Here is a 223,218-nt window from a genome sequence, read left to right as displayed (position 1 = left end):
TTGGGATGACTTAATTTTTGTCTGTCTGTCCTTCTGTCTGCCACTCTGTCCGTTGGTCTGTTTGCTCGAGGGATGATAACTCCAACCGCCTGAATTAATAATCGCATAATGAGTTTGCATCTACCTGTTTGTCTGCCTTCCTTTCCAACTGTCTGCTCACAGTATGTATGTTATGCGTCCGCCACATGCTTGTCATCCGTCTGTCTGCATGTCTGTCAGTCTGTGTGTCTCTTTGCGGGGTGTTGCTGGCAGAAGAGAGTGGGAACAGAGGTCATTAAAAGTTCTCGAAAAGGAGCCGAGAGACGTAATGGTAGTGGTGAAGCGAGGCCAGCGCCGCTCGAACATTCCTCTCATTGTTCAGAGGCCCTGTAACTCTGTGAGCTCCCAAACCTCCATGAAAGGAAGGGAATCCAGCGGCTACTGTAGCTAACCCAGTTTCAGCTAGGACCGGCTGTCTCTGCCTTCCTGTCCACTGTCCTGTCTGGTTCCCCTCTGGGAGTGATTAACAAATTGGATAGTGAAAGTATTGACATAGAAGAGACAAGATAAGAATGAATTGGTCGGAGTTATTCTGCCTTTTTACAGAGGGGAATCAATAGATTGGAAAGCCTAGCAGGGAAGGCTAAATGGATGATTGATTGGAGGAAAGAGGGGAAAGACGGAGTAGCATGAGGAGAGAAGGTTGGGATCAAAGACTATAGGAAAGCCTTGGTTTTGATGGGGTGGCAGAGTGGGTGGGTGGGTGTGCCCGGCAGCAATCCTTAGGAATGGGCCCGAGCTCAGGAAACCGTGGCGTAGTGGAATAAAAGTGTGTGTGTAGTTACTGCATCCATTTGTGCTTGTGTGGTTCAGTGGCAGCAGGGCGGCTGTACTCTAAGTACAGGGCTGGTGGTGGTAAGGGTGTTTGGCAACGAATCAGGCCGAGGATAGGGTTACACGCATTGGGCTGCAGCGAGCGGACCACGAGCTTGGGCTGGGCTCTTCATTGCTGAGGCTAGCTTGACTTTTTTTTTTTGTTAAATTTGGAGCTAGAAGAACGTTTTTAATTCTCAGACTAATGTTCCACATGTGGAGCGTTCCATTGATTCCAGGCCAGCCAATGAGCGTTCCCCTTTGGTTGAGGAAAAATGCAGCAGAGAGGTCCCATAGTAGAGCACGAGTCCTTGTTTGAATGTCACTGAATGTCATAGCCTCAGCAATAATTACTCCCTCACACGCAACATGAAACAAATACAAGCTTTCTCACATGCGCACACATACCCAGACACACAGTCTGTCTGGTAGTTAGAGAGCCAGGGTGTGGTACTGTGAGGTGTGTGAGTTCAAAGAGCTATGTTTGAGTCATTGGGATGCGTTCTTACTGCAGTCTTTTTGACAGTTTTGCAGATCTATTGGTTGGGGTTAGGAAACTGAATTAGCAACAAGAACAGAAAACATTGTCTTGAAAATGTTCTGTAAGCTGCTGTTACACTTTCTGCTGTGTCAGACATTGTTCCTCTTCATCCTCAACTCTTCACTATTTTGTTCAATAGTGTTGTCTTCCTCTGCATTCATCAGGGTGATGTATTTTATAGGTGTTATTGATATAAAATCAATCATTAAAAGCCATTGTGGCTTATTTACACTTTGAGCAGGGAATTCAAACTTTATTATAACCGCTGTGCTCAAGTGTTGACATAATGTCTTGAATCATTAGATCGATTTCACATTAGGTTGGAAACAAATCACACTCTGTAAAATTCTCTTATGCAACGGAAAGATACAAATATAAATATGCTTCAGCTTGATACGTAATAATTAATGAAGTGTACAATGGCAGCCAACAGCCAGCCCATGAGTTGCACTGCTCGCTGTTTGCTGTGTGTAGCGCTTCAGAGCCTGGAGGTGTGAATGATGTCAGATTGGTATGTATTTGTACTATTCCTGGTTGTGGCACAGAGTAAGAAGCCCTGCGAATGCACATGCCATGTTTGCCTGGCGGCCCGCTGTGATAACTGTGTTTGTTTATTGATATTGAGAACATAATGTGCGGAGAGGCAGATTGTGCCTGGCCTTTGAGTTGTGTGCATTTCTTAGTCTGTGTGTGTGTGTGTGTGTGTGTGTGTGTGTGTGTGTGTGTGTGTGTGTGTGTGTGTGTGTGTGTGTGTGTGTGTGTGTGTGTGTGTGTGTGTGTGTGTGTGTGTGTGTGTGCAGGCAAGGGCATAGGAAGAGAGAAGATATGTGTTGAAACAACAAGGGGTTGAGATCCAGCTGTCTCAACAGAGGCTTTTCCACTTAACTGTGTGCCCTTGTGTAAACGGCAATGTCAATTCTGCGCTCTGTCTGAAGGGGAGAGACGGTTTGGAGAAAACAGCCCGCGGCCACGTCTACACCCTGGCCTCCATAGGTCGTGTGCACGAATATAAACTTAGTAGAACACACACTTAGCGTTAAGTGTACACCCTGAAACCTTCAAAGCACCCGCACACAAGCCTGTATGCTGAAGACACTCTTTAAAAACATTTCACTCAAACGTTGCACATCTGCTGCCGGCCATCACCCAGTGACACTCATTTTCCTTTACTATGCCTCCATTGGGATGCATCGCGTTGGCACAAACTATGAGCAGCCAATAAGTCGCAGCCAACATGGTAGCATATTGTGATTGTTCCTAACCGTAATAAACATCAAATTTGAGAACGTTTTTTACAAGAGAATTGCCACCATAGCACCCAAAAAGAAACACAGGCCAAATGCAAAAGTGAGACATGGTGTGATCCTCACAGCCAGCATTTTGAGGTGAGGTGTTGGACAGCGTGCGTCAACCAGAGCGCAGTCATTACAGGGAAGGGAAGGAATGAGCTCATACACATTAACGGCTGCGGGTTCGGCGGGGGGAACGCGAAGGGGAAGAGAAAACCGATGGAAAAGATGAAAAGGCAGAGAAAATAGCACACAAGACGAGCCACTACCAGATGAAAGGGTAGCGGGATAGAGGGTTTTAGGTTGATGGAGGAGAGGAATTAAAAATAAGTTAGCGTACTGTCTTTGATGGGTGCTAGGACCCTAAATGACCTGATGGCACGTTTTATTATGAACATGTGAAGATTCAACCATGGATATAATGCATGTCTCATAGGAAAAATCTAAAAAGGCAAGATAAGCTTGGTTAAAATTCACTTTTACGGATATATTTAAGTTTTTTAGCTAGTGTATCAGAAATGGTTCTTCTTCAGTGTTCTGTTTTAGAAAGTTTAAAGCTGGCTGATAGAGGAAGAAACGTAATTTGTGGTAATTGGCGTTATTAGTTGATTGGACCCGATTGAAAGGAAGAATTGGCCTGGAGAAAACTAGTCTAAAGCATCTGCACATGAAACAGCTTTTTCCAAACTCTCAGACAGTGATACAGCTTCAGCGATAATGTCCAAGTTCACTGCGTCCCTGCAGCAGCCCCACAGTGACAACAGACATCCGGATAAAACTTATTTAGAGTCTGGAGTTCCCCAAAAGCGTCCCACTGACTCACAACTTGTACATGCTGCTGAAAATAGAGAGACCTGAATAGGATGGCAGAACAGCTTTCAAAGTGGATTGGGAACTTGGAATGACATTCAATTATCAAAATATGTTCAGACAGGTAAAATAGAAGAAAAAGGAATCCAGAGTAATAAGAGGTGCTGCTCCAGGGGGGGATGATTGTATGTACTTGTCCATATCAGGTGTCATTTGACAGGCGATAATAAGACGCATCAGAATACAATACCACTTTTCTGTACTTCACATGAACATTCCTGACAATTTTATCTTCTCAGTGATTTAGCATTAGCTTAGCAGCAGAGGAAAAACGGCCCAGAGCTCTCTGGACTTTTCTTTTTCCACACAAGGGGCACAGATAAAGAGGCACAACAGACCGGGGCAAACGTTTTAAAGGGAGTGCCACTTGACTGGCCACTTCCTACTAACCTAATTCTCCATTCTGTCATTGAAAAGCTATTTTTATAAGAGGCCACAGGAAGTCTGGGAGTTAACAAAAATGGCACACATACAGTATACACACAGGGCTAAGAATGACTGTGAACTGTGAATCACAATGATGAATCGTACTGTTATAATTCAGTCTTTCACACAGACGAGGGAAAGAACCTCTTACGTTAAGTACTTAGAGGCGAAGATGATGGGGGTTGTGTTTTATTTATTTTATGCATGCCTTAAGTCCTCCTCTTACCCAAATTGTTGTTGTCTCTGATGGCCAGGGGAATTCCTGGCAGAGTGATTTTTGCGACTACAGGACTGAATCACATTGCCAGGGATTTCCAATGGCTGACATGAAGTAAGCCATCTAATTCTCACAAACACGGACGCACAGTAATTTCCTAACTCACACACAGTCTCGCCCATGTTTCTAATTTGCATACATGCCCATGTCGCTCTCTGAAACAACCAGATGCCAGTACGACCTGGCTTTGCGGCAGCAGGACTTAACCCACATGTGAGCAGTGAGTGTCTGCCATGTTCACAGTGGTTAAGTTCTGCCGCCACAGAGCTGCAGCCTGCAGAAGGAGAGTGAAGGTCAGGGAGGGGACGGACTGCATCAAACCACCACTATTTACATATATCTACTTATATTTAGATAAAGAGTGGATCCATCTTCTTGTTTTCATGGATATGAATGAAAATACTTAATTTAATCACTACATGAAAATAACATAAATGTTTTATTTTCATCATGCTTTAATTTACATGCATTTGAGGTTGACTGTCAATTTTTAAGTCATTTCTACAATTATGTAATAGCACATGGTTAAAGAAGAAGCTATTTATTATCTCAATCCAGTGTTTTAATTAGTATATGTGGTCGAAATGGATGGAAACTGTAATAAGTTGACATTTTCTTTTGATGATTATTTGGAAATTTGGTTAGTGCACTAAATGTTGATGGTAACCTGGCTAAGTAGTGTAGCTCAGTGCCAGTAGCATTAAAAAACTGTAAATGGAAACACACTTCCTCTTTTAAAACCGTCTCTCAATAAACAGGTAAAAACATGTTCCTTCTCTATTGAAAAACATGATGTTTAGACTCCCACCAAAAACAGACCCCAAACATCTTTGCCCTAAAAGTCTGTTGCGCATGTGGGGAGGAGTAGGTGTGTGTGGTCCAAATATGACTCGGTGTTCCACTGTGGTGAAGATAACAGTTGAGGAGCAGGTATGGCTATCCATGCTTCTGGTAATAACTGGTAATCTGCTGAATAAACTGAAATTCTGTGGCATCAGCGTGTCAGTCCCTGCTAAATGTCAGCCGTCTCATTAGAGTCGAAGACAGCTCCTGTCCCCGAAGGGCGAGCAAGATGTCATCTCATGTTGTCCTTTGCATTGCTGCCTGCCATGGTCTTTCAATGTGTGGGGGAGTTGTGTGTTTGCATTCATTTTGTGTTTGTGCTTCCACGTGTTGATTTCTGCATGAGCATCAGTGTCTGTTTGTGTGATTTTCCTGCATTTGTGTGTGTGTGTGTGTGTGTGTGTGTGTGTGTGTGTGTGTGTGTGTGTGTGTGTGTGTGTGTGTGTGTGTGTGTGTGTGTGTGTGTGTGTGTGTGTGTGTGTGTGTGTGTGTGTGTAGTCACCTCTGTGTCCCCTCCCTCCCCCCTGCTGGGTCAGTCTCCTGTGCCTGCTGTGCTGATAATCAGTGTGTGACGTCGGCTGGCTCAGTTCAGCAGGAACAGGGGCCTGGCCTCTTTTCCACTCTCTCTCTCACACACACACACACACACACACACACACACACACACACACACACACACACACACACACACAAACACACACACACACACACAGGTCATTTCATGCCACTATAATACATAATGACGTGAGAAATTGTCTGAAATTCTGGATATGTAACTGCATGTTTGAATAAATTCATTTCTAAACTATGAAATATTGGTTCACTTTATGCTAAAACCATTTGTTGCAACGTTTTTCCTCGACAGATGAATACACTCACATTCTGTAATGAAACACGTTACTTGGATTTATGCCTTACGTTTTATTGCATTTACAGGCCATAACTGTCTCCACTTTTTATAAACCATACAAGTTACTTTAACCAACGATGTATGTAAAAAGAAAGAAGTATGTTAAAATGAATTCTTGCTCTTAATAAGGTCTGATGAAAATTTGTTTCAGTGTTTTTGTTGCTTTCATTTGATTTATTTTTCATGTTTCAAGGCTAAAATTACTCTGTGTCTGTTCAATGCCTGTTGTTGGTTCTATTTTTTGTGAAATAAATAAATAAACAAATTCAAAGTTGGACGGAGTTAAAGTTTCTTCACAAGTACCCTGGAAATACAACTCTGTTTATAGTTCCAAATTAAGATCAGACCAGGGCGTTTCCCTGTAGTTCCTCCTCTCAGCTCATCAGATTATTTTAGTTGACTGTCCTGTATCCCCTCATTGCACCAGCTTGCATATACTTGCCCTAAAGGTATTTATTATTATTTTTTAAATCTATTTACTCCATGTGTGGCTTTATTTTGGTCAAAGTAGAGTTATGCAACATTAGCTTTTAACCTCTTGTGAACTGTGCACAGTCTGAGACTTTTACCACACATTTGTATAGTTGGAAGTCTTGCAGGGATGACTACAGAGCAGGGGAAAACACTAAGAATTCTGCCTTTCTACACAGCAACACTTTATTAATCAAAGCTACAAGTGTTTCCATGTTGTGCCCATGCTCACCTCATTCTTTGAAATCTGAATCTTGTCAGGAAATCTTAAGACATATGTGCATAACTACACAAACTGAATACCCTATTATTGCTTTCCTCCAAAGAGTTGGAGATATGGAAAAGCTGTCATTTACCTCTTTTGACATTAATATAACATTATGCTACTGTTTTGTAACCCTCTGGAGTCCAGTTGATTATATTTATAGTTTCTATAAAAATTTCCAAATATTCTGTCATAATTGCTCTATTTTAAGCATTTGCATTATTTAGAAATAAAAATATAATTCCATTATAGTGCGTGTAATCAGATTTCAACCAAACACGATTTTGTGCCTCTTGATTGCAAGTTTATTTATGTCAGTAAATCACTGAAAATATCAATATTTGAGTTTTGAAGGAACAAACCACTGTGTGAAAGCCTCACATTAGTACTTCAAACTGATTTTCTCAGCTGATGTCTATATATAAAGATATATAACATTAAAGAAAACATTATTAGCATTATAAAGTGCATTCATCAAGGAAATATATACTAAAAGGAAGCCTGTCACTGTACATCCTCTTTTTCTGGTCTACGGTGACGGATGATGCAACGTGGTCAAACTACGATTATAAGAGATTCAGCATATCTGATTATAAAATAATGTCATAATAATAAAGTGGCCCTATTAAGGTCCTTTTCAGGCTAAAAAATGTGTGTTTTGTGCCTCTACTGTGTCATGTTTACATGCTTTAATGTTCAAAAAGTGCTTTATTTTTCTCATAATGCCCTACAATGCATTGGGGCATAAGCCAATAGAATCGTAGGCCTAAGTTATTTCAAAGATTTGTAATGTATTGTTTGGCTTTCTTAATTACTGTTCTACCAAAGGAAATCAAGTCCTTAACCTCAATTTGAAGTCATGTTTTATTTAAATGATTGCATGTAAAATGGGGACATGGGAAGTGAGCAGACATCCGGATGTTTGCCCCTGATTGGGTTACTATAGCAACAGTGACACATGGCCGTCATCAGCCTCAGACAGCTGCGTCACAAGCGGTTCAACTGGCGACTTCCTGTTTCTGAGGAAAAAGTCACGTACCCTTTATCACTCGTCTTCTACTTCTCTCTTCCCTTTATCGAAGCCTTCTGTGAATTTATTGCTCTATTGTTTTCCTTCCAAATCTAAGTGTTTGTCTTTGTTTCTCGGCTGGCCCCTCCTCTCTCCGCAAATGTCTTTCTTCCTCCCTCCCTACACCCACGCACCTGCACTGTCTCACCTGCCGCTCACCTCTTCCTATTGGCCAATATGCTTCCAAGGTGGTGGGAGTTCCTATGGCAACATAACAGGTAAACAGAGGCGGAGATAAGGAGCAGTTGTCACTCGCTCACACACACAGTTCAGGCCATAGGTTTGGTTTCAGAAGTGGGGGAAAAAATGAATTAAAAAAAGATTTAAAAGCATTAAGGCATTCATTTTGTTTTTAAACGAAATTCTGTTATTTTTTATTAAAGATATTTGCAATAACTCTACTGAAAAAAATCTAATACTCCGAAAAGAAAGTACTCTTAAGATACGAAAAAACTGCGGAAAATACACAAATATTAGCAAAGACAAATGTCAATAAAAAACAAGTAAGGAAACATTCAATTGTGTATTTGGTCATTGAATATCCCTGCAAGGTATGCTTTTTTTTTTAAAGGCATTCACTTTAAAATTATAGATAACATTGATTTTAACCAAGTTTTCCTTCCAAACATTTTTTAGTCATAAAGGTTTTTTTTAGGGTGAACACAGCCCCGACAACTTTAGCTGGCTCACATTAGCCCCTTGTTCACATTTTCACTATAATACAGTGGCGTTTTGAGACAAATTTTACTGGGGGGGGGGGGGGGGGGGGGCATGCTGGGGCCAGTTATTTTATTAGAGGGGCACATTTAATGCGGGACAAAAGAGACGAAAGACAGTGTTCAACATTTTAGTATTTGTAATTTTGTATAAAGTAACAGAATTAGTTTCAGTAATTCAAATATTATTCAATTACAATTTTAAAAAATGCATCAACTTAACTTCAGGTAGTGACAGCTAAACAATACTTCAAATTGTATCATCATTATAAGCTCTTGTTTTGGAATGAAGCTTTTGGAGTGTTTTGGATAGGTGGGTCAAAGCTCATTGTTATAGGGGCACTGTCCACCGTTGTTGCAGCAGTCTGAGAGGTAAAAACCCACAGCAAACGAGTCAGCAAACTGCTCATTTGCTTATGGTTTCTGTGAGCATAAGGTAATAAGTGAATGCACCACTTTAATCAGCACTTCTCTTCTGTTATCTGGAATATGGTGGCTGGACATTATGAGGACACTGATAAGAGGACACTGTTAAGAGGAACTTCAGTGAAAATTAACCTGAAACAATAAAAGTGAGCAGGAAAAAAACAGGATTTTTAAAAGTGATCCCCAGTGGAAATTATGGCCTTGTACACACTTATGAATATGCAAATGTAGGCAAATCTGTCCGCTGTGTATTAGCCTTCTTTTCCCTCCACTCCTCTCAGATGTACCCCACCCTGCAGCTGTGCAGCAGTTTTACTCTCCATAGGTCTTTTCCCTCTTCTTTCTCCCTCCCTCTCTGACTCTTTGGTTCTCACCGTTAAAAAAAAGAGCTGCAAATCTGGCCACAGAAGACGTAATTGCCATTATGACTGCTGTGGCCCTGCACATCACACAGTGTACTGATTGTTCCATAAAGGAGGAAGGGGCAAAGACTGTCTGCTCTGTGCAGACGCCACACAATATTATCATAGCGTGACTACAGCTCATCCACACGGGCACACACACACACACACACACACACACACACACACACACACACACACACACACACACACACACACACACACACACACACACACACACACACACACACACACACACACACACACACACACACACACACACACACACACACACACACACACACACACACACGCACGCAAGTTTCTATCTCAGTCTTTTCAGCCCTCTCAGTATCTCTATAATCTTTCCATTAAGCACAGAGCAAACATGTGTTTCTATAGGGCTGAGAATCCATACAACAATGCCCTTTTAAAGAAATATTTTAACTGTCAAACCCTTGGTAAATACACACACACACACACACTCATGCACAGTGCCACCGCCAAGAGGAAATGATAGAAGGGCTGAATGGAAAAGCAGTTTGTACCACGACAGGAACGCCCAAAGTGTGTGTGTGTGTGTGTGTGTGTGTGTGTGTGTGTGTGTGTGTGTGTGTGTGTGTGTGTGTGTGTGTGTGTGTGTGTGTGTGTGTGTGTGTGTGTGTGTCACATGGGGCTGAGGTTTCGGGAAAGTTGACCTTATCCAAGTTTTAATTCCACTTCCCCATCTCCATTTCCAAATAAGAAAGGTCACCATTCCCACAACAAAAAAAAAAACTTGACCATTTCAACAACTCCGCAGAGTGAATACATTTTATTCACATTCAACACAATAACTACCCACATTTCCATTCCAAATTCTGCAAATACAACTGTATGTGTGTTAAGGATATGGGAGCTGTGATTAGCCAGAGGAAATATCCACTCCCAGCAGCCTGATGTATTCTAATGGGAAATGGCTTTATCATTGTTAATACATTATGTGGTTGAATTCACTGGAGAAGGCAGAAAGGGAAGTAGCTGAGAGTCCCACCTACTGAACGAGCTGTAACCAGACATGCGGAAGTCATGATGCTCTTATGAGCCCCTCTGGGGGGATTTGGAGGTTCTCATAAACAGCATTAAAGGAATATTTCGCCCCAAGATGATCTATATCAATGACTCATCCAAGAGTTAACTTGAATGCTTGGAGAATTTTTTTTCCCACCATGAAAGAATAATCTCATTATATTTGGAGAATGTCTGATGCATTTGAGCGGGCCTACAACTGGGTACATGAGACTTGGATTATTGTAATTTAGTTGTGTGACAGTTTTTCCAAAGAAAAGTTTTGCTGTGGAAAAAAAAGGCAATGAGTTTACTACAATTCATCAAGAATTGTCTCTGATTTTAGTTTCTTTTTTAGACGTAGGAGTAGGGGGCGTAGCTAGGCTTTCAAGTTTTGGTGGGCTTAGCCCAGAGCTGAGGTGGAGCTATAAAACATTTTCGGGGCGTCTTTTTTTAAGGTGGGGGGAGTTTTCACTGTGCAAGCCACTACACACACATAGTGTTTTGTGGTGGTTGCTTCTTCATTATATTAGTCATGTTAACCAGGTCGATGTTACCTGGCCTTAGTGATTTTTACATTTCTTAGGAGTAGGGTGGACTTCACATCCTCTAGGAGACTCTGGGGGCATGCTCCCCCAGGTAGAATATTTTTACATTTTAAAGTGAATTGCATGCGTCTGGTGCACTTTGAGAGCAAGATTAAGATGCTAGATCTAATAAAACATTGTGGTCTTGGTAAGGGGAAGGCGCACAACTCTCCACACTAATATGAAAAAGGTATCACTCAATCGAAGTATTAAAAATACCATAACCAATGAAAATTAAGAGAAATGTTTTCATTTTTAAAACATTCTTCAAAAAGGAGCATGAGACGTGAATGCCCCTTTTTTTAAATTTTTTTTTAAATGTCAACATTTTCCCTTGGGTGGGCTTTAAGACATTGAAGCCCACCTAAAATAGACCTAGCTACACCACTGCTGTGGAGGCATGCAAGAAGAAACAAGTTCCTTAAATAATTCAAAGTAACACGGGTTTAATTATCAAAATGACCACTTTTTTTTACCATGACCTCAATGATAAATATAGTTCAATTTACAGGTTTTCCACATCACCATAAACTGAACAATGTTGAAAGGTAGAACATCTTTGACAGAGCTGTTGTATTATAGCTAATCAAGAGGCAGAGTGCTTCTCTTTTATTTCAAATGCAACTGAGAAGCTGCAAACTTTATACTCCACATAAAATGTTAAACCAGAAATCAGAAGTCACATAAAATCTTGTTTGCTCTGTTACTCTCATTTGAAATGAAGTGTCACATGATGGACCCCTTGTGGCCTTCTTACACAGACAAAGTGCACAAAGACTTTTGAAAATCGGATTGAAATATTAATTTAAGATTTATTGAAGTCATACAGGCACATATTTCAACCTGTAACAGGGAAATGAAGGATAAAACTGAGAAGCGATGAGGTAATATACAAGGGATAGGACAGTGCGCCATGCCACAATAAAACAACAGTAAATCATAACTCTTAAATAACGTGCGTTTCTATTAAAACACACACTCTCACACCCGCAGCCACACCCACACACACACACACACACAGCTAAAACCTGATGCATTCTGAACAGTCTCTTTGGTGCAGCCTTCTATTCCATACTATTTCAACAATTTGAATAGAGAAAAAAGCTGTTTGTTTTACCATAAACTAATGTTAGGAAACCCTTCACCACGGCTTCCAATAAATAAAGTTTTCAACTACAGCATTGTATGTCGTTTTTATAAGATCTAACTTATATCCGCACATGGAGGTTGCTTCTAACAAAGCATTTTCGGGGGGAAAACATTTTATTCTGTTTTCTTCCTGGCAGTCAACTTGTCGGCGTGGGTAGCGAAGGTCTGGGACACAATCAGAGGGAAGACCAGAGAGGCATCTGCATACACCTGGGAACAAAGAAGGGAACATTGTTCCACCTTTTATTATTTTGTTTTATTGCTGTTGTGCTACACACTTACTACGCTAAACTGATTCCCGTTTTCATGAGTATGTTTTTGTGCTTTGATGCCCCACAACATGCTTGGGTCAAACAATGTGCAGACACTGCCCCCTTGAGGCCAAACGTTTCTGCTTCAAGGGTCCAGTGAACGTTGAGTTGTTAAGCATTCTGATGTGCCATGTCAATATAAGATATTAATTTCTTCAATGTTCATGCTTTGATTCTTTATAACAATTTTAGCTGCCTGCCTTGGAAATACACTTAAAAGCCAAGTAAAGCAGAAGGCCCGATATCTCTAATGACAGCACATGGAGCATTAATCACAACACAAGTCTTGATCTGGTCAAGGCTTATATTGCCGGTAGAAATATGGGTACCTTCACAGGTTTGGCATCCATCCTGATCTTGCCCCAAGACACAGCCTCGTCAGGTCTGGCTCCAGAGTCAGAGCCATCAAACTCCTGACCCGTGTTCACAAACACAGCGTGGTCAGCCCCGTTTCTCTGGTGGGGGGAAAGACAGCGTGTGAGAACGGGAACTGGTGTTGTATGTTGTTGTTTAATGTCCATTTTAAAGCTGGGGTTATTATCCACAAGTCTAAATCTAATGATTTAATCTGAAAAATAACCTGTCTCTTAAAATATGAAATTTAAAAAAGTATTTCGCTGTTGGTTAAATAAAAGTATGAAGGAGCAAGAAATACAATTTAGAAAAGTACAACATTTAAAGTAAGTATCAAGACAATTGTGCAGTTGCACGTTTCATCCATGATGGACAAATACTGTGCAGTATTACATTTTAAAATGATGTGAATTTAAGTTTGATGATGGATAAATCAGATGACATGAGGTTAGTTACCATAAGATTAGCGTTGCATATGTGATGTTTGACCAGCCCTCCTCCCAGGATGATCATTCCCGTCCTTTTGGCAAACACTGCCTTTTCGTTCATCCCACGAATATCTAGAAGAAAAAAGAAATTCTCGTTCTCAGGATATGTCCAACAGATAACACTGAGACAGCTGCAGCGATCCTTTTCTGTTAGAAACGTTAAAGCTGCTTTTACCTTCCACAAGGTCCAAAATCAAGCCCGGCTTCTTAAAAGTGTGGAAGTAGAGTATGTCACCCAGAGAGCCATCTGTCAGCGCGGGACTGAACACGGGAATGTTATTCTGAAACAAAACAAAAAAGCTCATTTACTGACCGTAAAAACCCTGGAACAACACAATTAATTGAATGACAATACGTTTTTTAAAACGTGCTTTTGTGGCAAACAAGTTTATTATTATACTCTTCGGGATAGTCAGAATTTCAGGCAGTTCAACATATTTAACATCTCACCTTGTACGCCCAGTAGTAGACAGAGTCAGTATTATTGATCTCCTTGCCAAGCCGATGGATCATTTTGGAAGGAGTCCAATGGGTCCCCTAAAATAAAAGTTGAATGAAATGTAGACAAAGTTATAAAACAGAAGTGGAGCGTTTAGTAGGGCTGCAACAACTCTTCAGTTCCACTAATGCATTTGACTCTGAATTCTTACAGTCATTTTCATTCATGACAGCTTTGACATTGTTCCCGCCTGGATTCATAAACATCACCAGATCTCAAGTTTTACGCAAAAATAGATAGCTACATGGTGTCAGGACAAACCCACCGTATGTTTTGGGAATGTGCTATAGCTAAGGTCATATAGTCGAATAATGAATTTCAAATGCGAGTGATATTACCATGGAACAAACTAAAGGCTATGGAATGTCAAAAAGAATAATTTATTGACGGTCTCTAAGTGAAGTCCTGTGGCTAAGAGCAAGGGTTCAAATGTGAGCTAAAAGTAAAAACACCGGAAGATTATTACGGTGACTAATTGGTGAATTAATTCATATTTATAGTACGTAATTTCTTGCACAAATATGCCATCTCTCAAATAAGGATATTTACTCTTTCTTTTTGTTTTATAAATCATATCAAGACATTTAAAGACACCTTGGACTTTGAGAAACTGGGATGTATATTTGAGTATTTTTCATACTGCCACTTTATAGTTAAAAAAAAGATTGGCAGATTCATAGATAATGAAAATAATCAAGGTTTCAAGGTTTCAACAATAATCATTAGCCGCAGCCCGATTATAGAAGAGTTTGGAACTCTCTCCTGCTATTTCATACAACTGTGCTGCATGCAATAGACAAACAATATACTTATTAGAGAGACACACCTGTTCGTTCTGCTCCAACAGCATCTGATCCAGGATGGGCATCAGCCAGTTCTCAAACATACAGTAGTTGTCATTGGGCACCAACAGATTCCCTATCCTTCATCCAGCAAGGAAAGGGGAGGATGAGGAGGTAACAGGATTAACAAGATGTAGACAAACAGTGCATCTGGCATGCACCCATACCAGTACGATTCTGAGGATGTAAAGTAGTTACCAACCTGTTGAGGGCCTTAAGGCGGAGTTCCTTGCCAGACAGGTTAAAATCTCCCAAGTATGTGTTACCCATACACTTGATGAAGTCCTCTTCTATGCCTCCAGCTGTGGTTACAATCACATCCACCTAACACAAGGTAACAAGCAGATTCAGACTGATCTCCCTGTCAAATTGTCAAGAGGTTCTCTGTGATGTAACTATGACATGGATAATAATTTTAAAAACGTAATAAATGTGTACCATTTTGTGCTCAGCCAGGTAACGGATGCTCTCTCTGACTCCCGAGCTAATGAGGTTGGAGGTGTAACCCAGGAAGATGGTGCAGCCTGCCTTGCTGCCATATTCATCGGGCTCTTTGTCTTCACCCTCCTCCACTGGCTCAAGACGCTTCTCTATCTGTGAGTGTGGAGCCATTAAGCAACAATGGTCAACCTTACAAATTAGCACAGGCGACTGAATCTATATCATTTAAAAGGGAGCAGTTCACCCCTAAAAAGCATTTATCTCTTGGCGTACTTATATATGCTGATAGTTATCGTTTCATGAGCCCAGCTTTTAAAATGCCTGTCCATTTTAGTTGTTGTGCCAAACAAAACAAATATGTTTTACAAGAAACAGTAAACTTGTAAACCTGGATAATCTACAGAAGAAGCTGACAGTTTCTGTACAAATGTTCGATCTGCAAAATAACTTTTAATACGTATCCTTAGTGGCTGTCAAAATAAAAGGTAAAAAAAAGATTTCAGTATTGTTTCTAGCTTTTTCCTTTGGGATCATTTAGTTTTGTGTGCCCCATCAATGATATCCCATTCACCTCTGTTGTATTGGGGTAGGAATCAATCACAGAGCCAAAGGTCCTAAGAGTAAGACATAGTTAAGAAGTAGAGTAAACTGGCATTTTGTAAGATAACCTTCGCTTTAGAGACATTTCTCTCACCATGACGTTTATTTCTTGGATAGCCAATCCCAAGCTGCTGGCCTGGAAGCCTGTGGTGATGAAGGAGTCCATCACTGCCTGGAGATCCACCCCCTTGTTGAAGTCGTAGCCCCTGATCTTTAGCGTGTCCTCCGGGAGCATGCAGCTAGGCTTAAGGACAGCCTCTCTGGCATTAGACAAGTCACCGTCGGACATGATTTCTGCAGAAACCAAAAAAACATGTTTTGGTTATCTATAAGGTGATGCAAAGCAGGGCCTTGATTGAGTCAAAAGAGATGTCATTTTACTTCAGCATGTAATGACAGGTATAAGAAATGTGTGTGCCAAAAATGAACGTTAGGCCAAAGACCAAAGTTAGTATTCATCTTAAAGCCCTAGTGTTCAAGACATCAAACAATGTCAAAAATCTCCATGTAGTTATGGACCCTGACTTCAATTTCAAAACCCTGCATTAAAGGAATTACAAAAATCAGCAATTACCACCTAAAAAAAACATAGCTCGACTGAAAACACTCCTCTCTCAACATAAACTGCTCCATGCCTTTGTTTTAAGAGGCTTGATTACTGAAACATTGCCTTTACACATCTCATACATACATGACACCAAGTGTCTGACATGCTGCTCTGTTAAAAGCCACCCAGAGCTCTCAGATCCTCAGGAGCGGGTAATTCATCCTCCCAGGGTCTGGACCAGCTTTTAGTTTGAATGCTCCGCAGATCTAGAACTAAACTATCTGAAAATCTGAGGTCTTCCTCAAACCTGAGTTATTTTAAATCGAGGTTGAAAACCTTTCTCTTTGCTGCTACTTCTCCTGAGGCAATTAAACTATGTTTTATCATTGCACTCTTATGAATTGTCTTTTTGATCAATTTATTTTGCTTTTAATTATGAGTTAAGACGTATGTCTGAAATGTGCTATATAAATAAACTAGCCTTTACCTTACACAAAGCCTCGTCTGAGCTTCCCTGATGCCCAACAACATGTGTCTGAGAAAAAGGAAGATCATAAAGCCAACTTAAAATATTATCTTACGAAAGAATAACTTACTCATAAATCACTAAAAGATATTTTGTATCAAATACAAAAATGTGATCACAAATCAAATTAAAATAAATGCATTAATGTGTGTTTATCAAAGCTGGTAAAGGTGCTGCTAGCCTTAATGACTTGTGACACCACTGCAGAGATTTGATTTAAAATATGAATAAAGACCTACTTTTTAACTTTATTTACACACACCATCTAATAATAAACCATTTTTAGATTCTTGCCATCCTTCACTGATGAATTTTTTCTAAGGTAATGTAGTCTGATCGTTAGCTAGCAGACAAGCTAACTATGAGCTAGATTTGTCGTATCGACTCACATGGACAGTATGAGATAGAGCTGAAAGAATACCTGTTCTTGAAGACACGTCAGCTCAAGAAGATAGTTTTGAAGTAATCGGCTGGCATTGGACTCAAGTTTGAAGATTGCATATAAACAACACATGGGTCGCCTGCTACTTAAATAGGTTGTGGTCCCATGCAGCATAGAAACTCCCACTACGGAAAGCGGGAAGGGACAAACATGCGAAACGTGTATTTCTGTATTTTTGCATATCCCTTGTAAAACCACAGAAAGGGGAGTGAAATGTCCCTTGGTTTCAATAATTTACCTTAAACCAGTATTTCCCTTATTAATGAAGAGTCTTACAAACCTTTAAGTCGTTTATTTTCATTTATTTAATGTCAACGATATTTGAATGCCACAATTACAGTATAGATAAAATAAGTTTAGAGGCTCAGGGATGAATTCTACTGACAGAATGTTTTTATATGACTTATTCATTATTGTATGTATTGATATTCTCCTAATTATTTATTAATTAATACTATGATTGTGATGTATTTTGCCACTAGAAATGATTATTTATTAGGCTAAATGTTTCAGGCAAAACGGAAATTACTTCCTGTAACTTCCACCCAACTTCAAGCAGTTATCTTTAATTGGTAGCCCACAAGTGACTGAATGGAAATGCCAATAACACTTCAAAGTGTTTCTTGCTGAATTAATTCCAAAGAAAAAATTTAACAAAAGAAAAATGGCGTCCCTTTTCTGTGTAGGCCTATTGATTTAAGACTGGGTTAACATGCTACATGCCTGAGCTCTGTTAGGGTCCTCCATAACTTAAATCATTCATCTGTTGGTCTCTTATCATTCAATTATCAAAATAGTTTAACATTTTACTGTACAATATTTACATTTTACATTCCGTATATCTATTTATTCTATTTACATGTGTATATATTCCTGCATTTACTTGATCACTTACAATATTCTCTGCATTATTTAATGTATTCTGACATGTACAGTATATAGTTTACTTCATCTGCATTACTTGCACATTGGTTTTGCCACATATCTGCACTATTTTATTCTAATCCATTCTACTCTGTTACTTCTTGCACTACTTACTTCCTATTTTCATTTGTTTTATTGTTTGATGTCCTATATAACTATCATGCAATGTTGGAGGAACTTGGGACTTCAGATTTGCCATTTCTACTCTGTGGCTACTGGGCATACGACAATAAAGCCTTTGAATCTTGAATTGGAAAAACATCAAATGGCCCAGATTTCTAATATTGCATCTTACAGTAAGCAGACCCTTTTATAATACAAATGGAAAAAACAAAGGCACATAATGTAGCAGCAATGACCCGAAGCATAGCATGTCTTAGCCTTTAATAAATCAGTGGTGACTGTGAAGTGGTGTGCTATATCTGTGACATTTCCAACATGTGCTGTATGACCTTTCATATCACAGAGCCTTTGAACTCCCCCAACAGTGAATAAAAAGGGGTTACTTTACAGGTGACAAAGAAGAGTTTTTCTCACTCTAGCACAACCCGTGCCAACTCTTGGATTTGGATGAAAATAATACTCTAAATCATTTTCCTGCTGCTCCTTCTTTTGGACTTTGGCTGAATCTGTACACAGAAGGCAATGTCAGGAAACGTCAGCAGCAGCAACAGTGTTATTCAGGCACAAAAACTGGTGGATCAACTTCGTGTGGAGGCGTGCATGGAGAGAATAAAGGTGTGTATAATTCTGAAGAATATGTTTACTTCATGCATGTTTTCATGTTTTCAAAGCACACCAAACAAGACTTAACTCTGCTATAGTCATGATAAATGTAGTGTACTGTTTCTTGTACACTTACAATATAGTACTGATATTGACATCATTGGTGCTACTAAAGATATATAGTAAACCAAAATGAAGGGTGCTTGATTTACTCTTTTGAGCCACCATTAAGATGCACTTGAAGAAAACGTAATTCAACTATTCAGTTATTCTAACGTTTAACTGTATCTTCATTATGATTTAGGACAATGTGTGTCATTTAAACTACTGTATATTTCAAATGTGTTGTAGTATATTACTCATGTATTAATAGTTATCTATCTTAATACAATTTGAGTCAAAAGTACAGCCTAATTGTGTCTAATAATAATTGTATTGTACAATTAAATGTTATCATAGTGTTTAGCAGCACTAGCGGTGGTTAATTACTAATTGAATCCAAAATAGCACACTTTAAGTACATTACTTATGTAAGGACACAAGGTATTCTTTATGTACTTGTTCCATACCTCCAAGTCACTATTTGCTTCCTACAATGTCAAATCATTTTCACATAAATATTTCAGTATTACAATGCCTAAAATCCTGTTAATTTCCACGCTGTTTATCCCTGCAGATCTCCCTGACAGCAGGAGACTTGGTGCGTTACTGTCAGGATCACAGGCGCAGTGACCCTCTGCTCACCGGCATCGCTGCCTCGTCCAATCCTTTCAAAGACAAGAAGACCTGCGTGCTGCTTTGACAGCCTCCAGGACCGATGATCATCACAGATCGCCCATACGGCAACTGCTTTACAGTCAAATATGTTAAAGATAACATTCTAGTGAGGCGATCGATCTCCTGTCACTGAGACTGCACAAACCATTAAACTGCTGTTGTTTGTTTAACCCCGTCTTAATTATCTCCTTTTCAGACAATGCATTAAAGCCTCAATTAAAGACAGCACTGGGTGTAGGTGAGGAGGAGCATTTTATATTAGTAGGGTGTACCACGCAGGTATCAATTGGAATCATTTGCTGTCCTATCTCCCTGTGGTCATTTCTAATATCACTAACATCTTGCAAAAATGCTAAAGACCAGTATGGTGTTTTAAAGGCTAAATGGTCTTAATACCTGGTTTCAAGTCTTGCCACATAGTTTGCAGGTCTTGCTCATCCAGTTTCTGGGCCTCCATAGTGCCACACAATCCTACCCCGAAGCTACAGCAAGGACTCCACCCTCCACACTCGGCTGAAAGACAGATGGGTGGAGAATGGGTGAGAGGATAAAGACAGGGGGAGAAAACACAATTCAGGAATTTAAATGAGCCTGAAAAAATATACATATAAAGCAGACAGTCTGCAGGGGTTTTATTCATTATGACTTTGTGTGCTTGAGTCAACTTTGTTTTACTATTTTGTAGTAATTTCTTCTTTGTTAAAGATATTTTCTCTCCTTCCCAAATAGAGCAGTTTATTACACTACCTGCCTTGTTAACCTAACTTAATTAAGTAACAATATCCTCTTTAAAAGGTTAACACATTTTAATACTAACCCCATTGACTCCACCTTGGTGACGCATTGTGCATAAAGTCCTTGGAGGGGCACAAGGGACATGTACCTGTAATGAGATGAGACGTTATTTTTTTGATTTACTCAACCTTTATTTACACTCTAGAGACCATGGAAAGTTGAACCTTATTTACAATCACAATTACAAAAACTAAAATAGGAAAAACAAACCACACAACAGCTGTTGTAAATTCATAAAGTTCAGAAAAACACAATTCTAATACCTTTTATCCTGTTTTACCTTGAACTGTTGAAGAAAACTTTTTTTCTCTCATGTCTCCACTGTACACAATCCAACAACAGTTTTACCCTTAAATGCTTTATGTATTGTTGCTTCTTCACATAACACGTTAAGTAGCCCTTAAAAGATTCATCATCCAACTATTGTCATGGCCCGGCTCTTGGCCACAACAAAAAACGGTGGCAAGGACAAAGTTATAAGAAAATATATTTATTATAGCAAACAAATCAAAGACCTACCATCATGAGGTGTGTTAGTAAGATCAGTAGTGTAGATGTGGATGTGTGAACATGGTATGATGCAGAGTGTTGCATGCCGAACCAAAACAAAAGGGAAACCTAAGCATAAACGAGGCTGCTCTCCCCAGAGTCCTTCAGCCAAAAGAGAGACCGGGTAAGACTCTGGCTCCGGCCTTTAACTGCTCAGCCAGGTGCCTTCAATCAGCGCTAATGAAAGAAAGGGAACAATCATTAAAGGGACAGGCACCATTACAGGGACAACACGGACGTCACACTATTACATAGCTCAAGTTCACAATTTGAACTTTGAAAAAGCGGCTTTGTCTAAACATGTGGCATAAAGCTGTGACATCAGAACTCCCCAAAAGGCAGAAAACACATGCAGACAAAAAACTCAACACACAAGATTTTCAGGCTATTTAATGGTAACTTCTTTAATGGATGGAACTGTCTAGTATTGTGCAAAATAATTTATGGTGGGATTCATACAAGCAATTAAATACTTTTAATAAAGTAACACACACACTTACACACAAGGCAGACATACCTAAAAAACTGATCACACTGATTAGCACTGAGCAGTGTTCAAGTAAAAGATTTACAAATACAATCTGTGTGTCACAGAGGGCTTGGATACAAGTGTTTCACCATACATGACTAGTGCTTTTGGTACAGTTTAGTTATTGAAATGAGTTTGGTGGATTAACAAGCATGTAAACACTATCAACAAGATCCTATGCTTCAAACAAAGTGTCTTTGAAATCTTCCGGCACAAAAGGTAAATAAGTGCAACGACAAAAACACGTTTCTTGTGTTCACATATTTGTAGTTTTGTTCGTAGAGAAATTTCTCAGGTTTAACAAGGAATTCAAGAAAAAGGGTTGAGGGCTTTTGGCTACATACATTTTCAGCATCAACAGGTGAAAAAGCTAAATAAATAAACTTCTTAAGCTTAACTAAGCAACTGATTATGCATATTTCCAAGAACATTTGTGTGTGTTACTGCAGCAAAATGAAATACTTTGTTTGGCTATATGTACCACGCAGGTATCAATTGGAATCATTAGCTGTCCTAACTTCTTGCAAAAAATGCTAAAGGACCAGTATGGTGTTTTACAGGCTAAATGGTCTTAACACCTGATTTAAAGTCTTGCAACATAGTTTGCAGGTCTTCCTCGTTCAGTTTCTGGGCCTCCATAGTTCCACACAATCCTCCCCCGAAGCTACAGCAAGGACTCCAGCCTCCACGCTCAGCTGAAAGACAGAAGGGCAGAGAATGGGTGAGAAGAGGACCACAGGGGAGCGAACACATGCAGGGGTTTTATTCGTTATGACTTTGTGTGCCTAAGTCAACTTGCTGACTATTGATTTTCTTCGTTGTTAAAGATGTTTTCTCTCCTTCCCACTACCTGCCTTGTTAAATTAACTTAATTAAGTTACAATACCCTGTTTAAAAGGTTAACACATTTTAATACTAACCCCATTGACTCCACCTTGGTGACGCATTGTGCATAAAGTCCTTGGAGGGGCACAAGGGATATGTACCTGTAATGAGATGAGACGTTATTTTTTTGATTTACTCAACCTTTATTTACACTCTAGAGTCCATGGAAAGTTGAACCTTATTTACAATCACAATTACAAAAACTAAAATAGGAAAAACAAACCACAACAACAGCTGTTCTATTATAAATTAATAAAGGAAAATAGAATTTGCATCATCCAACCTTGACAGTGCAATCAGATGAACAGGTGTAGAGGCTTCCAGCAGACCTGTGGATGCCAGTGACCAGAGCTGTGTGTCCCACATCAAACTGGGACAGGGGTTTTAGGGTCCCTGCCTGCATGGAAAAGGAGTGGAGCATACCACTGTTGTCTCCTGCCCATATTTCACAGCCACTGTAGCTCATGGACAGCAGGTAAGAGCTCAGCTAGAAAAAAGTGGTTTATGCAAGTTAATCTTGGTATACAGAATCCTCTGAACATAAATGCAAACTAAAAGAAATAAAACACCCAGACATTTTTTCAAATTATTTTACCATAACAAAGCATCCACTTGAGTGAAAAATGCTATGATTTAGAAGTAGTGAGCACGCATTTTCACTAAACCATACAAGTGACTAAACTGAGAATGGCCACGGAGGAGAACAACTGCACAAGAGTGAGACTGTTTTTGCTAAATGTTTGAGCGTAGAAGTACAAAAATAGTGAGCATACGACTGCATGAATCGTGTTTTCATACAGATGTTATGATATAGTTATTTTCGTTGTTAAAAGCAATCCCTGTTCAGCTATCAAGACTTTTAGATTCTTCATGGAGGAAAAGAAAAACATGGTTTTCCTCAAGAATTCAAGGTTACAACTGGTGAGTAATTGCTGAACGAATGTTCATTTTTTCTGGGTGAAGTATTTCTTTAGAAAAACATCAAGGCATCTGTGTGTCATCGTGTATACCCGAAGTTTCTTCAAGCCCTTGCATGCCCTACGGTCATAGACAGCCACCGTGCAGTCTTTACTCCCAGAGATGATGTACTTGTCATCTGCAGCTAGGCACATCACAGCATTACCATGGAGACGGAGGCTTTTCACCAGAGGTTCAGCAGCTGTGGACAAGATTATAGCATAAATTCAGGAACTATGTGATTTGTTTTTCAAAATTTCTTGGATATTCCACTTTGTAAAAAGGTGTGTAACGTCACATTCTTAAAACTAATGACCTTTGATTGCACTTTATGGACTGTTAACCCCCTCACCTCTGGTGTCATACATGCTGATCCTCTTGTCAAATGTACCAGCCACCAAAACATCAGTTTGACAGGACAAGCAGAGGACAGCGGCCCCGGTCCTGATGAGGCCCCTCTCTGAACCCCCTGCCTGTAGGTCCCACAGCCTCACCGTGCTGTCGAAGCCCCCTGAGGCCAGCAGAGGTCCCTGATACGCCAGGCACCAGACCCAGCCTCGATGAGTGCTGAATTCCCCCTGCCCTCCTAGTGTGTGCAGCAGGGAACCGCCAGAACCTGCCTTTAGATCCCACAGTTTAACATTCCTGTCTCTGGAGCCTGTGGCGCAAACTGCCCCCTCTCCCCCCACAAGGAGGACTGAGTTGACCTGTGCAATGTGGTATGAAGGCAGGGTGGTGCACTCCAGTGCTGGAGGTGGGCTAGGACTTCTGGGGGGTTGACGTTGCTTCACCTCTACCGGTCTTCCATTACCCAGATTCCTGGGGTCCGCCAAGTTATCCATGCGATTTGGAGCACCGCCTAATGCCTCGATATCATTGAACACCATCCTGTGGTTCCTTTCTTCTACCATTAGAGCTGCTGCGTCATCCTGGAGTCTCTCTTCCAACTCTTCCCTCAATCGTGCAAGTTGGTCCCCGCCCATGGTGGGCTGCATTTCATCATCTTCACCTTCCATTGCCACCTCCATTCCTTCATCAACACCATAGGCAACCTCCTGCCCTTCCACTCCGACCCCTTCCAGCTCACCCTCTCTACCATCTTCCTGTCCTTCTACAACTGGCTCCTCATCCTGCCCCGGCCTTTGCTGCTGCCTCACGTCTTCCTTTTCCTCCCCATCCTCTTGGGTCTGTTTTGCCACGAGATGCCCTTGGCCTGTCCAGCAGGTTATCAGTTGCTCCATCTCAAGGCAAGCAGAGGGCCAGTCAAAGTCTTCCCTTGGCCCCACTGGAAAAACAGCCCGGGATCCTATTAGTCTGCGTGCCCGAAGCTGCCACGCGGTGGTGTCCTTACCCACATTGCCCAAAGCATGGCAGACCTAAAAAGAGGAGGAAGAAGTCATGTTTTAATAGTTGCCATGCTGTTACTCAACTCTAGTAGCAACTTTAATACACTTGCATGAGGATGCACATGTACATGGGTTTCATGATGGTTTCAAATGTTCCCACTTGAAATACATCACATGGTGATACATAAATATAGTGATTAAACAACACAAATTGGCCTCCAAAACATTTAATGGAATGTTTGACTAACCTTTGGCAGCACAGTGATGACACACTGAGCAGGAAGGTGAGAGGCAATGTGTGTCACCATCTCCCATGGTAATGACAACAAGCCACTCGCCTCAGCAGAAGGTGAGGGGCTAACATCTGTAGAAGACCGGGGACTAGCAGGCACAAGACTGAAAGGAAAATATAAATCAACCTGGTTATTGACCCCCAGTGGTTTAAAGTAACTACATTTACTCATGCACTTTACTTAATTACAATTCTGAGGTACTTTACTTGAGTAATTCCATGTTATGCCAGTTTGTAATTTTACATTTACTTAGTACCTTTAGCTACTTTGTACATATGGATTAAAGATTAATCAAATATCATCAACACTTAAACAAGACTTAAGTTACACCATGATTAAATTCACATGCTACCCAGCTGTAAATACAATAATTATGATACATGATTATAATGTTAGAACATATATGATTTTGAAATGGGCTTATCTGTATGAACAACTTGGTACTTTAAGGTTATGTAGATGTCAATACTTGTTTTACTGTAACATTTTGAATACTGGACTTTTACTTGTAGCAGAGTGCTCTGGTATTTCTACTTAACAAGGTCTGAGGTCTTCTTCCACCTCTGTTAATCCCTTATCCTTGTGTAAAATGAACAGCCAGTTGTTTTGAAAGTAAGAAAGTCTTACCCCTGCAAGTCCGGCCCAGAAGCTTCGGTACTGGGAGATGTCCTCGGGTCAGGACCTGGCCCACTCTCCGAGTCACACAGGTTAACCCTGACCTCAGACATCACTTTCTTTCCTCTCAATCAAAAACCTCGACTTATTTACTAAGCTAACATTACTTTGAAATTACACTTCCTTTATTTTGTTTTCTCGTTGTCATACACTGAAAGATGACATTCATTTAACATTACCTTTTTTTGTTTGGTCGTCTTACATATAAATGTGACAATGTAATTTTTTAGGTTAGCTTAGCATAAGCTAAACTAACCTTAAAGGTGCGATGCTTGAATAAAGCTTTAGCTACCCGTGAATCGATCCCCTTTTTAGGTTTCGCCGGATAGGGGTTTATAAAATGATGTATGTTGCTTAAATATAAAACGTAACGTTAACAACGACAGCAGGTTAACGTTGGCTTAAAGTGATGTTATTGATAACAAGTGCAACCGTTGACGATACCAAGCGCTGGTCAAAAGCCTTCAACCGCGTGCAAAAACAGAGACCACTGTCTGTAAGGTTAAACAAACACACAAGTACGATTGGAATCTAATGTGACTCAGGAATATCAAGTTGTCAAGACTAACTCCTGGCTAAAAACATACCAAACGCCACTTCCGGTTCCGGTCACATTTCACATATCTCTCAGGGAACTCTCAGAAGTAGTTTCAAAATAAAAGCCCAGGTGAGATAGAGACTTGTGTCAGAGAACAATTACTGCGGCAAGGTGAGATCTGGAACAAGTTTATTTTCAAAGTGCATGGTCCAATTACAGAAAGAATAATAGGTCAATGAAATATGTTTCGTGTTTGAAACACATTCAGGAAACATCTGTTGACTCGTTTTTCTTGCCAGCTGTCATCTTATTAGCATGAACTGCAAAGGTCTCTGCCAGCACAATGGAAGCATCTGCAAACACCTTAAGACAGAAATGAGAAGCTGTTAAAACATCTAATACATTTTCCACACAGGCTCACAGGTTCAGACCTGTTATTGTGACGACATAATAAATCAGGTTTGGCATACATACTGTCTTTACTGTACAAGGAGATAGGGATTCTTTAAACAATTAATGGAATAACTGCATGTATAGCCAGGATAAAATATCTATAAGGATCATTTGAAAAATCAAGAACAATCTATTGTATATTTTTGTCTCTAAAATGTAAGATTGAACAATTTAATTGAACCATTGGACCAATCAGGTTATTTTTCAATTGGCCAATTAAATGGCATGATGAAATGGGCCAATCAGATGGCTTGACCCATGGTGCCAATCAAGCTATATGTAATGGAGCAATTATATAATACTAGATGTCAAATACCTTAACAGGTTTAGCATCTAAACTGATCTTTCCCCAGGACACGCCCTCATCAGGTCTTGCTCCAGAGTCACAGCCATCGAACTCCTGAGCCGTGTTCACAAACACCGCATAATCAGCTACGGCTCTCTGGAGGGGGACAAAGCAATGAATAATTGAGTCACTCGCAACCTCTCTTCCTTGTTTTATCAAACATATGTATTTACATAGGTAAAAAACAATCTCATGGTCAAAAACGTAGAAAACGTACCCATGCATTTGCATTGCATACTTGGTGTTTGGCCATGCCACCTCCCAGGGCGAGTATCCCTGTGCTGTTGGCTGTCACTGCAAGTTGGTTCAATTTTGTAATATGTGGAATCAAATGCGTTGAGTAAGACCAACTATAAACACAGAGCCAAATAACATAAGCACCAATTAGGTTTTCCTTCATTTTTATCCTCAGCTATTTCTGGTATCAAACCAGGGTTTTTCAATGAGAAGAGGAAGAACGTGTCTCCGATGGCACCGTCTGTCAAGGCAGGGCTGAATATCGGGATGTTATTCTGAAATCGTCAGCAGATCAATGTATAGTGTATTTCAAAATCACTCGACAGTTTCATCCAAAAAGTCCACAAATTGCCAGTCTAATGTTTACCATGACTCACCTTGTAAGCCCAGTAGTAAACAGATTCAGGGTTGTTGATCTCCCTGCCAAGCCGATGGATCACCTTGGATGGAGTCCAGCGAACGCCCTGAAAGAAGTTATCAAAAATATAATATAATCATTTTGAAACTTGCAGCATTTTGGGGGATTTCTGGGAAACCGTTCAAATGTTTTAAAAATAGTCCGCACACCTGAGTGTTCTGCTCCAGAAGCATCAGCTCTAAAATTGGAATCAATCATTTGTCAAATTTCTCACAGTTTTTTCAGGCATCAGTTTCCAGTCCTGTATCGACAGTAACACACATCAGCACATCACATATCAGTCATTTTAACTATGAATATAGAACTGCCACCTTTGTCCTGAATAATCAATCAACAAAAACGTATTTAGTTTAAGTTTTAATGTGGAAAAAATGTGAAAGCTGTCAATATGTTCTCTGACCTGTTCAGTCCTAATTTGAAAAGATCCTTAACAGGCATATCAAAGTCTCCTATATACATCGGGCCCAAACACTTGATCAGATCCTCCTCTATACCTCCAGCTATGGTTACTAAAACATCCACCTACACAGAGAAAGACATGTTGGATTACGGAACAAATAGGAGTTGTAGTGGACTGTAGTAAAAGACTATAATGTATATTCCATAGATTCATATGTAAGGTTGTTTCAAAAGTGAAGTTTGTGGACAAGATAGCATCTAACATTTAACAACAACCCGAAAGGAATGGTGATCGTTATAAACATGATTAGCAATATGGTTGCAATTTACGAATATTTTCATTATCTATTCTTTTTCTCGACTAATGGATTAATCACGTGCTGTTTTAAATAAAATCAATGTAATTTAGTTTAATATCTTAGAAAAACGACTTAATCCAGGTGCAAATGCCTGATATTTCAGGAGAGTTGTACCATTTTGTGTTCTGCAAGGTAGCGGATACTGTCCCTGACTCCACTGCTGATGACGTTTGAGGTGTAAGAGAAGAAGATGGTGCAGCTGTTAAGGCAGGGGCAGGTGGATGGGTCTTCCTCAGCAAATCCGTCCATCCTCTTCATTAGTTGCTGGCACCTCTCGATCTAGATATGGAAGGAATTTGACCGATAAGATCTATCATCCTGCCGTCAGTAAATAGTGCATAACCAAAAGAAACAAAATAGTCAAACAAAACCAAAGGAATTAATGTGCCTATTCATCCAAGTTTTCTTTCTTTAAACCACCATCTCACCATTCTGTTGATCTCCTGGATAGCCAAGCCAACCCTAGTGGCCTGCAGGCCGGTGGTAAAGTAGGACTTCATCATTGCGTGGTAGTCCACTCCCTGGTTGAAGTCGTAGCCCTGGATCTTTGGCGTATCCTCTGGTACTGGCTCCATTTTTCTATAGATATTTTTAGGTAGGTGGGCATGGTGTGCCATATTGTCTGAAAGAACAATAAGAAACATTCCTAAATAAATTGTGGATGTCTGATGTTTGTAGATTAGCAATATTCCAAGACATAAAACATATGCAGGTTTCATAGTTCTGAAAAAAGCTGCAGTAATAGTTCTTGGACCGCTGTAACTCTGTAGGTTTTTGAGGCTCTCTTGAATTGTGTATAAGATGCAGATCCACATCTACTGTGCATGTATTCAGGATTCAGAGTGGCATAAAATGTGAGATATCAAGTATGTTAGACCAAAGCTGAGGTAACCAAGTCGTTTGTAGCCTTCTTTGGTTCCATTCGAGCTCTAGAAATTCAGGATTTACTACAAAAAGCCCTTTGTTCGGTCTTGGTATATTGGGCCAGTAACTCTTACATAATCTCCTTTACAAAAGGTAATTATAAAGCAGTATAGTTGAAATAGCACAGGTTACACATTACCTCTCCTGTTGGCTGGCAGATGATCTCTGAACGATGCTGGCCTGGCTTTACTCACACCTTTAACCAAGGACTGACGGATAGACCTGTCGTGGTGGATCTTTATTTGAGGAGGAGCAGGGAGCAGTGTTTCCGGACTATTGTGCTATGCTCCACTGTCTCAGTCTTTTGATATAAGTGTCGGGTTGAACCTATACTATCTCCATGCTTTCTTCTTGTTTCTGTTGTACAACCAGTTTATATTAACACCCATCTGTTTTGCCAGTCCCTCCAGCTTAACCTCACCCGCTGGAGACTTTCCACTCCTCCCTCGTCTGTTGTGAGTTCAATACATTTTTGTGAAGTGGAAAACTAACAGTGTTGCCTGTGGTTAGGGCATTGTTTTCCGATGTCATTTTTAATCCCAAAACGTGTTAGAGCTTGTCACATTTCAGAACTACCATTGTGTTAAAACATAAGCTCATTATTAGCTGAGAAAAGGATAACAAGTAGCCGGATCATTTGATGGTTGAACACCTGTAGATGACAGTATCTTAAAGGTAGTTTGAAACTTTAACATCAAATGATAAACATTTATGGACCAATAACAGATTATTGATGATGATAAATTAGGAAAGCTGTAAGATTTTGTTTAAATGTGTCATATTTTTTTTTTTTGCACAGCATCTGATATTCAACTAGTTTAGTTTTCAATAGATCGCAAAACAATTTCGATGGTATGTCTTTAAATTTCTTCAGACTGGATGCAAAATAATCCCAGCGAACACTTCAAACAGAAATTCAAGTAAAGTAAATACTTTTTATCAACAAGGTGTTTGACATTAACTTGACTTTCATCTTAGTTCATTTGTGAAACAAGTCAAACTCCTCCCAGCTCAACAGGAACTGAGAGCCATATGAATGTGTAAGCACTTTCCATTCTGGCCCAAACAGATCATTTCAGTTGAGAAAAAAGAAGACAAAAATTCAGACGACTCAAAGCTCAATAGAAAAAGTTTTATTTCCCCTATTCACAGAAAATTAAATAAAAAGATACATCAAATAACATCCCATCTGCACCACAGTTGAGCAAAAAAAAAACAAAAAACAAAAAAAACACTACATTGAATTCAATTGCCAGCCTTGATATCAGATTGAAAAGTTATGAATTAGTTTTTCCACATTCTTCCCTAAGGTATGCACCAAGCATAGCAAGCAGCGACCCTCCTTCAGTCCAACCACAACATCGGATTTGACATAATCAAATGGTCCGCTATAAAACAACGAAAACAAATTATTCTTTAAATAAAAGAAAAACAAAACTTTTAAAGTCCAAAAGAAATTTGTGCGCTGGAGCACACAAAATAAAATAAAAAAGCAAACAAAATCAGAAACAAAATAAATTAATGAAAACAAAACTGTCACAAGACCATAAAAAATAAAAGAAATAAAAAAAACCAACCAGTGGACATCTTGCATTTGAATTTACTTCTGTATATCACTTAGTGTACATCACAACATAGTGAAGAGTGGTGAACTTTTTACCAATTCTTTGTGGCACAGGCGCTGCATCCGTCTGCGTGATTTATGTACTAAATGAGTCACCGGTGGCTCCAAGAACTGATGTGTCAAGCCTGTGATTAGCAATTGGCCGCCTCCAAACCTTCCGCCTTCCAGTTAAACCCGGAGAAGATGCCATCAGTATCAGACCCGTAAGGTGTTAAGGAAACTTAAGCCATCCATATTTGTGAGAGTTGAGCAAACTCAAACTTGTGATAACTGGCAGGAGAAGGTTGAAGCTCCAAGTGGCCACATCAACGTCCTGGACATAACTTTATGGTAGGGCTGGTGCAAAATTACATTTAAGCAGTACTCGCGTACACACCTTTATAGTAAAAACACCAACAAGCAAACAGCCATACACACTTCCATTACAACCATCCGCTATGGACAAAGACTAAAAGATAAAGCTGGATAAAGACCACCACTCTCACATAAGCTAACCAGTGTCAGGGGAGAACCATTAGGACTCAGGAGTCAGTGTATTCCAAGGCAAATCCTACACAGTATTAACGGGTGAATATATGGCAACAACAATCACTAGTTTGATCAGAAGCTGGAGAAGTACCTTATTAGTCCAGCAGCGAGATACATTGCCATCCACAAAGCTCTTAGAAGGAAGATCCCTTCAAATGGATCCGTTATAAAAATTACTTTAAAAAAGAAAACTGGAGCAAGACTGAGAAGCATGCAATGACCAGGAGAAGCCTCGACGGCTCGAGCAGCCACCGTTTCACGAAAAAGCTTTGGTCAGAAAGACAGGGACTCTCAAACAGATGTGGATTGAAGGTTCACATGGATCCAAAATACTGCAATTAAGATGTCTCCCTCTTAAATCCTATTCGATCCACTTTAGGAGGAGCTACATTATAAAACTAACTATGTTAAGAGGCCTCATGTCTTACCTAGTCATTTTACCATTGTTTAACATTATGAGCAAGCCATTAAGTCCTAAAATCACTTATCAAAAAAACTAGATCAGTACGTTATTACTTTCTTACATTTGAAATTCTAAATTCCTTACAAAAAGAAAAAAGTGCATTTATATATCAGTAAGAACCAATTCAATCTTGGTGATGTCTTTTCGCTCTGGTTTTGTGAAGTCTCTTAAAATAAAGCAGCAGCAAAAAGGCTTCTCACCTTACCTACAGTATTTGAACACTTGCAGACAATCAGATATTAAGCTAATTCCTGTTTTAATCTGCCTATAATTGGTCTTAACAAGCACAGCCTCCATGGAACTAAGGGACATTGATTAGATGGATGGGAGGACAAACAAACCAAGCACCTGACAGCTTCAAATTATGGCAGCCTCCCAATACTGACGACAATTACTGTAATAATAAATCAAGTGAGCAACAAGACAACTCATTTAAACATGCGTCACTTAAGAGGCGATCATATGCCATGCAATAGCTTGGTAGTGCGGTGGTTAAACCTTAGACCTACTGCGTCTGCTTTTGCCTCAAACGAGGAGAGGAGAAAAGCGGCCTATGATTGGAGAGGAACTCAGTAACTGAGGGAAGAGGAAGGAAATTAAATTCAGCTAAATGTGAAAAGAGAATAAGACCCATGTATATGCACACCAAATGGTTTATGCAATTTCTCAGTAAAAAGGTGCAAATTATTTGTGCACATTTCCTGCATCGTTAGTAAAAGCCTCTTTTTTTTGTTTAGCCTCTGGCACGAGCCGCTTTAATCACATCCATGTGTGCGAGTCTCTGGACTACGTGCATTGTGGTGTTTGGGACTGTGGCACCCTATGCTGGTTCAGATAATTCATTTTAATGTACCTATCTGCCATTTTAAATGTACCTATCTGCCAACCCCCCCCTCCCCTGCCCTCCCAGCCGTCACCTATCATAACAAAATAATCAAATGGAGGAGGGGGCGGTCGAAGCCAGCCTCCCCTACCTCACCTAGGATCCCTGCGGGCGAAAGTCACTTTTGAGTGAGTTGGATTTAGTGAGGCGATTAACCCGAGAGGTATATGTATATCCCCAGTTTACCCTCCCACACCCACCACCCTCCTCCCACCCTCCCTCCCTCAGAGAGACACACAGGGTGCGGCAGGAAAGGGGGCCGTCCGCTGAGTGGAGGGTCAAAGCTGGTCACATCCCTCCAGCTCGTGTTCTTTCCCAATCTGGGCAGTGCAATGAGTTCCCCAGTAACCCTCCCCTACATTAACCTGGGGAAAGACAGGAAAGAAATTACAATCACACGAGTAAATGAAGCGTATATTAATGGTTTTGGGGGGGGGGGGGGGTTGCTGAACATACCTAACAGGTTGGTGTCCTGTGTGGACGAGGAAGAGGTCGGGTTAAACGCCATAGCAGGCAGACAGGCGCTCCTTCAGCAGGGGGGGGAACTGCTCCGAAAACTGCTGCCAGTTCTCTTCCCCGACTTGGTCTTTGAAGCCATGCAAGATCTTGGAAAAGAAAGAGGAAAATGGTCATGGATGCCGACTTGAATCTATAAATGGATATGTTTAAAATTGAGAATTTATTATATAAAAAAAGAATACCTTCCCCACAAAACAAACAATTGGTATAGCAATTCAATTGTTTAACTCAAAGTTTTCTTAAAGAATTAAGGTAACAGAGAGTGATTGATCTACAAACGCTTAGTTTCTACATTCTCAACTAACGAGTTACACCTCTATAAACTTAGGATGCAACATATTAACTAACTTTGTGATCAAGTTAGATTTTAACTGAATGTAAAGATTCCCCAGTTTTTATTTATTTTTATATTTGCAAACTGCTCTCTCTCTGCTTGATACACAAGCTCTACACACACTTCTCAGACTCAAAAAGTAATCCGCACATTTTATCAGATTTCGAATGTCTGTAAGGTGATCATCACAGTGTGGCGAGCGAGCTCTACACATCGGGGAGGAACATTTCAGCGACAACATTAGTCATCTCACATAAGAGATAAAAGCCTGACCAGACGGAGTAAGTGATGGTCGCTCTTTTGACAAGGCTCTCACCTTATAAAACATTTCTCTCAGGTCTTCCTTCGGGTTGACCCAAGAGGCCACAGCGTCACAGAAGAAAATGAAGTCCTGGACAGAGAGAAGAAGTTACGAGTAAATTCAGGGCTTATATGAACAGGGTCAGGGATGAGAAGTGGGATTCTGGATCAGAAAAAATGTTTGGGAACAAAAAGTATCATTTCTATCAATGAGCTGGGTGTGTCATCGTTTCCAGAAAGGAGTGTGCTGGACGTCCTCTGTAGCTCCGACAGCGTGTTACACATCTGCTCACCTGCACCACGCCTGCAGGGTTGACTCCGATCATCACGCAGATTCCCCTGAAGGCCGAGTCCTTCTCCTCGTTATCTCGGATATTCCTCAGCGATGTGCACCTGTGAAAGGGGGAGGGAGAAGACCAAAGTGGAAAGTGTTATTCATCGACACGGCTGCTGCACGGCTTTATGATGCGCAAGAAATTTCATTTTTTTCTACAAATACAATCTATCCTTTTTTCTAAACGCAGTGCATGGAGTAGGGCTTGAATACACCTGTTAATTCATGACATCAGAATGACAAACTCACCATGGTCGGATGAACCCTTGCAGCTTTGGCGCCACCTCCTGGGGACAGACGTAACCCAGTCTGCCGATGGTAATGGCTGCACACAGGGAGACGAGCACATTTACATCAACTCCCTCGGACACTCAAATTCCTCCCAATGCTTGAAATACACACAACTTAAACTGTGTGTGTGTATGACAGTGTGTGTACCTGTGTTTTCCAGCAAAGTCTTGGGTGTGTTGGGTCTATTGATGATCTCCACCAGGTTAGGCAGAACCATGCCCACATACGGCTGCATCTCTGCACCTGGAGGAACATCGACATGGATTTAACACAGGTTAAATCACAGACTGGACTTGATTATTGAGCATACGTGTTGTCATTCCACCATAGGTTTCATGGAATACAACTTTTAAGTATGTTCTGAACTGTGAATAATGTTCAGTCATGAGGAAAACAAGGACATTGTTCATGTACTAAAAAAAAATGACTTAAAATGGCAAACACTCAACTGTGCCAGCTAAACATATTATGTGCCGTATCTGGATCAGAAAATATAGGAACAAAATGTATCATCTTGTGTCAATGAGCTGGGTTTTTCATCATATCCAGATACTGGGCTTTTGTCTTCAATAAATGCAACCATTTTAATATTAAAATAAGGAAACAATAAGCTCAGATGCTTTATAAACCACTTACCCATTTGCATGGCGATCTCTCCGATGGCCCAGGTGGCGTTGTTACACACCGAGATGAACTCTGGGTTCAGGTTGAGTCCCAGGATGGGCATGAACTCAGCTGGAGGGAGGACATGAACATACAGTTATGGACAGAATGAGATCCAGTCACTTCACACTACACATGGACTGCCTTTACAACCTCATATGTAAGAATCTCATAAAAAGGCTTCAAAATCAGTCAATGTTGGGTGCTTCTGATAGCCAGAGAGCAGAGGACAGGCGTTGTAATGGCAGAGTGAGTCAGTGCTTTGATGAGACTCACCAATGCAGGGCTTAACATGGAGGAAGCACGCCTTGGTTAGATCTCCCAGCAGAGCGAAGGAGCTTTGCCTCACCTCGGGCATAGTATCCTGCAACAAACAAGCCCTTTAGTGCTATCTTTAAAAATGTAAATTCCCGTGCATTTCTCTCCATTCATAAAAAGAGAGAAACTAAAAAACACTCATACCTGCATGCACTGGAAAAGCAGAGTCATAATGTTCGAGCGGGACACTAGCTGTTCCACATTAGTCCCCAAACCCTCGGCCAGGCCGCTGAGCAGGTCCAAGGCCACGATCATAAAGTCCTTATCGGGAGCCTCATACTGGTCTGGATGCTGGTTGTACATCTGTTCAGAGAGGAGAAAACATTAGCAGTGTGCTCTGCAAAGATCTAAATTGGCTAACACTCAACTGTGCCCCTTAGCTTAACATTGCATATCTGGATCAGAAAATATAGGAACAAAATGTATCATCGTGTGTCAATGAGCTGGGTTTTTCATCATATCCAGACACTGGGTTTGGGCAGGGAAGTTTTACTATCTCTTCTTGACCTCTGCACAAAGACCACTTCATTCACAATTATGCACGTGTAGCATTCTCACCATAGCTTGAGCCAGAGTCTTCTGGACCAGTGTGACACAGCGCTGATAGACGGGCTCACAGTAAGGCAGGAACCCACTCTGCAGGGCGGTGGCCACTGACGACAGACACTGGAGGAAACATAAATATAAACAATTTTGACTGGGGTTGTATTTCCGTGTAAACCAGCTTTATTCATGTCGTTTGTCCTCATTGCTCTGAAGCAGATTTGTACACGTTTCTCAGTCTGTTCTGAACTATGGAAAATATTCATGTTACACAGAAACCAATTCATGAAAAAAGAAACGTGTGCCATATCTGGATCAGAAAATATAGGAACAAAATGTATCATCTTGTGTCAATGAGCTGGGTTTTTCATCATATCCAGATAGAGGGCATTAGTGCAAAGTGCGTCTATTTGTATAAAAACAAATAGAAAGATCAGCACTAAGTCAATTATCAAAATAAACTTCTCACCTCTAGAAGTGGGAAGAGATCCTTGTCTTCGTCTTTCAGCTCGTTCCACTTGACAATTAGAGGGGGCATCAACTTCTGAATGTACTCCTGAAAGAACAAATATGGAACAATTAAGAATTCTTTCCATCTAGTATGAAACCTAAATGCATGATCCTGCATGTGTGTGGGGGGGAGGGGGTGGATCTCAGGGGCACTTACAGGCTGGTTGAGGTGGTGACCCACTGAGTCTGCCAGGGTTCCTATGGCATCGTAGAGAATGAGGAGATTCTTGTGCTGGTACTTCCCGAAGGCAAACACCAGTGTGTCCAGGATGAAGCTCAGGTAGGGCACCAGCTCTGTGCACGCCTCCTCTTCCAGGGTGGCAAACGCACTGAGAGAAAAGAGCGACGGGGATGTGTCAATATTTATTCTATAGGAACAGTCCTGCCAGTCTACACCAACAATATGGGTAAAAAGTTAATCATTGTTCACGCCGAGATTGGAAAAAAGGGAAGGGAAGCTGCTTACCTGCAAGCGGCCTCCTGCACCCTCTTGTTGCTGTCCAGGATGCGTTTTAGAAGTTCTGTCATAAGGGGTTTGAGGTAGGAGTCGGGGGGCTGGGAGACCACCCAATGTGCATAGCGACTCAGGGTCCAGCAGGCAATGGAGCGCACCAGGGCCTTTTTGTCACATAGACACTGGATGAGGTGAGGAATCAGCTCCGGCAGGTAGGGCACCATGCCCTGCATGCAGCCTGAGGAATGGAGAGAGGGGCAAAACATTAGGGGGAGGGATAATATATTTAAAGTAAGACAATAATCAGAGATATCACCTTTAAAGGAAATGTGTTAAATTAACGATGAAGACATTCTGTTTCTGACATCATTGCTTTTCAAGTTTGAAAGTGGCTAATATTTAATATTCTCTACTGGGGTTTTGACCACAAATTCATGTTGGTACTGAGCCTCTGGTTTCCTTTCGTTTATTTCTTAAGTGGAAATATATTTTCATGTGTGGGGAGAAATTTTCCAAGATTATACAATTCTGGATCAGAAAATATAGGAACATTAGGTATCATTGTAAATCAATGAGCTGGGTGTTTCATCATATCCAGATACAAGACGGACTGTTGAGAAGACACTGAGCCAGCAAGATGTCTGCTGATCTCCTAAGTATGTTTTTTAATACAGTGTCACTAATGTTTTAAAGCATTAACCAAACCCAAAAGAAATAGAGAATTCAAGTCCTATCAGTCTTACCCTCAGCGATGGCCCCCAACACCAGGATGCCAGACTCCTTGATGACCCATTCGGGGTGAAAGAGGAGGCCTTTCAGGAGCGGCAGGAGGTGGGGCAGCAGGTCGTCACGGAACACGTTGGCGAGCACATCCAGCGCCGCCGCTGAACACTTTCCTACGTTCAAAAGATCAAATAAAGGCACAATTACAATCATCCTTAAGCGCCAGGTGACTGGACATCAGAGGGTTAGAAGTTTAAACTGTCGTTGGGGTTTGCTACGACTAGTTTGTGCAAATCTGTATGAAAAACCAACCATCTACTTTAATTGAAGCTAATGTACAACGGGGCAGAAAGAGTGGAAAACTGTAGATGTGCATCTCACTGGAAGTAGTGCCATATCTGGATCAGAAAATATAGGAACAAAATGTATCATCTTGTGTCAATGAGCTGGGTTTTTCATCATATCCAGACAGAGGGCATTCGTGCAAAATGCATCCATTTGTATAAAAACACTAAATAAATCAAATTAAGAAGATAAGCAATTAGTGGATTCCCAAAATAAATTGTTGCTGCTCTCATTAAACCCGACAAGATGACAATACGAATAGTGTTTCTCCATGACTTACGCAGGTTCCAGTCAGACAGCGTGTCGTCATCATCGTCATCATCATCGTCTTCGTCATTGTCCTCCTCACCCTCCCCTCCTTCGTGCTGCAGGGTGACGGTGCGGGACTTGTGGAAGCGTGGCTTGATGTCCTGATCGCTATCGGGTACCGCCTCGTCCTCCTCCACATCGCCCTGGACAAACACAAACTTTACTTCAGCGGCATCCTCACAGGTGCATTTAGAGACGGAAAAGAAGGAAGATTAATGTGAACTACTCCTGGAGTTATTTTTCGGACATGTATATAATTCATCCTCACTACTTCTAGACTGGTTTACTCTAATTTGAACTACGGTTTCATTTTGCACTATTTTTCAGTTTTTATTTTATGATCTTATGTCCTTTTATAATATGCTGCATTGTCGGAGGAGCTCGGGATCTAAGAATATCAATGCCATAACTACAAAGTAGCTGCCCTTGAACCCGCTGCAACATTTAACGCACCTTATGCCGTCAATGTTTAGAATTTTTGGTCTGGAGTTATTTATTTTAATCACAAATTAAAAACTCAATAGATCTTTTTAACTAAAGAGAGAAAAATGAAATGGAAATTCCTAGCACAGAGCTTTGTCACATCTGGATCAGAAAATATAGGAACAAAATGTATCATCTTGTGTCAATGAGCTGGGTTTATCATCACATCCAGATGCACGACGGACTCAAAAGTCTTAACTCTGTTGAGGTTTTCAGCCAAAAAAATACACAAACTCACAATATTGGGCCTATTTCAATATATGAGATCTTTATAAAAGTACAAGGATAAAGAGGGAGCTTACCTTTAATAGTATGATGTCTATCTCTGAATACTTCATCCCATTTACCAAGATGGGTGTAAGTCTGTATTACGGAGGGGAGAAGAGTTGCTTGGTTAAAAAACAGCCGACAGTAAGTGTACCGGTTTATCAGTGTACAGTAAAACCTAGACAACGTAAAGAAACTTGTATTGTGAAAACCCAATATCTTACGTTACACTAGAGATGGGCAAAAAGCAGATTCCAACTTCTTTATCAGTGTAAAAATATGTGGTCAAAGTAAATGCTGTTCATTTACGTGAGATTAAGGTTAATATTGTACAACAATTATTTTGGCCAGAGAAATGGTGACATGAAAAGGTTGATATCGTTTCCACGCCCACACAGAACACACATCAACAGCAGTTAATACTCACTGCAGCAGGTGTCCGGACAGCATCTCCTTACAGATGGGTTGCTCTGCCAGAGTCAGCCAGAACTCGCAGGCCTCCAGAGCAACGTTCTCGTCGGGGTCCTGGGTTCTCTGCAGCATGTACTGCAGGGGAGGAGAGAAGTATAAGTTTCAGATCGGAAAGTGCACTACCGGGTAACATCTTAGCACAAAGCCCTGGCACATCTGGATCAGAAAATATAGGAACATTAGGTATCATTGTGTATCAATGAGCTGGGTTTTTCATCATGTCCAGATGCAAGACTGACTTATGCCAGGTTCACAGAAAATGTTACTTTGCAAGCTGAAACCTAGGATCTGTTGTGTTTATGATATTTGATTGAGACACTTTGCCTTATTTGAACTTCTATATGAATATTCCAATGCCTGTTGGTGCATATTTGCTTCCTTGCATTGACTTTATATGCATAAGAGCAGCAAAAAAATATTTGCTTTGTGTTTTTTGGGAGCAAACCATTAAAGACCATTAAAATGACCGTTTGGCGAGGTCCACAATTGATGGAGATGTCCAACTCTTACCTGGATGATGCTGTGCATGTGTGGGATGAGTCGGTCGACGCGGACCTCCAGCAACATGACCAGGGCTCGGCACACGTTCTTTCGAACCTCAGAGTCCTCATCTGCTGCCAGCGCAAAAAGACTCTAATAGGGGAAGAGAAATAACACGGTTGGGATAAATACAAAATAAGAGGCAAGAGAAATTTCGCAAACTCTACTTTCTCTGGACTGCCGCTCAAAAAGTCTAATCAAACTGAGTAACACTGAGCACATCTGGATCAGAAAATATAGGAACATAAAGGTATCATTGTGAATCAATGAGCTGGGTGTTTCATCATATCCAGATGCAATACGAAGCTAAATGTACAACTCCACGGTAAAGGTTTAAAACAGTGTTATGGAAAGGCCGTTACAGGTATGAGATCATTCCCATCCCAGTCCTATATGAATTTGTAGGATAAGTGAAATGATTTATACATTGAACCTTATCAACAAAATCTTTCAGAACATACATTCACACTGATCCCAGAGGAATCCTGTCAGTATTGTAAAAACTGATGTATGGTGGCCTCCTGTAATTCCAATACATACCTACAACCTGAGAAACGGTTTAATTAAGCAACCGGCTGTTTCATTGGGTAAACAATGGCAGAGGGAGTGCAGACCTCACGGGTGTTTAATTCCTCCCGATCGGCCTTAGTAACACTCAGCTCACCTCTATGAATGTGTCGATGTTGTCCATCAGGGCCTGGGCTCTGCCGATGATGAACTGGTTAACACAGGCGACGGCATGAGACCTGCAGTGACCAGTGAGTGCAACAGCAACATTAGGGCTGGTTTGACCTTGTATGAATGTATTTAAAAAGCTTAAACCTCATTTTGCGTAGGACATATGATGGTGTGATGAAAAAACGATTATTCATTAGTGTCTTTCATAATAATAAGTCAGAGGGTAATATCTGGATCAGACAGTATGAATACAAACACCTTCATTGTAAGTCAGCTGTTATATTATGCATCACGCCCAGAAGATAATGACAAACACCAATCAGAGTGGGGCTCTTTTTCTCCTGTACCTAATCTTAGGGCTGCAGTGCTTGAAGAACTGGAGGAATTTCGGGATCATAATGTTGAGGGGTCTGTTCAGAGCGTCGCTGTCGAGCAGCTCCGACGAGTCCTCGCAAATCTTCTGCAGTGCTCCAAACGAGCCCTGAGACACGGACATACACAGAGAGGCTGTCAAATCAAACGCAAACATACAGGGACACAGAGGAGAGAGTCAGTCTGCATCAGAATATAGCACCAAAGCACTGAGAGCACAGTACACACAGATTTCTTTAAAGTCACAAATGCAAAACTTTTCTAAGTCAATAGATTTTTTTTTTTTTTTACAATGGGAAATTATAAATGTCCCACAGATGCAACTAAAAGAAAACTATGACATCCGGAAGTGTAGCTGATCAAAAAATGAACAGAGATTCAGTGAAACGTATCACTATTTAGCAACATTGGCAAAACTGGATCAGAAAATATAGGAACATTAGGTATCATTGTAAATCAATGAGCTGGGTTTCTCATCATGTCCAGATACTGACAGCTATCCTCTCATCGGATAAAACAAAAACAACACAGTGGAGCAGCGTGGAAGCAGACCTCGCAGGTGTTGTAGTCCTCCGAGTTGAGCAAGTTGCAGAGCTGTGGCAGCAGCTCAGGCCATGTTTGTAGCTCTCCCTTGGAGGCGATGGTAGTGATCAGGATGCCTGAAGGAGCGAGAGAGAAACCAGAGGGCAGACGTCAGATAGGGATTTATAATTACCGGGATGCCGAGCGGCTGCAGCAGCTCTGGATCAGACAGTATGAATACAAAAACCCCTCATGTGCATTCAGGTGTTTTAAATATTTTTATGCATCATCTCCAGAGGGATAGGGAAGGAAAGCGGGGGAGGAGTGGGTGTATCGACAGAAGCTAGGCCAAAAAAATAATTTACCATCACACTTCAATACAACACCCACAAAACACAAACTCACCGATGGTGGCACGAATAAGCGGCGAGGGGTCGCCGATGTTGTTGAGACATTCCTGCTTGATGAACTCGGCAACAGTGGAGGGGAAGTTCTGGTAGTGGGCTTTAACATTGTTCTTCAGTATCAGACCGCTCAGAGAGCGAGTCGGCTCATCTGCGGAGAGAATAAACGGAAGGACGGTTAAACAAAAGGCTGAGGGGGAGAAAATAACCCATCAACAAAATGAGTCTATATTTATGATTCTGCATCTTTCCCTGATAATACCCTTTTTTGTTTTGTATTCTATTTAATAGAGCAGACAACATTCCTTGTAGACTTAAAACTTATAGAACCTTTCCGACTAATTAATGAGTCATTCAGAATGGAAAAAAGGCATTAAACATGACTGCTTGACTTAAAAACTCTCAGTCGATCAACACTTAACCAATCATTTGACTGATCTAAGAGGGGGCAGCCCTACAGGCCAAATTTATAGAAATAGAGTCAATAATATCACTATTGAGCAGCAGCTGCAGCGCCTTGCCAAATCTGGATCAGAAAATATAGGAACATTAGGTATCATTGTAAATCAATGAGCTGGGTTTTTCATCATGTCCAGATACTGACGTTGACTAACACTAAACCAATCACCTCACTGATCAAAGAGGGGGCAGCCCTACAGGCCAAATGTTTCCTAATAAACAGTAAAGATGCACCAATCCATTATTGGCCTGTCCAGATACCATTTCTTCTTAAACTAATTTTGAAACGGAAAAGTAACTGTTCAAATAGACAATAATATCATTAAAGCAGCAACAGTTACAAACTAAACTTCAGTACCAGTGTGTTAAAATGACTGAAATGGGGGAAAGATATCTGGCACTCACCTTCAGTTTTGAGTCGCGTGAGAACAAAGATTAGATAGTTGTTGAAGTCAGGGAATTGGTTGAGTTGTTCAAGTTTCTAGCACGGCAGTTAAGGATCATTTCATATTGAGTTTAAGTCAGGCCCCTAACTGTTGATCTTATCGCAAGCAATGCGTTTGACAATATTTATTTTTTTGTTAGAACAACAACTTGCTCCCCATGGGAAAAAAACGGTCTCCGCAAGTGTCAGATATAGGCGCCTGCTTCTAGAACTGCCGCCCCGTCCCCTCTGGGGAAACAGTGAAATCCTCAACATGTGGATAACACAATCTGATAAAGAAAGTCAGTAGTAAAAACAAGAACACGGGTTAAAATCCCTTTGCACTAGCACTAAAACCGTTCTGAACTGTGGAAAATGTTCAAGTTACAGAGAAAACAACTGAAAAGGGGGAAAAAGAAAGGTATGCCATATGTGGATCAGAAAATATAGGAACAAAATGTATCATCTTGTGTCAATGAGCTGGGTTTTTCATCATATCCAGACAGAGGGCATTAGTGCAAAGTGCATCTATTTGTATAAAAACAATAAATGAAATGATCAGCAATAAGTCAGTTATCAAAAGAAATTGTCAGATATAGGAGCTTGCCTCTAGTTCTTGATCAACTGCACGCCCTGTCCCCTCTGGGGAAACAGTGAAATCCTCAACATGTGGATAATACAATGTGATAAAACGCCATTAGTAAAACGGGTTAAAATCCCTTTGTACTGGCACTAAAACTGTTGATGTTATTGGACAGGCAGAAATGATCAAAATATTGATAACTAGCTTTAACAACATTCAGATCGCACTGAAAAAGGATACTTGTTGGACAGCTCTCTGCGTGACTGTGTTGGGAGATTGCGAGTCTTTGAGCAGTTGGAGGACCTGCTGAAGTCCCTGCTCATCTGGCTGCCACTCCATCCTGAAAAACCAACGTGCATACAAAAACAAATCCACATTAATGTATTTCTACACAAAAAGCGAGTATTCACAAAATATAAAATGTTAACTAAAAAGGGAAAAAGTTAAGTTTGTGGTTTTTGGATCAGACAGTATGAATACAAACACCATCACTGGCAGTCAGATGTTTTTTTTAATGCATCATCTCCAAAAACGTGAGCATGTTTGAGAAATAATGAGGCAGTTATATATTTTTTATTACAGAATTTGCAGAGGAAAAGGCCTACCCCTCAATTTTTGCTTGCAAAGAACCAAATACTTCCAAGGAGTGCCTCTCCTGTGTGTATTATAGCTGACTCAGATGCATGCAAAATAAATAACAAATACGTGATTTAATGAAGCAGGCACAAACCAGAAATCAAAATATCAGATTCCACGTGGCTGGTGTTTTTTGAACAGGGTGAACAGTAACAAACAGATCAAATATATGAAATACTTTTGGCCTTTTGATGACGTCTTTAGTAAGACATTCTTTTTCAGTCATTGCTTTACTAAAAGGGTCCATGCTTAATATAAAAAAGGTTATATTAACATCGGCAGACACTTTGTGATATATTTTTTGGTCAATCAACCAGCTAACCGAGAAGAAAGGCAATAGCTTAAGGGCATGTGTAGGAAGTAGAAGGTGCACATGTTGCAGAGACTTGAAAAATATATGCAACACACTACTGATGCTTACAGTATAAGGTTATAGAAACCTCTGCAGATCGTACTTTCTGATATATTTCATCTAGTACACTGGTCATTCAACCAGTGCACTAGATGATCGAAGAAAGGGAATAGCCTAAGGAGATGTGTAGGGAGAAGGTGCACATGTTGCAGGTTCAAGGCGGACATGGGGCCCACAAGTTAGCTAATGGCTAATTTAAGAGTAAAGATAAGCGCGGAAACGATAGGCCATAAAGTGCCAGCCTGCCAACACATACAATTGTAAATGCACATTGGCTTGTGGCACACAAAAAAACAGGTCATTAGACAACACGACTAGCTAAAATCTCTGTGACCCGGCTTAGCCGCTTCAAGTTAATCCTCCCCCACCCCCGCGCCACCCGGTCTGCTGGACTAAGTTAGAGAAACGCTTTGTGTCCCCATCACCTTTAAAAACTGTGTACGTGGATGGGACACTTGTGTATCAACAGAGGAGTTGTATTCATCAGGGCGATCGAAAAAGTTGTCGCGAAATAAGTTAGCCATGTAGCTTTAGCAGGGCCGCCATGTCCGGTCCCTAGCTCGCAGTCCGTGTGGTTTAAAATCAATTAACGCATATTTGACTTGACTGGTTAACCGTCTCTCACCATATCGTCGTTTATCCTTAACATATCAGTTGTTAACGCATCGTTTTAGGCGCCCGTGCACAGTTGTCTTGGTGCTACTAAAGTTGCCCTTCTTGCTCGGGCCTGGTCTACAGGAGCAGCCCCCGACTAGTCACAATGTGCCCAGCATGAAAACAGGAAAATACCGCTTTCTGATATCAAAATGAGGCCCTGTATCGCTTTATATGTTAAGAAAAACACAACACCTGAATGTTAAAGTACATTTTAGCGTTCACTACTTAATTCACAGTCAATAATTGGTGCACATTTGGTGAACACGTTTTGCAAGCTGGCGCCAGCAGTTAAGCCTTGAGCCGTTAACTGACGATGCTAATGCTACTAGCCAGGCTAATGCTATGCAACGAACACTTGATATTTGTTTTATCTCAAACCCATACCCGATTAAACGGCCTCGATGTTAATTGTATCTTACATAAATGTTGTGTTAAAGTACAAGCACGATACTTTACGTACAATATTGAGTTGAAAGTTGAGTTTTCGTACTGGGCCGCTGTCCTCCCCTGCTTCGTAGCGGTTCCTCTTGTTCAAATGAGCACGCCGATTGAAATTGACCTATTGAGGCCTCCGTTCAGTACAGTTTCGCAAACTACGCGAGATTACAGGAGTGGCTTTTTCACATTTGACAGTAAATACATATGATGGTACGGATTACATAACGTTATAGATAATGTCTTTATTATAAATCACGAAATCATTTACAGGTTGTAGGTGTTTTTTTATATCATGAAATAAAGGAATATTATAATGTATGCATATGAAATAAAGTGTTCATTAGGCTACAACTCCTTAACATTCAACCGATTAATAAAATGTAAAATCGTATATGCTTTGATCCTAATATTGTTGAAATTGTATATGAATAAATAAAAAACAGTAGGTTTTTTTTTACATTCTGTTTCTTTATTTTCACATACAAAACATATTAAGATGCAATACCAAATGTGCAAAGAAATGTTAAGGAGAGTTTAAGAACACTTTAAAAAGCCCTCAAGGGGCTAATAATCTCCATGTTGCAAATAACAAGACATAATTGCTTCAATGTAATGTACACAATTCGTATGCATCTATCAAAAATGTAAGACATAGTAAACACACAGAAATAGTTTAGCACATTACTTGACAACAATGCATCCCATAAACACTCATTTAACACTGTTACCAAAGTATAATGAACCAGTCAGTCATAACAGAGATTTCCTAGATTGTATCTTAAAAATACTTCAACTCTGTTTATCCACTTGTGAATTCAAGTGGACAAATTCCCTATCTGACACGTATTTGGACACATAGCCTGAATAGAAATGTATCATGAAATAGCACCAGACATCAGGTTAACATTTACTTTCAGTCGATTTAAATAGCAAAAGTTCTTGATTTGTTTCTTTGGTTATACAGGCTTTTCTCTTTTGCATATTAACACATGAACAAATGTAAAACATTCACAAGTTTATCTGGAGGTCAGAACTCACACTGAACAAAAACATCCTCAGCCAAAGGATAGAGCATTCTTTGGCTGACACCTGAATGAAAATTAGGTTTTAGGATGGATTTTCCTTTTAAATGTACATACTATACATACTATGCATAACAAAAATGTACTTACATTTCACAGTTTCCTGAGATACTTATACACATGATAATGTATATGGCAAGGTGCTATCACAAATAATTCCTGATTTACTTTATATTTATGGTCCATTCTGGATTAATCTGTCGATCATAAGCAAATTAGTATTTACTGCACATCCAGTAAATTGTCAGTTTGTGACCACATGTTGTTTTGACTTCCTCACAAAAATCAGGGCCTACATTTGAGTAGTAATACAAAAAAGAAATGTAAGGAAAGTGAATGCCATTTGCTGAATAAGTAATATTAAAATGTATAAGTCAGGTTGGAGAGAGGAACTGGTTGACTGTCATAAGCTTTGGAAGATCTCCAATGACCTCTGCAGATAGGCTACTGAACCCTGTCCAGATAGCCATGGTCTTAAATCACATTTCTACATTAAACATATCCTGCACACTCAATAAAAAACAAAAAATATGAGATGAATGTCGATAAGCTAATGTAGAGGGTGTTTGGTTCCCGGCAGGACCCTTAAACCAAAATTGCTCCCAAAAGTGTCGATGTTAGTCTCCCTGAGCAGGTCGCACCTGACACAGAAGCTTCTGTCTCTGAGTGAATGGGTGAATTTTGACTTTGAGCTTCAAGGGGTCACTAAGCGCTGTATAAATGCATTCCATTCAAATGCAGAGAAAACATCAAACTGTAAGTAATTCAAAAGTAGTTGGCATAAAGTGCTTTTCATAGCCCGAAGTTGAATTATCTTCCTCTGATGAGCTCCAACAATCTTCCCCCTTCTTCTCCTCCTTGTCCCTCTCTTCTTCTGAGTCAACCATTTTGCTGTACTCTTCTCTACCATATCTATGGTCTGTCCTGTGACACTCCTCTGGGACAGCTTCCTCCCTCTTATCGTCTTGACTGTCCATCTGTGAGCACTCATCTCCAATCACTGGCCTTGTTAATCCTTCAGGGTCGGAGGCTTTTTCCAGGGAGGACTTAAAAACCCTGCTTTGGATTTCCACAACCTCCAACAGAGAGATCTTGGGATGTGGCTCACAGAGGGCAATGCAGATCCAACTCAAAGAGTCATTGATCTATAGGGAGATCAAAGACAGAATCAATATTTATTCCGGTTTTTTTTGTTTCAGTAATCCACAATCAAACCTAACAGGATTAGCAAAAATAATGGGATAACTCAGGATCAATGATCAGTTTATGACATTAGACCAAGGCTCACAGAAGGCAAATTACTCAGTTCTTTGTCAGTCTCTTACCAGGTGATTGTTTTTGAAAATGTTGCTGTTACGGGCATCTGGCACTTTGTAATAGAAACTTGGAAGACACACGTTTCTCTCTCGCACAAAAATACTAAGAGACACAAGAGAATAGAAAGAAAAAAAAAAACATATGAAAAGACACTCTTATTTAAAAGGAAATGTGAACATGAATATGTGACCAGCTTCAATATTCACACAATACATGATGTACCACAGCTATACATAACTCAGAGCAAAATATAGCTGGAGGAATATGAAAAAACAAAACAAAGACAGGTTGATAAAGTTGAATATCTCACCTGTATAAGGCAATAACGACACATATCACAACCACAACAGAGACTCCAATCATTATAGTTGATATTCGGTGGGCTGTAAAAGAGAGTGAATGTGTGTAATCTAATTACATTCAAAAATAATAATAATTGAGATGTGAAGCATTACCCAAATCTTCATGGGAATTCGTCTTGAACTTTGAGGTGGCATTTTCTCCGGGCCCGGCTACTGTCACGGCTCTTATTCGCACCTCATAATCCTGTTCTGGAGTGAGATGCTCCAGCTTGAATGTATATTTATGCTTTTGGGATGCACTCACATTGTAAACTAGAAGAGAGAAATGAGGTAAGGTTGAATGGCCAGAGAAAGGCAGGCAGAGAATCACCGAAGAATACCATTTCTCTAGCATGCTTGATTTAATGTTCTTTAATATAGTCATAATTATGTTAAACATTCATATTCACTTTGTAATGACACACAGAAGACAGTTTAACAGAGGTCTACAGTAAGGCTTGCTGCTCTGTGAGGAGTGCTTTGAGGTAAATTAGAATGTCTACACCACTTAACCACGCTAACATGCTGATATTGTTTTGCATTTTCACCATTTGAGTAAAGCAGGCTAACAATTGCACAGTAGCACAGCTAATGCAGGTGGGGATATGAATCATTTTTCAGGTATGTAGCCGTACATCTAATTATGGCCACTGATAATGCTAGATGAAATGTTTTTTGAACATGAATGTGTGCATTGCATTCCCTCCAATCGTTGTTCTTAGCAAAGAAATCACTGGAGATTTATGCTTTTACCCTTTGGTATATATTGTAGCCTACCGTATTGTCCTTGCACTCCACTGTCTACTATTATTTGGTAGTACAGGATCACCCCTTTCTGTTCGGAGAGAGGACCAGACTCCCAAGACAAGGTCACTTGATTGGCAGCAATCGAGAACACATTAAATGCTGGCACTGCGGAAGGGGCTGAAAATGTACAGAAAAGCGTACATGATGGTTAAAAGGGTGTTTACAATTCATATTAAGAGAGACAAAATGTGCTTATTGAAATAAAATAGAATCTTTTACGAAAAGACAGCGGAAGACAATGCATAAACACTTACATCCTTCAATCGAATATCGAGTAACGGATGAAATGTGATGGACTTCACTGCCATGAGATAAAGTGAACAGTGACACTCGGTAAGGGGTGTACTTTTTATAATGACCTGCAGATGGAGACACACGCCAGAGTGGTGATTATCATTGATCGATGGTCAAGGGACCATAGACAACATTTTTGTTTAGTTCTGATCATCAAGTAAAGGTTGATTGCTAAATGTAATGGTTGTAAAATATACATTCATATATATATATATATATATATATATATATATATATATATATATATAAATATATATACACATATGCAGTTTGATTGTTTCTGACAAAGACTTCAAAAGTAGTAATCCTTATACTGCTATTTCTACTTTAAATAAATGGTCTGTATTGCTTTCTGTGGCTTCTCAATCAGATGTTTGAAAGATGGTAGAACTGTTTCATGTTGTATTGCTATAAACATATCCAATTTAAACTGACCTTTAAAAAATGCTGTTCTTTGGCTTTTGACCCAATCAAATCCTTGGCCTGGAGGACTTCCTATTTGTTTGTATTGCACCACATATTCCTTCAGGTTGTCTGAGAGCTGAGAGGATGAATCCCAGGATACAGTTAGGTTCTCTGCATTCATCTCAACGTGAAAAGCTTTCTCTTTACCTTAGAAAAAAACACAAATGCTTTGTTATTTAAGTAAGATAATAGAAATATTCTTTCAATTACCTTATTTACAAAGCTGCTCAAAATACATGTTACTGAAGAACCAAAAAAAGCCTAGATTTTATTGAGAGGTATTTTAGATATTTTATATAGTGTCAATGATTCCACATATGAAACACTGACTTGCTTCGATCTTACATGTCCTTTGATGAAATGCATCTACATTTACCACGCATCAAATTTACATACTTTTCATTCAAATTATGGTTTGAAACACGCGAGTGTGTAGTGCGTTCAACTGGAAAGTATATAGATTGAGTTTATGCGAGGGATAACTGGATGTAAAATAGACTGGCAAGAATTTAGAGACGAAAGCTCACTGGACTTACTCAACTGCCTCGAAAACTCATTGCGGCTTCTCTGCTAAGCCGATGTGTTAAATATTTAACCATTAGATAAATTAATGATGAATGATGGCTAGCGGTGACACTCATACGAAATGATTTAATTATTTTATTAAGCGTTAAAAATGTTAAATAGGAAAGGTGAGTATGGTTTACATTTGTGACAAACAATATTATTGAACTGTAGTTAGGACCGTTAATCACGTGATGTACAGTGTGCATATACTACTGGTAATGGCATTCTAAATCATGAAATTACTCCTTATTCAGTATGAAGTATGCAGTATATCAATAGTGATTTCAAACACAGCCACAGTGTGGGAGATTAAAAGATACCTGGCATTGGCAAAGTGAGGTTAGACGGCTCTGTGGCCCCCTGAGCATTGTAGGCCGATACTGAGACTGAGGATAAATCCTTTAGAGAGGACGTAAGGTGGCATTGTATCTCCTCACACACCAATAAGCCCTTTGGCTCGGCTGTAGACACATTCAGAAACTCCAGAGTGCCGTTGTTGTAAGACAGTTTGACCTCGTATCCGAGAATGAGACCACAAGTAGGAGGAAGTTTCTTGATAGGGCGTGGAGAAAAAAGAGGTTGGCCACAGAGAGTCTTGATAAAATGAGACTGAGGTTCGTTATTTCCGTCAGAGAATAATGATTGTATGCAACTGTTAATCTACCTTCCAGGTCAAAACACAGTCAGAGCCAGTCTGAGTTATGCCACAGAAGTCCTGCCATAGATCCAGCACTCCTACAGGGGCTAAAGAAGGGAGGACCAAATGAGAAAGAGGATTACAAAATGAAACCCAGTGCAGGTGTTCGGAAACTTTGGCTCAGTTTTAGCAGGTAAATTGGTTGATTTTGTTACAAGATGATACGGGTGGGGTAAATTAAATGAGTCTTCTTTGTTTTATGTGTGCATTATAACTGTCTCCATTAAACAATCACATTTGATTCAATATTTGTACAGTGAATTTCTTCCAATTGGTTCACTCAAGCCACAACAAGAAACAACACAACGTTACGGTTTTATAACTGTAAAGTTTGAGGTGACTAAATCTGTCCACAGACTAAAACAAATATAAACATCTGGAAAATTACTCAAAACACCTTCTGTGGTAGTTTCAAATATAGTAAGCGTTTACCGGAGCACACTTTGTGATGATGACACACACACAAAGTTGAAAAAACAATACAATCATTACTGTCATGTCGGGTAAAGATAAAGCCAGAGGCCGGTTAGTTAAGCTTAGCAAAAACACTTAAAACAGGGGAACAACTAGCCTGGATTTTCCCGAAAGGAACAAATTACTCAGCTCTGCACATTCATTTATTTTATGCTGATCACAAAGCAACCTACTTGACAAGTTGTTGATGGTTTGTTTAATCAATACAAGTGAAAAAATCAAATACTCCTGCAAAATGTCATGTTTTTTAATGTTATTCATCGAGTTTCCAATGTGCTAATAGGTGGATTTTGGAACCCTTTTGACAGAGGGTGGCTTGCTAAGCTATGCTAATCATCTGCTGGCTGCAGACTCATATTTAGCATACTCAAATAAAAGTGGTAAACACTGGCATTCATTGTCTCAGTACTTGTACTCAACGACAATGAAGTTAAACCTAATCTAATCAAACAATCTTCTAATTTAACCCCTCAGTAAAAAGCGTATTATTTCTTTAAAATGTCAAACTGTTTTTTTTAACTCAACAGGTGAAAGAAGCATAAATCAAACTGGACAAATATGGACCCACCTGTCTCTGTGCTTCGTAATCTGTGGCTTGCACTCCAGTCGCTCTTCAAGCCTATGCCACAGGAACAACGAACTTGTAATTCATAGACAGTGCAGGGCTGGGGGATTTCGATTGTATAGCCGCCAGAGACATCCTTATCCTATTTAGAGAGGGGGGGGGGGGGGGGTTAAGCATTCATTCATTTGACAAAGCTTTAGTCAATCAACATTATAAATAGTTTATCTTTGTCAAGATTGTCTTTGCGTTTGAACTCCATTTCACAGATAAGGAGAAGAAAAGGAAACTAGTGAAAGATAAAACCTAAACCAGACACCTCAATCCAGACTTGTTCTGTCTTGGTCCGATATCTAACATCACAATATGAGCGCTGATGCTCATCACAGGTGAAATTCCAGAAAATTTCGAATGCCTCCTGATTTGATGCAACTTCAGGAGGGGGCAGCTTGACTAGAAAAAACAAACAAACACAAAAATAATCCAATATGAAGTATCACAAGTCAAAATCAATAATTCACATAAATAGGTAAATGACAGTGATAATGGTTTGCATCAAGTACTGTTATGAATATTATCGTTACTGCTGATAGTGGCTTTGTCGGTATTCAAACACGACAATGTGAAGGACTAACTCACGGATATTTGCAGTTTTGAGCATAACCTTCTTAGATTCAGCAGAACCATACTCGTTTTTAGCCTGGATCCAAACAAGAAGCTCCCCATGGCTGAAGTTTTCACGAGGGATAATCCAACCCGGAGCAAACCTATTGATCAAGTGCCCCTCCCTGGAAAAGCACAAAAGACAAGACAAGAGGTTTAACCTTTTTTATCAAAACTTGAGATGGGTCAGATGACATGACATTAATTAAGGTTGTGTTTACTCGCTATTTGCTTGCTCCCAGTGCAGGCTGTACTGGATCTGAGGGTCCAGCCCGGGATTCGAACAGTGGATATCCACGCAATTGTTTTTCTCACCACATGGGGTACAGCACTCAGGAGGAGAGGGAGCAGCAGGAGGATCTGTAAGAATGAACAGGATATGGGACAAAACCAAAAGTTAAAACTTGGTTCATAGTAAATTCCTTTGAAAAAGACCTCACCTTGAAACTATATTCAACAAAAATTGACCATTAGCATTTTCAGTAAGTAAGTAAGTGTTGAATTAGGCTGTGTTTCGTAGGTGTACTAAAAAAGGAACATACAGTAACACTCCAACCATGACATCTCAAAGACAGGTCCTTAACTATTCTTTAACACCGCTTTACACGTGTTGTATAAAGCGCACCTTAACTGTTATACTGTCTTCAACAAAAAGTGCCACATCAAAATGAAACTACCATGAGTCACTGCAACGAAATATATAGTGGCACAATTCCAGGACACGTGAGTCACAGAGACTAAGTACAAAATAAACATTCATTCTACATAAAAACTGCTGTATATTTTCAAAAAACTCTCCATAGTTTGTTCTAGTCAAAACATCCATTATTGATTTACTGGCAGTTTGAGCACTTTTATTAGTGCAATTTAAACATGAACTCTTATTATTATTATTCCTTTGTGTTTTTGGCAAATAGTTTTAATTGTCAAAATAGTAAAGAGAGGGCCAGTAAATAGCTAAGAGAGAAGATTAAAAAAAGCACCAGAAAACAACAGCTGCATGTTATTCACCACAAGAAAAGTACAGACAGATCTAAACACTCTTATGTGTATCCGCCCAAGCCCACAAACCCACTCACACCTTTTCTTTGAATCACAAGACTATTACATTTATGATTCCTTAAAAATGTTTTGTTTCAGTGATGATCAAATAAATGTCCACGTTGCAAGGAAGAGCACCCACCAAACACTAACAGGAAATGAGCCTTTCTATCAGTCTGGGTCCAGATGCAACCTTCCTTTGTGACCACTTCCTCTAAAGTAGAGACATTGACGCAGACTCACCAAGTCAATAAATTATAACACCTCTAGGCATATGATCTGCATTTTTTCTGGTACAAATAGCCCTTTCAAAAACATGTGAAGCTTGCTGTAATACCTTTAGCGTAAGCACAACATCCCATCAGGGAAATTCCTTAAACATCTACTTTATATTTTTGTAAAGCAGTTTTGCAGTGGTAGACTAAGGAACTACATTTTTTAATTATAATGTTACATAGGTTTGGACAAAGTTCGTTATATTGCATTTAAATGTAATGTAGTAGCTGGTTGAACTTGAGCAAGTTTGACAGAGTTTATCCAACCTTTGGTATTTATGTTTTAAATGACAAGCCAATCATATATTTTGTATGTGAACAATCTAACGCATCAAAGTAGGTAGTATTATAGAGCTTATAAGTAAATGAAGTGGACTGAAATGGCAATATTTTCCTCTCCATAGTGTGGTACATTTATACATAGGGAAACAAAACAGACAAAAGTACACAAGCACAGTAAAAATATGAAAAAAAGGAAGAATTTAGCGTATACATTATTTAAGTAACATAACAAAAAGACATAATAAGCCTACCTTGAGCAAAACAACTTGGCAGGGTGGCCAGCAAGATGGACAGCAGCCACCTTGTCCAAAGTGTGGCCATTACATTCGGACCCAGACCTTTAGTGCCTGTATAAAAAATATATACACATTTGAATACACAGAAAATGTCACATCCACAGAAGGTATAACATTCAACATATATTTAAAAAAGCAATCGGGTTTTTTTTTTCTGAGTCAATGTAGTGTGTCATAATCTCAAACACGTGCATCGAAACAAAGGCTACTGTTCATTTGACTTGTATATAAATAGCATACATGCTCACAATCCCGTTACATTCACTGTAATGTTAGTCAGTTTATACATATGTAGTAACTTTATACAGTTAGTACATAACGCCACAGCTGCAACAACAGTCTAAACACTAAGTTAAAGTTGCTCAAACCTTATTTCGTATCTGCATTTCTGTTTGATTTAAAGCAACATGTTAACAGATGTTTTGTTATTCAATATGACTTTAAAACAATTACCTCGTTATGAGAGACAAGGGGGTGTATGTCGTGCATCCCGCAGTCATATTCAACCGATCACAAAGAAAGTTCGTTCTAAAGCTCAAAATGTTTGTTCAGCTTGGTTTTGAAACGGTGCCTCGTCGACGACGACTCGCCACGCCCATTCCGGGACTGTGACGTAAACAATGGTTGTTAGATTTCATGCACAGTGTTACAGATCCCAAAACAAGGGTGTCAAAACTCTTCACTGAGGGCCTCATTAAGACAAATATACGAAAGACTGGGCCACTCACTAGAGGTGATTTATATAGACTCATAAGTTAAGTTATAAGTTAGCAAAATCAATCATGTAGGTAAATTATGCTTGATACTTCAATATGCTTTAAGAAAACAAACGGCCTAGGTTCTCCATAGGGTTTAATTATTTAGTTACAAAGAGTCTGGAAGCAACCTTCAGATTGCTTATAATAAGGGGAAATATGAAAGGTTTAGATCAAGCTTGTTATGCAAGTAACTTTTGGGCTTTTTTTGTCAAGCACTATTTGTTCGAAAATGTTTTCAACTTTATTTGACTGAATTTATTTGAAAAGTGGGCTTATTAACACAATATTACTAATGTGTTGCATATGTTTACATATATATTTAAGAAGTACAACACAAGAAAAGCACTAGTTTTAGGTGTGGGCCATATTCCATAATGGATGCAGTTGACCCCGGGCCGTAGTTTGGACAACCTTGGTCCTAACACAATTAATGTCATTTTATCTTAACTTTTGTGATAATAACTCTCACAAGATAAAACAATAACTGATAAGACAAATTGGGGATAGTTCTCTGCTGTAGGGACCACAGCTCACCCCACTTACTGCCCAGTGACATTTTTAGGGGTGGGCTATAAATTTAAGGGCCTATTTTCTTTGTGTGTTCACGCCTCTCAAGTACAATGAACTTTAATTAAATTAGAGATAAATTAGACAAATGCTGGTCCACAAAGACTGTTGTATTTATTAGACTTGATTTTAGTTCTGTAGTTTATTCTGTTCCTTTTTTCGCATTGTTTCTTTGTTAATTTTCAGTTTACAATTTCTCTACCAACGGCAATGCTAAGATGCTGCTTATAAATTGATGCGTCAGTAGCCTATTATATCTAACAGTGTAACGTACAACAAATGTGATTTTTATTGGTTAGTACACGGGTCATTGTATTACAGATAACGAAGTTCATGTTGCTGATAATACTTTTGCAGTTTAAAATTCAAAACTTTTAAGCATAGAACTTATACTTACGGTAAAGATCTGGATCTGGTTACTTCTTCCATCACCTAAATCGGTTCTGAAGTATGATTCATGAACATGCAAAAATACCAGGACAACATATTTTAGGTGAAGTGAAACTATTTTAAGTGTTTCCTATTAAAAAAAGATCATTTCAACATGTTTTTTGAAAAGGATTGTTTTTTCCTTATGGATCTGACCTTTTAACCCATTAAATGTGCTCTGTGTGCAATGATACAAACGCAAAATACCAACAAGCTACAGACGCAAACAAAAGTTTATTACAACGTGTGTGACAATTATTGGATAAGACAAAACTGCTTGCTTCAAGACTGAATAATTAAGGCTGTTAATTTGTAACCAGAAAATAATATGTAAACATTTTAAACACATGGCAGCCCTTTCCATACAATTCAAACATAGAACAAATGAAACAGTTCACAATAGTTTAACTCGCTGTAAAATGTCATCAATGCATGGGAAGTGGCAAAAAGGAGTGTGTGTTTGTGTACTTGAATGAATATGTCTGCCAGTGTGTCCACTTATATGGCGAAGGTTGACTCAGCACAGGGAGCTGATCTCGCTCTTGCTGCAGCCCCACTTGCAGCAGGCATTGGACAGGCCCACCACCACGTCCCGGCCCTTGCGGTCAGCCTTGCGTAGGGCTTGCAGGATTTCTTCAGTGATGAAAGAACGGGCCGGCCTGCTAAACACTCCCTCACGGCTGTCTGTAGTGGTGAAGCTCAGATCTCTGTTCCTCTGGAGGAGACTCTCCACCACAGGATTGTGAATCAAACCCTCCGAGGACTCCATCTGACTGGAGCTGAATGGGTCCTCTGAAACATCTGCAGCAGTAAAAGAAGGAATTAAAAAAATCCTACTTGCTTTTTCAATTACATTTTGAGATTATGTTGTCATTAAAATAGTTGCATAAATATTTGAATGACAACTAGATAGATGAAAATAGAGTAATAAATCCCGAGAATGATTGACCAGGGTCAAAGCTTTAAAAAAACATTTGCAAAATAATGCTTTTGATGACGGTAGAAATGAAAATGATAGCTCTACATTCAATATATTGTCAAAATTGACCAAATCAAGTATACCACACAGCATGACCATTCAATACAAATGAAATTATTATTATTTACTGCATAGCTGCACTTAAAATAACGTCACAATTGCCACATGTTTTTCTGCTAAATTGCACACAATCACAATTGAGAATAAGATGGTAAAGTGACTTAATCATGGTAATACAATAAATCTACATAATTACTGAAATCTATAGCAATATTGAAACATCTGATTTAATTTGATGACAAAAAAATACAAATAAAGCATATTTTAGTCACCAGATAAAATCGCAATCATCAGATGAAACCCTAACAGTGATGGTAACTAGAGACCTAGAAAGGTCAGTAATGGATGTAGCACACTGAGTCTCTCACCTGAACTCCTGAGTGAGCGTCTCCATCTAGAGCCTCCGCAGGTGAAGATGACAGCCCGGATGAACTCACGGCCACAAAGCTTCACTCCATATGTTGGGACGTCAATGGGCTGAGCCCCAGACACCAGCAGACACACAGCCAGTACCACTGCTTTCCACATAGTACCACGAGGAAATAAAGCAAAATAGAAATGTTAAGAATTACAGGAGTTTCTATGCTTTGAGCAACACTTTGATTTCTGTCTCCCTGTTTGCAAGAGCTATGACTTTCCAGCTGACCCAGGTGTGGTTTATAAAGGGTTTGGAGTCCTGCATGGGAGACATGAATACTGTGCCTGCAGGACTTTCCCGTAACAGATTTGAAAAAGAGATACAGTCAGAGACCTTTATGGAGACAAAAAGCGGACCAAAGGTGGCATAATTAATGAATATGCCAGAGGCCTGATGATAAAATTGTGTCATCATGAGAAGCATTTCTGTCACCTTTAATGTCCCCTTGTTTAAACTTTACCTACATTTTAAATGTAAACAGTTATGACCCAAATTCAAAAAGTATATGACCAGGTCACTTACAGAATGTTTTAATTGGCCAAAACTAAACCTGTCTCCGTACGTTTTCCAAAATGCATGACACTTTAAGATAAAGGCTGTAGTATACTTTTCCCCCCAATATGTTGTAGCCCTTAAAATTGCTAAATAGACACTATGATGTCTCTTTTGACATCCCAACTCAGATTGTTGTGTAAGATGCAAAGATCTTTTACGAGTTAAATAAACAAGTCAAGCAAATCAAAGAAATATCATATTTGTTAAGTTAAATCAATATAGAAAAAAGTGTCTTTGCCTGAACACATGAAGTTAACCTTTCCAGCCAAACTATGCATGTTCCATGAAATTCTCATAAGATTTAACATTTGCTGACACCACTATAGGGATACATTTAGCCTATGTGACTGATATCACAATGATTTACATATTATTTATATCCGCTTTGCCATAATTAATCGACCCTGTATAACTTCATTTATGCATCATTTTTCCATTCTTGTGAAAATTGCTTATTGAGTCATCATCTCTCTGCCTAAATGTGAACTGGGAGGACAGACAGGACCAGTGACATTTTCAAAGGTAGATAACATAGAAGTCAGACAAAAATAAAACACATTTTTATCTTTGTATCCACATAGTCAAAGGTCGTTCGCTTGGGAAACTACAATGGGGATGGTGAATTTGTAATTAATGTGACAACCGCAAGCAAACAAAATGGCATTTTATGAGGGTGTCCATCCTGATATTCGTTGCCACAGTGTCACAGAAGTGACCTGAGGAGGTCATGGGAACAATATGAAAATCAATGACCCATGCAAATCTGTGGTGTACTAACACTGCACACTGTAGATAAATATATATATATATATATATATATATATATATATATATATATATATAGTCCTAAATTGTGTATAATTTGATTATTGGTTTAAATATATAATATAAATAATTTACAAATCACTTTTCTTTTGGAATACACAGCAGGTGTGTTCATTTAATATTTACTGTTATGGCTGCTCCGTAACTACAATTCCATAACTGGTTAGTGTGAGCTGTTCACACTGGAATTGTACAAGAATTTTAAACTAGAGATACATGCAATCTGATGCATTGTGTTTCATCCTACAATGTTAAACAATTGTCTTCTTTGCTAAATAAATCTACGGCATAACAGAGGCAGAGCTTAAAGTTTATAATGTGTCAGAAGAGTCAAATAGTCAAACTGCTAGGCTATAAATAAGGGCATTTACTGAATGAGCTTGGCTTCAATTAATCAGGGTGTACCCCACAGATCATCATCACCAAAGGCAAATGGATATGCTATGGACAGTATGTTTTGATGACTCTATCAAATAACTTACTGCAGAATTTGGATAAGCACACAGATGGACCTATTACTTTCCCTGACATAGCATCCGCCTTAGTCGTACGAAAATGATGTATGATAGACAGGGATGTTCCTCAAATGGGCGTGGAAGGCTTTGTAGTGGATATTCGCTGCTCCTGTGACTTTAAGACTATTTGGCCGCACAGCCAATCAGAGCGACGGAGAGGGAGGGAAGGGAGCGGGTGGGTAGCAACAGTTGCCCTGGTGAGGACGAAGCGCCATAGCCACGGTAGCCCTGGCGACAAGAACCCAGCAACGAGAATCAACAACAACAACAACCGAATCGGCCATAAAAATAAAAGAAGACATTTTACCGGTGGGAAATACACACGTGGATACAGAGGTGAAGCTCTTTCCATATAGAATATTTTATGTCCAATAATGCTTCAACTGAAATGTGCTATTGCTATTTCCCTTGTTGTTTCAGTAGCCATAACAGGCAACTGACTCCTAGTGTTAGCTGAAGTTAGCCTGAAAGCTAGCCGTCGTATTGATGATGATGCGAGTCCGTTTCTTGAATGGGGTAGTTTCTGTCTGCTACTCATTCGAGTGACACTGGATTGAGCTTGCCATGACGACGCAGTCACAGATGCATACTCAAGCAGGCCGTTGTTATGGCGATGTCAAATGCAAAAGGCACAAAATGGCGGTTGTTGTAGAGACCAGTTAGCTTGCTGTCTGTGTTACCTTCCTGGAAAGCTAGGTCTGTCACGACAGACTTGTGCTGGTTACTGCTTACAGTTAATCAAACCACGTATAGGTAACGTTTATAACAGTTCTTGTACGATCATTTAGGTGCATTATATGGCTGTGTAATACGGGAGGATTTTTCAGGAGCCCGGCAAAAAACCTAGTCCCTGAGTGCCTACCCAAAAAGTAGATCAAATTAAGACAGTCAAGTTTAAAATGCAAATAGATTGGGGTTAGTGTTTATCAAGAAGCAGAGTTGGAGAAACAGCTGTTCGGAAAAAATATCGATAATAATAAACTGGAAAGCTAAAGGCAGGTGGCGGACATTGAATATCTGAGGGGCGTGGTGAAGGAAGACGTTCTGCAGGTGTTCTGCAGGTCCGAGTTCAGTTTAAATTGTTGTACTGAACTGCTATCTGGGTATTAATATTGCCTATTAACGTCAGCATTGAAAATCACATTTAAATTCACAAATGTAGGTCAATGTAAGCCTTTCCCATTCAGTCGATTATAAAATAAAAAAGGCAGGAGGTGTGTAAAATAGCATTATCCAGTACACAAATTAAGGGTAACGTGTACATGTAATCTCCTCATAAATGTGTTTTACATTAAACTCATTTGCAACAGAATGCATTGCAGTATTCAGTATTAGTGTAAGTGTGTAAGGGATTTTCCCACACAGGTGTGCCTGTGTTGAATGGCCAAGGGATGTGTGATCACATTATAGGTAATGAGAAACCGAAATGCCAGTTCCCGTCAATGCTTCCCCCCACACACACACACACACACACACACACATCAGCCTCACCACCAACAGGTCAGCTACAGTACTACTTATAAAATGATTAAGGGGGGGGGGCATCTGATGTTGCTAACTATTTTTCACAACTATTCATACATTTGTGCAACCAACATCAAATGTTCAAGTGTTGCCAATGTCATCTTACAAGTTGGACCCCGTACTCGTACTGAAATATTAATGATTTACTCTGTACTACTTGTTAAACATTTCAAAGTTAAGGTGATAGAAGCAGCTGTGATTCATTACAATTTCTTCTGCTCTCCTCTCCAAAAGTCAAGAATTGTATCCCTCTTCCATTTTAAAACTGTTACTAGATCTCTGTCCCCTTGCCCGTGTCAGTCTGAATGATTATTTGGTGGATTGGAATACAAACTGACATTTGGCTATTCCAAGCCGGCTGACCAAGCCGTTCCAGTCCTGGTTTCCAGCCTGGAACATTCCGATCCTCCCTAATTTACAGCAGTTAATACCTGTTTCTTTTTTTCTAGGGTGACTCCCAGCTCCTGTAATGGCCACCTCAGGCTACGTAGGTGAGATCCAGCCAGCAACCCAATCCCAGGGGGCCGTAGTTACCATCACACCGATGCAACCTGACGCCAGTTCTACCCCTGCAACCTCCCCGCAGTTTCTGGCTGAGATTCAGACCGCTGTGGCTACTCCCACTGTTGTCACACAAACGGGCCAAACTACTCCCACTGATCAAGCCCCCTCCATCAGCTCTCCGGAGCCTGCAGATGGTCAGGCCCAGTCCACCGCACAAGCCCAGCCTCCTCAGACACAATACGTGACCGCAGAGATCCAGGGCTCCCCCTCACAGTCTGGAAATGCTCAAAGCACTCCTCAATACATCGTTGTTACAGTCACAGGTAGGTCTGACACAGGGCCAGTTTAGGGCCTGCACTTTACCTTATTCATCCACAATTTAGTGATTACCCCTCATTGAATAGGACCAGCCTAAAAACTGGTAATTAATTAATATAAAATAGTTATAATATTGATTAAATTGAATAACTTTTGCCTTATTGGTGAAATGAACGAAATGTGTGTTTGTCCCTCAGAGGGCTCCCTTCACTCCTGTGACAGCATGTCGGACTCTAGCCCCCCTCCAACTGTGGTGCAAACAGGAGTTCCCACACAGGTTGTTCAGCAGGTTCAGACGGCCCAACAGGTAACGTAATAATATTATAATATAACTATCGTATAACAATAATACACATTATAACGGAGTTACAATAATGTATTACTTTTAGCTGTAACGCAGTAATATAATGCATTACTACTGAAATTTGGGTAATATAATACCTGTTACAATTCTCAGTAACGCAGTTACAACATATTTTAAAATACCAGAGAAATAATTGTGCAGGTAGAATAGTAACTCAGTAAGCTTGTTTACTATTGGTTAAGAGGGCTGCAGAAACAGATTAGCAATGGAGAGCTGCAGGCTCTGAGAAAAAAAAGAAAAGAGACAGGAGTGCGCCGAGGCTAAAGCAATAGAAGGTCACTTTCTCTTGGTCTGCTGGTTGAACCCAGAGAGGTTAAGAGACTCGTCGCAGAATGTTGAAGATCTGCAGCCTCTGTCCTCTGTGGAATCGCCTGCTTTTAGAAAGCTTGTCAGCAAAATCCCCGTTAACACACCAATGACAAGGTGAGCTAGCGTTGCCATATACAGCAGGTCACAGGGCCGTGCAGAGGCTCCACTGACATGTTGTCAATAACAAACAGAGACGTAATGTTACCGTTATCAAATATTATTTAGCCCACTTAACCGAAAATCACCTGCAGAGACCTGCTGCAATACTTCTCCTCACCCCAAGTCAATTCTATTCTAAAGCATGAGTTTAATTTCTAGCTCTTTTCCCAATTTTCAACATGTACTGCCAGATAGATGGATAGCTTTAATTATTGAGCTGCAATAAACTACATTTTAGCATTTAGAGCCATACTTTTGCAATTACTTTGGTGAAAGTAACTCAAAGTAACGCAAAAGTAGTGTAACGCATTACATATCAGAGACAGTAATAATGTAATGTAACTTATTACTTTAAAAAGACAGTAATGAGTAATATGTACTGTATTACATTTTGGAAGTAACTTGCCCAACACTGATTATAACACGTGAATATTTGTTTATCTCTACAGCGATCTGTGGTGCAGGCCACTTCTCAGATAACCAAGACTGAACCTGGCACACAGCTCAGTGTCACCAGCCTGCAGCCTGTTCATATCGGCCAGGAGGTAAGTCAAACACACACAGTAACACAACTCAACATTGGTGATAAATAGGATATCTGACAATAATGTGTACTGTCAGTGACAATGATTACAATGGAATACAAACAAACACAAGTCCTCATAGCTTTCGCCCCGACAGATGATCACATGTGACAAAACTTTCCAACTTCCTCACATTTTGGCTTAGTATTAGTCAACTTATCAAATCTTTGGTGGAACCTTCATCTGCCGGCTTCCAGTTCCTCCCTAGCACAGCGCTGACAGCAATAGTCAGGGATAAGTATGTTGATGAATGTCTGCAGCAACATGAGATAGGACAGCCGGAATGCCAGACCTGGGTATCAGCAGTCTACATGAGAGAAAGCTGCGTCACACCCCTCTACATTTCCTTGGATCTCCTTCAGTATGGCCAATCACCATACTGGCACACAGTGGCTGAGGAGAAAAAGATAGGAGCCCAGCCTACAGCCACAAGCTCAGACCCAGATCAGCCACTACTGCAGGCTACATCTTCCGCTTTCCAAGTAGGTCAGGGACACAAGGGACAGTGCAAGTTAAGGGAAAAGAGAAGCTGCCTGGAGCCAAGAAATGAATTAGTGTTGTTATGTACAGTTGATATGTTTGAAATAAAATGGCAAATATTGATTGGATTTGTGTGTTTGCGTGTTCTCACTCTTAAGGTTCAGCAGCAGCTCACACCAGTGCCCGTGCAGCATGTTTATGCCAATCAAGTGCAGTATGTGGAAGGAGGAGAGACCAACTACACAACAAGCACTATGTTAGTATGCATTTCAGTCTATTATTATCTATCATTTTTTTGTAGTATAAATAATATATAAATGAAGATAATGATAGTGAGATACTTGATTCAATTGCATTTCTATAAGTAATAAAAAGAAAGAAACAAGATGGTAAAACTTTGGGGGGGGTTATGATAAAAATGCCATGAACTCAGGACTGGAGAACACCTTTTTGGTAGATTTGAGGACCAGTTCTGTCCAGAACTATGTTGTTTGTGACCTTCTTGACCAGCTGACTTTACTGACAGCTGATTACATATTGTAAAAATGAATCTGCCTTGAGTTCTTAAATCAATCTACTGGTGACTGGACTAGCCAAATCGTGGCGACACCATCAGCTGGTCGAGACAGGCCAGTTGACACTGCTGCAACTTTTCCCCAGCAATGATCAAACTGGTGTGAACTGGGCTTTACATTTTTGTATTTGTGTTCCAGTTTACTTTGCTTCTAAAACTATTTTTAAAAATGTTTTTTCATTCAGCCGGTCGAGCGCCTTTCCCTACACTGACACCCCGCTGTACACCCAGACCACTGCTGCCCAGTATTATGACGGTCAGCCAGCGTCTGTCTCACAGGCCTCCACCACTGGCACACCACTAACCGTCTCTGTGACTGCTGGCACAACGGGGGGGGTGTCCATGTTTGTTACCCAGCCCACCAGTACAGCAGGGGGAGGGGCCACCGTGGTGACCACAGGCGGCACTACCAATGGGGCAGGGGAAGGGGCAGGAACCAATGGTGGCGCAGCAGGCAGCTATGTGATCCAGGGGGGTTACATGCTGGGCAGCAGCAGCACGGGGACAGCTGGCAACAGTCAGAGCTACTCACACACCGCCCGCGCCTCTCCAGCCACTGTGAGTATTACAGAGGGCGAGGAGAGTAGCGTTCCGTCGGCAGACAAGAAGGTATGCAGAGGCGCCAAGCGCAGAAATGTCTTTCTTATTCTGTTCTCATCAACACAACCCTTTGCTGATGCATACTGATGATGTCATAGTTTTGTCCAGTAGAAAGCACAAATAAAGAAATATGTGAGATTTGGAATATAGATGTACCAAAAAGATGCTTCATTGATCAAATTCAAAATCAACACTTTATCAATTTACACATTTCTGTTTGTTTGTATTTCAGCACATTTTTGCAGATAAAAATAATGTGATGTTCATAATATTAGTATTACACTGTTTCTACTATTAGATTCCAGTGGTGGTTGCCTAGGATTGCAAAATTCAAACTTTCTCTAATGAAATATTTTAGCTTCAGTCCATATTTGTTGGCATTTAGCCAAAAAAAACATTTCACTGCGGTCAAAATACTGCCCTCCTGCCTGCTGCACACAAAGGGAGGCAGACAAACGGGGGCGGTGTAGCAGCAATCTAACATCGGAGCTTCTACTGAGGTTTACAATGAGGCTTTGAATCTGCTGTTCGAGTGCTGATGGTAAATAGAGGATGATACATCCCAATAAGGACCAGAAAATGTTAGCTGTGGATGGCACACTGCTTGTTGATCATAATATATATACAGTATTCCATAAGTATCCAGTCTTTTTAACTGTGGTTTCTTCCTGAAAGAAAACAAAACCATGGCCTCATCATTTTCATATCATCACAGTGCATGTGACGAGGGCTATTGCTGAATGCCCTAACACTATATTGTTCATCTCAGATTCATCATATCCAAACCCACGTGATAATGGTAACAAACCTAAACATCCCATAAATATTGCAGGTCATTAATTCATTGCATACCAAAAACGTATGCCACGGCACGCATTTCCAAAAGATGGATAAACTGTTCATGTAAATCGAGTCGTCGAATTCATTGATTAGAAATATGATAGTGTGCATGTAATGGATTTTAAACTTGTGGGTATTGTGCCTGTTTCTGTGTGCATACATGCTGTGGTGTGTTTGTATATACTGCTTTGCTAAATGCACCAGCTATTTTCTTTTTTCTTTGCCTGCGTGTCAGGTACAGTGGTTGCTGGACAACTATGAGACAGCTGAAGGAGTGAGTCTGCCACGATCCACGCTCTACTGCCACTATCTGCTGCACTGCCAGGAGCAGAAACTGGAGCCTGTCAATGCTGCCTCCTTCGGGAAACTCATTAGATCTGTGTTCATGGGGCTGCGCACACGACGCCTGGGCACGCGGTAAGACAGGTCACCAGACTCCCAAAATCAGGTTTATGAGACATGATATTCCATATATGCACATATTAATATCATGCCTATTTAAATGGACACCCAAGCATTTTTGTAAAATCTATAGATGGAGCATTGTAAAATGTTGGCCAAAGGGTAGGAAGAGATGGGCAGAGACACAGGCAGACAGCATGTGTGTGGGTGAGTTTGTGGGTGAGGAGATGAGCAAATCAGATTGGCTTTTAAAACACATTTTGTAGTATGGGTTTAATTAAGAAATCCAATATATTTATTTGAAGGTTAAAATTCCAGTCTTCATTAAGACTCTAAAATATGTGGCTTTGTAAGAGTTACCACATTAACCCTATCCTCAAATATCTACTTCTCAGTATAAAGGACATATTCACCAACATGTGTCCAATTCTATGTGAAACACATTGTGTCTGCTCCCAACAGGGGTAATTCCAAATACCACTACTATGGGCTGAGGATCAAGGCAGGGTCTTCTCTTCTTCGTCTGATGGAAGATCAGCAACATCTGGCCATGAGGCAGCAGCCCTTCTCACAGAAACAAAGGTACTGTACACACATACCATAAACATCCATATTATTGACTTTATGTACACTTTTTTTAACCAGAAGGGACTCAACAGGGTGTAGCTACGAACAACGTATGCTTAACAAGACATTGTTAGTCCACTAAAATGTCACATTTACCCTTCATGAACTGAAAACACACTGTGATCTGGGTAAAGTTGTAAGAGGGAAACATGGAGAGCATCTCCTTGATAGCGACCTCTCAATCACAAAGTAGCTGTGGCGGATCAATTCCCATTTAAATTTGAGTCGCCGAGAGGCTAAACTTGATTTTGTGCTGTGACGCGTTTGCAATGAGAAAGTCCATACTGAAGTTTGATGACATTTTTAAACACAAATAAACACACAATAACTTAATAGGACCAAACAGTCAACAGAAAAAGTATCAGCGCAAGCTTACCCTCTGTCATCCCAACAGGTGACCTAAATACACAAGTCCCACCCATGTGACAATTGCAGGAAGGGCTCAACAAATACAAATAAAAGTGATGGTATTTAATAATAAGAATACAAATAATAAATGTAGCGCTAAATGTTATCCTGCTGTTTTGAAGGAGATTCGAAACTCCTCAGGAAAAAGTTTAAAGAGGTAACAAATCAAGTGAGAAGTAGGATCATTTTTCTCATCGACTTCTATACAACCAGACTTCTTTGGAGATCTTGCTCTTTTGAAAGAATACAAGTTTAAGACTCCCCTGTAACCTTTTTAATTTGTACACATGAATCAATTTCCTTTGTACTTTTATTTCCCCTGTTTGTTTGACTTTGGTATTCATCATCTTTGTGTAGATCAGAATATTTTATCTACCTCCACCTGTTAACTCTATGTTTCAGGTTGAAACCCGTGCATAAAGTAGAGGGAATGACTAACGGCACTGCGGCAGGAGCAGGCCAGCAGCAGCAACAGCAGGGATCCGGGCAGGTGGACATCAGCACCCAGGTTCAGCAGTACCAGCAGTTCCTAGGTGAGTGCAGCAAACAGTGAACAAACACATGGTATGGAAGTATAATAACGACATGTAAGACAATATTATTTACAGACCCTCTGCTCTTATGTGATTTCTCTTTGAGTATCTAGTGTTCTTGTATTCCAGATGCATCCCGAGCTCTCCCAGAGTTCCCAGACATCGACCTCCAGGGGAAGTCTCTGCCGGAGGGAATTGAGCTGGAGCACATCAAGAGCTTTCAGCTGCTGTACAGAGAGCACTGTGAGGTAACTGAATGAAGCTCCCATTGAGTATTTATGAGTTTCTATCTTTATGTTTGTGGGACTGTTGAATACTGCTTTAAGCGAAACGACCTACTGTAACCTATGGGGTAGGGATGTAGTAACTAGGAAATTAAAAGGCATGTTGTTAGACAGCTGAGGGAGGAGATAGGTCAAAAGTATGCTGCCTATATTAGTAGGAAGGTCTGTCTATTCATTTAACCTTTCTTTATTCAAGCAGTCTCACTGACATCTTTTTTCCTAGATAGACCGGAAAAAATAACATCACAAGAACAAAAACTTTCAAACGGAAACAACATCATAATAAGGAACTAAAAAATAAACGTCTCTCTTCAATTGACAGAAGAGATGTTAGGTAGTAAATACATTGTGATAATTGTGCATTTTCCTTATTAAGTAATGTCCTATTTCCTCATTCTGTGTCTTTCCAATTGATCATTTCTCTGTGCTCAGTCATTTATTATCTGTCGCTGAAGTGCAGCGTGTTTTCTCTGTGTTTTGTCAGGCTATACTTGATGTGATGGTCAACCTGCAGTTCACCCTGGTGGAAACTCTGTGGAAAACCTTCTGGAGGTTCAGCCAGAGTCAGGCGGGAGATGCCACGTTGGCTGTGTGAGTACGCAAGACAAACAATTCCATTTTAGTCCTAAACCAAAGCAGAATACTGATCACTCAAACTGGTATACATGTGTGTTGGCAGTCATGACGAGTCTGAGAAGCGGCTGCCTAAGTCCTGCCTGGTGATGCTGTGTAAGTATGATCCGGTGCTGCGCTGGAGCCGGGACTGTGACAATAGCCTGTACCAGGCCCTGGTGGAGATCCTCATCCCTGATGTCCTCAGGCCCATCCCCAGTAAGGCTCTGCAAGAAAACACCATACTATCAAATACGTAATATGCACGTACCACAATATCACATGACAATATTTTAACCACAAAAGGGACCACATCTTTCTTAGATTCAATATTAAATTGCCAGATATAATTAAAGATCCAAACCTGCAGTAAATACCCGTACCGAGCTATTCTTTAGAATAAACCTACGAGAGAACACAAATTCTAGATTTCTGTGACCAAATTATTTTTGACCTGGGTCCGTAGCAGAGCACACATTTTGTTTCTAAATAGATGCCAACTCGTCCGCTATGGAAACTGAGTCACGGGGTCAGACTTTGAGTTGTATTACTCACTGAACTCTGCTAGGAGTTGTCTTTCAGCAAGAACATAATGTTCACCAGATGCTTGAAAATTCTTTCTCCTGTTACATTCTCGGTAAAGATGGACCCGAATTAAAGTCCCTTTCCTTCTCTCTGCCTCCAGGTGCCTTAACTCAAGCCATTCGCAACTTTGCCAAGAGCCTGGAGAGCTGGCTTACCAATGCCATGATGAACATCCCGGAAGAAATGGTCCGCATCAAGGTATATTTGAAGGAACAGATTTTTATACCTGTAATGGAAACTTCTGGAGACGAAACTCAGTGAGAGCACGGGAGAGCTGGAACCTGATGGCAAACACTGAAGGTTTATTTGAAGTGACGGCCGGAGCATCTGCAAGACATTTGCTGCAGACACAAAGTGACCAATTATGAACATCTCTCCCCCAGTCCCATGTATTTAGCTGGTTCTGAGAGAATACTCAACATTCAGCATAACAAGATACAGCCAACAAAGCACTAAAGCACCTCTATCAGCTGACGCAAACAGCTTGTGCTCAGCGAGGGGAGTAGAAAATGGAGCAAGCTTTCAGGAGTTTGTAGGTTTTCCATTTTGTGAACAGCGGCTACAGCTGATTTTACATAACATGCAGTCCTATCCTTTGCATGCTCTGTGGTGCAGCTTGGATGAAAACAAATGTTGTCTAGGTAAATCATGCAAATTATCATGAGAAGAAAAAAGTCTATTAAAAACAACTAACTCTTATAAAGGCTGTCCCATCATGACGTTTGTTCTCATTCTTAATGGGACAATGTAATGTGATAAAGTGAAGATGCAAGGTCCTGTTGTTAAATATAGGCCTGTTACATTTGATCACGTTTGTATTAAATGCCCCGTCTACTCATTAAGAGCTGAACATCCAACAACAGGTTTGTCTAGAGATATTCATATGTATGCGTGGCTTTATGTAAAATGTATGTTTTGTTGTCCTTTCCTCCTCCTCTCCTTGTGATCTCTCAGGTCACATCAGCCAACGCATTTGCCCAGACACTGCGTCGCTATACCAGCCTGAACCACCTCGCCCAGGCGGCCCGCGCTGTCCTGCAGAACACGGCCCAGATCAACCAGATGCTCTCCGACCTCAACCGCGTCGACTTTGCTAACGTCCAGGTTGGTCTAGTCTCTGCTGCGTTCATGTCACCTCATATTAATGTCAGAGTTTGTGTTCCTGCATTTCATTTAATGGTCCAGCAGGGGCTCAGTCAGTAGGGGCTTGGACTGGGAATCGTAGGGTCGCCGGTTCAAGTCCCCGAACAGACTTGGAAATATGGAAGTTGGACTGCTACTTGGAGAGGTCCCAGTTCACCTCCTAGGCCCTGCTGTGGTGCCCTTGAGCAAGGCACCAGACACCTCCAATCCCCCCCTCCCCATTGCTCCCCGGGCGCTGCACGATAGCTGCCCACTGCTCCTAGTACTAGGATGGGTTAAATGCAGAGGACACATTTCGATGTGTGTGCTCTGCTGTGTGCATGTATGTGACTAATAAAGAGGGATTCTACCTCCGATTCTATCTATCTTCTGCAGTGGCATGAGGTTTTGATGAGGTCTTGTGCGTTGACTAGGTGTTAACCTAAGTCTGTGTTTTCTGCAAATTTATCTCCAGGAAATGTCAACCCCTGTAGCTGTTTCTCAGAAGTCTTTCTTCTTCCTCTAGTAGATTGAGCTCACATGTGTTGAAACAGCACCCTGAACCTGGAAGGGATTTAGTGTCTAGATTAAAGACCATCATTTTTTTATCTTCACACACAAATGCTGAAACACAATCAAAAACAAAAAGGAATACATAAAAAAAACACAAGAAAGAAAAATGAATGAAAATGTATAAAAGTAGTGGCAATGAAAAGGTAGGTGAAGATGATCAAACTGTCTCGTAGAAGATGTGAATGAATTTGAGAATAAAATATGAGGATATTGGCTGAAAGAACATATATTGATATTTGAACACACATATCTAATAAATATCAAATTCAATTTGAGTACGATACAGTCAGACAGAGTGGAAGAAGAAGTCACCCTGCTGCCCTCTTAAGACACTACTACTGTAAGGTGTGTGACTACCACGCAATGACACATTCACCCATCCTGTCCCCCCCTTTGCAGGAGCAGGCTTCATGGGTTTGCCGGTGTGAAGACCGCGTGGTGCAGCGGCTGGAGCAGGACTTCAAGCTGACCCTGCAGCAGCAGAACTCCCTGGAGCAGTGGGCAGCGTGGCTGGACAGTGTGGTCTCGCAGGTCCTGAAGCCCTACCAGCAGAGCCCGGCCTTCCCCAAAGCCGCCAAGCTCTTCCTGCTCAAGTGGTCCTTTTACAGGTGTGAGGGGGCGACATTGGACATTTCTTTTCTGCTTTGCTGTCTTGTGTAGTGTAGGTAACAAGATCCTCTGTTGCTGATGGGAGAATTGAAATCTGTGTAGTTGCACATTTATCAGCGGTAGGGAGTCAGGAGCTGAGCAAAGCCAGGAGCTCAAAGTAAAAAATGCACAGAGAGAGAGAGAGAGATGCAGGGCTGCAGACGACTCTTCCAAAAAGTCTTAATTTAACCATCTTTTCACCAGCTCGATGAAACACTTCACGAGGTCACGGGAAGATGTGAAGAAGAATTCTGCCTTCGCTTTAAATGTTGAAGCCAAAAGGAATTATGAGACAGCATTAACTACCTTCCTCTGATGGTCCAGTGATCCACATGCAAAAAGAGATTTAAAAAAAGGGAACTATTGTGGCACCTGACCTTAGCATTTAGAGAATTCAAACTGCTCTTATCATCAAAATAGCAATTAGCATGAACAGAGTTTAGGATGGATATATTTTGCTCCTGAATGTTTGAAGTATTTAGATGGCGCTGGCTGCACGCTCTATACATGACTGAGTGTATAAATATATGTGTTTATAGCTGAATAAGTACTATAGATAGATAGTGAACTAGGAACTATGATGGTGAATGTTAAGTATGATGATATTGAGTCAGGGACGTATCAAATCTGTTGTATTTTCCATATAGGAATGCATTTCTGGCAAATATGGGAAACTGGATATTCAAGAGCAGTGAATCACTTAACCCCCACCCTCTGTCTCTTTTTCTTTGAACTGTATCATAATGAAACCCTAAGACATGTTTCCCCTTTGTGGTTAAGAAGAAGAAGAAGTGATATGTTTGTACCAATGACTTAAATCCTCATCTTTGCTCTGCAGCTCCATGGTGATCAGGGACCTGACCCTGAGGAGCGCAGCCAGTTTCGGTTCGTTTCACCTGATCCGCCTGCTGTACGATGAGTACATGTACTACCTGATAGAGCACAGAGTTGCCCAGGCTAAGGGAGAGACCCCCATTGCCGTCATGGGAGAGGTACCAAAGCACACAAACACACATGAAATAAAAAATATTAGCAATGTAAACAGTACTAACACACTTCCCCTCTGCCATTAGTTTGCCAGTTTAGGCCGGGGGCTCAACCAGCTGGATCCTGACAAAGGTAAAAACACTCCGCACCGGGTTTCTACCGTATTACTGAGTATTACAATGCTGCAAGACGTGTCATTTTTTAAGTACAAATGATAAACAGATTTATGACAGCTTCACTCTTCAACTCTTTTTTATATGAGCCAAAAGAGATGACCTTTGTGTTTATGTAGATGTAATTTATGGTGCTGTTAGGTTGCTGCTAGACCACCCCGTTAAATACAGGTGCATGCCTCCATTTGTGATATTTTAAAGTCTTTACATCAGCTAATGTAGATTAAAGCATCGTATTTTTCTAGGTTTAAACATTTTGAGAATGTCACAGATTGTAACATCTACCTTGTTTTATATTTTATTTTTATACAACTTTATTTTTCAGGTTTTCACAAACACAATATGTCCAACATTCATGACAAAAAGTTGCAAACCCCCCCAAATCACAACGCCTTCCCCCTCCATGTGGTATTCCCCAATGCATAAACATACGAGAGAAAGATAAATAATGAAATTATCCTAAAAATAAAATAATGATGACAATAGATAGCATACAAGTAAATACAAAGATAGAATCATAACCAACTAAACACTTTAGTTTGTGCTATTATTGCCACCCTTCAAAACCCCTAGTGTGACAAGGTACTGTAGGTAATAACTCCAAGCCCACAATGGTCAAAGAAAAAGTGAATCAGGTGAAGGATAAGCCTCTAACATGGGTAATAAATAGCGACCGAGTTTGTTGTATTTGTGAACTAAACCGCGCACTGCATATCTTAATTTCATCCACCTAAATAAACTTTTGGACTTGCTCTGCTCTGGAGAAATGTTTGGATCACACAGGTCAGAAGCAATCCTATGCAGCCACCACTGGAGTATTATTTTGCAAATAACAAAGTACTAATAAATTCAGAGCCGCTGACTTTTTATCTTAAACCGTGCCAAAATATACCAAACAAAAAGCTGCTCAACATTTGAATTATTCACTTCAGCCCTTCGAACAAAAGTCTTATTTCAAGCTTTGTTAATATCAAACTCAATTCCCTTTGTCAATCCCAGAAGAGGAAGAGGAGGAGGAGGAGGAGAGTGATGATGAAGGTCAGGAGCTGTCCCTTCCTTCAGACGGAGGGGTGCTAGGAGACGAGTCTCTGGAGCCGCCTGCCAAGCTGGCCCGTATGGACCAAAGAGTCCTCTTCAGCACCGGATCAGCTGACGACTGAGCACACACTACTAGACGTGGTCCGATCATAGTGAATATGCACACACACACACACACACGCAAACACACACACACACACGTACATAAAACATTTATTTATACACTCCTCACATGTATATAGATCTTGTAAATGTGTGTGTGCGCACTCTCGCCGCATTCTGTAAATGGTTACGCGCGCGTGCGCACACACACACACACACACACACACACACACACACACACACACACACACACACACACACACACACACACACACACACACACACACACAATCAAATCATTCAGTACTGCTGTTGCCTGAACGGCACAACCACCTGTTGGCACCACTGACTGGATTCACCATCGTTGGCACTGCAATAGGATGTGGCTTCAAAACCCAGCAAGCCAATGTGATGAAAGATAAAGACCCTCAAAGTCTAAAAATTAAAACGTAGCATCTCCAAATGATGACTTGGTATCTCAGAATGATACGATAAAACAATAATTAGAAACCTTATCGAAATAATGACTTTTTCTCATTATTTTGAGGAAGTATGACATTGTACTGCAACGGTTCCTATTTTAAGATGTGTCATTATTTAAATATACTTTGTCATTGTTTATGAGGTCGTACGAATCATTCAGAGGAAGTTACTGATTATGAGGATCATTTGTTTTTTATCACATTGACACAAATGGGCTTCCATAGACAGAAACACAGAGCATGTGTTAACCCTCAGTTGTATTGATCTGTAAAAATAAACTTCAGCCAGGCATGTTTTCTCTCTCTCATCGCATCTCAACCTGTAGCCTCGCTGTCTTCTTGCTCCGAAACATCCGCTCACCCCCCCGATCCTCCTGAAACTGTCTATGCCGTATCAAAGTGGTCTTAGAAATACTGTGATGTGTGTGTGCGTGTGTAAAGGTAATCTCTACAGGAGGAGGGTGCACAGCGGATCTTAAACAGTGAAAGATTGCTAAATTTAAGTGTTGAAAATGTAATCAAAATGGGAGAGACAGCGGGAGGTTGGGATTTTTGAGTGTGTTTGTCTTGTTTGTGTTTATTTATGTTTGCGCTCTGGGGGTTGCACCGCTTCGCTGTTACTTCTGGAGGCTGACTATGATGATGGTGTGTGTGTCTGGTTGTGTGATTGTGAGTCATGCCAGTTGTTGACTGTTTCCTCTGTATATATATATATTCTCTAAGGCACCAAGGTGTTGATTTGGGAGAAGTGTGAATATTACCTGTTTAATTTAATTTTCCTGTAAAGAAAAATACCCTTCTTGTGTTCTTGGAGTGCCTGTCGCAGCTGCTACTCACCTGTAAAGAAAAAGCTACGGCTGTGGAATTGGGGCTCCCATTAGTTGCTGCAAAAAAAATCCTCTCTTTTTTATTGAACTTCTGGTTCCACGAGAAGAGGTACTTGTATGTGTCATATTTCTATGTTTCATCATTCCTTTTCATCACGTTCCTCTTTGGCCTCATTTTCCATTGACTTCTAATTCTCCTGCATTTATTTCTCTTTTCCATGTGTGTGCCAAACCTTTGCTTTTCACCCATTGTTTTTAAATGATCCGTCTTTGTTTTAAGGAGGACTGTGCCTGAGTAAGAACGCTGATATATTCTAATATTCTGATGTATATTTATCCACTATTTTGAATTTTGTTGTCACTAAGTGAACCTCTTGTGCAGTGTATGGTGCTGTGTTGTCACACATTGTAAGCAACCTTTGTGTGCTTTATTGATTTGTGATTGTAAGTTTAGTCATTAATCCTCTATCATATCTGATGGCTTTTTCCACAAGGCCCTGCCTCTTTGCACATATCGACTATTGTCTTGAAAACAGTTGAGTTATCTGAATTTTTTTTTCACTTCCTTCAAAGTCTCAAGTGTTTTTCTTTTAATGGTGGGGTGAAGGTGTCAGAACGTCTCGTACCCCTCTGGGGTGAGAGGTGAGCTCTGCTTTCTGCACAGTCCTCCACCGACACTCATCTCCCTCCACTGTGCTTTCATCTCGCTGCGTTTCCGCCCGCCTGCCAACAGCTTTGTTTTGCTTCAAACATCCATATTCTTAAACACTGTTCGTCAAGATTGGTTGTCGTAAACATGTCATTTTTGGATTTTTGAATACAATGTCTTTAAATAGCTGCGATGTTCATGTTTTCGACAAACATTGCCAGCCTCAAACCAGCACATCAACCTTTATATACGGAGTCTAATGCTACCACAGCTGAGAACAAATCATCTACAGCAAATAGAATGGCCATTGTTTAGTCATTTTTATAGTGCATTGTTTCTTATGTACAAAACAATTGAGAAAAAAAGATGTTCAGTGGCAGTGTTTTATGAATTTGGTCTGCTATAAGTATGACTGTGCCTTTGGAGGTGGTAGAATGCAATTCAGATGTTTTTAATTTTAAAGATATAAATTAAAGAATTTTTAAAATTGCTGTTTCTAGTTTTTATTTTCCTCCAAGTGTCTTTGTTGAACAGTAACTACAGTCACATATACAAACAGATCATCAGTTTTTATAATCCTTCTGGCATAAAAGATAGCGCTGTGGTCTGACGCGCAGCCACTGTTTTACTCAATCTGACACTTGTTTTTTTTCTTAAACTGACTTCCTGTCTCGTACTGCCGCACACTTCTGCTGCAACGTACACACAGTTACAGGAACAGAAACCACAGATATCTCTTTAGAAATTAAAAGATCAAAAGTGTTGCCACTGTAAGCGTGTGGAAACTCAAAGTGCTGCAAATTCAGTTAGAAAAAGATCTTAGAAATATTTGCGTCTGTGATTGGGGTTCATCTATGTTCTAACACCTGATTCATCTTAGGAAAACAAATAGTGACATCTACTTGTGATTTATCTCTAATATGAATGTATTATATATCTGCTGACAGTGGGCAGTGTTTTAAGTGCATACTATCCAACATGTTCAACACACACTGTGTCAAAATCTGAACTTTTACAAATATATTTGATTTAACTCTCTTTGGACTCCTAGACTTGTACAAAGCTGTGTTATTGTTGTAATTTGTATAACAATTGCGTTATACCCCTTTCTTTTAAGTAAAATATATATTTTTAAATCTTCATTGCAACTCCCCCCCCCCCCCTACGGAAGAGGATAAGGGTCACCTGAAATCTGACCAAAAGTCTATAAAGAAATGTGAGTTCTGAGAATAAAAGATATTGCTTTCAACTAATCTAATTCAATTATGTAGAATGTGTTGACATAACATATTTAATTTAATTCAACCTTTAGATTTATTTAGTGTAGAATGGAGACCAGCTCAAGGAGAACACGAGATTAAAACTCAATGGGATCACTGAGCTAAACCCTCTGGAGCGAGCTGATTCATGCTGGCCGACGGAGAGAAGTACCAGACCTTTAGTAAAAGTGCTCAGAGTGTATAAATACTCTGTTAAAAGCAAAAGTCCTGCATTCAAAATGTGACTCAAGTAAAAGTAAAAAGTATGAGCATCAAAATGTACTTAGCAACAGTGAAAGTAGTCATTGTGCAGATTCCATTTCAGAAGAATATATATGATGTGTTTTTAACTATTGATGGTGAAGGTGCAGCTAGTTTTAATGACTTTGTATACTGCAGGGTAGATTGTGAATTTACTCCATTTTTTTACTCCAAGTTTGAAAAGAAAATCCAAAGGAAAAAAAATTGGGAGACAAAAGTTGAACGTTTTTAAAAGAATATGATTAGGGCCACATGAAAAAGGAGTTAGACTAATGAGAAAATGGTGGGATATTTTTAGAGTCGACATTAAGAAACAATTTCGGAAATGTAAAAAAAAATCTGATCGTTTTGGAAAAAAAGTGATTATTTTGAAGAAATAGACGAAAAATCCCAAAAAGTCGACATTTTGTAGAAAAAAAATCTGTAGTTTGAAAAGAAAATCTGAAGGAAAAAAAATGGGGAGGCAAAGAAACTGTGCCTGGAAAAAAATGTAGTAACTGCAGTTGCCCATCGAAAAATCTCGTCAGTGAAGCACAAGCCCATGTTTCTCATTAAATCGTAAAGTACAACTTATTAAAAGGATCAGTTCAAGTTACAACTAATGTCGTCTTAGTTTTATTGCATGATGTCCAAATTGGTTTGCAATGAAATTAGTGATGGATTGTAAATGTTGTTTAAATAAATCAGACACTGATGGTGCAGCGCTGTGCTGTTCCTCTTTATATAGGCTTTTTTACCAAATTGTTTGTGTGCTGATCAGGGGGTACTTGGCTGACATTTTTTTTCAAAGGGGGTAAATTATTGAAAAAAGCTTGAGAACCACTGCTTAAAGTAATCCATATCTTCCCCATTTTAATTCAGAGTATTGCTGCTGGTGGTCATCGATTAACAATATCAACACTGTGTCAAAGCTGCCATTCAAAATACAAGATTCATACCTGATACATCTCCAAACAGACAGCCTTATATTGCTTAATTTATGTACATTTATCTTCAAGTGAGACACATTGGAAGACTACATTTCATTCTGTTACACACAAGGACAGTGGGAAGGAGAAAAGACCGAAACATACTCATTGGCATCCATGAAAAAAGTAAGTATAAAAAGTAAAACGTGCAACAAAATCACAGCATGGTTCAAACTAAGCCTTACATAACACCCTTGAAGAAGCTATATAAACTACAGAGGCAGTCAGAAGCTCCAAATTAAGAAGAGGTATGCAGTTGCCTCAAGGTGAAAGCCCACTCCCAGTATGTCAATTTAAAAGGTCTGGTGGGTGTTAATGGCAGGGAAGGGAAGGCCATAACAAAGATGCATAACCTGATGTGGGTCCCATAAATCCTGCAACCTATGAGCCATTATACAACATTGTCCTTCAATCTTCAAAGACTCCAGGACTAAGTCTACTACCTGTCATCGAGACTCCTTATTTAAAACAGTTTGACATAACTTGCATGTCCCATGCAGATCAAGTGTTTTCTATCTCTAGCAGCCTCAGCAATTAATAGTGAGTCCACATGCATCAATCAACATTAGAAATCCATGTGTACACTTTATAACTGGCTTATAAAATGCTTTATATGAAGATAATATAAGAAATCTAAATGTGTAAATACCAACAAAGTCAAAATAAGAGTTAAAGAGTTGAATTAAATAGAATGGGCAAATCAAATGAGCTTTAAAAGGGATGTGGTGTATTATTACCTGATACACATTAACATGTTAGTCCTGATAGCTAGGGAAACAAGGAAGATTACATATATTTAAAAGCAGCTCCTCTGCAGTAAAGAAAGCATTTCAAAGCTTCCATATAAGGAAGATGAACCTTTATTAATCCCCCTAGGGGGAAATTCAGTTATATATATATATATACACAGCCCGGCCAAAAAAAAGGTCAAAAGCCTGTGGGGGGCAGTGCTATGATCTGGGGTTGCTGCAGTTGGTCTGGTCTAGGTTCAGCAACGTTATGTGCCCAAAGAATGAGGTCAGCTGACTACCTGAATATACTGAATGACCAGGTTATTCCATCAATGGAGTTTTTCTTCCCTGATGGAAAGAGTGGTTCAGGGAGCATGAGACATCATTTTCACTCATGGATTGGCCACCACAGAGTCCAGACCTGAACCCGATTGAGAATCTTTGGGATGTGCTGGAGAAGAGTTTGCGCAGTGGTCCGAATCTCCCGTCATCAATACAAGGTCTTGGCGAAAAATGAACGCAAGACAGAAATAAATGTTGTGACATTGCAGAAGCTTGTGGAAACGATGCCACAGCGAATGCGTGCCGTAATCAAAGCTAAAGGCGGTCCAACGAATATTAGAGTGTGTGACCTTTTTTTTGGCCAGGCAGTGTATTTATATATAAGGTCATACACAAAATATATTTAAAATGTATTGAGAAGCTGTGTTCCCGTCATGGCGGGATATCAGTCTTCTCCCTTGCCTCAGCTGCAAAGCACTGGAAAGCTTGTTCAGTTTATAATGTAAATTTTAGAAAGTTTCCATGTAGGGTTTGGTGGTGAGGAAGGGTTTCACTTCCACTTCAACAAAAAAAATCTTAACAGGCTGAATCCTGGGCTTAAATTTGGGGTTGTCTTCTTCATCCTGTGCTCCTGATTTGCGCCTGAGACCTTCTGCCATCACTGCTTCTAAAATGCAAACAGTTGAGAGAAAGCACATGCTCTGTATTTTATAAAAGAAGGTATTGACTTCAGATGGATTAAATGGAAACCTCCCGGTGAGATGAGTCAGACAGAATGACGGACACAGGAACAGGATGAAAGCCTCTGTACCAACCTGTCCTTGCTGTGGAGCGGCTGGCTGGCCGGTCGCCTGTCCGGTCTGTCCGTAGTACGCCGCCTGCTGCCGGTAGTACTCCGCCCAGGCTGCGCTGTAGTCCGGCTGGCCTCCCGCTGTGGATGCTGCCCCCCCGGCTGGTCCCGGTGTTGCAGGTGCAGGGACAGAGCTGCCTGCCTGGGCTGGAGGGGAGGGATACAAGAGACCGATCACCACAACAATTCACCATTCACACTTTGAGAATTGCAGAAGCTCACTTTAGGAATTAAACATTCAGCCCGTATTATCTCTGATCAGGTTTTGGTTATGCAGTGTGAGGTTTAAGTGACAAAATATATCTTTCGTAAACCAACTAGATGCATACTAATGCTATGTGATGCAATTCAGAAACGTAATATATAAAACATTCAAAAAGTTGAACCAAAACCTTTTGACAGTTGAATTAAAGATAGATATAAATTATTACATTTTCAAAAATAAAATAGATGTCATGGATCTTTATTATTATTATTATTATTATTGATATGATGTGTTCATGTGCTTTTGTGGTTTATCTTCTATTTTGTGTTTCACTGCTGAACACACAATTGCCCCACTACATTTGTCCAAGGATCTAAATAAGAGCTAGATTTATTCTGTTATTGTTTAATATTTTCACTGTTTAACCAAAGCCTGTTAGGGAAAAAGTTACATTTGTGAAGAAAAGTTTAATGAGAGCTGAGTTTGACCTGCATTAGTTCTAAAAGATGGCACTTTGTTTCAGCTTCACCTGTCTTGGTCTGCCTACCGCTATGGGCTGACAAATGGGTCTTTATATATGACTCATTTATATTATGCATTTATCCCATGGGCAGCCAGTTGATGATGACTTTAAAGTTTAAAGCAGCAAAACCTTCCAGCACGAATAAAAAGCAGGGAACGCTACACAGGGAGCTGTTTGGCAGCCTCACCCATCTTCTTGTAGTACTCCTCCCAGGCCTTGCTGTAGTCTGGCTGGCCACCCTGCGTCTCTGCAGGCTGGGTCTGGTCCCCTGAAGTTTGGGCCCCTCCTGCTGGTGTAGCGGGGTACTGGGCTGGACCCGCCACTGACGGCTGCTGGTAGTACTGAGCGTAGTAGGCCGCCCAGGCTGCGTTGGGGTCATTGGCTGCTGCCTTGCCTAGAAAAGATGCAGGGTGGAGTGGGTGAGGTCCTGCTACTGGCCTGGAGACCGGGCTTGGAGACCAGGGGGGAAACAGAGACAGGGTTAGCTGCTGCTCAACGTAAAGACATCTCATCACAACATTCCCATCAGTACTCCTGTTCTCCTTCCCAGAGAAAAATTGCATTACTCCTCTGAAATGAGACAGTTAAAACATATAGCCTGAGATGAAAGGACTGTAGTAGCCAACATGCTAAAAAGAGCATCAAATAAACATTGATCTCCAAACATTAAGGCAGTGAAGTGAAAGGTGACTTACTGGGGTCATGGGGGGCCTGGGGGGCCTGAGGCTGCCACTGTTGGTAGGTGTTGCTCCAGCCCTGAGGAGTGTACTGGTGAGGACCTGGAGGACCGCCACTGAGGAGGAGAGCAATGGTTTATAGTAAATAACTTCTCAGGATCATCACTGTGACAGAAACAAATGATAGTGTTAAATGCAACTGAACTAGCTATTGTGATGAGAGCAAAACTAAAGCTTTTTTCAGGTTATTTTTCCCATCAACAATTTATAAAACGTGTTAAAGAGGAAGCCCCCTCGCTCTTATCCCCTTCAGATCTACACTGATCTCATACATGGCCTCTCAGCTATCCAGTGAACAGAATTATGTTGGAGCAACGGAGAGCTATAATATCTGAAGCTATACTAACAGTTGCATGATAGTCGTTGTTACTCACTGTGGTGGTCCGGGCGCCCCAGGCGGTCCAGGGTTGTATGGGTCGGGGATGAAGGGACCCATTGGACCTCCAGGACTTGGTCCACTTGGCCCCGGGCCAACAGGACACAGAGGGATCTGGAACATGTAAATTAATCCCACATCAAATGAAGAGGAATCTACATATTTACCTACGTGTGAGTAAAAATAAATATAAGTACTTCAATCTTCTCCTCGATGAGCTGCTTGGCGTGGTCGATCTGCGGCGGTGAGCCTCGGATGATAAAGATCTTGAAGTTGGGGTCTCCATTGGGGTCTCCATTGGGGGGCGGCTGTCGGCAGATTTCTACAAAGGCCCCGGTCTGCTGGTTGATGGCCTTGACGTTCTCTCCTCCCCGGCCAATCACGAGTCCACACTTGTGGGCAGGAATAGAGAAGGTCATTTCCCCTCCAGGGGGCCCCCAGCCACCTTGAAACCCACCTCGACACCTGTTGCCTGCAGGCATGCCTGGAGGACCTGGGGGACCCTGTGGTTGGAGCAGAGAGAAAGCCTCACTATTTTAGCTTTATACATAGTTTTAATGCAGATGCAAGGAAAATAAGCAATGTTGGGTGTAACGCGTTACAAAAGTAACAGAGTTACAGTAATGTATTACTTTTAGCTGTAACGCAGTAATATAACGCATAACTTCTGAAATTTGGGTAATATAATAACCGTTACAATTCTCAGTAACGCAGTTACAACACATTTTAACCCGAAATGATGTGGTGTTTTGTTTCTAAGAATTCACAAACATCGCGAGACATTCCGACACCAGAGAAATAATTGTGCAGGTAGAATAGTAACTCAGTAAGCTTGTTTACTATTGGTTAAGAGGGCTGCAGAAACAGATTAGCAATGGAGAGCTGCATGCTCGGAGAAAAGAAAAGAAAAGAGACAGGAGTGCGCCGAGGCTAAAGCAATAGAAGGTCACTTTCTCTTGGTCTGCTGGTTGAACCCAGAGAAATTAAGAGACTCGTGGCAGAGTGTTGAAGTTCTGCAGCCTCTGTCCTCTGTGGAATTGCCTGCTTTTAGAAAGCTCGTCAGCAAAATCCCCGTTAACACACCAATGATAAGGTGAGCTAGCGTTGCCATAGAGACTCGTTCATATACAGCAGGTCACAGGGCCGTGCAGAGGCTCCACTGACATGTTGTTAATAACAAACAGAGACGTAATGTTACCGTTATCAAATACTATTTAGCCCAGTTAACCGGAGCATGAGTTTAATTTCTTGCTCTTCTCCCAATTTTCAGCATGTACTGCCAGATAGACAGATAGCTTTAATTATTGAGCTGCAATAAACTACATTTTAGCATTTAGAGCCATACTTGCAATTATTTTGGTGAAAGTAACTCAAAGTAACGCAAAAGTAGTGTAACGCATTACATATCAGAGACAGTAATAATGTAATGTAACTTATTACTTTAAAAAGACAGTAATGAGTCATATGTACTGTATAATACTTTGGAAGTAACTTGCCCATCACTGAAAATAAGAAACTACATTTTAGGACATGTGTCTATAAGTTTGGGAGATCCATACCCCCTGCCCCTCCTCCCGGACCCTGATGCTCTGCAGCAGGTCGTTGATGATCTGAGAAGCGTGATCGCAGCAGTCAGGGGGGCCACTGATGTGAGCAATCTTCTCTGGACCAGTTCCATCATCTGTAAGAAAGATTGAAATCTGCATTTAGCTGTATTATTATTTATTTGTATCAAAGGACCTTTGTGGAAGGGTCAATTTAACTGCCTTAACTCAAAACCGCTCACAAGCAAGGTGAAGACTAGGTGCTCCTAATGGTGAAAAATCAGTTCAACAAATAAAAAGGATGTTCAGTCAATACAAAAAAGAGAGCAAGATGGCACCAGATTTGTTATCCAAAATGAGAGATTTGCCTGATTCAGCAGATATGTGGCAACTTTACAGTGTATTCAGTTCCTTATTCCTTTAATAAGGAACAAGGTAATTGCTCTGGTGTTTAGAATCTTTCTTTAACATTCATCATACGTTAAAATACAAAAGGGACAAAGAGGTCACTTTTTCTTCTTCTTTTTTACCTGAATGATTTAACTGTCTCAGTGGAATCAGACATCAAACTTTCATGTTGTGTTGACACTGATTAGAACATGTGCGTATGTACGTTTGATGCAAAACAAACATATTTTGTTCAGAAAAGTCCATTCAACGCCTGACTCCTACCTTGTTTGAACTGTATCCTAACTCCGGCATCATTCTGGATTTTCTTGATCATCTCTCCATTGCGCCCGATGACTACACCGACTGAGTGTCTCGGCACAGGAATCTAAGTGGGAAAAATATGTTTTTTTAAACCGATTTGATTCAATGACAACTCCTCCCACTTCTTGTTTTGATCCATCACACACAAACTCACATCGATACCTCCTCCCATCCGGGCGCTGAAGTCATTTCTTTCATTAAAGCCCCTGTGGTCCCTCTCCCTCAGAATCTCCTGCACCATCTCCTGGGCTTGCTGAAAAGGAAAACAACATGATTACATTATATGGTAACTAGACACAACACATTGATGAAGAACTTGGTGAGACGGTTATATAACCGTACTTGGACTTTGTAGGGATCTCCGATGATGCGCAGGGGCTTGTCAACATTGGGTCCCTGTGAGACATCCTGAATCAGAATCATCTTCACCCCGGCACGCTCCTGGAATATGAAACAATTAAAGAGTGTGCATTTTCATTATTGACAATCCTGGAGTGTCCTTTTAGGAAATTACAGTTTCTAAAATGCAGTTAGCCGTACAGTTTACCTGTAGCTGTTTGATAGTCTCTCCTCCCTTTCCAATGACCAGGCCAGCCTTGCCTGCTGGGATCATCATCTCATGCACCGTGCCGCTCTGCCCGTTGGTGGACTCGTGGTAAGAGGAAGGGGGCGTACCCTTCCCTCGTGACACGATCTCATCCAACAGCCTCCTGGCGTTCCTATTCAGGGAAGAGCTGACCAGTTACTCTGTGTCCATTTTACAAAATCTTGTAATTAAGCTGATCTAATGGCCATTGATACTGACAAATTCAGGTCTGTTCAGGTTAAGGATTTAAAATAGCATAGTAAAAAATAAAAAATAAAAGGTTATTATTATCATTATTATAATAATAACACCAATAATAATAATAATAGTAGGGCTTCAAGTGCCTTGTCATTTATATAAAGCTTGGCCAGACATATTTTTGGAAATAATTTGATCAAAATAATGCATTCGATTAATTGGCTCCATTTGTGGCACATGAGATTAGTAATACAAAATATATTTTTCACAGTAATATTCTAGCTGTTTTTGCTTCAGACAAATGTTGACAATTGCACAGATGTGAGCCTATTTCCATTATGTCTGATACTTACTGTATAGAGTCCTGTGAACCTGTGAGAGAGACGCTCCTATCTGGAAGGCCTCCACTGTCTGGGCACACACACAGATATCAAAATTAAAATGAAAGGGAAAAACTATAATGAAAATGTAAAATTGTGGATAAGTGAAGACACTACCAGGAGCTATCTGAACCTTGCAACCAGACTCCTGTTGAATCTTATTGATCTGTTCACCCCCACGGCCAATAACTGTGGACAAAGAGAGAGACAACTGTGTTGTTAGCTGGTCACAGTCTCAAAAGCGTATCTGTTTGTGCTAAAACTGAGTTGTGCTGCACTCACTGAGTCCCACCATGCTGTCCGGGACACTGTACTCCTCTGTGCGGGTGGCGGGCCTTGAACTATCAGCAGGCAAGAATGACAATCAGGGAAAAAAAATACGCTTCCTGTACGCCACAATACAATCTTCAAATGTATACATTACAATCAAAAGGAAACTATGAGATCCTACCTTTGTTGTGCAAGAGCAGCCAGTTGTGCACCAATAGCTGGGACATCAACAGAAAAGAGAGGACAACTGGAAATCTTTACTAAATAGTGTCAGCTATACATTTTTAACATCACAGTACAAAAAGTTAACAAAGCATTAAATTGTGGGAGGAACTCACACAATGCATTGGCTGAATCAAAGTCAATCTGAGCAGCCAGCTTCTTACTCTCCGGTTCATCTGTCAGGTGCATGACAGACAGTGAAGTTTAGAATGCTATTTATTCAATTGGCTGTCACAATAAACCCATTGTAGATCAAGAAGACTGTGCACTGAGTAGTAAGGTTTCCAATACCTGCATCCTCCAGCTGTCGTTTCTGTGCGGCGAAAGGGAAGCCATCTGATGCAGTGTTGTTGTTCAAGGGAGGAGGACCAGCATCACCTCCAATCTTTGCTGCAATCTGAAAAAATGCATAAAGTTTACCATGACAATTGAGTTGTAAGAAAAAAAAGATCCTTCCTTCAAGTGTGCCAACATGATACAACTGATCAGCTACACTTGAGACTGAGCATATCAGACTTTAAGGTCTTTATCAATATCAGGAACAGAATAACCTTTTTTAAACAAACAAGAAATTTGACAGTAAAGAATAGTCCATCTATCTGATCTTGGACATCCACTATAACAATATCTAGTCAACTTTATTGTGAATTTCTGCCTGTGTGTGTGTGTGTGTGTGTGTGTGTGTGTGTGTGTGTGTGTGTGTGTGTGTGTGTGTGTGTGTGTGTGTGTGTGTGTGTGTGTGTGTGATACAAACAGGGAAATGGAAATGCTGTTTCTCACCGTCCGAAAGAATAAACATATATAGAAATCCACTTAAAAATAGCATAATAAATAGCATGGATAACATAGATTGGATTTTGGCTATTTTTATGCCGATACAACCAGGTGCTTGCCATCAATCCGTGATACCTGCATAGGTTTTATATAAACCACCCCCACAGTTAGTACAAACATCTACTGTTAGTGCTGTCATACTCACAATGTTTCATTTTTATTGATTCAGACTTAAATAATTGTAAAGCTAATCTTGCAAGATTCATTTTCCTATCACCCCCTCACTACACACTGGGTTTGTTGGGACACAGACAGTGTTTCAGCTAACGTACGACAAGCAGTGACCATACATTACTAGCTTAGTTTTACTACTGTTAACAACTCGTAGATATATGATAAGCAGAATATCAACTGTATAGCAACCGGCAGTGTATACAATATTAGCCCTCAAGCAAACCAGAAAGCTAGCCCTCCCTCCAGCCTGTCACCTCCCTCCTCACCTGCCGGGCCCGCTGCACTGCGTCCGCGAACGCATCTTTCTGGATGCCTCCTGCCCCGTTCCCAAGAGCTGTCTGTCCGCCAAGAGGGGCCCCGGGTCCGGCTGGAGGCACCGCATTGTACTCGGACATGTCGACCAGAAGAGAGGTGATGGAAAGAAAGCAGAAAAGCAGCAGTTGCGCAATACTGGGGACGAAAAGTAAAAACGGAGAAACGACGGCGGCCTGTAAGGTGCTTTGGCGTTTTTATTACTCTGCTAACATCGTCAGTGTTGAACGAAGTACTCAATGCTTTGCTTAAATACAAGTACAAATACTATGGCCTTAAAATACTCCACTACAAGTAAAAGTCCTGATTGTTATATTCTTCTTCGGTAAAGAACAAAAGCAATTGTATCAAAACGTACTTCATATCTAAAAAGTAAAAGTACTCATCTGCTCAATGTGCATCATACCTGTTTCAGAATAATATAAAGTACAGGAGTATTATCAGCTAAATGTAATTCAAGTTTCAACAGTGAAAGTACTGTTGGATCTTTTCACAGTATTTCATTATGATGGATTTAATTGTATCATGTGTTTACAGATGTAAGAGCATTTCAGTAGATCCTCTGTCATGTACTGTATGTGTTTTTCTGTGTACAAAGTAACGAGCAATATGAGTATTCAAATGTAGTGGAGTTATATTCACCTCTGAAATGTAGCGGAATAAAAGTATAAAGTAGCATTAAATGGAAGTACTTAAGTAAAAATGTCAAAAAAGTACAATAAGTGTGTATAATACTTAGTTACTCTTCACCAATGATCATCATACACAGGGGTGTCCAACTTAATGTCATTGCGAGAAACATCAACATTATGGTTGCCCTCAGATGGTCTCTTTAAGAGTACATTTCTATTTGTACTTTTTATTATATTACATGCTTACCTCTGCATTAGATTATTATTGGTTTTGGTAATAACCCACCTCTGAGAGCAGAAGTCTAGGGGAAATAATTGCAAGCAGAAAATCAAGTGTACATTTATGGTACCATTTATTTTAAAAATAAGTTCCATAACCAAACACAAGGTTGTGCATTCCTTTAAAAACGTTTTGGAAAAAAAGTATTGACTAAAGAAGGACTCCGAATTTTTTTCTTTAGTAATACCACATACTGACAATACCACACTAAAAAATCCTTTATTACTTAATTCAATGTTATCAAAGTAAAAGAAGTGTGTTAGCATAATAAATCAAGTATCTAGCCTACTAAAAAGTAGCTTATCTACTGTGTATAAAATCGACCATTTCAGAATCAGAATCAGAAGTGAAAGCGAAATACAAAAAGAAACAAAACAAATAACAAATCATTAGAACTAAAATATATATATAAAATGAATGAAAATGATTTCAGAATAATGTATATCAAATATATAGTATATTGATGCATTACTTTGTACATCATTTGAATGTTGCACGTGACAAAGGTGAGGGTATTTCTAACAAACTGATATAGCTCGACTGCTTGATTGCTTTACCAACAATAATATATCCCCATTATATGGTTGATTTGATTTTGGGGGGAAATTCTGAATCTTTAAATGATCTAATGTTCTGCATACAGTTAAAGTACTCTACACTTGATATGATATATAATATGCTTGGAATGTAAGGTAAACATAAAAGCAACAGTAAGCATTTTTATTTCTTGTTTGACACTTTTTGACACTGTTTGCTGTTCAAGCCAGTGAAGCATGAAATTGAACAAACACATTTTCATGTCAGTGTTTAAGTAAGGAGATACAGGGAAGACCTAGAAATATAATTTCTGCATTGTCCATTTTCTATCTTTTGTTATCTTAGTTACCAGTCGACTTTTGTGTGCTAAATTGAGTACCTGTGTTTTGTTGCTTCATTGTTTGTCAAGACCCTGCCATAGACACTAGAATCTAACTTCCTCTGTTTGTGTTTGTCTGAGAAAAACCTAGTCATTTGTTGCTGACTGTCATCAGTCAGGAGGCTTTGGTCCAACATCTCCACATCACTGGCTGAAATACTCATGCTGTCGACCCCAGAGGTGACATCAGAGCCCCCGAATCTAACGTTCAGCCATTCAGTCACTTTGGCACGTTCTGTTTGGCTCCAACATGTGCCCACAACATCTCTGGGAACATCTCCGCTCACTGAAAACAGAAGTTCAATGGTGTAACTACTTTTGTTGGAAATGGACTCTATTTCAGCGAAAAATTACTAATGAAAATGGTAAATTCCTATAATATATGATAAGTTGTTAACATAAAAAACAAAATTCAATATAGCCTAGCTCGAGTTATCTGAGTAAATTCAAACTCACTGCTTGGAGTGAAGGCTCCATCCATGCTAGCGTTCATTTTCATAGATGGTACGAGCGGTTCTTCTGATTCTTGTGCAACAGCTTTCAACATCCTGTCGATTAGCTCCTGCTCCCTCCTGTTCCACTCCTCTTGCCACTGCAGTGCTGGTTGCCGCTTGTTCCCCATTTTGTCTTCAGCGACAAAGTATTGGCCCTGGTTCCGTGTTATCATGTCAAACATTTTCAAAAACAACTCTATGACAGGATAGGCAAAACAATCACGAGGATTGCAGTTGACGGCATGATATCTGTACCCACACTTTTCCACCAGCTGTTTCAGGTGTACGCCTTCTGTGGCGATGTGCTCCTCAATGGACCTTTTATTGAGCCAGTCTGGCCAGGTGAACAGCACCATGCAGTGTCTCCAGACACTGTCACCAAATGGCATCAAGAGTTCAATGATTGTTTTGTAGTCATCACCTGAAAACGTTTTGAAAATGGGTACAACCAAGAGAAAAGCATTGGGTCCAGGAGCACACATTGAGACGCTGCGCAGTACTGCAGTCTTCAGCCAGTCAGGTGTGATCTTGTCTGTAAACCAGCCCGGTGCCTCAACAACCGAGATGTTTCGTCCAGCGACATTTCTGTCATGTTTTTCACACATCGTGGTTCTTCTCTGATCTTGGAATTCCTGCATGGATGTAACCAAACGAAAAAGTATAACAACTAAAACAGACTTGAACAATCAGATGTTCCCCCCCCAAAAAAACATGTTGAGTTTGGTTACCTTCTTCATCCAAGCTGTGCCAAACTGGTCCTCACAAAGGATCATGTTTCCTACCAGACTCTTCCCAGAGTATTTCGGGCCGATAAGTACAACCCTCTTGTCAGTGATTGGCTGCGTCTCCCCTTGGGAAAGGTGAGGTTTTTTTAGAATTAGAAATAATAATAATAATAAGTAAATTAATCATATATTGTGTTTTTTGATTACCTCGGAACAACTCTTTTAGTATTCGTGCTTGTCTTTTGGCCGTCTGATGAATCTTTTTTGCCTTCTTGTCTGCAACCTCTTTTCTTGCCTCCATCTGCTCAGCACGGCCTAGGTTGACTTCAAAATGACCATCTTTGTTTCCTGCCCACATCTCTTCAATCTTTTCAAGGAGCTCCGTCACCTGAGTCTCGTCGCTGTGGTTTGTGTTATCCAAGACATGATACATGTTCCCACACTTCTCCACAAGCCACTGCAGACCCTCCTCACTCTCTATGCGCTCTTCCACAGTCCTCCCTCCCAGCCAGTCACCTCTGGTGAACAGAACTATTGTGTGCTTCCAGACTTCTTCCGTGAACAGGCTCATGTGCTCCTGGACCGCTCTCTGGTATGATGCGTTGAATGCGGATGCCAGGCCGACAACAAGGAGCACTGCGTGGGGTCCTGGAAAGCACAGATGCATGCTGTTTTCTATTTCAAGTTTATCCATCTCAGAGAGCTCCTGAAGGGTACCGTTGTAGAACCAGCCTGGTGAGTCTACCAATGTGAGCTGCCTGTCTGCCACCACGCTGTGGTTTATTTCACAGTACACAGTTGTTCTTGTGTGAGTAACAGGAAACACATATTTTCTCAGAATGGTGTTGCCTGCTGAGCTCTTGGCTGACCACTGTGCGCCAACCATCACTAGCTTCAAATGTATTGGAGGAGTTTTGCCACCTAGAGACAAAGTGAATTTAAAAAAGATTCAGACTTTTAGTTTTGTGCATCATTATGTTATTGTCAGGTTAACCAACAAAATGTATTTTTATACTTTTTAAACACCTAAATCAGTAAATCACTTATTAAAGCAGAAAGTTCTCAATGGGGAAAAAGAGCTTGAATTAATCTTGGAGAGGGTGAGGTTTCTTTGCAGGTATCATTTGCATTTTAATGTCAAAAGGCTATGGCTAAATGGTATCTGCATCATATTTGTCTGCTTGGAATTATTAAAAAAAGTCCACAATGGCTAAAAAAACAAACTTAGCTTTTTTTTTTACCTGATTAGAGCCATTTCTGACTTACCTTCAATCAGGGCTTTGAGTTTCCTTCTTTTGGTCTGCACTTCGGCAAACCTCATTGATGCTCTTTCAACGATTGCTTCCATTTTCTCTCTCAGAGCACGTCCATCAGCACTATCAATAGAATAGTGACCACCAGCTTTTTGTGCAACCATTGCGTCTATTTTATTGAAAAGCGTTGCGACCTGAGTCTTATTCTGATGGTCGCTGATGTTGAGAACATGCTTTCGGTTTCCACATTGTTGAAGAATCATCTGAAGTGCTGGCCAGAAAGAGATTTTGTGCTCTAAACCTTTTTTGGTAATTGGAAAACATACAGTGAACAGCACAATGGTTTGATCAAAGACTCCTCTATTGAAGAGTTGCAGGTGCTCTTCTAGCGATTGCTTGAAAATGTCAGTAAATACTTCATCTAAAGAAATGACTAGAAGAAATATGTGAGGCCATTGGCGACACAGATGGACACTGTTCTTGATTTCTATTTGATCCAGCTCTGGGGTGTTTTTTCGTGGGTAGTGGCACCACCAGCCTGGAGTATCAACCATTGTGACCATTCTGCCTTGTACCTCCTGCTGCCTCACAACACTTCTGGCAGTTCTTCTGTTGGTCTCAAAAACACTTTTACCAAGTATGATGTTGCCGGCTGTACTTTTAAAACTGGATTCACCAGTTAATACTTTTCCACCTAATAACACAATCCTCAACTCTGGAGGGTGCTTGGTTTGCCCTGTAAGAGATAAACATTTTTTTCTGTTTACATACATGCATTACATAAATCTATAAAATGTTCATGATCTGTGTATTTGCATGAAAAGTATAGCTTTGACAACAATCTCATTGCACCATTAAATCCACTTATAAAACACATATCCATCATCAGGAAATTCTGATGTGATTTACTGTCAAATTCCCGATTATACAAGCAGTATGGCTTGTGTGGTGGCAGTTTCAGTATTTTAAAAAACACATAATGAAATCGGTCTCTGAGTTTAAATCATGCATCTGCAGATGTACCATCAAGCTGAGTAAAGTTAGTGAAATGAGCGAGTGATATTAGTTTTTTATACACATTAATAGTGCATGCACAAACTTAATTATTCATCATCTATGTGCGAGAACAGAATCGTTAAAATACAGCTCAGTATTTCAAGGAATCTCTTCATTATTGTGTCCCGACATTCAGTAAGACACTAGCAGTTCATTATATGATTACAATTTCCTCACAGTAACTGGACCTGGAAATTCCCCTGCAGATCTAGACATTTTTATCACACCTAATAACCTGTTTCCTATATTTACAGCAACAAAAAAAATGCTGAAAACTCAGCAAGTAGTAATAATTTATTATTTAAAGTTGAATTCAGATCAGATGAATTGACATTGATTTATCATCATTTTTGACATGCCTAAGCAGGGACAAAGGCTACCAATTAGTTTCAAACAATAAAATAATTTACTTAATATACAATTACTTTTTCATTAGTAACAATGTGTAATTGACCCTATTGAACAAATAAACTAACAAAAAAAAGTATGAACACGTAAATAAATAAACACTTGGATTACATAGGTGTCCTAAACAATGCAGAAAAAAGGTTGCAGGAGAGCATTATTGTCCTAAGTTTATGAACAGCAGTCATACAGTATTAGCTTAAACTTTACCTTTTGTTTCCATATCCACTGTTGACTTTTCTGCTTCCATCGGGTTACTGAAAACTCGGCTAAATCCCCTGTAATAATGCCAGGTTCACTGTTTATGCGTATATGGCGACTCAGGTTCGGATAAACAAGAAAATCAGGCTTTCCCAGCATATGATGTTACCTCTGCAAACCACTGTTCTCCTTGAACATGAATAGGCTGTGGTTTGTTACATTGCAGTCATTTTTTACTTTCAAAGCTATAAATGTGGTGCTGGGAGAAAATGCAATTATTCACTGGAATACAGGTTTCACAGTAACCTCACATCCATGAACATCCAAGATTGACTTTGACTCTGCATTTACCTTATTAGGGTGACTGTGTTTTTTTTTTAATTAGATTTTTGATTCATAAAATGGTTTGGCGTAGTTTTCGATTGTCATAAAAACTAGTGTCGCTTATAAAACACTCGTTATGTATTTATTTATGAAATTACACTTTTTGCATCATGAATAGGGTTCTTTTAATTTTGCTTTACGTAGCCTATGCATAAAGGCTGCTTATTGAATGTAGACCAACCAGTCCACTAAACAATATTTTGAATTTAAAAAAACTTGTAACAGAGTATTTTTACACTTTGGAACTATTCATTCTACTTTAGTAAATATATAAGTTCTTCCACTACTGATTTAGTTATAATGACAACGATTCAACGTTTGTTCGAGTGATCACTGAAGAAATCTGAATTTCATGTTGAATTGGCTCAGCCAGCAGAGGGGACTGTAACTTTTGCCTCTTCCATCAAATGCGACGCCACACGCCATCTTTGTTATGGGCAAACAACGTCAGTCGATGACGTAGAGGTTTTCTCTTCTGTGATTGGTGGAAATGGGTCGTGCCAAAGGTCGCGTAAATTTGGCGCTCTTCATTCACTTGCAGTCTGGCGCGTTTTTGAAAGAGCAAAATACGTCAAGAAGAAACATGTTTTTGAAACCTAACTTGGAACAATGGGGATTTTAACCGTGTAATGTTGTCCTCTTTGCTTTAATATGTCCGTGGCTGACATATTGGAAATGTTCGGACCACTTTATGGAATTGTGAGGAGCGGAGTGTGTTTGAAAGTAGCTTCCATTGGAGTCTGCTAGCTTGTTGTTTTACGGAGACATTTATCAGTCTGGTGGCAACACAGAGCTGTCCGCCTCGCACAATGAACTTATATTGTTTATTCACATTCTCGTGGAAGTGAATAAGTGAAAGCAAGAAGACGAAGTTGCAGGTTCATTTTTTTATCGGTAAGTCTTTTCCTCGACCTTTGTCTTTATACATTTGTTACAAACACTGGGGGAAGAAGCAGCTAGGCACAGGGCGCCATGTCAGGAATAATATTGATGTTAATGTCAGCTGTTGCTTTCTGACCGTGACGCCTATACGATTTATACAAACATGCTGTTTATAAACACTTCATACTGACTTTGCTTAACCAAAACTAACTCAGTGCATTATTTGGTATGAGGGTATTACAGGACTGTGTTTTGTATAGGACTGTTAGCAGGGTCGGATACTGTGTCAGTTTACTGATTTGATAAACTGTACATTTCCAGAGACAGAGATCTTCAATGTTGTGGTTTTTCGCTTTGCATGAACAGTTATTGAAATCTCTAATAGTAATTCCTTAATAACAATTGTTTTGTAACTTTTGCCTTATTTAATTACTAGAGAAAGGAATGATGAATGGGTTAAAGCTTCTCAACTGGATTTTATTCAGAGCAAACAGTTGTGATGGCATGGGATTTAGACCAATGTACTATTTGGAAATAATTATAGTTATTTTCTGCTCTAATCTCCTTGTGCGTAACAGTATTTCCCTTTTGCTTTAGGTCTCTTCAAATTATGGCTGGTGTTGTGGCTATGGCATCTGTCATTGAGGACTTTGACACACAGGTACTTCTGACACAGATGTGTCCCGTATATAAAATGCAAAGCAGCTTTTGTTGTGTTTTTATTACTTCCTTATGCGTTATGTAGTTGATTTAAATTTCTCACTCCTTTTACAGCCTTGCAAGAAATCTCGCAAAGATGGCGGCAAGACGATCACAAACTACTTCTCTCCTGTGCCCAAACCTGAGGAGAAACCCTTTTCACCTCCGCGCTCCAACAACATCATGGACTACTTTAGCCGTAAAGCTCCGTCCTCTAAAGAAAAGACCAGCTCACCTGAACTGTCGAAAGAGAACTGTCAGACTTCTCAAAATGCAGAAAAACACACCAGCCCTGAGGCAGCAGTGAAAAAGCCATCACAGAAACGGAGTAGAAAGGCCAGCAAAGTTGCAAGAAAACTTGTGGAGGCTGAGACCATTAGTTTGACAGAGGAACCAAGCTGCCTGATTGTAGAAGAACAACATGAGAGCAGACACTCTGCATCAGAAGCCGTCAGCATCTGTGGTGTGCTTGGCAGTGATACAGCAGCCCTGATCGCCCAGCTGAGTGCTGAGGCCGGTATCTCTGGGGGGGAATCGGAGAGTAATACCACTAAGACTGTCAATGTTGAGCAGGCTGGAGAAGATGGTTCAAAATGTGGAAACGGTGTCAAATTTAATCTGGAACTGAATGGTATTGAATCATCTCCAATTGTACCGTCAAAAGATAAAGCAAAACAAGTCAAAACTTTGGCACGGAATAGCAGGAAGGCAAAGCATTCAGAATCGGAGGAGAACGAGAGCTCCTTGTGTGATGTTAGTATGGAGGTCAATCTGGATGAGGCCTCTCAGCTGGACAACAGCACTGTCACGGTCTCCTTTGAGGAGTTTGTGCGGAGCCAAGACAAGCGGAGGGGTGCAGACGACCTAGAAGATGCAAGTAAAATCACAACTGAGGCACAAAGAATAGACTCTGACCAGATGGAGATCCTTAAAGCAGAAGAAATTGTTCTTTCAGGGGTGTCACCTTTCCGTGTCTCGCCCCGAACTGTCACCATCCAGGCAGAGGTGCATGCAGTCTCATATAAACAGAAGCAGCCAAGGCAGGAGGAAAGTTAGCCACAATCTTCAACAGGAGAAAAGGTCCGATGAGCCCTGCAGAGGTTGTATCGTCTCCTCAAACAGAGGCCGGACACCAACTTCCCTCTGCCTCTTTGACGGTCAAGCGTACATCTAACGTGGTTCTTCAAGAGGAGGACTTGGAGCTGGCTGTGCTCGAGAGTGAGTCCACACCAAGGTGCAGCGAGACGGTGAAGAAGCAGTTCATGGCTGCCTTCAAACAGCCCTGCCCTGGATGGGTCCAAAATCAAGCCTGGGAAGAGCCAGGGCAAGCAGAAGCAAGCTGGAGAGAAAGCTGCGGATGATGCAGACAAAGTCGCTGAAGAAGTAACTCCAGCCTCTGCTGAGCAAGTCTCCGCTGCCGTGCAGGAAAACAACGCCGCCAAAAAGAAACCACCAAGAAAAGGCAGAAAGAAAGCTAATGAAGAAAAGGAGCCAGTCGCCCCTCCACCTGCCGCTGAAGAAACAGCGGCCGCAGTTGTTGAGCTTAATGACGAGCCTCCCATCGCTTCAACTCCCTCCGTCCCAGCGGTGAGGAGATCCAGGAGAGACGCTGCAATAAGGCACGCTCCCGAAGCCCCCCCATCATCCCCTATCAGGAAAACCAGGAAACGAAACGAGTCAAAGGACGCTGCTGCTGTTCCACTTGCTGACAGCCCTGCAAACATTCCCACCTCAAAGACTCGCAAGTCCAAACATGGAGTCTACTTAGCGGAGGTTGTCTGCCCACCTGACACCAAAGGAAGTCCAATCAGGTGATTACTATTATTATTATTATTATTATTATCATTATTATTATTATTATTATTATTATTATTATTATTATTATTATTATTATTATTATTATTATTATTACTATTATTATTATTATCATTATTATTATTATTATTATTATTATTATCATTATTATTATTATCATTATTATTATTACTATTATTATTATTATTATTATTATTATTATTGTTATTTATTTATGTTTGTATATACTGTTACACATGCATTTATTCACACCTGTAATGTTTGGTCTCTTATTGAAACACTTGTAAAGAGTTTGTTCTGTATGGTCACTTAAGGATGTAGTTTGTGGTGCTTTTGAATAATATTGGGTTATACAGAAAAGTGTTTCTATTATTTAGAGGACCCTCATTGTATCGACAGAACAGAAAAATAATTGAAACACTTCTCACTCAAATATAATTGAGCTGCACCACAAAACTACATTCTCTGAAATGCCTCACACAGTTGAGCAAACGTCTTTCTAAAACGCATTTTGTGGTAAAATTGACGAAATAACCTTCATAAATGTGTATTTATTAACTGCCTGTTGTGTTTTTCTCTGCCTTTTGTTTATGTTTATGTGTGGTGATGTTATTTTAAAGGTTAGTTTTAGTTTTTTATGTTTTTATTCAATTTTGTCGTTTCTTCAAAAGGATTAAATTCACCAGAGTCCATAAAAACATTCCCAAGACCAAGGGTGACGGTGACAGGAGCCTAAACACGTATTTAGCTTCTAAAGTAAGTGTAAAGGTGTTTATACAGATGTGTATAATGAAGTGATTACGACATCTACATATTTGTAATGATGGGCTGGAGATAATGAAGGAATGATTTTATTTCTTTCAGCCGTCGAATGAATCTAAAACAAGGAAGCAGGCCAAGAAGTTGGTGGAAAAAGCCAAAGTGATTCAGCAGAGCAAAAAAACTGCCGTCAAGGAGAAGGGCACCTTAAGGCTTTCGTCTCGGACCGAGACCTCCGACAAGAAGAGCTACTGGGAAGAGGAGGTACAGGAAAGGGCTTTAGTGAAGGGGATGCTTTACATTTCATGCATGAAGAGTAAATGAAAGTCCATGATGATCATATAAACAAACATGCAGCCTCTTTTGATTCTCACATTGTTTATTATCTTTCCATTTTTTATAGCACATGAATGCATACATACACACATCAGGGTTACAGACACATGGACCTTGTTGCAACATGAACAGTTTATTATTCCCCATCAAATCTTTTAGTATTTTTTCTTGCCTGTCTTGTGAGGATAAGTGACGTTTAGCAAACCCACTATGAAGCTTGTTCACTCACACCCTCGTTCACAGCCTGATGCAGAATAAACTTTTCACTATTTGGGATTTGAAGCAGCATCCTGATGAAACGATGCAAACGTAATGAGTTTAAAAACTAAAACCATTCCTGGAGCCCTTTGTTCTTTCTTGGATTAAAAAATGTAGCATATTCAAACAGTCCTCCCAGTGAGCTGGACACACACACTGGGGACTATTTAGAGACTTCCACAACTTGTTTTTCTTATCTTTGTTTGTGGTTTGTTGTCTTTCAGACCTCTGTTATCTGCCTGGAGAACAAACAGACTGCCGCTCCTCAGACTGCAAAAGAAAAGAGCAAAACTAAAAAGAACTTACGCAGCCTAAATGAAGTCCTGGGGAAAGCTACCGCTGCCAAGGCTGGCCCAGGTAGTCTTCCTTATTTTGAATCACCATTCACTGTTGAGCCTTTCTAAATGTCAGTGAATACAAAATCAATCACCAGAAAGGGGCTGAATCCATGACCACCTACTTGGAAAGATTGGTGTGTAATCATCATTAGTAATATTTCCATCCGAAGGTTTACTTCATTTTCTAAATGTAAAAGTCCTACTCCTGAAAGTGAAGAAAAATACTAAGTCACGGCTAACAAATATGGCAGCCCACAACTACATGACTTTATGCGCTCTGCGATGTCTCCTTTATCCCGAACAATGTAGATGTTCTCTCATGGTGCTGTGTTCTCTTTCTCACAGGCTCCAAAGGGGCCGCGCTGGGCCAAGAGAAGAAGGGGCCCGCAGTGATTTCCATCTTTGATGAGAGCGGCTCTGAAAACTCTCTGGACGGCGAGCAGTTCAAGGCGCGCAGAGATTTCCTGAAGAGCGGCCTGCCCGATTCCTTCAGGAAACAGATCGCCAAGACAACTGCAACCCAAGAGGCCTACTCGCTCTCCTGTTCCTCCTTTCACACGGTGGTTCACATCGAGCAACCACAAGGTAATACAAAGGGTTTCATCTTAATCCGACATTGGGGAAAACATTTATTCCTCTACATTTGAGATTATTATTAATAATGGCTGGTAAATTGATAATGAATCAACACAGGGACGAATAAAGCCTGTTTTTGTTGTGTTTTGACAGACTGCCCTCTTTGGAGTTTGCCGTGGCCCAAGTCTTCGTTACTGTGTCACCTGAAAGAGCTTTGCTGCCAAACCTCAAACCCCGCTCCCTCTGTAAGCGGCTCCCTCTGTGTGGGGACAGAGCCAGACCGTACAGCCTTTTGTCAGCGGGTATGTTGTATTCAATTAGTTCAGAACACATTCGTCTTGGTGTGTGTGTGTGTGTGTAGCGCTCTTTGATTGTTACATTTTATTCTCCAGCTACAGTGGGGTTAACCAGCAGACACAATGTTAAATGACAGTATTTGTTCCTGAAGGGTTCTGGCTGGAGGCCTGAGATCTCTGAAAGTGTTCGCCGGCTTCTAACGGAGGGGATCAGCACCGCTAACCCTTCCTTCGCTGTTGAGATGTTCATCACTCGCTTCCTAAAGCGACGCGCCGAGCACCAGCAGCAGAGCACGGCCTCAGGTCAGTCTGACGGGAAGTTATTTCACTTGAGACAAAAGTAGAAATGTTTCAGAAAGCCTCAGGATGCAGGAACGGGTTACTTCAGGCTGGTTCAAAGCTTGATCTCGTAACATCGAGTCTGTGTTCAGTATTTGTTCTTTCTGCATCTACAGGAAGAACAATTTATAGAAAGCTCATGAGTATTTGATGCATCCAAATTGTCCTAAAAGTACAAATATTTGTGCGGTCAAATCAGTTCAACAAATATTTACAAATGAGCCAAAATAAGTTCATTAATCAAAATTATTCTCACCATCCTTTGCATGGCACTAGAATCTGAAGCTGAAACCAGAGTCCCAAGCACCACACGTCCCGCTGAACCAGTAGGAGGGAAGAGGAAGAGGAGGGACGATGGGGGGGAAACGACCGCAAAGCTGGCTAAGAAGCAGCGAGCCAACCGTGAAAACATTTCCGAGCCAGCGAAAAGAGGAGGGCGCACGAGACGGGCTCAGAGATCGAGGACAGAGGACGGGGCGGATGAGGACGCAAAGCCTTCGGCCCAACCTGCTGCTGCCACGTCTGAGGATGACTCTGTGATTGAGATCACTGACTCGCCTTTGGGAGAGAGTGCTGGAAAAAAAGGTGAGCTACCACATTTCATGGTCTCACCCGTCTGATTTTATTTATCCATTTACTAAAAACCTTAGGATCTACAAAAATACGGAAAATCAACCCACAGGAACAAACATGTTCTCTTCTCTGTAAAACTTTTTTTACATCTATATTGTTTTGGTGCGAGCTGTAGTGTGTCTTTCCAGAAATCACGACCCTGTTACTCAAAGTCATCCTTGAGAGCTTGGTTTAAATTATTTCATATAAGAACTACTTTCTTATTACATGCAACCGTATCACAGCACAGAAAGAAACGTCAATCAACTCCTGGAGGAAGAAGAGGCCTGAGCACTTTGTTTAGTTCCCTGTAGGGCTGCTCGATTATGGAAGAAATCCTAATCATGATTATTTTGGTCAATATTGAAATCACGATTATTCAAACGATTATTTTTAAGTTTGAAAACACAATGCATTTATTCAGCATTTCTCTCCAAAAAAACCCTCACTGTAGAGACTTTGTGCTTAAGTTTGAGGCGATTGAATACGTTTGTTGTGTTGCCAAGGGGCGCAGGTATCACTTTGTAGCTCATTTTGCACATTGTGTGGTGCTTTGCCTCGTTGGATTTTTCGAATCTGAAGTGTTCCCATACAAGAAAACTTGACCTACCCTTTTGTCGATCAAACGAGGCTGCCCTCCATCTGCCATTTTCCACTCGGGCTGTTTTTTGAATACTGCGCGTCCTTCACTTTACAGCTGCTTTGAGAGCCAGTCAGCAGGGCCGCGTTGAATGCTTTGGGGGAGGGATTGAATTGCGCATGCGCGTCTCTTTCAGAAAACCTCTAGGCCTACCATAGACAACGGAAAATGCCAAATTAATCGTTTCAACTCGATTATATTAGTTTGGGGATTGTTTGACCCAAAAATCGAAATCACGATCAAAATTCGATTAATTGCACAGCCCTAGTTCAGTGGAAAATAGTTCCTTTCATTTAAAATGGTCTACTGGCATGACAACTTTTTGCTCATTGTTAAGATGTGTGCTGAGTTGAGTTGATTTGTTGAACAGGTGTGGTGAAAGAGGACGTGCTCTGGACGGACAAATATCAGCCGCAGCACTCCAGTGACATCATCGGCAACACCGCCTCGGTGAGGAGGCTGCACAGGTGAGGAGCTCAAACTGCTTTAATTACTGAACCAATAAAATAACTATAACTTTTACACAGGAGCTTTATTGAATGTCATATTTAGGTCGTTTTCACAATCAAACGATTCACAATATTTTATGAGTATAACTTGTCTGTCTCTCTGTATGTGTTCAGCGGGAGAGCAGTTTTGTTGACTGCAGCGAAACCGTTATTTGTAAGGCAAAAAAAAAAAACAGGAACAGGAAAAATACTGTGCAGGAAACACTGGAATCTATTCTACAAATAGTATAATACTATTAATATCAGTGAAGCCTGACCCTGTTTAAAAAGCTGTAAAAGCTATTAAAGTGGAATGAATCTTTAAACTAGGCTGTACAGCCCTAATAAGTTAACACTGAGTTTGCTTCAAACTGTATCTCTTAATTGTTACTCTAAATTTGACACTATATGTTTTGGGACCACTGCCGCATTGCCTCAGGAACTTTGGGCTAATGTTACATGTTTATTTTCTCATGCTCAGCTGGCTGAAGGAGTGGAAACTTCGTGCAGACCGAGAAGAGAGAAAATATCAGAAGGAGAAGAAACGGGAGGAAAGCGGAAATGGTAGGAGATTAGAGAAATGCTCATCTTTGTTTTTCTCGGCTTCTTTCTGTTTGCTTGCTGTGCTGACTGCGTGATGGCTCTTTGTGTCCAGACTCGGACTGGGACTGCGGAGAGGAGGACTCTCAGAACGGAGAGGACACGCTGTGTAACACGATGATCATCACAGGACCCACTGGAGTAGGGAAGACGGCTGCAGTCTATGCCTGTGCTCAGGAGCTGGGCTTCAAGGTACAGAAGCTCAAGAGTGCACAACTGTAACATCTGTGATTGTCTTCACTTCCTAACATCCTCTCGGGCTTTCCAAGGTGTTCGAGGTGAACGCTTCATCGCAGCGGAGTGGCCGTCTGATTCTGTCCCAGCTGAGGGAAGCCACTCAGTCTCACCAGGTGGACAGTCAGGGGGTCAACGCACACAAACCCACCTACTTCAACAGCTACAGCACAAGCAGCAGCGCTGGCTCTCTCAAGCCTGGATCCTCGCCCAGTACGTACAAATAATACGTTTATAGCACCTGGCCCAGTGGATTCTGGGAAGTCTGTTCTATGGGAAACGGAGTGACAATAATGTATAAATGATTTTATTTTATTTGAATCAACTTGAGTGCTGTTTCCCAACACAATTCTGAAGTAAACAACCCCAGTTGGTTAGCATCAGACCTCAGCTGGAGGAGTTAGTTGATGACTTTTGGTCTAATATTTAAATGATGGTCTTTTTATGTAACTTTACAAGACTAGGCTGTACGGAGAGTAGGTATTCATTGTGAAGCTTTGAACGAAAAGAGTTTACCGGTATTCTTGTCATCTCCTTTTTTTTTGGTAGTAATACATTACAGCAAAAATGTATCACTGATTCTTTTCTTTTATCTTCCAGGAAAGTTGAACTCTGCTCGCATGGTGGTTTCCTCTCCCAGGAAACCTCCCCAGTCCCCAAGAGGTGCTCGGAAAGGAAACCTGGCTCCAACGTCTTTAGCCAACTTCTTCAAAATGGGTCGACTCACCAGCGCGGAGACGCCAAACACCAAGAAGACTGAACTCACGGGTACATTTCACCTTCAATGTGTCATGAAAAGTCATCGTCAGCGCTTTAATAGTAAGATGTCTGCCATTTCTTTCTCTCTCTCTCCTCCATCTCTTCATAAAGCTGCTTCCAAGAAAGCCGTCAAAGCAAACGATTGTGCCAATAAGCCCAAAGACCCTGCAGTGGATTTCCCTGCGGCTTGCACCCCTAAAGAGAAGACCAGTGAAGAACAGAGCAAGAAGACGGCCACCTCGCTGATCCTGTTTGAAGAAGTGGATGTTATTTTCGATGATGACTCAGGGTTTCTAGCTGCCATCAAGACTTTTATGATGACGACAAAGCGGCCGGTAATCCTCACCACCAGCGGTGAGTAGAAGCAGAAAGGTCAAAGGACTCGCAGTTTGATCTGTGTTGATTTATCTACGCTCTGTCGGGACTTTGAGTTCAAATCTATTCCTGCCTGTCTTGTAGATCCTGCTTTCAGCACCATGTTCGATGGCAACTTTGAAGAGATCCTTTTCAAAACCCCCTCAATGGTGAGTGGAGGATTTCTAAACCTGCCAGATCTTATTGACTGAATGTGGTGTTTTAATCTCACTCGATGCTCATCAAGTGTGAGAGGTCCGATATCAACATGTAGTGTTTGTGCACCCGTCCATTTTTTATCTGTCCTTCTCTCGCTGGTACAGTTGGATGTAAGCAGCTTCCTGCAGCTGCTGTGTCTGACGGAGGACGTGAGGACAGACACACTGGACCTCAGCGCTCTGCTCAGACTCAACGGATGCGACATCAGACAGAGTTTACTGCAGCTGCAGTTCTGGACGCGCAGCTCAGGAGGCCGCCACGTGACCCGGCCATTGACACACACTGGCAAGAATGGTGAGCTCTATTTATGCATGTTGTCTAAATGTCAAAATATTATTTATTTTTCTTGATCAGGATGAAGTTATATATTCCTTTTCGATCCAATCTGTATATCTACGTATTCTGCAATCATCCGCTGGTTAGCGTCCAGGAGGACAGCTTTTTTTTCTCCAGAAAACTGTTCAAAATGGTTTGAATAACTCATAAAGCCATAAATGGATACGTATTATCTAAGTTAAGTAGAAGATAAGAGCTTTTTCTGTTGAAGTCTAGACTTACAACCAAGAATTTGCTACGATGGCTCCTACGTTGTGGATGAGTTGAAGGTCACAATCTGCACAGCAACACATGATTTTTATTTTATAGTTTTATGATTTTTATTTTATTTGTATTTCTCCTGGACAGTTTTATATTTATTCAATTTTTACTGCACAATTGTATTTCTATCCCTCTTGTCATTTGGTAAAGCTCTGTGTAGCTGTTTTGAAAAAGTGCAAAACAATAGAATTAGCTATCCTTATTTTGAATAACCTTTATAACCTGACGTGTTATTTTCCCGCCTCCTTCACATGAAAGCTGAGCTAAAGCCAGAGGCTGATGAAGAGGCAGCAGGCGTGACTCTCCCTCCCTGTGAAAGCGGCTGCACAGAGAGCATGCTGGGTCTTCTGAATGTGGAGCCTGAGAGAGACATGTGGGAGCTGCTCAGGGTAAAACATTACATTACCACATACACTGCTTAGATTAAGAACATTTACCCTTTGAAGGATGTCTGTTTTTTTCCCTTTGTTTATTCCTTAATTCACCCGGTATGTGCCGTCAACAGAGTCCGGCTGAGGAGACGTCGTGCTGGGAGCTTCTGACTAACTGCAAGCATCGAGGAGTGGACCTGCTCTATTCCAACATGGAGATGCTCTTACCCTTACCGCGCACACCGTTTACTACCTCCACTTACAAACTGGAGCGATCTGTTTCTGCAGCACAAGACCTTCCTGTCCCTCCTGCAGAGCTGCCACTACACACCAGGTCACTGCACACCTCAGAGTCTGCAGACTGCTCAGAAGACAGCAGTCCTGTCAAAGTGTCCAACAGAATGAAGAAGAACAAGAAGCGGCACTGCCTACCTAACAGGGATGGACTGAACTCCGACTCAGGGTCAGAAGACGATTTTCTCTCTCTCTGCAAGCCGCAGGGCGCTCCTCAATCGAAAGAGGAAGTCAAGGTTTCACAGAAGGTGAAGAGGAAGCCTCTGACTCCTGATGAGCGGATAAAAAGTCTCCCTGTCTCGCAGTGTCTAGACTCACTAGCTGACTTTTTCGACAACATGTCGTACATGGACTCCTTGCTTGCTGGGGGGGACAATCTCAGATATGTGTCCCTGCTGGGTGCGGTGTTGAAAGACGGCATGACAGATGAGTCGAAGCTGGAGTCTGACAGGGACAGCTGGATGAGAGGAGAGCACGTCATGCAGATCCCGGCGGCTGTGGAGGCTCTGAGCTTCAGCAGGTGCCGGGCTTCAGCAGCGGAGGCCTGGAGGAAAGCCCAACAACTGCAGGGGGAGCTGGGAGCGCAGGCGGCCGCAGAGCTCAGCCTGCCTGTAGCCGCTCATTGTGAGGCTTACAGCTTCACCCAGGACGGCCCCTGTAAACCTCAGTGAGTGTCGCTTATCAGCATTTCACACTTTTTGGATCAACCTTTTATAAATGTATGCACCCGGACTAGTTAACCCTCTTAACCCGAACCTTTTTCACTAAAATATACAACTCCTTTACTTTTATGGAAACAGCTAAATAACGGCTGGACATGAGGACATCTCAAAAATGTCTGCAGAGGAATAGTTATAATGCCCATAAATCATAAAAATAACAAAGACACAGGTTCAATCCTTTTTCACTTTGCCTTTCTACAACTCACCATGTCTAATGTGTATCACTATTAATATTTCTTAAAGCTATACTTGCATCCTCTCGTTTCCTCCTATCCCTGCCCTGTGTATGTAATCTGACTTTTCCTGCTAAAGTGCTTTTTTACCAAAGATTAGTTCAAGGACTGTCGAAACGCTGTGGCTGTTTTTACATTCACTTGATATGATGTGCACATTTACAGGAGGGAATACCTAACTGTGCCAAAGGGAAAAATGTTTGGGCTCCCATGCCACCATAGATCATAGATCATCATACATGGGCTCGTGCATAAGAAGTTCAAAGGCTCATGATGTGTGTCGATGTGTTCCAGGCTGGTCCAGCAGAGGAGGGACATGATGGACAGTCTGATGTTCAGAGGTGTGTCTGGTGCTCTGGGAAACAGACCAGCCGCTGCTCTGGATTATTTACCAGCCCTCCGCACCATCTGCAGATCAGAGCAGCTGAAGGAGCAGGGCAAGGTTAAACGAAGGTGAGCATGCAAAAACAATAATGAGCGTAGACCAAAGCACAAGGGTTTAAAGTAAGGATGTAAGATTTGATAGGGGCATATCACCGACAGATTACAAAAACATGTGTTGAAGTGTAAACGGAGGTCTCTAAGCTGTTTTTCCTCCTCTAGGTTTCTGCACTACCTGGATCTAAACCACCTGGGTCTTGAGAAGAGCACTCTGCAGCTCCTGGCCGAAGACTTCCCCTGAGCCACTGAGGGGAAAGCTCCATATGATTTGGTTATATAATTCTGACCTGGTGAGAGGTGTGTGTGCACGAAGGATGCCGGGTGAGGTTTCCACACACTTTCTTCTAAGATGGAAATGACTGAATCACTGAATACAGAACCTGCATTCTCACCTGATGGGCGCACAGCTGAATCACCTCAAATGTTTTCACATCTTTAGAATGCACTAAGGATTTCTACTTTATATAATGTTTGTAATATTGGTGCTGGAGTGTGTTTTTGTACAGTTGTGTTTTATACGTAGAAGCCTCATTTATAATTTTCTTTTGGAAATTGCTTTTGAGGCGCAAATATGTCTCATTGATGGTTTGTATGAAATTCACATGTTAAATAGAAGTTGTAAAGGCCGTGTATACACGTCATTCTCCGCACAAAGAACTGTCGATGCACTCAGGACCTTGATCGAATTCACCTAAACCACCTTCACACTCATCACAGTGACTTTGTTTTTAGCCTTAAATATGTAAACAGTCACAGTGGATTTTTGTTGTGACCAAATAAAGGTTTATAACAACTAAATCAATCAATCAATCTCTCATGTCTGTGCTTGAGGCTAGAAAATACAGCGCAATTTGGTTGGAGTTGGAAAAGTGTAGAAAAGTCATTAAAATTGCTCATTTACATTTTTGTTTTACCTACTGTATTTGTGTCTTTACATTTGTCCTAACATCACCAAAAGTCAGCTTTAGACCATGCATTTGCATCTTTAAATATACATTTTAAGAAAGCTTGTAATATGAAAATGTATTGTCTTTACGACAGCTAATGAAATGGGCGAGTTTTAAGAAGAGGAAATCTTTTTCTTTTATTTCTCACCCTTAAAGTGTCTTGCAAAATGAGTTCTCGGAATGAGTTTTTTTCTCGTACTTTGAGGAAGAAACCTCCACTAGAATAACACAAACTTTCCAGCTGCTTTTCTGTCTGTATTCTGAAGGTTTTGATCATACATCATTTAACTCCTTTATTATTGAACATTTGATTAAAAGAAACATGGCTATTAATAGTATTTACTGATGTATGTTTTACAAGGCAGTGTTGTAGTTACACATAATATTGCTTATTAACTCTTCCAAAGGAGATATACAAATTCCTTCTGCAAAAAACACATCCAAATAATTCAACAAACTACAGTACAGTTTATGCAAATCATCGCACTGTTAACAAGGATACATTCTCATTGACTTATTTAAAAATATCAGATAATACAAAAATAAATCAAGTGGGTAAAGTTCATGCTTATAGAAGTTACAAGCTTCATATTTACAGTGTACGATTAAAGGTGTTACCCCTCTTGACCTGCAGTGACCACTGGTTTCGGGATACCTTCAGTGGGACTGAACGGTGGATGGTATTTTGGAACAAATGGTTCATTACAGTCAGTGCGCCTGTAAATACACTGCATTGGTTTGACCGGTTTCCGCAAAGTCTATTTTTTTTTGCCGTGAAAGCACTTCGCACAGACAGATGATCTATTAAAGGACAACCCCCATCCAGTGACAGAAAGGTAAAAAGGTCCGCTCCGGCTTCGTGTTTTAACAACCACCACTTTTCTTTTCTGTCGCATGTTCCAGTTTTCAGATGCATTTCGCCGCGCGAACGATGTGAGCAACATGTTTGATTTAGAGAACCGGATTCTTCATCGAAATTTAGGAAGAGACCGTGACTTTATAGCGAAATGGCAAACCACGAGCGGAACAAAAAGATGTTAATGGAACTTATAAAGCTGGCGGACAACAGCCTGTGCGCGGACTGCGGAGCTCATGGTAAGCAACATCTTATGTACATAAACAAGTTTTGATCTATAATATAAGCTTATTTCCTATACATAAATGAAATGGACGGAATGATTAAGATGCACAGAGCCAACACCTTATAGGTAAGAAGAAAAAGTCAGCTTAAATCTGATATTTCAAAGCTACAGTTTTGTTATTGTGAGGTAAATGTGAATGTAATTCTGTCAACGCAAGCAAGGCTGGATTTACCACCCAGGGAATGTGGGCAAAAGCTACTGTTGTGGTAGTGTGATTTACCATCATGTTGTATGGGAATATGCACACTAATGCATCATGTAAATAAATAGATACAAATATGGTATGAGTTAAGAAAACGATAAGAGTAAGCATTAAAAAGAGATTTAAAAGACATATTCAAGCATAACAAACACAATGTTAAAGCCAGGACAATCTGCCTTTGAGTGTTTAATGAATCCCACCTCTTCTGCACACCTCAGATCCAGAGTGGGCATCCTACAAGCTGGGTGTGTTTGTGTGTCTGAACTGCTCTGGCATCCATCGCAGCCTGTCCAGCCGGGTCAAATCCATAAAGCTGGACTACTGGGATGATAAACTGGTGGAGGTACTGTCCCCCTGCCTTTCTTTTTAAATGATTGCCCTGATGAGACATTCACTCTTCAGGTGAATTGGCTTCATCCAAGTGTAACCCTGATGTATGTCTCTTTTTATGAAGTTCATGAAATCCAATGGCAATGCCAAAAACCGAGCTCTGTACGAGAAAGCTGTTCCACCATACTACTATCGGCCCCAGGAGAGTGACTGTGTGTAAGTAACTTTCCAGGATGACAGAAAAGTGTCTTAGTAATGTCATATTTTATTATGTGTGCCAAGTGCTGACAATGCAATCCCACAACAATAGTGCCATTCACTGTAGAAGTGAAATATTGATGCATTTCTGCTGCTAAATCAAAGCTTGATGAATATTTCCCTTGAAGTGATGCTGCAGCGTATGATAGCCACTGTCTAAGAATATGTGTACGTCTCTTGAACCGCAGTGTCTTAAAAGAGCAGTGGATTCGGGCTAAATATGAGAGGATGGAATTCACAGGAGAAACGAAGTATCCGCCGCTATCATACACCACAGGTGACATTTTCACAGTTTCAAACACACGCCTACTGCAGAACAACAATACTTTTCAGTCAATTGCCATTACACTACAATTAACAGCATGGTTCCTCATGCGCATGAAGAACCGTGCAGGCAAAACCTGTTCTTTGCGTAACACAACAGCCAGGAAGTGAGAGCTTGACAGAGAGTTTCCTATATGTTTAGCTGACCAAATACCTGCGTGTATGACTTCGTCTTTAACCCTGTAGATGAATTGTTTTTTGCTTTATTACCAGGTTTCTATGAAGGTATGCTTTGGAAGAAAGGGAAAGAGAACGCACAGTTTCTGAAGAGGAAGTTCGTACTGTCGGAGAGAGAATTTACTCTGACCTACTACAACAAGGAGAATGTGGGTTTCCTGCAGCTCTTACACAGTTAATTCACACTACACCTTAAATAAAACCATGATAGTAACATATCTCACATGTGTAATCTAAAAGGATGTGTATTGATGTGATCATATCCTCTAAAGCGGGGGTGTCCTAACTTTTTTTTACAGAGGGCCAAATACAGAAAAATATACAAAGGTCTGGGCCCCTTACTAGAGTTGAAGTATATTGCCTCTTAAGTTCAATAAATCAATCAATTCAATCAAATGTAGGTAAGTTATGCTTGATACTTCAATATGAAAATGAAGGGTATATTTCAAGCTTGCTATGTAAATCAGTTATTGTTTTTTTTCTTCATCAACTTAGATTTGTTAGAAACTGTTTTCAACTTTAATTGCCTGAATTTATTTGAAAAGTGGGCTCATTAAATCATGAAAACAGTGTTATATGTTTACATATTGTCTTGTGCTTGTCTTATATTTAAGAACAATATAAGATAAGCACCAGTTTAATTTGTGGGCCATATGACGTTATCCTTTTGAATTAGCTGAGGGCCAGTTTAAAATAGCCTGCGGGCCGCTTCGCCCGGCCGTAGTTTGGACACCCCTGCTCTAAAGGGATGGATTGGATCTTTTTCAAGTGGGCTTGAGCTTCTTATCTATAGTCAGTGTAATATCTAAAGTAGATTGCAGTCGGCACAAAACACCTTATTAACTCAACAACCTACTTCAAAAAATCTGAAACATCCCTCTAACCCAGTGTGAGGTAGAGTGCTTTAGGCTTAATGCTCACACGCTCAGAAAGGCAAGGTAATATAAATGTTGACCTCGTTCACCATCTCACTGTTGTGTTTAGCATGCTAAGATTTGCTAATAAGCACTAAAACAAAGTGTAGTTGAGTTATTTGTCCAGAACAAAATGGTGGACTAGCCGACTAACATTGCCATCACGAAAGCTATGCTGCAGTTATTTCTATAAAATGAGGGGCAAAAAGTTGCAAGTTTTTCTATCCTTACTAATTATTCTGCACATTTGTGATCCAGGAGTCCAAAGGCCCTAAAGCTTTAATCTCCATCAAGGACATAAATGCCACTTTCCAACCAGAGAAGATTGGTCATCCCAATGGGCTGCAGATCACCTACCAAGAAGACGATCACACCAGGAACCTCTACGTTTATCACGAGAGTCCTCAGGTGGGATTGCATAATCACCACAACATAAATAACATCTACCAGAACATTTCTTACTGATTTCTATACTGTAGGGCTGCGAAAAAGCTTAGTGTCTGTTCCTTTACTCCAGGAAATAGTGACATGGTACAACGCCATTCGTGCTGCTCGCTATGCGTACCTGAAGACCGCCTACCCCACTGGAAGGGATGAGGAGGTAAGCGTCAAAACGTCTCAAAACCATAATTACTGACAAGATGTTTCTTTAAAAGGATTGATTATGCAGTGAAAGTCAACGGCAATGAAGACACTTTTTTGGCTCTTCCTGCTTTATGATTTAAAGCTTAACACACTGTTTTGTGTCTCTGTCAGCTGTTACCAAAGATAACAAGAAACTACCTCAAAGAGGGTTACATGGAAAAGACAGGGCCATTGGTAAGTTGGTTAACAACAGAACATTAAATATATACATGATTTATTTGTACATTTATATTGTCAGCACTTGAAAGCAGCTTTGACTTGCGCATGTATTGAGAAAAGCACTCAAGGCACAGTCTTCACTAGCAGGGTTATGGTTGTGTGGGACAGTAGGAGCACAATGAGAGGGTTCTTTGCTCCTCTTACATACTCAAACAAATCACACGGAAAATTAGAATGACCTCTTTTGTAAGAATGAATATAAGGAGCTGTGGAAATGCAGCTTGGGCAGAATATGTGCCAATTTACGCTGTTGGTTTCTTGTGAAGCATTCAGTTATTTTTTTCAACAGCAAAAGGAGCCGTTCAAAAAGAGGTGGTTTATTTTGGACTCTCAAAACAGGAAGCTGTTCTACTTCAAAGGCCAGCTGGTGAGGAACTCTCTTTATAACCCACTGTTTTCTTTAATGATGTTTGTCAAGCCTTTTTGACAACCTTCATGTGTGTTTTCATCACTGTGAACGTAGGATGCAGAGGAGTTGGGGGTGATTTTCATCGGCACAGAGAAAAAAGGTTACTCTGTGAAGGAGTGTGTCCCGAAGCACGCTCAGGGAAACAAGTGGAACTGCGGTGTTATGGTGGAGACGCCCGAGCGACAGTTTGTCTTCATGTGCGAGCAGAACAGGGAGCAGAAGGAGTGGCTGGATGCCATCAAACAGGTCCTGTCCAGACCCATGTCTCCACAGGATTACACCAGTAAGCAAGGCTAAAAAGACTAACCTAAAATAAGCTATTATTGATCTTAGAGGTCAAAATTCATGGTTTTACAGCTCCAATAAGACAGAAATATGTAACACGTATGCAAATAAAGGAACACTAGGAAAAACTGAGGTAATTACAAGTTAAAGTAACGAGGTAAAGTGTGGTTAATACAAGTAATAATACTGGTAATATAATAAAACATTTGTATTTACAGTGCAGTTATACAGTGCAGCGACATTGCCAAGAACAAAGCCATGCTACTAATGTGCTTAATAAAGAAATAAATAAAAGTTACTCAGTAGTTTTGGTTCCTGTTGCAGGTGGTTTTACGAGTCAACCACAACATAAATCATTCATGTGCAGATAAATTATGCTCTAATCTTTTTGTGTTTTTCTCATTCCAGCTGAAGCCAACATGAAGTTTAAAAGATGAACTACAGAGATGTATGTCAACAGAATCACAGGAAGAAGATGGCAGGGTTTGAAACCACTTGTAACTCAAATACTGCAGTGATATTCTGTAGCCTGCGCTGTATCAGCACTGATTTAATGCCCTGTAGATCTAGTATCACTTCCACTGACACTAGATCTGATGCTTTATCTGACACTTCAGTAAATAATGTCTCGGTACGTGAACATCCACACACAAAACATCACCCTTGACATGAGATGAACACATATTTTTTGTATCATGTTATTTTATAAGATGTTGATCTTTGCATGTTTTTTTTTCTCTTAATAAGCATATACTGTAATATTACATCACCTTTTAAATACAATACATATGTCATGACATCATTCCTGGATAAAATAAATGCCTCTTTTTTTTACAACTAAAGTGTGGTTTAATTCATGTTAAGTACAGATGCAGCTCCTCTCTTTGGCACAAGAGAGCAGCATAACGCGATTTTCAAAAAAACCAAAACCCAAATGAAGTGTGTCCTGTACGGCTTGCTGTAGTTGCCGGGTGTTGGAGGTCGGACATGCCCATGAAACATCCACTGCGAAATACTATACAAGCGCCGAAAAGAGTGTGATTAACGTGAAATTACAAAGACATGTGGCACACACTACTCTTTGAATGACACTTACTCCCGAGCTGAATATTCGCAAGTAAATAAGAAGCGCGTAGAAAACACGGAGGAGCTCCAAAAACTGTCCGTCCGTTTTGTCCTACAAAGGAGAGTTTGACAGGACTTCAGTGCGCGGGCCTGCTGCTGTAGGAGGACGGCATCCAGAGGACTTCATGAGACATTAAAGACTATCCTTTCTGTTGAAGGAAGCAAGGATAAAACATGAGGAAGGACGTGAGGATACTGCTTGTGGGGGAACGTAAGTAGTCTTTAATCCAGAAGCTGGTGAACGCTTTATTAGCTAACATGCTAGTGAGTTAGCTAGAGGCTACTGCTAGCAGAGGCACCCAGTGGATAGACAGAGACTTTAGGAAATACAAATGGTGAAAGAAATATGATTTTGTAACACATGTATAACATTTTAAAGACTGGAAAGAGGGTTTAGAAAATAAGAGAATTGAAAATAATAATTTGTTTTAGCCATGGATAGATAGATACGTTATCTAAATGATTTTGCCACAGCAGCATTTTAACAGTAAATCTTCAGGAATTCAGAAAGAAATGTTAAAAAATAGAATGCAATTCTAATAAAAATAAATATAGACATCCCAGTAAAAAGTGGAGTATCTAAACATTATAAAATATACAGAAAAATAAATACTCTTTAATATACCAATCTTCTGAACATATAAACATGGTGTACAATATACATTAAAACAGACTGTGTACAATAAGCTATAAAAATGTGAGTATCTGTGCAGTGAGTGGCCCTTCTGCTTTCAAATAATACACATAATCATACACAACTTTTCCAAAGTGTTTGATAGGAATAAATATCCTGAGCTTTGGTTTCTGGCTGCTGTTTCCAGTTAAGCATCTCGTAGGGCATGATACTTTATCACGAGTGTTTCCATGTCCTGCCATATCTTGATATTCAATATGCAACTTCTCATAGGAGGATATTATCTTATGACCGGGCTGCCACAAGCTGTGTTTGTAATCATAAAATAACGTTTATCCCAAGTGTAAATGCTTTACAAAGTCACTGAATATAATAAGCAGTATGAAGGCGGTGTTTATTGCTAGCCTGCTGTAATGGAATTGAATAGACTGTACAAACAAGAACCTACATCATGTAAAAAGCAAGTGAAAAATAAGATTTGATATCAGAATATGTTTATATTTGCAGTATGAAATAACATTATAACAGGGGCCAGGGCTAAACATATTATTTTGTTCAATTTTATTATTTTCTGAATCCCCTTTTCAGTCTTAACATTTCAAAAATCATAGTTTTTCCACGTGTTTTTATTCCTTAAGCCTAAAGTGATGTCTTGAAACATCCTGATTTTTATATCTGATAGTCCAAAATCCAAAATATACTGGATGCTGAATATTGAGTTACATTTTTGTCATTACAAGAGCTTAACTTTCCCCAGGACCTAGGTGTGAGGGCAGACTTGAACCATAAATGCGATACACTTAAATAGCTTTATCACCTGGTCTGTTTGTTCTCTTGAAAGCGTGTGTGTGTCGTCAGTACTATTTCTATTTCAGTTAAGGCTATGCAGGATGGCCTACTTTGTCAGGGGGTGCCATTATGGGCTTTATAGGGGTCAGTTTCCTTATTGATCAATCAGACAACCATTCGTTTAATTTACGTTTTGTCTCTAATATTGTGTTATCTAATCGTAAAAATACCATTAGAGTTCCCAGGAATTAAGACGTCTTCAAATTGATGTTTATTATCTTAATAAGCAGTCAAAAAATGTAACCCCAAAACTCATTACATTTCCAATAATAATATAGAAAAACAGAGAAAGGCACGCTTCAAATGAATTAGAGTGATAGACTAATTGGATAATCAGTTAATAGCTTCAATCCAATCATCAAATACAAAAGGCCTGGCAAGTTATGTCTGTTAGAATATCGATGTTTAATATATCTATATAGTGATTACGTGAGGTGGATGTTTCATTGCTGTTTAGATGCTTGTTTTTCTTTTGTTTATCTAGCACTTTTCTGGGGTAGAAAGAAGCTTCTTCTAGGCCGTTTAAAGGGAATGTTGTGAATTTGTGATTTAAATTATGAGTAAATGTGGAGAATTCACTTCAAAAATATAATTCAAATGAAAACACTAATGACTTATTGAATGGTAGTGGAACTCTTTGGCTAACCTTCCTATCATAGACTATTCCAGACCATATTTCTCCAGCTTGTGTTGTATCCTTGCTCTGTGCTGGAATTCAGTGAATGCTCTTTTGGGAACCGTTGCACTCAGCTGCAGCTCTGACTCTGCTTCAGCTGCTCTGTTACTGAACTCATTACCCAGAGCACTCAATAAAGATGGAAGAGAGGTCCGTCAGTAAAAGATGTACTGTATGTCATGCCAGATTGTAACACACATTTTTTATTTTCCTTTGTCTGTACAGCCAAGGTGGGGAAGACATCGCTGATCATGTCTCTGGTCAGTGAGGAGTTTCCTGATGAGGTATGTAACAGGAAATCAGAGCATGGATACGGAAGTTATCATCCTGGTAGAGGTTTATGCTGCATCCCGATCAAATGACTATGGGCTGGATGGTCTGGCTGAACCATGAGGTTAAAAAAGGAGAAAAACAAGACTAATGTTATTTTTATCGAGGCCTGCTTGTTGTCAGAAGAGTTAATCCTCGCTTTCTTTCCCCCAGGTTCCTCTTCGAGCTGAGGAGATCACCATCCCAGCTGACGTCACCCCAGAGAGGGTGCCCACACACATTGTGGACTATTCAGGTAAATCTCCGACCTACCACACACTCACAGACTGCAAAATTAATATGTTTTAATGATCCCTAGTGAATATAATCGTAGTATTAGATTGATTTGGGAACAGTAAGGCTTGATAACATGTTATTTACTGTACTGATGGGTCCTTTTTGACACCTTTTATAGAGGCAGAACAGTCAGAAGAGCAGCTGTTCCAAGAAATATCAAAGGTTGGTTTGACCTGACTCTCACTCTCATCTGGTTTTGTAATACCTGAACACATGTATTGATATTGCTGTTTATCTTTACAGGCCAATGTAATCTGCATAGTTTACTCAGTCAACAACAAGAAGTCAATTGAAAAGGTGGGACTGGCTTCTTTCTGTACTCTGCAGAGTTAATCAAATACATAACTGAAGTGTTTGTGGAATTTCAAAATCTAATCTTCTTAGTCTGAGAAAATAAATATGTGTTTGTGCCGCTGCAGTGTTTGATGTTGTGTTTTACTCCGCTAGGTGACAAGCCACTGGATCCCCCTCATAAACGACAGAACAGACAAGGATAGCAGGTATGTGTTCAGTCACTTTAATAGATGTGTGTTTGTCTACCCTGTGTGTCACTTCAGTGAGGTGGTGTTGAGTCTGTGGGCTTCAGAGTGCTGGGAACTAGGGATACGTTTGAGGGCTTAACTTTGTTACGCTAATACTGACTTAACTGCATGCCACTCTGAACAATATACAATCATTAGTTGTGTTTTGCCAATTCTAATCATTGTAAATCAAATTAGAATGAATATAGATTCATTTGATATGCTGTGCCATTTTATTTTGAGATGATTTCATGGTCATTAAAGCTAATATGTGTTATTATGACAACATATTGTATATTTTAGGGCTGTTAAACAGTATTTTAAATCACCTTTTTTCTCAATTAATAATGATTTTTACCAAAGACGCCATTACTACATTTTCCCAGGGTGCATCTTGTCATCAATCAATGTGTGGTTTTGTCAAACCAACAGTTCAAAAATCCCCCAAAAGTCAGTTTTCATTAATGTAAAAAGGGAAAATGAGCAAATCCTCACTCTGGAGAGGCGACAACCTGACAATTCTCAGCATTTTTGATAAAAACAAAAAACTAATCTGTTGAAATAGCTGCCTATAATTTATTCTGTCAATTAACTAATTGTTCAATTGACTTATGGAGGGGGCTCTATAATGTAGTAATAAATGGCTTCACTGCAGAGTACCACTGATCCTTGTGGGGAACAAATCGGACCTGGTGGAGCACAGCAGCATGGAGACCATCCTGCCAATCATGAATCAATACCAGGACATCGAGACATGTGTAGAGGTGAGATATCAATACACACACACGCACGCACACACACGCACACTCAAACCTTTGGTTACATTGAGGCAGGGCTGTGAGGAGGTCTCACTCGGTTAAATATCAAATAAAGTACTTTGATGAAGCACTTAAGAGCGATGAATTGGCAAAGGAAATCCAATATAAGCAGTGACTGTCAGAGAGCCTGGGTCTGTGTCAGATCCCCCACCCCCCACTGCGCTCCAGCTCCTGACTCCACTTACACTCTGACTGAGTGGTTGATAGATTTATTTCTCTGAACCCCGCACTCTAAGGCCACGGCCGGCCGACTGACGGCCAGTGAGTGTTGAGAGGAAGCTGGCCTCTGTCTGCGTTACGCTTTAATTCAGATTCCTCCCCGTCGCACGAGGCAGCTCAGTCATGCCCTCCTCAGCTGGATCAGTAACAAGGTTACAGAGGGAGATGAGGACGTGAGAGGAGGCACATGCACAGGGATTCAGTTAGGACCCACACACACACACCTGGGGAAACATACGTACTAATGTTTTACTGCTGGCTCAGTGTTCAGCCGGGCCCTGATTGTGCTGTAACTGCTTCTCCAAGTTATTTATACCTCTGTGTTTCTTTGTCAGTGTCAATTATTTTATAATGTTTAATTTAGGTAGAGTTGCTGCACTGCAGACAACAAACCTTTATGTAAAATTACACAAATAATGAACAAAATAAGTCAAATAAATGTACTCATTCTGAAGCCAACATGTGTTTGTCAGCATTACAGTAAGTTCTATTCCACTAGTTGATTATTTTTTGTTGATGCTATTACATGTAAGCTGCGCACATTTCTGGTATAGATCCTTTTGCAGATTATATATCGTATTTTATATGCTCTCAATATTTACTTTTTTATTTACAGTATATGCAAAGTTACTTTTAACTAAAACTGCCAAATAAATATAGTAATGTATTTAAATGAAATTATTACCTCTGAAATTTAGTGGAGTAGAAATATAATGTTGTAAAGATTAAAATAAAATGTAATTTAAAATAACTCGTATTGAAGAACTCCCCTTGAGTAAATGTACTTGTTTCTTTCCACCATTGATTTTTTATTGACTCTTTTTTTTGTATTATTTATATCATATTTTTGATATTTTTCGACTGTTAAATATTAAGTATTTTAAGTGTTTATGTTTAGGGTACAGTAATTTACAGTTTATTTGACTCTAGTGTAAAATCTGAGTCTGAGCAGAGAAGTTTGATATGTGCTGTTAATTTTCCATTCCCTCTTCTCCCTCAGTGCTCCGCCAAAAACCTCAAGAACATTTCCGAGCTGTTTTACTACGCCCAGAAGGCTGTGCTCCACCCGACAGGACCCCTGTACTGCCCGGAGGAGAAGGAGGTGAGAGCGTTAAAGTATCTTAAGCCGACTTTCTGAGTTTAACATTTCTCAGCAAGATACAAACAAGCAACTAGGTTTAGACTGCCATTCAGTCCCAATGCTAAACATTAACCACACAATACACCAACGTTCCTGAGTTCGTAAGACCCAGCAGGCGACAAGAATGAAGGAAAATGGAATCATGTGACTTGACTCACGGAAAAAAGATTTTAAACTAGGGGTAAAAAGAGCACCAGTATTGGAGAAAAAGTTGTATTGGTACATCCCTGGAGGTAGCTGCGACTATGCTTACTGATTTAAGTCATTCTGTATTCGGTATTTCTTTAATTTAGCCCACTTCATCATTCTCTTTCTTCTGTATTACAGTTGAAGCCTTCCTGCATCAAGTCTTTAACTAGAATCTTTAAAGTGTCCGACCTGGACAACGACGGCATCCTTAATGACAATGAGCTCAACTTTTTCCAGGTAAGGTTTTCAACTTGTTCATGAATAGATGAGATTCAAAACTAAATTAGGCAGATTCAAACTTAAACCAATCTTGAAAACCTTTCCCCCTTTCTCATGGCACACTATGTTATGGCTGTTTTTTTGTTCAGAAAACGTGCTTCAACACACCGCTGGCGCCTCAGGCTTTAGAGGATGTGAAGAACGTGGTCAGGAGAAACATGACGGATGGAGTCAAGGACAACGGACTTTCACTCAAAGGTCAGAAACTGCTCTTTGGTTTGCTGCTTATCTTTTAAGTCCATTGTTTATGACATTTGCTTATCACATACTTGCGTCTTCTACTGCAGGCTTCCTGTTCCTGCACACCCTCTTCATCCAGCGAGGCCGACACGAGACCACCTGGACGGTGCTGCGGAGGTTTGGATATGACGATGACCTGGAGCTCACACAGGAATACCTGTTCCCCATGTAAGGGCACACTTCAAGCGCACACACAGGGGTTATTGGTAGTCTTTTTTTCGTATTGTTTCCCACGGACCAAGGAGTAAATTGCCTGTACTAATATCGAAATAGTAGAACAAATATATATACTTATTCAACATTTTGATCCAAAGAGTATTTGTCATTTTTGCTTGAAAGTAGTCCTGCAAACGGTTAATAAAAATCTAAATAGTTTCAGAATAATTGTTATGGTTGCAGCTCTAAAGATGCTGCAAATAAATATTATTTTACAAAATCCTTTCATGCCTAATGGCTCGGGGTCACATTAATGTAGCCCTTTCATTTATAATTTTCCAAAATCATTCACTGTCTTATGGATGTCCTATTCCTCTTTTGAAATAAGGCAATTTATATCTCAGTCATTTCGTCTTCTTTACAGATTAGTTCTGGTTGACTGCCGTGTGTTTGAAGAGATTTAGGCAGATTCTTTCTTCCTTTGTCACTTCTGAAAGGGATTGTTTTGTGTGTCCCTGTGTCGCAGGATAAAGATCCCCCCGGACTGCACCACAGAGCTTAATCACAACGCTTACCTCTTCCTCCAGAGTGTCTTCGACAAACATGACAAAGTGAGTGATTCGAAATGAAAGCCATCTACTATATCTATGTCTACATATTCATAGGCATTACATCCTTTATCCTGTTCTTTTAATGTCCACATTTGTGAGTGTAAGTATGTGCACTTGGTATGACCCAGGACAGAGATTGTGCGCTGTCGCCAGAGGAGGTGAAGGACTTGTTCAAAGTGTTTCCCTACATGCCCTGGGGCCCGGATGTCAACCACACGGTGTGCACTAATGAGCAGGGATGGATCACATACCAGGGATACCTCTCCCAGTGGACGTGAGTGTGGAACATGGCTATGAATACACACACACACAATCACACACCAGACGTACGTGCCACAGTACTGTTTGACATAATCATGTAGAATAAACATTTCAAAGTACAAAAGTTCAGCCTCCTCATGCTCTTTGTGTTTTCTGTGTTAGGTTGACAACTTATCTAGATGTACAGCGCAGTTTGGAGTACTTAGGGTACCTTGGCTACTCTATCATCTATGAACAGGATTCCCAAGCTGCTGCCGTTACAGGTAAGAGATATATTTGCGATTATGCCTAAAAAAAGACATGACTTTTCCTGTATGTGGCCATGGATCATGCATGTTCCCACTTTGTAAATGTGCATTTCCTGTCCTTTCAGTAACACGTAGCAAGCGCATCGACCTGCAGAAGAAGCAGACCCAGCGCAGCGTCTTCCGTTGCAACGTCTTGGGGGCCCGAGGCAGCGGGAAGAGCGGCTTCCTCCAAGCTTTCCTGGGCAAGAACCTGCAGGTTAGTGGAAATCATAGCTTCAAATTATATTGAAGTGTCTTTTTAAATGGGATATTTTTTCCAGGCTTCCAAACAATGTGCAGTAAATGATACTTGATTTACCTCCTAGAGGAATGAAAGAGGACAGATTGTCAATATGAGCACATTTTTTAACAATTGATGAACTCATATTACACCATTCATGCAAAATTGCAAACAGGTCAAATTGATTTATTATACAACATTAAGAGAATGCTAAAATATTATGGTATGCGTTACGTTTTTAACTCCCAGTGTTGGAGCAAACGAGCAAAAGGGACCCTCTTATAAACAGTCTGTAGTGTATCTGATATTAATGTGTTTGTCACCCTCCACAGAGACAGAGGCAGATTAGAGAAGACCACAAGTCCTTCTACGCCATCAGCACGACCTACGTTTACGGTCAGGAGAAATACCTGCTGGTAAGAAGTACTCACTCATCATCTGCTGTTTGGATTACTCCCGATATAATCTGTATCGCAGCTGACAGTGCATCAGCGCTGGACGGTAATCCCTCTACCTGCACACTCACTCTCTATCTCTCTGTCCCCTGCCTGCTATGCACACATCTAGCTCCATGAGGTGATGCCAGACTTTGACTTCCTGTCAGAGGCGGACCTCGCTTGTGATGTAGTCTGCCTGGTGTACGACGTCAACAACCCTCGCTCTTTTGAATACTGCGCCAAAGTGTACAAGGTATGTTTCAGGAGATGAGGCTCGTACGGCCGGCTGCACACAGGCCAGCGAGTAACGTCTATCTATCCCGTTTGGCAGCAATACTTCATCGATAGCAAGACGCCCTGCGTGGTGCTCGCCGCCAAGTCTGACCTGCACGAAGTACGGCAGCACTACAGCCTCTCTCCTCACGAGTTCTGCCGCAAGCACAAGCTCCACCCGCCCCAGCCGTTCACATGCAGCAGCATCGAGGCCCCTAACAAAGACATCTACACCAGACTCACCACCATGGCCATGTACCCGTGAGTATTAACCTCTTTGTGCTCTCACCAGGTTAACTATCCAAGCCTGATCCACCATGCCCATTATCTCCTGTGTGCCTGTCCACTTTAACCTCTCTCCTGGATGTTTGGATTAGAAAGTGCCTGCGATATTCAAAGGTTAAATTGTGGGAAAATGATTCACGTGTATTTGCTGTTTTAGGTGTAAACCTGCCGGAGAAGTCAATACAATACAACTGAAATGCATATGGGTCTCTCGTGCCTTTGACTGCACAGAACCAGTAAAGTCTCTAAACTCTAAAGCTTCCTGATCAGCAGAGATTTCAGAGGAGATTAATTGGAACCTAATGAAGCCTGGCTACTTAATCTAATTGGACCAAGCCATTAATCCTATCATCTACACTTGAATGAAAGCATGAGAGACCCCGTTCTAGGCCATGAGTTTGAGGAGTAATGCGATCTTATGATAAAGGGTGAATTCTGGGTCAGACAGTGAACTGATTATTCAGACTGAAAATGTCAACCCAGCGCAGGCTAAGGTGCTTTTTAAATAGTATATGGAACGTTTCATTTCATTGTATGCAATTAATCAATGGTTTGCCTCTTGTTAATATTAAAAAGCATTAATCATGACCACAACAGATTCTTAATATTCATCCTACCACCTGTTTACTGGTTAAATCATATATTTGAAGTAATGGGACCAGTCGTCTGTTGTTGTGAATGTTCCCTTCCTTTCTTTGTGGATTCCTTGAGTTTATTCTCCTTTAAGTTGAGACATGGCACGTTGATTATAAATGTTTTCCTGTCAATACGTCTGTCTACTGTCTGAGTTGAGGAATAAATGGCAGCAGTGCAGAAGTAAGTATCTCTGGTTATTTCATTTAGTCTAGTGGTTAGATAATAGTGGTTATCTACTTTGGCCTCCACCTCCTCTTCCTCTGTTCATGTTGTCTGGTACGTGTTGTCTTTCTGTGGTGGTGAATACACGTCTTCGTGTGTGTCTTTCCACAGCCACGCCCGTCTGCGCTGCATGTGTGCCTGCAACAGGTGCTCCTATTGCCTGTGTCAGACCCTCCTCAGGTTGGAGCTGCTGCGCAGTATAAAGGCCCAGCTCTGCAGGGTCGTGTTCAACAGGTTCATACGTAGGATAAGCTTTTGTGTTTTTAGCATAGCCTCATTCCTCCTCTCTGTGTCCCCCGCTCTCGGGTCTAACCCCCCCCGGGTCCGTCGGCTCCTTTTTCACCCAAGCTCTCTAACAATGGCGATGGTGACAGCTGCTTTCCTTCAGTGCTGGTCTGTGGTCCGGTTTACAATGCATATCCACTTCAGGGGAAGGGAATATTAAATGTGATGGAATGTGATATCCAAAGCAGGTGAACAGTGTACTCTACTTTTTGTGAATAATTTGATACTCAGTCTGGGAAATACTCTTCCTGCTTTACACTGGGTTGCCAAAAAGCGGTCGCTCGTATGCATTACTCAGTTCTTTTTTTAAACTGATGAGCAAAACAAATCTGAACAAAACCTGAAGATTAGTTTATTTTCTGCTAATTTCTGAGTTCAATCGCTATTTTTTTATTTATTTTCAATTACATTTTAGAATATAATATAAACTTTCATTCCATTTATAACTTCTTCAAATTGTTTATTGTTATTCATTAACTTAATATTAATTTAAATAGTTGTATAAATGTGTTCAGCCTTCTACAGGAGTTGTATATTAGATGCTTTTCACACAAGTGAAAAGTGAGCTACGTTTTTATTTACTTTTTTTGGTCGTATTCTTAAAAAAAACGATGGTCATGTGAGGTGTTTTGGTCTCTGCTCCAGCTCCAGCCAGCCCCCCCGCTCTCTGTACAGTTTGACACAGCGAAGTGTGACCGCGCTGTGCCAGCTAACACCCAGGCTGCTAGACAGGGAGGTGACCGTGTGTTGGAATCCGTGTGGGAAACGCATGAAGTGCAGTGCAAACTCAACACCTGCTACTAACCCACAGACACAAATATAGTTTACAATTAAAATCATTTTCATTTCATCATGACCCCACACACCGTTTTACTGCTTCCTATCCTGCAGTGGATATGCAACTGTGAATCTTGACTATCAATCTCATTTTGTGCTCAAAGGATGAAGAAAAACCAGCCATTCTCTTTGGTTTGTGCTTCATTAAAACTAAAAACCTCCTTTGTGTCTGCATGATCTATGTGATTAACTTTGAATCACATAGAAGTAACAAACATTCATCCTGTTTATTCATTTCTGTTTGGCACTAACCCTTATTAATAACCATTGACTGCCTGATTCATTACCTAGTATGTATTCAGTCTCCCTTTGTCTATATCCCATCATTAACACTGAAGTCTACTCCAACAGGAGACCTTTTTATTTTGAAAAGCACAACGGTAATTGTCCATATACTTAAAACAAAAGCAGCTGTTGTTGTTTCCTGTGGGTTTAGACTTCATAAATGTAACAGTTTAAAATCAAAATGTTTCGATTGAATCTGTTGTACCAATCACCACCCTGTCATTTCATCCTGTTTTTTCCTGTCTTGTGTCCTCTGTCTGTGTGTCTATCCTTCCCCTCTATAGGTGTTCACAAACATGTCTTTGGCTGCCCCTCTTCCTCTTCCTCTTGCATGTGTTCACCCTCTGCTAACCCTCTGCATGGCTCACCTGCTCTCTACCTCTGTGGATAACCAAAGGCATGCATCGGTCCTTAGCTGAGTCTCACATCTATCGATCCTTACTGCAGAGAGAGTTGGGTGTTTACTATAAGACGGCAGAATTGTGTTTTGGATTTTTGGGGAATCGATAGTTTTTTCAGCCAATTATTGCATAAAAATGCTGCGCTTGTGGGTGGGCGGTCATAGAGCTGCGTTTTGTATCGTTGCATCCAGCACTCGCCTTTATTTTATAATCTCTGGGGGTTGTTACACTATTAATAGCATGACACTTAACGGGCCAGGCCTGGCAGAGCACGGGGCGACTGGGTTAAATTATGCTTTCATTTGAACTGGCACGACATTGTGATCTTGAGTGTGCAAAATTTGAACTCATTTCTAAGGCCGCACACATTTAAAGTAGATTCAGGCAGCTTATGGAAGTTAATTTTGTCTTTTAAAGAATAAATGTTGCTTTGCTATTTTTTTTGTTGCCTTTCATAGTATCGAGTAAAGGAAAAGTGGTACACATTGTTTGTGAAATCCGTCAGGGCAGGCCAAAGAGAAAATGAGACAAAGGAAGCAACTAGATTAAAGACAATTTTGGAGGTCTTCTTTATTTACAAAGATAAAAAAGAATAATATTTCAAATGTATCCTACCCAATGACAATGAGATTGATAGCTGCCATGTGGTGTGTTCAGTGTGTAAATGTGATGTGTTTGTACCTTTTTTGTGTGTGTGTGTGTGTGTGTGGTGTTGCGGTGACATTGGACGCATTGTATCACCGTTGAGCTTGTGGGTCGCAGTTCCTTTTATTTTCAGGCGGGGAGAGCTGGGTGATAAGGATCAGATTTTAGATGTGTTCGTTTTATCTGTTCTCTATTTAACAAAAGAGACAATGTAGATAATGCATGATACACTTTCATACAAAAAGCAAGTAGATGAGTCAGATCATTTCAATGTAGGAAGACTTGACCAACTTTAAGGCTTACTTAAAATATATATGATAACTAAATCCCATCTGACATCCAGTGGCACATGACAGTATTGTGTCAGTTTTCAAGCTGTTTGAATCATCCATTGTAATAAAACACATTTTGATAATTGAATATTGGTCAGGTGTTTTTAGACAGAATGCGTTCTCTAGTCTCAGCTTGAATGTGCATTTTTGTAGTTTTTTTATGTCTGTAAATACAGACTCTAAGCACTTGCCACGGAATATTTATGACATTTTATAGACTCATTTAATAATGAATTAATCACCAAAGTAAACAGCGTAATAACTGCTAGTGAAATGATTTGTTAGTTTCAGCCCAAGTCAATATTTTTTTGAATTATCCCCCCACTCTACCTACTGCATCGGAGTGTGTTTGTGTGTGTGCACGACCCCGGGCCACGGTGTGACTTGGTGTGTGTGGCTGCTGGGCTGGGTGGAGGCTCTGGGGGCTTCCTGCTGTCAGAAGAGGATTTAATTCAGACTCAGCAGGTTTCAGCCATCTCCAACATGGAGGGTCCATCTTTATGGAGGCCTCTGCTGAGCAGCTAATTCCCCCAGAAAGGTAAAAGCAGAAATCCCTTCTTCAGAGTTAGATTTGTATACCGGACGGGGAGAATGTTGTGGTTTAACTTTTCCCTATTCAGTAAAAATGTATAAGGTTTTAAGGTTTCCATTGCAAATGTTCATATCCTGTAACAAAGAGAGACATAATGGAGTCTATAGATAGTTTGACATCTTGGGAATTATCTTGTGTCAAATATGAAGCTACTTCAGCAGCTGGTTAGCTTTCTCACTGCCTGGAGGCTTTACTAGTAACCTGTCGCCACTCTTTATGCTAAGCTAACAGGCTTCTGGCTGTAGCCTAAATAATTGTATTTTTTTTGGCTGGAAGATACGTACTGAAGCCCAGAGAGGCAAGTGAGAAAATACAAGTTTTGATATTTAAACCGCATTTTCTCAATAGGACTTCATGTTTTATGAAGTGGTGCGCTTCAGCCTCTTGTGGTCGAAAAGAGCATTACAACAAAAACAAACATTTGCATATCAAAATCACCTGCCACAACCTTTTTGTTTTACCTCTCAAAACTCTTATTTCCAAACTCCTTTCACAGAAACAAAACACTTGTAGAAATGTTTCTCTCTTTGTTTCCACCTCTTGTAAACAAAGAAGAGAAAACAGTTCAGATTTTGTATAGATCGAGGTATACTGAGATTATTGTCCAGCATATAAGCATATTTGTCTAAATGTCCAACCATCCCTTAAGGTTTAAGGCTGAGGTGTTTTTCCCTTCACAGAGGGAGCTCAGGTGAACATGTTTTATGCTGGTTTCTCTCCTGAGTGTGCAGTAGCTGTGGTACTTGGGTTTGCTGTCTCCATTGCCTCATAGTAGTGCTTGCTTTGTATTCCACATACTCTAGTTCTCCCGTGCTTGTGTTTATTGCCAGATCAGCTGGTGTTACGGTCTATATAATGTTCTGTTGTCCTTCCTCTAAGTGCGAATCAGAGCTGCTGCTTCTCGTAGAGCAACACCTTTCCTTTTGTCTTCTTCCCCAAAACTAAATCAACTGTCAAGAGAAAGCATGCGTTCCTGTTTTCAAGCTGGTATCACATGGCGCTGGTATTCGTCATCAACACCCTGATTTAAGGAAAGGCCTGAGAGAGAGAGAGAGAGCGAGAGAGAGAGAGAGCACATGACTTTCTCTTGTCAGTTGGCAACTCCTCCCGCTGCTGTTTTTAACAATGGCGTCGTATTGTATGATATGCTGCTCCCTGTTCTCCTTGTTTCATTCTCCCCCCTCACATGATATGTCTCTCGCTCTCTCTCACAGACACATGGCTCAGGCAGACCTGAAGAACTCCACCTTCTGGCTGCGAGCGAGCGTCGGGGCCACGGTGTTTGCCGTGCTGGGCTTCGCCATGTACAGAGCACTTCTTAAACAGCGGTGATCGGACGGCATGACACCTCCTCCCCCCCTTCGGCCCTTCTGGTGACTCTGCTCTGAAAGACTCAAAAACACTGGCTGACTAACCCACCCTCAACTCCGCCTCATCCCCTTTCCCACAATGCAACACAAGCAAGAAATAAATGAGCGAAATCATAGTTACATTTTATATGTATTCAAAAAAAATGAAGTGTGGTGTAGTTTTTCTGTTCGAGTTGTGCGGAAAGGAGCAGATTTACTTTTGAAATCAGTCAATTTGTAAATGCTGACATGTTGTGTAGTGTAGTCCGACTCGACGGATCACTGGATGTTTCCAGCTGATCCAGTCCTCTTTTTATTTCTCAGGTCAGTATTATTAACTAGTTAGACGGTTGGAGACCAGAGAGAGGCAGCCATACACAGTGACACCACAAAGGGACTTGAATCTGTTCATAAATATAGTGTATATGCAGCGTTTTATTGTATGTAACCTCAAGACTTTTAGAATCGAACCCACAGACTGCACAAAAAGCTCCTACAGGTGTTAGCGAAGCATCTAACGCTAGAGAGGTCATGATTGGCATGCACTTGTTTATTTTGTGTGTTTATTTATTAACCTGTTTCTTTATTTGTCTTGTCTGTTTTGAGTGCACCGCATGAAACAGATGGACATTTTCCATGTATTTTTGTATTTAGTTTTATCAAAGCAGTCCTTATGGTGTACCATTATTTTCTGATTTTATTTTTCTGGTTTTCAAATAGAGCTTTGTCCCTCATGTTATATTTTTATGAAGTTAGAAGCACCATATATCAACAGAGTATGCTATTAACAACAGCCATTCAGTGCACCTCTCCCACCTTTTTAAACTATTAAAAAGTGTTTATTTTCATTCTATACCATACCATTTACAATAAAGAAAATGGTATGATCTGGCCCAGCCATGTATGCGTCTTATAAGGGTTAAGTGACAGCAAAATGTAAGAGCAATGAGGAAAAGAAATTGGTTTTAAATATCTGTAATAAATGACATTTACACCCACTGATGCCATGTTGTGCCTGTGTGTTCTTCATGAGAGAATTAGGGGTTATTTCAAAACCATATTTGTTAAATTAAAGAAAGATCAGCTGTTTCTTCGAGACAGATATGATTTCTATTAAGCAGAATAGAGAAGTGAGTATGTCATGTGGTTGTGAACAATATTGCTCTCAGGATGCGTGAGGAGGAAGTCATACCGCACACACGCAGGTAGACAGTCATTTCACTCTCGCTCAAAGTAGTTTAAAGTTGATCTACCGAGAGCTAACATGTCTTTAGATCAGACTAAATTATTGTTAGAAAGCTTCCTAGAGAAAAGAAAAGATACTATGGTAAGTTGAAATCTACTTTGTATTAAATATGATTATTTGTGCATCATAAAGGTGTAAAAAAATGGCTACAGATTCACTTTTTTTTTTAGAAACTAAGATGGGTGACATATTGGTTCAGGCTTCAAAACACAACCTTGTTCTTCTATACACAGAAGAATGGCAGTGCTGTAAGTACACATTTACCCCACTGTGATACATCACTGGTATATTCAGACTTCTTATATTTTTCCTGAAGAGCTCCTGCTATTCCTGACGCCAAGAAATAATTAATTGATGGATGGTTACAGAACCAGAAGAAATACATTTCAGTTTTTCTGTCTTTACCTTTAACGATCTCAATGACTGAAAAGCAGTGGTGGATCAGTAAATGTACTCATGTACCTTAGTTGAGTATAGTTTTGTGGTACATGTACTTAACTTAAGTATTTTATTCTACTTTACATGTGACTTCTACTCCACTATATTTATTTGAAAACACGAGTTACTACTTACTTTTGCAGATTTATATGATTAGGACAACAATTAAATAAACGTATACGCTATGATGTAGTATTATGGATGGAGTTATCTGGAAGTATACAAAAAGTTATCCTTATCTTATACTGCAAAATTGAAATGATAGACACATGAATGCATCACTAATTATAAACCAGTGATAAAGTACTTTTAGATTTGGTTCTTAAGTATATTTTGCTGCTGACTTTTGTACTTTTACTTAAGCGACATTTTGAATGCAGGACGTTTTACTTTAGTTACACTGTTGTAACTTTTACTAAAGTATAAGATCTGAGTTCTTTTTCCACCTCTGCCCAAAAGTTATTTTGCATTGCTCTGTTCACAGTCACATTTGAGAGGCTATTACTACATTTACACAGTAAGTCTTCCACATCTTAACACTGTAAAAATAAGAATAAGAGTAACTGCTTCAGTCTCTAACTAAATGTGTTTGGTCAAGTACTGCATGCTTAAGTACAATTTGGAGTACTTCCATTAAATGTTACTTCATGCTATCACTCCAATAGACAGCTTTAGTCGTTAAGTAACTAATAATAATCTAGTGTTTAATATAAATCCAAAATATTTTTGGCACTTTCAGTTGATGTTAATGCTTTTATGTTTGCTATCTTTACCTCAAGTAAGCTTTTACTTAAGATAATGTAATTTCTTTCTGCATATTTGATTTATTGATTGCCTTTAAGGGAAGGGAATAAATACAAAATATTATTATTGTTTTCAAATATGTACTCTAGATTTAAGTAAAATATTAAATTCTTCCACCACCACTTTTGCTTTATCTGTAGTTAGTTATCCTCAGAAGTGTTTGTACATATAATGGCTGTTTTATTTAAATGTCCTTTAAAATTAGCTTATTCTTTACCGTCAAATATGCTATATTTGTCAATTTGCCTTGGCTGAGTCTCTCGCCGTCCACTTTTTTGGTGTCAGGTGCAGTCGGTGCGAAAAGTCCAGAGAGTTGCCAGTAATCGCTTTATGTTTGAGATCGTCATGACCAATGGAAAGAGGAAAGTGTTGGTAAGTCACCACTGTGGTTTGATCACAAGCTAATAGACGTTCAGACCATATGTGTGGCAGAATGTTTCAGGGTACATCCAAACTCTGGTGTACGTGTGTGGTTTTTTGTGTGCGTGGTTGTGTGTGTGTGTGTGTGTGTGTGTGTGTGTGTGTGTGTGTGTGTGTGTGTGTGTGTGCGTGTGTGTGTGTGTGTGTGTGTGTGTGTGTGTGTGTGTGTGTGAGTGGTTGTGTGTGTGTAGGCAGCAGAAACAGAAGCCCTCAGAAAGGAGTGGGTGACATGCCTCTGGCAGGCCATGAATCTTTCTACCTCTGGGATTTCAGACTTCAGAAGCACAAAGTAAGTCAGAAGTAAATTCTAAAGTTGAAGTAAAGCAGTAAATGTTCGAGCTATTGACCATTTCACTTCTCCTCAGCCTGGAACTGTGTGAGCAGCGAGAGAGATTAAACAGCAGCGCAGCCATCGCCTCACACAGTGTGATGGAGTCTCTGCCTGCTCGGCCCCTCTCTGCCCCCGCCCCGACAAACCGCATCCACCATGACATCTGGAGCACCGCCTCACCCAACTGCCCATCAGAGGAGCTGAACCCTGAGGAAGCCACGCAACAAAACACATCTCCAGCCTGTGGCTACCAGCAACACAATGGTTAACTTTAATTTGATTTGCCTATTTTCACCTTCCAAGATTTCCCTTTCAGCTCTACTCTCAAAGCCAGGTTTTTCTTTGCTTCACTTGGTATAAATTCTATAATAACCTTTTATGATGTCCCAGGTCAGGTATTTTAAATGGAAAAGAAAGCTAGAATTTGATTTACAGCCCTCACCCTGCAGCTCTTCCCTCTGTCCTTGACCCTTGGTTGAGTATAGGCTCATGCACACTCCTCATACTGTAACCTTCAGGATTGCTAGACATTTATTTATCATCCCCATCATTCATCCTGATGATGTTATGTAGCCCCAACTCTATGGGAATTACTGTCATGTTTTCTTTGTAGACATGTGGGTCTGTAAAGCCCTTTGGAATGACATACTGTGATTTGATTCTCTAGCTAGATACAATTTGGAGAAACATTTCAGATAAGGAGAACAAACCATGCTCTTGTTGCAGGTAAACTGTAGCAACGTTTGGTCTCCTTCACTTATACATAGGCTATACACTGCCCGGACAAAAAAAAGGTCACAAGCCTGTGAGGGCAGTGCTATGATCTGGGGTTGCTGCAGTTGGTCTGGTCTAGGTTCAGCAACGTTATGTTCCCAAAGAATGAGGTCAGCTGACTACCTGAATATACTGAATGACCAGGTTATTCCATCAATGGATCTTTTCTTCCCTGATGGCACGGGCATGTTCCAAGATGACAATGCCAGGATCCATCGGGCTCAAATTGTGAAAGAGTGGTTCAGGGAGCATGAGACATCAATTTCACTCATGGATTGGCCACCACAGAGTCCAGACCTGAACCCGATTGAGAATCTTTGGGATCTGCTGGAGAAGACTTTGCGCAGTGGTCGAATCTCCCGTCATCAATACAAGATCTTGGCGAAAAATTAATCCAAGACAGAAATAAATGTTGTGACATTGCAGAAGCTTGTGGAAACGATGCCACAAATCAAAAGCTAAAGGCGGTCCAACGATTATTAGAGTGTGACCTTTTCTTTGGTCAGGCAGTGTATATCGCTTATATTGTCAGACAATATTTGTTATGCCCGTCAATGCTGTAAGTAGAAACGTGCCCTGCATAATATGCCACTATTGACTCTCGCTTTCACTATCTGTAGGGGCTGCATCTGCATTTGTAGAACATCCAGTAAAAATGCCATTTTCTCTGAAATGGCCTGTGATTGGCTTCAGATTATCATAAAAGGCCAGATGGGCAGTGGTAGCGAAGCCCATAGGGATCTTGAAGGTCACTGGTTCAAGTCCCTGAAAGACCAAGTGCTACTGAGGATTCCCTGAGCAAGGCACAATTCCCTACACTTCTCCCCAGGCGCTGTACATAATGGCAGCCCACTGCTCCTACCACTATGGGGCAGAATGTAAATTTGAATGTGCATTTTCCCTCGGTGGGACCATTAAGGTTTCCTTCTTCTAGATATCTCTATATATTTCAAATGATGTGAAAAAATAAGCTGCCAACTCTAGCTTTAAAGTTGTGCTTTCCACCATGTGGCTCTAACTACTCTGTCTGATTTCAGTTACCAGTTCAGTATGCCCCAGTCGGGTGAGCAACACACAGGAAGGAGACTATGACATTTTACCACTTAGAAACAGTAGGTTCTTATATACTTTAATGCACTATCTATTGTAACATGACACACAGTACAGTATGCTGGTGTTTAAATGATAGGCCCTTTCATGTGTCTTTTTAGGGGCGTGTGGGAACCAGATGGAAGAGGGCGTGTATGACTTTCCTATTTCCTACAGGAGGGCTGCTGAACATCCGAGTGAGTGCATTTCTTCTTTTTTTCAGTTTCTTTCACCAGTGGCTGATTTAGATATAGCATAATTATAAAAAAACGGGTTGTTCATGCCTACATCTATTTCAGACCCTCCAGAGAGCATCTATGACGTACCCAGCTCTATTTTGAGGAAGCCTGATCACATTTCAGGTAAATCCTGCTTTGCGTCAACATGTCTTTGTCCTCTCACTTATCATATGAAAGGAAACCAGCTTCATAAGTGTACACAGAAATATGAATGTAACTGATCAACGTATGCAACAACAGCATCATCCTCTTTTTATTTCAATGTTTCCGTTGTTTTTTTTGCAATTGCAGAGTGCCAGCCGGAGGACGCAGACTATTGGAGGATATGAGGTCCAGCTTGAGGACACGATAGACTCTCTCTAAACCTGTGGGCCAGACACAGAATATGTGCTGCCTCACACACACACACACACACACACACTGTATGAATGTGCAAAACATGATTGTCACTTTAGATAAAATGCACAACCACAAGTCGGGTTCAGCTCTGGTATTTATTTAATCTCCTTCTATACAAGACAAAGATCACCTATAACTATAATTATCACACTGTTGTATACAGAACTGGTTCACAACTGTGTACTCAGTTACATGTCCCCAGGTTCACAGTTTTAAAGTATACACCACCAACTGTATTGCTGTATTACACACTTTGGACTGGTTTGATGGTTCCAAAACCCCTTTATGGGTTTAATGCAATATACAAAAAACACATGTTTCAGGTACAAGAGGAAGGGAACAATACAACTTAAACATGCCAATATTTACTGCAAGCAATTGTATATAGCATCTTCTTTTACTCTACATTTTAATTTATGTGTTTAGATCTTTTTCTTTTCGGGGTAATATTGGAGAAGCTTTGAAACGAAAAAACAAAAAGCTTGATAAATGTAGTGATTAGCTGGTCACATAGTGCCAGTTTAATCTCATTAATCCTACAGCTGGTGAATGCTTTTAAAGCTACGGTGGGTAATGTATTCATTATGGTTGTTATTATCTTTCCCCCCCAACAGCTATCAATATATCCACTGCTGACATCTGCTATCTGTGGCAGGACTATTATAATTATATGTAATGTAATAAATGGGACAGCTGTGAGGACTAACCGTAGCCATGATTGCTATTTACATCATTATGATTATAGTCATAATGATAATTGTTTTAAATGTATAAAAGTCTGGTTAACTCTTGCTGGCTCCTCCAATACAACTTTAAGATTTATCTCAGAAGAAAGTGAACATGTACACGGTATCAACAACACTTATTTTTCTCAGCCTAGGATTAAACATCTCATATCACTGGACAGACACACACACATACAGAAGCAGTACTCATCCAACAACAACAGTATTGTAGTGCAGGTATTAGGTTTGAATGTAAGCACAAATAAAGCCTTTGTAACAAGCAATGCATAAAAGTGATTTGTGCATTCTCAATGTGTTTCTTCTCAAAGGAGGTACAATTAACAAAAATACAAAATGATATTCAGACAAGTAATATATATATAATTCCACTCCAATAAGAAGCTTTAGTTTGGATCGGTTCTGTGTTGTGATCATTGTCAGATAGCAAAACAGAGTAGTAGTAATATTTGGTTCAAAGTATTGTTACACACTTATAATTGCAGAAGGATAAATGTTGGGAAGGTGCCACTCTACGAATACAACTAAACTTCTCTGCACCCTGAGGTCACTGTCATTTCTTTTTTACTATCTTCAATTCGAAATGAACCTGTATTGTTAAAGTGCAGTAAAGTTACACACCACATAAACCATCATTAGCATTAAAGAAAGAGGGAAGCTGGGTGTCAGTTGTCAGTGTTTTACAGTACATGGTAAAGGTTATCACCACTTCTTTTCTGGCTCTGGAAAATATTCATTTAGCAAACTGATGTTTGACTTAGGATGTTGTGCTAGGTTCAGAACTGTACAGGTTATTGTACAGACTGTCTCTCCAGCAACAAGCCCAACAACTTGAAGGGAGGTGTTGTTATGTAATCATGCCTGGGCCTGGGATTGATCCTTGAGGAACTCCTCCAGGACGGTGATTATGCTGCAGGCTTCAGGAAGGTCGCTGTGCTCCGCCCTGGCATTCTGCAGCAACACATCCCCATTTCCGCAGCCCTGTAGGAACCGATAGCAACGAAACAGGGCGTAGTGACTCATCTCGGCCTGACGCACAAAGCGCTTCAGGCTATTCATGTCCTGGATGGCCTGCGAAGTGCGAGTTGTGGTTAAAAGAGAGGAGGAAACAAATTGAATAAAAAAGGGAAGCAATCTGGAGGAAAAACTGACAGTGTAAATGAGATATTATACAGTGTATCTGCCAAGAGGAACTGAGAGATGTTGACCAATGTTTCTCAATATTGTGGGCTCGATGGCTTTTATCTAAAAAAAAAAAAAATGATAGACTTGAAGAATATAAAAGCATTTTACACTATACTTATTATCATTGGGGCATTTTTCAACGTACAGAAAGCTATTCCATCAGTATTTCAAAAGTGTTTTAGTCGTAACATTTATACATAAGACACAAAAGTGTCCAATACTCAAGTTTACATGACAAATTGACTGCTGGGGAAATGAGTTTTAGCACATGAAAACAGAGAAAAAAGAGGCAGAAAACACAATTAAAGTCTGTTTTTCACCTTAAGTTTGAAGTTCTCCAAAATCTGTCTGAGCAGGAAAGGATTACAACGCTCTGCAGCGTTAAGAAATGCCTGAATCCAGTCATCACAGAAACGATTGCTCACTGGGGGAGAAGACATAGCATAAAACTCTTAGAAAGTACAAACATGCAAAAATGACTTTTCTTCATCAGGTTTGTGTCATGACTAACCAGTGTTAGAGAGAGTGGGGGGGCTGGTGGAGCAGTCGATGATCAGGTCAGATTGTGTGTCCTCTGAGATAGCCTTACACAGAGAGGCTGTTGTGGTGTCTTGTTGGGACAGACCCTGCAAACTGGCTGCTTTGATGAACCTAGTACAGAATACAGCAGACTTTTAACAGACATAGATATAGATGGCTATTTACAATCTGTACTACATGGAAATAAACAAAAGGCCTGCTATTTTTTTAAGCATACATTAATCATTAATAAAGATGTGCTACAAGAACTGTCGTGTAACTCACCTGGACACATCGGTCTTTGTCCTCTCATCTGAATTTTTGACCTCCACAAGTGTGTGACTCAGAGCCTGCACACAAAATTGTTGTGTAGAAAATGTACGTCTTAAACCAATCAATCTTACTTTATTTATATAGCACGGATCAAATCAAATGCACCTCAAAGTGCCTCACAAGCCATTTCCAAAACTTAAAAAATGTATGTCTTATTAAGAAGTTGATAAAAAAATAAACTACAATACAAATAATTCATAATGATCAACAGTAAAATGTCAAAAAACTAAATAGAGTAAAATATATAATAGGGGAAATATAAGGAAATAAATCAACTTGAATTTTTTAATGCATAGGGTAAATTCCTTTATGTAAATACAGTCTACGGTAAATAAACATTTCAAGGAATACCTGCCTGGTAACACACTACATACTCTTTCACTATGTTTCATTACAAGTGAGAGAAAGTGCTCACTCTATTGGACATCCTCTAGAAGTAAAACATGACTCACAGCATGCAGCAGGAAGCTGATGTTGCTCTGAACCAGCTGCACCATCCGATGGATGTGCATCACAGACTCCTCGTACCAACGGCTCAGATAGGGGCGCACCTCCGTCTCAAGGTTCAGCAGCTGACACACACATAAACACAGCGCTGAGTCAGTGGTTCATTAATAATATAATGGCAAATATATTACTTCCTCACACGGTTAATATATTCTCCTACCTCTGGGGTTTGCAGGCTGCTATGCAGGCCTTGGACGTATTTATCAAGCTCTAATCTAAATGTGTATTGGGTTAAGGAAGAGGAACTATTGGCAGTTTCTCTGTACAAAATTACAACAATGTGAAGAAATACAACGATGCAGGAAAGCACAAAGATTATTCGAGCTGGAGGAGGCATAGAACTAAGGTTGATGAGGACTGTGTGCAAAGGATATAAGTTCAGTCCTTTTTCAGAGCCGCCCAGGAAGCAGATGACATATCCGTTTCCATCGGCATCAGGCTGTTCAGGAGACCTCTCCTGCTCCAGGAGGCAGCAGTAGCAGCCCACTGCCTGCTCTGGGATACTGGGGAGAGTAAATAATCAACACATTTGTGTTAACCAACATATTTTCAACCTTCATTTCCATCTGAATTTATTTTCTCTCTGTGATGGTTTCAAACAGACTTCATACAATGGTTGTTTATAACAGGATATTATAGCATGTGATGCATCCAAGAAACAATCAAAGTAGTGTGTAGCATTACCAGAGCAAAACAGTTGTGTTGAAACATGTTAATTGGTACCTGAGTTCCACAGTGGCGATGTTACCCATGCCTCCCAGCAGGGCACCTTTGCTCAGCCTCCTTGAAATGTATGTCCGCAACTCCGGCTCCGCCTCTGATGGCAGGCTGCTGTCAATCAGTGTGAGGCTGTGGGCAGAGCAGAGAGTCAGCATGGATATGAGCAACAACGGTAAGCTATGAGGAATTTGGAAACCACTCAATGGAGAACGGATGGAGAAAGCTGATGAGCATTAGCCACACAACACAACACACAACTGAGTCACATTGCTAGAACTGTGCCATGGACATTGTACCATTATTCAAAGGAAATGGATTCGCATGTTGCTCCACTTGACACATTGAAGTTAAGATATGTAACTCAGCACCATAGCAATGACCATTCAGAACAAAGTCACGAATGAAAGCAGCATGTTGATTGGATGTCCCATGGCAGCCCGTGGAAATACCAATGCACAACAGTCAAGGCCAAAGTGAGAAACGACCACGGAAGAAACGAGAAGGTGGTTGGTGTCTCCTTTGTTACCTAAAGTCATCTAGACTGGTTGTGGAGTCTGCTCGTCTCTGGTTCCATGCCGCATTTTCTGCAGAAGCCTCAGATCTAAGACAATTGACAGTTTACTCATCACCCGGTTAGTGTTTAATGAACACATCTGGTTTGACCTGCAGGAGTGTCAATTTCAGTAACAAAGGACAACAAAACCTCAAGAGTGCTTTAGAGGAGGTCAGAATCATTGACTGTATGATAATTAAAACAGTGGTACAGAAAGTCACACACCAGGGAGCTGGTTGTATTCATGAAACAAGAACAGTAATTAAGTAATGTCCAGTAAAAATATTAAAATAGGGGTAGTTAATGAGCACCAGTGGTGGAAAGAACCTAAGTACATTTACTCAAGTACTGTACTTAAGTACACATTTGATATACTTATTCTTAACCGGAGTATTTTCATTTTATGCTGCTTTATACTTACACTTACTACACTACATTTTGGAAGCCATTTTTAAAAACTTTTTACTGCACTACATTTATTTGACAGATTGATTACTAGTTACCTTATAAATCCAGATTTTTACACACAATACTAAGGGAAACCTTAAAAGTACGATCATTTTGTATGGATTAAACCAGCCAACATTATATTTAAGTCACTATGAGTGGGTAACAGAAAATAAATATGAATTACAAAGTTTAAAAATATTCTCAGTTCCAGCTTCTGAAAAGTGAAGATTTGCTGCTTTTGCCTTAAAATATTTGTTTGTTGTTTGTTTGTTTGCAATGAGGACTTTTACTCCGAATACTTAAAGTTCATTTTCCTAATCGGACTTAAATGCTTTTAGCTACTTAAGTACCATTCTCAATGCATTACTCTTACTTGAGATGTTAACAGTGTGGCATTAGTACTTATGAATATATTTTCCACCACTGTTGTGCACAATAATAACAATCCAACAATCCAAAATGAATAACTGTAATATTATTTCTTCTGTTTTACTTAATATCATTGTTACTAACGCGTAAAATTACACTGTGGACATAAAGATTCCTGCTAATTCGCAATGGTTAAGAGAAGATTATAACACAGCTGTCGTGAAAATGTGAGGAATAGCATGGACCATTACCTCGTGCCTTGATAGAGATAGATGGTGTAGTAGCTGTTCAGCTGAACTTTCTGGATGAATCCAGTAATTTCTTCGCTGTCAAAATCATCCCTCTCTTCCACGTCAATTGAATCCTGGAAGGACGAGGTTTGGGAGGTAAACATGATCCCTCTGCTGCAGGCAGATTACTATCAGCCGGATGAAACTGCAGAAAGCAAGGACGCGTTTCTATTATTTAATGTGTGTGTAGACGAGTATTAAGGATGTAGGATAATTGTATTAAAATAGTAACAGCGCACATGCAACAGCACCAGCTGTGTTAAAGGTTGGTATGTTATCTTTAATATGGCTTGTGCGCATGCGCTGTCTTGGTACGTTCTCAATAATGTCCGACTGGGGTTTTTGTTTTTTAATTTTTCTCTGTTCCTATATCATCTCTGGAGTTACACAATAAACGTTTGTAATTCATTAAAAATGATATTGTTAATATAGTGTCAGTTTTAACACCGTGGTTTAACTTGTTGAAAAAAGCAATTCTGTTTGTGAATTATTGAGATTATTGTGTGGACAAAACACATTGGTAGAATTCTGCTCAGGTGAATGTACATATATACATTGAGAATCGATGTTGTCTATTTTTAATATTTTAATTTGTAAATACGTTGATTTCTAAATGACATTTTTATTTTGTAGTAAACAAGCAACATGTTTATACCAGCTGAGGGCGCTGTAGACCGCAGCTGAAGACCCGCCGCCATCTTGAACTTCCTGTTATCGTTTGGTAGGCGTGTGTCTGTGTGTGCGTGTGTATGTGCGTGTGCGTGTGTGTGTGTGTGTGTGTTTACTGTGTAACCATTAGCTGCTTTGTTTCACAAGACAGTGAACCGACAGTACAGAAACCATGGGAAGGAAGAAGAAAAAGCAAATGAAGCCTTGGTGCTGGTATCCTTTTCCAATCCTTGCATGCATCTACATCATCTCGCTCTTATCAAGACCTGTATCTGTTTTAGACATCGATAACCTTATTAACATGTAACGTCTTAGCTAACGTCACTGTGATCATAACAACACTTGTGCAGCGTTAGCAGACTAACACTATGAATGTATAGAAGTTTTTCACCTTGTTGCTTTAGTTTAATGAAAAATGAAAGGATATTATGCGAGGCTGATTTGATACCCTGTGATCTGTGTTAGCTTACGGTTTTGAGTAAACAAATGCACTACATGTCAATATGATGTAACATAGCATTACAATGATCTAGTTTTCAGCGGGGTTTCCTAAATGTTAATTTCAGGTACTGTAACAGAGATTTTGATGATGAAAAGATTCTTATTCAGCATCAGAAGGCAAAACACTTCAAATGTCACATCTGTCACAAAAAGCTGTACACTGGCCCTGGGCTGGCAATCCACTGTATGCAGGTGAGGATATGTATAATTCAAACCATCTTTGTAGAGTGGAAGTCCTTTGTTCATACACTTCCTCACTGTATCACTTGTATCATAGGTGCATAAAGAGACCATTGATGGAGTCCCTAATGCTATACCTGGAAGAACAGATATTGAGCTGGAAATATATGGCATGGAGGGTATTCCTGAGAAAGACATGGAAGAAAGAAGAAGACTCCTGGAACAAAAGAACCAAGGTATGTGCATAAAAATACCCAAATGTACCGTCATGTCACGGCGTATTCAAGAGATTTATTGTGCCCATGCCTATTTTCAGAGACTCAAAAGAAAAAGCAGAACCAGGATGACTCTGATGAGTACGATGAGGATGACGAGCCCGGACCCTCCTTTCAGCTGCCCGCCTGCAGGACAGCCGCAGGCCACATACATCCCCCCCATGACGCAGCCTGGAATGCCTCCTGGCTCTGGAGCACCAGGGATACCACCAGGAAGCTACTCGGGTAAGAAACAGTCACTACACAGCAACTTCAACATTAGTATCATGCTTTTTATCTGGCAAAAAAAGGAAAATGTACACCTGCGTTTTGTCACTGAATAGATTAATGTATTGCACATGCCACATGGCACTTGATCAAATTAAATAATAAATAATAATTATGAATTCTGTATTTTTTACATCATGTTAAAATAGCAATAATACCTAAACAAGCATAATACCAAATATCCTTATATAAAATATTTCTATATTTTAGTGTGTCATATTCTTTTTGTTTAAGGAATTCCCCCAATGATGCCAGGAATGCCCCCCGTAATGCCAGGAATGCCTCCAGGGTAACATTTTAAGATTATTAATTAAAAATGTCATTCGTATTTAATCCCATTGTCATGATATCTGGGTATTTTAAACATGGCCATGCTTTCTCGTGTGTTTAGGATGATACCAATGGGCGGGATGATGCCACCAATGATGGCCGGGGTGCCACCAGGTAATGCCTCGTCTGCATGCGCCGTTATAAAATAGTACCCTCCACAACATTGCCATCATTTCCGTTTTTTTTGACATTTAAGTTTTTATTAAAAAGTTAAAATAAGTCAAATTTGATATAAAGAAAAAAATATAAACAAGTTTTACAACTAAATCCAGCAGTGGCTCAGTCAGTAGGGGCTTGGACTAGGAATCGTAGGGTCGCCGGTTCAAGTCCCCGAACAGACTTGAAATATGGAAACTGGACTGCTTCTTGGAGAGGTCCCAGTTCACCTCCTAGGCCCTGCTGTGGTGCTCTTGAGCAAGGCACCAGACATCTCCAATCCCCCCCTCCCCATTGCTCCCCGGACGCTGCACGATAGCTGCCCACTGCTCCTAGAACTAGGATGGGTTAAATGCAGAGGACTAATTTCACTGTGTGTGCTCTGCTGTGTGCATGCATGTGACTAATAAAGAGGGTTTCATCCTCCGATTCTATCTATCTAAATAAAGTTACATAATAAGGAAACATATCAGCATGTAAAGATACCTATTTTGAAATGAAGGTTTGTAAATATATATTGTAACACAGCTGCAGTGAGGCTTTACTTGTTCCCTAATGTTATGAATTTGTTTTGCTGTTGTCAGGCATGCCTCCTGTGGGCCACCGCCCTGGCATCACACACATGGCTCAGGTTCCCCCTGCTGCAAACGTCCTGACCCGACCTGCTGTTCCTGCTGCCACTGCCCCCCCGGCCCAGCCTGGTTCCTCAAAGCCTCTTTTCCCCATTGGTGGACAGGTAGGACCTTTATGACACCATTTATCACTTCTAATATCCCTCAGTTCTCTGATAGGGCATTCACTTATCCTTTTGAATAAGGGACTATCAAGCAACCCTTCTGCTGAATGTAGAAATCATCTCTATCCTGTTATTCTTTACTCTCTCCTGTGCTGCAGATGGGGAGTCGCGTTGCAAGTACAAGTGCAGATTCTCAGTCCGCCCCCCCTAAAGCTCTGTCACAAGTATGCAGCTGTCTGCCTGCTCTGCTGTGACAACCTGCAGCTTTACACCTGGCATGCGCATACATTAAAATAATTTGCCTGTGGTGTTATGAGGCAGATTCCTTCTGTTTTAGCTGTTAGAAAAGAAGAAACATGCCATTGTTTGCATTTTGTTTTGTTACAAATCTGCATCTACAGAATAGAATACATCTGAAACATTTGATTAAGCACCGTAACCACATGAGACAATCGAGAGTCATGCAGATTTGTAAATGAAGCTGCTTTATTCTGAGCTGCTGTAGGTTGATATAGCACAGCTTGCTCTTATGGATTGGTTTATTTGTAGGCTACAACATGGATTTGACTCAGTCATACTTTAAAGGGTTACTCTCCCATTTGTAGTACATCAGTGTTCTAGAGACGACTGCGAGAACATGTCATTATGAATTGAAAATACTCATTTGCACAATCACAACCTGATAATCCATGTTCTTTTTGAGACTTTTAGAGTTTAAATCCGATTAATCCACCAACATTTCTCAAAACGAAATCTTTGTACTGTCCAGCTTTCAAATCCCACATTTTGAAATGTTCTTCTCGGCCACTTTATACAGACATCTGAAATACTTGATTCTGAATCGTCAACTTCTGCATCCTCCTTCTTATTAACAGACTATTGCTATGTATGCAATTATATCACATTTTTCTTAATTTAAAACATTTTGAAATCTATATATTTTTTTTTCTTATATTAGAGGAGAAAATGTTGAAATCACCTTGATTGTGTTTTTTTCTTTTCTGCTTTGCTTGAACCAAAGGTTAAACAAAGCCAATTTAAGTAAATGACCCTTTTCATAAACAGCAGGTCTAGACATTCACACTCATTAATGGGAGCAACCACAAAGTATGACTACATTTTTTGGGGGGAAATGAAATACTTTCCAGCTTCTCTAATGTGTTTTCTCCCCTCCTCCCTCAGAGTCAGCAGTCAGGGTCTCCCCACCCGCCCGCCTCCTCCTCTGATCCCTCAAAGCCCACATTCCCGGCTTACACTCAGGCCACCGTCGCCGTGGTCAGCCCCAGCACTGCTGGCAGCAGTACGCTCTCCAAACCTCCCTCCACTGTGACCAGTAAGCCTGCCACTCTCACCACCTCCAGTGCAACCAGTAAGTTGATCCACCCTGATGAGGATGTCTCACTGGTGAGTACTCCGCCTTCAACGCCCTCCCTTACCTGGTTTTGTGTTGGCATTTTGTTGTTTTAACACACATACAAATGTATAACTTGGTACATTTCCTTATACTTTGTAATAGGTTTTAGGACATTCTTTAAGGGACAGTTAGTTTCTTTAAGTACATTGATTAGAACATTTTTCAAAACTGTTATAGTTTTTATAGTAAGTAAGAATTTGCCGAAGTCAATAAATGTCTTTCCTTGTGTATTTCTCCTGGCTGAGCTTCAGAGATTCAGTGTCCAATAAATGGTTCTCTTTTGCGTTCTGTGTCTGGTAGGAGGAGTTGCGGGCTCAGTTGCCGAGGTACCAGCGCAGTATATCCCATCCAGGCCAGACCCCCACTGCTGCCCCCTCAGTGGGGGGCATGATGGCTCAGCAGCCCGGCATGAGGCATTCCATACCTGGTAGGCTACTGACCGCCTTTCATTAGTTGTTAGCATGTTGTTTGTGTGTTTACCATAGCTGTTTATTCTTAGCTGGGTACAAAACTGTACTTCAGGATGAGATCCATAAAACCCGTGTTTCCACAGGACAGTACGGGTGTCCACCCCAGGGGATGCCCGGCTACATGCCAGGAGGGATGCCTCCATACGGACAGGCCCCTCCTGTGGTTCCCCCTGGGTACCAGGGAGCCCCTCTGCGGCCGCCCCTGGGTATGAGGCCCCCTGTCATGTCTCCTGGAGCCCGATACTGAAGCCTGCCATCCTCTCTTCTATAGGTTTGGACACTCAACCCTTTTCTAATGTCCTCAACTGCTAGTAGAAACCAGTATTGGTATTGTAGTACCGCCACGTACTGTTTATTCTACTACTGAGCTCTGAGGAAGAGACACTGAATACAAAAGAGTTATAACAGCACCACAGAGCGCATGGGGAATATTTACTGTACCTAACCAAGAGTATGAGCTGTTGTTTGAAACCATCTCTGTTCTGTGGCTTCTTTTCCTCTCATGTTTCATTCAGGTGTGTAGAAGTGTAGTAGATATGGTTCGTAGTGTTGTGAAGGCGCTGGAGTTACATGGGCAGTACCCACCCTTTATCAAGGCAAGTTTTCTGTGAATACCTTTCTGTTCTGAGCTAAACAGTGAGGCCTTCACAGCACGTAGTGCTGTTGGACTTCGTGTCCCCAACTTTGTTTGGTGAGGGCTTCATTTAACTGTTCATGCATTCATTCTGTGTTATGTTTATAGTTTTAATGGAGGAGATTCTCCCATAACCTTAAATACTTAATGAAGTGGTATATGTATTGTTGTAAAACTGTATTGTAATAAAATGTGGCAAAAATAAAAGACTCTTCTTTGCGGGACGTTAGTGGGGAAGAGACGTCACAGCAGGTTTGTACTCCAGTTATAAACATGCTCATTGTTGTCTTTCAGCTGAATCAACAAAAGTGCACCTCTGCTTTTATTTGAATAATGCTAGTAAATGTTTTACTTTTCAATACAAGTATTAACCGTTCAAAAGATAATAAATAAATGATTGGTAGTCTGTACGTGGTGAGTGCATTTTTCAGCTGCATAACCCCCGGGTCGCTGTGGTGCTTAAACCCAGATTTCTCTTCTCCCTGTAGCAATGCCATGGGGGACTGGCTGAGGCCGAGTCTCAGTGTAGCCCTGTTTCAGCCTGAGGCAAGTCTCACCATTTTTCTGTCTTCTCATTCATTGCCAGGGGCCCTCACAGCTTAAACGCTGTTGGATCTCAAGGTCCCCAAACTTGCAGCAAGTTTGGTGAAGGCCCTTGTTTCTGTTTTTGTGTTTTCAGGCATGTCAGCTGATGTGAACTATGTTGTATACTGCTGAGATTGTACAGTATGTGTCATTGAATCTGTATTCTCCATTACGTGTTGGTGGACGCATCAGGAAGCTTGGTTTTCATTTAATAATTTCATATCCAGTAATGTGTAACAGCCTGTTTGTTGGGAGGTTTATGATGTCTGTAAAATGGCTTTTCCACTTAATCCTGTTTGTTTCATCAGCTGTCCTCACTGATCATTTGAGTTTAACTACTTACATGAAGGAGAACTCTACCAGTACCAGGTTAGTTAAAGCTGTAAGTACCACTGCTGTCATTTTAACCTCCATCGACCTGAGTTTTGTACACACACTTATTATTAAATCTTAATGTCTCATCTTTTTGAAAAACAGAAGATGAGCGGACAACAATTCTAAAGTATTTTACATGGTGACAGCCAAACATTCACTTTAACCTCCAGAAACAACTCGGGGCAGAAATGTCAAATTGATACTTGAGTGTCAAACATGTTTCTCTTGTTCTAGTTTAGGATTCATTTGATTACCATTTCCATATAAGGTTTGATGGGTATAACCACCATTTCAATTAAGGATTAAATGCTCTACATGAGCAATACAGAGTCTTCAGTGGTAAGTATGGATGCATCACTCTGTTTAATATGCTGTGGTAGTGTTGTTTACATGAAGTGGCTATCTGCCCATTCAGGTTTCAACTTTGTTTGTGTTTGCTCTTTGTATTGTAGATTTGAAGTTTTGTACAATTTCATTACGGTATTTTGTTCCCCCAGGTTTAATCATTTGAATGTTGCTGGTTCTTTGTACCGTGAATATATATAAATATATTTTTTGAACTTCTTTTTATTTTATTTTCACATCAGTCATGCAGTGCATCAAAACAAAATCTTATATGACAAGTTGAAAAACATACAAAAAGGTCATACAGTCATACAAGGTGGAGATACAACACAATAGGGGTCCAGTTATTGAGGAATGCTTCTGACTTAAGATGTAAAACTGCAGTGGTATATTCCATGTGATAAACCTCTTGGACTCTATCCCTCCATTGAACTATTGTGGGGGGCTGTGGCTTCAACCAGGAGGCCGTTATGACTTTATTTGCAATTAGCAGAAGTGTCCTTAACAATTTTGTGTGGCTATCTTCCAGGAAGTCCTCGGGTACTATGCCCAATACAAAATGCATTGGTTCCATCGGCAGGTCTATAGACAAGCACTGCTTTATTTCTCTTTGTATGTTTTTCCAATATTCCAATACTTTTGGGCAATCCCAGAATATATGTGTGTGATCCCCTGGTAAGCCACAACCCCTCCAACACTCAGGCGAAGCACTACTCCACCTTGATATAACAAGTGGTGTTCTAAAATACCTCATTCTCAGCTTCCAGCCATATTCCCTCCAACTGGGGCCATTTGTGACTTTATGACCCTGTTCAAGTGAAGTTTCCCACTGTGTGTCAGATATTATTGCATTCATCTCCAATTCCCACTTTTCTTTAATATCCAAATGATTCTCTCCCTGATCCTCTTGTAGTGCCTTATATAAATATGATATTATTTTTATGTCACTGTTCCCTGTATAGTTGAAATGAAAATATGCTCTATTTTAGATGGTGGGGAACAAAGCTTTTCCCATTCTTTATGTTTCTTTAGATAGTCCCTTATTTGTAAGAACCTAAAAAAGTCTTCATTTGCTAAATCCCACTTTTCTTTAATTTGTTCAAATGACTTTAATACAGTTCCCTCAAATAGCTGGTCCCGTGAATCTTTTTGAATGTACATTGTTTTCCTTTATATGTATCCTACTTTTGAGGTACAGTTTATTTTTTAGGACTTAATGATCGATTGTAAGCTTTATTAGGATTTTGTGATTAATGAAGACAGACACTGTAAATACATGCTACTGTATGAGTAAATAAATAACTCCCCTGTCCAAAATGTCTGGACAAACAACCATATACTGATCCAGGCAATACTGAACATTACTCAACAAGAAAACTCTTTTGGAAATATTGAATTCATTAATTATAGTAGTGCGGCAGATTTTCTTTGGAAAACTGAAGCTTCCTCATTACTGTTTGTTTTAGGATTGCTCTTTCGAAACCCTACTGAATATTATTTGTTATTTCTGCAACAATGTTGTTCTTAAAATAAACCAGTTCATAACTATAATTTTGTCTCTTTTATTATTATTAACATTATTTCATGTATGTGAAAACACTAAATGGGACTCCTCGATATCATTAGAATATGGTGTTACTGTAAGTGAGTCAACAAAACCCTAATTATAAGGGAACTTCCGGTAAATGACCTCGGTTAAATCAGGGATATATCTTTTGCAAGTTATATAAACGTGCAAATCAGTGGAAAGTATATTTCCGAAGTTTAGCATTTCATCTTTTGATCATAAGAGTATCGATTCAACGATGAGGACAAACTCTTGCTGGGTATTTTAAATCAAAATGGAAGAATCATGTTTTTGAATAACAACTTTATTTCTTGTTTCATGCAGTAACTGATGAACTCAATAGCTGTCTAAAGTAACATTTTGACAATCAGACCGTAGCCATGACACAGGAAGCATTTTTGCACATGAAATATTTCTTATAGGTATTCGGATATTTACAATCCAATCCAATCCAACTTTATTTATATAGCACATACAAAAACAACAGAGTCAACAAATATATGAAAACGATAGGATATAAAACAAATGTAAAACAGGAGACAGTTGCAAATGTCAATGCACAATAAAAACGTTTCCAGTGAAAAATGGAATCTTTAACTCTCATATTGTAGCCCAGTTTCAGCCGTGGCATTCCTAAGGGTGTGTACAGCTACCGTTATATTACATTACATGCAGCTTATACCCAACGCGACTTACGCAAACTCAATACTGTGGGCAATCCCCACAGGAGCAATTTGTGGTGAAGAGTCTTGCCCAGGGACACAACGACATGCTGACTGCAGTGGGGATTGAACCTGTGGTCTCCAATCCGAAGATCAACGCACTAGCCCACTGAGCCTCAGCCTTCCTTACTTGTTGGATCTCACTGTCTATCAACTTGCAGCAACATGAGGAAAGGCCATGGTTTGGTTTGTGTCACACATTTCAGTCATGTCAAAAAAATATGTATCATACATCCCATTGAGGCTGTGTTTCATGTATTAACTTTACATTAAAAATTAAAAAGCACTTTCACATTTCAAGATGAAATTACATAATGAACAGAAGACAATACATAAAGGGCAAGTGCTAAAATAAAAAATGTGTTAGAAAAACAAAAATGCTTGTGAAAGTCTGAGTAAGAAATATGTTTACATGTTATGTACAACTGTATTGCCATGATTTTAAAATCTCACATTTGCAAACCATCTCATCATGGTATTGTCTGCTTTTTAGGAAACAAGGCAGACTTTATGGTACAAATCATTTCCTCTTTAAGATCATTAAAACCACAAAAAAGTATTAAAATGAAAACATAATAATATCCAAAAATGTACAAATGAAAAAAAATCAAATAAAAATACCATAAATACCTTCAATCAGTTTAAGACCTGACCCTTCTCTTGTTTTCCGTATTTGAAAAAGAAAATCTAGGATTGTGCTTCTGACTTTTCATTTTTCCTTTGACAGCTGTATTTAGAACTAGCTTCTTTTTTTTGAGGATCATACCCCAGAGAACAATGTGTCACAAGACTGGACTGATATTTACAGATTAACATTGTGGACATTATTCCACTACTTGGATGTCACAGGCGACAATTCCATCGAATGAAAACCCCAAGTAGAAGGTCACACATTCATTTCCATTTGGCAAGGAAGAAGAATGTCGAGGATGGACCCTGATTCTGTCTCTGGTCCCACCTTTCACAAATAGGTTTCCATTTTCTGTCCATCCTTCAACACGTTGCAGTAGCTTCCTAACTTCCTCGTTTTTCCATACTTCTCCTCCAAGCCATTTCAGTTTTCGTTCACTTAGAGTGCCTTTGATCAGTGCTTCAATAACCGTTTTGTGTGCAAACTTGTTAAGACCTTTTGGATTTGCCAGAAAGAAGTGGGTCAACAGTTTCCTCCTACGAGTATTAAGGCTTTTTTGCTCAAAGAGTCTCTGAAGTGCATTAATGGCTGATAAAAGTATCTGGGAATCAGCAGAACTGAGTTCATTACCAGACTCAGGCCAAAACAGAAGGGAGAGAAGGAAGAGGGCACTTGCACTTGACATGTTTTTCCCCTTGGTTATAAACCTCTTGCTGAGATATTGAAGTTTGTCAAGGGACAGGAGCTTTGAGGACCCAGGTAGAGTACAGTTAAGAGCTATCTGGCAAACAATAAAGTTTGCAAGCTCTGTTGGTTCCAAGCTATAACTTGTCAGGTTTTCCGGGTACATTTCAATGATTCTCTCAAGTTTTTTTCCTGCCCTCTGTGGGTTTTTGTCAAAAAGTAATGATAGGATGGATGTAAAATTTCCTCCACCAAGCTTGTAAGTCCTCATCTGTCTTTGGAATGGAGAAAGCCCTTCCGCTTGACTGGCAATGTCAGTAGTGTTGCTTTCGGCTTCTTGGTCACTCTCATCTGCTATAATGCAAAATAATTCAGCATAAACAGCACTCTTCCTTCTTAGCCATTTTTTTGGACTGTATACTTGTTCTGGATCCCTCGCATCAAGCTCTTCATCCTCTTCGCTCATGTCGGTTTGAAAGTAGCTGAGGTCTTCTGAAATGCACTCAAGTGCATTGCTTAAGCTCTTTTGCAATCCTTTCAACTGATGATGGAACCCCTGCCAGGGTTTTTTTACATCTTCTGGTATGTAGTCTGTTAACAAGTAATCTATCAACTGTGATTTTCCAGTATTGTTTGAAAAAACATTTACTTCTGACAGGAATTTTAGCAGCCTGCAGCCAACATCTACTTCCCCGTAGTATGAACGGTTGACAGCCTCTTTCGTGAATGTTTTCTCTGAGGCCCGGAAGGCAGAGATTCCTTTGAGGGCAGTGCTTATGATTTTAATGTCGCTTTCAGGGGATGGTGTCCTACAAGTGTCATACAAGTAGTAAAACCACCTTTTGTAAACTTGTCCTAAAGTATCAAGGACAAATGGATCAAGTGGAAGAAGAGATTTGGCTTCCTCTGCCCATTCAAGGGCCTCTTCAAATCTCAACTTTGTGTAAAGCAGCCGGGCAAGCTGTTGTGCCACGTATGGATCTTTACCCAAAGCTAGGTAAGCAGCTTTCATGAGATCAACAGCTTTCTGTACATCATCTTTTTCGGTGCTGATATACTCAATGAGGGGTGAAAAAGCTGTGTCTGCAGAATCTCCTCTGCTCTTTTTATTGCGTTTGATGAAAAGATCTCTGATGAACTTCAGAAACTCGTCTCTGCCAAACCTATGATTGATAAGTACTTTGTCATTGATGAGATCCATGGCAATATCACTCTGAGGAAAATTTGCAGACAGCTGAATCAGAATTTCCTCTGCCAACTTTGGGTGAATAATCCTTATTGATGAGATGTGTGTTGAGGATTCATTTAGGTGGATAAAAATGATCCGAGCTTCATCACTGAGCTGATCCACAAAGGCATGGTACTGAGCTCTCTCAACATGGGTAGCTATGCCAAGAGATGCCTCGCAGTGTGATACAGATAGGTATGAGTCTTCAACATAGTAGTTCAAGAGAGCCACAAATCTGATGAGGCGAGTGGTGCGTGACGAATGATCAATTTTAAGTAGAAGGTTTTTCACAAAATCTTCAATGTAACTTTTCTTGAACCCTTCAATCAACAGCACAAATGTGAGGATGAAGTTTGCTTCAAACTTCAGCTTGAGTTGCTCAAGTTTTTTTGAGAACAAAGGCTTCTCTGCATTTGTAAGCTGATGTCTGACTGCAACTGTTTGTGATGATGATTCTCTGTACATCTTTTCTGGTTTGTTTGACCTGTTGCAAATAAGGAGGATAAAGCACAACACAGAAGGATTTATTTTTTGGGTTGCAATGACATTTCCAAGTTCCCGCCTGAGATCATCTATGTAATCTGCATTGCGGTCCTCCAAGAGCAAGAGCACTGGCAAACAGTTGTCTTTGTCTCTCTCGTCATGTTCTCTCAGTCTCACTGCATGCTCACACACAGTTGTGATTTCCTTACACTGTTTAACCACTGCACATCGCACTTTCTTTCTCCAACTCCAGAGGATCTGTCTTGCCACTGTACTTCCACCACTGCCAGGCTGATGACAGATGTTCACAGTCTCAATGGGACGTATGGCTTTGTGACGCTGTTTTACCTTGTCCAGCATTGTGCTTGTTTCGTTATAGGCATCCCTCTTTATGATGTTTCCACACTTCTGTTTGTCAGATAGCCAGAAATTGATCCACTTTATCTTTCCACCATGATAGAAGTTTCTCTCAATTTGTTGGATTTCTTCCTCACTCATGATATCCAAATTTGTATCATCACACTGGTCAACACTGATGATTTCCAAAGAATCTAACATTGCCTCTTCAACTGACTTTAAGAAGCATAGTGCTCCGTTAAAGACTGGTAATGTCCTGGCTGGTTGATTCTTTGAGAGCTGAATGCTTTGAACTGTGGCATCCACATGACTCAATGGCATTTCAACAATGCTGATTTCTTTGAGTGAAGACATGTGACAAGACACCTGGGCAAGACTTGCCCAGTTTTTGTAGTTTTCCTTGGACTCTGATATAACTGCCAAAAAATCATTTCCATTCATCTCTGCATAGAATTCATGGAAGGTCTCAACAAGTGGCTGCTCAATATGAGACATGAGCAGGAAGAGGACTACAAATGACCGCCTGGGAAGGATGTCATTGCAGATGAGAGATACTGCCTTTTTCAGTTTCTTCTTTCTTGTTTTGATCCATGTCTTTTCGTCGCAGGTTTTCTCTCTCCGGGAAAGTTTTTTCTTCCATTGCAAAAAATCCAGCTTGTTCTCTCAAAAAGCTGCAAAGAATCAACAAATTCGGAAGGTTTTAACTGTTCGTTATTTGCGTAGTTATCAAGAAAGTGAAGGTTTACAGCCTTCTGCTCCTTGTATCTACCACAAAGACCAGATTTTTTTGAATCAGGGTCAAAATCAAACACACAGAAGATATTCATGTGTAGCAAGAAGCTCATGTGGCTGAGATGCTCGGTGTGAAATTGGTTGGTCACTATGATGTAAAACATGGAGTTGTCCATATGAGTTTTCCCACATGTTAAGAGGATGGAGAGTTTCCTCTCTTGATCCTCTTCACATTCAACAGTTGTTTGATTGCTTGAAGATTCTGCCTCTTCTCTCTGTTGGTCTTTCTCCCTGAGTCTTTGAATGAAATGAACAAGTTCCTCATCTGGTATGCGTAATGTGTTAGCTCCGACTCTCTGATAAGGAACTTTCTCTTCAAGTGTGATTCTTTTGTTCTTCTCAGTGAATTTAGGGACACCAACATGGAAAAGCTTGTCTTTCACAGTGCTTGCTTTTGGGACAACATCATACTCAATGACCCATGTTATCTCACTAGTTTCCTTGTCGAGTACCTCAATGAATTGGGGGTTCCTTATGCAACTCCTGGCGTCGCATTGGTGATTTGACCCTCTAAAGCATCTTTCAATGTAGTCTAGTGCATCAACAAAATCCTCTTGATTCCTGACAGGAATCCCTATGATTTCACCATGCCGATGTTTACGTCTTATTTTATCCATAATCCCAAAATGAATGGTCCCATTGCTTCGCATGTTCATGCACGCACATGCAAATTTCAACACATCAGTTGCCACCTTAGATTTGAGTCTTTCTGAGTCTAGTCTGTGTGCAATCTCCAGGGATTTATATTCATGACATGGATCAATCATGTTTTCAATTCCTGTTTCTGGAGGTAGCACACTGTGTTTGATATATCTGTAGTTTCTTTCATGCTGGTCAAAGTTACGAAAGCCACAGAACGATACTTCTGAAGAGGTCAAGTTATCATCTAGCTCCGTAGGACTACTGTCCCCTTCTGCTCCGTCACAAGGTATCTGTGACGGGGGGCTTGGTTCTTGGCCAGGATTTGGAATGTTTCTCTCCTTTTCACCTAAATCGCTTCCTTTTTTGAGATTGTTTGGTTTGGATTTTAAAAGTTCATCTCGTTTGTTCAGTAGGAGTTCAATTTGTCCACTTTTCATTTCAATTGTGGTGCTGAGGAACTCCCTCTGTAGAGTTGTGATAACTGGTCCTGTTACTTCCTCCTCTTGCATTTTAATTATGTACTTCTCTTTTATTCCAATGAATTTTAACCAGGAGCTCACATGAGATTCTGTCCATTTTTCACAGGACAGATCACGCCATCCTGTAAAAGAAATGGTACATTTTCTAGTGTCATAAAAAAGCTGTTAAATATATTCAGCCAGTTTGGCTTACCAATGAAGACGTAAAATAACAACTGCTTACTTGCATGACTAAGAGTAGCTACGGGAGGGGCGTTTTTTTACAGAGTGGCACATCTTCAGAATTCAGATTTTGAAGTTGTATTAAAATATTGTCCATGAGACAGAAGTGCTTTCCCAATGCAACCCTGTTACTCATATGATCAGATTATTCATTTCAAAGTTATCTTTCTTTAGTTAAATATCTAAGTTTGATCTGGCCTTGAAAGTAGCATCTAATTCTGCAGTTAGATTTCTTTATATATTCCTGAGGTTATCACTAACATTAGCATTGATTTGCAACCCTGTTACTATACTAATAAGACTACAATTGTTGCGTTACAGTAACAGGGTTGCATTAGCTGCAGTTCTATTTAATCTCTCTAGTTAAATTAAATGTTTATGCATTATTTAGCATAATCTACATGTGCTAAATGTGTTACTGTATTTTCCCAGAATAGGAATTGCCTTTTTTTTATAGCCACCAGGTAGCCTAAGCATTTTAAGGTTGCAACAACTAACAATGTTTCTTAACAATTATCACAAATTGAACGCAACTGTGTTTGAATAGTAATAACTACGCTTTTACAGAGTGGTAGCCCACCATTGAGCGTTCCTGAAAATAAAATAATAAAACATTTACCTTTGATGCCTAAATGTTTTTTAATGGTTTACTACCTGTTTTTCTTAAAAGCATAACAGAAAATTCTAAAATAAGGGGTTCATTTTTTCAAAAGTTTTGAATGGTCCTCCAATTCTGGAACGACCCTTTAGCAGTGGTAAATGTTTTTAGTGAACATGAAGGGACAACTCTTGGACTTAATACTCCATGAAAAGTCTCTGGTTCATAATTGCACTAGACTTACTGGATGAAAGACTTCATGTTTATACATGTTACCAATATCAGGGACTCCATTCTGCTTAACTCTAATAACACAACAACATTTAATACTCACCGAATTCTGGTGAACTGCCTTCCATCTTTTTGGATGTTTCTAAAGACAGTTAAAGAAGATTTAAGATTGTCATATCATAACTTGTGTGTTGAATCATTGACATTCACATACACACTATACCAAAGAACACTCTTACCACAAGACTAGAGGACTTATTGTTGTTCTTGTAACAGTCTTTTGGTGATTCTGTTGGTGACAGAAAGTGTTAGTGTCCAAAAATTGTAATTAAAATGTACTTGTCGTTTTGGTCCGTTTTATGTGTAAAGTTACTTTTAATTTCCATGATTCTTTGTTGGGTTTTTTATGCACTTATACAATATTATGTTATAAATTAAAACAAATATAAAATGTTTCAATTGTCCTCTTGAAATAATAACTTGTGGACATGTAGTGGCAAGTTACTGTAGCAGTAGGAGAAGTCACATGTCATTGCCCAGGTTGTTTTTGCAACCAATTGAACAAAGAAACACATTTGTCTTATATTATTACAGTTAAGATATGAATTAAGTTGGTTTGTGTCCCTCTTGTGGTTACAAATCACTAATTCAGAACTTAAGTGCGATTTGTAAGTCTGCAATAACGTTTTAGCCACACTGGGGCGTTGAAGTGCAGCAGATTCAGGAGATTATTCTCTGTAGGATGAGCAAGCCTATTTTACATACACCGTCATTTCAATTTGGCACATTATTTAAAAAACACAATTCTTACTGCCTTAAAAGATGTTTTACCATTACTTGTGACATTGTTTATGTCCGAACTGCAAAATAAAAAATGTATTTGAGGTTCAGGACATTTTTGATGAAGTAGTTTATTTTCAGTTTCATTTTCATGATACCAGCAACAGTGTTTTCATAATGTTCTTGCTTTATTAAAAACACAGGGATGTGCTTGCAAATTATGATAAATGTTGGCTATACGACTTTATTTACCAAGAATCTAAGCAGGCAAAAAACAACCAGCCAATTAATTGGTGATTTTATAGTTATAGTTTGCTGTAAAAATGTCAAAAGAAAATCTTAGTGGATTAGTCTCTCTCCCCAGGTTTTCTCCGATTCACCCAAAACTACAATATAATATATTATATATTTACACAAGCTATATCAAGGCATGAAAACAGAGGATCAATGTAAAAGAAATCTGCATTTTAATCATATACTGTGTGTTTAAAACAAAGATATAGGCATCCATGTATATTACTCGTCTACAGGTCCACTATTGAATCATCCCATAGCAAAATGGATGGCAGTCTAAGATTGACATCAACACAATTATCTATGCGCATGACACAGCATGTCCTTTGTCCTGTTATCATTAAAGTTATAGTTCTCACAATCATAATCAAGGAAGGCTTTAGAACAACTGGTACTGAATGTGTTTAATGATTTATGACTATAGGTGGGTGACCCATTCAACTTTTCCAATCTGTCATTTTTCATTACAGGATTTCTTTGATTCCATAAAGTCTGCCTAATATATAGTGACTTATTTAAATGGCATATCCTAATAGAATAAACAATAGGTTTGATTGCATTTAATATAGATATCCTCAATGGTAAGTATTTCAGTAATAAACAATGCAACATCTTTACCATGTTATTGATCATTCAAGCCGCCCCCAGGCTGCAGTTTTTTCCTCCATAGGACCTCTAAGGTAAAGCAGGATAAGAACAGTTTATCTTTACAGCACATTTCAAAAACAAGGCAATTTAAGTTTCTTACAATAAAAATACAAAGCATTCAGACTTTTGTAAAAGAAACATATTAAGGACATTATTAAAACACTCAAAGAGTAACCAATGATAACATTATAACAAGATCAAACAGAAGACAGAAATATATATATATATATAAGAAAAGTTACAGCAGAGTGTATGAAATAATAATAATTTGATCACATAAGTAAAACAAACAGAAAAGTTAAGGTTTTAGTGAATCTGTTACAAAAATATATACATTTTTTTTGAAAAAAAAAGAGCAAAAATGCTGATTCTCTATGTTTGTGTTTGACTAAATAATCTAATTATAACAAAGTATCATTTTTTATTTGCTTAAACAACATATGATTATATGATTCTTTCATTTGGAAAAAATAGAAACAATATTTGTAAGCCCAAATGTTCCAACATTCCACTTTCTCTAGTCAACTCTTTAAGCCTTTACTGGAACTACACCCTACACTAAGTTAAGTTGAATCTCTTTACTTCAGGGTGTGTCTCTTCCTTATTCCTCAACAAATTATATTATGGCAGAAAGGTTATGGGGAATTTAACACGTAAGAAGTGGGGGAAATGCTCATTTAACCTATATACATGTATATTAAGATTATTTATTATTTCATAATGCCTAGAACCTAAAATGTTATGTTCTAACTAAATGTATAATAACATGTACAAGACAAAATACACTTTTCAGGACTTTGCATTTGCCCTGATTCAGCTAGATGGCTTTATTCATTTCTTATCGAGTCCTACATGGTAGAGCATCTACCATTCAACCTAAACCTAAAAGAATAAACAATTTAATCTGAAAGTACGGTTTCGCAATAATATTTGTAGCAAAAGAGTAAAATTACATTTCAAATTTAACAGAAACTATAATCACTATCTTAAAATATGAAGTTATTGGTCTTACATCTTATATTCACATTTCAGACTAACTGTACTTACCAATATTATAAGCTGTCCTCAGCATTCACACGTCCTTCACCAGTTGCTGCAGTTGTGAAAATATACGGAACAAGGAAGTGCATGTGACCTGTTTTGTTACAGGTCATGGGCGTATTTTTCATATGAAAACCACGACGTCTCAAGGAGATGAGCGCTGACCTGTTTTGTTACCGTCATTGACGTGTTTTCATGGAAATATTAGGATTTTCAAACCATCAGAAGCAATGTTCAAAGTACCCTGCAATTTTCTATGCCTTTACCATCCTGCAGTTGTTGATGCAGTCATGAAATAAAAAAATCTAAAGAATATCAGTTCTGTGTTTATATGTTGTTGGTGTGTCTTTGGTGTGTTTACATGTGCCTGGAGAGAATCATCAAAGGGTCAAGACTCACAGTTAACATTTCTTTCTTCCATAATGTGTGTGTGTGTGTGTGTGTGTGTGTGTGTGTGTGTGTGTGTGTGTTTTCTACCAGTAACAATAAGTGTTATAGGTAAATCAGTGTGCAAATAATAGACATGATGCACCTCCATGCGTACAATATTTCTCCGCTGCAAAAAGAACTATTGTGAGTCACATCTGAGCAATTAAACGGAAAACTGTATGTCACAAATCTCTCTTATAATAAGCCTTAGATTCATAATTATATTTGGACTTGATCTTAGCTAAGTATGTTCATAGAACTTATCCAATTAAACAACATAATAAAAAGACACAGAATGTATTCAGTATTTCAACTAACTCTTTACTCAGGATGGTTGATTTAATTAAACAATGCAGAGACAATTATTACAATAGATACATTGAATCCCTTATCGTCTGGATTGTTGTGCTTTGCCTACTTGTTCGGAAAAACCATCAAAGGGCCAAGGGTTACAGTTGCACGAGCCACAAAATCTGAAACATGAATACAAATGAAAGTGAGAATGGTCCAACAAGATTTAGTTTGTTTTCACAGACAGATCACAGATTATGTAAGTTATAGGATTTTCAGTTCACCTTCAGGGATCAGACGTCCCAGGTTTGTATGACCGATGGGAGAGTTGCTGTAACAGGTATCATCGCAACATCGACACACCTCATCACTGCCATCCACATTTATCCATCTGATGATTCAAATTTACAGAATGTCTTTTTTCCTTTTCTTTAAGTTGAGGGCATTGACACCCAAAACCAATATTGAAATTATAGCTATATGCTATACATATGCTCCATGGGCAACATTAACATTCCAAAATACTCTTAAAGCTTAAAATCAGAACATTCCCCTCACATGTGTGCAGTTTCAGCCAAAATGCTGAGGTATAACTCACTGTTGCTATGCTCTGGCTGTAGAGACATCACGGGAGATTCATTTTAGAAAATATTCATTCTTATTATTTCCAAAGCCTTTGTAAATCATGCACTGACAATAACAACAATTCACAAGATAAGTCATAAAAGCACCTTGAATTCATATAATTGCAGGCTTTGTTGATGGGGCTGCTCTTCCACATTTCAGAGGTCGCTTTCAGCTGGCAAGTAATAAATATCTGAAACAAGGAGACCCCAGAAATGTACAACCTCAGAGAAGTTCCAGACATCATGTTAAAATCATTCAGGTTATAGAAGTAGCTCACCGAGTTCCTTGTGTCCTGGGGAAACAGGAAGGCAGTGAGCTGCAGCTGAAGAGAAGAAGCTCTTGTTCTGGGGTAGAAAAGTGCGTTGGATCCTTCCTCTTTGGCATCAATGAGGCACCTGATGAAAAAAGATTAGTTAAAAGCCAATTGTAAGTATCCTGCTGAATCCTGTGCTTCTCTTACCCGTGATTTTCAATTAAGTAGTATCTGGGGACCGATGTTGGGTCAGGAGACAGAGTGGCGACACAGCTGTCGATAAACAGTCGTCTGTGTCCCGCATCAGGACTGGTGTAAGAGGCTTCCAGGTGCAGGAGGTCTCCGGTGTAGAAGACACTGGTGAGCGTCTCTCTTGTCCAGTCCTCTAAATTCGAAACACAAGCATCACTTAAGTGGTTGAATGTAACTTTGGTATACAATATGTGCAAGTTACATTTACTCGAGAACCAGTTTTCAGTACTAATTTAGAACTTTAATGTTACTTCCTGCTCAAAATTTAATTTGAGTTTATAAACTTTGATAAAATGTTTTTTATGATGCATTTATCCGGTTGTGTACTAACTGAATCCAGAGCACATGCATTTTTGCTAAAATGTATTATTTAGAAACACTTGCCCAGGAAAACAATGCATTAATGATGTGTTCTTTGAGAAATCAAGGTTAAAACAATTTTTTTTGTGGGTGGTATGCCTTGAATGAATTATTTAAAAAAATTCCAGTTCTCCGACAAGCTTGGAGGTTCAGTGGTGAGCGGAGGGGTTATTAGTTGCAATCTACAACATCATTGCTCGATGCCACTATATCCTACACACTGGTCCTACTTCTACTACAAAATCCAATCAAAGCAACCGTGAGGAGGTCTCACATACCAATCATCAGCTTCAGAGAGAAAGCATCTGTTGAATACATAGCAGGAGCAGAGAGGGATGGCTGCTGAGAGTTCCTGCCATCAAACTGTGTCCTGGCCCGGAAAGAAACAAATTCAGGCCAGAAGAAGAAGAAGTCAAAGAGCTTCTCTGTACATTAAAATAAAAACATCTCACCTCTTATAGTGACAGGAAACAGGAACAACAGCATGGGTCGTCCTTGTAATGCCATGTTGGCCGGCAGCTAGTAAGATTATCAGCTTGTTTGAGTAGATCACAGAATCCTTAGAAGTCTAAAGAATAAAATCAATAAATAAAAAAGATAAAAATCAGGGTCATTTCTGAAAACACAGCAAATCAAAATGTTAATTTAAGCAACCACAGTCATGTCTTCTATTGATCATTAACAACTTACAATGAATTTGGAGCCACAGTCTTGAAGTCCAGCTTCAAATACATATTCAGAGTCACCAGCAGCAGCAGCAGGTCGACACTGACTGCTCTGTGAATTCTTGACTTCTCCCAAAAAAAGTTCCCCAGGAGACAAAAGGCGTCCATTGTTGAAGAGGTCAGCCTTCACCACAATGATCATGGACGCTTCTGTGCATCGTACACCGACAGTGGATCCCTCATTGAACTGTGGTTCACTGATTTGACGTTCTGTGTCAAATCTTAATGTTTTATATTCCCTTCCTTCAGCATCGATCATTGGTCCTTCTTTCAAAGTGCGAATGGCGTCCGCAACACCAACAGCGAAAAGTGTCAGCAGTGCCACAGAGGCTGCCTGACCTGCCATCACCATCTTGCTCTTTTATCAGAACAACAGGAAAGCCTCCTGCAAACACAACACTATCAGTCAAACAAGTGATAATTTAGGAAATCTAAATCACATTGTACTTTAAATAAGATGCAGAGGTTCAAACTCTCAATGTCGAACACTTCCCAGGTCAGACTCATCACATGGAGAGGACAGCTGGAAGCAATTACTCATTAACTGATGAGCGTTAAAGCTGCAGTCACACTGAGAGACCTGCATGTGATTGGCCCACACCTGACATGTGGTTTTACATCTAGAAGTTACACTGATGCTTCTTCCTGATGCATCAATCAATGCTGGAATATTATATACTATTGTTAGAGAGCAATTTTATTTTTGACATTTTATTTATTGCATGTAGGTTTTAATGTGGTATAAAGGTTAGATTTATGTCCAATCAATAAAATAAACAAACTGACACATTCAGAGCATCCCAGGTTTTTAGCTTTGAAGGGCACTTTTTATAGAGATAACACAATTCCCAGGAGGCAGTGTCATCTTCCAAACAGCCTTTTGATCTGATGACAAGTCATGTCTACCATTGCATTTAGTCAATCTTTAAGTCTTGCTTCAGTTTTCCCCCGATGCCTTTAAATAAAAGGTAGCTGTAGCCGTGCTCATCTAAAAATATTGTCATATATTTTGCATTCACAAAACAGGAGTCAAAAGATTTGCTGAGCTAAAGAAACTACTGAGGACTTCATAAAAACTTGAACCCATGAGGTGGTTTATATCTTAATGATGTTCAGGTTATTATTTTTGGTGGCAGCAGCAGCTGAAGTGCAAATGAAAAGTCTGGTTCATCCCCTGAGCGATTCCAATTAAGGTAAAATGCCACTAAAACATAAATTCTATACTATACGGCAAAGTATTGTTTTGTCAGGAGACAAACAATTTTATACTAGCAAGAAAATACATGGAACATGTCAAAGTGCAATTATGTTCACCTCGTGTAATACTTCAGCTGATTAGGAGTATCATTTTTAGCAGTGAGCCGCTCATCAGATTTCCTTGCGCATTGAAACGATTAAAAAGCAAACAATTTAAAGTTGTAATGGTTTATTATCTCTTTGGGTCCTTTGAGTCTGTGGAAGTTGTGTTGGACAGTGAGGTCACATCCACAGTAACTGGAGTCGCTGGGAGGACTTCGAGCGTTGCCGTGTCGTTACTGCCCAGCACTGCTGCCTTTGACTGCAGGTGGGTCTCAGGAGAGGCCTTTTCTAGAAGTTCAGGAACTTCCTCAGCATCTTCTGTAAAAAAAGGAAAAATGTTAAAATGAGTGCCATTTAAAAAAAAAACATTAAGTCTTTTTTTACAGTTTACCTTCATCCATTCCACTTTTTTCTTCCTCTTTATTCTCAGAAGCTAGAGTCGGAACCGCCACCTGGTGTTGAGTCGATGATGAATCAGGAAGCAGGCCTTTCCTCGGATCTGTGACGGAAATACAATTTGACATTAAGACTGAATTATGGGCCATTATAATCTTAAATATGAAGAATCATTTTATTCCAGTAGTGACTTACCAACTCTGTTTATTCCACTCCTCCACTGGCTGCCATACATTGTAGATCTGCTGAGTTTATTAAGAGTGGAAGGAAGCGCCTCTACAGGTATCGGCCTGCTTTTCTGCTTGGCTGGCAAGACCATCATCGGGCCCACTCTGGCATCCTGTTCCCACACTAAAACAAACCAGCATAATGCAGGTTAAGAAAGTAAAGCCTTCCGAGCCTAAAAATAGCTCATGACTACATCTGAAGCGAATATTGACCGAAACCCGGTTTCCCCTCATGCAAGTTTCTACAAGCACCTCACCAGTATTGGTCTTCAGTCCGCTCCTCCAGAGGGGTTCACGCTCCTCTGGCTTGACAAACCCTCGAGGCCCATATTTGCTCGGGCTGCTTGGCTTACTGGGAGTTTGCGCAATCTCATTTTGTCTTTTGCAGTGCCCACACAAGTAGTCATTACCATCAGCGGACCTCCATCTAATAAACAATAAAAAAACATTCAGCATCAATACCTAGTTTTTTGGTGTAATTTGACATATTTTGGACTGGATCTCACTTGCCTTCCATTCACAAAAGTGCACGCCTTGTTTGGTGCCTCTGCGTCATTTATTGGCACAGCATTGAGGTTACATGTTATATAGAGCTGTAAAGAGGAAAAAGCAAGTGTCGGTAAATGTGCATGCAGTCACGTTTAACTCAATTTAATAGAGCCTCACCTCTCCTCTGTCCTCATTATAAAACCTGAAGGCATCAATGGAGATGTGGAGCTTGTCATCTTGTGTCCTGGTTAAGAAGTGAGACCTTGAGCCTGGAAGCTGAGAGTCAACCAAGCACCTATGATGAGGGAAAAAAAACAGACATTTAACAAACAGTAAAACCAGCGTCTACATTAAGCACGCCACTCTACTTCAAACATTTCTGGTCAGATACAAGAGTAAGCTATTATGCTAGTAGTAGCCAACCTGCTCTTTTAAAGTGAAAACCCAGTTTATTTTTGGCTTTATGCATGATTGCGTTTGAGAGGAATCTGACATTTAGTGTATACGAATTAACCAAATGTGTATATTTTGGCAAAGAAAAACTCATACAAAAAAGGATAAACCAAACTGCAGCTAGTTACAGCTAGCCTTAGCCAACTCCCTGTCCTTGAAGTGAACACTGCAGGACTGATCATGTATTAATAGTCACTAGCATTGTTTGGGTCTGAACAAAATCATTTGAACAGCTCCCTGTAGAGTTACAGTTTATCAATTTGCAGCCTTACCCATTTTCAATGAAGGCATGTCTGGGGACAGAGTGCATGTCGGGGTTCAGTGTAGCCACGCAGCTGCTCACAAACACTCGGAGCCCCATGTGATGCCCAATTCTGACGGAGGCCTCGATGCTGATGGGCTCGCCGAGATGAAACACATTAGAGCTTCTTTTGTACTGCCAGTCACCTGGACACAAATAGAATAAAGTACTGAGTGTGAATAGAGACAAGATTACACAACATGAGAAAATAAAAAACCTACCTGTCATGATTCTCAAGTTAAACTCCAACATTTCCACTGCAGCCTGGGTAGATTTGAAGGGGATCCAGGTAGGTGTGAGGGAAGAACTGGACAAACTGTACTTCCTAAGAAACAGAAAACAAGCATTAAAAAAAAAGGAAAAAAAGACGTTATCCAAAATAATTTTTACAATGCGAGCCTCACAAATTAAAACAGAGACCTTTGGTAATGACACTCGATTGGAATTACAGCCTCATCCATTCGAACAACACCATACGGAGAGGGCTCAGGAGAGTATATGAGCAGGTTTGTGTAGATCAGAGAGTCCTCTGTTACCTGTGGGGAGTAGATGTGTTTAAAGCTAGAATTTATAATAATGTATTATACATCTCAAAAGCACTACATTTAAAGTTACCCAGTGTCTGGTGCCGCACTGCATAAGTCCGACAATGATGCTGTACTCATCTCCTGAAGACGCAGTGGCTCTGCAGTAGTCGTTGTACTCTACTCCAAGGCGTATCTCGTCTCCATTAACAGGAGCTCCAACCGCAAACATGTCGGCTTTTATAACAATCTCCAAAGAGTCAGGATGGCAGGTCACTCTGATGGTATTCACTTGCGGTCGTTCCTCAGCCGGAAACTTTTGCTGCTGGCTGATTTTGGATCTCCCTGTGATCGCAGGGCTCTGGAATGAAGCATCTTGGGTGTACCGTGTGGGCGGGAAAGCGAAAGAGGAGCTAACACAGAGTCCAATAAGGAGGACAACCTGAAAATAAAAGGCCTCCATTAGTGACACTGATAACAGGAAACCGTCTCAGATTCCAAAAACTCTTCCTGACTGACTCACAGTATGATGCAGTGTGAGCGGCGGAGCTTTTTTAACTCTACCCCGATCATTATTCTAATCAGAGCAGCACACCTGCGCCCAATCAGACACTAATCAGCTTAATTGGCTGCACACTCTCTGAACTCAAGACTTGGGGCTGATTGAGAGAAAGGTGAAGGGCATTTCCTCTTTCACATGTTTGAAAACGTGCATATATTTGCTAAATTGCTTGTTACTTTGGATTTTTCAAATTAAATGTTAGTGTTACAGTTCATCAAAACCAGGAAGCATTTTGACATCCCCCTGGATCTTTCATTTTTAAACCCAATCCCATTTCTATTGTTGTCATTTCGATTGTCTATGGTGTAGTTTGTATTATGTTGTTGATCTGTCATTCATGTTTTGTTGATCTGTACAGACTGTAAATCCCCCAGAGACAAATGTGTAACTTGTGGATTTTGGGCTATATAAATACAATTTGATCTAATTTGATCAAAATGTTTGGAACACAAGACCAAAATCCATCCATGCAGTTCAAACATGGAGACAATATTGACTCGACTATCTCGACTGATATAATATGACTTGAGTTCAAAGCTAGGGTTAATGACCATTTCAGATGTTCACCCTGTACTGTTGCCTAAATATTTAGATAATATCTTCTGTTATTTTAGCAGGATTGATGTATTTTCATCTGGTTTTTCTGGACTTTTTTTCTTTGTTTAGGCATTTTTAGGGGCTTTTATTATGGAGATGTTAGAGTGAGAGGGGGTGACAGAGGGGAAAACATGCTGGCTTACGAGGCAGCAAAGACTGCATATGGGCCGCCGGCTCTAACCACTGAGCTATCCGGCCCTATTCATAGCAAGCGTTACCACATAAACCAGACACATCCGGTGACTCAACATGAAAGCAATATTATTATATCTTCATGATTGCTATAAGCAGACACACTATGATACTTTCGGAAAAGGTGTTATATATAAAGAACTCAGGGAGGAGGCAATTTCATATTACTTACAAATACTGAGAAAAACATTTTGAGAAGAGTTTTTTACACATGAGTGTGAATACAAGTTTTAAAGTCTAATGCATAACATCCTGAGTTATCTAAAATTCAGTTAAACTTCATTGTGTACAAAACCAACGGCAGCGTTTCAACCGCTGTTCTTGCTTTGGTTTCCCCTTCCTGCTCGAGATGAAGAACAATAAATAAAGTGAGGCTGTCCACAAAACCTCACAAGAGACTGAAGGAAATAGGAGGAGTACAATGTGAGTTAGCTTTAGTATTTGTTAGTGAGTTCATAACTGAAAAGGCCATGAAGACGAGCTTGGCATGCATTCTTATTTTCCTTCAGTTCTTTGAAGGTAAGAGAAATCCACATTTTATTTCAACACTAATACCTGACACCCACATTTAATGTTTATACAGTATAATCAGTTTTTATTTACGGGGATGTATATCAGACTAGTTGTGTGGCTTTGTTTAGAGTCATGTTATTAACAGTAAGACTTTTTGTTTTCATACAGAACTAAATGTACTGTTTTTACCTGTATTTTTTTATGTTTAGGTTGTATTAACATTCCTTACCAACAATCATTACAGTTATACATGTGCTAGTATTAAACTATCAGTATTAGACACGTAGAAGTTTGGTCATGATGATGCAATGGCAACAGCTACAAGGTTCTTGGCTTTACTCCGGTAATAACCAAAACTATAACAATTCTCATAAGGAGAAACTGACTATGCATACCAAATTGCTTGGCAATTAATCTAATCGTTTTTTAGGTATCACCTAAAATGATCTCTCATTATGGCACTGTATGAAAAGTAAAGGGTCTGTATGATTTATCCTCTTGGGTCTATGATTTATATACGAAAACACCATGGTAATACATCCAATAGTTGTTGACATAATTCAGTTGGGACCGAAGTGATGACCTGATCAACATTGCTATTCACGCTTCTATAATAACTATTTATTAGCTGTGTGATTTAACTGTTGCTTTTCTCCTCCAGCCTCTTCTGAGTTGATCCTCCAGCAGCTGACGGAGAGCCAGTCTCTGGAGCTCTCCTGTTTTACTCAGCTGGAGCCCGGCAGCCTGACGGGCCTCTACCTTTACCACCGCAGCGCCCACAGCCAGACCACCCTGCTGTCCATGGCTGTGGGGGGTGAGCTCAGGGTCGCCCTGGGGTACAAGGGGCGTCTGCAGCTGAATGGAGGTCTGGACTCCCTGCAGGTTAACGTGACTGTGTCCCAGTTACAGCACAGCGACACGGGACTCTACATGTGGGAGCTGACCTACATGGAGGACAACAGGTCTGATCAGATCACCCTCAGCGCTCACACGGTTTTCTTGTTAGTTGAAGGGACAGGTATGTGCATCAAACATATCAGGTTACTCTCCTGCAGTTAATCTAAATTTATTCGTGCAGCTTTTAATGTGTTCTGGTGTTTGTGATGCAGGAAGGCCATGCCAGTGCTCTCCCATTTACCCTCCTCTGCTCTTCACCATCTTCACAGTAGGAGGGATTCTTCTGCTCACACTCAGCTGGCTGGCCGTAGAGAAATGTGTAAGTATTAACACGTCAACTTAGATTTAACTAAGCAGGATACTGATACTGATTTAACTTCAAAATTAGGTTTTGTTGTGAAGCGACAGGCTCCTGTGTTATTTCTCTCCTAATGTCCTATACATTTGCAAATGGACGCATTAGCTTATCATGCAGGAAGAAATCAAATCTACTAAACATTATGGCCTTTACCTAATCAGTGATTTCTTTGCAAAAAAATTGTTCATTTTTATTTGTCCACTCCATGTATCGTGTTATTTATGTGTTGTTGTATTTCATATAGTTTAGAACAGGGGTCTCCAATCCCTCGCCAGGTTCCCCTGATCAGGTTTCAAGACAGAAATAGATGTTATTGTTACATCCTGCCCACGGATTATTTTTCCATTTTCTGATTTTGTTTTTTGTTGTTGTTGTTAGTTTAATAGGAATTATTGAATCAAGAAAAACCTGAAACACAGACAGTTGAAATTATTTATTATTTTGTCAGGTTTATTGTCAGATATATGCACTGATTAATGAATAATTGTTGTGATTTATTTTATGAAAAGGGCTGTTTCAGCTTATTAAATGGAAATATTCATGGTTATCTTTTCAAACAATACATTGGCAGTGACCCCGCAGTAACTCTGAAGACCTCCTGTTAAAAGACCCATGGATTTCAAGATGTATAAAATGTCAACAGTTGTCAACTCAAGGCCTTTAGCATAATAACGCACTACAAAGAGTAAATTATGACGTGAAAATGGAGTGATGTCGTAAAGAATAATGTTGTGTTGTAGGTGAAGGCGAGGTATCACAGACCACAACCTCCGGTTCCTATCTATGAGGAAATGACCAGGAAGCAGCAGAATGTTGAAAATAACCCTGAGACACCCCCACACCTGGAGGAAGCAGACTTCCCTGTGTACGCTAACCCAAACATCCGACAACCACAGGATAACTACTACGCTTGTCCCAGACAGCTCGCCCTCAGAGCGTCACGTGACTTCTGTTGTAGCAAAGATTCACAGGAAGCGACATCAGCTCTTTACCGTGTTTAATATGAGAGCGAGAGGCTATTTCCCATCCAGGAAGTAAGAACATCTCAGTTAGGTGGAAGAGCGACAAACGACAAATAGGACGTTTTTAACAGCCAAGAAAAAAATGCTATTTTATTAATATTTGAAAGAAGCTCCATAGTTCATGAAAACATTTGTCTCGGTGCATGTCATTTAACAATCACATTCTATGAGGAGAAAGAGATATACAGAGAGAGAAAAATAAAACATTACAAGCCACTGACTTTTCATTAAATCTCAGTACAGACATTTTTACTTAATATTTCGAAAAGAAAAAAAAAATGCAAAAAAAAAAGAAAGAAAGAAAACAAAGCAGCCGTAATCCCAGATCCCCCACCCCACCCTAAAAAAAAAACAACCTTTAAAACTGAGAAAACCCCTTGAGGGTGACAGGCTAGAATCCCACAGTGCTAAAGAGTGAGACGCTCATTGGTTTTAGGAATACACAGCATGGCGATGTAGCGCTAGGTCAATCTGAATCAGGGGGAAGGAAGCTGGAGGTGGAGGGCTATACATGAATCACCTCTCCACCCCGCCTCCACCCCCTTAAAAACAAATAAAAAACACATTGGATCCCAAAAACCCCTGCAATAGATCAGCCACTTAAGAAGTAGGCCATAAAATCCCCATCTTCCGCCCCCCCCCCCCTCCCCACAAACGCTTGTGCATAGTTTCATGATCCTTTACAACCAGCTCATGTTTTACAAACATCCTCCAAAATGTGAAAAATGTTCCACAAAAGTCTGATTTTTTATGTTATTTTATTATACCCGCTGTGGGAGAATGAGAGAAAGAGTAATGCACAATGTTCCTGATTCAGTCAGGACGGGACCTCATTAAGAAAACACAATAAAGATTCAAACATACAGCACTTTGCATGTTATTCACCGTCTTTCTTTTTTTTTAACAATCAAAATCATTGACCTTTTTTCTTTTTAAATGTAAAGCAATTTTAATATATAGATTTATATATAAAGCACTCCATTTTCATTTAAAGTCCATTATTTGGTTATTATGTAACTGCTACGGATTTAGAAACAAAAGGTATTTTCTCTTCTTCTGAAATCCATAACTTTCAGTGCTTACAATTGTTTCTTTTAAATCATCCTTTTTTTATTTTTTCATTTTCATTTTCATCATAAAAATGTACATTAAAATGGCGTGGAGTTGGTACTCTGGAACCCTGGCCTTCCTGAGACAAGATCCACTTTTTCGTGTGTGTGCAAGATAGTGAGCAATTATGTCTTTTTTTCTTTTCTTTTTTCTTATATAAAGGAAAAATATATATAATCAACAAAACATACAGGCTTCAGATAGTCCATGAAATCAACTTTAAACACAGAAGGTTAAACAGAACGAGACAACACTGTTCGATCCCAGAGTTCTGAAAGTAGCACGAGAAATCTTCATTCTTTGAGGTGTTGCACTTTTCTAAAAATTGGAAGCATTTGTCCTTTTTTTTTCTTTTTCCAACATTCCCATGGTTTAATTCCTTTGTGTTGCTGATTTTTTATTAATTTTTTTGAACTCCAGAAAAAAAACAAGTGTTTGTAAACCGTCAGTGGCCTTGCAGGAAAAAACAAATGACAACATGAGTGATAACAGAACGAAAGCTAACAAACCAAAAAGGTAGGCACCTCTGAAGTGAGCCCTAGAAGCCAAGGCTCAGTCTGATGTCGCGTCCTTCACCCTCTCCCTTGCTCAGATTTGGGAGAGCTGAAGTCCTTCTACCCCAATCTATGGCCACAGGTCTGCAAAATACTTTTTTTGCTGCATTTTTTTATACATATGTGATTTTTTTTTCCTTTTTTTTTTTAGGTTTATAGTCCAAAAAAAATGGTGCAATACTCAATTATGATCCATACTTTCTTGGATTATTCCACAATGAAAGCCACTAAGGTAGATAAACATTACATTTTTAAAAACACACTTATTTTAGTCCTTGAGTAAACATTTACACATGAACTGTCCCCGTCTCCCCTCAGTACTTGTATCATGTTGTTCGTTTAGCTGGATGAGGGGTGAGGCCGACACTCAGTGCAACGCTAGAGGCTAGTAACAATTAACATCAGAATATATTTTTGACAAGCAAAAAAAAAAAGTATACTGAATTGAAAAGAAACACGAGGCGGAAATTCCTCCGCTGTAATCACGAGCTCTCACACATATTTTCACCTCACACGCTAGACATTCATTCAACATACAGTACAAGCAGCCTTGTGCAAACACTCAAATACGACAGACGTGAATTTGCCTTTATATCCATCTTTGTTTTCAACAACACTCGTATTTCAAATTTAATTCACTCTGAACCGATGCTATCAAAAATCTCTGAAGTGTATGAATGAGACAAAAAACCACTACAAAAAGTGTTCACATTACATTATTGGCGCTTCTTTTGATTCAAGTATTTGTTTTCATTATTTTGTATTACTCTGATATGTTTATGATCTGGGAAATATAATGTTGAGGAGGATACATGGGGCCAAAGCCAGGGTGGGTTGGGGGGGGTGGGGTCGGGGGGGGGGGGCGTTTAGGCCAAATGGAAAACAGAGAGATCTAGCCGTATACACATACACCCATTATGTACTCATAGTTGTATACTGGATACGGACTAGCATGTGCATATTCAACCCAGGCCTTGGTTTGTTTTTAAAGAGTGATTTGCTAACTCAACTCTTTTTGGGGCCCCTGTCCCAGACCCCTTGTCTGATCCATGATTGAGAAGCATATTTTGCTTGAGCTCCAGTTGCCTTTGAGTCTTTGTGACTTTAAAAAAAAGGGAACGCATCTGATTTCCAACACTAGAACGGTAGATAAGAGTGCAGGCGAGGGGGACGGGCCGGGGCTCTCAGTGCTGGTGCTGCGCCAAAAAGTAATCCAGGGCACATCTGAGACTTGACCTTCGTCCCAATGTCCCGTCCTCCCACTCTTTCCCACTTCCGACGCCAGTTGCTTGATTCAAGTCCAGTGTGGAATAAATGCAGGTCTTAAGGAACAAACAAACAGACGACACAGGCAATAGTGATTGTTTTCTTGAATGATGGGAGTCTAAAGCGACTCTGGAAGAGGGCAAATCCCGTACGTTTTAAGACTTGGTACCAAACTTGAGGCGTGACCCTATTTCTGCCGAAACGTAAGGTCCCCAGAGCCGGATGAGCAGAGATGACCTGTTGTTTATTTGCTGGCACGACCTTCAGGGTTGGAGGTCCGAAACAAACCACCTGGATACAGCTTTCCCCGCACGAGGCCCAGAGGAGTCGGGGCGTGCGAGAAGGCGGCAGCTTGCAGAGCAACAGAGACCTCAGCCTCGGAGTGCACTGCTGAAAGACTTTTTTTTGTAGTTATTAAAAAAAGTTTTTGCAAAAACTTGATGATAAAGAAAAATATGTTTTTGGTTTTTGAAAGAGATGTACCCGATGTGACCCATAAACAGTGCACAGACACATACAGGACCCCCTTCCTCCCCCTCTTGCAGTTCTCCACTACATTTCCAGTCTAAATACAAGCATAATTTATCTGTCCTGCCCTCCTACTTCTCAAGCCTCCTACAGCTGGAGCTCGTGATGCCACTCCTCTCTCTTCAGATAAATTAGGATATGGCGAGGTGGAAGTAGATATTTGCAGATCAGTTGGCACAAGACTGAAGACGGGACTATACTTGCTAACCTCTAGTTCTATTTTTAATGTCAACTAGAAGCTCTGTCTACATTGTATTCAGGGGGAGAAGCTGCCTGGTAGTAATAAAGGTTGAGAGATAAGTGAAGATTGGCAGATTTGAGGGGGGGAAATGGCTGTGATTTTTCTAGATGGCTGTGAACGAACACCTCCTTGTCTTTGCATAGAAATGGAAGGCTGTAATCAGTTGAGGTGGTTCTAAGTGTAACTGAGTGCTCCCAGAGTTAAACATAAAGCACCAGTGTGAGTGAGGCCCATCCACACTAAAGGATGTGTGTGTTTACGGGACAACATGGAGAGGAGGCGCCCCAGGGTGCACAGAGGAAGTTGGCTCAGTAAAATGGGAGAACCTTTGACTGCACAACCATTCGTACTTGATTAGACACTTCAAATAGCCCGCCCCTCTGCGTCTGTTGCACATATAGAACTCCAACCACCGGCTTTTTCCTCTACACTAGACACTGGGAGCCTCGGAGGCAGAGGGAGGGGCAGGAGAGAAGATGAACACTGCATAAAGACCAATATCAAAAAGCCATGATCAGAAAAACAATCATTATCTATATCATCAATGATAACAGCAACAATATCAGCAAACTTCATGACAACAATCAAATAAAATGCACACTGGCAATTCCATAAGTGAAACCAAAAAATAAAAAGTACACATCAAACGCCTCCATCTCTGGCTAAAGTGATCCTTGCAGGAGAGAGAGTGGAGCTGGAGGTTGCTGAGGACAGACTCTGGCGCAGCAGTAGTAGTAAATTTAATACGGGTGGGCCAGTTTCTGAAAGAGCTGCTCTTGGCCTGGAAGCTGGGGGGGGAGGAAGAGGAGGGAAGCCAGTCTGTAGGGATCCGCAGGGAGGCAGCGAGTGAGCGAGCGAGGGTGGGGTGAGGGCTGCTGCAGAGCTCTGCACTCTACAGCAGGCAGGCACTCGGTGGCCACACTATCACACAGGTTGGCAGAGCCTCCAATAGAAAGAAGTAAACAACAAAAAAAGGACGAAGAAGATGGCGACCCCCCCCCCTCCCACTGGATCCAGTAGAACTGAAACAGGTCGAGTGTTTCCAGACACCAAGGCTAAAGATTTCAAAGTATGCAATGTAACAGTGATATTCACTTTGATAAAGAGGGCGAGTGCTTTGGGGTCGTTCCCTGCCGCGCCCATCGTCAGTTGAGTCTTTCTTTGTATTTCCCTTCACTTTGCTACCATATTTGACATCCTTCCTGGTCCCACTGACTTGAGTGAAGAAGGATGAAGAAAAAAAACATCCATGTAAAGTTAAAAATAAGTATATAGCGAAGCCACTGAGTTTTTTTGTCCTTTTTTTCAGTTTTTTTTTGCCAGTGTTGCTTCTCCTTTTTTCTATTCGTTGGCATTAAGGGTAAAATGAGCTGCAACGCTCTTGCTAAGTGCTATGATAGATCGCCTATTCACAAATATTTGCTTCAAACTTTTCCTACCATCTCAATTTTGGGCCAAAAAAACAACCATCTGGTCTTCTGGGTAAAAAGGAAAACAGGCCCCTCTCATTTTGGTTTGACGCCTTCTTTCACACACACACACACACACACACACACACACACACACACACACACACACACACACACACACACACACACACACACACACACACACACACACACACACACACACACACACACACACACACACACACACACACACACACACACACACACACACACACACACACACACACACACACACACACACACAGGCATAAGTGTGGAGAGTAGGCTGGCTGGAGAAGTGCTTTGTGTGTACGTCCTTGTATTTTGGACAAAAAGGTGTTCGAAGACCAGCTCGCTCCTCTCCTGAGCTCACACACTCTTATGTGGGGGAGATGAAGGGTAGTAGTGGCAGTTTTAGGGGGGGGGGGGGGTCGCAGGGCAGATTCAATCATTCCTTACAGTCTCCTCTCTTTCTGCGAGAGGCGCCGTAGGGTACTTGGACGGTTCGAGTCGGTGGCTTATATTGCACGTCACTTGAAATGGTGGGAAACACCGGCGGGAAACATTTACGACTTGAGGTTTTCCACAACATCAGTGAGAGGGTCCGAGACCAGACTGCGAGTTTCCCGCAGACGAGTTGAGGTGCATTGAAGTGTTTGACTTTTCAGTTCCTTAGTAATAGCAGTGGTTCATATTTGTTGTCCATAACTGTACATCTGACGATCCCCAAATCTCTCCGCCCTCCGTCAGGTAAGATTGAGAAACACAGCTGAATAATATCATTTCTTAGTTTTGTTTGCAATGGTTTCCAAAGAAAAAACACTACAAAAATAAATGGCTTGAACACGGCGTACAGAGTTGCATCATTCCCTTTGAGCATTGTGTGGGGAAACTCGATCTGCTTGCGAAAATGCACTGAAGTTGTGAGCTGTGGTTGCTTACGTTGAGCCGCAGCAGCATGTACTCTCCACTCAGGTTTCACTGGCTCAGAAATAAGGGTGTGCAAGTGTCCGTATGCTCCTTCACAAAGTACAGAGTGAGTGAGGATAGCAGGGCAGGAAAGAGGTTAAGGCTAATATTAGTGCTGAGAGAAACAAATGTTGCGTCTGGACCAGCTGAAAGTTCGACAACCACTCTGATTGAAGGGTTTTACTTTGGGAATGATGCCTTTTCATGGATCTCTGAGGTGCAGTATGATTGCCTGGAAAGGCAGAGAGGGATTACGCAAGTTTAAAGGTGGTAGCTCGTCGTGTCAGTTTCAACTAAAGTACATGTTTCACACGGCGAGTTCCCAACTGTTCATTTTTGTAAAAAGTTATCTTTCTTTGTCCAACGAAAGACTTCTTCCTGTTTCTCCAAAAGTAAAAGCTGAACACTGTAACCAAAATCTCTCACCGAGATTCACTAAAGTACTGCGACTGAAATGTCATCAAAAACAAAAAGGAGTAGAGGAGGTTGGCGAGGGTGAGCAGCGAAGATGAAGCCCCGCCGTCCTCCTGTCTCTCCTTTTCACCGTTACAGCCACACTGATTATCTCCACAATGATTTTTGCTCCTGTTGGTGTTTGTTTCCTCCGTCCTACATGGACTCTCCACTCAGCAGGTCCCCAGGCAGCAGTGTATTGATTGGGGTGGGACTCCCCATGACCCGCCCCTCCTCTCCACTGGGGGGTCCCCACAGGCTGGAGTACTGCTGCACACCGCCCCACAGCAGCTCTCCGCCAGTCTTTGCTCCGCCTGTTCCCAGGCTACTGCTGCTGCCGTTGTTGTTGTTCCAGTGGGGCGAGTGGCCGATGGGGTGGGGGGCTCCGGACCCGCTCCCTCCCATCCTTGTCTGATTGGAGCCCGGAGAGGCCTGCCAGCTGGTTGTTCCGCCCAGCGACTGGCCCTGTGCAAAGAAGCGGTTCACTTCCTCTTCCCCGGCAAACTCTGCCAGGATGGTGGTGTTCCCGAGCACGCACCTGGATGGAGGGGAGAGGGGAAACAAACATGAGTAAATGAGTAAAAGTTTGGATGTTTGGAAGTAAGGTCGTATGAGCTTCTCCTGACACAGTAAATGGCGGTTTGCACGCCCTCAGTTTCAAGACAGCCCTTAGAGATCTATTAAAACGTAAGGTGAAAATATTCTAAAAATAGCCTACACTTAAAGTGATGTTGATTTTATTTTTCAGACACACAGAGGTGATGAACGAGGGGATTCAGCTCGCGTCTGTATATTGCGGACGATAGGTTGGGACGTGTCACGTGTGCGGGACGTTGCCAGGAGTTCAACGTAAAGCCAGCCCACATTTCTGATACAAAGTCAAGTCCGCAGCAATCTGAATCAGCACTTTTGTAAGAGAGAGGGTTGTCTTTTCTGACACTTTGTGAGTGTACTTACACACCGGGGACACATATTTATGTATAAAAGACAGCAAAAACTGCATTTCGCATAATAGGGGACCTTTAAGAGACGTACATGTGCAGGGACTTCTGAGCCTTAGCAGCCTCGTCCTTGGAGCTGTAGCGCACCACAGCGTTGCCCTGCGTCAGGTTGAGGTGGAATGTGATGAGGGGGCCGTGTTGCATGCACAGTGTACGCAGAGTTGAACCATCAATCTGGAGAAACAGAAAGGCCTTTAGTATACAGAGGCATCAACTCTTAAAGGCTAAGAGGAAGCAGCGGATTGTGAGCTGGTACCTGTGGAGTGAGGTTCCTCAGAACCAGCCAGCTGCTGGTTCTGGTGGAGCTGTCTGTACTCCATGTGGTACCTGCTGTGTGTAAGAGAGGAGGAGAGATGAATAACAAGCTGGTCTGAAACCAAACTCAGTTACCAGAACTGACTGGGTGGTGTCGATTTCCACCCAGTGTCAGTTGACAGTTCAACCACACAAAGATCTTAAGTCTCTGCCTTTCTGTACCTTCAAAATGTTGTTGTGAGCCACATCAAAGTGCAGCATGTGCTTTGAGTACACTCATACAGAAAGCTATATAACGATACACCCAGTATGGATCTAAAATCTGCCCTTTAATCAACTCAGATTTGACAACCGAAAAAAAGGGGTATGTCGCAAAATTATATTATTCTATATTTTATATTTACGCAACTCTGGCGCAAAAACACAAAACAGAACTGCTAAAATGTTTGTATTTATTTATCCACAAACAAAGATGGTTGTCTACCGTTCATATCAAATGAAAAATACTACACCATCTAGCCTGTAATATTGGCTGCATTATTTTGATAGTTAATATGCTTATTTTTCACTGTAAGATCAGTTCTATCACTATTTCAAAAATGAATCAGTCAGAGTACCTTTATTTGTCCCACAGACTATATATTTCACTATAAAACTACCTGTGGTGTAAGAGCTGCTCCAGCCTTGGGCCAGGCCCAGGGAGTTCCCCCCCCAGGTTGAAGAAGGCTTGGGGTTGGTGAGGCCAGGCGGGGGTCGGGTAGGGGCCATGTTGCTGCTCCGGTTCGGGCCCTGGGGTACCTTCCACAGCTCGTGGGACAGAGAGGCCTGGCTGTGAGAAATGGGGCCTGGAGACCAAGTGGATTTCATCTCCGACAGTTTACCTTGATCAGGGAAGAGAGAGGGAGATGAGTTGGCCTTCAGAACAAAGTGATCGAGTCACGCAGGGAAAATTATCTTAAAGTTCCTTCATATTTTTTTCAAAAGGATAGGACTTCCCATGCCACACATAAGGAGTCAGGATACACTAACACTACAGGGGAATATACACTATATGAGAGGCAGGGAGAGAGCTCAGGAGGATCATATATTCAGGAGCTTGAATGGACAGGAGAGATGTGTTTCTCCTGGGGGGGTTGAGGCTGAAGTTCTTACAGTAACAGGAGGGAAAGGATAATGTTGTTCTGCAGTGATCAGCCACTGCATGTGGTGGGGGTTATGGATAAACCATGTACCTGCATCGTCCGACTCCGGGGACGACAGACTGAACGAGCTAGTGTAGGCACTGACTGGCCAATCAGTGGAGGGAGGCAGAGCCTCGCTCTGAGATGAAGTGGGGGAGGAGCCTAACCCGATGCCATCAACACAAACAAATAGACAAACAAAGAAATAAGAAAAAAATAGCAGAAAGAGAAAATGGAGTAAAGGAAAAATGCTCAACAAATAATGATAGAAAGCTTCTGAAGAAACGAAGAGTATAAACTGGTAAAAATGACAATGAATATAGAAAACAGTGAAAAGTAGGAAAATGAAGAATGAAACAAGAAGAAGCAGGCTCTCTGGGAGCAGCCAGAGCGGCATACTGTCAGACAGGTTTAGTGGACCTTTTTAAACTTCTTATCCCCAGGACTGTCTTAGTAAGACACATTTCAAGCCATGCATGGAAAGCATTTAGCCTTCTCTCACCTCCGCTCCTGTCCCGCAACAGGTAGCGGTTGACATCTTGGATGTTGGTGTTGATGGTGGGCCCGCTGGGGACACTGCCGGGGGTCACGTTTGGGTCGGTCTCAGGGTCAATATTCTGGAGGCCCTTCCACGGCACACCTGGGCAGAACTCTGAAAAGCAAAAGTTAAATGTTTGGAAATGTTATTACCCTACCAAAGCGGAGAAATAAACATTGCATTGTTTGCACTCTCTGAGTTCTGATAGTTCTGAAATGTTAAATCAATAATTATGGATTTCACACAGAACAGCATAACTCATTTAATGGACAAGTAGTTTGAAACATTGCTAACTAGATTAAACAATGGATTATACAGAGTATTTTGAGTGTTCCTCACCTGGTGGCCAGTTGATATTGGTCCCATTAGCCATTTTGTCATTGTTGCTTTTGCCCTGCCCCCAGTTGTCCTGAGGGACAAGGGGGCTGGTCGGAGACTCTGAGCTGGACATCAGGTTGTATGGGCTGTAAGAATCCTCCATATGATGGGGCTTACCAGGGGGGCCCAAGTTACCACCTAAAAAAAGGAAACGTGTATCACAGTAAACAAAGGAAAACATAGCTGCATCTTGTCCTTAGTGTTGAGAGGCTCAATGTAAATACAACGTAGAGGTTTTATTTAGAAAAAGGAATCGCTTCGTATTATTATTTTTTTTAAAGGAAAATGATCTAACATCTGTAATGTAAACTCTGCACCAGCAGGGGGATTCCTCACCATGCTTGCCCATGTTAGGCTCCAGAGGAGAGGAGTTTCCAGAGAGGCTTTCGATGGAGTTGGGATGCGTCCACTGCGATAGGCGCGACTGAGGTTGGGGGGGTTCCTTCATAGACATACCTCCCACCTCCATGCAGTTTACATTCATGTTTGGATTCAGTCCAGCTGAGGAGAAAGAGAGCTGTCACTACACGAGCCCATGAGATTTAGCAAAGCGTTACCCATATGCCATCAAAGAGAAAGGTGAAGCCACTCACAGAGCGAGTATGGGCTGTAAGCATTAGGAGATGACTGCGGCTCTTTGGTCTGCAGGTCGGGGAGGCCTGGAGCCTGGGGGTGACCTGGAAATGAATCCAGGGAGGATTTGGACCCACCAGGATGCAGGCCAGAGTGGGAGGGGGGCGGCTGCTGTTGCTGCTGCTTCATCAGCAGGGCCTGGGCCAGCTGACGCTGGTGCTGTTGGATCTGCTGCTGCATGTTATTGATTGTACGTGCAACCTGGGAGAAAAACACAGTAAAGACATGAGGATCTATAATGAGTAACTGTTACATTTAAAAACTGAATTAAACAGTGTTCTCGACAGTATCCACATCCCAATAAGCTTTAATTAGGAGACTTCATAACTCAGCAAATGTAGTATTTTTCAGTGTTCAAAGTGGTCAAGAGGGAAACTTACTTGCTGCTCTTGTTGTCGAATAGGGCCAGAAACGTTTCGCTGCGCCTGCAACATCTGCTGCTGAATTTGTAAACGCTGGTATGCCTGTGTATTAGATATAATAAATGTTTCAATGTCAAATGAAGTTACTGTCTGTACAACCAGTGACTTCTTTGTAACCAAAAATAATAAAAAAGGCATGTAACAATCTACATTCACAGAAAACATGAAACAAAAAACGTCCATTTAAAAATGCTCATAATACCATTGTGCTCTGCAAATATTTGCTGAGTGCGCTCTAATGCATGCAATTATATCTAATGTATCTCATAAAACTGAAGCAGACCATGCTAAATGAGTCTCACCAGTTGCAGCTGGTAAAGTTGATTCAGAAGGGTCATATGTTGAGGGTTTATTGGTGAGGTTAAAAGTGCAGGATTCAGACCAATGTTTTTTGCTGCAAACTGTAAGAGCTGTGCTTGAACCTGTGACCAAAGTAACAAAAACACTGTTTTAGCACAATTAAAGTGTAGAGCAGAGCATCCGTCTGCATTTGGTGCACACACTGTCTATGTGAAGTCCCATAACAACTTGTGGTATTAAGCTGAGTGGCAAAAATAATCTCTTTCTTCATTTATATACTTTAGAAGAGGTCTAAAGTGATAAATAATAAATGAGTGAGGATGTTTTTAAAGACTGTAATCTAAATGTAAATTATTCAGCACTGCATACATTAAAATGTTAGCCTACGAAGTTATAAATGAGGCCAAGTGTGTGTGTTTACCTAACTATATATATACACATTTATGTCTGTATGTGTGTGTGTTTATATACCTGAGGGGAGAGAAACTGAGGCACTTGAGTACGTAGACTCGGCTGAGAGGAACTGAGCGGCGGCACTGACGGGTGAGGAGGCGTCTGAGGCTGCTGCATGGCCCGGGCTTGTGCTGCTCCACCACCGCCAAACATTCCACTCTGCATCTGCTGCACGAAGAGTCAAGAGAGAGGGTCAGCAAGTCCTTCACATGTCTCTAAATCAATAATCTACAGTCATGGGTTCGAAATGTCTTAAACGTGTTATCTAAAGTTCAACAGGCACATTTGGATGATGTCACAAAGTGATGTCATGTCCAAAGCATCAAGGTCTTTTGAGAAGAGCAGCCGGGGGAGAGATATAGGTTTGGACACTGAATTGTTGATTTTTTTTTATGTTAGGTGCATCTGTAAAATTCCCTCTCATCAGACAATAAAATGGAAAAAGAAATGTAGGAAAGTAAGGAAAATGAAACTTGTCTCATTTGTTTTGGAATAGAATGCCATTTTTCTTACATTGATTTAGGTGAAGCTTGCCTTACTATCTTTCATTTAACTTGTGAAAAGAAAACAAACTAAACTACGCCAGATATGGGGCTGCTATCAGGCATTAAAAAGTCTCAAACTAATTTTATGTACAGTATATTGTTATGTAAATATATGACTAACCTTGTCCATGAAGGGCAAGCGGGGGTCTGCTGAGGGGTCTTTGGAAAGAAGCGGAGGCCGAGGGCAGCCCACAGGCTTGTGGATGAGCCCGTTGTGGTAGTCGTGGCCGGCTAACCCCATCCCCCTCTTGTCCAGCTCCGTCTTCTTCTCAAGCAGGGCACTCATGGCCTGATCCAGACTCATGTTGTTGCTCTTCAGAGCCTCCTCTGCTGGATCCCTCTGCAGAATGAACCAGAACGTTGAAGTAATGAGGAAACAAACCATCAAATAATGTTGTAATACTAACAATCATTTTCAATTGACCTGTTGTTTATTTCCTGGTCTGTAATTTTCAAATTCCACATGAACACTTAAAAGGCTAATTTCTAGTGAAACACTTTTGAAGAGGAAATGTTCAAATCTAGGTTCAAGCAACAATCTTTTATCGAAAGTAAAAATAAAGACATTAATAAATATAATAATCCCAGTCTTAGCTCCCGTGAAGCAGTGCAGTGTCCTTTAACTCACAGGGAAGCCCATGTCCGTCAGCTGTTTGATGAGCCGGTTCATGATCCAGGCATCTTCTTGCTTCCCTGGGACTTTTCCCTGGGAGAGCTGATGACAGAAAAACTATTGTTACCTTAATAACATTCTATGGAAATGTAATATCACATTTTTCTCTTGTGGATTAGGAAATGACTGTATGCAAACAGCCCCGCTTCATACCTTCGGAGGGCCTTTTTTGGATGCATTTCCCCAGGAGTTACAGGAGGAGTTGTTCTCCTGGGAAGCAGAGTTGTTCCACATGTCTCCATCCTCAGCATCCCACTGACCCCCCTGCATGTTCATCTCTTCCCCTCCACCTCCACCTCCACCTCCACCTCCACCTCCCCATCCGTCTTGCATAGGTTTGGGGGCTGGAAAATACATAAAACATCAGCAGGTGGTAAGGAATTTGCTTATCAAATCCACCTTTTAGAAAAGTTGTTAATCCGGCCCTGAAATACTGCCTGTTTTTGTTTATTTCACCATCTTTATGCTATATGTACAGTTCTTATACAAGTAAAAACACATTTTACTTCACCACTGCATGTTACGAAACCCAAAATGCCTAAAAATAGCAACATCTTGACTGTTAATGATCTAGCTGGTTGTCGTCTTGCTAGTGAGCTTTCTGTTTTTAAAATATATATGAGGTTAAAGATAACCCTCTGATGAAGGAAAAATCAAAGCAACAACATTCACGGCTGGTAAAATAAGAAAGAAATGTTTACATAAACTGAAAACGGCATGTTGCACATTGTTACATAAAAAGTCATATGAGCCAGCCACCAGGGGTCAGTGTGGATTTGGGGGTAAAATTACAAGAGCTCTTGCTTCTCTTGTACTATATTGCTGTCCTTTATGTCCAAGACATCCTTTACTTATCAGGAGAGAATGATTGAACTTTTTCAGCAGTGGAGTAGACACAGGGTATCATAATTCATCAAAAAGTGCACACATCGTAGTATAATCAGTAAAACCGTTTATCTGTTTACCAGGTTTGCAAGAAGCAGACGTCATATTTGGGTTGCCCCTGCTGTAGCTGTCCGGGTTGCTGTCTCCCCAGCCCCCGCTGGATTTGCTCCAGGCAGACGTCCCGTTGTCGACGCTGACCGGAGGAGGAGGAGCCTCCCCCCAAGAGCTGTCTGATTTTGTGTGGGAGCTCTGTATCTCTCCCCAACCTGAAACACACACAAGGTAAAAGGGTCCGTCAATAAAAATACTTTGCAGAAAAAAATACCAAGATCTTAAAAGTAGAAAATACATCATGCTTTTAGATACAGTCATATGTTAAGACTACCCACAATTTGACAGTAGAAGCAGAAACACTTTTTTTAAAAGGCCATCTTCTAGATGTACAAGAAGCATTGAATACAGCTGCATTTCCCAAACTGACTTTATGATGCATTGTTACTGATTTGTGTTATCTGGCCGGGCATTTGTCATACAAGTGGCAGGTGGAATCATTTATGCTGGCTTGTGTTGGCATAGTTTTGAGCTCAACATTAGTGATGCTCATAGACACGCAGGCTGCCTCTCTTCAAACTAAATCTCTGGATAGGCCTTAAAAAAAACACAGAACTTGCATTTTTCTTTTTTCATTCTATCTGGACTCTTATTTAAAAAGACATCTGGTAAATCCATCAGCCTGGTTATCCTTCTGTTTAGCAGTGTGAAGTGCCCCTAATGCAGGAAGACAGGAACCTGGGCTTGGCTTAGCAGGAAGGTTGACAGAGGGAGAAGATACCAATTTAAGATTTGGCGCGGCCTTGCTGCTTTTGGCATGACATACAGCACTGGACATCTGACCGTGCCAGACTTAGCTTAGCTCACTCTCCAGGGAGAGGTCAAGTCCTGCAGGCTGCTCCAAAATTATTACAAGCATTCAACCTTCTAGTACGAGTGGCCGAAGCATTAAACTATTCTAAAACAGACTCAATCATTACTTTCTGCCATTAACTATGAATAGTATTGAGGAGTTACCCCCAGAGGGTTATACATCACTATATGATCAACAGCCTTTTTTGCCTGCAAATTGGACACATTGGATTTTTTTGGGGAAAGCAAATAAATCCACAGTGGAGTCAGCATGCAGGGTCAAGTGAGGGACTGCAGGGGGCGTAAGTCCCCTCTTAGCTCCTCAGAGCTCGCTCCACCTCCTCTCTCATCAACTGACAGATGGTGGCTCCCATATAATCACACACTTCCGATCCTTCTCAAACTGTTTGTGGTGAATCGCTTTTTTCACGAGAGGCACTTTGTAAACAGCATTCTTGTGCTTCCTTTGGGTACCCATGAGAGGTTGCCAGGGTTACCCACACAGACGTGTCCGTTGTTGTGAAATTCGAGGAGCCTCATGGAGAGACGGGGCTGGCACTGCTTAACTCATTTGGATAGTCGATTAGATGTAAATCCACGGAGGGCAAACTAGGTCAAGATTTTACCTTTAAGTGGATCAAGGGATTGGAGCTTAACAGTGCACCGCGCTAACTAACCACCAGCTTTCAAGTTTAACACCTTAACTTTGAACCATGAAGAAACAGAGAGAAACACATGACATTGAAATCAACATATTGAATATGTGAAATCTAATTCCCTTTAAATCTTATCGTTGACAATCCAATTCAGCCCATTATTATGAGTCTATGCTTAGCATGATGGGTGCGGCTCTATATAACACATTGCAAAATCCAAATGTTATGATATCTTACCTTGAGATATCAAGGGGCCCCTGTTGTGAGATGGCCCCGACTGGTGTTGAACAACAGGCTCCATGGGCCCACTGCTGGGTCCTTGGTTTTGGGAGTTTTGGGTGTGGTTCTGTAACGGTGCAGGCGGCCCGTGATAGGGGTGATTGTGAGAGTGGGGATGGTTGTTGTTGGGGCCTGGGGGGTTATTGCCTCCAGTGGTAGCTTTAGCCTGGGACTTTCCTGGATTGTTCCTGTCCCACAGGTTGACTGACTTGCTGTAGGTACCAGGGTCCCCCCAAGCTGAGGTCCCATCATCAATCTCCATCTTACGTCGGATTGAAGGTGGGGAGGGCTCTTCCCAGCCTGTGGGATCAGCTAAGGACTCCTTCTTACCTCCCCAGCCTCCAGCCTGCTTCGCTGGGCCTGAGCCAGACCAGGAGCCCATGTTCCCTCCCCCACTACTGCCACTGGGCCCCTCTTGAGGTTTGCCTCCCCAACCTTGGGGAGGGCCAGTGGGGCGCTGGCAAACTGGCTCTCCCCAACCTCCATTTCCTCCAGCTGCAGGTACCCCAGGTCCTGAAGGGGATATCCCCCAGCCTCTTGGGTTTTCCTTCCAGCCTCCTGCTTCCCCCTCCCACCCCGGGTTTGTGGGACTCTTTTTGCTCTCCTCTTGCTCCCTCCAGTCCCCGGCGTTATTGCTCCCTCCACTATTGCTCCAGCTGTGGGATGCTTTGGGTTGCTCTCCCCAGCCCTGGGATGTTGGCTTGTTGCGAGAATCCTCCCACCCTGATGACTTCTCCTCTCCCCAGGATTGCCCCCCATTCTTGGGTATACTGGGGGTGGGCCCTACTGTTGGAGGATTCCCCCAGCCGCCAGGGCCGCCTGGGGGCTTAATGTTGTTGGGATGCTCTCCCCAACCAGAGCTAGGCTGGTTGTTAGCAGCAATGCTTCCTCCCCAACCTGAAGGTCCCTGAGAAGCAGGCACATCATTTTTGCTCCCGGGATCACTCCTTTGAGGGGGGCCCATGTTAGCATTGGATGGACCATGGGCATCATTTGGAGTAGTGGGCCAGAGCCCCATGATTCAGCTGCTGCTTCTTTCTTACGTTTAGCGTTGTCCATGTCCCAGGTAGTGTGCTGGCGGACAGGGGTCTGTCCCCAGCCAGTGTTACACAACACCCTGGGGTCCAGATCCTGGGCAGGCACCAGAGGAGCAGGATTATCTCTGGATGAGGGGTCTTTGTGCTGGGGGTGACCCTCCATGCTGTCACTGCTGCCCTCACTTGCAGCAGCTGTGCTCACAGCTCTGTTCCAAGGACTAGCCTGTGGGTCCTGGGGAGGAGAGGTGGGGGCGTCCCAGCCTCCCGGGGCCTCCTCAGTGCATGGCTTCCCCCAGTTCCCACCTGACTGGTCCCCCCAGCCTCCAGAGCTTCCTGCTCCACCTCCTCCACGGCCCCAGCCAGATTCCCAGCCAGATACCTCCTTAGATGAAGGTGTCTTTGAGTCGCCACTGTTACCCCATACCGAGCTACCATCTTCTCCATTGACCAGTGAGCCCCCTGGGGGGGACTGGCCCATGGAACCCAAGCCTACAGGTGCATTACCCCAGCCAGGCAAGTTGCGGATGGGGCTAGGGGGTTCCTGCTTATTAGTGTGATTTGGTCCATCAGTTTTAAGGTTCTGAGGTTCTGAACTGAAAGACACATTCGTGGACGGGGAGGGTTGTGGCTCTTGCGATTCAGAGGCCATCATGCTGCCCCAAGCGCTGCCAATCCCCAAAGAGTTGTTGTTAGTGTTGGCTCCAGTACAGTTGCTGGTCTGGGCTGGTGGGGGGCCAGGCGGGTTACAGAGGTTGGGTGAAGATTGAGGAGGTGAAATGGTGTTGGCTCCCCCTGAGCTGCCTCCCACTGTGCCAACCCCTTCATGCCCCAACACGGGCCAGGCAGATGGGTTGGCATTAGGGTTTAGGTTCAAGTTAAAGTTGGTGGTGGAGGATGATGAAGACCCCCAACCCCTGCTGCCTCCTCCCCCAGCTGGGCTGTCATTCTTCCCTTCACTCCCCACTGACTGGGGGGGGCAATGGGAGGGTCCAGGCCCAGAGCCCCAGCTGCGATTGGCTGCAACCTGGCTAGAGATCATGCTGGTTCCAGTATGATTGGCAGGGCTGGGCCCACTGTTGGCCTTGCTGCTAAGGTGGTTGGCAGAGAAGTGGCCTGTCTGGCTATTGGCCCCCGTAGCCATACTCACTGTACTACAACTACTACTAGTACTACTGCTGCTGCTGCTGCTGCTGCTGCTGGTCAGCTGACCAGGGTCAGTGTCCAAATTGCATCCTCCTGGAGGGGCCTGGCTCTGTCTGAGGGTAATAGAAGGCCAAGCCTCTGTGTCCTTCTGGTCAATGATCAGTTGATCCCAGCCGCTGAGGTTGGTGGAAGATGCAGCACTTGTGGCACTCCTGTTAGCTGGCAGGTGTCCCCAGAGGGGATTATCATACTGGGCTCCCTGGCCACTTTGTGGGGGCAGCTCTGTATGGGAGGAAAGAAAAATAACATGAGCAAGAGCAAGACGTGACAAGAGAAGAGAGATATAATGTATGTGTGTCATCACACCCACACTTGCTTAGTAAGGTTGAAATACCATGGCAACAAGTAAGGTGTCTACTTATATATACACTAGACTTCACAAGATGCTTTACTAATGAAAATAAATACCACCCACACTGAAATTACAAACACAGAGTGACTTCTATGATGGCACAGAGAGCTTCAATTTGAAAATAAGTGCAGTATTTCCGCACTCTATACAAAAACATACACACAAGCACCAGTTGTTTTCATACATTTGTTTTCAAATGGATTTAAATTAATATTTTCCGTATTAAAATTCTCAATGTCACATTCATTCAAACTGGCAATTTCATATATTTTTTATCCATCATTGTGCAGATATTTCAGACGTCCCTGGAGCTATTTTCGTCATGTATTTATTGTTTAACATGTGAAATGGTTGTGGTAAAACTGCATCTATAAGTGTTTCTAAAAATACAAATGTAAATCAAACCTAACCACCAGAAATGTACCATAAGATTTCCTTTTGGTTGCATGCAACATTTTTATAATAAAAATGGCCATATATATGGGGAATATGTAGGATAAAGTAAACCAAATGGAAATGTTTACCACATGCAAAATGTTCTTGCGTTTGAACGACTGAGCCAAACTGTATCTTCCTTACAGGTTACCCCATCAAGATTTTTGTGAACTGCAAATAGACAGGGACCATGAAGGTGAGTCGTCCTTAACCTCCTAACCATTTGACCTCAACTTGACTTGAAGCAGAAATTCTCTGCAGTAGCTCAGCCCGTCTCCTCACTAACACATCAGCCTCCACCCCCCTGTAAGTTCTCTGACAACACAAAGTAATGCTTTGGTTTATTTATTTTAGATCTCCGTGGAGTAGTAGAGTGCATACGGATTATGTTGATAAAACTAAGCCTAGTTGCAGATCATAATTACTGCACTGATCAACCTACTGCCCCCCTTTGCTTCTGTCTGCTGTCCCTTGTGCTGCAGTGCGTTGTTGTTGTTTACACATGCCTTCCCATGCATGCTCAGTTTGTATGCAAAGCCTCACCACAACTACACGAGGGAAGTGTTAGCATTTGTGTACCACCCCGTTTTCAAGCTTTCTTCAATGCTCGCAACTAAAGGAGAGAGAGAAGGCAATGAGAGAGCAGGGAGGGGGGGGGGGGGAAGAGGGCACTGTGTTTCTGACACACACAGCGCTGTCGTTCTGTAGCGTCACTCCACTGAGAAGTGCAGGGCCGCCATTTTCTCAGTGCTGATCTACAGCCAAAAAGGCTCTGAGCCCCGTTTTTCCACCAGCGCTGTTTTAATAGCAAGCATGTCACACTCACAATAACAAACACAAAGGACAAAAACTAAACATTGTTAGTGTGCAATGCACCGTCACTGCAGCTTTTGTTTGCATGTTTAAAAAATTCATCCACACGGTGGGTAAATATAACATCCCAAAACAACACAGCAGACGCAGAGATGAGAGAACAAGACTAGGTCGAAACCAGTGCGGCTAAACAGGGTAAGGATACATGCTGAACTGTTGCTTATTTGTTAGCCACAATGTTTCTAAATGTATTTCTGAATATTACATGTATGTGGGGGACCCAGTAATATTTGGTCCTAAAGTGTACTTGCGTATCATGATATAGTTAAGCCAAGTTTCAGTCAAATAATTGGAGGATTGCTCTACTCAATAACTTCAACACTATAATAATGCGATTTTAACCAGTTTGATGTTCTGCATGCATCACCTAAACTGTCATTGTCTTATTTCCATCGAATGCCAACACACAAGGGAAAGGCAATGGTTTGCATGACATGATGCAGACCAGACCCAGGTTGCATCCCATGACAATTACCAACATGCCAGCAGATGGAAGCAAGACACAGCATTCATTCAAGGACAAACTGAAACGCATTGTATTAACTACCATTTAAAAACTTTAATGCAGACTTCCCTTCTGCTCCGTTCGCCAACAGCTGTCTGCTCTGACTGCATCCACCTTCACTCTCTCTCTCTGTGGACCACACACACTCACTACGCACTGGGCTATACCTCCTATATAATATTCAACAAACCGTATGAGCAGGAGTGAAACACCCCATGAAGAAGAGAAGAACTGATGGACACATAAACAGAAAACTGGCAACAAAAATATCTCAGCGCGACAGTCCTCAAATTATGCTTTCTGGGTTGCGATTTGTGGGCAGAGCAACAAACAACAAACAGCCAGTAGCGTCACGTCATAACTCACTCACTAACTGAGAGACTCTAGTGTTGTCAAGGCTGGCTCCCAAAAAAAGGAAAAAAGTGGAGATGTGAAATACCTGTGGAGAGGAGCCTCACAACCATCCTGTAAAGAGCTAGCTTTTGTGCGCTGCAGCGACCATCCTTGTTTCAATATGTCTGCTCGTCTCGCCAAGCGTCGGAGACTCATTTCTGAAATTCTGCCAAGAAGTTGCACAGCTCTTGCACGGCAAGACACAACCCCCCCCTTTCCCCCTCCCTTCCTTCCTCACCCCTTTTGCTCTGTCCCTCCCACCAACACTGCTTTGGCTGGGTCTCTCCTCTTCTATCTATTGCCTCCCTCTGGCTTTATTTATATCCTGCTCTATTCCTATCCTGACGGAGAATATCCTCCCTCTCTAGATGGGGGAAGGGGGGGGGGGGCTTGGTTAACAGCTGAACGATAAAGCCTGGAGACCTTCATTATGCTCTCATGAGGCATGAAGTAAAACAAAACAAAAAGGGGGACCCTCCAACCACCCTCACATCTTTCAACCTTTCAAAACTGTCACAAAATATTTAGCCAAGACCACTCCATCTGCAATTAGCACTGCCGCCCACAAAGGGAAGCCTCTTGAATAGCTGCGGCAGGCAAAAGAGAGCAAGAAAACCCTCACAAAAGCCTGCTGCACCCCCTTCGGTGCTGGAATCCTCACACACGCACGTGTTTATGTATGAAGAGACATATCATGAGATCACACACGATGACTTATGTCGGTTTTTATTTTTGACAGCTGGTCCACAATGCTGCAATTATAAGCAGCAGCACAACGCTTTGGATGGGAATTTGCCGCTTCATGGGGGGGCTTTGTGTGCACAGGGCAAGGGCATGCAGTGAACAGACACGTATGGATCTGAACACAGTGCACCACGAGGGATCGGGGATCTGGTTCACAACATGGCACCGGAGGAGCTATGGGGTGGAAAGAGGTTCCATAGAGAGAGCAAAAAGGAAGACATTGATTGGAATAAATAGAAAGCATGGAGGGAGGACGATATCTAAAGCAGGGAGCTCGACCAAGAAGAAAAAAAACAGAGCAGCGATCACTCGGATCAAGGCTGGTATTGTTTACAAATGATCCCACCTCCCACGCAACAACACAATAAGTCAATGTTTAGTAGAGAACAGAGTCTCTTTATTGCGGAGTTTCAGCCCCCTGTGCCTCTCCACTGTGAGGACCTAACATGCGCTGAGGTCATGCCGTGCTTCTGCAGGGCCGCTCGCTCCTTTATGTGTTAACATACACACAACGTATACACTGGATCTACTGTGTGGATGGCAAACATTAATAAACATGCCCACACAACTTTCTAAATGCTCAGATCAGTATGCAAGCCTTTCTTGAATGTTTTCCCTTGGCCTTCTAACTTGGACACACGTGACTGACATGTACAAGTGCAGTGCTGAGTTTGTGTGAAAGAGTGGGGGGAAACAAGGATCAGGTAAAGAGGGATCCTGAGGAATACAAATACAAAAGGCAGAGATGGATGTTGAGAGATGGAAGGAGGAAGTAATCTAGGAGGGCTGTGTGGGCCTCAGCTGGACTGATCCCGGCTTAATGAAGTCCCGAGGGCCAGAAAGACTGGATGGTACAGCGCTGACAATGCATGCTGCCAGACAGATGAACAAGCTCTCTGACAGACACACACATACACACACATACACACACCCCACAGGAATGTGCTACCTGTGTTTAATGATCGCATATGCCACATCCCAATTGTTTTTGATTTGGTGCAGAAAGACAAAACTTAAGAAGCACAAATTACTTTACTGAAGGAACATGATTATGTCATTAGATCAACATTCAGAAAGGACAAGTTGTAAATGTGTGTTTGCTTTTCAGCACAAACTACAACTAATTACAATGTATATTTACATATGCATAGATTAAATCGACTGAAATTATGTAAGAAATTCATGTATCTACTACCACTACTAGGATTGAGATAAATGTGCAAGTATCCGGGAATCTTCTGACAAGGTGGATTTATGCAAAGATTAAAAAAGACCTTTGGGGCTCTGGTGTGATGCAAATATAGAAAAGCAAAATAGCTGCCATTAACCGCAGACAGAAGCTAGAGAGCACACACATTGCTCTTGCCGGTATTATGATGAAGTTTATTGATTTCGAGGAGATTTGTATTCATCCTTTCACAACAAAATGACGTGGACTGTAGAGAAATGTATGCAAGATTTTCTGTTTTGTAAGGATGCTTTCTTTGTAGCTGCTTTCCTGTTGAAGTGATGTTCTTCTCCCACGGGGAAAAACTAACAGAGAAACAAAACATGCCTTTAAAAAAAGCACACATCTGAGACATCTGGCCGTCATGTTTGCCTGCGAGTATCCTTTTTCTGCTTCTCTGTAAAGGATAAACCGGGTCAAGGGCTTTCTCCAGCATGCCACTCTTAAAATAGCTCTCTCTCTCACGCCTCCTACATGGAAGGGCCCTGGGATATGAGTTGTTAGCCAAGCAAAAGGCAACATTGGAAGCCGAGGCTATAATAAAGGGAAGATTGACAGAGTTACATATAGTATGTGCAGCCTGACTAATCCCAGCTGCCCTGGGGCCATCGAGGGTATGTGGTATGGCAGAGGTGGAGGAGGTGAACGCATGTGCATCGGAGAACAACGAGCGGTGAACAGAGCCAGAGGAAAGTTAGAAAAAAGAAAGAGCTGGTGGTTAACAGAGAGCTGGTGTTTAATCACATCACAAGACGTCCCAGTCCTCTTTGAGGGGATTCCCAAGGCTCTTTTACTGCGTCATCAGCAGACTTAAAGAGCATACGTTCTTCACTAGAGAAGACATTAGCTGAACTGTTACTGTTGGTGTCAGCCTCTGTTGAGCCAGTTCAATGCCTAATGTTACAAACAAATGTGGGGATGTGGCTTTAACTAGGGCTTAAGACAAATGCAAAAAGGAAAGGCTACAAATCCTAAGTCCTACGGTTGACACGTTATAGGACTTCAAGCTGGTTTGATTAGTTAAGAGTCAGACTAATAGTCAGCAGTGCATCATTACCACACAAAGACTTATCACTTAGATTGAGAGCAGCCAAAAGGGATTTCCCTGACATTTAACTGAATACCCTCAATGGGAATGATCTTTAGAAAGTATTCCAGCTTGTGACATATGACCTACAGTAGATGGTGGCCGGCACGCCCAGTTTGGAGAAGCAGACTGGAGTTACTGCACAGAGCAAAAGCAATGTACTGCTGTGGCAGCAAGAACACGCATTTTAGCCATCTAAGAAAAAAAATCTAAAGTTTAGGACACGAGATATTTATAATATTTGTACTGCTTTATCTGTAGCTTAGCTATATCTACGTAGGATAATTAGAATTCATCAAAAGTCACACAATAACACAAACAAAGCAAATAATGCATCACTAGACCATGGACTCCCATGTTCTGGGAGGAAAAATAAATACCTGTTGTTTTTTTCTTCCAATGGAGCTTGGAGGTAACTGCTATAGTTCCCTGTCAGAAATTGCTGTCTCATGGCAAGGCAGAGCGTTCCAAATATTCTAAATATAGAAAACTCGTAAACTGATATAGTTTTTTTCTGGTGGGCCTCTCGCTTAGGTAGCTAAAATATGTTTTGCTTACAGCCCCGTCCACAAGTAGCACATTGCTTTGCTAAATATAAATGAGTTCCTACTTCAAAACATCTAAACTGTCTCTTCAAAAATATTTACTCTAATACAACATCTAAACCCTTGAATGTTGACACTTAAAAAGGGATAGTCCAGCGAAAATTGACCCCAGGGTGTTTTTCTGCATGAAAACTGATCAAATAAGCCCTCCAGAGAGTTTTTTTCATTCATCAACTAGTATAGAGCTTGCCCGGAGCAACGCTAATAGCCTAAATTGCTTACAGTGCATTCGATCAGGGCAGTGCGCAGAACGCTTCCAACACGTCACTTTTTAACCACTAATATTGCTCGAAATAGCACCAAATCTCTGCAGTAGCATGACTAGGGTCCCTACACATAAAACGGAGCAATAACAACGTAGTTTGCAAACCCAAAGTTTATTAAAAGGAACTGTTTTACAAGACTCACCAATTGCCCCCCATACCAGCTCCTCTCCGAGGAAAGTCCGCACAAGTCTATTATCGAATGCAATGCAAAAGAAAGGAGCCCATTAAAGATTTGTTCCAGAAAAACACATATACTTTTTTGTTTGTTTATACTTCATTTGAAAAGTGTTTTGCCTGTAACTTACATGCAACTCCTTCAATTTCTGTGTCAACACTCACTAGATATGAATTTCCATGGAATTATACATTCCAAAACATTCCTCCTTGAACTGAACTCCGGTGCATTCGATAATCGACTTGTGCGGACTTTCCTTGGACAGGAGCTGGTATGAGGGGCAGTTGGTGAGTCTTTAAAAGAGTTATTTTTAATAAACTTTGGGTATACAAACTACGTTGTTGGTGCTCCGTTTTATGTGTAGGGACCCTAGTCATGCTACTGCAGAGGTTTGGTGCTATTTCGAGCAATATTAGTGGTTAAAAAGTGACGTTTTGGAAGCGTTCTGCGCACTGCCCCGATCGAATGCACTGTAAGCCATTTGGGTTTTAAGCGTTGCTCCGGGCAAGCTCTATACTGATTGATGAACAAAAACAACTCTCTGGAGGGCTTATTTGATCAGTTTTCAAGCAGAAAAAGACCCTGGGTCAATTTTCGCCGGACTATCCCTTTAACAAGCTTGTTGCCATTTTACAGTTGAGTAACACTACATTTCTAAAACAGAGCAGGGACACAAAGCTAAGACTGTATAAGAAGAGATTGTTTGTGTTTACATGCATGCAGCAAGTGTATATTTGTGGACACCATGTTTATTAGCACTACTTTTCAAGGGAACCAACATATAAAGAGTAATGAAAGAGGCCAAGTGGAGTCGGCTGAAGGAGAGAAAAGGGAAAGGGGAGGGAATGAATGCAGCTAGTGTACTTCTTCTGTTCGTTTTTTGCCAGAATGAAAGCAGGGAGGGGGACTCTGACTCTGTTAGCAGATAAGGCCGTAGGGACAGTAATGGAGATAAGTTAACCTGTGGTGTCCTGAATACAAGTTAAATGATTTCGCTGCATGTTTTACGCACCACAAACGAAAAAGAATGTTTTTCCAAATGAGACATTGGATAGTCGAAGAGACACGTAACAAATCTGAAAGTGAGATGGATTGGAGCGCCATGCTCACTTGCAGAACTTCTCTTTGCACCAGTTCTGCATGCAGTCTCTGCAGGGGGACATATATATGAAGAAACCTCCCACTGGTGTCCTATCTGTCTATCAGTCTGGAATGTCCTCATGTCTATTTGTCCTAATGCAATCCGTCAGTTCAAAGACGCAAAGAGAGGAAAAGCAGAGCTGAACAGGCCTGCCAGAGAGGGGCGGAGAGAAGCAGCAGCTTTTACCGTAAGCCATGAGTCACTTCAGCCCACAGTACTGGACCTCTGCCATGCTCACTCTCTCTCCGTCTTGCTTGCTTGCTTGCTTTCTTTCTTTCTTTCTTTCCTCCTCACTCAGTCGTTCTATCAGTGCCAGGGCAGGCCCACTAAAGGCACCCGGCCAACCACCTCGCTCAATAAAGCTCCTCCTCCAAATACAGGAAATACTGTAGGGCTGGTCATCAACTCTCGGTGATGAGTGGGAGGACGATGATGAGAGGGAGGAGGAAGAAAGGCGGAGAGGGTAAACATCTCATCACCATGGAGATATAGCTGGATAAAACAGCATCAAATGGGTTAGATGAGAGTCAGACAATTGTGGTGAATGTTTTCTTTCCCAGACAATGGAAAGTGCCATCATTATCTTCACGTAGCACGTGATGCTTAGACCTTTATCACTTGGAAACAAATAAGAACTTGGTTTAATATGAGACGCAGGGATATACACACACATGCATACATAGCCATCTGTGTTTACTCTCCATCCTCTACCCCTGTATCCCTCTATCCCTATTTAGAATTCCCAGCCAGACAAAAGGCAGAGTGAAAATAAACAGCAGCACCTGCCGCCCCGAGGGTCTATAAGTACACTGTAACAGTCACAGCACTATAAGAAAAGTAGATAAAGCCACTGTCATTCAAGAGCGCCAACGGCAGTACATGCGCCACATCCCTCCTACTCAAAGCTGATACAATTCAAACGAGGTTGTGTTGGAAATAAGAATTGCCACATCATGTGTACAAAGAAACCCAATGTGAAGCTTCTGTTATCTGGCTGGGCACAAAGGTTGATTAAGCGTGTAGTGTGAGTAAACACACCTCATAAAAACACATGTGGTCGGTCCAGTTTACAACCACCCTGTTTGATACTTCATTCCACTCACCTCTCTTTGTAAAAGGCAAAGCCACAAAACACATAAACTGAAAGTGATAACAACACGTCTCCTACTTCTACCGCTCCTGCCACCTGTAAAGAAACCTCTGCAATAGACAATAATTGCATTTCTGTATAAAAACGTTGGCAGACAGAGGAGGGAGAGACTCGCCAACAGTGTGTCTCGGCTGACCTGTAGGCAGGCTGGATGTGGAGGAAGAGGAGCAGGAGGGAGAGGAGTGTGTGGCTACTGCTGCTGCGGGTTCAGTAGTGGCGGGACGTCCCGTCGTGGTGAGGGGCAGAGTCCCGGAGGGCAGAGGCTGGCCCCTCTTCAACAGCTGCTTGTGCTCCTGCTGGCGGAAGCGGGGGGGCACCTCTCTTGGCGGGTAGCGCTGCTGTGGCAGAGTCTGCTGTGCTGTCTGCGGCTGACCTCCAGAAGGGGCGCGCTTGCCATTGCCACTGCTTTGGGGCACAGACGGGACGGCACTGGGGTTGACGGGGGGAAGAGGAGGGGTAGGGTCGAGCTTGGCAGATTCTGGCACTGTGGAGGTGGGAGGGGGTGGTGGGGGACAGGTAACAAGAGAGCAGAAATGCAGGAATGAGGGAGGTATAGGTGCATTAGGATGAGCAGATAAGCACAACCTAGAGCCAAAACAATCACTGACTAATGAAATATAAACTTTGTTGTAATGATGTTGAATTCATTTGTCATTCCATTTGTAAAAAAACACAAAAAACAGTGGATTAGTTGCTGCCCCTAGTGAGTAAAACAAATAACAATAATCAGTATAACTTCTGGGAAGCTGCCTTGGCTGAGCATTTTCTACACAGTCCCTGGTCACGCTTTGATGAGGCCCATCATTTTAAATTGAGAAAGGCAAATGAGGAGAAATACACCAGGGCCTTGATGCTAGGCAGCGGTCAGTAAAAACACTATAATAATGTCAATGTGATTCTACAATAAACTTTCAGGCTTTAAGGATGCCAAGACACACAACCGCCACAGTGCCAAGTCATAGATTAGAAGTGACGAGGAGGTCAAGTGCCAGATAATGGACTTAGATCTGCCTGCTGCATTATCCTGGGCCATTGTCTCCATCAGGACAGTACTGTTAAGAGTGCTGGGCCCCATCAGCGTAAGCTACTCTTGGTTTGTGGCAGGTTATGGCCCCCGAAATGATGCTCTAGCAAAGCTGTTAGATATTAACTGCTTGTGTGGCTGCTGAAGTGCTTATGTCCTACTAGCTTTAGTTACCCTTAGCAACAGATGAGCCGCACGCACACACATGACAAATATTCCTGAACCTGTAATTTCAAATTTGTGTGATCACTGAGAAAATTAACATATCAAACTTGTTAGCAAACAAATAAATAATTACACATCCAGCAGTTACAACATTAAAGTTCATTTTGAGTCGTGTTTCTGGACACCTGCCTGATGCAGGGCCAATATACGCTCTCTTTTTGGTGAAGAATTCTGAGGGAAACATCTGGATCTTTTAACTGCTAACGATGTTTACAATCTTTTTGCTGAACAGCTGCCTGCCGCTGACATCAATAGCATAAGAGCGTTTGGGGTGAAACAAAACAATTGGACAGCTAATCATGGGCTGAATGTCTCTCTCATATAAAGCCGAAGGGAGCTTCAGATTCAGGTGATGATTATTGGAAAATTGATCATTTTGCATAATCATTTTAAAAATTGTTATTATCGATAAAAAAACCCACTGTGAATGTGCACACTCTTAACAAGATATGTCCCTTAATGTCCTTTTTTTTTTTTAAATGCCAAAAAAAGAAGCCAAAGGTGTTAATTGTAAAGTCCTCAGGGGGCTAATATACTGTAGCTCGATGTGGAAGTACAAGGTTAAAAGGTCACCACTAAGTCAAACAGGATGATGGGGGTCAGAAAGCCACTGCTGGGTGAGATGCATGATCGGAGACAAGGCACCCTGCATAATCGCCTCAGTACATTTCATTACATAATAGAATAAGCTGTCGAACTGGAATGTAAACAGGGTGCAAGAAATGTGTTTTAAGCCTACACTTACTTCACAACAACAAACATCAGCTGATCTGACATAATGTTCACTCAATGCTATTTCAGTTTCTGCTGGTATTTAAAATACAGGAGGGGGGAAGAAGGAGAAATATATGAAAAAAAACCTTGTCAAGACAGCAACCCGAAGAAAATAAAAATCTTTGTGTGGCCGGCATGAGTTATAAAGACCAGTGTTTTGCCATTGGCTTCCTTCCCGAGTGTGTGCAGTGAAGCAATGAATAACTCGCACACATGCGGCCAGCCGACACACAAAAACAAAGAGTTATGTAATGCTGAGGCCCACACTGAGGGGGGAGGACAGGATGGTGTCGCAGAGTATACATCCACCCAGCCTTGTAAATAATAACAGACATGTTTGCTCACATAAAGCAACCATTTACCCGTTTTCCTCTTTTTCTGCGTATGTTTATATCAGTCATGCATGTGCGGGCGGTGGGGGTTTCCTCTGTAACTTTTGCACCCTGCACTGAAGCCCCTCTGTAGGCTAAAGGCACCGTCTGCATGGTGTGATCCAGTTTCACCCGCATCTGTCTGTGTGTCTCCCTCTCCCTGCAGCTCAGGAATCAGAGGGGGTGGGGAGCTCGCCTCTCATCGGATTGCTCTACATCTGCTCCATTTCCTCTCTGTTGTTGAGCTACATCCCTCCCCACCTTCCTCTCTGTCCTTCATTCACTGTAATACTGCTATTATCCTTTCTGTCGTTGTTACTCCATTAGGTGTGGCAGAAAATTCCCGGCCAATTCCTTTGCTGATTTTAAAGCGGTGATTTCCTCCAAAAACCTGTGAATGTCGCAATGTATAATAATAGTTATGCAGGCGATCGTTATACAGTTGGAACTCTCTGATGTGTGACGTCGATTCTTCTGGAAGCTGGGGGAAGGGGGAAGCTTGCTGGCTGCTCGTTAGCCAATCGGAGGGGGGAGACGAGAAGTGAGAGGGAGGGAGAGCGAAAGACAGAGCTGACGTACAGGAGGAAGGGAAGGAGGTAGAGCAAGGAGGCTAAGTGTTGAAGAGAAAGCTGTGAGTGTAAGACAGTCTCCACCCTGGCATGCTGCACTGGGAGCTCTAGTCTCACTGCCTGAAACCAGCTTGGGTCTCAATCCGCTTACAATTACAACACTTTTAGCCGATAGTACGCCACTACAATGAGAAGTGTCCTGCACATTTAGTAACACCTAAGCAGCCCATTCTCTAAAGCAACATGTCCTAACAATTGCATTAAGGTTATTATGAAAGTCAAAGACTGATTCTAGTAATGAAAGGGATCAAGAGACAAATAGATATAAACCTCTGATATTTACAAGGTGTGGCTTACAGTATCAAGCAATTCAGTTTGTAGTAAAAAAGAGATGAGTCCCTGGCTCTGACAGCCTATTTGCAAAAACACAGTCCTCAGCTGTGCGAGAGCACCGGAGAATTCCCAGTTCATCAAAGATGCACATCAAACCGTGGCCTTGGGGCTATGAGCGCTTCACGCAGAGGAAGACATCCCATTTTCCACTTTAAAGGGGTCTTAATTTTCTGAGAGAAAAGATGATAGCAAGCTTGTTTGACTGTTTAAGATCTAGAGGTGGTGGTGGTGGTGGGTGGGGGGTTGTCTGGGAAGATATCAGAGCATTGAATGTAGGTGGAATTAAAAAGGAGAGGGTGGAGGGCATTGATGCTCCACTTCTGTCCCTCAGATGAAAGAAGAAAAACAAGACACATGACCTTGTGGGTAAAACATTCCTCCATGTGTTTGCTTTATGAGTGGAGGTCCATAGACAACATCTGCTCAGGAAACTAACATTTGTATGTAGAGAAGCCTATAAAAGTACCATTTAAAGTACATGTCATAACTAGTTTAGTTAGAGGTCTTATACTGACCTGTTGTGAAAGAAATTAGAGCACCAATTTCACTGTCCATACATTTAACAGGAGATTTTTTTACTGGGAAAGTATTATATTGTTGAGAGCATGCCATTCAATAATTGCTACAGGCACATTTTCAAATGTGGACCTGAGTTAAAGCACTTGGAAGACTTGGATCAGTTTTCTGATTCCAATACAATTAGTGCACGTCTACCTAGAGCTTTAATAATAGCACCACCACGCTGACCTGCTTTCCATTCGTCAAAGTGGATTCCCTCGCTCTTAGGTGAAGTATAAACAGAAACGCTTTTGCAAAACTTGAGTTTGTTAGTGATTATAAGCTTTCCATAGCTAAGCTTTTAATCAGCCACGTTACGGCCTGAAGGAAGCTCTTACAAACTAACCAAAGTTCATTTTGTTGCTTGAAGTCCATTAGGATGCATGGCTCTACTTTAATTGGCATCGGTTGAAATAAGACTGGTCTTTCGTTACCTACAACAGATGCTTTAATACAACTTCTGAGAAGACTTAGTCAAAACGTGACAAAAGGCTTTTCGTCCCTGTGTATCCAAGTTTGGCAAATTCCCTATGATACATGCTTTCTGTTTAGCACACTGTATGTCAAGTGTATCTTATATCTGCTGCTGCTGCCAAAGTGTAATAGTAGACTACTGTAATTGAAGCGAATAGGGAAACATGGAAATGACTAGATCCTTATCAGAAGTCTATTAAAGAGGAGGTAGCGGAAAGAGTACCAACGCATCGAGAGTGAGGTAGGGAGGCATGTCTTTAGGGTTTTCTCCATCTCTTTCCTCCTGGGGGCTTTAAAGTGTGAGCAGCGAGCCTCACAAGAGAGAAGATTAAAGGGTTTAATTAGAAGTGAATGAATATGACACTGTAGTTAAAAGGGAAAATCCTCCCTGGCTGCATCACATTCAACACAGACAAAATTCTCTTTAAAAGCATTTGATGTCTGAGTGCACAGTGTGACAGACACAAGGCAATATACTCTAGGTCAGAGCATTTACTAAATAGTAACAAGATATCCGAACGGTGCAACATACTTGCACAACTAAGTGCTTTAGTATACTGTAAGTCATCTTAGGTTTCTCTCCCCAGCAACAATCACCTGGCTTTTAAAAGGTACTGCACACCAAAATGATTCTCAACATGCAGCAGAGCCAAATGACAGATTAGAGGGGGGTATGCATGCTGTGCTCAGAAGACATGTGAAAGACTGACAGACAGCTTCCCTGGATTCACTACTGCCCTGTCCGTGGCCTTTTGTGCCAGCAGCTGGAGGCAGGCCAGATTCCACTGTCTGTTATGATTTAGAGGAAGTGATGTGTGGAAGACAAAGAAGAAAGAGAGTGGAGCGTCCTGTCCTCCTGACCTGGGCAGCACCCCCTGGGCCAAAACAATTCAAAGGAAAATAACTGAGACTGCAATATAAGCTTCATACAGAATCTGCAAGGGCCTGCAGTTCTCTTATCAGAGAGTAATATCAGCCCTCTCACCTGGTAGAGCGGGCGACCCACAGGCTGAGGCCTTAACACATTGGGCTTTAAGTCTGACCTCTCTCACTCCTTCGGAAGTACAGTCCTACGCTGTACTTCGGAATAAGGGAACAACGGCAGAAGATACAACAAGTTATCGTAAAGGGAAATCTTTAAATGGCACAAGTGTTGTCTTTCGCTGGTTTGACAGGCTGCATAACATTAAAGCAATGTTGTTTTTCAACTTACCCTTCCTACTTATTCATCATATCCACATTACTGATGAGTATTTATAAAAAATCTCATTACAGAAATGGGAAAGCACTGCCTTACAATAACGATACAGAAGTATTTAGTAAAAAATATGAGATTTTCTCTGTATTGCGTAGCATTAAGTAGAAATATCTCTTTGAACCTGCTTGATCAAAACAAATATCTTTAGACATTTTCTGTATACAAAACACACACTTGCCCTTTGCAACCTAATTTCTCTCCGCCATAGCCAATACTTAATTTCTTCACATCTCTCGCTTCAGAATTTATCCTAACAGCTTTTTAATTCACAACTTGCCAAACCACTTAACCAATACAAACACGCATTTCTGACCCACTAACCTCCATGTTTTAGTAAAGAGAAAGAAGATTACCCATTGATCAGAGGAACCAGACTAAATAACATTTTTAACATCTGTGCGACCCCTCAGATTACAACGTAGCCTGGAAAGATATTTAATGACGATAAGCTCGTATGCACAATTTATCGTGTAACACTCCACAACAGCACAATCCAGATGTCACCCCTGTTGCTTTTTAAATCGTGGTTTATCATCACCACTGCTGCATCCATTTAAATTGGGCTCCCTGGGTTAACACTTGTAGAAGAGGCGGTGACGATGACAAGCGGTATGCTGCAATAAATCCCCCCCGATCGTCCCGCAATTTATGACTCTCCAACACAAAGCGCTGGGCGTAATTAAGCGAATATGAAACGGCAAATTAATCTGTTATGAAATTACTGCCGCGGCACTACTTTATAATAACGCTATCTTTTATTGCGATATGTAAATGTGCGCCTTGATGTGTATGTATATTGTGCCCTATCTTTCGTATGGAGAGAAACGCATGGCTTGAACAGAAACACAATAGCCAATTAACCCCTAGACATTAACTCTACTACAGCTTGTTGATGGCAGAGGGTCTCCGCTGTGGGACCAAATAGCCATGATCGGGCCAGTAATAGTTAGAGTTACACTAATGTGGTACTTTCTGATCCTTGATTGATTGATGAAATGTTGCCTGGTAGTTCAGTTCTGCTTGGAGGCGGACTGAGACCTAAACAATCTCTACTAACTAGGTAAATGCAGCAGGTTAAAGTCGTAATACCCTTATAGATATTGTAGGATTTGGAGTACAGCTTGAAGATTTTGACAGAAAAATAATTGCCAGCTATTCTGATGAACGGATAAATCTTCTTAATAAAACGTCATGCGAAAAATGGCATAAAAAGCAGTTTACTGCCTTTTAAAATGTGCAGATTTGCTGCTTTTTCTCATTGTGTTCCGCTATTTAAAGAACGAAACATGAGTTGTTTAAAAAAGTATTAATAAAAACAATAGTTGACAGCCCTAATCTTAGTGTTAAAGAGCTTCAAACGCTAACACAATCCATAACATTCTCTGTGTGGGTAAGTGAGAGGAAGAAAAAAAAAACGTGGTTGAATTTGCGATCTGCAATGTTAAACTGTATGAGTAAAACCACGTGTGTGTTTGCACGAGCACACAATGTACATATGCTGCTGGTGTTTGCCGGTCATATAAGGGGACTGCTAGAGTGAGAGTGTGTGTGTGTGTGTGTGTGTGTGTGTGGGAGGAGTGAGCCAGTAGAAGTATCCTACAAAAGGGCCCCCTCAGCTGTGCCGGCAAACAGGAAACTGGCGTGCATTCTCACAGTTTCTCCTGGGTCCGTCTGTTTCTTTTGCTCTCGCATGCCGTATTCTAGTTCTTTCAAAAACGATCAAAAGGGACTTCGCTCCAGCAGCGAATGTAAACACAACAACTTATCTTGTCTCTTTCCTTACAGCCCACCTTATTCTGCTCACTTCTCCCTCCTGTTGGTCCCAGAGTGGGCCTCTCTGCTAGACTAGACAGGAGGTGGTGGTGTAGTGTTACTATGGTGCTCAGGGTCCTTCTGGAGATCTCCTGTGTATGGATGCCGGTTTATTCAGCCTACACACTAGCCATGTTCTCCTAATTAGTTCCCAGTGTACCCTTCATTAGTACCAGACACAATCTGCCTCTCTTTGTGGATAAGGGACTCATTGTGAGCAACATTTAAATGTTTTTTTTTTAAATCAGCTTTTTATGGTAAATTAGCTATTAGTCTACAGTCATAAAAATACACAACATTCACAGCATTCTAGCATCACAATAAGTTTCAGAAATGTTCTTAATTCTTGATTTTTAGACATCCTTTTGCATCTTTAATCAAAATGTTCTTCTTGTGAAACAATCATTTCTATTTTTTTAATTGATTTAGCTAATCTATAAGTAGAAACAATACTTTACTAAATCTTCAAGGAGAACAAAGTCTTAAGTAAAACACCAGTCAGAAATCTGACCAAAGATCACATGTCCTTGAGGGATATGTGCATAATGGACTACACAGAAATGGACGAGATGCTAAAAAGTCAAACGTTACATTCAAGGGGTTGAAGATCACAGTAAAATAAGGTCATGGCATGTTGCCTTTATGAGCAGCAGCCGAGAAAATAATTGTGCAAATCACAGCCGAGTTTAAAGAAGGGGAGGAAAGCCTGGTATATGTAGGTCAATTTGTGGATGCTGTGGAACAACACAAAGTAGATGAGAGACAAAGAGAATGCTAACACAGCCAACCCAGATCACATTCATTAGTGCAGCAAACTGTGAGGGGCTGAAAGTGACTCGCAGAAGAGGTAGAAGGGGTGGGGAGGGGGGGACCTCTGTGACATTACAGCCTCATTAACCCCTCCTTCAGGGAGAGCACAGGAGGTCCAGGCATTGACCTTTGAGGGTACAGAGTTCAAAGTTGTGTGAACCCATAAGAGGAGAACTTACTCCTCTTTACTGATCTTAACAAATGTGGACTCCACCCTCTTACACTGTAATTAGGTGTCCATTCTCTTGCTGCCATTAAGGCCACGTTGCCAAAGTCTGCCAGAAGTCCTAATCAGATTTCACCCTGCACGTCCCCAGCGAGACATTAAGTCCCTCTCCCATCTGCCAGCTCATCCCGACCTGGAGATCTGCTCCTGGGCTCACTGAATGTCCAACATCGTCTACCCGCCTCTCTCTCGTTATTAAGAGCACTGTCTTGGGGCGAAAAAGTGCAGAGAGGCTCGGAGTAAGTTCAAAACCTGCAAGCTAAGCACTCTCTTCCCTTCAGAAGTCACCTTTCAGTCAACTGTGAGGTGCTCTATCTTCCACGTTTGTATTGTGGTTATTTTTACTCTGTTTTTCTTCTCCGGCTGTCTTTCTCCTCACCTCTACCCTCCAAGGCGTGCCTGAGGAGCCCACAGGGAGCCTGAGCAGCATATGTACCATCCCCATACTCCTTATTAGTCTTGTAAAGGCACCTGGCCTCCATCTTGGCTCAGGTAGTATAGACCACCTGGCGGCTGCCACTGTTTTAGAAGTTTAATTATAATAAAAGCTAATGATTCATTTCCAAATTGGACAGAATTTAAGCAGGGAGGAAATGGAAAATCTGTGGCAATAAGGAAATCCTGCACAGGAGGGGGGATTTTTTTTATCTAATGAAGAGAATACTCAATAAACACCCCCACACTAAAAGTCTCCCCTCAGTTTGGAAACATTGTAACCAAAACGAATTACAAGATTCATAGCAGAAAAACCATGCAAAATATGTTTCTGCCTGGATTAAACAACTTTGTGACACCTCATTCAGATGCAGCACATAAAACACAAAGCAAAGAAACGTACTACTTAATAAATAATTTAGCTATTTAATATGCACAGCTCACCTTTGGTTCTCTGTTCTGTGACCTGAAAGGAAACAAAACAATGATCAGTAAAAGAAACAAGCCCCTGAATAAATAAGATTAAAACAATAAGCATCTTTAATAGTTGTGTGCCAGCTACATCTTATTAGCCTTGGCTGGCTCCCCAGCTGAACTACAGCACGGGAGCAGCTAGCCGGGGCAGTTGGAACAAAATGTTCAGGAGCTGTTTTTGCTCATCTATTGAAATGCTAAAAGGGTCATGTTCATTCCTGGGACGGGGTGAGCGGGTTCATTGGTTTTGTGGCTGGGGAAGGAGTTAAACAGAAAACAAGAATGCTCCTCTCATACATGAGGAAACCTACATAAACACACTGACAAAAGGGACTAGGATACATCAAATGCATTACTGGGAACAGCAGGCAAACATTGAAAACAGATGACCCACTGAAGGAAAAAGTGAAGGGGAGGGGGAGAGGTGGGGGGCTGCAGGGTGAAAACAAAGATTCAACATCTAAATTAAGTTGTGGTTAATGCTTCCTGTGGAAACACACAGCAAAATGTACGAGATCCATGTGTTGCAACTTCAGAAAAAAATACCTGGCCCTAGTTCAGAGCTGTGTTTTGTGTTTTCTATGTTATATTTGGAACTGTACTGTATGTTGATTGGTTAAGAATAAAAAGGAAGTTCATGTACTTTGGTGGTTTTACTTTCATTATTAGGGGGGTGTTGGCCAAGCATGACCCGACACTGAACTGGGGCAGTCTCTTACCATTTTGGTTTCGATCCACCTAAATTATTTAACTTAAGCATACGCTTACCTTTTTCTGAGGAGCTTCTTTCTTTTTCTTTTCTTCTTGCTTTTTCTTTTTCTTATCTTCCATCAAATGGTTCTCTTCTCGTGTTTGTTTTGCTTCTTCTCACAGCTTTAACACAAAGGAAAGAGAGAGAATATGAATGATCATTTGTTAATCTCAAAGGTAGAATCAGTTGTTGTAATGCAGGCTGTTGCCACACACAGGATCACGTGCAAATTTGTAATACAACCTCCAGACTGAAGAATGCGTGTTTTGTTTTGCACTGTGCAAAGCGAGCACGTGTGTGAGTGTTTTGGTTTGGTGGTCTTTGGGTATGGCTCTGGAAACCATTAGGGAGGCCTTGCATGTCTACTACAGTGGGGGCCAATGAGACGAAGCCCCTGTTCTTAAGTCTCAACACTCAGCCAGGGCACCCGATGTTAACACAACTCCTATGTAGGCAGAGTACAGAAAAACAAATACATAACTTTCTGACTGTAATCACCTTTTCTACCCTGTTCAGAGAGTAGAAATGTTCACAACATCCACTCACACCACCTGACAGCACCCCGTAGTTTCATGGGCAAGCGCATCCAGCAGAGAGCTTTATCTATTCTAATGCTCCACACAGAAAAACAAATAAATAACAGCGAGTGAAATATTCCTCACACTTTCAAATGTGAAATAAAAACCATCAACCTCTTCTCCTGCCATGCCTATGCTGCTGCGGGCAACAGCGGTGAGGGCCATTGCCAGGCAACAAGCGCTCCCCGAGGCCCAGGTGAGCAGTCAGGTGGAGACGGACTGCGCCTGAAAGCACCGCGGTTGAATCAGTTTGATTGTGGAGGTTCAATAATAGAATTGGGAATGAACAAATCTGAGCTTATAGTGGATCGAAGTAGTCAGGGCTTGGGGCATGTCATGACAGAAATGTGTCAAGAGAGGGTTTTGAAAAGCCTAAAAAACAAACAAAGAAACAAAACAATGCCGTTTTCACTGTCCTCTTTAGTCTTTCTTGATCATGATGGCAAAGGAAATTCATCAAGAATGCAAAAAAGTATTTCATAAACATCAAAAACACCAACGATATAGATAAGAGAATTCAACTGAGCTCACATTTGGCTCTATGTTATGATGAAACATTACTTTTGACTTGGGTTGACAACAACATTTTCTCACCCCCACATAAATACCTCTTGATTGATCATCTCAGTGACATAAAGCATAGTCTTTAGTAGCATTTCTAAGACTGTTGGATTATACTTGACATAAAGCATGTTGGGAATATCTAGTAGGCTTTACTTGTTTAAAAGACGTCGGCACTTCCTGTTCCACAGGCCGATTTAGCAAGACGTTTAGCCGTGTTGGCGCGGAGATTCCAACAAAATGTCAAGGTCCTCATAATAAAGATGATTATACAGTACCTCACTGTTTTCATCAATTTCTGAATATTATGAACGGTGTGAAAAGGGCCAAGGCTGTTCCTGGTTTGAAAATGAAAAGAAGTCAGTCAGTAGAGTGAAGTTACCTCAGTCCATTGAATTTTAGTCAAGCATCATTTAAGTATTGCAGATCTTATTACATTCATTTATAATTGTAATCAATAACCTGCCAATGAAGTCACAACATTTGCAGCTGAACTGAAGGTATAAAGTATTGGGGGATCAATTCTTTGCTCTGGACTGTGCGGTTTCTTTTCAGAATACACATATCTTGCAACTCGTGCAGCAAAGCTTAGTGAAAAGCCTCCGCTGCCACCATCTCCAGGAGGCCACGGTCACCCCGCTCTCAGACTGAGCGGCGAGCAAACGGGTAACAAAGCATGACGCCTCTCGCTAACTGTCAAGATCAGACCCCACAATATTCATCAATCTGGTTTTATATCATTTTAAATCTGCTGTCATTTGTGGATACATTGTTTCACAGTCAGTAAACTGCTATTATTCATTTTGTGAGGGAAACCCAACCAGTGCATTCCGATGTCACATTGTTAATAACATGTCTTCGCATAGTTTAAATGGCCAATCAGCGTCGTGCAAATCACACTCTGAAAGTAAGACAAACTAAATAAATAAATAATAAGCAATAAATGTTTTATTGGTCAATATAGATTTGTTTAAATGAAAACACAACCAACCATGGTTGTTCTGAATCTACTGTTCATCGAATAGAATTCAGTAAAAACTAAAGTAATCTACCAGTGGTAATGGATCCAAATTAAAATGAGAAAGCTAGTTATTCAGCCTAGTTTTCACATAATTGACGCACAAATAGAAAATACCCATCAGTAAGAATCATCTTTTTAAAAAAATAGCTGTGTATTGGACTTTTAGACTACATCACTCCTGGCTAGCTCAGCCCATGCGGTCATAGTTAGCAGGATCTGAATTCAGCTCATCCTGCAGCACTCCGGGCCTGATGGGTTTAAGAGCAGCAATGAAAAGACGTTGCATGATTAATGGAGCGTCTTCCCAACTTGACTGTAGTCCAGATGCGTGCATTAGATTGAGTTGAAGCTGGAATTCCCTTAAAACACAAAAACACGCCGCCGACACACACCTATCTACCAATTCCCATCATAGACACTTATTTTTACCCTCATGAGGCTGGATATGGAACCTGCCGGTGCAGCTGCCAGGCTAAATATAGCTGGTGCTGCTCCTTTCAAAGGCATCATCGGGGCTTGTGTCATGGAAGATCATAGGATAAGAGAGATGCTCCGGTTAATGTGAGCCGCTGTCTCCCTCCGACCCGGGTGAGGGCAGAGCAAGGCGTCAAAATGATTTCAGTTTAAGAAACATTGGGTCCCTGAGCAGGACAGAGAGTCTCTCTCCAAGAGAGAAGTAAGTCAAAACATCTGCCTGGCTCAGACAGATGCGTGTCCCCTTAACTGTGGAGGCTGATGGCGGGGCAAGGGTGGGGGAATGCAGTGACGGTACCTGCTGCCTATATGGATGCTGCAGCAATCCTGGATATATGATGGTCCTATGTGAATATGCTTGATTTAAAGCTCTATTTTAAAAGAATTATGAAGCCCATTCCATGCAGCCCTTTATCATCCGTAGATAAGAACGTTAATAATTGTTATAACAGAACGTCCTTTCTATAAAGTAATAAACTCACACATAAGAAGGTAGGCGATGCAGTTTACATTAATGTTTACTCGTAGGAGCAGGCTGAGCAGCCGTCTATAGTGGAGAAGCGCAGCTCGTATATGAAGGACATAGGTCAATGAGCTCAGCTCTGTTGTGGAATTACACCCTCCTGTCAGAACAACAGGATTAGAGCTTGGTGTCCCTCTTAAAACCAGACACTCTGCTGACAAAGGAAGGCAAAAGGAAAAAGAAACAGTCAGACTGGGGAGAGTCCAAGGACAGCCGAATAAAAGCAATTGTAACATTTTTGGAAAAATGGTGTGGAGTTGGATAGGATGGAGAATTGATGATTTCCAGGTGAATTTTGGACACCATGTAAATGTCGAATGCCCCAGATTTGAGCTAAGAAGATGAGGGGGTTGCGATTGATGGGGCTGGTTGGTGTGTATGTGTGAGCGATGGGGGAAGGGGTGCTAGACGGCAATCGCTGGGCACAGAGCCAGGAATGCCATCGCTGCAAGCCAAACAAGAGCACGGCGAGCCCTTGAGAGAACGCTCGCTACCAACCACAGAAGCAGCCGCCGCAGCTATGGCAGAATGTGAAGCTCCCTTTGCTCTTCTGCGCAACGAAAAATATCCGTTATGCCACAGGGTTCAGCGGTGCATAACCTCAAATGTACCACCAAAGCAAAACAATAACATAAGGAAAAAGCTAAAGGGCAAATAAGCCAGTAGTACTACCTTTCAAATCGTCGTGTGAAGGTTTAAAAACTGCTGGGTAAGCACTCACAAAGTCCTTGTAGTCTGCAAAGAGGATTGCACTCTGTAAAGTACTTGAAGCTATTCTCAGTGCGGTCATGTTAATGCTTTCTGACCTGAGCTAACGACAAGGAAGAGAGAAACTTATGCTGCACTCCTGGCACTCTCAACAGGCCCTAAAATAACTTGTGAACACACTCCAAAAGCATGGCCTCCAGTCCCAATGTCATTAGTCTGCTGCAAAAGTAAATGGGAAGTCTTTCAAGACCCCGTTGACAACTCTCTGGGCCAGGAGATCAATTAATGTCCCTACCAAATGTCTTTTTAGGCTCCTGTAGCTTCCTATATTTAAAATAACCAAGCATCTCTGTGGAGTAATAGCATGTAGGGGAGATATCGGTTTGCATATCTGTAAGAAGCATTAAAGATGATAGGTGCAACTTCCAACCCAGCATTAAAAAAAATCAACACAGGATGGAGGACACTAGCATTTGATCCAAAATTTATTTTTACTGCAACACAAATGCTTTGAAGGCAATAAACCGCTTTTGAAGGACTGCAAGCTCATCATTTCCACTGAGGACTCCAGTTAAGCATCCGATCACTGATACTGAACAACTCGCCAAACCAAATGACACAATCTGGCAAAATGCCCCTCAGCCCTCTCGTCCCGTGCAGTAAAAAGCCATCGAGAGTTTTGAACTCAAAGTGAGGGTATGACCTAAGCCTTATAGTAATCACCGTATTTAGTGGCCTGTTTTTGTTATCAAGCCCCCTTTGGCGCCTCTCTGTGAATACACACTACCTCTTTCAGAGGCTTGGGTGATGACTGGGGCCCCTGACCCTGCAGGGACAGAAAAGACCCCACCCCCTTCCCTTTACTGCCACCTCTCTTCATCCCTTGCCAGGCTCAGACCCAAATTAGGGACTACCGACACATTAGTAAAACCAGCGGGCCTCAAAGCTTACGTCAGCCTGCCCTCTACATGCATCAGGGTGCTGGTATTCCCAGACTATACACACACTGCTTCCTCCTTAAGGAGTGTGTGCCACTGCAGGAGCTATGGAGCAGGAGGCGGGCAGCTATGTTTTGTTTCTATGGTAAAGGGAATACAGGAAGCAATCTCAGATGCAACATATCTCACTCTTCAGGGCTCACACTGTAGACTTAAGGGATTTTAATAGTCTTTAACAAAGTAGGAAGTCCTGCCCTGCAACAATCTCAAAAACCATATCAACGTCAAGGCAAGAAAAGGCAGTGGTTATAAACCAAGCATTTGTATTTTCTGCATAAAAAGTAATCACTCCATATTTACTGTAAAGTGATGTTTAGCAAACTACTAGCTTAGCGATGGATAAATGTGTGAGGATGCATGGGAAAGAAATGTTCTTCATATATTAACTGGAATGCAAACCCTGTGTGGACATGAGAAAAGTAGATAAACTCAACTTGCTATTGCTAATGCGTTTACTGCCTGTCAGGTGATGCATGTTAGAGCCAGGTTCTGCAGCACGGAGCATGTTTAGTGAGAATGAGCTGCAACAAATACCCATGTCAACTGTACTCCTACACAGCAGTGCAACAGCAAGCGTTCAGCCAATGTCTGCCAGGCTGCAAGCAATAACACAGGGTGCCCTTGAATCACTACAGCTGTGAAGACACTGTGCTGGTTCGCCCCAACTAATTCAAGTTAGCGAAGAAAACCTACAACATCCGTGCTAAGGTCAGTAACCCATGCACTGACTCAAGATAAGAACCGCGTTAAGGAGAACTCGCAGCGAAGAAAAACATTGATGTCAAAGTGGGCTGAGCTGTAAAAATATTTTCATTCCCTTTCCAAGCTGTCGTACTTAACTTCAAAATCCCACATATTTCCGAAAGTGCAAAGCGACGCGGTGCAGTTTGTGTCGTGCTAAAAGCCCAAAGGGGATTAATAAATCCTACCATGAAGCGTTCAGGAGGTTCTCGTTGGCGGCGGAGCCTCTGCAGCCATTTTGTAGTAACTGACCGGAGCAAGAAGAGACGGTTGAATCGGTGGTAACGGGGGGAGGGGGGCGGAGCTTCACCTTGCCACGTGACCTTCAATAACAAAACAAACTGGTCCCACTTCCTAGATTCTCCGCCCCCCCTACGTTTCCATGACAACTGCAGCCCCATCACTCCCCTCTTTTTTTCTTCTCCAGTTTGCAGATGTGTGGCTACAGGATGTAAAGTTGAAGAAGTGAACCTTAAACTACTTGTGAAAAATGAATTGTCCTATGGGGATGAATATAGTATAATTCAGCTTGCAGTTTGTGCAACATAGAGTTATGTTTCTACTCCAACAGAGGGCACACTTTTCACTATAAAGCGATGATGCTTTGCTCCACATTGTGCTGCTGTTGTGGTGTCATTTTTAAAATTTAATGTATGACACATCTGTGCTAGGTCAGCTTGGTGTAAAACCAAAGTGGTAAGAGGTTACTTAACTTAAATACAATTCTGGGGAAGGTCTTCTGTACTTGAGGCTTACTTGAAGTTTTTCATTTGTTGCTATACTTTCATAAAAATCGACTACATTTCAGAGGACGTACACCTTATTTCCAAAACCCCTTTTTTCCTCACAGAGTAGACTATTTCAACATAGGTCATGAATAGAATAAATAGGTATAAATACAATACAATAATAATAACATTGACTTCAACTTGTTTTTCATCCACTGACTCCTTCCTCTCATTTAAATCTCTGTGCTACGTTATGTTGTGCTATGTTGATGCACAGTGTTAGCACCACGAGACTTCTCCCTAGTGGGTTTTAAAGGCCTCTGCAACAATGTTCAGACAATTTATTCTCTCGTGTAATTTAATCCTTTTAGGTTCATCCTTGGCTGGAAGTTATCCCAGCCCCGGGCAGCGTAGACACCTTATATGTCAACATAGCCCACATCACAGGGCTTTGGCACTGTTTAAAGTATCCATTGCAAATACTCTATAGCTTTGTAATAAAGTGTGGAACGGAACAACGGGGAGAAATCTTTGAGGGATCATGAAGAGGACATGGATGCTGCTTGACATGTTCTTGGATCCATCGTCTTTATACTAATTAGCACCCCTTTTACCTAAATATGCTATTATATTTGTTAATATTGTCATGTCACTTGTTATTTATAGGAAATCTATATGTTGCATCTATATCTGTGCTGCAAGAGGCATCCCTAATCTTCATTTTTCCTGATTTTACCTCTCATTTTCCCTCTGGATGAGATGGAAATTTAACACACTCATTCGAGAGTATAAGGACAGAGGGTGTCTTTTCTTATACAGATCATGAAGTGCATTGTGGCGAGTTTGTGACTTCGGGCTACATAAATTCAATTGAGTTGACTTGACAGGAAAACAAACTTCATGAACTTTACTGAACATGGTTCAGTGACAGACAAAAAAGTACAAAATATATCTGTTGCCAAAAGGAAGCATGACCGTTGGGTATTTTAGTGCCTTGTCATGTTTGCTGTTTATGTATATTTAAAAATGTGTCAAAAAGTCAGTACCCATCAGAAAAGATTTCAATACGCTAGTGATAAACCCTTACAATCAATTTCCAGAGTCAATATTTTGGTCCCTATGGAGAGAGGAACTCCCTCCGCACATGGCTCACCGGAAACCTTATCTCCACCATTGAACTGAGGACAAACAAACAGGATTGCAGTGCATGCTGGGGCAATATGTCATTATTCAATGAGCCAGATCTGGAGCTGAATAATACCCTCATTAGCAGACACGAAAGTCCACTCTAAATGGGACTCCTGAGACATCTGATAGGGATATGATCGTGGAAACATCAAATGGTGAACACCCACAAGAAATGACTATGAATCTGAAAGCAGGGTGATCACCACCGTGTTGCCGCAATTACACAACCATCTGCATTGGGTGTTGTGGGCATATGGATTAAAGTGTCACCCACATCTGGATAATCGGGGATATACATTACAGTGGCGGTGGCAAAACACAATTATTCAGTCTACAAGATGATGGAGTGCACAGGGAGTGTGTGTGTGTGGAGAGGAGGGGAGGGGAGGCACTAATCACACACTGTGGTGATGAATCTTCTGTGTGTCATGGCAGTAGATAGATTAACTGAATCCTTTTAAAACTTTGATTGTTTGGTGTGTATGTTGTGTGTGTGTGTGTGTGTGTGTGTGTGTGTGTGTGTGTGTGTGTGTGTGTGTGTGTGTGTGTGTGTGTGTGTGTGTGTGTGTATTAAGCATAAAGATCTTGCCTACTTTTGCATTTTAGCTAGGATTGTTGTCTTTCTGAACTCAAGAAAAAACCGGTTCACAGGTATGCTCTTCTTCACTGTATTTCCATGAATTTATTTTGTCCTTGACAATATTAAATCTTAGAAAGTAAGGAGCTCATTGTTTGCAGCAACAATGCAGGTGCGGTTGATGGAATCTTAGTTCATACTGTATCTTATTTTGCATCGTAGTTCAATCCATTTTCACTTGTTTCCTTGTTATCCAGTTAAACACCAAAGAAAAAACAACTCCTGTAAAGGAACTAGCTTCTCTGAGCAATCTAGATAGAATCAGAATCGGAGGATGAAACCCTCTTTATTAGTCACATACATGCACACAGCAGAGCACACACAGTGAAATTGTTCCTCTGCATTTAACCCATCCTAGTACTAGGAGCAGTGGGCAGCTATCGTGCAGCGCCCGGGGAGCAATGGGGAGGGGGGATTGGAGGTGTCCGGTGCCTTGCTCAAGGGCACCACAGCAGGGCCTAGGAGGTGAACTGGGACCTCTCGAAGTAGCAGTCCACCTTCCATATTTCGTGTCTGTTTGGGGACTTGAACCGGCGACCCTACGATTCCCAGTCCAAGCCCCTACTGACTGAGCCACTGCTGGACAGTCTGTCAAATTATTGGTTTTAATTGTCCTTAAAATGGATCTCATGAATTAATCTTCATATAACTTCTTATCTTATCTAACATCTGTAACACTCCTAACGTTATTTTTGTAAGTGATTGCCAAAGAGATCATTGGTACAGTACATGGATAAAGTAGCAGTCCTTCAGGGAGGTACGATGTGAATGTAGATTATACCTATGCTGATATTGAAGACATGTTCATAAAGTGCCTGGCTTAATTTGAACTTTTTGAAAAGTTTACAAAAAGAAAAAAAGAGCAAGACAGTTTTTTTTCTTTTTACCCTTGAGTGAAGAGAAGTAAATCTGACCTTGACCTTGTATCCACTGTGGACGTTAGCAGCATTGATTCATGCACGCAGCCAGGCAATGTGAATTGGAGGAATTCAATTATGAACCTGTGCAGCTGACCTGTCTGGCAGAGGTTAAAGTTCAACAGTCAGATTGTTACCGTATCCACCTGTGGGAAATGCAGGTGGGTCAAGCAAAGTGACATTTAAAACAGAGGAGGAGTAGGAGGAGGAATCAGTTATGTGAGATCTCCCAGGAGCAGAGAGGCGGGTGTATTGATTGAGGTAAAGGTATTACTCGGGTTGGAAACACAACGTATGTCATGCACACAAGGAGGCGGGTACACATGCTACCTGAATAGGCTGAATTCAACAGTCACTTAAAATAAGATATACTGTACATAATTTGCTTATTTTATGCATAAAACAACCATGCTAAATGTTAAGAGTGAGGTTGTAATACTGTAGTTAAATTGTTCGATTACCCAGTAAAGACCTCTTCAATTCAAAGCTCGTAGTGTATCTGGTACTCCACAACATCGATTTGAAAATCATATCAAGGCAGGGGTTCTTTTCTCTAAGAAGGAAATGGAAGATGTTTTTGGTAGGAAGAGAAATTCAGGAAAGTAAAGAATGAAGTGATAATGTATCTTTTTCCACACACTAAAGGCTTATAACCATAAATCCACACATACATTATTTATAATAATACTATAAATAATCAATAAGGCATGGTAAGCAGTGGTTCCATAAAACCTTGTACAGGCAAATTTATCTCTTCCAGCACCTTCTGTCATTGACGTTTGAAATAAGAAAAAGACTGTGTAAGTCTGAGTGATACATCATCATGCTTCACTCCATAGATTGTGCGATGATAGAAACAGAGATAATTGATGGTGTTCTGCAGATAATCAGCTGTGAGCTGTGTGGGTGGGCATTAGCCCCCCATACAGGCTGTGTTGCATATGCAGAGCGGCACTCAGCGCTAATCAGATTCACTGCATGCATAAACATAACCGTGTGCCTACTGTATATGGATTCTATTCACTATTTGATTCAACAATCAAGCTTCAGCAAACAATAATATGGCTTCTCTATGCTTGCTTTTTTAAATTAACTCAACTCTATGTAATTCTCTCTTTCTCTTTGTCTTCAATATCATTTTTTCTGCCTTCCCTCTTATAAGCAGCATTAAATGGTCAGTAAAGCACAAACAGACACATAAGAAGCACATCCCTCCCACAGAGAAGACAATGGGAGAAAATGATGACACAGTAGTATGCTGCAGAAACTTGTCAGTTTCTCATCCTTCAAAGTCATCAAAGACGACACCTGCCAAGGTCGCGCTGCTGTTCGAGGCGGGGGTGGAGAGTGGTGCATGTGCCAGGGCGCTTAAAGTGTCACCACACCAACAGCTATGATTGTTCCTATTTTCATTTGAGATGAGATTAAAGTCCTTGGGGGCAGAGATATCAATCTGTTGTAACATAATGAGTCTTTTCTCGTGAGCAAATAGACACTTGGGCCAACACCGACCAGGGTCGATATTTGCCTGCCACTCGTGATTATATGCACAGAGAGCACAAAGTGACAAAGGGAGACAGAGAAGCAGTGTTTTACAACACAAAAAGGAGCATGTGTTTGTAAAACATATCTTAAACATAATTCAAATTAACAACAGCATCACACAGAATACAGGACCTCTGTGAGTAGATCAAAACAGTAAGGAATTTATGTTGTACACTGCATAACTTAGTGCTTCCATACTATTGGGAGCACAGAAGTGTTGGATGGAATAATACTGATGCCACACACAGAAACACACACACACACACACACACACACACACACACACACACACACACACACAACACACACACACACACACACACACACACACACACACACACACACACACTCCTCTCCCCACAGCATCTATGTGTCAAAGTGATGAATGTCTCTTTCCTGCAAGTGACCTCCAAGGTCAGCGCTAGTGGGGCAAATGCTGCCTCCCTGCTTCATTTCCCAGGCAGCTACAGTAAGGTACCAGCTCAGGCATAATTCACCATCGCTTGGCTACGGCTCTAATCGCAAATGTAATCAAACTGGCCGGGGTGCTACTGGATCTGCATCGCTGGGATCAGGTTGGAGATGCTTGGAAGGAGGATGTGTTTCATTGGGTGTGAAGCTGGAGCATGCAGTCTGTGTAACACATGCACAAAGGTGACAAGTTCATGTTAATCCGTATTCAAATTTGCACAGGGACGCCTCACACAGATGTCTACACACACTTTCCCACACAAGGTCTAAAGCCTTTATTCCACCGCTCAATACATACATAGCACTGCGCTTACATACTGTCGAGTCCACCATCTGCCTCTGTGACAGACCACTTTAGCAGACGCTGGCATACATGTGAATATGAAAATGCACAGGACATGCTGCATGCTTCACTACACACACACAAGGTTATTTGGCAGAGATGATTAAAAATAAAAATGCAATACAAATACGGAATTCATCAGTTACAATGGGAAAATACTGGTTGCTAAACGCTGTTACAAAGAAATGTGTTTCACTGCATCACTTAGCCACCTCTGCCTTGGGATGTGCCTGTAAATTATACATAAGTATGTCATTATGCACACAAGCCAATGACAGTGGCCTAATGAATATGGGCAGCATCAACAGCATCCCCACACTGGAGAGGTCTTATCTAGGCCACAGTATCAATCTTCCTGTCATCAGCCACTATTTATCCCTCACCATCATAAACAGATATATTATTCATGAATTAGCATTATTACCCACTTAAATATTCAGCAGGTCTTAATCATCCAGCGGATAATCCTTCCCAGGTCGTGGGAATTAAGATAAGGAAAGATAAAGTTGTTTCAAGGCTCTCCCTATTGTAGTGTTTTCTGCTTGTGTGGTTATGAATTTAAGAGGGATTAAGAGTGTTTGGGATAGTTGTTGAGACAGAATTATATGTACTATTTGTGAAAAATGGTGTGAAAGAAGGGGTAAAGTAGATGAGACAAAGATCTAACAGAGCAGCGGATGTATTTAGATTAAAGGGACAATAAGAAGTGAACGCAGGGTGATGAATTACAATTAGCACCCTGAGGACCGTGCACCCTTAAGTAATAATGAGAACATTAATTTCAGAAATCTTATGTCAATGACGTTAAAGAGTGTCCATAAGGCAAACACCACATTAAAACAAATGGAAATAAGACAACGATAATTACATGGTGGTTTTTTTGTTGTTTTTTTTAACTCAAACCAAACAGGTAGAGCCATGAAATCTTTGTTTTTGTTGTTGTTTTATCCCTAATCACATCACCTCTTTCTTTTTTTATAACCTGCTCCTGTCCTCCACCTTTGGCACTGTGCTGTCTCCTGTCACCTCATCTCCCCTTCCTGCTACCATCTTCCTCACCCTCTTTTCCCCTCCTTGTTTTCTAGTCAAGGCACATACACCACAGAGAGAGATGAATCATTCATAGCAGCACATAATGCCCTCGGCCCTCTCCCCAGAGAGAGAGAGAGAGAGAGAGAGAGAGAGAGAGAGAGAGAGAGAGAGAGAGAGAGAGAGAGAGAGAGAGAGAGAGAGAGACAGACAGACAGACAGACAGACAGACAATACGGTCGTAATAGAAAGGCTGGAAATGTAAAGGGTTAACATGCAAGCTTCTGCAGTGTGCAATGGATTAAATAGATACAAAGCATGTTATGGGGAGGCTGGATAAGACATTTAATAAAGTCTGATTTGCTGATAAGGACCATTTTTAAATACTAGATAAGACTGAGATCCTGTGATGTGTTTTTAACAATACCTTTAATAAAAATAACTTAAATGACATGTCAATATGCTTGACTAAAGTATTTAATGCAACATGATAGCTGTTTGAAAACTGGGCTGAAAGACAAAGCTGTACCAATAAAAAAGCTAAAACAGGACGAAGATCAATGCTATGTTTTTTGAGCTTACGGGCGAAATTTCAACCTGAAGGAGATGTATTTTTGTAAACTTGTGTTGCAGACAGTTGTTGATCAAACACAGAAAGAATACTAGCTACACTACAATATGTCAAGGAATTACCCCTATTTGGGAATCCCTGGTGTAGAAGATCAAAGTTGCTGTTTTTTTTAAAGAAGAATTTAAAGAGGAATGCAGAAAGAAATGGTCAAAACAACTTGATAATAAATTAAGTGAAAGGTTAGAATGAAGTGGGTTCCAAATTGCAAATATTATAGCTAGCATTAACTGTAAGCAAGATAATATTGATGGTGAACCTCCATGAGAACACAGACATAACTTCTGGCTTGCAACAGCTCTGTGTGTTCAGTAGCATCTGCTGAGGTATCTATTCACTGTAACTCTGGTCAGACAGCCTCTAAATCATACAGCTAGTGATGCACTTATTGTCCCCTGAGACCCCCCCGTGTGGTGCAGCAGCAGGGTTGAAACAACCCATGCAGACGGTCACCACATATGTTCGAATGGGTCTCGACTTCTTTGGGAGAGCAAATCTGTCCTTGTGTCATAATATAATCAGCAGTGGGAGATATTTTCATTCTTTCATCTGCTCAGTAAAGCAAATGTTATTTCCCTTGTGACAAGAAAGCTCCTCTTGCATCTCCATTCTTTTCCCCTCCTCCCTTTCTTACCTTTACTTACCTATCAAAACTGTAAAAATAAAATGGGCTGTTTGGCTTGCAGTATTACATTATAGCTACGCCAGCTCATTTCCCTTGTGGGACATTAATCAGAGAAATCAGCTGCAGCAGTGTTTTGTTGCAGTAAAAGCCTCAACAACTTGTGGGTTATGATGGGACACAGTTAAAAACCACTAAAGATCCATTTAGCAAAGCAAAAAATGCTCCAAATCTGCAAAATTAAAAGATCCCTTTGAGAATTGCTCCTGCAAGAGCCCAGAAACATTTCTTTATCGCCTCTTAAGATATTAGGCTGACTTATTGCTGTGCCACAGAGGGGAAAGCCTCACAAACATGCTGTATTTCATGTATAAATGTGCTGATGTGTTCAATGTTATTTATTGTATAGCCTTCATAAGAAAGCACTGTACCAATTTGTTTCTCTGTTGGATGAGGTTGAGATGCTGCTGGTGTTTTTGGTTGAGAAAACCCAGTACCCTGTATGACAGGAATGGTTAGGTGGAAAGTACCACAATTACAAGAACAAAAGCAGTTTGTCTTTTTGTTTGTACAGGCAGAATTGTGGAAACTACTTTGAAAACATTGCAGGCTAATCATTACTTCACAGAAAAAATTGAACTATAGCAAAGCTACAGGTTGCAAGAATCTATTAATGCCCAACAAAAGCTTCTTAGAAAAAGGAGATCACCTTGTCTTTACTGTGAAGAGTGACTATCAAGTAAAAAAACATGTTTGGTAGGTGGAGCTCAGTATTATGTATTTGCATAAGTAAGACCCTAAGGCTGTGGTGCGGTTGTGTCATTAACGCTCAAGATTTGCCATGAGCAAAACGTTGGCACTGCAATAAGGTGAAAGGACATGTGTAGGGTGATGGTTGCCTGATGAATGCCTTGAAATAACAAAGTTGTGGTGCTAGTCAAATAGGGGCTCAATTAAAGTATAAACATATAATATAAAAAATAATTCCTTACATTTTAATGCCCATAACGGTTTGTAGTTTCAAAGTTTGCTAATTGATGCAGTAAAACTTTTTTATTTATGTCTAGTAACTGTGTGTATGGGCTTTCAACTAAATACATGTCATATTTTGTGATGACACCCTGTGTGCAAAAATACACAGCAATAAACATTTATGTCTTAAATTGTCTTGCCTTTGCATGTTATGTGCCGTACAGCGTCTGTACACTGTTTTGAGGGATAGCTACCTCTTTTCAATCCTGCTCTGAGAAAGACAGAAAAATGAAAGCCTCTGTGACATCCATTCCACCACAAAAGGCCGAAACATGACATGCCCCACCCCCCTTTTTTCTACCTATAAAGGCCTATTTTTCCATCTCACGGACCCACAGTGTTTCCTGTTAATGCATCCACTCACCAAGACCTCACCTCATCCTTTCCTGTCCTCCCCTCTCTTACATACAAATGCCTTTTTATGTCTTCTTTGGCGGGGGCTGAGGGCACTGAGTGCGTGTGTGTCTGTGTGTGATTTGTGTATTTGTGTGTATTAGTCCCACTGTTATCTTGACAGGCTCTCAAACTCCTAATTGCTGCACTACAACCAGAGCTGCTGGGACAAACCTGCTAAACTCTCACCCTGTTCTCACTCTTTTCAATAAAGGTGGGAAAGAGGGCGAGGGAGAGGCGGAGACGGCGCGGGAGAGATGAAAGAGAGGGAGGGAAAGTGAGAGAAAGAGGAGACAGATGCAATGGGAGAGAAACAGTAATGAGGATCTCGTATGTGGGAGAATCCGGGGGAAGGACAAGCACAAAGTGAGAGGATAGAGGAAAAAAAGATGAAGTTGAAAAATAAATCTGTCTTCCTGTCCCTGAAGTCAAATACCTATGAAATTAGTAATTAAATTAATGTAATTCATTCTTAAGTCTGCATGCTATGTGGCTTTATCCCGTGAGGAAGGAGAAACATTATTATCACCTGGAGGATCCACAATAAAACTAGCAAATTGCTCAGCTTGTCATTGCAATAAGCTTATACAGTTGGAGTTATTTCAGATCAGTATTACACCAGGGTAAATGGTCAATAAATACTAATAAATTAACTTAAACTCAGTAAGGTACATGTTTCCAGGTGTGTTTTTTCCTCATCAAATAGCCTGCTAGTTCATAATTATAAGCCTAAATATAGCACAAGGTGTTATGAGAGTGTCAGACTTTTTACTGTACCTTATTAAATGGGCAGTAAGAAAATCCCCAGTGCTCTCTTGACAGCTTTTAGTTGAAGGCAGCCGGCTAGACGCCTTGAACCCAAGGGGCGCAGCTCAGGCCCACACTGCTGGTTGCCATAGAGATAACGGGAGGAAGATCCAGAACCTGCCAGATAGAAAATGTCAATTACTGTAAATTTGTAGAAATAAGAGGGTAGAGTGGGGTATCTAAGTAGATACTTGTGTGCCCACCTGCTCATGTAAATATGACTCTGGACACACATCTGTCTCTGTCCTCTGTAAGCGATCAGGTGTTAGGTGTGAAAGTGAGAGGTGTCAGGGAACTGAGGGGTTTCTAGGGCAGCACCGAGGAGTTAACGCACCCCTATAACTCAGATATCGATCCCTACTCGGCCTGAGCCACGATCAATACAGGCAATAAAACCAAACCCAGCAGCCTCTCCGGGGAACTGTGGCAGACCCACAGGCGAGATGGGTGTGCAAGTACATCTCTCTCAGCAGCAGCAGCAGCAGCGTGGTAAGTGAGGTGATGGGGGGTGGGTGGGTGGGTGGGTGTGTGTGTGTGTGTGTGTGTGTGTGTGTGTGTGTGTGTGTGTGTGTGTGTGTGTGTGTGTGTGTGTGTGTGTGTGTGTGTGTTTCAACACAAATCAGTCAACTGGACAGCCCTCGGTTGCTGTCATGCGCACTTCCCTCCCGGGACGCTCTGAACATTCAACATGACAAAACAGTCAGTCAGTGTGCTATATACAGGATCAGACAGCTGCAGAGAGAGTTGTATCACAGCATATGCTATCATCGCTCACGCACAAGCACACACACATTGTGCATGAACGCGTCATTGCACAATTGCATTTACACTCTGTGTGCCACATGCACACACATAGAGTGAAATACACTGCCACCTGTAGGCAAGTCAACAACATTTTAAATACCTTTCAAATGCTGGGCCACACCAATTCCCAATTTTATATATAATGAACTTTCAGTTGCAGAAAAACTGTAATTTATATAAGGGGGTTTCAAAGTCTGGGCTTGTGGGCCTAATCTTATTTAATGGGATCATTATTCTAGTATTTTAATTCATATAAAGTTGGGCAACATATCTTAAATATTACACCAAAAACATTTAGAAAGGCTACTGTTAAAACCACTGTACTCACACACTCGCTATTCCATGTGATCTTCCTTTGATAACTAATGCAATAAGGATAACATAGCAATATATTTCACTTTCATCTACTGAGCCTCCCCTGGGAAGGCCCGTCTCACACTTTGAAATCCTCTGTCCTATAATATTTGACAGATATTATTATATCGGCAGTAAGCTAACACGAAGGGATCATGTGCTTTAGTGTACAAACACAAAACAGATGAAGTCATGCCAGAGCATTATAACAACTGATAAACATCTCCTCAATATAGGCTTACATTAGACACAAACACACACCATCCCACACAAAGGTTGAGCTCAGT

General features: G+C 41.0%; 20 protein-coding genes, 1 non-coding gene and 1 pseudogene across 35 annotated transcripts; 8 read left to right on the top strand and 14 right to left on the bottom strand.

The window, feature by feature from the left end:
- Window positions 1-11,777: 11,777 nt before the first annotated feature.
- dhps (deoxyhypusine synthase) lies at window positions 11,778-17,310 on the bottom strand. Of its 2 annotated transcripts, XM_063902957.1 has the most exons (11): window positions 17,169-17,310; window positions 16,709-16,756; window positions 15,769-15,968; window positions 15,072-15,227; window positions 14,836-14,957; window positions 14,618-14,714; window positions 13,743-13,829; window positions 13,468-13,573; window positions 13,261-13,364; window positions 12,780-12,905; window positions 11,778-12,349 (listed from the first exon to the last, which is right to left on the bottom strand). In XM_063902957.1, exons 3-11 carry the CDS (start codon window positions 15,961-15,963, stop codon window positions 12,254-12,256), a joined length of 1,089 nt encoding a protein of 362 aa, XP_063759027.1. In that variant the 5' UTR covers window positions 15,964-15,968; window positions 16,709-16,756; window positions 17,169-17,310; the 3' UTR covers window positions 11,778-12,253. The 2 variants fall into 2 exon arrangements, with proteins under 2 accessions (XP_063759027.1, XP_063759026.1); XM_063902956.1 differs by lacking the exon at window positions 16,709-16,756.
- Window positions 17,311-18,549: 1,239 nt separating this feature from the next.
- On the top strand, window positions 18,550-19,751 carry LOC134878424 (guanine nucleotide-binding protein G(I)/G(S)/G(O) subunit gamma-7-like). Its single transcript, XM_063904458.1, has 2 exons — window positions 18,550-18,851; window positions 19,516-19,751. The coding sequence occupies exons 1-2, from the start codon at window positions 18,759-18,761 to the stop codon at window positions 19,639-19,641; spliced, it is 219 nt and encodes a 72-aa protein (XP_063760528.1). The 5' UTR covers window positions 18,550-18,758; the 3' UTR covers window positions 19,642-19,751.
- A 1,134-nt stretch (window positions 19,752-20,885) lies between these two features.
- fbxw9 (F-box and WD repeat domain containing 9) lies at window positions 20,886-26,242 on the bottom strand. Its single transcript, XM_063903378.1, has 7 exons — window positions 25,598-26,242; window positions 24,926-25,073; window positions 23,684-24,707; window positions 23,385-23,533; window positions 22,658-22,861; window positions 22,410-22,475; window positions 20,886-22,184 (listed from the first exon to the last, which is right to left on the bottom strand). Exons 1-7 carry the CDS (start codon window positions 25,696-25,698, stop codon window positions 22,110-22,112), a joined length of 1,767 nt encoding a protein of 588 aa, XP_063759448.1. The 5' UTR covers window positions 25,699-26,242; the 3' UTR covers window positions 20,886-22,109.
- A 113-nt stretch (window positions 26,243-26,355) lies between these two features.
- Window positions 26,356-29,731, bottom strand: LOC134877758 (deoxyhypusine synthase-like; annotated as a pseudogene).
- Window positions 29,732-33,040: 3,309 nt separating this feature from the next.
- Window positions 33,041-45,952, bottom strand: LOC134877755 (transportin-2-like). Of its 2 annotated transcripts, XM_063903376.1 has the most exons (25): window positions 45,829-45,952; window positions 43,904-44,003; window positions 43,062-43,137; window positions 42,199-42,348; window positions 41,824-41,930; window positions 41,247-41,380; window positions 40,886-40,967; window positions 40,192-40,314; window positions 39,638-39,756; window positions 39,246-39,306; window positions 38,432-38,603; window positions 37,827-37,979; window positions 37,096-37,321; window positions 36,787-36,958; window positions 36,589-36,675; window positions 36,135-36,242; window positions 35,721-35,879; window positions 35,535-35,622; window positions 35,232-35,330; window positions 34,743-34,838; window positions 34,554-34,629; window positions 34,264-34,363; window positions 33,987-34,061; window positions 33,274-33,422; window positions 33,041-33,182 (listed from the first exon to the last, which is right to left on the bottom strand). In XM_063903376.1, the coding sequence occupies exons 2-24, from the start codon at window positions 44,000-44,002 to the stop codon at window positions 33,315-33,317; spliced, it is 2,670 nt and encodes an 889-aa protein (XP_063759446.1). In that variant the 5' UTR covers window position 44,003; window positions 45,829-45,952; the 3' UTR covers window positions 33,041-33,182; window positions 33,274-33,314. The 2 variants fall into 2 exon arrangements, with proteins under 2 accessions (XP_063759446.1, XP_063759447.1); XM_063903377.1 differs by lacking the exons at window positions 43,062-43,137; window positions 43,904-44,003; window positions 45,829-45,952 and having other exon boundaries at window positions 41,247-41,406; window positions 42,199-42,319.
- On the bottom strand, window positions 41,130-41,198 carry LOC134878794 (small nucleolar RNA SNORD41). Its single transcript, XR_010167734.1, has one exon. It is a non-coding gene; the product is annotated as a small nucleolar RNA SNORD41 (small nucleolar RNA).
- Window positions 45,953-46,033: 81 nt separating the features above from the next.
- On the bottom strand, window positions 46,034-55,559 carry il12rb2l (interleukin 12 receptor, beta 2a, like). Of its 3 annotated transcripts, XM_063903556.1 has the most exons (15): window positions 55,423-55,559; window positions 54,925-55,020; window positions 53,297-53,435; window positions 53,052-53,200; window positions 52,732-52,865; window positions 52,419-52,557; window positions 51,344-51,423; window positions 51,000-51,231; window positions 50,083-50,259; window positions 49,608-49,712; window positions 49,324-49,470; window positions 48,661-48,819; window positions 48,516-48,588; window positions 48,214-48,307; window positions 46,034-48,033 (listed from the first exon to the last, which is right to left on the bottom strand). In XM_063903556.1, the coding sequence occupies exons 2-15, from the start codon at window positions 54,992-54,994 to the stop codon at window positions 47,638-47,640; spliced, it is 2,094 nt and encodes a 697-aa protein (XP_063759626.1). In that variant the 5' UTR covers window positions 54,995-55,020; window positions 55,423-55,559; the 3' UTR covers window positions 46,034-47,637. The 3 variants fall into 3 exon arrangements, with proteins under 3 accessions (XP_063759626.1, XP_063759627.1, XP_063759628.1); XM_063903557.1 differs by lacking the exon at window positions 49,608-49,712; XM_063903558.1 differs by lacking the exons at window positions 51,000-51,231; window positions 51,344-51,423.
- A 1,418-nt stretch (window positions 55,560-56,977) lies between these two features.
- rln3a (relaxin 3a) lies at window positions 56,978-64,497 on the bottom strand. Of its 2 annotated transcripts, XM_063904558.1 has the most exons (3): window positions 64,469-64,497; window positions 58,131-58,277; window positions 56,978-57,524 (listed from the first exon to the last, which is right to left on the bottom strand). In XM_063904558.1, coding segments are annotated over exons 1-3 (432 nt in total). In that variant the 5' UTR covers window positions 64,470-64,497; the 3' UTR covers window positions 56,978-57,240. The 2 variants fall into 2 exon arrangements, with proteins under 2 accessions (XP_063760628.1, XP_063760627.1); XM_063904557.1 differs by lacking the exon at window positions 64,469-64,497 and having other exon boundaries at window positions 58,131-59,346.
- On the top strand, window positions 60,277-76,874 carry rfx1a (regulatory factor X, 1a (influences HLA class II expression)). Of its 4 annotated transcripts, none has more exons than XM_063904555.1 (18): window positions 60,277-60,411; window positions 62,049-62,426; window positions 62,619-62,728; window positions 63,703-63,798; window positions 64,476-64,573; window positions 65,077-65,449; window positions 66,567-66,748; window positions 67,196-67,315; window positions 68,171-68,301; window positions 68,431-68,549; window positions 69,070-69,176; window positions 69,265-69,416; window positions 69,883-69,980; window positions 70,737-70,886; window positions 71,877-72,085; window positions 72,964-73,117; window positions 73,199-73,244; window positions 74,285-76,874. In XM_063904555.1, the coding sequence occupies exons 2-18, from the start codon at window positions 62,069-62,071 to the stop codon at window positions 74,443-74,445; spliced, it is 2,664 nt and encodes an 887-aa protein (XP_063760625.1). In that variant the 5' UTR covers window positions 60,277-60,411; window positions 62,049-62,068; the 3' UTR covers window positions 74,446-76,874. The 4 variants fall into 4 exon arrangements, with proteins under 4 accessions (XP_063760625.1, XP_063760624.1, XP_063760623.1 ...); XM_063904554.1 differs by having other exon boundaries at window positions 65,077-65,500; window positions 66,573-66,748; XM_063904553.1 differs by having other exon boundaries at window positions 65,077-65,500.
- Window positions 76,875-78,735: 1,861 nt separating this feature from the next.
- LOC134878722 (far upstream element-binding protein 2-like) lies at window positions 78,736-88,008 on the bottom strand. Of its 2 annotated transcripts, XM_063904919.1 has the most exons (18): window positions 87,761-88,008; window positions 86,778-86,883; window positions 86,603-86,662; window positions 86,446-86,482; window positions 86,277-86,335; window positions 86,112-86,183; window positions 85,968-86,025; window positions 85,378-85,549; window positions 85,173-85,271; window positions 84,985-85,083; window positions 84,792-84,894; window positions 84,135-84,256; window positions 82,773-83,078; window positions 82,574-82,689; window positions 82,158-82,255; window positions 81,650-81,856; window positions 80,700-80,881; window positions 78,736-80,551 (listed from the first exon to the last, which is right to left on the bottom strand). In XM_063904919.1, exons 1-18 carry the CDS (start codon window positions 87,887-87,889, stop codon window positions 80,543-80,545), a joined length of 2,034 nt encoding a protein of 677 aa, XP_063760989.1. In that variant the 5' UTR covers window positions 87,890-88,008; the 3' UTR covers window positions 78,736-80,542. The 2 variants fall into 2 exon arrangements, with proteins under 2 accessions (XP_063760989.1, XP_063760990.1); XM_063904920.1 differs by lacking the exons at window positions 78,736-80,551; window positions 80,700-80,881 and having other exon boundaries at window positions 81,673-81,912.
- An 881-nt stretch (window positions 88,009-88,889) lies between these two features.
- Window positions 88,890-93,908, bottom strand: LOC134877696 (GTPase IMAP family member 8-like). 2 transcript variants are annotated; one of them, XM_063903290.1, is made up of 6 exons: window positions 93,778-93,908; window positions 92,120-92,842; window positions 91,061-91,774; window positions 90,857-90,978; window positions 90,091-90,760; window positions 88,890-89,920 (listed from the first exon to the last, which is right to left on the bottom strand). In XM_063903290.1, the coding sequence occupies exons 1-6, from the start codon at window positions 93,815-93,817 to the stop codon at window positions 89,622-89,624; spliced, it is 2,568 nt and encodes an 855-aa protein (XP_063759360.1). In that variant the 5' UTR covers window positions 93,818-93,908; the 3' UTR covers window positions 88,890-89,621. The 2 variants fall into 2 exon arrangements, with proteins under 2 accessions (XP_063759360.1, XP_063759361.1); XM_063903291.1 differs by having other exon boundaries at window positions 88,894-89,920; window positions 92,120-92,377.
- A 1,671-nt stretch (window positions 93,909-95,579) lies between these two features.
- Window positions 95,580-107,820, top strand: atad5a (ATPase family AAA domain containing 5a). Its single transcript, XM_063902914.1, is given in 23 exon segments — window positions 95,580-95,695; window positions 95,809-96,765; window positions 96,768-97,013; window positions 97,015-97,544; window positions 98,220-98,304; window positions 98,413-98,571; window positions 99,126-99,258; window positions 99,585-99,824; window positions 99,969-100,117; window positions 100,264-100,414; window positions 100,727-101,035; window positions 102,073-102,169; window positions 102,672-102,754; window positions 102,846-102,982; window positions 103,060-103,237; window positions 103,625-103,792; window positions 103,895-104,137; window positions 104,243-104,307; window positions 104,461-104,650; window positions 105,212-105,342; window positions 105,459-106,285; window positions 106,868-107,026; window positions 107,177-107,820. Coding segments are annotated over 23 exon segments (5,367 nt in total). The 5' UTR covers window positions 95,580-95,644; the 3' UTR covers window positions 107,256-107,820.
- Window positions 107,821-108,782: 962 nt separating this feature from the next.
- Window positions 108,783-113,683, top strand: adap2 (ArfGAP with dual PH domains 2). Its single transcript, XM_063904802.1, has 11 exons — window positions 108,783-109,056; window positions 109,524-109,648; window positions 109,760-109,851; window positions 110,082-110,170; window positions 110,431-110,543; window positions 111,567-111,716; window positions 111,826-111,909; window positions 112,065-112,127; window positions 112,462-112,539; window positions 112,636-112,864; window positions 113,275-113,683. The coding sequence occupies exons 1-11, from the start codon at window positions 108,969-108,971 to the stop codon at window positions 113,301-113,303; spliced, it is 1,140 nt and encodes a 379-aa protein (XP_063760872.1). The 5' UTR covers window positions 108,783-108,968; the 3' UTR covers window positions 113,304-113,683.
- A 131-nt stretch (window positions 113,684-113,814) lies between these two features.
- On the top strand, window positions 113,815-129,300 carry rhot1a (ras homolog family member T1a). 2 transcript variants are annotated; one of them, XM_063904797.1, is made up of 20 exons: window positions 113,815-114,202; window positions 116,376-116,434; window positions 116,634-116,715; window positions 116,875-116,918; window positions 117,000-117,053; window positions 117,204-117,256; window positions 117,933-118,041; window positions 119,315-119,416; window positions 119,783-119,881; window positions 120,013-120,121; window positions 120,211-120,331; window positions 120,846-120,930; window positions 121,059-121,204; window positions 121,354-121,454; window positions 121,565-121,695; window positions 122,052-122,135; window positions 122,287-122,409; window positions 122,488-122,690; window positions 123,684-123,806; window positions 128,164-129,300. In XM_063904797.1, exons 1-20 carry the CDS (start codon window positions 114,166-114,168, stop codon window positions 128,279-128,281), a joined length of 1,983 nt encoding a protein of 660 aa, XP_063760867.1. In that variant the 5' UTR covers window positions 113,815-114,165; the 3' UTR covers window positions 128,282-129,300. The 2 variants fall into 2 exon arrangements, with proteins under 2 accessions (XP_063760867.1, XP_063760869.1); XM_063904799.1 differs by lacking the exon at window positions 123,684-123,806.
- Window positions 129,301-129,487: 187 nt separating this feature from the next.
- Window positions 129,488-135,438, top strand: LOC134878635 (uncharacterized). 2 transcript variants are annotated; one of them, XM_063904803.1, is made up of 10 exons: window positions 129,488-129,625; window positions 129,715-129,792; window positions 130,467-130,499; window positions 131,072-131,158; window positions 131,398-131,495; window positions 131,572-131,801; window positions 133,349-133,423; window positions 133,523-133,597; window positions 133,700-133,762; window positions 133,931-135,438. In XM_063904803.1, the coding sequence occupies exons 1-10, from the start codon at window positions 129,563-129,565 to the stop codon at window positions 133,966-133,968; spliced, it is 840 nt and encodes a 279-aa protein (XP_063760873.1). In that variant the 5' UTR covers window positions 129,488-129,562; the 3' UTR covers window positions 133,969-135,438. The 2 variants fall into 2 exon arrangements, with proteins under 2 accessions (XP_063760873.1, XP_063760874.1); XM_063904804.1 differs by lacking the exon at window positions 130,467-130,499.
- c16h17orf75 (chromosome 16 C17orf75 homolog) lies at window positions 134,115-140,008 on the bottom strand. Of its 2 annotated transcripts, XM_063904800.1 has the most exons (10): window positions 139,669-140,008; window positions 138,572-138,646; window positions 138,049-138,174; window positions 137,700-137,828; window positions 137,486-137,546; window positions 137,271-137,390; window positions 136,771-136,835; window positions 136,478-136,617; window positions 136,287-136,390; window positions 134,115-135,852 (listed from the first exon to the last, which is right to left on the bottom strand). In XM_063904800.1, the coding sequence occupies exons 1-10, from the start codon at window positions 139,809-139,811 to the stop codon at window positions 135,637-135,639; spliced, it is 1,179 nt and encodes a 392-aa protein (XP_063760870.1). In that variant the 5' UTR covers window positions 139,812-140,008; the 3' UTR covers window positions 134,115-135,636. The 2 variants fall into 2 exon arrangements, with proteins under 2 accessions (XP_063760870.1, XP_063760871.1); XM_063904801.1 differs by lacking the exon at window positions 138,572-138,646.
- Window positions 140,009-140,423: 415 nt separating this feature from the next.
- Window positions 140,424-148,195, top strand: LOC134877594 (BUB3-interacting and GLEBS motif-containing protein ZNF207-like). The gene is given in 12 exon segments (XM_063903154.1): window positions 140,424-140,589; window positions 140,943-141,069; window positions 141,155-141,293; window positions 141,374-141,459; window positions 141,461-141,557; window positions 141,834-141,888; window positions 141,991-142,043; window positions 142,670-142,821; window positions 142,980-143,045; window positions 144,004-144,225; window positions 144,536-144,662; window positions 144,789-148,195. Coding segments are annotated over 12 exon segments (1,329 nt in total). The 5' UTR covers window positions 140,424-140,548; the 3' UTR covers window positions 144,953-148,195.
- A 302-nt stretch (window positions 148,196-148,497) lies between these two features.
- LOC134877593 (sterile alpha motif domain-containing protein 9-like) lies at window positions 148,498-158,107 on the bottom strand. Its single transcript, XM_063903153.1, is given in 6 exon segments — window positions 148,498-152,933; window positions 152,936-154,351; window positions 155,384-155,422; window positions 155,520-155,569; window positions 156,973-157,029; window positions 158,050-158,107. Coding segments are annotated over 3 exon segments (4,617 nt in total). The 5' UTR covers window positions 155,409-155,422; window positions 155,520-155,569; window positions 156,973-157,029; window positions 158,050-158,107; the 3' UTR covers window positions 148,498-149,757.
- A 661-nt stretch (window positions 158,108-158,768) lies between these two features.
- On the bottom strand, window positions 158,769-161,492 carry LOC134878390 (zona pellucida sperm-binding protein 3-like). Its single transcript, XM_063904407.1, has 8 exons — window positions 160,946-161,492; window positions 160,708-160,823; window positions 160,534-160,625; window positions 159,851-160,028; window positions 159,668-159,785; window positions 159,495-159,580; window positions 159,048-159,154; window positions 158,769-158,945 (listed from the first exon to the last, which is right to left on the bottom strand). Exons 1-8 carry the CDS (start codon window positions 161,330-161,332, stop codon window positions 158,887-158,889), a joined length of 1,143 nt encoding a protein of 380 aa, XP_063760477.1. The 5' UTR covers window positions 161,333-161,492; the 3' UTR covers window positions 158,769-158,886.
- Window positions 161,493-162,389: 897 nt separating this feature from the next.
- On the bottom strand, window positions 162,390-165,219 carry LOC134877507 (zona pellucida sperm-binding protein 3-like). 2 transcript variants are annotated; one of them, XM_063903026.1, is made up of 10 exons: window positions 164,761-165,219; window positions 164,566-164,681; window positions 164,367-164,470; window positions 164,117-164,291; window positions 163,569-163,686; window positions 163,413-163,495; window positions 163,160-163,329; window positions 162,871-163,026; window positions 162,671-162,778; window positions 162,390-162,597 (listed from the first exon to the last, which is right to left on the bottom strand). In XM_063903026.1, exons 1-10 carry the CDS (start codon window positions 165,130-165,132, stop codon window positions 162,410-162,412), a joined length of 1,590 nt encoding a protein of 529 aa, XP_063759096.1. In that variant the 5' UTR covers window positions 165,133-165,219; the 3' UTR covers window positions 162,390-162,409. The 2 variants fall into 2 exon arrangements, with proteins under 2 accessions (XP_063759096.1, XP_063759097.1); XM_063903027.1 differs by having other exon boundaries at window positions 162,390-162,594.
- Window positions 165,220-166,428: 1,209 nt separating this feature from the next.
- Window positions 166,429-169,673, top strand: LOC134877901 (uncharacterized). The gene is made up of 4 exons (XM_063903576.1): window positions 166,429-166,539; window positions 167,195-167,551; window positions 167,643-167,749; window positions 168,529-169,673. Exons 1-4 carry the CDS (start codon window positions 166,491-166,493, stop codon window positions 168,787-168,789), a joined length of 774 nt encoding a protein of 257 aa, XP_063759646.1. The 5' UTR covers window positions 166,429-166,490; the 3' UTR covers window positions 168,790-169,673.
- Window positions 169,674-174,038: 4,365 nt separating this feature from the next.
- Window positions 174,039-211,690, bottom strand: LOC134877900 (trinucleotide repeat-containing gene 6C protein-like). Its single transcript, XM_063903575.1, is given in 22 exon segments — window positions 174,039-175,917; window positions 176,415-176,554; window positions 176,637-176,710; window positions 177,295-177,516; window positions 177,868-177,978; window positions 178,319-178,468; window positions 178,694-178,870; window positions 179,069-179,233; window positions 179,326-179,566; window positions 179,746-179,829; window positions 180,090-180,209; window positions 180,559-180,708; window positions 181,207-181,425; window positions 181,714-181,800; window positions 181,912-182,102; window positions 182,724-182,909; window positions 184,440-185,486; window positions 185,489-186,943; window positions 195,812-196,159; window positions 205,049-205,070; window positions 205,847-205,951; window positions 211,622-211,690. Coding segments are annotated over 21 exon segments (5,634 nt in total). The 5' UTR covers window positions 205,910-205,951; window positions 211,622-211,690; the 3' UTR covers window positions 174,039-175,535.
- Between the last annotated feature and the right edge of the window lie 11,528 nt (window positions 211,691-223,218).

Source organism: Eleginops maclovinus, chromosome 16 (assembly GCF_036324505.1).
Source record: "Eleginops maclovinus isolate JMC-PN-2008 ecotype Puerto Natales chromosome 16, JC_Emac_rtc_rv5, whole genome shotgun sequence".
NCBI classification, from domain to species: domain Eukaryota; kingdom Metazoa; phylum Chordata; class Actinopteri; order Perciformes; family Eleginopidae; genus Eleginops; species Eleginops maclovinus.
Note: the sequence above shows the minus strand (reverse complement) of the source record. Positions and strands in the feature narration are given on the sequence as shown.

Coding starts and splice junctions, on each gene's coding strand:
- dhps (XM_063902957.1), bottom strand. CDS start 15,963: ATGTCCGACGGTGACTTGTCTAATGCCAGAGAGGCTGTCCTTAAGCCT. Junction 15,228..15,768: donor TCCAAGAAATAAACGTCATG/GTGAGAGAAATG, acceptor CCACACTCACAG/ATAGAGAAGCGTCTTGAGCC. Junction 12,906..13,260: donor TATGCAACGCTAATCTTATG/GTAACTAACCTC, acceptor TCCCCCCACCAG/AGAAACGGGGCTGACCACGC.
- LOC134878424 (XM_063904458.1), top strand. CDS start 18,759: ATGTCAGGAAACGTCAGCAGCAGCAACAGTGTTATTCAGGCACAAAAA. Junction 18,852..19,515: donor CGTGCATGGAGAGAATAAAG/GTGTGTATAATT, acceptor TTATCCCTGCAG/ATCTCCCTGACAGCAGGAGA.
- fbxw9 (XM_063903378.1), bottom strand. CDS start 25,698: ATGTCTGAGGTCAGGGTTAACCTGTGTGACTCGGAGAGTGGGCCAGGT. Junction 24,708..24,925: donor TCATCACTGTGCTGCCAAAG/GTTAGTCAAACA, acceptor TCCTCTTTTTAG/GTCTGCCATGCTTTGGGCAA. Junction 22,476..22,657: donor CATCTGATTGCACTGTCAAG/GTTGGATGATGC, acceptor ATCTCATTACAG/GTACATATCCCTTGTGCCCC.
- LOC134877755 (XM_063903376.1), bottom strand. CDS start 44,002: ATGGAGTGGCAGCCAGATGAGCAGGGACTTCAGCAGGTCCTCCAACTG. Junction 42,349..43,061: donor CACGCGACTCAAAACTGAAG/GTGAGTGCCAGA, acceptor TTCTCTCCGCAG/ATGAGCCGACTCGCTCTCTG. Junction 40,315..40,885: donor ACATCGACACATTCATAGAG/GTGAGCTGAGTG, acceptor TTCCCCTATTAG/AGTCTTTTTGCGCTGGCAGC.
- il12rb2l (XM_063903556.1), bottom strand. CDS start 54,994: ATGGCCACACTTTGGACAAGGTGGCTGCTGTCCATCTTGCTGGCCACC. Junction 53,201..53,296: donor TGGGAGCAAGCAAATAGCGA/GTAAACACAACC, acceptor GTGCTTTTCCAG/GGAGGGGCACTTGATCAATA. Junction 48,820..49,323: donor TGGAGTGCAAGGACAATACG/GTAGGCTACAAT, acceptor TCTCTCTTCTAG/TTTACAATGTGAGTGCATCC.
- rln3a (XM_063904557.1), bottom strand. CDS start 58,290: ATGTGGAAAGCAGTGGTACTGGCTGTGTGTCTGCTGGTGTCTGGGGCT. Junction 57,525..58,130: donor ACGCTCACTCAGGAGTTCAG/GTGAGAGACTCA, acceptor TTACTGCTGCAG/ATGTTTCAGAGGACCCATTC.
- rfx1a (XM_063904553.1), top strand. CDS start 62,069: ATGGCCACCTCAGGCTACGTAGGTGAGATCCAGCCAGCAACCCAATCC. Junction 66,749..67,195: donor ACACGACGCCTGGGCACGCG/GTAAGACAGGTC, acceptor TGCTCCCAACAG/GGGTAATTCCAAATACCACT. Junction 67,316..68,170: donor CCCTTCTCACAGAAACAAAG/GTACTGTACACA, acceptor TCTATGTTTCAG/GTTGAAACCCGTGCATAAAG.
- LOC134878722 (XM_063904919.1), bottom strand. CDS start 87,889: ATGTCCGAGTACAATGCGGTGCCTCCAGCCGGACCCGGGGCCCCTCTT. Junction 86,336..86,445: donor GCTGCTCTTGCACAACAAAG/GTAGGATCTCAT, acceptor GCCTGCTGATAG/TTCAAGGCCCGCCACCCGCA. Junction 86,026..86,111: donor CAAGGTTCAGATAGCTCCTG/GTAGTGTCTTCA, acceptor GTGTGTGCCCAG/ACAGTGGAGGCCTTCCAGAT.
- LOC134877696 (XM_063903290.1), bottom strand. CDS start 93,817: ATGGAAGCAGAAAAGTCAACAGTGGATATGGAAACAAAAG. Junction 91,775..92,119: donor ACTCAAAGCCCTGATTGAAG/GTAAGTCAGAAA, acceptor CTTTGTCTCTAG/GTGGCAAAACTCCTCCAATA. Junction 89,921..90,090: donor TGGAGCCTTCACTCCAAGCA/GTGAGTTTGAAT, acceptor TTCTGTTTTCAG/TGAGCGGAGATGTTCCCAGA.
- adap2 (XM_063904802.1), top strand. CDS start 108,969: ATGGCAAACCACGAGCGGAACAAAAAGATGTTAATGGAACTTATAAAG. Junction 110,171..110,430: donor GCCGCTATCATACACCACAG/GTGACATTTTCA, acceptor CTTTATTACCAG/GTTTCTATGAAGGTATGCTT. Junction 112,865..113,274: donor GTCTCCACAGGATTACACCA/GTAAGCAAGGCT, acceptor TTCTCATTCCAG/CTGAAGCCAACATGAAGTTT.
- rhot1a (XM_063904797.1), top strand. CDS start 114,166: ATGAGGAAGGACGTGAGGATACTGCTTGTGGGGGAAC. Junction 119,882..120,012: donor ATGAGCTCAACTTTTTCCAG/GTAAGGTTTTCA, acceptor TTTTTTGTTCAG/AAAACGTGCTTCAACACACC. Junction 120,931..121,058: donor TCTTCGACAAACATGACAAA/GTGAGTGATTCG, acceptor GGTATGACCCAG/GACAGAGATTGTGCGCTGTC.
- LOC134878635 (XM_063904803.1), top strand. CDS start 129,563: ATGTCTTTAGATCAGACTAAATTATTGTTAGAAAGCTTCCTAGAGAAA. Junction 131,159..131,397: donor ATGGAAAGAGGAAAGTGTTG/GTAAGTCACCAC, acceptor GTGTGTGTGTAG/GCAGCAGAAACAGAAGCCCT. Junction 133,424..133,522: donor CATTTTACCACTTAGAAACA/GTAGGTTCTTAT, acceptor GTGTCTTTTTAG/GGGCGTGTGGGAACCAGATG.
- c16h17orf75 (XM_063904800.1), bottom strand. CDS start 139,811: ATGTTTACCTCCCAAACCTCGTCCTTCCAGGATTCAATTGACGTGGAA. Junction 137,391..137,485: donor GCAGCCTGCAAACCCCAGAG/GTAGGAGAATAT, acceptor TGTGTGTGTCAG/CTGCTGAACCTTGAGACGGA. Junction 136,391..136,477: donor CCCCACTCTCTCTAACACTG/GTTAGTCATGAC, acceptor CTTCTCCCCCAG/TGAGCAATCGTTTCTGTGAT.
- LOC134878390 (XM_063904407.1), bottom strand. CDS start 161,332: ATGGTGATGGCAGGTCAGGCAGCCTCTGTGGCACTGCTGACACTTTTC. Junction 160,029..160,533: donor CTCTCTGAAGCTGATGATTG/GTATGTGAGACC, acceptor TTTCGAATTTAG/AGGACTGGACAAGAGAGACG. Junction 159,155..159,494: donor TGCAATTATATGAATTCAAG/GTGCTTTTATGA, acceptor TTGAATCATCAG/ATGGATAAATGTGGATGGCA.
- LOC134877507 (XM_063903026.1), bottom strand. CDS start 165,132: ATGGAGGCCTTTTATTTTCAGGTTGTCCTCCTTATTGGACTCTGTGTT. Junction 164,292..164,366: donor TAACTTGAGAATCATGACAG/GTAGGTTTTTTA, acceptor ATTTGTGTCCAG/GTGACTGGCAGTACAAAAGA. Junction 163,687..164,116: donor CATGCCTTCATTGAAAATGG/GTAAGGCTGCAA, acceptor CCCTCATCATAG/GTGCTTGGTTGACTCTCAGC.
- LOC134877901 (XM_063903576.1), top strand. CDS start 166,491: ATGAAGACGAGCTTGGCATGCATTCTTATTTTCCTTCAGTTCTTTGAA. Junction 167,552..167,642: donor CTTGTTAGTTGAAGGGACAG/GTATGTGCATCA, acceptor TTTGTGATGCAG/GAAGGCCATGCCAGTGCTCT. Junction 167,750..168,528: donor GGCTGGCCGTAGAGAAATGT/GTAAGTATTAAC, acceptor GTTGTGTTGTAG/GTGAAGGCGAGGTATCACAG.